General features: G+C 47.3%; 7 protein-coding genes, 1 long non-coding RNA gene and 2 other non-coding genes across 15 annotated transcripts; 3 read left to right on the forward strand and 7 right to left on the reverse strand.

The window, feature by feature from the left end:
- Positions 1-5,190: 5,190 nt before the first annotated feature.
- Positions 5,191-9,835, reverse strand: Ccl22 (C-C motif chemokine ligand 22). Its single transcript, XM_057754061.1, has 3 exons — positions 9,753-9,835; positions 8,575-8,698; positions 5,191-5,580 (listed from the first exon to the last, which is right to left on the reverse strand). The coding sequence occupies exons 1-3, from the start codon at positions 9,823-9,825 to the stop codon at positions 5,499-5,501; spliced, it is 279 nt and encodes a 92-aa protein (XP_057610044.1). The 5' UTR covers positions 9,826-9,835; the 3' UTR covers positions 5,191-5,498.
- Positions 9,836-38,764: 28,929 nt separating this feature from the next.
- Positions 38,765-39,443, reverse strand: LOC130863306 (uncharacterized). The gene is made up of 3 exons (XR_009055717.1): positions 39,327-39,443; positions 39,101-39,250; positions 38,765-38,921 (listed from the first exon to the last, which is right to left on the reverse strand). It is a non-coding gene; the product is annotated as an uncharacterized LOC130863306 (long non-coding RNA).
- A 705-nt stretch (positions 39,444-40,148) lies between these two features.
- On the forward strand, positions 40,149-40,231 carry Trnal-cag (transfer RNA leucine (anticodon CAG)). Its single transcript has one exon. It is a non-coding gene; the product is annotated as a tRNA-Leu (tRNA).
- A 248-nt stretch (positions 40,232-40,479) lies between these two features.
- Positions 40,480-40,562, reverse strand: Trnal-cag (transfer RNA leucine (anticodon CAG)). The gene has a single exon. It is a non-coding gene; the product is annotated as a tRNA-Leu (tRNA).
- Positions 40,563-49,080: 8,518 nt separating this feature from the next.
- Positions 49,081-66,727, forward strand: Pllp (plasmolipin). Its single transcript, XM_057753651.1, has 4 exons — positions 49,081-49,301; positions 63,002-63,175; positions 64,527-64,649; positions 65,928-66,727. Exons 1-4 carry the CDS (start codon positions 49,167-49,169, stop codon positions 66,042-66,044), a joined length of 549 nt encoding a protein of 182 aa, XP_057609634.1. The 5' UTR covers positions 49,081-49,166; the 3' UTR covers positions 66,045-66,727.
- A 1,032-nt stretch (positions 66,728-67,759) lies between these two features.
- On the reverse strand, positions 67,760-77,547 carry Arl2bp (ADP ribosylation factor like GTPase 2 binding protein). The gene is made up of 6 exons (XM_057753652.1): positions 77,251-77,547; positions 76,526-76,587; positions 72,199-72,305; positions 71,204-71,289; positions 70,443-70,539; positions 67,760-69,426 (listed from the first exon to the last, which is right to left on the reverse strand). Exons 1-6 carry the CDS (start codon positions 77,286-77,288, stop codon positions 69,325-69,327), a joined length of 492 nt encoding a protein of 163 aa, XP_057609635.1. The 5' UTR covers positions 77,289-77,547; the 3' UTR covers positions 67,760-69,324.
- A 3,469-nt stretch (positions 77,548-81,016) lies between these two features.
- Rspry1 (ring finger and SPRY domain containing 1) lies at positions 81,017-136,807 on the reverse strand. Its single transcript, XM_057753734.1, has 15 exons — positions 136,344-136,807; positions 121,356-121,857; positions 115,358-115,410; positions 114,637-114,749; positions 112,408-112,534; positions 111,640-111,698; positions 109,716-109,782; positions 108,466-108,597; positions 106,797-106,912; positions 105,405-105,548; positions 96,620-96,731; positions 92,949-93,051; positions 92,497-92,649; positions 89,222-89,326; positions 81,017-85,100 (listed from the first exon to the last, which is right to left on the reverse strand). Exons 2-15 carry the CDS (start codon positions 121,703-121,705, stop codon positions 85,004-85,006), a joined length of 1,731 nt encoding a protein of 576 aa, XP_057609717.1. The 5' UTR covers positions 121,706-121,857; positions 136,344-136,807; the 3' UTR covers positions 81,017-85,003.
- Positions 136,808-137,085: 278 nt separating this feature from the next.
- Psme3ip1 (proteasome activator subunit 3 interacting protein 1) lies at positions 137,086-169,933 on the forward strand. Of its 3 annotated transcripts, none has more exons than XM_057754393.1 (8): positions 137,086-137,284; positions 150,076-150,159; positions 150,668-150,821; positions 151,496-151,594; positions 152,174-152,295; positions 157,894-158,024; positions 161,633-161,697; positions 168,314-169,933. In XM_057754393.1, exons 3-8 carry the CDS (start codon positions 150,695-150,697, stop codon positions 168,529-168,531), a joined length of 762 nt encoding a protein of 253 aa, XP_057610376.1. In that variant the 5' UTR covers positions 137,086-137,284; positions 150,076-150,159; positions 150,668-150,694; the 3' UTR covers positions 168,532-169,933. The 3 variants fall into 3 exon arrangements, with proteins under 3 accessions (XP_057610376.1, XP_057610377.1, XP_057610378.1); XM_057754394.1 differs by having other exon boundaries at positions 150,684-150,821; XM_057754395.1 differs by lacking the exon at positions 137,086-137,284 and adding an exon at positions 137,569-137,639.
- Positions 169,934-172,474: 2,541 nt separating this feature from the next.
- Positions 172,475-210,223, reverse strand: Cpne2 (copine 2). Of its 4 annotated transcripts, none has more exons than XM_057753958.1 (17): positions 210,051-210,223; positions 207,413-207,493; positions 194,651-194,868; positions 192,250-192,429; positions 191,806-191,880; positions 190,142-190,213; positions 188,992-189,075; positions 188,666-188,755; positions 188,087-188,185; positions 187,676-187,762; positions 186,484-186,543; positions 185,512-185,645; positions 183,954-184,008; positions 181,202-181,253; positions 180,001-180,134; positions 174,138-174,374; positions 172,478-172,994 (listed from the first exon to the last, which is right to left on the reverse strand). In XM_057753958.1, exons 3-17 carry the CDS (start codon positions 194,828-194,830, stop codon positions 172,887-172,889), a joined length of 1,647 nt encoding a protein of 548 aa, XP_057609941.1. In that variant the 5' UTR covers positions 194,831-194,868; positions 207,413-207,493; positions 210,051-210,223; the 3' UTR covers positions 172,478-172,886. The 4 variants fall into 4 exon arrangements, with proteins under 4 accessions (XP_057609942.1, XP_057609941.1, XP_057609940.1 ...); XM_057753957.1 differs by lacking the exons at positions 207,413-207,493; positions 210,051-210,223 and adding exons at positions 198,616-198,731; positions 198,817-198,934; XM_057753959.1 differs by lacking the exon at positions 207,413-207,493 and having other exon boundaries at positions 172,475-172,994; positions 174,138-174,371.
- Positions 210,224-214,918: 4,695 nt separating this feature from the next.
- Nlrc5 (NLR family CARD domain containing 5) lies at positions 214,919-273,976 on the reverse strand. The gene is made up of 46 exons (XM_057753436.1): positions 273,931-273,976; positions 269,712-270,012; positions 268,999-269,058; positions 268,342-268,410; positions 265,679-267,320; positions 264,036-264,119; positions 263,819-263,902; positions 262,119-262,202; positions 261,920-262,009; positions 261,163-261,222; positions 259,879-259,944; positions 259,399-259,482; positions 256,953-257,036; positions 255,984-256,073; positions 255,001-255,069; positions 254,078-254,146; positions 253,235-253,327; positions 252,745-252,828; positions 251,113-251,202; positions 250,380-250,424; positions 248,399-248,482; positions 244,071-244,154; positions 241,206-241,295; positions 241,001-241,063; positions 239,336-239,419; positions 236,665-236,748; positions 235,863-235,952; positions 235,544-235,609; positions 234,486-234,569; positions 234,320-234,403; positions 228,975-229,061; positions 228,384-228,458; positions 227,538-227,621; positions 227,226-227,318; positions 225,599-225,682; positions 224,941-225,024; positions 222,071-222,154; positions 220,377-220,460; positions 220,035-220,118; positions 219,845-219,922; positions 219,088-219,171; positions 218,934-219,005; positions 218,646-218,729; positions 217,248-217,331; positions 216,834-216,917; positions 214,919-216,382 (listed from the first exon to the last, which is right to left on the reverse strand). The coding sequence occupies exons 2-46, from the start codon at positions 269,998-270,000 to the stop codon at positions 216,280-216,282; spliced, it is 5,397 nt and encodes a 1,798-aa protein (XP_057609419.1). The 5' UTR covers positions 270,001-270,012; positions 273,931-273,976; the 3' UTR covers positions 214,919-216,279.
- Between the last annotated feature and the right edge of the window lie 10,509 nt (positions 273,977-284,485).

Here is a 284,485-nt window from a genome sequence, read left to right on the forward strand (position 1 = left end):
TCAGCTACCTCTCCAGCACCATGTCTGCCTGCACGCAACCTTGCTTCCCACCATGACAATAATGAACTAAACCTCTGAACTGTAAGTGAACTCTCCAATTAAATGTTTTCCTTTATAAAAGTTGCCATGATCATGGTGTCTCTTCACAGCAATAAAAACCCTGACCAAGACAGAAGTTGGTACCAGGAACTGGGATATTGGTGCAACAGGCCTGACAATAGTTTTGTTTGGATGAATCTGAACTTTGGAACTTTTAATTAGAAAAGCCATTGAGTGCTTTAAGTGGGGCTTAATGGATCATCCTAGTAGGAGCATGGAAGACAGTGATGCTAAGGATGATATGAACTGTGGGGGCCTGGTTCAAGAGTCTCAGAGAAGAATATTAGTATTGTAGCATGTGGCGTAGGGACCATTCTTGTGACATTTTGGCTAAAAAATGTGGTTGTTTCTCCATGTCTAGAAAAATCTGTCTGAGGCTAAATTGAAGAGTTTTGGTTAATTGAGCTAGCAGAGGAAATTTCAAAACAGTCTAGTATAGACTCTGCCATGTGGTTATTAGTATTCACTCATATGCAGATCTATAATGAAAACAAGCAAACTGAGCAAGGAAAAAATGCAACATGTACAGTTTAAGGAGAAAGGGGACGCCAGGAAATGGGATGGAGCCAAGTCCTGTGTTCAAGGAGATAAACAGATTAAAGAAAATCCTGATGGTAAATGGAAAAAAGGGAGTGGTGACCTCAGAGCAAGATCCCACCTAGCTAAGCTTCCAACTTGTGAAAAGGAACTAAAGAAAAGTTTAGAGCTAGGGGTGGTGATGCACACCTTTAATCCCAGCACTGCAGAGTCGGAGGCAGGCAGATCTCTGGGTCTGAGGCCAGCTTGGTCTACAGATCCAGTTTCAGGACAGTCAAGCTTAGACAGTGAAGGAAACCAGGGGGAAACAGAAAGTCAGTGAAAATGTATTCGAATGAGGACGCCATGTTGCAGCCCCAGCAAGCAGCAGAGTTTGGCAGTTTGGGGCATGTGGTTCTGGTTTTAGAGTCAAGGATACAAGAAAGGGGTTATGGAATCTTTGTCTTTGACTAAGGAAAGCCATTGAGGCCAGGAATATGTCAGAGGTGTCCCTGCATGGAGACCAGGAAAGGCCCTTAGGTGAAGCTGTGAAGGTGAAGCCTGGATTTCATTGGCGAACACAAGATGTTAGAGATGCCAGAGTTGGATACCTGCTGAGGAGAGCTGCTAACAGGGCTGGAACCAGCCTGGGAGAAAGAAGTGTGTCGCTCTTAACAAAGCTAAAAGGAGTTGAAGATCTGAAAAACGTTTTGACATCACACATGGAGATGCAGAGTCTGGAGTTTGCCCAGCTGGCTTTTGGTCTTGCTTTGGTCTGGTTCTGTAGCCTTTCTCACTATGCTCCCTTTCCTCCATTTTTGAATAATAATGTATATTCTGTGCCATTACATGTTGGAAGTATGTAATCTATTTTTTATTTGGATTTTACAGGGTGTTATAATTAAAAGATAGTTTGAGTCTAACAAGAAGCTTTGAGCTGGGTGGTGGTGGTGCACGCCTTTAATCCCAGGACTCAAGAGGTAGAGGCAGGTGGATCTCTGTGAGTTTGAGGCCAGCCTGGTCTATAAGAGCTAGTTCTAGAAAGCTTCTGTAAAGCAAAGGACACGGTCAACAAGACAAAATGACAGCCTACAGAATGGGAAAAGATCTTCACCAACCTCACATCAGACAGAGGTCTGATCTCCAAAATATACAAAGAACTCAAGAAATTGGTTATCAAAAGAACAAATAATCAAATAAAAAAAAAAGGAGTTCAGACCTAAACAGAGAACTCTCAACAAAGGAATCTAAAATGGCTGAAAGACACTTAAGGAAATGCTCAATATCCTTAGTCATCAGAGAAATGCAAATCAAAACAACTCTGAGATTCTATCTTACACCTGTAAGAATGGCCAAGATCAAAAACACTGTTGACAACTTATGCTGGAGAGGTTATGGGGAAAAGGGAACACTTGTGCATTGCTGGTGGGAATGCAAGCTGGTACAGCCCCTTTGGATGTCAGTGTTGCAATTTCTTAGAAAATTAGGAAACAACCTTCCTCAAGACCCTAAAGTACCACTTTTTTATATATATCCAAAGGATGCTCAATCGTGCCACAAAGATATTTGCTCAATTATGTTCATAGCAGCATTGTTTATCATAGCCAGAACCTGGAAACAACCTAACTGCCCCTCGACTGAAGAAGAGATAAGGAAAATGTGGTACATTTACACAATGGAGTACTACACAGCAGAAAAAATGACGACAGCTTGAATGTTGCAGGCAAATGGATGGAGTTAGAAAACATCATTTTGAGTGAGGTAACCCAGACCCATAAAAACAATTATCACATATACTCACTCATAAGTGATTTTTTTTTTAAAGATTTATTTATTTATTGTATACACAGTGTTCAGCCTTCATGTATGCCCTCAGGCCATAAGAGGGCACCAGATCTCATTACAGATGGTTGTGAGCCACCATGTGGTTGCTGGGAATTGAACTCAGGACCTCTGGAAGAGCAGTCAGTGCTCTTAACCTCTGAGCCATCTCTCCAGCCCTCATAAGTGATTTTTAAACATAAATCAAAGAAAACCAGAACACAAACCATAATTCCAGAGAATCTAGACAACAGTGAGGACTACATTGAGAGAGACATACATGGATCTAATCTACATAGGAAGTTAAAAAAAAGACAAGATCTCCTGAGTAAATTGGGAGCATGAGGACCTTGGGGTTGAAGGGGAGGGAGAAGGCAGGAAGGGGAGCAGAGAAAAATGTAGAGCTCAATAAAAATCAACCAAATTTTAAAAAATAATAAAAACAAACAAAAAGCTAGTTCTAGAACAGGCTCCAAAGCTACAGAGAAACCCTGTCTCAAAAAAGAAAAGAGAGAGAGAGAGACTTCGAATTTAGATTTTTAGATAGTGTGAAGACTGTTAAAAACTGTGAAGATTTTTAAGTTGAACTAAATGCATTTTGCGTTATGATACAGCTATAAGTCTATGGGGACCAAGGAGTGGAACGTGGTGGTTTGAATGAAAATGTCCCCATAGACTCATAAGGAGTGATATTAGAAAGCATGGCCTTGTTGGAGGAACTGTGTCATTTAGGGTGGGTTTTGAGGTTTCAGATGCTCAAGCCACACCCAATGTGTTGCCCTCTTCCTGCTGTCTGCCTATCCAGATGTGGAACTCCCAGCTACCTCTCCAGTTCCATGTCTGCCTCATGCTACCCTGCTTCCCTCCTTGGCACTAATGGACGAAACCTTTGAACTGTAAGTCAGACCCAACTAAGTGTTTCCTTAAGAGTTGTGGTGTCTCTTCACAGCAACAGAAACCCTAAGACAGTGTGAGGACCCACGAAAGGGGCTGGGCCTGTGAAGAACTAAGGAGCCTAACACCAGCCCAGCCCCACACAACCTCTTTCTGTTTCCCATCTTCCTGTGCAGTCAGGATGACAATGTGACTGAATCCTGCCAAGGACACATGGTACAATGGGGGCAGACTCTTTCCCACCACCCCACAAACCTCCCTTCCCTTCCACAGAGGGGTTCAGACCCTGGAGGAGGGCATAACCAGGAGAAGGAAGGCCCTAGGTCCCTGGATATCCACCTGGAGGCTGTCCATTGATCAGAATGTTTGGCATACCTATATGAGAAAGAATTCTTCTATTGAATGAACAGTCTATATCTAGCTCTGCACCTGGGGACAAGCAGTGATCTTATGCATGGCCAAGCCAGGTAAGTGGGAGCTTGGGGACAAATTCCTGACTTTTCTCTTGATATTTATGCAGCTGTGTCCCAAACCTTGTATCCACCCATAGGGTAACCTTATACACGTTTCTTTATATTTGAGTGTCAGATCTTCTCCAGTAAGTGGCACAGGTCATGGCGTCCCATCCTATTTCCCTGTGACACAGATGAAGAGGAACCAAGGCAGACACTGTCGGTAAACATTTATTTTCCTAGAAGTAGGAGAGGAGGCGGGTGGGTCTCAGGGCACTTGACGCTCCGTGCATGGACAGTGGGCAGATTAGCACTAAGGGTGCTCCTGGTTGGCAGATGTTCCTGCTGGGTTCTGGAGGGACATGAGCCGTGGGCACAGCTGTGGCTGGCAGTGTCTGTCCCCACGGTTTGGATCGAACCTCCATAGTCCCATCTGTCAGCTGAGGCTCAGAAAGGTGAAGCAAGGTTCTCAGGGTCACACAATCCCGCCACTCGGCTAGACCAAGCCACTTTCCCTCCAGAAGAGCAAGCAGATTTGTCCCCTCCCCCAGGACACTGCTGTCCCCAGGGAAGCACAAATGAATCCTAAATCTGTGTCCTAGCTTGCCCCAACCACCCAAAAATAATTCCCAACTAAACTCTTCAGCTTTTCTATGCCACCCACTGCAGTAACTGTAGCCAGCTGCTTTCTGGGGATGAGAACGCATGGCCTTTCCTGACCCCAGTTCCTAAGACTCTCCAGTTTATCTATTTGGCCTCTTTTCCTATATAAATATTTATCCTCTTTTCCTATATAAATATAACTAGAGCTTATAATACCAAGCCATGGCAGTCACTAACACCATAGCATGAATTTGAGGACCAGCAATTCAGTCAAGCAGTCAGGAGAAGCAGGTGAGGACGAAATGGTTAAAGAGGGTCTGGAAGGTGATTCTCGGTAAAGTTAGGGTTTCACGGTTGACTTACATAGCTGCCTTCTAACAGCCCGAGTCTCTGTGGTGACAGGAGACTGCCCTGTTCCCAGGGATGGGGAAATATGACTTTTACTAATGGAGTCTGCAGCTCCTTTCAGAATTCTGATTCTGAGCCTGCCTGTGTGCACCGCGTTCCATGCCCCGTGCTCCCTGTCCTGTGCTCCTGTGTTCCCTGCCCCATGCTGGAGACCAAGAGACAGGAGGAGCTTTGGTGGGGACCTCAGCCTAACCCCCGGGCCTGGTGGACCAGCCTGAAACCCCGAGAGTTCTACAGAGAGAAGGCAGAGACCACGGAAGTCTGAAGAACGGTGCTTGGCAGTGCCCGCCGGGATTGATTGAAGCCTTGGAGATCATTGGCACTGGGTCAGTGCAAGTGCAGGAATAGCGTTCTGAGTATCAGCAACCTTCCAGGCAGTGAACCTGAGCAGCGAAGCATTTGGGTCTTCCCTAGGCTGGGGAGAGGGAAGGCAGCCAGAGCTGCAGGACCAGGGCACCAAAGCAAGGGTGTGGCCTCATCTAAAGCAACGGGAGGGGATTCTGGGAAAGGGCTGGCCTGAACGTGCTCCCTCAGCTGCCATGTGAAGAGGATGGGTTAGAGGGGTTGCAGGGGACGTGGAGGGACCAGAGGCCTGACAGGGCGACAGTCCAGGACATGGAGGTGAGTGAGGGTAGCATCGTTGGCAGCTTTCTTGTAGAAATGGCAGCGGGAGTGGCCACGCCCATGGTCATCAGGCCCTCCTCACTAGGCCAGCTTATGGAGAAGTCTCTTCACCCAGGGCATCCTGGGGTCAGCACAGATGTCCCGGTTCTTGATGGTTATCAATCTGGAAGAGATACCAGGGAGCAAGTGATAGCATTAGTAAGCTACTGGACAGAAGTAGGGACTTTGGAGCGGCCTATCTGGATTGGATTCTAGTTTTGCTCCTTGTTCACGAGTCAGGTAACTTCTCTGGGACCAGGTTTCCACATCTGTAAGATGGGGTGACAGTCCTGCCCAGCTACGTGAGATTTCAGTGAAGCTGTCGGGGTACATAGTAGGCGCTATGTCATTGTGTCAGAAGATGGCCCCAACACCTTACATTACATTGGTTTTGTTTCGTGTGTGTGTGTGTGTGTGTGTGTGCACACGCACATGCATGCACACAGATGCGTAGAGACCAGAGGTTAACATAGTGTCTCCCTCACTTTCTCTCCCTCTTATTTTTAAATGCAGTTTACTGAACTTGAAGTTCCAGTTCAAACAGACAAGCTGGCCTGCAAAGCCCAGGATAGTGCTATCTTTGCCTCCCTGCCATTGGATTACAGGCACAGGCTGCCTCGTTTGGCTCTTTTGCATGAGTGCTAAGGATACGAACTTTACTGACTGAGCACTTTCCTCAAACTCTTTTTTTTTTTTAATTTTATTTATTTATTATGTATACAATATTCTGTCTGTGTGTCTGCCTGCAGACCAGAAGAGGGCATCAGATCTCATTTCAGATGGTTGTGAGCCACCATGTGGTTGCTGGGAATTGAACTCAGGACCTCTGGAAGAGCAGACAATGCTCTTAACCACTGAGCCATCTCTCCAGCCCTCCTCAAACTCTTATAATGGCTTCCTTGATTCTTGCAATAACTCCATGTTTTAAAGAAATTTGACCAAATATAAGGAGTAAAATATGTCTGGGGTGGGGACTGGACTGTGACTTTGAAGAAATCCCCTCCAGGTCTCTTTGAGAGTCCTAGCGCACCTCAGGGAGAAATAGGTTTGCCCGCGGTGATGGAAAAGTTACTGTCATTTGACTCATTTAGGATGACCCCAGAGACCTCTGGGCACGCCTATGGGGATATCTTATTTTAAGTGCTGGGAGAAAACCCCTCTGAACTGTGGGTGAGGCTGGTCCAGGGCAGTAGATGTGACGACACACGCTAAGCATTTGCATTCATCTCTGTTTCCTTTCCTGACTGTGGACAAGATGTGACCAGCTGCTTCCAGCTCCTGCTGCCTCGATTTCCCTGCCCGAAGGCCTGTACCTTGAGCTGTGGGCTAAAACCCACCTTTTCCCCCTTTCCAACAAGTGTGGCCCAAGGCTTCTGCCCTGCATAGTTGCAGCAAGTACCAGGCCAGGCCTGGGCACTGAAGCTGCGGTGGGCAAGGTGGGTACAGGCTGGCCGGTGCTGGGGTCTCTGCTACGGTTCCATAGCTGTGTCCCAACAGTCCTGCCTTACAGCTGAGAGCTGCTGACTCCCCACATCCCTGACCTTTGCATCACAGACCACTAATGAACAGCGTCTGAGGACAATAGCAACACCGAGCTTGGATCTTTTCTTTTTTCCTTCCTTCCTTCCTTCCTTCCTTCCTTCCTTCCTTCCTTCCTTCCTTCCTTCCTTCCTTCCTTCCTTCTTTCTTTCCTTCCTCTTTTTTGTGGTAGCCCTCTGGATACTTCTAACCCCTTAGAGCCAGTTTCCAGCCATGTCATCTATGGGACAGTTCTTGGATTTGGGGTCACAACCCCACCCCTTGGGCTCTATATCTTCTCTCCCTCCTCCCACAGCCGACTCCATCTCTTAGAGATGTCTGCTGGAGAAGGACAAAGAAGAGCAGAGCAGGAGCCCTCCCAAGGTTCTGGCTCCTTCAGCCTTGAGTCTGTTTCCCATCACTTCAGCAGAGCCATAGCCCCATCTCCTGAGTGCAGAACAGTTCTGTGCTGAGTGTAAGGCACATAACCCTTAGCTAGAAGCAGCCCTGTGCAGCAATCCCAGTCTGTCTGGTTCCCTTGCACACTGAGGAGGTGGTGTGAGCTTAAAGGTCCCTTTAGCATCTCAGGGCAGCAAATGGAAGTCACAGAGCTCTGGCCTGTAACTCAAGAGATGCTCAGGGAAGGACAAACCCTACTGATCCTTGGACTATGAGCCCAAAGGGAGACTAGAAAAAATACGGCTTGACAGGTGGGGAGATGGGCGAACAGGGAGGGACCAGCCTTGCATAAGATGCCCAAGAAGCCACACTCAAGCTGGCCGTGGTAGCCCACAGCTTTAAGGGGTTAGAAGCATCCAGGGGGCTACCACAAAAAATTGGCAGACTTCCTGCCATGTGGAGAAAACTGGGGTGCTGAGGGGAGAATCACAAGAGGAAACTTCTCCCAGGAACACAGGAGCTCCTGCTACAGCCTGGGAAACCTTGCCCCAAGGCAAGTAAAGCTCTTTACTGAGCCTGCTTTCCATTCCCTCTGCTGAGCCTAAGTCCTCTTCCCTCTCCTGAACCTGGGTCCTTTTCTCGTTGCTGATCCTGGATCCCTTCCCTTTGCTGAGCCTGGGTCTTGCCTATGAAATAGGCTAACCTCCTCGTAGGATTGCTTCCAAGACTCAGTGAGTCACATACGCAGTGCTTGGAATAGCCCGGGCACGCAGGCAGCCATCTCTAGATGTCGGTACTTCATAGTATGTCTCTGGCCAAGATGGTTACCTGGAAGAATTCCAGGGGGCTAGGAGGGTACAGACTGTCTCAGCAGGGAGCGACTCTAGGCATGCTGCTTGTACCTGGCACCCACGCTGCTTCCCATCACCAATCGCCTGTGGCTACTACTGCCCACGTGTGCGTACCACGCTGAGGTGGTACCCATTGATTCAGCAGCCATTCTCAGCTCTGTCACGTTACAGACGTCCAACAATATCTGTTGAATGGTACCATCATTTTGGAATTCAGAACACCCGAGCCTGGCGGAACCATCCCATCCAGCCAAGCCTCCTTGCATTGGAACTTGCTACATCCTGCCCACCCTTGGACCACATCTGCCAGGCCCCTCCTCCCGAGCCCTGCAGCCCAGCTCCCTACTCACACAATGCCAGGCTTGCGGCAGGATTTGGAGGTCCAGAAGTATTCCTTCACTACACGTGATGGCAGGGGGTGACGCATGTAGTCCTGGCAGCAGATGCTGTCTTCCACGTTGGTACCGTAGGGAGCTGGTGGAGGGGTTTCCAGGGCACGTTAGCTGGAGTGCAGAGAAGCCAGCCCCAACCCTGATCGCAGACTGACCTACAGGGAAAGGTTCTATCCCACCCAGATAAATATCTTTTCTAGGTTCATTCAGAGCTGTCACTCAGGGCCCAGGAAGTGGATTCAGAACGGCTGAGCAACCACCGGGCTTCTAAACCGGGTCCTGCACCTCTGAGCCAGAGGGAGCCCCGGTGCTCACCTTGGATTGGTGTGTGGACACTAGTACCAGCTTCCCAGGAGCTTGGCGGATGCTCAGCCCTACTCCAGACCCACCAACCCTCATGTGTGCAGTGCAGAATTAGAAGCATCTTCCTCGTCTCTGTGCCCTGGTGAGGCGCAGAGCAGAGGCAAGCATGGAAGATCACACACAGTGAGACTGTAGCAGCAGCATCGGAATCAAGGCTCAGAAAGATGACAGTCACAACGCAGACCTGGGTCAAGTCCCACTCTGCCCCTGAATGGCCCTAATCATTTGTCATCTCCGAGGCCAGTGGAAGAATACCAGTCCCATAGGACTTTGTGTCATGGAGACTGTCTGGGATCAACATTCCATGAGCAACATTCCAAACGGAGACCCTTCTCCTGCTCTGCCCAAAGCAGGAGTGTTGATAGTGTTGATGGGAAAGAGGGGTCAGAACCCTGTGTCGACCACAGGCTCCAGAGCAAACCTTGGGTGTTGTAAGGGCAGGGACAGCTTTCGAAGTGAGTCTCTGCCTTCCCCAACTCAAACCTGATACCTTGTAGACCCCGTATCCGCTTAAGAAACACCCTAGGCAATAGGGTCCCTAGGCCTTGCATACTACAACCACCAAACCAACTGAGGCAGATCCTAATACAATCCTTCCTGACTATCCAGTTTATAAATGGGTAATACCAGTTTTTACACGGGTATTACCCATTTAGAAGTCATAGCGCTAGCCCAGGAGAGTGCCAGAGCTAGCCCAAAGCCACAAAACTCAATGGCAGAACCATTCTGTTTCCCGACACTCTAGGGTCCGCTCTTCTGCTCCCGAGCCTCACCTGCATCAGGCGTCTGAATGACCACAGCGAGAAGAACGAGAGTTACGAGGAGCAGAGTCCGCAGGCCGGCCATGCTGAATCTATCCTGGCCAGGTGTCTAATGACCAGAGGACAAGGAGGCCTGATATTTAAACACTCTCTCCACCCACTGGTTCAGACATCTCTTAGTCACCATCGAGCCTAATATTCGTGCCCTAAAAGAAGAAGTCCTACTTCCCCAGACGGGAGGATCCAAAGGCGGGGAAGTACTCAGAGGGGACTGAAATTACGGGTCCCCAGAGACCTGTGAAGTCCCCTCAGTGGTGATCTCCAGGGGCTGTTTGCCCTATGACCTCAGTCATGCCAGTAGGGGTCTTGGGGAGAAACTTCTCCTGGCAGAGACTGGGAGCCAGACAAAGCCCCGCTGCCCACCTCAGTGGCTGTTGGCACATGGACAGCAGGCAAGGACAGACTACTGGGGTCTCCTAGACAAAGATGGACTGTTGCTGTCTTCTTCATGCCTCAAGGCCAGGCATCAGACTGTCTCCGCAAGGGTGGAGGCCCATGAGCCCTTTGGGTCAGGCTTTTGGCCCCATAATCTGACTTTTCTAGGCCTTCTCAGACGCCTCAGCTTCCCCCAGTTCAAAGTGGGGGCTCCTCAACTTGCACAGAACCGGCATCTTCTCGGGCTTTTCTCCCCCACTTCATCTCCCCCTCTTGCCCCGTCCCGCTGATTCTACTTGCTTTAGACACAGTCCCTCGTCCCCAGTCCTGTCCAACCGCACCACCTACGTGGACACCAATGGATTCCCCTCCCCACGCCGCGGCCAGCGGGAGTGGACAGACTCAAAGGGCCATGTGGCCCTTTCTGACGTTAAAGCCCTACTGGGGTCCCCCAATCACCTGAGGGCTGAACCCAGACTCCTGGCTATGACATTCAGGGTTACCTTTTCAAAACCACTCTCCACACATAGTCAGAGGGATCACGTGACACAAATAGTTCCTCAAAGAGGTCTGTGGCCTGACCCTGACTCTGTTTATGCTCTCTACTGAAGAAACTCCTACTCAGACGTCAGAGTCGTCTGAAATGTCACTTCTTTGGTCAGGCCACCTACTCAGAACGTCACACTCTCCAAGTGTCCTGGAATGTGGCCCAAGAGAAGCCAGTGCGAGACTGTCGTACAAGCACTGGAGAGCTGATCTCTTACCATTCCCAGTCTTCAACCTGCTGAGCTCTGGGCTCCAGGTTCCCAACTCCGTGCTGGGGTGGGTTTTGGTGGTGCAGTTGTCTTTGAATCATTTTTACTCTGGTAAGTAGCCCCTCACCTATATTCCTGTAAGCAACCTCCCAAAAAAACTCATTGTTCACCGAGTTGGACCTTAGCGGTATCCGTACTTTTGGCCTGTGTTTGGGCTCCCTATCTGGAGTGAGTGGCGGTGTGTGTTACATCCCCCTGTGAAACTTGTCAGCAAAACAGATGGCAGCCAGAGTGGCAAACATCTGAACACACCTTAATGCCACTGAGCGTGCACCACACGGTCTGAAGTACTAAGTACATGTTGTGTAACGTATGCCAGAAATGCGGCCTTCCTCAAGGTAAACCAAGCTTCCAGTACTAATTCCTAGTTAGAGAAACCACAGGCGTTGGATGTGGTTGTATTCTCTCACACGTGTCTTCTCAGCTGCTGAGGAGGGTGGAGAAAAGGGTTGCTTAGGCCCATGAGTTCGAAACAATCCGGGCTGTATAGTGAGTTCTAGTCTTTAACAAAATAACAATAAAAGCTGGAAGAAAATAAGTTACCCCACAAAAGCAATCTGCCAAACCCCAAAGGACCGTCAGACTTTCAAATCTTGCTGTGAAGCCAGGCTGGCCTCTAGCTTGCAGCCATTCTCCTGCCTCTGTCTCCTGAGCGTTGGGATTAAAGGTGTGTTTCACCACGGTTCACACCAAAAAGAAAGGTGTGTGTGTATGTGTGTGTGTGTGTGTGTGTGTGTGTGTAAGAGTCTCATTATGTTGTCCAAACTAATCTCAAACTTCTGAACTCAAATGATGCTCCTTCCTCAGCCAAGTAATATTTCTTTAAAAGACTTTTGCATCTATTTATTTATTTACTTACTTATTGGGGAGATGGGAACAGCAGCTAGGCTTCCATCATGTAGATTCTGGGAATTAATCTCTAGTCATCAAGTTTAGCAGCAAGCACCTCTGCCCTCTGAGCCATATCACCGGCCCGAGAATTATTTTTGCTTGTGAAACTCCTCTGTGAGCCACCGGCTACCACGAGAGCACGGTAAGCAAGTAAGCCTTGGGGCTTTCTTAAGGGCCTCTTAGGGCCCAGGGCCTCCATGGTGGGCCGGGGGGTCTTCCCCTGGAGAACACCTGGATCCCCAGAGACTTGACAGTCCCCAAGGATCTTATCATGGCCAAGTCTTTGAGCTTAGTGCCCCTTCCCCCTGCCCTGGGCACACCTGCAACCTGGCGACCTCTTCACTACCAGGGCTCTTGGCCTCCCTCACTGGAGGAGGGGCAGATATGGAGTTAAAGGACCCGTGATGCCCAGTCAGAGCACTGGGCATGGTGATGAGCTTTCAAGGGAAGCAGGGGGAATTCTTGGGACTGCAGATGGTGAAGCCCCAGGACCTAGAGTGGCAGTAGGGATAGGGATGGGGCGCTAATGATGATGGGGTCGATCTTTCCTCCTCCTGGTAGTCACGCTGTCTCACTTTGTACCGTGAAAGGCATAGAATCTCCTAGACAATCGTCTTGTCCCAACCTCCCTTTCTTTGTTTAAATTAATATTTGTTTGTTTTGAAGAAAGTGTCTCACTACGTAGCCCGAGCTGGCCTAGGCAGACTAGACACTATGTAGACCAGATTGACCTCAAACTTGCATTGATCCTCCTGTCTCTGCCTCCAGAGTATTGGAATTATAGTTGTGTGCCACGATTTCAAGATCTGAACTATTTTTATTTTTTATTTTTTTTATTATTTGTTGTTGTTCTTGTTGTTGTTTCTTTTTCGAGACAGGGTTTCTCTGTCGCTTTGGAGCCTGTCCTGGAACTCACTCTGTAGACCAGGCTGGCTTCAAACTCACAGAGATCCACCTGTCTCTGCCTCCCGAGTACTGGGATTAAAGGCATGTGCCACCACTGCTTGGCCTTATATTATTTGCATTGGTGTTTTGCTGCACGTGTGTGTGTGTGTTAGGGTGTCAGACCTTGGAGTTACAAACAATTGTGAACTTCCATGTGTTTGCTAGGACTTGAACCCAACTCTGAAAGAGCACTTGGTGCTCTTAACCACTGAGTCATCTCTTCAGACCCCTGAATTAATTTTTATTTATTAAAAACTTAAAGCAGGAGTGGGTTGTGGTGGGACATGTCTTTAATCCCAGCACAGAAGAGACAACAGGTGGATCTCTGTGACTTTGAGGTCAGTCTGGTCTATGTATTGATTTCCAGGGCAGCAAGGGATATCCTATCTTAAAAACAAACAATAACAACATCAAAACTGTAAAGCAGAACCTGGTGGCACATACCTGTCACCCCAGGTGCTTAGGAGCCTGAGGCAGGAGGATTGCTTGAACCCTAGGGGTTAAGGATCTGCCTGGGAATTATAGCAAGACTCCAGAGAGACAGGGGAGAGGGGTTTGGGGAGATAGCTTAGCAAAATGCTTATGCACAAACATGAGGACCTAAGTCCAAATCCCTAATGCCCAAGTAAAAGCCAACTACAGTGGCTGGGGACACAGAGACCGGAGGCTCCTTGGAGCTTGCTGGCCAGCTGGTATAATCTAGGGAAATCCATAAATTCCAGGTTCAGTGATAGACCATAACTCCAAAAATAAGGAGAGGGCTAGAGAGATGATGGCTCAGCTCTGATGCAGGGGACCTGAGCTCAACTCCCAGCATTCACACCAGGTCACTCCAGGTCTGAGATCAGATGCCCTCTTCTGGCCTTTTGGGACACTGCACTCACATGCATATACCCACACATAAACACTCACATTATCTAAAAATTAAAAATTATATCTAAGGCTGGGCATGGCGGCACACACCTTTAATCCCAGGATTAATACTCAGAGGCAGAGGCAGGAGGATCTCTGTGACTTCGAGGCCAACTTCACTATTAAGTGAGTTCCAAAACAGTCAGAGTTGTTATACAGAAAACCCTGTCTTAAAAACCAAAACCAATTACATTTTAAAAAATAAGATGGATAATGATTAACGGAAGTCACCTGGCATGACTTTCAGCCTCCACATGCATATGTATACACATGTACACACATGTATGCCCACGTACACATACATACACCCACCAAAAGAAGAAGGAAGGGGGAATAAGAGGGAAGAGAGGAGGGAAGGAGAGGGGGAACAAGGAAGGAGGGAAAGAAGAAAGGAAAGAAAAGAGGAAGGGAGCAGAGAGGAAGGAGGGGAGAAATGAAAAGAGGAAGAGTCGATAAACATGCACCTTGCTTTTCGTCACCTAAAATACACCTTGACTGCAGTGCCCTGTGCTCCATTGTCTCTAATAGTCCCGTGGTTCTCTGCTGTCTATACAGGCCTGTGGTCATTGTCCCACTGGTAGACAAATTGGGGGTTTTCTAATTTTGTGCCTTTACATAAAAATGTCCAATGTTTCTCGAGCGAATTTCCAGGGGGAAGATGTGTGGTAGATAATTCCTAGAAGTAGGGTGTCTGGGCTTTTGCTTTGATTGTCACTCAGAAAGAAACTCTCTGACCTGGGCAGCCACAGGAACTTCCTCATTTCAGTTGAGCCGGGGGTGCCCCAGGTGAGGGTCCCCATGCATGCAGGGGACTATGAGGGAGCTCTGTCCTGAGCGTCCCTCCCCATCATGTGCCTCTCCTTGGCTGGGAGGAGATGCGCTTCCCAGTTTGATTCAAGAGCCGGGAAGGAAGGCACACTTTGCAAAGAGACAGGAGCAAAGCCAGGTTCTGGCCAAGCTGAGGCCCTGTGAGCAGAAGAGCAATAAGAGCCAGTGAGAAGGCAAACTTCAAAGCATTGAAGCTGAGCCTAGACACCACACGGGCCAAACCAGGAGAATGAAGCAGACAGGAAACTCTAGGATAAAAAGATGGGTGGGGTGGAGAAGTGAAAGCCTTTTGAAGCTAACTGGCCCCAAAATGCCATTACCATAACAATATTTAATAGTAATTCTAGCTGTTTTGGATCTAGAATATTCTTCAAATGTCCCTGTGTTCATGTGCGTGGTCTCCAGTCACTGGTACCTCGCTACAACACACTCCACCCTCAAGAGGCAAGACCTGATTGATGGGAGGTAGGCGGGTTGTGCAGCACACGCTCCCACCAGTATGTGATGTCTCAACACAGGCCAAAAGCAACAGGGCCAAACAGAGCCAAAACATCCAAAATGGTGAGCTGAACCAAACCTTTCTTCTTTATAAATTGGTTACCAGGTTTGTGTTACAGTAACAGATGCTGGTTAGCAAAAATGGATACTTACTGGATACTTACCAGTGCCAGACTAAGCTTGCCCTTGCTTTACATCCATTATCTCATTATTTCTCCTGCAATGTTCTGTTGAAAGGGCTAGCATTGTTCATGTGACTCAGATGAAGAAAGGGAGACTGGAAGCAGCAGGGTCCGAGTGAGTGCACAGTTCAGATACTAGGTCCTACGGCCCCCTAAACTGTTCACTGCCACAGGCTGAGGTCAGATCAGAACAGCAGCGATGGTGACAGTAACAAGCCGCATGTGGAGCCCAGCTCAGCCAGAGGTCCACCTGAATACCGCATCCTGACCCCCAAGAGAAACTGAGGCTCAGGGAAGCGGTGAGAAGCATCTGCCAAGGTCACTCTAATATGCCTAGATTTGATGCCAGGTTTTTAAAAGATTGATATATGTCTTTTGTTTGTTTTAAGATTTATTTTTAAGATCTATCTATCTATCTATCTATCTATCTATCTATCTATCATTATTATAGTGTTCTGCCTGCATGTATTCCTACAGGTCAGAAGAAAGCACCAAATCTCATTACAGATGGTTGTGAGCCACCATGTGGTTACTGGGAATTGAACTCAGGACCCCCGGAAGAGAAGCCAGAGCTCTTAACCACTGAATCATCTACACAGTCTCCTTATTCTTATTTTTAATTGTGTGTATGTATGCATGTCCTTGTGTAAGCACTTTAGCATGGGTTCCCACAGAAGTCAGAAACACTGGATTCCCAGATCTGGAGTTATAGGTAGTTATGAGCTACCTGATAACGTGGGTACTGGGAACTGAACTCAGGTCCTCTGGAAGAGAAGTACGTACTTTCAACTATTGATCCATCTCTTCAGATCATAGGTATTTGGTCTTTTAAAAACATGTCTAGTGTGATGAGTGTGTGTGTGTGTGTGTGTGTGTGTGTGTGTGGAGCTCAGAGGTCAATCTCCTACAGTCAATTCTCTCTTTCCACAGTTGTCAGTCCTGGGGATTGAACTCAGATCCTTAGGCTTGGTGGCAGGTGTGTCATGCACTGAACCATCTTTCCAACCTTGAGATTTAATTTATAAACTCCTAAATTCATCCTTTTACAGCATAAAATTCAGTGGTTTTTGATGCACCACTCTCTAATTCTAAGACATTTGTCATCACTCCAGAAAGAAAACGCAGTCTCTCTCTATCCTCCACCCTTGGCAACAAGCAGTCTGTTTTGTCTGTTCTTCACCCTGTCTTCTGAGACGGAGTGTGACGACTATTCTTGACTGTCACCTTGTCTATACCCGGAATGAACTGCAATCTAGAAATGAGGGCACACCTGTGATCCGGATCTTGCGGCAAGAAGACAGCATGCTTTTGATCCAGATCTTGAGGCTGGAAGACACACCTTTAATCTGGGCCACACCTTCTACTGGAAGTCTGTCTGAGGACAGGAAGAAGGAAGTGGGTGTGTTGGGCTTTGCCTGCTTGCCCTCGTCCTGTGAGGACGCCCATTCCTTCACTGGCACTGGAGCCTATTTCTCTGGGATTCCAGTGTATGCTGAGGGCCAGCTGAGACACCCAGTGCCGTGGGACTGAACAACTACTAGGTTCTTGGGCTTTCCGTTCACAGCTAGCCGTTGTTGGACGACAGCCTGTAAGTCATTCCAATAAATTCCACATATCCAGTGCCAGTTCCAGGGCAGACTCCAAAGCGACTCAGAGAAACCCTGTCTCAGAAAAACAAAATGTGCACCACCATGTCTAGTTTCCCTTTAATGGGCATTTCATGTAAATAGGATCATAAAATATGTGTCTTTTTTTGAGTCTGACTTCTTTCTTTTAATATAATGCTTTCAGAACTCACCTGTACTACAGTTCATATCAGCATTTCATTTGTTTTTATTTCTGAATAATGTTCCTTTTATGGGCATACCACATTTCTTTTTCATCAGTCAACAGACGGGAGTTGTGTCATCTGGGGACTGTTGTATGAATACTGAATGAATATCGAGTACAAGTTTCTATATGAGCAGATTTTTGATTCTTTGGGGGTTAGATATAGGAAGGGATGATATTTCAAGGTTAACCATATTTGACTTCTTGAGGACCTGCAGAATTGTTTCCAGGGAGACCTGCCATTTTCCATCCCCTCCAGTAACGCATGACAGTTCTAACTTGCTATTACTCCTCCTTGGCTGTTCTGATTATGGACAGCATAGGGGGTTTGAAGGGGTGTCCAGTAGTTTTTGATTACCGGCATTGAGCATCTTATTATGTGCTTATTGGGAATTTGTTCATCTTCTTCGACAGAAAAAAAATCTATCTGTGTCCTTTGCCCATTTTGAAGTCAGGCTCTTTGAAGAGTTTGATGTGGGTATTAGATCTCCATCATGCAAGTGATCAGAAAGAGGCTCCTTCCAGTCTTTGGACTATCTCTTTGCTTGCTGGGAATCCCCACTGTGATACCCTCTAATTCTATTTATTTGGTTCCTGTGCTTGCATAGCATACCAAACCATTGCCAAATCCATCACCATGCAAGTTTCCTATAAACCAGACATAGCACCATCTCCCATGTTTTCTTCTAGGCATTTTATAGTATTAGCTCCTCTGGTCAGTCCTTTAACCCATCTGGGTTGATAATATGTATACATGTCTGCATACCCAGCTTTTAGAACTATTTTCTCTTTGAGATTTGTTTTTTAAACATGTATTTACTTTACTTGACTTGTACATGAGTGTGCCTGGGTGTACGTTTGTTTACCGCCCATGTGCAGAAGCCGAGGGAGGGCAGAAGAAAGTATTGGATCCCCTGGACCTAGGGTTGGTGGTTGAGAGGTACCATGTGGTGCTGGGAACTGAATTCAGGTCCTCTATGAGAGCAGCAAGTGCTCTTAACGAGAACCACCTCTCCAGTCTCAGAACTGCTTACTGAAAAGACTGTTTCCCCCATTAAACTGACTTGGCACACTTGTCAGAAGTCAGGTACCTTCACTGTGTAGACTTGGCTTTAGACTCACAGACTGATTGCAGTGTCTTGACTGCTGCGCTGGGCTGTAATTACCTTGCCTGACTTTTTCTTTTCCCTTTCAATTTTTTTCCCTTCTATTCTCTGCTTCCTTCCTTTCCTTTATTTTTTTTCCATTTAATTTCTTCTTCTGTTCTGAGGAAGAGTCCCGCAGTGTATAACTTTCATTTAACAATCTTTTCCCTCCAGACTCTCAAGTGCTGGGACTACAAGCGTCCCCCACCAGCCTGGCCTTATTGTTTAAATCTACAAATCTTTTAAACTTAGAGGCGAGAGCTTTAGGACCCACTGCCCAGGCTAACCGGGAGATAACATTTTACTGTATGTTGGTTCATCATTTATGTTTCTTTTTTTGGTCATTGGGAAGTTAAATATTTTTGATACAACCAAAGCTGGCCTGCTTCACCCACTGCCCCTCCCTTTTTCCGTGTGTAACCACAAAACTAGGACCCTGAAGTCACTGGGGATTCTTCCCTAAGTATATGTTTATAGTTTGATGGCTTTATAAATTACACTCAGCATTGTTTTGTGCTTCTGCGTTGTGTTCCATAGCTTTTGAATCTGTTTTTTTTGTTTTTTGTTTTTTTTTTTTTTTGGAGAGGATGTTTGCACCTGCTCTTTGGCTGTCCTGGTGATCCCCGGTGCTCTACACTTAGATTTTCACGGCCCAAGTCCTGCTGCGGGCTTCCCTGTTGTCCATGAATCTCCAAGATGTAATGGGCATCTTGGTGTTTCCAGATTTTCCTCACTGACGGCTCTTCCACAACGCTGGGGGCATCCCTCTGTGTGCGTTCCTTCTCCCTGCATCTCTTCACTCACTCTTTCCTCCTTTTCAGGCTTTATGTCGCTCTCATTGGCCTCAGACCTACCATTTTCCTGTCTCGCTCTCCCTGAGTGCGGGAGTTACAGGAATGGTTCGCTGTGTTTGGCTTCTCATTCTTTGGCTCTGAACTTGCTCTCTAAGGAGTCTGCTTTTCCGTAGCCTTCTGTGAGGTGGCTGCTGTTTCTGCACAGCGGTCCCCTACAGGGTTGGGGCTAGGAGAGGCACCCACCTTGCTCTTCGCGGCTTCTTCTGAGCCGGCTCCTCTCTGAAAGCCCTTGCTTCTATGCTATACACTCAATGCACTCTCCCCCCATACACCAACTTTCTTCCTTGGTGACAATAATAGCTGCCAGTTCATGGTCACTCTCTTCAACAGGGTTCTCTATAATAGTACTTTTAATTATTGTTTCTCTCAGTTCCACGGTCCCCTCTCTTCCAGAGAACTTGTGTCTCACCTCCTCTGCCTCTCCTGCCCACGGTCAGGCCCTCGACCTTGTCGGCCCTGGTAACTGCTCCAACATGATCTCAACTTCAAATACTCCACAGTCACCCATCCCCATCTCACCGTCCATTGGACTCCAGCCATCCAGCCCCAAGGAACTGCATTGGTCCCTTGACCTGTCTCCCTGCCGTGTTCATTACTGAGTCCTTACTTCAGTCTCTCTGCTGCAAGCAGCGGTTGCCTATACCCTCAACGCGCATGCTCATGCCTGATAGCTCCTACTCCTGTTTCTCCTGCTGCCTCCCAGTGAAGACCCCCTCCCCACCAGCTTTGTGCTTGCCCTGGTGCAACCGAGCAGAGCTAGGGAAGAACTGATCGATCGTGCCAACTGCTAGTCCAGACCACAGAGTCCCTTCATCCTTAGTGCTGTCCCCACCCTGACCACATTTCCCCAACCCACCCACCTCCCAGTCAGATGCCGGGCTTATTCTCACAGGAAACCTGAAGTGGGTGTTCCTAGCCAAGCGCAGGTTCTTCCAGGGGCTGAGTCTAAAGCGGCTTTCCTGTTCTCATCTGCTGAGACAGGGCAGGAAAACAGCTTGGTTTTGTGTGTGCTGTGTTGTGCTCTAGAGCATGGTGGCTCTTCTGATCCAGGACTGGAAGCTGAGGCCATCTGCCCTGATAGCATTCAGTCACGTGACCTTCTGTCCATGCACAAGAGTCTAGGAAGGGACCCAAAGAGGAAGGTGGTTTCGTGAGTGCCATGCCATCTCCACAGTTACTGGTGATGAGACCAGCGTAAAACAACACACATTTCAGGACCTTGTCCAGAGTGGACATTGTGCTCCAGCCTGGGTCCCTAAAGCAAGACCCACTGTAAAATTCTGAGAGCATTTGTCTGAGCCCCTTTGGAAGCCCAGCAGCCTTCCACACTTCCCCTGCCCCTTGTACAATTTGGTGCACTGAATGGATGCCGATTTGGGTTTTCAGTGTGGCATAACAATGTCTGGTATGTTAGAGCCTGTAGGGTGTAGCCTGTGTGCTAATGACCCAAGTCCCAGAGAAACAGCTGTCTGGTCTCTCTACCAGCTAGCAATGAGTGTGACCCTTGCTGCTGTCGAGTTGTTTTGAGGATCAAGGACTTCTGTGCTCTCTATCTCACACAATTTACAGTAGTCACTGGTATTGGAAGTGTGTGGACAGCCCTTGGAAAAAACCATGCTGGAGAGGCAGCGATGCTGGGCCCAGGGAAGCCCCAGCTCATAGTATCCAGACAAGGGGTACTGCCTAAAACTAGGTCAAGAGATGACATCCTTCTGGAAGGGAAGCAGAAAAGGGAAGTAGGGAAAGGCTAAATGAGGGGAAGAAAGAAAGCCCCGGCCGGACATTCATCGCTTGGCCCAGGGTTCTTTCCATAGCCTGCTAGCATAGGCTGTCCTGGCTAAACACACATGAATAACATATAGGGACAGAAGAGGCACAATCATTTGTGTAAGTGTGGAAAAGGCCAACAAAACCCCACATCTCTTCATAATAAGAGCCCTGAATAAATGAGGAACCGGAGGAACACACCTCGGCCTGATCAAGGCAGCATTCACAGAAACTATAGCCAGTACTCATGACTGGGCATGACCCAGAAGCAGTTTTTTTTTTTTTCTCTAAGATCAGGAGTCACACAGAGAAGCCCCTCTCACTCCTCTTATTTAATATAGTACTTCAAGTATTAGTCGGATCAATCAGAAAGAAATAAAAGGGTTTACAGATAGGAAGTGAAGAAGTCCGTCTGTCCCCATCTGCAAACCACTGATTCTGTAGGGGAAATACCCTGACAGCTGCAAAGAAAATACCTAGGTCTGGCAAAACTTTGATCAGATTAGGAAGTCAAGCTACAAAGATAAGTATCTTTCCTATAGACCAACAACTTAAAAGGAAAGAAAACGGGTAGAATGATGCGTCTGTTAGTAGCCTAAAGAAACAAACACTCAGGAATAGACCAAACTAAAGAGGTAAAATATCACTGTGGTGAAAATGGTAAGCTATTGAGGAGCCCTGCTGGAACCCAGAGAATGAGCCATTTTCTTCCTTTCCATTGGGGGGTTTGTGTACATCACACCTTCCCCCAGAACGGACAGGTCCTGGGTTTGTAGGCACACAAACTCCCCTACTCCTACACGTCAAGCAGTGTGCCGCACCATGCCACTGGGCACAGCCTTTCTAAGGGTGCAGGAGGGAAGTGTGGCCGTGTGCCGTGTTCTTCTGCTCTGCAAGACAAGTTATGTGGGATATATCTGTGTATGGTGGGTCTTTGATGCTATATGAGCAGATTCCATCTTAGGAGCACACACCCCTATTAATCTCATATACAACATGCAATCGTGTGATAAGAATCTATGGAAGCTAGCTGTGGTGGAGGTCAGCAGTAAAATGCCAAAGCCAAAGAGGAAGGCGGGAGTTCATGAGTTCACTACCTGCCTGGGTTACTACACACACACACACACACACCCCACAAGCAAATAAATACGAATCAGGCTGAAGAGGTGGTTCAGCGGTTAAGAGTACAGGTTGCTCTTCTAGAAGACCAGGGTTTGATTCCTATTACCCCATGACAGCTTACAACTATTTGTCCAGTTCTAGGAGTCAACAGGTTCTAGAGAAATGGTTTGTTGGTTAAAGAGCACTTACTGTTCCACCAAGGGGCTTAGGTTCAGTTCCCAGTACCCACCTGGGGCCACACACAACCTCCTACAACTCTAGTTCCAGGGGACCCAGCACCCTCTTCTGGCCTCTGTGAGCACCTGCATATTGTGGGGCACACAAACTCATGCAGGCACACACATACACACAATTTTTAAAAGGAAGGTAAAAGAGCAGAACAATATCTTTTTTTTAAAATATTTATTTATTATGTGTACAACATTCCTTCCATGTATGCTTGCAGGCCGGAAGAGGGAACCAGATCTCATTACAGATGGCTGTGAGCCACCATGTGGTTGCTGGGAATTGAACTCAGGACCTCAGGAAGAGCAGTCAGTGTTCTTAACCTCTGAGCCATCTCTCCAGCCCCAGAACAATATCTTTAAGGATGTCTTGTGTTAGACATGGGATTTAGGTTTTAGTTTTATATTAGGGCCACGATAGAGGAACACCAACATTTTTTTATTAGTGAATCTTGATTTATTAATTTCCAAACTGTAGGTTTTCTATAATCGTGGGAGAGGTACCAGTTCTCTCTTGTTTTATTTTAAGACATAGTCTAAATTTATGGTAAGGAAATTAATTTTCTCAGGTAAGTACAGAAAGATCCAAGAGCGTCTGGTAGAGGATACATTTAAGCTTCAAAATGTCAGGACAGTCATCACTATACAATGCCAATACACAAATCTACCCTCACACAGCCATGCGCACCTGCTCACTGTGGGCTTTTACAGCAAACACCTGATATCATCTTTCTCAGCAGTCCTGCAATTTCCCACAGTTGATGAAATAGTTTATGGATGATGGAGAAGAAAAATCAAATCTTAAGCATAATCCGGGCATCCATCACTTACATTTTGAATTTTTGAAAGAATGAGTTACATCCTGTGGTGGTTTGAAAGAAAATGGCCCCAAAGGGAGTGGCACTACTAGGAGGTGTGGCCTTGTTGACGTAGGTGTGGCCTTGTTAGAGGAAGTGTGTCACTGTGGAGACGGGCTTTGAGGTCTCATATGTACTCAAGATGCCACCAAATGTCATAGTTCACTTCCTGTCACCTGCAGGATGAAGGACTCTCAGCTCCTTTCCTGCACCATGTCTGCCTGCATGCGGCCATGTCCCGCCATGATGATAATGGACCGAATGTCAGCCACTCAATTAAATGTCTTCTTTTATGAGAGTTGTCATGGTCTTCTTGTCTCACCCAGCACAAGAAACCCTAAGACACATCTGATCTTTAAAAATATTTGTTTTATTTTTACGTGTGTATTTGTGTGTGCACATGTGGGTATCCTTGGGGACCAGAAGAGAGTATTAGATCCCCTAGAGCTGGAGTTACAGGTAATTATGAGCTGTTCAATGCAGGTATTTGGAACCAAATTGCAGTCCTCAGCAAGAACAATAGATGATCTCTACACTGAATCATCTCCCCAGCCTCTACATTCAATTTCTAACCCACCAGTATTTTTAAGTCTCGTGAGGAAAAAAAAGCAAAACCAAACACTATTGGGCTAGAAAGATGTCTCGGCCAAGCCTTGTGCCAAACCTGTCGTGAGTTTTGGAAACCTCAAAGCCCACCTCTAGTGACAATCTTCTCTAAGAAGGCCACACCTTCTAATTCTTCCTAAACAATTCTACCGAATAGAACCAAACATTCAAATACATGAGCCCATGGGGACCATTCTCATTTAAACCAGCACAGTATTCAAAATAAATAATGATTATTAGAGGGATGTTTTGATTTGTTTGTTTGTCTGTCTGTTTGTTTTTAGACAGGGTTTTTCCTAGAAAGCTACAGAGAGTCTATGTAGTCCTGGCTATCCTGGAGTTCACTGTGTAGACCAGGCTGACTTTTCTAATTCACAGAGATCCTCCTGCCTCTTTTTCCCAAGGGTTGGGATTAAAGGTGTTTGCCACCATGCCCAGCTTCTATAGTAATCTTAATTAAGTGATAATCTTCCTACAGTTTGTCAAAATGAAAACCTATGAAATTTGGGATCAGTTATCTTGTAATCTCTACTGAAATGCTAACGTATACACATTGAGATGAAGACTCCGTGTGCAGCACAGAAACACTCATAAACCACGTGAGAGGCCTAAATCTTCAAAACGTCTAGTCTTAGGAAGGATGACCAAAAGTAAATACTATAAATCAGGTGTGATGGTACCTTTAATCCCTGCACTTAGGAGGCAGAGACAAGTGGATCTCTGTGAGTTCAAAGCCAGACTGGTCTCAGAGTGAGTTCCAGGCCAGCCAGGGCCACAAAGAGAGACCCTGTATTAAAATACACACACAGGTAAATAATTTGGCCCACAGAGAAAGCATCACGGATGCCGGATTTGTAGAAACTAACTTTTCTTTTAGAAGCTATCTCATACCCAAATAAACTGCACTGGGCAGCATGGTTCACTCTGGTTCCTAAAGGGACACAGGGCACAAAGGGAAGAGGAAGCCGCAGCTGTTTCTGGGTCTGCCAGGTGCTCCCGTTAAAAGGACAACTGATGAGTTTAAATTAAGCTTCAGAGTTTTAAGTAAAGGAAGGACATGGGTGATTTAAGACAAACTATGTGCAGAAATTCCCTTTAAATACGTCTTGGGGCTGGAGAGATGGCTCAGCGGTTGAGAGCACTTGCTCTGGTAGACGACCTAGGTTTGGCTCCCAGCACCCACAGGGCAGTTCACAGATATCATATTTACAGTTTTAGGGACCCCCAACACTGTCTTCTGGCCTCTGGATGGACCAGTCATGCATGTGGTTCACAGACATACATGGAGGCAAACATACAATACATACAAAATAAAAATAAAATTTTAAATTTCAAGTAAAGAAGAGCCCATGAAATGACTTACCATGTGAAAGTGCTTGCCACCAAGTCCGATGACATGAGTGCCTTCTTTGGGACCCATATGGTAAGAGGAGACAGCTGACTCATGTCCTCTGATGTCTATACATATGCTATCATGTACATGTGAGCATGTTCACATACATATAATAATAAAATTCAACAACTTAAAAATAAATAAACAAAGTATTAGTCTCCTAGTAAGAGTTTGCATTCAAGTTCACCCAAGCCCTTCAGAAGCACACAGAACACACCAGGAGGAGAGGACATGCATCATGGTTTTAACATACAAAAAACAGTTCAGCTGCAGACCAAGGCTCCCAACAGTCGGGCAAAAGTCTCAACACACCAAGGAAATAGCAAAATAAAAATGGAAGATGTGTTCAGACAGAAAGGGAGTGCAAACGTCCTGTTATACACGAGGAAGGATTGAGACATCTTTTTCCAACTGCAGAAATGGCAAGTTCCTTAGTACACCGTTGATGTAGAATTTGCTACAGAATGCTGGAGATTCTAAATACACACACCTATAGCCACTGTGTTTCATTAAAAACATGTCTGAAAACTAAACTTCTAATTGCATTCGGTGGTTTTGTCTGTCAGAGGTGCGTTGCATATGTGCTAAAAACATGTTTTGTTCTGAGCAAATGGAGTTGAGCGACAATAAACCAAGACGCCAAGTCAACATTGCCTTTCTGTGAATGAAGCTATTTCTATCTTGCTAACTCTACAGTGTGCATACACACTAAAGTATATACTAAGATAGCTAATTTGGGGACAGTGGGTAAAGGCACTGAGCCCTGAATCCAGTCTTTTAAACCCACTTAAAGGTGGAAGAAGAGAACCAATTCCGCAAAGTTGTCCTCTGACCTCCACATACACACCATGGCCCACACAATGCATAGCAAACAAACACACAGACACACACACACTAATAATAATAATAACAGTAAGAAGAAAAAAATAACTCTAATTTTATAACATTTTTACAACAAAATACATTACCTGTTAACAATTATTCCACTAGCAAAATTAACCTATCCTGACTGGTGTGGTGTGCATTCCTTTAATCCACCACTTGGAAGTCAGAGGCAGACAGGTCTCTGAATTTGAGGCCAACTAGGTTCCAGGAATACATAGCAAAATAGTCTAGAAGAAGAAGGAGGAAGAGGAAAAGGAGGAAGAAGAAGAGAGGAGGAAGGGGAGGAGGAGGAGGAGGAAGAGGAAGAGGAAGAGGAAGAGGAAGAAGAAGAAGAAGAAGAAGAAGAAGAAGAAGAAGAAGAAGAAGAAGAAGAAGAAGAAGAAGAAGAAGAAGCAGTAGCAGCAGCAGCAGCCAGGCCTTTTATCCTAGCACTCGGGAAGCAGAGGCAGAGAGATCTCTATGAGTTCGAAGCCAGCCTGGTCTACAGAGAGAGTTCCAGGACAGGCTCCAAAGCTACAGAGAAACCCTGTCTTGGCAAAAGAACGAAAGAAAGAGAGACAGAGAGAGAGAGAGAGAGGAAGAAGAAATCAGCCAATTTCAATATTGAAAAATGTATTCATATTTCAGATGCACCAAAGCCCCAAAATCACATAAAAGTATTTTTCTACATATGAGATACTCATATAATTAATCTCTCTCCAAGCCTGTTCGTGGAAGTATTGAATTCTCTTGAACGCCTTTGGTGGTGAGTATCTGTCTTCTGTCTGTTTTCCGGAGAAGGAATGGGCGTGCCAGACTGTTAGGATGCTTGCAAAAGCCCACAGTCCTGAGACACAAGGCCAGGATTCAAACCCTGTCTGTGTGCAGCAGCAAGGCCCTCCCATCGGACCGACATCCTACTGCCTCAAACAAACTGGGCAAACCCCTGCCTCTGAGCCTCATCTCTTCCTTTTTCTGTCACAGGGTTGTCCTTCCTTCTCCTCCAAGCAAAACATCTTTGTCTTGACCCAAGAGCCTTCCCTGCTGTATCCCCAGTAAAAGCACACACAGAGACAGAATTCCAGGACACTCTGTATCGTCCAGTTTGACCTCACTCCCCATGGGGCTAGGAGCATTTCCAGGAAGACCTTGGGCCAGGTCCACCTTGGCAGTCTCAGCTTCCAGCATGTCTCAGCCAGTACCAAATGAATTCAGGGTGCCAAGTTGGGGCTTGCTACTCTGAATGACCATAGGTGATGGCTTCGGGTACACACTGGGCTCTTGCCCCAGCTTCCCCTTCCCTGGGGCTCTAGAAGTGAGGTTTTTCTCAGCTTGGTCCTTGTTGCTTATTTTGACTCTGTAACAAAGTATCTAACAAAAGCAACTTAAGGAGGGGAGGGCTTATTAGAACTTATATAAGTTCAAGGGTATAGTCACACCATGCCATGGTGGCGGGAGTGTGAGGTAGCTGGTCACCTTGCACATATAGTCAGTGTTTTAACAAAATGAGACCGGGGATGTCTTAGGAAAATGACCATATAATCCAAGGCACTTCAGCAAAGCAAAACGCTGTACTTCTGCAGAAGGGTGCGTGGGTGCATTGGAAGCAGGCAAGCCCACCCACCAGGAGTTCAGATAGTCCCCTCACTCTGACCAGTCAGGGCTGGCTTCACACTCTTACCCCAATCTGCAAACTTAAAAGTGTGCAGCTGATAAGCACAGGGTATTTTTTCCAGAACAGGATGCATCTTCCAGCCCATGCTTTGATCTTGGACAAATGCTAACCGGAAGAGAGATCCCCACCCCCACCCCAAATGTGTCCTTTACCAGTTGATGTTAGGTAACAGACCTGGCCCTTTAAATTCGGAGGTCAAGCTCTGTCTTAGAGCTGGCAGGCCCCTGCTGATAAGACAAAGCCATAGGTGGACCTCAGGAAGAGTGACCCCAGGACCCCAGACCAGAAGCAGAGGAGGGCTTACTCTAAAACCTGTTTACACTTTAAAGAGGAAACTTCCCTTGCTCCCTTTAACCCTTTATAGGAAAGCCAGGGGGTTAGTTTCTATTTCCCAGGTCAGAAAGTAGAGGGAGGAGTGCCCGACTAGCCGGCTCTTTTTTATTCCGGCTTGGCACCGTACCACCCACATTTGAATAGGTCTTACCGCTGCGATTACGTAATCTACAAACTCCTTCATAGATGTACCTATACAGTCTCCAAGGTGACTGCAGAGTTTATCAAATTGATCTAACCCTAACCCTATATTAGCCGATGTTAGCCAACACAATCCTGGTAGCTGGAAGCCCCCTTTGCCCACAGGGGAATCCCCTGGGACCATCCCCTAGCGGATGGCTCTGTGACCAGTGACTTGGGAGCTGCTAGTTGGGCAGTTGGGACTTTCCAGGATCTCAAGTTTGTCCTGTAGGAATGTTTGAGTCACATCCCTGCTGTGGATCATAAAAGGTTAGTATCCAAACACTTTACCTGCCCGGGCACAAGCAAATCATCTGCTAACTGCCCTACGTGTTAGAATCTACCACTGTTTATATACTTACCCTGTCAGTCGCAGTGTGCCCTCCCCAAGGGAGGGAGACAAAGACAATAGGCTGGAGCCCGACTTCTTCCGCCCTCAGTTTCCTCATTTGTAAGGTGGAACAAGGGCACTTTCCCTGCCTGGATGCTTTCAAAATATGCCAGCCAGCCGCGTAGGGCATGCAGCTGCTGCTCAGTGCTTGGGGAACCTATGGTCTAGGGCCAGATGTTGGCTGCCATCTGGCTCAGAGCAGCACCACGTCGGGTTCCGCATTTCTTGCTGCACTGTGTGCCAATCACTGACCAAGTTTTGCTATTTACAAAGCTGATTTATAGCAGCTGGAGTTTCCTTTAACACAAGGATGCTCATCCCTCCACATACCTCTGGTCTCCCACGGCAGGATCTCTGACCAGAAAGGGGGAAAGACCGACAGAAAGAGAAGAGACATGAATGCTTACAAAATTCAAACCTTGCCAGGCATGCTGGGTGGCACACACTTATCATCTCAGTACTTGGGACGTAGAGGTGATCATGAATTCTAGGCTAGCCTGGTCTACGAAGATGCTGTGTCAAGAAAGATAGGCTCTCTATGAATTCAACCTGGTCTACATAGTAAGTTCTATGACAAGGCTACACCAACCCCCGCCCCCAATAAAATCCAGAGGGGAGCCTGGTGGTGGTGGCAGACTCCTTTAATCTCAGCACTCAGGAGGCAGAGACAGTTGGATCTCTGTGAATTTGAGGCCAGCCTGGTTTGCGTCTACAGAGCAAGTTCTAGGACAGGTTCCAAAGTTACAGAGAAACCCTGCCTCAATAATAATAATAATAATAATAACAATAATAATCAGAAGGGAGAGAATGGAGGGAAGGGAGGATAGAGAGGTGACTCCTCAGTTAAGAGTAGATGCTACCTTTGCAGAGGACCCCTAGCCCAGTTCCAAGCACCCATAATCAGGGGCCTTACATTTGCCTATAACTTCCGCTCCAGGGAAATCCTATACCTCTGGCTTCCTGGGGCACCTTCTCTCATGTACACAAACACACATGCGCACAATTAAAACTAAAATGTTTTTAAAATCTCAGAGAGACAGAGAAGAAAAGGGAAATTCAAGTCCCCTTGTGGTGACAGTCTAAAAGGAAAGTGAAAGTCTCCAGCCTCCACTCCCTCCGCCCCCACCCCGCCCCCAAGGAAGGAAATAAGACAGAAGCCAGAGCTGTGAGTTATTCTCTGGGAGGAAGAATTGCATGCCCTTACATGGAAAGAGGGAAAGGAGAACAGGCTGGAGGTGCCAAAGTCCCATCTCCCTAACTTTTGGCAAGTGACAGCCATTTCTGCAGGTAACTGTCCTCTCAGGTTGCTTGCTGGGCTCCAGGCTCCAGGCTGGTTTCCAAACCCATGCTTGTCTTATCTCGTGCCAGGCAGGGACATCCCAGACTGCCTCACCAGAGCCTGCCCAGCCTGCAGTCCTGCCAGCGACTAGCCTCACATCCTGGCTGCAACCGCAATGATTCTCATTTTCTTCCTAGGACCCCAAACATCTCCCCAGTCATCCTGAGAAAAGCAACAGATGGGGGCTGGAGAGATAGCTCAGCAGTGAAGAGCACTGACTGCTTGACCAGAGGTCCTGAGTTCAATTTCCAGCACCCACATGGCACATGACCACGTGGCAGCTGACAACTAACCTGTAACTCCAGTTCCAGAGGATCTGACATTTTCAGACCAAAGCATGAATATAAATAAAGTTAAACATTTAAAAAAAAAAAGCAACAAGTTGTCCCAAAATCCAAATGTTTTTTCAGCTTCTTTTGTTGTTGGTTTTGTTTCTTTGAGACAAGGTCTTGCTATATCATATTATATATAGTATAGTACTTAGGCAAGTCTCCAACTTGAGGTCCTCCTGCGTTCTCAAGCTTCTCCAGTGCTGGGATTATAGACCCAGCTTTTTTTTCTTGCTTTCTTTCTTTCTTTTTTTTTTTTTTTTTTTTTTTTTTGGTCTTGCTTGGTTTCTCAGAGTCGTTTTGAATTCCTGAGCTAGAGCAATCTCACCACCTCACCCTCTGAGTAGCTGGGCCCACAGACATGAATCACTACACCCAGTGTATTAGTGGTTCACTATCCTACCCTACACACACAGAGAGAGACAGAGACAGAGAGAGACAGACAGAGACAGAGAGAGAGACAGAGAGAGACAGAGAGAAAGAGAGACAGAGACAGAGAGAGCATCAGAAGCCTTCCCTGGCCTCCAGGATAACGAACCAGGCCGTTCAGTATACATGCACCGTTTCTGTGATGCCCTATGCATGAGATAATCCTTCTGTATGCTGTGAATAGTGTTGTTCTCATTGGTTGATAATAAAAGATTAGTAGAAATGGGTTCATTTAAATGTTAGAGTTAGTTAGCAATAAGCCTGAGTTATCGGCCAAACATTCTGTAACTAATATTAAGCCTCTGAGTGGTTATTTAAAAGTGATTGCCGGGATGGGGTGAGACAGAGAAACCTCCATTTACAGCCCTGGCTACAGATGTTCCCACCACAGACCGCCCCCCCCCCCACACACACGGCAATGCTCGCCCCTGGGACCTTGTAGGCATCCTAGCAAAGTTCTGGCTGAGCGGATGAGAACACTTCAATTCAGACTCTTTCACGTGCGTTCGCTCCTGAGGACTGGGTCTCTGTGTTCCTGTCTTGGGATTGCATCTTGGGCCTGGACTGTCCCCAGTTAAGGTCTGGCTGTTGAGGAGGAGAGCTCCGGTTCTACTCATTCGGCTCTTTGAACATTCCCCACAGGATCGAATCCCACTCTATGCCAGCCCAGGGACTCCTGTGTCGATGGTGGGTTAAAGAGGAGACGGTCAGGTCCTCGAAGGCTCAGAGCCCACTGGAAAGGGTTTGTGCAACTGGTTCCTGCTTTCTCCCTCCCAGAGTCTCAGCCCCTCTCTCTCCTCGGAAGTTCTGCTTAGACGGGGTTGGACCTCCGAGAGCTGGCGACACTGAACCCAAACTTGTTAGGTCTAGAACTCTGAACGGCTGAGGAAGCAGCGGCCTGCTGGGGGCCTCATGGTACACATGCAAAGTGCGAAGGGATAAGGTCTCTGTATCCCCAGAACCGTGGCTCCCCAAAGGAAGGGAGAGCCCCATCTCGACTCTCAGGCTTCTCTGGCCATCGGGGATCTCCTGACACTCTGCTGTTCTTTGTCCCTACCCCAGGGCTTTTGATCACTCTGGGGTCCCCACCTGAAGTGTCTTCCCTTTCTCTCAGCACACACCGCAGGCTTCTCCACTGCCGCCTCCTTTTTCTCCTCTCTGCATCTCTGGTGATCCCCATTGACAGGGGGATGTAATCTCTCGTTTCCTGACATTTTAAGTGGGTGAGCCAGCTAGCCCAGTACAGTCCAGGAGAAATAAAACACCCGTCATAGAGGCAACAACCTTTTCCTCCCCATAGCAACACTGAAAGTTGAAGCAGAAACAGGTGAAGTACTCTAGTGTGACAGAATTTTCAAAAGGATGTGACTGGTATTCTGGCTAGTTTGACTTGGCACAAGCTAGAGTTGTCTGAAAGGAGGGAGAAGAGGCCGTCACAAGATCCAGGCATTTTCTTAATTAGTGATTGATAGGGGAAGTCCCAGCCCATTGTGGGTGGTGCCAACCTGGTTTGGTGGCACTAGGTTCTATAAGAAAGCAGGCTGAACAAGCCATGAGGAGCAAGCCAATAAGCATCACCCTTCCGTGGCCTCTGTATCAGCTCCTGCCTCCAGGTTCCTGCCCTGTTTGGGTTCCTGTCCTGACTTCCTTATTGATGAACAGTGATAAGGAAGTGTGAGCCACATAAACCCTGTCCTCCCAGCTTGCTTTTGGTCATAGTGTTTCATCTCAGCAATAGAAACCCTGACCAAGACAACTTGCACTGCACATGCTAACAAAAATAGATAATCACAGTCTTTGTGCAAAGGAAGGCCTAAGAGTAGATTGAGCAGAACCAAAGACAGCGTAGGGGCTAGGGGTAAGAGCAAAGATAGTTTCCTGCCAAAAGACTACACTTCCCAACTTCCCTTGCAGACAACGTAAGTCTGTTCCGCCCCTATAAGGGGCCACTCCCCATCTTTGGTAGGCATTTTAGCCATTTGCACACGTGAGTGACAGGAAATGCCCACTCCCCGGGAATAAACACGGTCCTGCCTAAAGTCAGACCAAGTCTCTCTTTCCAACTTCCATTCTCCACAGCTGCTTTTACATAAACCTAACAGGTGGGGGTGGCAGAGATGTGGCAGCCGGGAACAGAAGGCTCCTTCCCATGTAGTGTAGCCATGTTGTCTCTGTCTAAATGGTTTTAGACCAGGAAACAAGTACCAAGGCGAATGCCCAGGTGTTATGGGGACTTAGACATGTCCCCATGCCACACGCTAAGGACACAGCCTCCCGAGAAAGCTCTGAAGAAAGGAAAGCCCACTGCAGGGCCTAGGAAGGGGGCTCTGTAGATGCCCGCTCTTACAGAGGAGCCAGTTTTCTCCCAGCACCCATAGTAGGCTCCAGGGAACCCAACACCCTCTTCTGGCTGCTGTGAGGGCTGCACACATGTGGCATATTATCACAAACACACACATGCACGTGCGCGCACACACACACACACAAATAAACAAAAAAAAAAAATTAAATATGCTAGACCAGAGAGGCAGAGTGCATGAGCCTTCAAGAGAGTCTGGAAAGAAAAACAAAACAGTATTCATAAATAACACGTTAGTTTTTAATAGCCCTTGAACATACATAAATAAATAAAACAAATTGATATAAACAGGAAGGCTAGAGGTTCCCAGCCCGGAAAGGGGAAGGACTGGTGTGTGGATGGGGAGGGTTGGGCAGCAGGGCTCAGGAATAAAGGATCTAAGAGAAGGAAAACAGCAGGAGGCTTCAGCAGAGTGGCCCTCAACTTACTGGGCTGTGCCCATTCATTTGTCTGTCTGTTTGTTGTCTGTCTGTCTGTCTGTTGTCTGTCTACCCATTTGTCCACTCATCAACCCATCCACTTGCCTGTTAATCTCTTTGTCCTGTCCAAGCCTCTAGGCCAGCACTTCCTGGTGGAGAGCCCATGGCAAGGTCCCTGGCTTTCCATCGATGAGCCTGGTGGGAAAGAAACATAATCAACAAATAAATTAGACTCGGATCAAGGAAGCTGGATAGTGAATGAGAAGAGGGTAGAACCGCATTAGGCAGGGCACAGCAAAGACACATTTGAACTGGCACAGAAGAGATGACATTCAGAACCTGTCCTGTGTGATCTGAGAAACAATGGCTTGAGACAGGCCACAAGGAGCAAACACACTTTGTGTATGGGAGATCAGAAAAGAGGGAAGCGGTGTGGCGGCACAGGCCTAGGACTCGGGAGGCTGAGGCAAGAGGATCATGAGTCGGTTGCCTGTCTTGGCTAAATAGTGAGATTCTGTCCCAAACAACAACAAGAAGAAGAGGTGGTGGTGTAGCTGGGACTAGTGGTGTAGTTCAGTGACAGGGCATTTACCAAGGCCCTGGTTTGATCCTCAGCACGAAGAAGGAAGTGAGGGAAAGGAAAGGCAAGGGAAGGAAAAGTAAGGGAGGAAGGGAATGAGGAGGAAGGGGGAGAGAAGGAGGTGGGAAATGGAAAGGGGAGGGGCAAGGAGGGGGAGGGTTTGGAGATGAGGAGGATGTGGGAGAGACGCTAGTCAGGTTTCGGGGTGCCTCAGATGGGGCTGGGTAGGTAGCACTATAGAAAGTCTCTCTGAGCTCAGATTGGCAGTCCAAACTCGCCCCTCGGTATTCACCAGGTGAGAAGGGCATCCTTGTTTGTGTTACTGGAGTCCCCCTCATAGGCAGCACTCTGTGCCAGGCCACCCAGTGCCCAGCTTGTCCTAACTTATCCACCGTTAAAGATGGGTAAAGCGTGGCCGAGTCTCTTCCCCCTAAGGTCATAGAGCCGACATCCAGCAGAGGCAGATGTGAGCCCCATATACCCAGAACGCGTGCTCTCACTAGTCCTGATGGTTCTGGCTAAAACTGGCCCCATGCTCCTGCCCTGCAGGGTGGCAAACAAGAGAGTCTCCACTGTTCTGGGTATCTATTTCTAGGGCGATCAAAGGCTTCCAGGCCGTGCTTTTGATACTGTTCTGGTCACACAGAAACACTCATGGTCCATGTGAGCTATTTAAAATGGAAAACTGGGCCACAGAGAGTTTGTGAGGTGGCAAGGTGGCGGGTAAGCTCGGAGGTCTTTGATAGGCCTCACCTCTTGCCTTAAAGACTCTGCCTACCTCATCCACTTCATTGTCACACTTCCTGCTCCCTGGGGTGTCCTGCCGAGATGCCAGTCCGGAGCCTTGGCACAAGTTCATCCCTGGCGCCTGATGGCGTCTGTCCTTCTTCTGCGGCCAAGGAAAGCACAGTTTGGAACACAAAAACTTGGCTGTACCTCTCGGATGGCCGTGCTGGGAAAAACCTACCCATTCTTTTAGTCTTCTCCAATAATGAAAACAATGCTAAAAGCAGCCCTTCCAGGTCTGACCTGCATCCGACTCAACAGGCTCTCCTAGCTTGACATTTTCTTCTCCCTCCTAAGGAGGCAATGGGAAGAGACCAGGACAAGGCAGAGTCAAGAAGTACAAAGAACTGGAGGGTAAAGACTCAAGGGTCTGCCTTGGAAGTTGGGTCTGGTGATTCACGCATATAATCTCAGCGTACTGGGACTGAGGCAGGAGGATTGCCATGAATTGGGGGCCAGCCTGAATTACAGAATGAGATCTCTGCCAAAAAAAATATTTAAAGACAGCATTGTTAAACTAAAGAAAATCTGTTTCAGCCGGGCAGTGGTGGCGCACGCCTTTAATCCCAGCACTCGGGAGGCAGAGGCAAGCGGATCTCTGAGAGTTTGAGGCCAGCCTGGTCTAAGAAGAGCTAGTTCTAGGACCGGCTCCAAAGCTACAAAGAAACCCTGTTTTGAAAAACCTCAAAAAAAAAAAATCTGTTTCTGCATCTCAGTGTTAATTATAAAACTGGTGGAGCTGGAGAGATGGCTCAGCAGTTAAGGCCTTGAAGAGGCTGCCTAAGACACCTATCCTAGAGAGTACTCCTGGAGAAACCTCTCTCTCTCTCTCTCTCTCTCTCTCTCTCTCTCTCTCTCTCTCCTCTCGTATATATGCACATGTAGGTGCCCTTAGAGGGCAGAAAAGGGTGTGGGATCCCCTGGAGCTGCAGGCGTGGGTGTTGGGAACAGAACTCAGGTCCTCTGGAATAAATAACAGCAAGCACCAAGCCTTCTCTCCAGCCCCAAACCCACAGGAGGGAGGTTTCATGCAGGTAAATTAGGCACATTTACTAACTGTCTGTCTATCAGCGAGTTCCGTGCCTCTCGGAGCTTTGTTCCTTTCATCTGTCGAATAAGGATATATACATCACTGTGGTGCTGTTAGAACCGCGAGGTACGCAATGGAGAAAAAGAAGGCTTTTGCTAGAAGCTGACTTCCTGCCACCCTTTCCCCTGGAAGAGGGTGTGACAAGACTCCGTCATGGGAATGTTAGGAGTCTACTTCTTAGATCTCCCTGTGTGACCACTTGGCTCCATCGGTGACCAGAGCCCAGCACCTCAGGAGCCACACGGGGACTTCCCCTGCTGCTGGTGGACTTTCCAGGTCAGCCCGGGGACTTTCCTCCCCCAAGCTGGACAATCAGGAGGGAGAGCTAAGGCCTGTCCCTTCTTCAGGCTGCTGTGGCTGTTCAGGGTGCCGATCAGGGGAGGGGAAGACACTGTTGGCTTTGGAGAGTTCAGGTTGGAATGAGCCTGTGAGAAGCCTCCTCTGGACCAGAAAGTGGTCACCTAAGAGGTAGCAGCGGTGGCAGTGGGAGATGTGGCTGAACCTGAAAAGTGTTCATTCCTACAGGCTGGGGAGGTGGCAGCCACAGGCTACCTGTGCCCGGACCTGCCTTCTCTGTCTGAAGGGATGCACCCTCAGGAAAGTTGGGGATACTGATGATGGGGTGATCCAGGACCAAGGGGACCTTGAGCAATGTGGTTAAAAGTGCAGCTTCATGTCTGCTGTAAGCACCCGCCTCAAGGTGGGGCGAGAACTTGACCCCTCTGTGGTCCTGGTGGCTTCCTGTGGCAGTCTGTCTGTACCCTGACATCCTCCACACAGGCCAGGAAGCCTCTCTCTGTATCCTGACGTCATCCACAGGTCATCCATCCTTCAGCCAGTCTGACCTTTCCAGCCAAGTTTCCCAGGTTCTTCTCTAACTCCCACCTACTTTTCCAAGTACAGCTAAGGGGTCATTTCAAAGGACCGTCAGGACCCATCACATCCCGCCTAGAACACTCCAGTGTTCATCATCTGTAACAGAAAAAGCTAAAGTCCTTTTTCCTAGGACCCAGCCTGGGGTAACACAAGCCTAAGCCTCCTCCACCCTGATTCCAGAGTCTCACTGACCTTGGTGCTGACTTTGGTGCTGACCTTGGCGCTGACCTTGGCATGCCATCCCTCCTCCTCAACATTGTCCCCCATCTAGGATGTCACTGCCCTCCCCACCAACAATGATTTTGTGTCTCTCTTTTTTTTGAGCTCACTGAAACCTTACCAGGCCTTCTCTACCCACTATTCGTAAAAGCCCCTAACCATTCTTTTTTTTTTTTTTTTTTTTTCGAGACAGGGTTTCTCCTGGCTTTTGGTTCCTGTCCTGGAACTAGCTCTTGTAGACCAGGCTGGCCTTGAACTCCCAGAGATCCGCCTGCCTCTGCCTCCTGAGTGCTGGGATTAAAGGCGTGCACCACCACTGCCCGGCTCCACCCCTAACCATTCTTAATCACTGTTGTTGTTTGGGTTTTGGTTGGATACATGGTTTCACTGTATAGCCTTGGAAAGCCTAGAACTCACTATGTAGACCAGAACTCACACAGACCAACTAGCCTTTGTCTCCTGAATGGTGGTTTTAAAGGCATATCATTACTATTGTGGAGACTTGCTGTACGCCATGATGCGTGTGATCTCTTTAGTGGATGTCATGGTGACTGTGCATGCTTGTAATCTCTGCCCTGGGGAGGTGGAGACAGGAGGATCCCTGGTGGGGAGGGGGGCTCACCCACCAGCCAGCATAGCATAACTGGCAAATCTCATGTCCTAAAGACCGTGTCTCAAAACGCAGACGGCTGGGCCTGAGGAGCAGCCCTGAGCTCATTCTCTGGCTGCCATGATTGTGTCCACACGTACGCCCCACAATCACACACACGTAGGAAACAAAGATGATTAAACAAATATCACCTTTGTGCGGCACAGCTCGGGTAGGATCCTTGCCCAGTGTGTCAAGGCCCTGGGCCCCATCCCCCGCACACTAACTAACTGACTTTCTGTCTCACTGGTCAGTGTGGGAACCAGTGCAGTGTTCACGTTTAAAGGAGAAGTGGAAGCCATGCGTGCTGACTTGAGAAGGCTGGTGTGGATGTTGGGGTAGTGATCTGCCTAGGGCCCACAGGGCAATAGGCAGTGATCCCACACTGATGAAATAGACTTGAAAGGCAGAGTCCTTTATGCTCTCAGCCACTGAAGCAGGGCCTTGTGGGGCACAGCTCTTGTGATGATTGGCTTTGGGTCTCAACCTGACACATCTGGGAAGAGGGGACCTCAACTGAAGGATTACCTCCATCACATAACGATTATTTTTATTATTATTGGTGTGTGTGTGTTTAAGGACAGATTAAAGAAGTTGGTTCCTTCCTTCCACCTTTACGTGGGCTCCAGGAATTGAACTCAGGTAAGACTGACCTATCACTAATTTGATGTGTGAAGGCCCAGCCTGCTGTGGACAGTACCTTTCCAATGTAGGCCTGATCTGTATGTATAAGAAAGGGAGCTGATCTAGAACCTGAGAGCCAGCCAGCGAGCCCTTCCTCTGTGGTTTCTGCTTCAAGTTCCTGCCCTGGCTTCTCTCAGTGATGAACTGTTTAGATGAAATAACCCCCCTCCCCCCAAGTTGCTTTTGGTCGTGGTTGTTTATCATAGCTACAGAAGAACAAATTAGAACCCCTGCTAACTCAGCACGTGGAAGAGAGAGTTTTGAGTCTCAAGGCCTGCCTGAGCTACATAGAGAGCCCCTGTCTGGAAAACAAAAACAAACCAAATAAATAAATAAATAAAACCACAAAAAACAAAGGGAACCGTAAGATGTCTCAGTGTAAGCCTGACAGCCTGAGTTTGAGCCCATGTGAAGGTGAGAGCCACAAATGTTGTCTTCTGATCTCTGTACACACACACACTCATACAAAAAAATGAATAAATAAATTTATTTAAAACAAATGGAAAAGTTAGCTGCATGGGTATGCCCAAGAGGACACTGTATATCTTTTCTCTTGCATCAGACTCTCAAACACCCTCTTCCATCCTTGAGCTTATCAATCTAATGTCGAACCTTCCTCCCATGAAGCATCCTTGGGTGAGGGTATCCAGTTTTACTCACAGCATCGGGAAGAACCTGGCACACATCAAGGGCTCGATAAATATTTGTTAACTAGGTTTGGTTACATTGTCGGGGCACTCTGCATTTCAGGAAAGGCCATTGCAAACCGATTCTGGAGGGACTTTGGGGACCGGGAAAAGGGCGTGGGAGTCTGGTCACGTCTGGAATAATAACCAGGGTCTCTGTTTACACACCTGGATTACACATCCCAAGCCCCGAGGATCCCGAGGCAGGGGCAGGCGAAACTGTCTTCTTCCTCAGGCCTCTCTACACAATCTCAGACAGATGAGAGGGCTCCAAGAGTCCAACAGAATCTTAGTAATCGCGTCTTCCGGGCTTGACCCCTGGACTCCAAAAAGAACTCATTTCAGATCCTCTTCCAGACCCACAGCATATCAGTAAGGCCTCCGGTCTCCCTACCTGTGCATCTGGGTCCGCCGAGGAGCCTAGAATCCCGGCCGTCTGAGATCCCGGGAGGAGGAAGGTGCTCTTAAGCCTTTGGAAATCCGGTGGGGAACGGCACCCTCGGGGCTGAGATTTTTCTGGTGCCTGTGAGCAAGTTTGAGGTTTGGGAAGAGGGGGGCAAGAAGGAACCAGAAGGTGATGATGAGTCACAAAATCACCGGACGCGAGACGGTGCGGGGGTGGGGGGGGGAAGGTCTGTCCTGCACACCTACTGTGTGCTAGGCACTGTGTGGGCACTGGGGACACGGCCAGAACCAGGATCAGACAGTACCTCCGCAAGCTTCATCTAAACTAGACTCTGAAACAAACTAGTTTCTCTGCAAATGGGAAGCTGCGGTTTTGACTATAGTTGAGCAACAGAGCCTGGACTTTAGGACGTCACCGGGTCTGGGAAGCAGAGGTTAAGTACTGTGTATATGGAATTGATTGCCGCGTGCCAAAGAGACACGCAAAAAAGGAGGAGAAGGAGGAGGAGGGGGGGGGAGGAGGAGGAGGAGGTGGTGAAGGAGAAGAAAGAAAAATACAAAGCGCTCATAGATCGGCAGAAAACAAAGCTGAAAGGCACAGCTTCTGCACCAATCAGAATAGGACAACAGCAGATCTGGTATCTTTCGGATTTTCCAGCGGGAGGCGAGCACCCTCCCCTGGCCACTTAGCTGTACTGCACAGGGCACTTGCTCCGCCCAATACGGAGGACCAGACGTAAAGTGCTACTCAGTACGCATGCGCATATTCAGAATCTTACAAAGAGGCTTGACGCAAGCATCTCTTTCAGTTGTCAGGATGGCCGAGCGGTCTAAGGCGCTGCGTTCAGGTCGCAGTCTCCCCTGGAGGCGTGGGTTCGAATCCCACTTCTGACAAATTCATGTTTTTTTTTCTTTGTTCACAATTCATAATAAATCAATTATGAACTTTTTATAATATTCTCGTCTTCGTTTTGCTAAATGCCACCGTATACTTTTTAAAACTATCTTAATACGTATTTCTTTGATTTGAAAGTGTAAAACGAATTTAGGAGAAGGAAAAAAATAATAAACCTCCACTCTCGTTTCCACCTTCGCTTCCGATTTTCGGAGAGGGTTACAGGCAAAAAAGAAAAGGTTATCTTTGTCAGAAGTGGGATTCGAACCCACGCCTCCAGGGGAGACTGCGACCTGAACGCAGCGCCTTAGACCGCTCGGCCATCCTGACATGTCTACATTGGTCTTTCTTGTTCATTTTAGTTGTTGGCACTCTGTGACACTAACTTTTCCCATATATTTTCTATCCCTGTTTGTATCTACACTGTCGCCTTCACCCCCCGCTGCCACATGAACTAGTTTGGTACCTTCAGCCAGAGTCTCTTCCGCTCTGGGCGACTTCTACAGTCCGGCCCACACAGGGTTAAAAAACACCGGTAGCAGGGCGGTGGCCCTTACCTGTAGTTCTAGCTCGCAGTGATGTAAAGCAGAATTGCCTCGAGTTCCATAGCAGCCCGGGCTATGGAATTAGACACTATCTCAAAAAATAAACAAACAAACAAAAAAAAACAGCAAAAAGCTAAATAAATAAAACGTGAGCACACACCCAGTTGCCAAGGCTCCTCCTCTTCGCAAACTGCCACGTAGTTGTTTTCACTGGATACAACACGGAAAACCTGCTTCTCTTATGTTCTGGAGAAAAGAACTTTAGACGTAAACACAAGGACGAGTACCTGAATTCTAGACGACAGCTGGCTAGTCACAGGGAGTTGTGTGACTTCTCAAGAGGGCGGTCGGGCTGAGGACGGCCAGCAGCAGAGAATTGTCCCACGTCCTCGGAAACCCTCGGAGACCAAAGACCTGAAGGTGTCCTCAGTCCTCGTTCCTCGACCGAGCCGCAAGGCGGACAGACGGTCTGTAGGAGAGTTTGGGGAAAGGTGACAGGGCGTCTGAGCAGAAGGCCCGGATGCCAGAAGCATTCACGACAAGGCTGGACAGTCACCCAGTGGAGGTGTCTTATTGCCGCTGTAACAAATGACTACAAACCTAGGAGTTTAAAACCACACGGTTTCCTTGTTTGTGTGACTGATTGGTTGGTTGACTTTGGACCAGGATCTTACTACGGTAGCTTGGATTAACCCACCTCACTGTCCTCCTGCCTCAGCCTTCTGAACTCTATGACTGTAAACAGGAATATAAGCCAACACGTCTGGTTTAGTCTTAATTCTTCGCCGGCCTCACCTCCTTGCTCTTTCCCCCACCAGTGAACAAGAGCTCCCACCCTTCCAGCTCTGGTGTTTGTGGAGTTTTGCCGTTTGGTTTTTGATTTGGGTTGCGGTGTTGTAACAGGCTTTGTATGTGATTTCATTTGTTTCTTTTTGTTTTTTAAATAAGGTCTCACATAGTCCAGGATGACCTCCAAATCGTACGGTAGTCGACGATGACCTTGAACCTGATTGTCTTTAAGACCAGGGCTGCGTGCAAACATTCTACCAACTTAGCCATACCCTTCTCCTGTAAGTACGTTATTGTTTCTTCTATTTTTGTTTGTAAATGGATGTTTAAGATATCCAAGGTGTGATGGTGCATATTTCATTTTAGCACTTGGGATACTGAAGCAGGAGGATTGAGATTTCTAGGCCAGCCTGGGCTACATAAGGCAACCTCCTCTCTCAAAAAAGTAACTGGAATTATTTCTCAATTTTAAATGTCAAACCCTGGAGTTGAGTTGTGGGACTCAGGCCTTTAATCCCAGCACTCATTCGAGGCCAGCCTGGTCTACAGAGAGTTCCAGGACAGGCTCCAACGCTACACAGAGAAACCCTGTCTCGAAAAATAAAAAAAAAAAAATTGTCAAGCAATAAGGCAGATGTGATATGACACATACCCATAATCCTAGACGTTGAGAGGTGAAGAAAGGAGGATCCCGAATTCAAGGTCATCCTCAGTTACATAGTGAGTTCAAGGTTAACCAGCCTGTCTGGAAGTCAGTGTCAGCCTGTTACTTGGGCGAAAAAAGGACTAGCTAGCCACCCAAGGGCAGCGGGTCAAAGAGAGTGTAGCGCCTCTCTTCTCCAAATTTCACTGTGGTAGTGCTGGGGACTCAGCTCAGTGGGTTAAAAACATTTGATGTGCAAGTGTGGGGAGCTGAGGTTTAATACCCAGAATGGACGAAAAACTGAACACAAAAGCCTGTGTCGGCGATCCCAGCGTCCCCGCAGTGAGAGGGGAGGAGAGGCAGGAGAATAAATAAATACCTAGAAGTTTGGGGGCCAGCTAACCTGGAACACTCAAGAGCCTCAGAACCTTAAGGTGAAAGGCGAGACCAAACACCCAAGGCTGTTCTCTGACCTCCAAACACATGCCGTGCCACGCGATCGACCGTGAACACGCTCGCGCGCGCGCAAGTAACTAAGAGCACTGATTGCGGCTCCTACAGAGGGTCTGGGTCCCAGGGTTCACACGCCTGCTCACAACCATCCGGAAATCTAGTTCCTGGGAACTCAATGCCCTCGTCTGGCTCCTCAGGCACTACATGCATGTACACACACATATTCTCAGGCAAAACACAGAAAATAAATAATAATAGTTTAAAATTTTTTTTTTTTTGTTTTTTGTTTTTCGAGACAGGGTTTCTCTGTGGTTTTGGAGCCTGTCCTGGAACTAGCTCTGTAGACCAGGCTGGTCTCGAACTCACAGAGATCCACCTGCCTCTGCCTCCCAAGTGCTGGGATTAAAGGCGTGCGCCACCACCGCCCGGCCTAATAGTTTAAAATTTTTAATATGTATAATAACCCCAATTTTGTTAAAGTAAAATAAAGGTTTCTAAATAAACACACTCAAGTGTCTATATTTCTACATATACACGTCAGTGAAAACTTAAAAAAGCAGAAAAAGATCTGAGAAAATTCACCCAAGTCTTGTCAGACATTTATGAAAGGGCAGAGGCGGGCCTGCCTGCAGAGGGAGCTGTGACCGGCAATGAAACATGCAAATAAATGAATTTTTAATTAATAATTAAACTGGAAAGAACACGCCCCGCAGCATCAGCACAGACGGAGATAACGGTGTGGTCCGTCTGTGGTATGTGCAAACTGGAAGCCTAGAAAGAAATCCACAGGCGTCCTGTAAATTTCTTAGAATTATTCATTATGGTTGTTAGTATCCTTCGGTGACCTGCTTTGTGTATTTTTTTTCTTGCAGCATCTCTCAACGCTATTAGTTTCTTGTTTTTGTTGTGTATGCCTGGTGTATAGTACAGACACCGGACGGTGCAGGTGACCCCACCATGGCGCACGCGGGGAGCCCAGAGCACAGGATGTCGGTTTCCTTTACTATCGCTCTCTTCCTTGTTGCTTTAAGACTAGATCTCTCGCTGAACCAGAGCCTGTCTCTGGGCTAGGCCGGAGAGATCTAGGGATCTATCTGCCTGTCTTCACCCACAAGTGTTGAAGCCACAGTCCCCCACGGCTGTGCCCAGCTTTTTATCTGGATGCGAATCTCGCTCCTCACGCGAGCACAGACAGTGATCTTATCCACTGAGTCATATTCCCAGCCTCGCTGATTTTTTTAAAAGATAGTCTTTCTATTTTAATTAACCAATTAATTAGGGTTTCGTTGTTGTTGTAATCTCTCTAGGTAGCAGAGACTGCCCTCTAACTCACTATGTAGACCAGGTTGACAACCTCAAGCTTAACCTGTCTCTGCCACCTGACCGCTAGAATCAAAGGCATGGGCCACTGTCCCTGGGCCTGTTGATTTTATTTATGTATTTATGCATTTATGCATTTAGGTTTTTCAAGACAGGGTTTCTCTGTCGCTTTGGAGCCTGTTCTGGAACTGACTCTGTAGATCAGGCTGGCCTCAAACTCACAGAGATCCTCCTGTCTCTACCTCCTAAGCGCACCACCAACACTCGGCTTTTTTTTTTTTTTTTTTTTTTTTTTTTTGATACAATGTCTTTCTATATAGACCAGGCTGGCCTGGAACTTAGGTTGCTCCCCTGCCTTGGTCTATCATGTAGTTGGGAATCCAGGCCTTCCAGGATTTGGCCTGGCCCCTGGACTGAGGTCCAACCGCTCTGTGAAGAATCCCAGTGTCTCTCCCACCCTAACAGGCCCAGAGTTTTGCCGGAATAGAACCCTGTTCAGTTCTGCACGGGGAGCAAGTGGCTGGCCGCCCCTGGAAAGAGGGTCGAGCTGACTCCCCACCCCCAGCTGTCTGTCTGTCCTGCTATGTATTCCAACAATCCAAACGTCACTGCATCGGTGTGGCCCTGGGTGGGCAGCTGGTTCCAGCCTCGCTCAGGTCCCCTCCCACGTCTTCTGATGGAGGTGGCTGCAGTTGGCCCAGCCTGCTCCAGGATGCCATTTGAAAGGAATGAAAGTGGGATTAACCAAAACGACAGAATGCAAAACCAAAGGCAAAACAAAAACACACTACTGTTTTAGAATCGGCCTCATAAACAAGCCCCTTATTGTTCTCTGTGTCATAATAAAATTAAGGGCGCCGTTCAGCTTTGTTCTGAGCTTGGACTGGTCTCTGGGTTCCAGTCTTGCAGTACTGAAATGCACTTTTCATTTGCAGAGTAGCTGCTTTAGATGCTGTGTGTGTGTGTGTGTGTGTGTGTGTGTGTCCCAGTGCACTGGGGAGAAGGGTTTGAGTGGGTAAAGGGTTAAGACAACATTACCCAGACATTCTATCAAAGTCCCAAGATCTTAAAACCCTCCTGTCTTGTCTTTTTGAGACAGGGTCTCACTAGGCAAGTGAAAAGGACCTTGAACTCCAGACCCCAGGTGGAGACTACAGGCTCGCACCACCACACCAGTTTAGAACCAAGCAGTGGTGGCACGCGCCTTTAATCCCAGCATTAGCAGAGGCAGAGGAATCTCTGTGAGTTTGAGGCCAGAACAGGCTCCAAAGCGTCAGAGAAACCCTATCTCAAAAAACCAAAAAGAAAAAAAAAGGCAAAAAAAAAAAAAGGATAGGGCTCAACTACATAGTGAGTTCAAAGCTACCTAGACTTTAATGCCTGGGAAGGAAAGGAAGGAAAGAAGAAAGAAACCTCCAGGTGTGGTAGCGCTCCCAGAAATAGAGAGAAGAGGATTTAATCTGGGCCACATTTGAGGCCAACCTGGGCAATCTTACAAGACACTCTTTACTCAAAAAAATCAAAAGGAATAAAGTGTGCCAAGGCCATACAGTGGAACTCTGTCTTGAGAAACAAACAAAAAGAAAGAAAGAAAGAAAGAAAGAAAGGAAGGAAGGAAGGAAGGAAGGAAGGAAGGAAGGAAGGAAGGAAGAAAAATGTGGTCTGCCAATGGTGTCCAGGGTAGACTCGGCTGATGTGGCTGGCTGGGCAGGTGCCCCCTTCTTCCCTCAGGGCTCCATGTATGCCCCTGCTGCCCACTCAGTGGAAGAGAACAACTGTCCCCTAAGGACTGCCCTCCCCCTGTGGGTCTCTGTGCAACTGCACTCTGCTACTAGAACCTCCAAACAGGAATCAAACTAGAACCTCAGCCTGTGGGCCGCGACCCCTTCAGAGGTTGCACATCAGATATCCTGCATGCCAGATGTTTGCATTATAATCCATAACAGTGGCAAAATTACAGCTATGAAGTGGCAACAAATGTTATGGCTGGAAGGTCACCACGACATGAGGCACCGTATTAGAGGAAGATTAGGAAGACTGAGAACCACTGTTCCAAACAAATTTTCAGGAAATTAAAAGGTCACTGGTGTAGTGTGTTGGGCATAGTGTGTTAGAGTACTTGTTTAGCAAGTTTAAGACCCTGGGTCGTATCCTCAGCACAGCATAAACCAGTGTTTGTAATCCCAGCACTTGGAAGGTAGAAGCAGGCCAGAAATCCATCCTTGACCACATATCAAGCTCAGGGCTGGCTTTGGCTACAGGAGACTTTGTTTTAAAGAAGAGAAAAGGAGAGGAGAGGAGAGGAAAGGAGAGAAGAGAAAAGAAAAAAGTAAAAGGATCTTTGCAAATGGTTAAGTGACTAGCGATGGAATAAATAGTTAAGGTTCCTGATTTGAGGAGATTGAACTGTATGATTTGATGGCTCATGACTATATCCTTCCAAAAGACAGAGAGAGAGAGAGAGAGAGAGAGAGAGAGAGAGAGAGAGAGAGTCTGGGCTTCAGAGCAATTACCCTGTCTCAAAACAAAGAGGGGAAAACAAGGTAGAAACCCCAGAGGCTGCCTGGCCCAGGCCACCACAACTGCAGCTCCAGGGCAATGTCTTTGTGTAGCTAGCCTCCATAACTAAGAAACTTTTGTTGCTTTAAGATGTTGAGCATGTGGTAAGTTGTCACGGCAGCCACAGGACAGCACAGTCAGCTACACAGCCTCTATGATCTGGGCCCTACCCACAGGGCCAGTCTCACCCATGTGCTCTGTTCCAGCCTCCCTGGGGACCTGCTTTTAATTTCTCCAACTGCCACCGGGCCCTTGCACAGACTGAGTTCCTCACCTAAATCCTTCCAAGGTCTCCTCCTACTCACTGATTTCAAGAATCAGGTCTTTCTTGATTGTTGTGCTGGCTAATTTTATGTCACATTGATACAAGCTATAGTGATCTGAGATGAGGGACCCTGGATTGAGAAAATGACTTCATAGGATCCGGCTATAGGAAAGCCTGTAGGGCATTTTCTTAGTGATGGGGGAGGGGTCCAGCCCACTGTGGGTGCTACTATCCCTTGGCTGGTTGCTGAGTTCTGTAAGAAATCAGGATAAGCAAGCCAGAGAGAGCAAGCCAGTAAGCAGCACCCCTCCACAGCCTCTGCATCAGCTCCTGTCTTCAGGTTCCTGCCCTGTTTGGGTTCCTGTCCTGGTTTCCTTCAAGGATGAACAGTGATGTAGAAACATAAGCCAAATAAAACCCTTCCCAAGTTGCTTTGGTCACGGTGTTTATCACAGCAATAGAAACCCTAATCAAGACAGTCATCCCATGGATAACCTGCATAGGACTGAACTAGACCTCCTGAATGCAGGTGACAAAGGTGTGGTTTGGGCAGTATGTAGGGCCACTGGCGGTGGGACCAGGATCTAACCCTAATGCACGAACTGACTTTTTGGAACCTGTTCTCTATGGAAAGATACCTTGCTCAGCCTAGGCACAGGGGGAGCCGGGGCTTGGTCCTGCCTCAATGAGGTGATGGTCAACTTAGTTGATTTCCCAGCAGAGACCTTACTCTTTCTGAGGAGTGGTGGGGGAAGGTAGAGAGAGTGGGAGGAGGGGAGGGAGGGGGAACTGAGATTGGTATGTAAAAATTAGTTAAATAATTAATTAATTTTAAAAAAAGACCGCCATCCTATCTAAAAATCTCCTCCTGGCCACTCTGTCTCGTCCCTGTTTGATACAGTCATAGCAGCAGCTGTCTCTATCTGAATTATTATTATTATTATTATTATTATTATTTCCCCCCTGGTCTATCACTTATGTCCTGCTGCTTGTCCCCCCACATGGACAGTGGGACCCAAGAGGAGCTGGTCTAGCTGTCAATGGTGAAGAATGTGAGCCGATGTGTCTGTGCACATCACAGCAGTGCAATCCAGCATCACCTCCTATCTCCAGGGCAACCCTCCCTGACACAGTCGCAGGTTTCCACAGACATCTCATTTGCTCTCCTCAAATAGTTCTTCAGAGTGAGCACCGGCACACCCTCTAGGACAGAGAAGGAGCCACGGTCCAGCCATCTCCAAGTCCTAGATAGTGAGTTCCAACAAGCAGTGCTGAGGATCGAACCCAGGGACTTGTGGTGGCAGCACCACACTAGGGAAAGCATTCTGCCGTGTAGCTCCACCCCCAACCTTTTCCGTATTTTAAAAATTTGATGTACACCTTTAATCGCAGCACTTGGGAAGCTGAGGCAGGTGGATCTCTATGAGTTGGAGGCCAGCCTGGTCTACAGAGCAAGTTCTCTTCTATGCAGATAAACCCTGTCTTGGAACAGCAGCCCAGGAAGTTGCCCAGCCTAGCTTTGAGCTTGCCCTATAGCCCAGGCAGGGCCTGAACTTTCTATCCTCTTGCCTTAGGGCCCTAGTATCTGGGATTAGTGTGTGCAAATAGACTAGACTTTTGTAGCTGTTTTTGACTTTTTGTTCTTTTTTGACAAGATACTGTGTATCCCAGGCTCTCCTGAAATTCACTCTGTAACCCAAGATAATCCTGAATTGATCTGACCTCTCAGTGCTAGGAATAATCCTATGCCTCTCTGCCTTAGATAGTGTTAGTAGTTATTTAGTTGGTTAGTTAGTTTGTTTAGAGACAGGGTCTCACCGTGTAGCCTAGACAAGCCTGGAATTCATTATACAGCCAGGTTAGACTTGAATTTTCCGTGATCCCCTCTCCTCCACTCCTCCTGAGTGCTGAGATTACAGGTATGAGTCACCTCCCTGGTTTGTTTTATCTGTTTAGAAAGGAACCTGCCTGCAGCCTGAAAGGACAGTCCTCCACTGCGTACCCCTAGTCTGGGTAGACTTTTCCCGGACGCTGATTCACAGCGACCCGCTTTCCTCCTAAGGGGGCGCAGCGGGTTTCCCAAGGACACACAACACCCTAGGACTATGTGGGAAAGAGAGAGGTCGCTTTGGTTGCGGGTAGATCAGGACTTCAATATCACTGTCCAGAGAAGCCGGCGAGCCGAGGGTTAAGGGGCGGGGTCTCAGAGAGGGGCGAGGCCTAGGGCGTCGCGGGGCGGGGCGTAGCGCACCTGTGGGATCTGCCCAGGGATCTCACGCAGAGCCCGCAGCGGGAGCCGCAGTTGCAGCCCCGGAGCAGCGCCGGGAGCGCGGCCGGAGCGTTGTGGGCTCCCGAACGCCATGGCCGAGTTCCCGTCGAAAGTTAGCACGAGGACCAGCAGCCCCGCGCAGGGCGTGGGAGCGTCAGTGTCTGCGCTGCGCCCGGACCTGGGCTTCGTGCGCTCCGCCCTCGGGGTGCTCGCGCTACTGCAGCTGGTGAGCCGGGTAGCTCGGTGACGGGATGGGGTATTCTCCAGGGACCCCCAGGACGCGTCCCCCGAGATCGCCTGGAACCTCGCACCTCAGGACGCCTGCGTGGCATCCCTGAGAGCGCAGTAAGACTTCTGTGGAGGGGACCCCACGCCTACCTGGTGGTTCCTGCGGTGAAGCCGCGGCTGAAATCGCCGCGCACAACTGTCCGCCAGTCTGTTCCTCTCCTTCTGCCCTGCCCCCTTCCCTCTGGGACCCGGCCCAGGCCTTCTCGGCCGAGCAAAGTCCACTGCCCACCGGCTCCAGCCGGCCAGTGAGGCAGTCGGACGGCCGTCCGGGACAGGGAAGGACAGCGCATTGGTGTCCCCGACGCGTGCGCTCCCTCCGGGGCACTTGCCCAGGGCCTGCGGGTCGAATCTCCTGCTCTGGGCTGTGGAGATTCGCGGGAGGTCAGAAGTCACGTGCCTGCCACCCTGGGATCTCTGTGCAGACCCCAACTAAGGACTCAAGGATTGCCCCTTCCCACCGGGTGCAATCTGAGGTGTAAGCGGTCTTTTCACGGTACACTCCTGTGAGGGTCTGGAGGCCAAAAATCGAGGTCCACTGGCAGAGGAATAGAGTGTGGTTCTGGAAGTGAGATTAGATCCCTGTCGCCTTCCCTCCAGTAGGCACATCCAGGGCCAGGCTGGGGAGTCGAGAGGCCCTCCGCAGAGATTAGGTCTTGCTTACTCTCCAGGGAGCGGCCACCTCCACCTCGGGCCTCTGCCTTGGTTTCGGATTTCTGATCTTCCTTGTGAGCCCTCACCCATCTTCTCCATCCTCCCCTATCTCCTGCCTGGGTTTGTTTAAAATTCAGATTCCTGGGCCACACCCCCGGAAAAAAATGTGAAATTGCTCTTTGAATCTCCGGAAGTGCAACAAGAAACTTGCATTTAAAAAAAAAAATATTCTCCCGGAATGCTATTTGGATATTGTTTGGTTTTGATGACATTGGGGAGGGGTGGCATGATGGGACCAGTTTAAATCTTCAACAGTAGACATTGTCAACCCGGGAGTGTTGGGCTCTTGGTGATTTGTTTGTTTGGTTTGTTTTATTCAGTTTTGTTTTTGTTTTGAGACAGGGTCGCATATAGCCCAGATTGGTCTTGAATTCTCTCTGTAGCTGAAGCTGCCTTCAAACTCCTTGTGTAGCCGAAGCTAGCCATCTTTCCAAGGGTTTCAATTATTCCCTGGCACCACCATGCCAGGGGTTTCTATTTGGACTCTTTTAACCCCACCCCTGAGGGTCAGCTTTGGGCTCCTGAGAGGAGCTAAGTGGTGGCTTGTGGAAGGGACAGAGAGGAGACAGGTCTAGTCTAGAAGGCTTCTCTGGGAGCTAGAGGGCTTGCTTTCCAGCAGGGCAGCCCCTGGAATGGGAGCCTGGGGTAGTGCAGGGAATGGTGGAGGAACTGCAGGTGGCAGAGTTGAGTGGAGGTCAGGAAAGTAGCTCACAGGCTAAGCAGTTGAAGCATCAGCATCTGGTCTACATCTTATGCGTTTAGGACCAGAACTGGGGTCTTGGTTCTGTTGGTGACCCTTGGAGGTTTGGGAGCATTGAGACATCAGGGTGGGAAGTGATAGGTACCTTTTACTCCCTAGCTCCTTCCCCATATTGGGTCCACAGACCTCACTTGGAGACTGTACCAGTCTGTTTCCTCAGATGTTTCTGTGGCAACCTACTACTCCGCTGGGGCCCAGATGGGGGAGGGACAGAGACAGGCACCATATCTACTGGGAAGCCACAATAGCACACTAGAGGCTAGCCTAGACCTTTTGGCTAGGCATCTTTTTTGTTGTTGTTTTGTTTTTCAGAACAGGGTTTCTCTGTGTAACAGCCCTAACTGTCCTGGAACTCACTTGTAGACCAGGTTGGCCTCGAACTCACAGAGATCCACCGGCCTCTGCCTCCTGAATGCTGGGATTAAGTGCGTGCGCCACTACATCTGGCTGGATTTTTTTTCTCCTCTCAACAGATAAAAACAGGCTCAGAGACTTCTTTCTAATCACTCACCTGCTGGGAGTCGTTTTTCTGACTTCTAATATTTTGCTTTGCTCTTATAGTATGTGGGTGTGGCACTCTAGAGGACGTGGGAGAGGCTCCCTGTCTAGTGCCTGCCCCTGGGGATCAGGGAAGGCTGTTTGGAGGGGGCAGTAACTGAGGAGATGGTGCTCCTTGCTCCCCAGGTTGCTCTGTACCCCAAGGTGTCCCGCACTGCTGGAAAGACAGGTGAGGAGGAAGTCCAAGCTACTTGAGCAAAACATTATTCTTTATCTGTGAACCTGCCTCAGCGTACAGATAACTGATGGTCTTTATACTCTGTAACCTTACCCATCCCCCTCTAGCCCCAGAACAAATATCAGACGGTGCTATTAATGATTAAAACAGAAGAGTTAGTGTATTTCTAAAACCTGATGGTTTGGAGAAGCCCAAAATCTTCATGGTTGAGCTTCCTAGTAATGTAAGTTAAAGGAGAAACACGAATCTTCATAGCTTGCTTCTAAATAGGCAAGCGTGACCTAGAGACAACTCTTCTAGTCGTGAAGCACCAGAGTGCTGTGTGTTACTGCTCTTTGTGTGCACGCGAGTGGAAGGATGCTGTGTGCATGGCTGGAAGGTGCCCATAGTACACCCTAACCACTTTAGAAAAATTGAAAAACGTGGGGCTGAAGTGCCCATCTTTTTGCTAATTTTAACACCGCCCCCCTCCAACTCCAGTTTGGGGACAAAGAATGGTCCTACCTGGGACTCAGTGATAAGCACAGAGGCATTTGAGCAAAGTCACACGGGGGTGGGGTGGGGAAGTGGCATTCGGCAAGGCCAGGCCGCTGCACACAGGTAGGATTTGCACTCAGATCTGGCTCCAGCTATGTTTCCTGTTGCCTTTATTTGGGGGTCTGGGTTCCTAGAGGGTTCCAAGAGAAGGACGACTACTTCAGGAAGGAAGACTCTGCCCAGGCTTTTGGGGAGGGCTTCCTGGCAGAGGTGAGCTCTTAAGAGTGGCTAGATGGATAGGGTTTCAGAAGAAGGTTCTAGTGGGATGAAGTGACTCACAGGTCTATAACCCTGGTGATCATGGACTTGAGGCCAGCCTGAGTTAAATAGTAAGACCCTGTTTTAGGGGAGAGGGGAATGAAGGGGATTTAGGTGAGACGGTGGATTTAGCCCTGGTGCTCAGGACATGGGGACTATGTGATGCTTTGAGGGAATGGGGGCATGGGCAGTGAGCACTTCCTAGCCTTCCTCCTAGGATTGGGAGCAGCCATAAGGGTCTGTTTTTAAGTAAACAAACAGATTAGAGACCTCTTCTGCCACCATAGTGCTCCAAGGTATCATTGAAAACACTGACTGATGGTAGACCTGGAAGCTGAGGTCTTGGGGTTCAAATTCAGACTCTGCCTCCTTCAATTTGGGATGCTAGGGAACGTCCTAATTCCCCACCCCGCTATACCCTTGTCTGTAAAACGGTGATGGTGGAGAAGTAGCGCCCACCAAGGACTTAGCTTGGCACGTGGTGGAGTGAAGGCAGGATTCACTGGGCCCTAGATGCTAGGGCCCTTAGGCAAGTTTAACTGTTTCTGGGGACAAGGAGCTCAGTGCTCAAGGCTTCCTTCATCCTTCCAGTCTTGGGGACATGAGGAAGCTCTTCTTGGTGATTTTGGCTGTCTGGCTGTCCCAGCAGGCAGGCTCTTTTCTCTGTGGAGGGACAGGACAAGGCCCATGAGTTCTGACTTCTGAGAAGGGCCTGCTGTGTTGCTGAGCAGATGCGAGCAGTGGTAGGTGGAGTTGGGGTGACAGTACTGGGGGCTCCCTTAGTACTGATTGACCTGAGGTTGTTTGGTAGTCTGAGTGGAGCCTGCAGGTTCCCGTGATAAAGCCACAGTGCCCTGCGTGGTTAGTTCCTGCCACACTCCTCCTCACTGGTGGGCAAGAGTGTGACAACTTTGGGAATTTATTTGTAATTGCCTAATGAGCGTATGGAAATATCCTCCTTTAAAAAGACTTAAACAAGGCCAGGTGTGGTGATCCCAGCACTTGGGAGGCAGAGGCAGGCCTGGTCTACAGAGCAAGTTTTAGGACAGCTAGTACTGTTACACAGAGAAACCCTGTCTTGAAAAACAAAAACACAAACAAAGAAAAATCCTAGCCAGGCAGGGGTGTGTGTGTGTGTGTGTGTGTGTGTGTGTGTGTGTATGTATGTGTGTGTGTAACCCAGCATTCAGGAGACTGAAGAAACCCAAGGCAGCTCAAGGCCAGCAGCCTGGGCTGCATAGACCCTATGCCACCAGAGCTAAAGTTGTTCTTGGATCCAGCCCCTCCCCCTATGAGGGCAACTGTTTGGAATATTTTCAGTCCCCTTTTTATGCATTTAAAGAACACTGATGGGTGGGGGGAGGGAGAGGTGAGATGGCACAGCAGGCAAAAGCTTGTTCCAAGTCTGGTGGCCCACGTGGTAGAAAAGCAGACTGACTGGCAGTTTGCCCTCCAACCTCTCTAAGGGCTCCGTGGCACGAGAATGCCCATGTGTATGCATATGTGCACACACAATAAAATGAGTGTAGCATTAGAACAGCAGCCGTGGAGTTACAGAGTGTCTGTTGTGTGGGGGTCGCTGTGACACAATGCCTCTGTAGCTTCTGTGGTGCGGTTACAGTGCGTTTGTGGCCTTTCGTTCATTTGGCTACATCTCAATTTTTCTACAGGTCAGCCAACCATTGCATTTTGTTTTGTTTTGTTTTTGTTTTGCCGAGACAGGGTTTTTCTGTGTAGCCTTGTCTGTCCTGGAGTTCACTCTGTAGACCAGGCTGGCCTCGAATTCACATGATCAGCCTGTCTCTGCCTCCCGAGTGCTGGGATTAAAGGCGTGCGCCACTACTGCCCAGCCTAGAGTCTTTATTTCTAAAATTGGTGCTCAGGAGCACAGCTAAGAAATGTAGGCTCCAGGTCTCTTCTTATCAGGGAGCACACTCACCTGACTCTGTAGCAACTCGTGATGCAGCTGGGCCCTGACACACCTGAATTCCCATTCCTTTGTTATTTCCACGCCTCTGTCATGCGTGACTTTGCACGTGCCACTGGTGTCTGTGTGGCATTTTCTGTAAGTGGAACCCCAGGGATCCCAGGGTCAGACGGTATGTGCAGTGTGTTTGTACCCCACCCAGGCTGCAAGAGGGAGCCATCGGGCTGTCCACCTGCAGTTTTCACGCTGTGTTTGTTGTGTTTCATTTTAACACACACCCAGCCTTCTTTTTACTCCTTTCAGTCTCGAAGATAAGGTGTCCCTAAGTTGCCCAGGCTGGCCTTGAACTCACTTTGTAGCTTAAACAATGCACCTGAACCACGACCCTCTAGCCTTAACTTCTCTTGCAGTTGAGAAGACAGGGCAGGCCTGTGTCACCACCCCTGCACCTGGGAGTGGATGGAGAGTGTCCTCCATGGAGGTCACAGCTGTGTCCTCTCCAGTAGGTGCCTGCCCCGTGGTTACCCTGGCTGGTGATATGACACACTCTGGACACACTCCAATCTGATAGGCAGAGGTAGCAGGTCCGTGTGTGGGGACATTCTGTCCCCTCTGCCTTTATTTCTTTCTGGTGTCTGAAAATTGAGTCAAGCTGAGACCTTTCCACGATTCAATGTCATTAATAAGGTCTGTTTTGAGCTTGGCCATCTGCATTCATCATAGCCAGAGAGCATGCTGAGGAGACGGCCTCGACAGTTGTCCAGTGGACTACCCTGCAATAGTCACCTTTTCCCGTATGGACACATTCTGAGGCTGGGCTGAGCCCTAGGGACGGCTCTGCACGGACTCAGCTGTGGTAAATCTTGGTTTATCAGTTAACACAACAAGAGATTAACCATGATCATTGTAGCAACACAGTTTTAGGAAAGATTTTTAAAATTTATAAATTGGACCAGGCATGGGGCCTACTACTTTAATCCCAACACTGCACTCAGGAGGCAGAGGCAGGCGGATCTCTGTGAGTTTGAAGCCAGCTTGGCCTACATAGTGATCTCCAGGCTACACAAGACTACATAGTAAGCCCTGTTTCAAAAAACAAACCTATCTAAATAAAATGAATTATTATTTAAATTAAAGATTGCTGTGTGTGTGTGTGTGTGTGTGTGTGTGTGTGTGTGTAAGTCACAGGCAAGCTACTCTATGAATCAAGAGACCGGAGGACAACTTGCGGGTGTTGGTTCTCTTTTTACAACATGGGTCTCAAGTCTGGAGCTCAGGTCATGAGAGTGGGTTGCAGGCACCTTTACCCAGAGCCATATTGCCAGCCCTGTAATACTTATTTAAAAATTATATAGCAAGTGGAGCGTGTTGGCACGTGGTCCCAGCCGTCAGGAGCCTAAGGAAGGAGATTAGTGTGTTCAAGGCCATCCTGGGCTACACAGGGCGCACCACCAACCATCTTGGGCTAAGTAATAGGATCCTGTCTCTAAAAACCAAACTTAACCAATGAACTACCATTAAGAATCTTTTCCCCTGGTTGGTGGTGGCACTTTTAATCCCACTCTCTGGTGACAGAGACAGGCAGATCTGAGTTCAAGTTCAGCCTGGTCTACAAAGTGAGTTCCAGGGCAGCCAGGATTGTTAAACAGAGAAACCCTGTCTTGAAAAACCAGAAAGAAAAAAAAAACTTTCTAAAGAAATGAAAATGTTATTAGATTGGGAATTATACATAGTTTGTGGCTATGTCAAAAGCTGGGAGGGGTGTGGATGTCAGGGTCAGAGAGGGAAGGCACTTCCCTCAGGGTCACACATTGAGTTCAGGACTACCTGGGGGTTTTCCCAAGTCGTCTATAAGCAGAAAGTGACCAGTGTTTCAGGAAGAAACCAGCTCACATTTGCAAAGTCATCCTGTGCGGTCGGCAATTGCCATCGGGCTGCGGTGGCTGGACTATGTTGACCGCTGTCTTTGTGGTTGCTGTGAGCCTAGGTGGGGGCTGTTTTCCTTGGCAGCCGCTGACCCAGCCCTGGGTCTGACAGTATGGGGCTCTGGCTTTTGCTGCTGGGCAGGGTCAGCGCCTCCTGTTTGCTCAGGGAGGAGAGGCAGGGTGGCACACCAGGGTCTCTGAGGGAGGACTGGGCTGAAGGTTAGGCGGGTCCTGGTCTCAGGCAGGCTCTGAAGCTCAGCTATGGCAGGGCTGGGTGGTATCTGACACCAGATGAACTTCTGTTAGCCTGGGGTGTGTGGAGCGTGCCTGGCACCAGCCCCTCCTGGGAATGGAGTCCAGAGAGATATGCTGGGGCCACCACCAGGAAAAGAGGAAGGACTTGCCCCTGGCTGCTCAGCCAGATCTGTATAAACTTCACCAGGCTGAGAAATTCACAGGCTGTGCTAGCTCCAGAGCTCTGACATTCCCGGCAGTGACAGTTCCTCCAGGCACTAGTTCATGTCCCTTAGGTCAGATCCTCATCCTCTAAAAGAGCCTCAATTTTCCTTCTGTGAAATGGGCTGAGTGCTGGGAACTTTCTTCTCTGGGAAGAAAGTTGGTCCCGGAGAGAGGAAGGCCCAGGAAGCGAAGGGCCTGGCTAGCTGGGGCAGTACATACAAGGGCTCTACCTGGGCCTTCTCAAGAAGAACAAGAACTCCCTAAGATGCCCTCATGGCTGGCTGGATTCTAGTGTTGGGAAGACCCAGATGGGTATTATGCAACCCCCTGGGGAAGAGAGAGGAGTGTGACATAGACTGGGTGCTGTGAATTTCTGAAACCCTTTTGGACACATTGCCTCTTGCTGGGGAGCCAGAAGAGACAGAGGGAGGGTGGGAGTCACAAAGCCTACACCTGCCTCGCATACCTGAATGGGACCAGAAGGAGACCTGCAGAGCCTCTTGCAGAGGGCAGTGGTCTGAGTTCGGGTTGGGTAGATTTTCCTACTAAATAATAATAACAACAATACATTTAATTATTTATTATTATTGCTGTTATTATTGAGACAGGACAGGGTCTTGTGAAATCCCGGTTGGCTTCAGACTTGTGGCAACCCTCCTGCCTCTACCTCTCAAGGATGATCATGTTGTTGAATATATTTCAGTCCGTATGACTCAGCCATCGGCGTGTGCACACGCGTGCATGTGTATGTGTGTGTACCTTTGTACCTCTGGATTTTAAACACTCTCTTTTAGACCTAGGACTTACCGATAGCAGGTGGCACAGAGAAGGCTGCATCTGGAATCCCGCAATGCTAGTCAAGGCCCAGGCGGGCTCCTGCAGGCCAGGCCCAGCTGCCCACGACCCTGCTGCCTTCTGTGCACCTGGAACCGCCTGGCACAGAACTGGCCCCGGGAGAGTGTGCCCTGGCTGAGTGACTCAGTGGAATTCCTTGTGTGTCTGCTTCAGATAGAGAGGGGGACAGCTGGGTGGTTCCTGGTCTTCTTTGGGATCTGCATGGCCCCCGCGTTCTAGAATGCTTCATATCCAGGGCAGGAATTCCAAGGTGCCTCCCCCAGCCCTCCTTTGACACAGAGGGGGTGGTGTGTGGTAGTGGTGTGGCCTGCCCAGGCGCCTGGAGCCTCTGTCTCTTACCCCTTTGTCTCCTGGGACACAATGGGTGACTTTTTGTCCCCATAAAGTCCCTTTCAGTGTAGGGAGAAGGGCCAGGATGGGGGTGGAGGTTGGGCTAGGCCAGGCCAGTCTAGGCCAAGTTGTGCATGTCCTCAGCTGCCTATAGCTGTGCCCTGAGTGAGGGGGGACCCCAAGAAGGGTCTTGCAGCCACCCTGGGCCTCAGTTTCCTGGTAGTGCAGCGAGGAGCAGCCACTGAGGCCTGTGGAAGACTTGGCACGACTCATCACCTTTGGAGGGTTGGTCTTTGCTCTTCCTAAAACATTTGGCTTAATTGCTAACATTTAAACACTGGAGATGCCAACAAGGAAGCAATTTCTAACATTCCCTCAAGACTCAGCAGCTCTGATGGGAGTGGCTCTGGACAGAGCCCTTGTCTAGCATCGCTCAGCAGCCCTTAGCTCCCCAGGGCTGCGTGTCCACCAGTAACATGCTTTCCTGTTCCAGAAGCCTCGCTCAGCCCTTGGGACCTAGTGTCAACCTCAAGGTCTAGTTGCTTCCCCTACTGGAAGCTCCCTTGCTCTGCCCTCACTTTCCTGTGGTTTAACTAAACCACATAACCACCCCCCCACCCCCCCTGCTATGGCCCCAGAGTCCACCTGCCCGGCGTCAGGGTAGACATTGTTGTCCCTGAACCTCTCACCCAATAGAAAGCTCCTTCGTGTGCCCCAGATGAGGACAGAAAGCTTGTGTGAGTCTCCCAAGGCCACACAGTGAGTTGGCTTGGGTCTGACACTGTCTAGAAAGTAGGGGGTAGATGGACCCAGAGGTCAAGGTGACCCAGACTGCCGGAGGTAGAATTGCATTCTCTTCTGGAGTCCCCCGAGATTCTCTTTGTCCCCCTTTTCACTTCCCTAACCCTTATCACAGGTTACTTTGCCAGTGGGGAATTCCTCCACCCTATATCTAAAACTGATCTTCCTTCTGGTTCCCCTTCCCCTTCTGCTTTGTTTCCCACACACCTACCCTGTGAGCATGCGTATTTGAGTAGTTTATGTTTTTTATCTGGCACAACTTGCTGGTGTGGGAGCACCCTGAGGGTGGGGCACCCTGACACAGAAGTGTTGCAGTGGAGGGTTGTGAAGAGAGGCACCCAGGGACAGGTCACGCTAGAGGGACGTCTGAGCTACGGGAGACCTGTGCTGGACCCAGAGTTCTGGGAGAGGTCACAGGGTCAGGGAGTAGAACTGAGGACTCTTGATTCTCTGCTCCCAGCCACCTGCTGCTTTTTGCTATCCCTGAAGAGTGGAGCCCATGCTGCGGCAAGGCTTCTGGTGCTTCCGGTAGAGTGGGATCTGCACCAGCTGGCATTTCAGTGAGTCCCAGGGGGTCCTGCAGCTTCTGGAACCTCCCTGGCAGGACCACCCACATCAATGGAAGGGTCAGTGAAATACCCAGGCTGATGGCTTAAGAGAAACCAGTTTGTTGGGTTCTAAAAGAGGAATGGGCCTTCCTCGTTCTAGGGCAGAAACCAAGTCTGCTGCCTGGGCTCGGAGCCAGGCACAGCAGCCCAAAGGTTCACAAATTCTCCTACCTATCTACTGCTTTATCTATAACGTGTTTGCTGATCTGGAAAAGAAGGGTGGAGTCAGACAGGGTGGGGACTCGTGGGTTCCTACAGCCCTGCCCTTGGTAGGGGCTGACACATTTTGCTCTATCCATCCCTCCCCCCAATAACTCCTTTGTCACAGCTCTAGCAAGGCAGAGCCGGGTCCCAGGCTCACCCACCCTTTACCTACAGTGCACAGTATGTCTCCTGAGCACTTGTGGGAACATGGTAAGATGGCTTGGAGAGAGGAGGGCACGCATGTAAACCTTTTCTGGATTGTCACTCGGATGCCTTTTCTAACTTCCTTTCAGATGGTAGGAACCAGACAACCCAGCGGCAGGGTGAGAGACCTGGAACCTACTTCATATGAGAGCGGACAGCCCTAGCAGGCTCATCTTCCTGCTTCTTACTGGGGAAGCTGCCTGAGCTGGTACTCCAAGGAGTCTCCATTTTCCTGATGGAAAAGACCTCACCCAGCTCTGGGGCTTTGTGGCCTTTCTAGTGTGTCTGTTTCAGGCACAGTGATTTGGGGTTGGGGTGGGGGTAAAGGGTGTGTGGGCGCCAGGTGAGGTGCCACATGCTTGTGATATCAGTACTTGGGAAGCAGAAGTAGGGGTTCAAGGTCTCTCTGGATTAATGACAGCTTGCCAAGAAAGAGAGAAGCGGGGTCGGGGGAGAAACAGGAAGGAAGAGAGGGAAGAAGGTGTGTGGAGCCTATTCCAAGATAGCCAAGATATCTCGTCCTGAGTGTGTGTGTGTGTGGCGGGGGGTGGGAGGGATGAGCACACTGAAGTACGTATGTGGAGGTCAGAGGACAACTTTCAGGGGTCATTCTCCCCCACCATGTGGGTTCTGGAGATCTAACTCAGGTCGTCGGATTTGGTGACAAGTGCCTTTGGCTACTGAGCTCTCTCCCGGGCCCTTGTAGTTCAACGAGGGCTTTGTCAGTTTGACAAGTGACCACAGGCTAGGAAGGCCCTGCTACTCTGTCCCTCTTCTTGCTGTAAAGTGGGCACAGGGGCCAACACCCGGGCCTGCTTGGGAGGGCAAGAACAGATGGGAGGATGCTCTGTGACATGGGGTGTCTGGGGCTCACACCAGCTAGGAGAGCAGAATCTGTCTTTACCCTGCAAATGCATACTCCAAACCAAAAAGAAACTTCCCTGAGATAGATCTTTGGTGGGGTGTTTTAGAAGGAGAGGGTTGGCAGGGCCCCAGCTTTGGGTCCTAAGTCCTGTGGTGAGGACCTTTCTGGGAACAGCAGAGTGGGCAGCCAGAGGTAGGGACTTCTTCCCAAAGACCAGCCTCCAGAGTACAGTGTTGCTCCTAATATCTGACCAAAAGTGGTCTCGTCCTTGGACCGGAGTCACTAGTTTCCATGTGTGCAGGCAGAAGGAGGAACAACCCTCCTGTGTCTTAGCAAAGGAGCCTCTTTCTCCAGAGCCACAGCAGATTTCTATATTCAGAGTTCCAGACAGGAGTGCCTGTTCCCCAACCTAGAGATCCTCGGCCAGCAGAGGGGCTGGGGAGGCGGAGGACAGCCATGGCGTGGTACTTCCCTTGGGCCTCCCCCAGGCTCCTTGGACTGCGCCCTACAGAAAGTCTGTGTGTGGACCTCTCTGGGTTTGGTGCCTACGTAGGGGCTCCAGGGGAAGGAAACACAGGCTCCTGGGTAAATCTGAACTTCCAGCTTTGAGGGGCTGCCTGAGGTGGGCGTGGTCCCTGCACTGTTATAAATGAAGGGGGCTGGAGAGATGGCTGGGCGGTTAAGAGCATTGGCTGCTCTTGCAGAGGGCCCGTTTTCAAATCCCAGCACCCACACGGCAGCTCATAACACCTGTAACTCCAGTTTCAGGTGATCTAACACCTTCACACTGATAGACATGCAGGCGAACACACGCACATAAAATAAAAATAAATTAATTAGGCTGGGCAGTGGTGGCATTAATACAGCATTCTGTGAGTTCGAGACTGTAAAACAAACAAACAAGTAAAAAAAAAAAAAACTAAAACAAAACAAAAAGGAATCAAATGAGGCGAGGAAGCCCAGACCAGCTGTGAGGGGAAAGTTGCACAGGTGGGAAGGGAAACAGGTTCTCAACAAAGTCCATTCTGTTAGCTTCAGCATGCACAGTCAGGGATGTCCAGTTATCTTGCTATGGGAAACAGTGTAACAGGCAGTCACTTGGCCTTCCTTTGTGAGGCAGGATGGCAACACCTGTAGGAGAGACAACTGGGAGGTAGGGCCAGTGGAGGGGGAGGAGCATTAGGCTGGAGGATTCAGAACCCTAGAGACAGTCTCTGCTCTGCTGAGCCACGAAAAGCACACAGAGACTGTTCCCATTGGTGTGGAGGATGTCCTGGGAACGGGATTTTTTTTCTTTGTCCAGAGACTAATTTTTATTACAGTTATTTATTTATTGTATGTGCACACACTATTTATCATATGTGCACACACTTATGTACACATGCTTGTATCAGATGATAACTTGCAGGGGTTGGTTCTCTCTACCACGTGGGTCCCAGGATTCAAACATAGGCTTGGTGGCAAGGGCCCTTATCCCCCAGGACATCTCTCACACTCTTTTCTCTTTCTTTCTTTCTTTCTTTCTTTCTTTCTTTCTTTCTTTCTTTCTTTCTTTCTTTCTCTTTTCTCTCTCTCTCTCTCTCTCTCTCTCTCTCTCTCTCTCTCCCTCTCTCTCCCTCTCTGTCCTTCTCTCTCTCTTTCTTTTTGGCTTTTCGAGACAGGGTTTCCCTGTGTAACAGTTTTACCCTAGGCCATCAAGCCTGGCAGTAGGCAAATTTATCTGGCAGTAGGCAAATTTATCCATCTCAACGGCCCCCAAAGGAAAGCCTTTGGGACCGAGTGAGCACTCTCCTTCCACTGTGGGTTCTGGAGGTGAGCTCAGCTACAGTTTCCTGCTGAGCCTTCTCAAAGCTCCCCACCCCCCTTTTTAGACAGAGGTTTTGTTTTGAGCTGGGTTCACACATCTCAGGCTGGCCTATAACTCACTAGGTAGCTGTTGGCCTTGAACTCAAGTCTCCTGCATTTTCCTCCGGTGTTGGGATTACAGGTATTGGCCTCCGTGCCCGTGTTTGTTACAAAGTGGAGGTCCTGTACTGTTGTGGTGAGCAGTGGTGTAAAAGATCACATACTCTATGGGAGACACTGTTCCCACATGGATGGCAGTGTCTGGGGACTTGGAAGGGCCTTCTGTCACAGCACAGCGGCGATTGAGGAAGCAGAGGAGCGGCCAGACAAGATCCTCAGCACAGAAGTATACAGCAGGGGGCAAGTCAAGGTTTCTTTGAAAAAAGCTTTTTTATCACGCCAGTGGAGGTCAGTGGGCAACTTTTGGTAGCCAGTTCTCTCCTTATGCCCTCGAGCTGTAGGCATCGAGCTCGGGTTGCCAGGCTTGTGGCAAGCGTTTTACTGTTTGAGCCATCTTGAGAGCAGGCCAAGATTTGTTTGAGTTAACAAGAAAGGAGGCCTGGGTCTCCGGCCGGAGCTGTGGGACTCTGAGATGCCCCTGTTTTTTCCACAGGTGCTGGGTTTGTTGGTGTGGGCCCTGATTGCTGACACGCCGTACCACCTGTACCCTGCCTATGGCTGGGTCATGTTTGTTGCTGTCTTCCTCTGGCTGTTGACAATCTTCTTCTTCATCAGCTACCTGTTTCAGCTGCACATGAAGTTGTACATGGTGCCCTGGCCATTGGTGGTAAGTCTGGGTCAGGGGTACTGTGTGGCTCCAGGCTAAGCCCTCTTAGTGATCCTTGACCTTCCATAAATGTGAAGTGGAGGGGGGCTGGTTGTGATCCTTCTGCCTCTTCACTACCTGAAGAGCTGGGGTGGAAAGACACATTTATGATCTAAGTAGATGCCCTACTTTGCCCTGGGAAGGGACCAGCAGCAAGGGGCTGTTGAGCAAGTCCGCAAGATGTCCTTGCAGATACTGTACCTTCTTGAGGGTGGTCAGAGTGTCTCCAGGAGGCCTTGCAGCCCTGGAGAGGATGGGTGCCTCAGGTTTGTCTCAGGCAGGTCTCCTCTGACTGGAGGAAGCACCCTGGCCAGACACAGAAAATGGTTCATTTTTTTTTTCTTTCTGGAACCCGGAACACCCATGCAGCTGGGTCTGAGGCTTTCAGTGAGCACAGAGGCACATGATTGTAAGGCAAGCGAGTCTGGGACTAGGCGGTGATTGTGTACAATTCAATGCCTGTTTAACCAGAGGAAACGTGAGTCATGCTGAGACAGAATGGGTTTGTTAGATCTTGTATCGTTGGCCAGAGCCTGGCAGGGTGTGCAGTTGTCACTGTACTTGGGGACATGATTTGGGATTGAGGTGGTAGCGGCTGGACTCCTGACTGAGGGTCAGACTCCCTCTGAATATCCCTGGGCCCCAAAGGAAGAATCCTGCACGGCAGGAGACTTGTCTCTGAGGCCAGAATGGGGCTCCAGTACAGCGCTCCATGAAGGCCAGTTGGGTTCTGTTTCTGTGCCAGGCAGGAGCTGGGTGATGATCCCACAACTCTGATATAGAGACCACCAATCCTTGAAAGGGCCAGGCAAGGTAGACTAGTGAACTGGGCCTGGAAGGTTCCAGAAACCTCACACGTACCTGGCCCTGGGGAGCTGCCACTGTCCAGCATCAGCCTCGAGGGGAGGTATTTTGTTTGTTGTTTTGATGGTGCTAGGGGTAAAACTCAGGACCTCACAAAGGCGGGACAAATGCTTTACCAGTGAGACTCACGCCCAGTCTCCTTGGTGTTCTGTACAGATTCCCTGTTTAGGATAATGCCAAAGGGAGTCATGGATTTCTTGCATTGGTGGCGAGAGGGGTGTGAGACGTTATCCTAGGCCCAGCCGCAAGGCCAAGTGCTGATGTGGTCACAGGGAGGGTGTGGCTATGGCCGTGTGCCACGTATGTATTGAGTGGCCTGCCTTTCTTTAGCTGGTTAGAGGTGAGTGGCTTGTTGCCATGGCAGAGGAGTTGCCTGGTAGCCTGGCACTGTCCTGGGGTGGGGATACTCCCTGTGGATGTTTTATGGCTGCTTTCCCTTGCCCCACAGTTGATGGTCTTTTTCATCTCTGCCACGGTTCTCTATATTACTGCCTTTATCACTTGTGCCTCAGCGGTCGATCTGACGTCCCTGAAGGGCTCCCGGCCATATAACCAGCGCTCGGCTGCCTCTGTAAGTATGCTCCCGAGGCTGAGGCTCCAGCCTTCTGCAGGGGATCCACCAGCCCAGGCCTGTGTGCTCACAGGTTCCCGGACGCTCAGTGTCACTCAGTTTTCCTTAGGGACCTGGACACTTGGATCATTGTGGACCTCTGCTGAGCCACACTCGTTTTGCTTCACGTCACCTGGGGTGGTTGTTAATCACTATGTTCTGTCTGCAGTTTTGACTTGTATTCTCTTACAGAAAGTCTAGACTCCGGCTGTGTCAAATGGCCGTTCGCACTCTGCCCACAAGGCCCTGTACATTGCCCTAGAGTCGGAGCCCATGGGTTCTTTTTCAGACAAGGAAATCGGAGTTGTGGTCATGTCCAGGACAGGGCAGCCCTTGGTGTCTTCCCTCTTCCCAGTTAAGAGAGGTTTTAAAATTAGTGAACTCGCTGGGTGCTGGTGGTACATGGGTGCTGGTGGTACACGCCTTTAATCCCAGCACTTGGGAGGCAGAAGCAGGTAGATCTCTGCAAGTTCGAGGCCAGCCTGGTCTACAAGAGCAAGCTCCAGGACAGGCTCCAAAGCTACAGAGAATCCCTGTCTCAAAACCCACCCCCCCCAAAAAAAAAAATTTATTGAGCTCACTCTTGGGAACTGAGCCTAAGCTACAGAAAACACAGGTCGGCATACAGAGTATGAACTGGTTCAGGAAACTCCTTTTGAGTATTGTTACTGTTGTTATGTTTTCAGTTCTAGGCCTAGAACCATAGGGCCTTATGAGGCTGGGCAAACACTCTACTTCTGAGCCCCAGCCCTGAATGGTTTTTTTTGTTTGTTTTTGTTTTTTTTCGAGACAAGTTTTCTCTGTAGCTTTGGAGCCTGTCCTGGAACTAGCTCTTGTAGACCAGGCTGGCCTCAAACTCACAGAGATCCACCTGCCCCAGCCCTGAATGTTTCCTATGGACGTTAAGTCCCTGTGAAGTGTGTGAAGTTACCCCATAGTCACTATTACACTGAGTAGTTGGACACTCTTGGTTGCCCCTGGTACCACCTGACATGTCTGGCCTGTGTGGTTCCGTTGCCCCTACCCTTAGAACATAATGTCAGCTGTGTGGTGTGTGTGGCTGGGTCTAAGGGGTGTGGCTGCCAGAACAAATGGTTCTGATTGACTCAAGGGGCTGGAGCTCAAGATTTATCCCCAAGTCCATCTAGGGAGACCACTTGGTCTGCTGTCGCTGACCCCATATGGTTCCCTTGCTCTCTCTGACTGACCACCTTGGCCCCTTTTCTTCTTTCCTGCCAGTTTTTTGCTTGCCTGGTGATGATTGCCTATGGAGCGAGTGCTTTCTTCAGCTTCCAGGCCTGGCGAGGAGTGGGCAGCAATGCGGCTACGAGTCAGATGGCCGGAGGCTACTCTTAGACCAGCCATGCTATGGCCTGAGCTGCGGCTGGGTCTTAGCACAGGGTCACCCCCAATCTTACTAGACTCAAGCTCTCCAGTACCCCTGAGGAACAGGCCCAAGCAGGCATAGAAGGGCTGCCAAGAACCAGCAGTGGGGACTTCCTCCCCACCCCCCTTATTCAGCAGAAAGTGACGGGGGATGTGGGCTCTCATGGCTCTGCCTTGCCACCAGAGGACTTCAGTATCCCAGGCTGGGCCACCCTTCTCACCCAGCACTAAATGCACTAACAGACCTTCAGCCTCCAACCTGCCACAGTATAAGCCTAACAAGCGACAGATTGTTGTGGGAGAAGCTAAGTGAGCCCACAGGCTGTTCTGGTCCCAGCTTCCCTGCTCCCGCCCCAAGCCAACGTGTCACCGGTAGAGGGACTTTCATAGGAACAGTTGGGATTTCAGACTGGGCTCTTTCAGTTAGTCTCAGGCAATTTCCAATGGTGGTGAGCCTTGCCCTGTTCTCCCTCTTTGGAAAAGCTAGCAGCAGTGCAGGGTGCTGCCCCTGGCTGTTGATTAGGTACAGGGGACTTCAAGGAGGGGGAGGAGGAAGCAGGGCCTTCTCTGGTGAGTTGTCACGGGGTTGATGGAGACTCTTGTTTGGAATTAGTATTTTTTACAATTTAAATAAAAACTGTCTGTTTGGAAAGGTGTTATTCATGGCCTTAGCTGTTTATTAAGATTTGACCTTTTGGTCCTTTAAGAAAAAACCAGCAACAATTAAGATATAATTAGAATCAAGTATCTGGGGCTTTGTTACTACTGTGTTACAGGGGGATCAAGTCTGGCTCTCAGTCCCAACTCACACTTGTTGTCATGGTTACTCTACAGATTCACAGTGTCCACTTCACTCTCCAGCGTTAATGAGGTCCCCCTGTCCCAAGAGAAAGCCCTAAGGAAAGTTTGGTTGAAGGAGGAGCTGCCCATTTGAGGCTTAGAGAAAAGTGAAATCCTAGTAAGTCAGAGTTCACTGTCCTATCGGGCGTCTCATAGTCCAACACGGCCTATGTGGGGAGACATCCTAGGCTCTGCTGCTCAGGGAGCTACTATTTTCCTGTGGATGAATGAGAAGGCAGCCGCCCATGCTGGGCTAGAATGGGCCAGACTGTGAGCTTCCCTGCCCTCAGCCAGACCCAGCATCATTTAAGGACGCATCCAGCATCAGCCCAAGTTTGTGGACCAAGACACAAAACCAGCAAGCTTGCAGTTTGCCTGTCTTCTGGATCTTCCTTTTTTTTTTCCTTTAAAGATTTATTATTTTTATTTCATTTCATATATGAGTGCTTGCCTACATGTATGTATGTGTACCATATGGGTGCCTGAGGAGGCCAGAAGAGGTCAGTGGATTACCTCAATCTGGACTTAGTGTGAGCTGCCATGTGGAACAAACCAGGGTCCTCTGTAAGAACAGCAAGTGCTCTTAACCACCGAGACCTTCAGTAATTTGCCTATATTTGCTCAATTGCTTTTCTCAACCAGGCAGGCTGGCCAACAAACCTTAGCAAGTGCTTTCAGCACGCTGCCTGCGGTGAGCACTTCTGCTCCCAAAAGGAACAGGAAGGGAAAGCTAGCCTGAGACATGGTGACATTTACAGAGCTGGCTCCACAAGGGCCTTTGATGTCAGAAGACCAAAGCAGCAATAACCGGATGACAGTAGTTACATTAAAGTGGACAATGCACGTAGAATGATTACTCTTGCCAAACACCTCAAATTTTACTCGTTTTACAAAAGCACTAAGTGACACATTGCTACAGAAAAAACACAGCGCTTGGTTTACATCCTGTAAAGTCAGAATGGTCACATGGAAAGTCAGTGTGGATTCTTATTTTTACTATAAAAGTTAAAGCCAAAAGCATACATTAGGAATCAAACTGTTTTCTTCTTTCTAGAGATGTGACACATGTTTTCTGGTTGGTGACAGTAAACCAAAGATGACAGGTGACCACAAAAACTGTCTACTGCACTGCCCCTCCCCCCAGGCTGAGCTGGATCAGGGGAGCATCAACTTGGCAGGAGAGATTGTTGGGAACAAATTGCAGAGTCCCTACTCTCCCAACAGAAAACCAGCTCACTGGCATACACAATGGACTGCAGACAAGCACGCGCAAGCACAACTAGCACACTGTCATGAAGGGACTGCAGACAAGCATGCGCAAGCACACTTAGCACACTGTCATAATGGGACTGCAGACAAGCATGCGCAAGCACACTTAGCACACTGTCATAATGGGACTGCAGACAAGCATGCGCAAGCACAACTAGCACACTGTCATGAAGGGACTGCAGACAAGCATGCGCAAGCACACTTAGCACACTGTCGTGACGGGACTGCAGACAAGCATGCGCAAGCACAACTAGCACACTGTCGTGACGGGACTGCAGACAAGCATGCGCAAACAGCACACTGTTGTGATGGGACTGCAGACAAGCATGCATGGGCACACCTAGCATGCTTTCTTGACAGCTGCAACCTATTTCTAGCATACAGCCTGCTTGCAATGGTGCCCAAGAGGGGCACTAATCAGAAAGCAGATTTGCACTCACAACTAAAAAGCACACAGCATATAATACTTTGATCTTTTAAGTGGTTGATCTTGAGCATTCCAAGATCATACCCACTAGGTTAGCCTGAGTTTTCATCTATAAAAATATGTTTCTTGAAAATAATGCTTAGAGACTTAAGAGAAACAATAGGACCACAGCAAGAGCAGCAGCATTTGCTGCTCAAAGGACTGCTAATGTAAGATGGGGAGCTCCTTTTCACTTGTGGGTAGAGGACATCTCTCTCAGGCGATTCCTGCAGCCGCTCAAGCTGTGATCACAGGAGATTCAGAAGCCCAGACAGGCAGCTGGCCCCAGTAACTCCCTAGATAAACACTCCCAAAAGAAAACCCCACTGACGATGAGGACAGAATGATCCATGTAAAAACAGCGTGGGTGCACAAGGACTCGTGTGAAGCCTGCTGGGATGAAGGGCTCACGATGGTGTGTCGTCCACACTGCTGACACACTACACTACCACACTGCTGGCGAAGGCCCGGGAGGGGCTTGCATTGGGACAGGAGGATGAACATGAGGTTACTGACTACAAGTTGTTTCTGGACAACGGCCAGGAGGGTCAGTCATGTTCCCAGGACTCAATACTTCATAGGAATGAAGGGCTGTGGCACAGTTGCTCTTTCCATCTCTGAGCTGGCTGGGCTGGTTGACCTCACAGTGGCCACACCCACATCTGCAGGTGGAACCTAGTGCCGCAGGTTGTTCTGGGAAGCTGCTGTAGAAGACGACTTGCACAGAGAAGTCACGACCAAGCCACTGCTTAAGTCCAGTCCTCGGCCTTCCTTTTCCTACAGGCAGAAGCAGAGAACTTCAAGGTGCCAGCAATGGAAAGAGCTTTCCTAACCCAGGAGTCACCAGGGTTGGGAAGTAGGGACAGCAGGGTAGGCGTGTGAGCTCCCAAGGAACACACAGGGAGGGACAAGGCAACAAGTTATTTCCAGTTTTTCTTAGTTATGGCCTTAGATATGCTGGGGGGGGGGGGAACTTTCTTGGGGCTGGAGAAATGGCTTGGTGGTTAAAAGTACTGGCTGCTCTTCCAGAGGACCTGGATTTGATTCCCACCATCTTAGCACATAACTGTCTATAACTCCAGTCCCGGGGATCCTACCCCATCTTCTGATTTCCATGGGCACCAGGTATACATGTGGTGCGCTGACATGCATGCAGGCAGACTCTTATATACATAAAAAAGTAATAAAGTTTATAAATCATTGACTAGCTGGGTAGTGGTGGTGCACACCTTTAATTCCAGCATTTGGGAGGTAGAGGGAGGTGGATCTCTGAGTTCAAGGTCAGCTTGGTCTACAGAGTGAGTTCTAGGACAACCAGGAATACACAGAGAAACCCTGTTTTAAAAAAGAAATAAAAGACTAAGTGGGAATGGGCATAGCTCCATGCCTTTAATTTAATTGTAGTACTCAGGAGACTGAGGCAGGAGGATCTCTGAGTTTGGCCAGCTTGGTCTACATAGCAAATTCCAGGCTATACAGCAAGACTCTGTCTCAGTACACACACAATCAAGTATGGCAGCTGTTTTCTTCTTATTTAAAGGAGACTGCACAGTAAAGTGACAGAATGAGATTTACTCTTTGTTGGGAACACTGAGTTTCATCAAGACATAGAGAGGTCCTGGCTGGCATGGAGTAGTAACTTCTATTTATTCCTCAAAAGCTAATGAACAAACTAATACTAGCCATTTTAAGCGGGGGACAAAGATAGAAGGCACAGGGCAGGTTGTCTGCAGCTCTACCTCTTGATTTCTGCGTGGCTTGCTGAGGCTAAGGAGGGGACACTCATAACTTACCGCTCTGTAGTATAGGAACATCTCCTTGAAAGCCAGGAAGTCCGTGAATGTGAGCAGCATGTCAAAGATGTCACCAGCCACTTCATCCTTATGGTGTCTGAAAAGGACAGGGTTGGCTTTGTGAATCAACAGGAAGACAGATTCCTTTCAAGGAACATAAGTCAGGCACAGTGGGGCAGCCTGTCAGCACCTGGGCGGAGGCTGAAGGATGAGGCTTGTAATCAGCCTTGGCTATAAAAGACCCTGTCTCAAAGCAAATAAACAAAAACCCTAGATAGATAGATAGATAGATAGATAGATAGATAGATAGATAGATAGATAGATAGAGATAGATAGATAGATAGATAGATAGATAGATAGATAGATAGATAGATAGATAGATAGAGGGGGGGGCAGGAGAGATGGCTCAGTGGTTAACAGCACTTGCTGCTCTTGCAGAGGACTCAGGATTGTTCCTGGGATGCATGTGGTCACTCACAATTGCCTGAATTTCCAGCTCTAGAGGATCTAAAACCCTCTTCTGGCTTCTGTATGCTCCTGCACACACATGGTGCACATAAACTCATGCAGGCTCACACACATGCATATAATTTTAAAAATGAATAAATTAATCTCTTTAAAAAATGCCTTGCAAAGGCGTAGAGGGGCCTCCCACTCAGGGCCCAGCCATCCAGAGGTTTCAGTGAAGAAAAGGGAAGTGGGTTTTCTTCAATCTCGGGAGGAAGAGGGGGAGCACAGAACCAGAGATGAGCTCAACTCACTGCAGTGTGGTTGTGAAAGCCGCCATGTTGAAGCCTGGGATACGCTCCAGCAGCTGCTCTTCAATGTACTTCTCTACCAGGGAAATCTGCAACGGTGGAAACAGCAATTTGTGGGCCCTCTGGGAAGAAGGGAAACTTTGCAGAGCCTAGATCTGTCCTTGGCAGTCATCACTTGAGATCATGTGTGCATGTGAGAATGTGTGCGTATGTATGTGGTGTGACTGCATATTTGATATCAGTGCAAATGGCTGCAGAAGCCAGAGGAAGGTGTCGGATTTTCTAGAACTAGAGTTATAGGTAGTTGTTAGTCACTGGATGAGCTGTTGGAATCAATCTGCAGTCCTCTGGAAGCCATCTGTCCAGCCCCGTGTTTTTTAAATTTAATTTATCATTATTGGGTATATGATGTATGTGTGAGGGGGTATGCATGTGCTACAGTGTGCATGTGGACATCATAGGTCAATTTCTATGGAATCAGTTTTCCACCTCTTGCTGGCTTATTTTTCACAACACAAAAATGCAAGTATCCTAACTGAAGACAAGATTATGGTAAAGGCAATTTTGTTTTAATCAAGAAGTTGCAAGCTCACCAAATACTTCATGAATGCCTTTCAGAAAATAGCTCCAAGATCTGGCAAAAGGAAATGATCTAAACCGGACTGTAATCAGCACTGCTCTTGGCAGTGCTGGCATATGTAAAAAGTAAACCAATTCCAACCTTTTTTTTTTTTTTTTTTTTGCTTTTAAAGAAATAATCTTGCTAAACAATCTAAGCTGACTTAAAATTCACTAGGTAGCCCAGGCAGGCTTATAGCTTGCAGCCATCCTCCTGTCTCAGTCTCCTTAGTGCTGATTTACATGTTCCACCAAGCTTTATAACACCTTTTGATACTAATTCAAGCTTCTTGAAGATATATATTAATTATACATAATGGATCTAAGTTCAAATTTTAAAGAAGCCCTAATCTTCTGGTAGGAGAGACAGATCTACTTACATATTCATTAAAAATGGGGGTATAGGTGAGTTTATTCTCTTCTGTGTCTTCAAACTCCTGGTAGTACTTGTCCATGAAGTTCCTCTGCAGTAACTGGAACTCATCATCTGAGACAGGGAAGTTCATTCTTTGTAATGAGGTGCAAGGCTACAGCTGCTTTTCCAGCAGCCACGTTGCAGCTCACAACCAAACTCAGGTCCCAAGAGGTCTGATGCCCTTGTCTGCCCTCCACAGGCATCAGACACACATCCATTCAAGCAAAACACTCAGAAATATAATAAAATAAATAAATACAAAATCTAATTAAAAATTTAATAAGGTATACCTAAAATTTAAAACTTCAACCTTTGGCTGGGCGGTGGTGGGGCACGCCTTTAATCCCAGCACTTGGGAGGCAGAGGCAGGCGGATCTCTGTGAGTTCGAGACCAGCCTGGTCTACAAGAGCTAGTTCCAGGACAGGCTCCAAAACCACAGAGAAACCCTGTCTCGAAAAACCAAAAAAAAAAAAAAAAAAAAAAAAAAAAAACTTCAACCTTTTCAAAATATGCAATTTGCTGGCTTGTAAGTGTGCTCACATTGCTTTGCAATATTTTATTTTTTTAGCTTTCTGAGATAAGGTCTCCACAGATATATATTCTTGGCTGGCCTGGAATTCACTATGTAGACAGGCTGGTCTTGAACTTGTAGCCATCCTCCTGACTCTGAGTGCTGGGGTCACAAATCAAGAAGATTATCCACAATCAAAGCTGGGCAGTACTGGCACACACCTTTAATCCCAGCACTTGGGTGGCAGAGGCAGGCAAATCTCTGAGTTCTAAGCCAGCCTAGTCTATAGAGCGAGTTCCAGGGTAGCCATGACCACACAAACCCTGTCTAGAGAAACAAAAAACAAAACAAAACAAAAAACCGTGCTGGAGCGATGGCTCAGTAGTTAGGAAGAATGTCTCTTAACCTCTTAACTTCTTCCAGAGGTCCTGAGTTCAATTCCCAGCAACCACATGGTGGCTTACAACCATCTATAATGGGGTCCAATGCCCTCTTCTGTTGAGCAGAGGACTATATAGACAGAACACTCATACACATAAACAAAAATAAATATTTAAAAAAATAAAAATACAGGTATATGCCCTAATATATCCAAACAGAATAACTTGTGAATGCCCCTCACACTAAATGCTCACCAAGAACTCTCTTTCACACATAAATTTATTGTGAACACAAAAGGTCAGTTCTCAAATTGGGAGACTTTAATGGCAAGAAGCTCCATCTCTCCTATTTAAATTTTTTACTATTAAGTGACATTTTTATTTATTTTTATGTGTGTACGTGCACAGGCATTTCATGGTGTAAGGGAGGAGGTCAGAGAAAAACCTGTAGGAGAAGGCTCTTCCCTTCTACTGCCCACCACTAGTCTTGGGAATTGAACTCAGGTCATCAGGCTTGGCAGCAAGTGTTGCCATCTCATTGGCCCTCATTTTTTAAATTAAAAAAAAAAATTAAGCTACATATTTCTTTTGAAACAGGGTCTCACTGAGTAGACCTGACTGGCCTGGAACTCACAACAATCCACCTGCCTCTGCCTCCTGAGAACTGGAATTGATGGCATGTGCCATGACACCCACCTAGAGATTGGGTGTTGACTCTCCTTCTCAGACTGAACCTGGACTGTAGGCTTGTAAGCCATTTTGCTGCCCCCCTTCTCCTATTTTACTATCATTTTAGAAGCAGTAGTGAAGACCATACAGTGGGTTAAAGTCTGGGGCCTGCGAGAGGCCACTGCTTGGGTTCAAACCCTATCTCAGCCGTAAACTCTGTGTGATCTTAGATAGGTAGCCTTATTTCTGCAGACCCTAATTTCCTCAACTGTCTGTCCGTCACAGGGGCTCGCGGGGTGGAATTCAGGAGAGTCCAGGTACAGATTCACAGCAAACACTTGAGGTCAGGGTGTAGGGATTCTGACAATGGAACTGACTAGCCTTTCTATAACAGGGAAACCTTCAAAAGTGACCCAGACCTAAAGAAGCCTGTTTCTCCACAATAGGAGGATATCCATGGTGGGCAAAACAACTCAAAACTCCTCAGGAGTTTGCTTCTGCTGAAATATGGGATGTGAAGGTTCAAAGGTGTTGTCACTGGTTTTCCAGACTAATCTGGGTTAAAACACACACCAAAATTCAGACAGCAGGGTCTTCTCTTAATTGCGGGAAAAATTGATAAACTATCAAAACTTTGTCCAACTTAGTTTCTTCCTAGTTTTCTTCAATTTTGGATTTATTACTACTTTCTGGTTACTTAGTAGAATAGACATATGCCTAAAGGGATCCAGAAATAGGAACCAAGAGTGCAAGGAAATAGGAAATAGGAGGGTATATTGGCTCTTGCCTGCAACCCTAGCACCAGGGAGGCTGAGGCAGGAAGAGGAAAGAGCAAGGCTGGCCTGTACATGAGACCCTAAAAACAACGCTCTCAACACGGAACCAACCAAAAAATACATCAAGAAAAAAGAGGGATCCAAGTCATCTGTAGTGGCTCATACCTTTAATCCCAGGTAAATGGATCTCTGAGTTGAAGGCTAGCCTAGTCTATGGAGTTAGTTCAAGAACAGCCAGGGCTACACAGAGAAATCCTGTCTCAAAAACAACAACAATAACAACGAAAACTAAAGGCAATAGCAACAAAAAAAGAAAATAAAGTGATCCAAGGAGATGTGACACCTTGTTTTTGCTTGGTCAAGTGTTGCATAGGGTTATAAGTTATGTTCTGTATGAAAATGTTAAAGCTCGCCGGGCGGTGGTGGCGCACGCCCTTTAGTCCCAGCACTCGGGAGGCAGAGGCAGGCGGATCTCTGTGAGTTCGAGACCAGCCTGGTCTACAAGAGCTAGTTCCAGGACAGGCTCCAAAACCACAGAGAAACCCTGTCTCGAAAAACCAAAAAAAAAAAAAAAAAAAATCAAAAAAGGAAGGAAGGAAGAAAATGTTAAAGCTCAAAATGACTCAAAATCGCTCTTGCTGCATATGTAAGATAAAGTCAGCCAGTATTACCTGAAGTCTTGCCAAGAGCTCTGTCCTACCTACCAGGTGACTGATCTTCTGAATTTGTCTCTCTGAAGCCTTGAATCAATCAATGGCCGTTACTGAAGAAAGCACTGGATCTTACCGAGCAAAGCCAGGACCTGAACTCCCCCAACCTCTTGCCTCTGCCTGCCTGTTCTAAGATTATAGAGGCGTGCCATATACCAGGTTTTGGATTTCTTATTTTTAACTATATTTCTATTTATTTAGTTTGCACATGGGCACGTGCCTGCTACAGCCCATGTGTGGATGTGTGAAGACAGCCTTTGGGAGCCACTTCTATTTTGTAGATTCCGAGGATTGAACTAGCATTGTCAGGCCTGCTGGTGAGAGCCTCTACTCGCTGACCCTACTTGTTTCTAAGACAATTGTTTTTGATAAGGAAAGAATATTTATTTAGCCCACAGGTCTAGAGGCTGAAAGTCTCCACAGCATGCCACCAGCTCTGGCTGATGACACCACAGAGTTCACACAGCAAGACAGGAAGCCTGAGAGCTGGAAGGGGCTGGGCTTACTCTTCCATAACAACCTCCTATGGAGAACTGACCAAGGTCCCACAAGATCTAGGCCAGGGCAGCAAGCATGCCCACCCACCTCCTACCAGGCCCCACCTCTTAGTGCTCCCATCATCTACCATACTGGGTACCAACCTCCAGCACACAAGGTTTGGGGGCCACATCCACACCTCCACAACAGATGGTGGGCCCCATCCACCTCCTGCCCCTTCTGTCCAACTAAACTCACTAGGCCCTGGAGGAGGTGCAGAGACCCCAGCTCCCAGTCTGCTACATACATGATTGAGGCCCATATCACAACCTTTACCCTGCTACACACACACCGTTGACTGAGGCCCATTAAGACAACAAATCTTAGTATGGCTAGCTTACTATTATGTTGTGCTGTATTAAAATTTTGGTGTACCTGGATGTTCTGTGTTTTAAAAATTAACTCCTCAAATGTATTTCTTTGCATGCTCTTGTAAGCAAAGGTTTGGGCTGTTGAGGTGGTTCAGGGGCTAAGGGCATTGCTATACAAGCCTGGCAACCCGACTGCAACCCTCAAAACCCACATCAAGGCGGAAGGAGAGAATCAACTCTACAAAGTTGTCCTCTGAACTCCACTTGTGCACAGTGGCCTAGGAACACACCCCCAATCACCATAAATGAATACATTTAAAATATTGTTCTAAAGCAAGGGTCTATCTACATAAGAATTAAGGGACTAGAGGGATCGCTTAGTGGTGTAGAAACTTACCCATAATAATGTCTTCCAAACACCCAACTACAGCATCAAATTCTGCATCAGAGGCGGAGGAGCTGAAAAACACATGAGGAATAGGTGCCGGACCAAATAATTATTTTTGAAGTTGAATTTATGTTTTCTGTGGGGATTGAACCCAAGGCCTTGAGCATACTAGGCAATCACAACAACAAAGCCCGACATACTTTTATAATGTAAAATTTCCAACGTGCATAAAATTCCCGTCGTCACTCAATTTCAGCAGTCAAGGATTACTGTCTAGTCTAGAAATTCTAAGTACAGAAAAACATCCCTGACCAAACCCTAGGCGATCAGAAAAGCAGCAAACAATATGGATGTGGGGAGCTGAGGCTGGCGTGGCACATCCTCTGACTCCCGCATGTTATTACCCGCGGGATCTACTCACCGCATACTGGCTCTTAACGCCAGGCAGGTGTATCTGCTGGTGAGGGTGACCACCGGAGGAGCACGGGCCCGGAGGGTAACTGGGTCAGGAGTGGCCTGAGACGGCGGTGAGGCCGCCGCCAGCCCTGGGCAGCTCAAGCCCTCTAGGTTTTACTGACGGCCAAGACTGAGGCCAGAGGATTGTGATGGAAGCGCTGGTAATCGGTGACACAGCCCCGCGGAGGCCGCGGGTGGGGAAACGCCCCGCTGGAGCGGAGCCCGAGCCCCGGCCCCGGCCCGCCTGGCCCGCACCCGACCCCGCAGTCGTCACTCACAAGGACAGCGCGAAGCTCTCTTCTTCGATGGCGTCCATCGTCGGGGCGCCCCAGTCACCGGCCCGGGCCTGCGGCCCCGCCGCAGCCTCCTACCGTGCCCACCGCCGGGCCCGGCTCCGCTCTGGCCCGCGCCGCCTCAACCGCATCAAGGCCCCGCAGGAGGCCGCGCCCGCGCCCCGCCCGGCGATCGCGCGAGGCCAGGGCTGAGGCTCCCGGCTGGGCCCTGCGCCCGCCGGCCTCTCGCGGGGACACCCCCGCTACAGTCTGTTAGGGCCCGCGGTCCGCCGCAGCCCCGCCTCCCGTCACCATGGTTACCCCCGCGGCTTCAGCAGCCAATCACAGCCTCAGGTTCTCGGGACTCATGAAGAGGTCTGCAAAATGGTGGCGCTCTGTGTGTCAACGCTTGCAGTTCCAGGCTTGCAGACGAAGCAGTGGGAGCCAAGAGCCTCAATTTCTTCACTTGTAATTTAGGGGTAGTAAAGATTATGTAGTTGGCCGGGTGGTGGTGGCGCACACCTTTAATCCCAGCACTCGGGAGGCAGAGGCGGGTGGATCTCTGAGTTCGAGGCCAGTCTAGTCTGCAGAGCGAGTTCCAGGGCAGAGAAACCCTGTCTCGAAAAACAAAACAAAAAATTGCTCGAAAGTCAGTCGCTCATATTTTGTCCTAGATAATACAGACGTCTGACTTATCCGAAAGTTACTTCTTGGAAACATGGAAGATTCCATGGCATTATTATATAGATGTAATTTAACTTGTAATCTTCAAATCAAAAGCAGGAGCCGGGCGGTGGTGGCGCACGCCTTTAATCCCAGCACTCGGGAGGCAGAGGCAGGCGGATCTCTGTGAGTTCGAGACCAGCCTGGTCTACAAGAGCTAGTTCCAGGAAAGGCTCCAAAACCACAGAGAAACCCTGTCTCGAAAACAAAAAAAAAAAAAAAAAAGAAAAAAAAGCAAGAGCAGGGTGTGCATGAGTATGTAGTCCCAGCATTTGGAAGGTGGAGGCAAGAGGTTCAAGGCATTCAAGACCTGCTTCAGCTACAGTTTGCTGCCCGCTTACCTAGTGAGACTTCTGTCTCAATAAACACAAGAAAACGAGAAACAACAAATTATTAGACATTAAATGGTTTCTTGGATAATTATGCAGTACAAAAGAAGTTGACAACAACTTGAAGTAATCAGGAATTACATAACTTTGCTCTGGGAAAAGTCCCTTCAAAAACTTTCATACGGTGAAAGCGGCTTTACTGGGACTCCATATTACTATTATTTTTGAGACAGGATCTCAGTATGTAGCCTTGGTTAGCCAGGAGCTCACTATGGAGATCAGGATGGCCTCAAACTGATGAGATCCTCCTCACTCAGATTTAATAGTGTGCACCACCATACCCTAGTTAAAATGGATTTATCTCAGTGGTTCACTAAGTATCTCTTTGGTGGTCTGATACCTTTTAGCCAAAAGTGTAGCATATAACTAGAAAACTTAGGGAATGAATCAGTAGACATTTTTTAATACAAAACAGGTGTCTACGGATCTTACAGCATCTGGAATCAAGATTTCAAACACAGTGCGAGTTTAGTCTCCAGAGTACTCTGGTTAGCAACAGGTGAAGACAAATGTGCTTGCCGGTTGGCTTCTGTCAAATTGATCTGAGTCACCTGGGAAGAAGGGAACTGCCATTTTATTTATTTATTTGTTTGTTTGTTTATTTATTTATTTAGAGACAGGGTTTCCCTGTGTAGTCCTGGAACTCATTCTGTACACCAGGCTGGCCTGGAACTCAGTGATCTGCCTGCCTCTGGTTTCCAAGTGCTGGGATTAAAGGTGTGTGTCATTACGGCCCCGACTTTGCTTGTGGATAATTTTCTCGACTTAATGGGGCCCAGTTCCCTGCGGGTGGTGCCACCTTTGGGCAGGTGTGGGCTATATAAGGAAGCTGAGCGAGCTATGGAGAACAAACCATATGCGGCCTTTGTCTCTACTTCAGTTCCTGCCTTCAGGATCCTGCAGAGTTCCTGTCCCAATTCCTCTCAATGATGAACCACAACATGGTTGTCGAAGCAAACAAACCCTCTCTTTCCCCAAATTAGTTTTGGTCAGTATTTGTCACAGCTCTGAAAAGCATATTTAGGATGACAAGCACCTAAAAATGATGTTCCATCAAGCTGTTGTGGGATATTTGTACACTGTGTGAGATATATTATTGTGACTGGTTTAATAAAGAGCTGAATGGCCAATAGCTAGGCAGGAGGAATAGGTGGGATGTCTGGGCAGAGACAGAGAGGAGAAGGAATCTAGGCGCTCCAGAGACGAGACACAAGGAGGAAGTAGGGGGCTGGAGAGATGGCTCAGTGGTTAAGAGCACTGCCTGCTCTTCCAAAGGTCCTGAGTTCAATTCCCGGCAACCACATGGTGGCTCACAGCCATCTGTAATGAGATCTGGTGCCCTCTTCTGGCCTGCAGACATACACACGGACAGAATATTGTATACATAATAAATAAATAAATAAATAAATAAATAAATAAAAAGGAGGAAGCAGGATGGGTAGTACAGAAATAAGGTTAAAAAGTCATAACGCAAAATGTAATTAATATAAATGGATTAATTTAAGTTATAAGTGCTAGTGGGACAAACCTAAGCTAAGGCCGAGCTTTCATAAGAAGCCTCTGTCATTATTTGGGAGCTGGCTGGTGGAACAGAAAAAGTCTCGATACGGTCAAGCACTGGTCAGACAGTTCAGAGCAAACTCTCTAAGATTCTATTACACACTTTCTCTATATCCCACATGAAACTAGCCTGCTGTTTCATGAACCAAAACAGGAAAGGAATGGAATTTTGCCCCTGCTAGTTACCTATTGCTACTTACAACCCCTCCTCCCCAAGAAACCTAGTGGACTAAAACAAATATTTCATTCATTAATCTGTGTTTTGGGAAGGATTGGCAAGGACAGCTCGCCTTTGTTCCATTTGGAGTCATCAATAGGGTCGCAGTGGAGTCTGAGAAGCCTCTCAGAGAGCTCAGGTAGGAAGTAACCTAGTGGTGGGCCATGGGTAGGAGGTGGGTGGTGAGCAGGTAGGCTTTCTGGAGATGTTTGGGTTTTCTCACACAACAGCAATTTGGCTGAAGAGCAAGTGTTCCTGTTGGGCATGGGGAAGCATATCACTAATTCCATCACTTGGGAGGCGGAGGCAGGCAGGTCTCTGTTTGAGGCCAGTTTGGTCTATACAGGGAGTTCTAGACCAGCCAGGACTATAAGAGATCTGTCAAAAACCAAAAACACAACAACAAACAGCTCCCCCCCTCCCCACACAAATATTGCAAGGAAGCAGAAGCTTTGAGCAAAACATTCAGTGGTTTCTTTGTGCAGCCCTGGCTGTTCTGTAACTCCCTCTGTAGACCAGGCTGGCTTTGAACTCAGAGCACCGGCCTCTGCCTTCCAAGTGTTGGGATTAAAGACATGCATCAATATCTCCTGGCATAAAATAAAGTCTTTCAGGCTAGATAGATGACTCATAGGTTGAGTACCTTATGCTCTTCCAGAGTTCAGTTCCCAGCACCCGTATTAGGCAGTTCTGTTTACTGCATTTCACTCTAGCTCTGGGATTCGACATCCTCTTCTTTAAAAAAAAAAAAAAGCTGGGGAGGATCTCTTTGAGTTCAAGGTCTGTCAGGGTTACATAGTGAGACTTTGTCTAAAACAAAAAACAGAAAACAAAAATACATGTTTTCTTTTAATTTAAAAAAATAATACATTTTATTGGTATATGTATGCATACACATGGCAGTGCACAGTGCATGAGGTCAGGACAACTTGCAGGAGTTGGTTCTCTCCTTCTACAATATGGAGGCCAGGGATCAAACTCAGGTCATTAGCTTGGTGCCAAGTGCCTTTGCCTGCTGAATGATCATCTTGCCAGCACTTTTTCATTAGGAAAAAACATCAAAACAAAACCAAACAAAAACCCTTTCAAACATTTATTCTACGTGTATGGATATTTTGCTTGCATATATGTCTTTGCACCACATGCATGCCTGTTGGCTGAGGACACCAGAAGGTGTTGGATCACTTGGAAGTGGAGTTACAGATGGTTGTGAGACACCAATACCACGCAAATCAAACCTGAGTCCTCTTGTATAGCCATGGGCTCTTACTCTGTAGCCCAGGCTGACCTGGAACTCACAATGTAATCTAGGCTATCTTCAAATTCCTAGCAAACCACATGCCCGTAAAATGCTGGCATTATAGGTATCAGCCACCATAACTAGCCACATTAAAACTATTTCTGCTGGGCGTAGTGGCACACACCTTTAGTCCCAGCACCTGGGAGGCAGAGGCAGGCAGATCTCTAAGTTTGAGGTCAGTCTGGTCTACAGAGTGAGTTCTAGGACATCCAAAGCTACATGGTAATATACCCTGTCAAAAAAAACAACCAAACCAAACCCAGCAAAAAACATAAACACAAAAAAACTATTCCTGTCCGGGGGGGGTGGGGGGTGGCACAAGCCTTTTAATTCCAGAACTGGGAGGCAGAGGCAGCAGGATCTCTGAGTTCCATGCCAGACTGATCTACACAGCTGGTCCTAGGCTAGACTAGTGGAAGGTACACAGTGAGATCCTGCCTCAAAAGCATATATATATATATGTATATTTATTAAAAAATTACACATATATCTCCTAAGTGACTAAGCAGTAGCACAAGATAAAAGAGTGGACAACACTGGAAAGAGCTGGTTTGTTTTCAAGGATACATATTAAAGATGGTTCAAATCATAAAAATCATTTTCTATTGCTGACCAACATGGTTTCAGTTTCTGTGGCACAATCATTATTTTCTGGAACTCTGCAAATGGCACCATGATATTTTCCTGTCTTACATCATTCAAAAGAAGATGGCAATTCACTATTTTTTTTTCTGGCTGAAACTCTAGATTTCCCCCCAAGGAATCACTGTGGAAATGCCCTAACAAGTTCTTTTCTCCCTCTGACTTAGTGACTGTTTGAGTCTGCATGTGGCTTACCAGTCCATTTCTTTCTCTTCTATATGAAGTATGTATCTTTTAAAAGTGACCCCACGATAAATGTGCTTCCACTCCAAATGGTTAATCAATTCCCTACTGAAGCTCTTCTGTTCTATAGTCTCAAAGTTAAAAATTGGAAGAGCAGGCCACTTTAGGAACAAAGTTCAAGGGGAAACTTCTAGAAAGCTGGCAGGTTCCTGTAATCTGTTAGCCCCTGTTGTATTAGATTTTCTGCTTCCCTAGCTCCGCCCCACCTACTCTTCTATTCTATTCCCAAGCAGAAGGCAGAACCATTCTCTAAGAACACTATTCAGGCATTTCCAAGCTTAATAAACAATTGCCTTTTTGTTGTATTTCGGAGGAAATACAAACTCCTTACCATGGGCTTCATGCACAGCTCCTGTGGCAGAGCACACTATTCCCACCACGTCCTATCTCCCCTGCACCAGCTTTCCTTCTTAGTGAGGACCTTTACCACAGTGCTATGCCCACTTAGATACCTACTCCTAGAAGTCTGTCCTCATCCCTCTGCCTGGCTACATCCTTATGTCTCCCTTAGTTTTCTTCTGACAACTTCCCTTTACCCATGTTACCCAAATATCTAAAGTTGTTCTGCCTCATTCTCCCCATAACTACATACTTCTGGGTAGCATATTCTTATCCTTCATGGCACTATAAAATTATCACAGTACACAGAAATTACACTGCTTCTTCCTGCTGCTGCCCCGTAAGTGGGTATCTGACAAGTCACACAGGCACAGTGCCAGCACCTATTGAAGCCTATCAATGAAGAGCTACCTGATGAATATGTAGTCCTGGCTGGCCTGGAACTCCTAGATTGGTCTGTCTCTGCCTCCCAGGTGCTGGAACAAAAGGCATGCATCATGCCTGGCTAAACTTAATTCTTTTTTTTTTTTTTTTTTTGGTTTTTTGAGACAGGGTTTCTCTGTGGTTTTGGAGCCTGTCCTGGAACTAGCTCTTGTAGACCAGGCTGGTCTCTAAACTTAATTCTTAGTTTTCTTTTCCTTTGAGGTTCCAGGGAAGGAACACATGCCAGGCAGTATTCTACCCCTGACCTAATGATCCAGTGCTATCTAGCCCTAACTGGAACTCACTGTGGAGCAGTCTGGGCTGCCTACAAACTCATGTGAATCTTCCAGTCTCAGCCTTCTGAGTGCTGGTATCACAGGTCTGACTTTCTTCCTTAGTTCTTACACTTGGTTCTCTCCTACCCTGAGAGTAGGAGCTTTAGGAGAGGACACCAATGAGAGCTGGGACGTGTTAGAGTAAAAAATGCAACAGATACTTTATTCTTTAATGCAAATTACTGCATTCACCACAAGCTGAAGGAGGACACATAACTCTATCTGTATATAGACTTATATATATATATTTGGATTTATGGAAGACCAGTGAGACATGGAAAAATCCAGCACCCCAGCAAGTACAGCCAGGAAGGCAGTCACCTCCGTGGTAGGACAGGTTTAATGAACTACAAACAAGAAAGAGGGAAAAGGAAGGAAAAGAATGTGCAGTGAATTTAAGACACCGTAAAACTCTGAAGACATCTACTGTTCAAGTATAAACTCAGTAAGGACTTGGCATAAATTGAAAGGCAGTTGCTGAGGTACACCATTATGAAATAAGTCTTAAAAAATTTACAATTCTACCTTCCAATTTTCTCAGAGAAAAAAAAAGCAAGCTCTTGAGGCCTTCACCAGAGACCCTGAGAGGGATAAAAACACTTGATGAAGACAGAGTCAACAATTCATGATTGAACTTGCTACTCAAAAACATGTATTTATTTAAACAACAGGATATGTGTTCTCAGACTGTCCTCTAGAGACTATTAATTCAAGCGTTTCAAAGTATATGATTTCCAAAAACAATACTGATTAAAAATTTTTTAAAAATAAAAAAAAAAACCTGATTTGCTGGTACCTCAAAGATACACTAACTACCAAATTTTTTCCAGTCTAACATTGCAACTGGGTTAAGAGTTCCTCCTGCAGTGGTAAAACATTTTTCCTCACAAAATGTGGGTACTGAAACTGGATAGAAACACCATGAATGTGAAAATACCACCAATTTTCTGTAGTTTAAAAAAACTAGAATGTTCCTTGGGATCACTAAAATATAAAAAAAATTTGGGTTTTTTTCTTGTTTGTTTTGTTTTTTTCCTACAGTCTATGCACCTTCTTTCCGCATCTCCATGTTGCTTGAAGTAATGACCTGTGTGATGCTACATTTATAGATTCAAGTCTTGCAGTGCAATATCCATGCTTAACACACCGGGGTTTCTCTGATCAATGATGCTCAACCCAGACACGCTGTCAATTATTTCTCCAAAATGACTTAACCCCAAAATAAAAACTGTGGACTAAGACGCAAACACCTTGTGTAAACAACCAAATGAACCCAACATGAATTCCGGCGTGGCTTCAGCATTCAGGAGACCCTTGTCACCTGCTGTTTTTCATGGAAGTACCACAGGCCCAGCTGCTGACATCCGGCCTCCTAGGCCTCAAAAGAAATTCAGGGCTGGCAAGTTGGATTAGATTCTAAGAGAATTTGTCTTTGACAAACTACCAATTTTAGCATAAAATCTGGCCATGGCTATAAGTTTCAATGTGCGTACAACTGGTAAGAGATGTTCGTGTGTTTTTTTTTCCTTTCCATTTCAACATTGTTGGAATCGAGTAGAAATATGTCCATGGTATCTCTTCACATGTGTCATGAAATATGAGAAATCTGTCTGATTCTAGACACTATTTCTTTACGACACAATGGGCAGGTCTCCAGTTGCAAGGCACAATCCATGCACAGGTCGCTAAAGGAAAAGATACAAATGCCAGTTAAATTAATGCTTTAAAAGGTCAAACTCTACCTGCTAGCTAAATTTGAAATGTTAGCAAGTCTGTACATATCATGCAATCATGCATAGTTTGGAAAATAACCTGAAAAGAATTTATAAATAAAATTAAATCTCCCTCCTATTTTTGGTCCTCCATCTTTCTCCTCTGTGGGTTAAATAAAAAGCTCATCTTTCTCAAGAAAATCTATATGTACAAATCACACAAACACACGTTTGTGTGTGCTATGTGTGTGTGTATGTATGTTCAGGGATATATGCTATTTATCCCCTATCAGCTAGTCATTTATCCCAGTAATATTTACTTCTTCCATCACAGACGTGACCTTATTATATAATAAATGTGACTAATTAATATGACTAATAAATGCTTTTAGTATATATTAGATTCAGTTTAATTTTTCTCTCATATAGTACATTCTGACTGCAGTTTACCCTCCCTCCATCCCTCCCAGTCCCTTCCCCAATCTTTCCTCTCCCCTAGAACCAAGCCTCCTCCATTTCCCTTCCAAAAAAAAACCTAAAAGCCAAAAACCAAAAACCAAAACGAAAAAAGCAGGTCTCCTAGGGCTATCAACTGAACAAGGCCTAAGAAGTTAAAATAAGACTAGACATAAACCCTTATATTAAGACTGGGTGAGGCAAGCGAGAGTTTCTCTGTCTAACAGCCCTGGCTGGCCTCAAACTATATCGGCCTGCTTCTGCTTCCCAAGTGCTGGAATTAAAGGCGTGCACCATGATTACACAGTTAGATTTTCAGTTTGTTTCTTCTTTTTTAAATATTTATTTATTTATTTATTTATTTATTTATTTATTTATTTATTTATTTATCACGCATACAATGTACTGCCTGTATGTCTGCCTGAAGGCCCGAAGAGGGTACTAGAACTCATTACAGATGGTTGTGAATCACTATATGGTTGTAGGGAATTGAACTCAGGACCTCTGAAGAGCAGCCAGTGCCCTTAATCATTGAACCATCTCTAGCCCCTAGATTTTCAGTTTTTAAAAATATTTTGTGTGGGAGGAGAGAGGAAGGGAGGGAAGCAGAGAAAAATGTATAGCTCAATAAAAAAAATTAAAAATTTTTTTGTGTATGTGTACTGTGTGCGGCACCTGCAGAGGCCAGAAGAAGGCACTGGATCCCCTGGAACTAGAGTTACATATGGTTATGAGCTTCCATGTGGGAGCTGGAAATTGGACCTGGACCCTTTAGAGCTCCAGCCCTCCTAGCTTTTCTTTATAGAAGCATGACACACTTCTTGGCTGCATTCTTAGTTTCTGCTTGTTTCCCAAGCCAATATAAAAAGTACTTTCAAATGGATCTATAAAGAGGTTGGTACTTATGCACAGAGCAAGAAGAGGTGCTGGATTATGTGGTAAATCAAAGTAGTACCAACAAGTATCTTTGTCTTGTCCCCAACATCTTAGAATGCTTCCATCATGTCGCCATTAAAAAGATGCTAGTTAGTGTGTGGTCATATCTACAGTGCCAGCACTTGTGAAGCTGAGGCAGAGCATCTTGGGCTCTACAGCAAGACCTCATCTCAAAAACAAACACAATTTTCAAAAGAAAAAAGAAATAAGAAACATGTTAGACGTTGCACAGTGGTCTAGCACCTGCCCATCATGTGTGAGGGTCTGAGTTCTACCCTTGCACTGCCCAAACATTAACATTAAAAGGTGCTAAGTTAGCATTTAGCCAAAAAACATATTTCAGATTATCTAAGAAAATTTTTTATCTATTCTTAATTTATTAATTTTTTGAGTGTTTCACTTGTATGTCCATATTCCTGTGCACCACTGGTGCCCTCAGAGGTCAGAAGGCATGGGATCTTCTAGAACTGTAGGTGGTTGTGAGCCACCATGTGTTTTCTTTTTTGATTTTTAGTGTGTTTGCCCTGCAGATTTTGTAAAAATAGTAGTAGATTTATTTTACCTGTGATTGAGAGAAGTTTAGATAGATTTGAACTACTCTGCCCTGAAAATTATGAAAAACTCATCAGTAAAACTATCCAGGTTTAGTGCCTTTGGGAGGAAGGCAAAGGCCGACTCCATAACCACACCATTTGCTACAACAAGAGGAGTGATTTCATTTTCAGCCTCTTCTAGGTCTCATCATTTATTTTATCCTGATTTCTTTTCTTTACTATCGCCCTCAAAAAACTCTAAGATACAGTATTCTTGTAATTCTTTTAAATTTCTTTCCAACTCTGTTGTAGAAACTATGACCACATATTCAGGGTAATTAGTTCTAAGTTTTTACACACTAGTCCTCATCAATGAGTCCTTAGTTGTGTTTAAGACACCATAGAAAAGCCTTTAATCCGGGGGTTGGAGATATGGCTCAGCGGTTAAGAGCACTGATTGCTCTTCCAGAGGACCCGGGTTCAATTCCCAGCACCCACATGGCAGCTCACAACTGTCTGAAAATGCAGTTCCACAAGATCTGACACCTTCACACCAATGCACATAAAATAAAGTTAAATAAATCATAAAAAAAAAAAAAGAAAAGCCTTTAATCCCAGCGCTTGGGAGGCAGAAACAGGCAGCTCTCTGAGTTCGAGGCCAGCCTGGTCTACAAGAGCTAGTTCCAGGACAGGCTCCAAAACTACAGAGAAACCCTGTCTCAAAAACTGAAACAAAATCCCAGCACTCGGGAGGTAGAGGCAGGCGGATCTCTGTGAGTTCGAGACCAGCCTAGTCTACAGAGCTAGTTCCAGGACAGGCTCCAAAACCACAGAGAAACCCTGTCTCGAAAAACCAAAAAACAAAACAAAAAAAAAAAACAACCAAAAAACTGAAACAAAAAAACTGTGTTTGCTGTGCGGTGGTGGCGCATGCCTTTAATCCCAGCACTCGGTAGGCAGAGGCAGGCAGGTCTCTGTGAGTTTGAGGCCAGCCTGTTTTACAAGAACTAGTTGCAGGACAGGAACCAAAGCCACAGAAAAACCCTGCCTCGAAAAACGAAAACCAAACCAAAACAAAAACAAAAACACATAGGAAAGGTCAAAGGGCTCACAGATGAAGATCAGATCCTTTTATTTGGAAACAAAGATGGAAAAGGGTATCAGACCTTTAAATTCTGTATCTGCCTGTAAGGCCCTGATAACTAAATCCTGCAAAGGTGTTCAATCTTAGCACTTCTGGGCAACAGCAGAGAAACTTCATAGCTAAGGGTGAAAAGAAACACAGTGCATGCATTCTAACAACCTATTAGGTAACAACATGTTTCAGAAGACCCTGGTCAATGATCCAGGCTGAGTCACTCCTGTGACGGCAAACTGTGGTTCATAATTCTAGGGTCAAGACACCTGGGCAATAAGGTGACTACAGATTTGTCAAAAACACCAGGTGTCGAATTGTGATGGACACAAGAAGCGTGTATTGTCAGCAAGAGTGCTGCCCACAGGCTGAGTATACTACTCACATCTTCCTGATTTTAGTCGGGATGACTTTTTCAGGAAAGACCGGCTCATTTGCTGCTCTGGTGATGCTAAGACACTGTCCTACAGGATCCAAGTGTCCTGGAAATTCTTTTTACAGAGCTGATTGGCTGAGATGGCATGGGAGCTGCGCTTTTTTAATGGCTAGGAGTGTAAAAAGCTGGTGAGGAGGTAACCTATAAGTGATGTCCCAAGAAGCTCACAGACAACATTACCCTTTCACATTTTGTAAAGCCAAAATTACATAAAAAACTTAAACCAGGCTTAGTAGCAGATGCCATTAATCCCAGTATTTGGATTAGGGATTAGGCAGGAGGATCTCTGTGAGTTCAAGGTCAGCCTGGTCTACAGAGCAAGTTCCAGGACAGCCAAAGCTACACAAAGAAACCCTGTCTTGAACACCCCTCTCCCTCGCCACCCAATCTATTTGTATATGTGTTTATCTGAATAACTTTCATATCAAATAGCTTGTCCTTGGCAATTTAATTCCTCATTCAGTTCACTATAGTCCTGATAATCTAACAACCCTGGAGAACAGCTATGGATCTGCTAAAACCCCAGAAGTCACTCAAGAGCCGTATGAAATGTTGCTGAATGTGATGTATGAAAGATCCAAGAAGCAGCTCCTCTCACCTGTGTCCACACGGCTTCAGCTGTGTGTCTGCTACCTCATCACAACAGAGTGAACAGCAGTTCTCTCGAATACTGACTTGTTTCAGCAGAGCGAGGCGCCTGTGCCTGAGCAGATAAAGCAATAGGAAATTCATTTTGTTAACAAGGAGTCAGTCAGCATGGGCCACATGACATGCTCACAAAAAGCCTTACCCAGGGAAAATATACTCCACAATTTTTGTTCAGTAAAGTTTTCACACATCTCAGCCTTAGCAAGTGAAGGAGGCTAGAGCGTCATTTTACAGATAAAAAAACTAAAGTTCTATGAGATGATTTACATAAAACTTGATAAGCAGAAATCAAATTTGGCTGGGTGGTGGTGGCACACGCCTTTAATCCCAGCACTCAGGAGGTAGAGGCAGGTAGTGGCCTCTGTGTGTTCGAGGTCACTCTGGTCTACAAGAGCTAGGACTATAACACACAGAGAAACCTTGTCTTGAAAAACAAAACAAAACAAAACCAAATTCAAATCCTTTGGTCTAAATCCAGTATTCTTTTACCAGCAAATTTCAATGGTTTAAGTAACATATATTGAGAATTTGGTGAAAAGAACACAGCTTTCCCAGGGAAAACACCCACAGTTTTCGCACAAGGGATTTATGACATGTAAACTCCCTGCAAGTTTAGACACCTTAGATTTGAACTCTTCCAGTACACTTCCATTCAGCATGGGCAGGAAAGCAGACAGGAGAACTGCTCTTCTCAAGTTCACTTATGGGCTTGCTATGTGCCTGTCACTAACCCAAATCATGACAATTCAGCACAGCAGTGAGCAGGAGATCAAATAAGTATCCTTAGCTAGGCATGGTGGCACACAGCTAGAATCAGCATTTGGGAAGCCTGGGCTCTAGAGCATACAGGGTGAAAAAAATAGCAACCACAAATACAAAAAGAAGTAACTGTTTCTATGGAGCCCATGCTCTAGAGTGGCAGTGGGGGAGACAACTAAAAACTATGTTAAATGCTGATGAGTAGCATGACAGAAAATAAACTGGGAAAGAGGAAAAAGAATGCTTACAGGTATGAGAGACATAGGGGTTAGAATGGCAGTCAAGGAGGGCCTCATTAAGTAAATCTTAGCAGACATGTGAGGGCATGGGGGAAATGAGCCGTGCTGTCTGAACAGTGAGTAGTGACAGAAGCTGGAATGGAAATGGGGTTACTAACAGATGATGTGGGAAGAGCACAGGAAAAGCAAGGGCTTCACTATGCGATTCTTTTACTATTTTGTATGTATTTAAATTTAGCATAATAAAGAGGTTAATAAAATACAGAGAATAAACATAAACAACAAAATTCCAGGTGGTAGTTGCAATCCTCCTATTTCAGCTTCTGTAGTAGCTCGGAGTATAGGTCTGCACCGCAAAGCCTGTGTCAAAAACTTTGTGTCATTGTCAGAGACAACAAAGTCTAGATTCAGAATGAAACTGAACTAACTTGTAACCTGTTGTTCTTATTCAAGATAGGAGAAACTCTGAGTGTTATATGAATATTCAGTTGCCAAGTTGATAAGCATAAACCGGCCATAAAAGATGACTTTCCACCCCTATTCTGGGAAGTTTAACCCTGAAGAAGCAGGGGAACTCATAGATGGATCAGCTGTGCCCTTCAGGTCAATGATGAGTCTCACTCCAGGAAAAGCAGGCAAACAAAAGACTGAGGTATGTCAGGAGGGAGGTGTCACCTCAAATTTTCACCGAGAGCAACTAAAGTTCACAATCTCTGTCGCATCAAGACAAACTGCACAGAAGCTCTAAGGGACAAAAACCTCAGATGCCTGAATACACTAAGTGGTCTTTGTGTTCTTAGAGTACTGCCAAGGCTTTGCTGCCCCTAATGAGACATGTTCTATTCACCTGAAACTGCTGGGTCACTGAGATGTGGTGTAAGGTAAAGAAAGAGGCTGCTTACAGCTATGTTGTGCTTCAAAACAGAAGCCAGGATTTCACTGCATTACAGTTACATTTATGGGTATTGCATATGGTTTAACACAAGCTATGTCCTGGCCAGTATAGTCTCCTTGACTGCTGAGAGACTATCTTATTGATATAACACGAGTAATATGAGTCCCCTGCCTCATACTGACCCAGATAGCTGCCCTGTTTAAAAAAATGATAAACTTTGGTTCACACTGTATAACAGGCTTCAATAAGCAGTAATTACCAGGAAGCAGCTGGACTATCTCCCTAGCTGAAGGAACAGACTACAATCATTTTATAAGGAAGATAAGCAGGCATTCATTCAGGAGATAAGGTCAATGTCAGTTTCTGTCAAATAAGGGCAATGTTACCTCAGACAGCTTTTTGTGTGCTCATGGCTGTAGAACAGTATTAGCATGTTTGTTATGCAGTTTACACCCCAAGAAGTGGCTTTCAATAAATCAAGTCTGTTAATAGATGTACTGATTTTCCAATATTAAGGATTTTTATACAGATATTCCAGTGAAGTTAGTTGGCATTTTTGTGTATGTGTGTGAATGTGTTCTATTTTTCTGATTTTTATTTCATTTATTTATTTTTTCTTTTTGAGACAGGCTCTCTCTTTTCTGAGACCATGGTAGCTTCAATCTCACAATGATTTTCCTACCTCTGTCTCTCCAGTGGTGAGATTAAAAGTAGGAGCCACCATACCAGTCCTTTTCTGACTTTTACATCAACATTATTTAACTCATAAAAAGAATGTGGACATGTTCCTTCTTTTTCTTTGGGCTCTATAATACTTTAAATCAGTGGTTTTCAACCTTCCTAAAGCTTCGACCCTTTAATACAGTTCATGTTGTGATGACCCTCAACTATAAAATTATTTTCAATGCTACTTCATACCTGTAATTTTGCTATTGTTATGAACTGTAATGTAAATACCTATGTTTTATGGGTGTTAGGTAACCCCTATAAAAGGATCATTTGATGCCCAGATTGAGAACTGCTGCTTTAAATAATAATGAAGCTATCATTTACAATTTGATAGTGAGAACTCTTGTGAAACCACCTGCTTTTGTCAGACAAAGCTTTTAATTTTTGTTTTCAAATAAATTTTACACTACCTTCTGGTCAGTACTTGTTTATATGTAACTTCCTAGGATCTGTTTTACTAATCTATATTTCTCAGAAATTAACCTTTTCAGTGAGATTATTTGTTCAAAGTTACTTGTTCAATGCTGAAAAAAATCTCCCATAAGCTGTTATGATTTTCCTTGAGAAGCACACAGTCTGGAAAGAGCCTGGGCAGACTCTTACCTTGGCAAAATGATCTTTTCTTCAGCTGATAGGAAGGCGTAATCATTAAAAGTGCTAAATTTCATAGATGGTGGGTATTTGAATGGTTTTGCTCCAAAATTGAACTCACATTGTTGATATGACATGAAACTAGCCGCAGCAAAGAATCCAGATCTACAAATAAAAATGAGCACAGAGGTCAACAGGATTTATAAGACCAAGTCAGGGTGAGTCAGTCATTCTGGGAGAAGGGAGCAGGACAGGCCTGTGAGCCAGGGGAAACACCTTTATCTTTCTGTATCAAACTCTTGGACACGGAGGACATATCAAATGGAGCTCTAAATAATTAAAATAAATCCATTTCTCATAATTGCTTAGATAAACGAACAAAGGTGTTCTTTTTTTTTTTTTTATTCTTGAGAAAAGTACATTCCATGAATCTACTCAATCTTTGACTGAAAAGAGCTACTTACACGGTGGATGAAAAGACTTGCTTCTCAGGAGGCAGCTGGTTGCCATTTAGAAAGAAGATCATTTGCTTTTCATTCAAGTCTAACAGAAACCCTACTGTGTCGCCTAGAAGATAAACCAAACACTGTTAGGCTCCAGATCCCTCAAGAGCCTCAATGGCCCTGTACTAAGCTGCCACATATTCAACATGCTTATCTTTGTTTGCTGTGCTTCCACTAAACCATAACAAGCAATCAACTGTGTAAGATGCATCCCAATTTCAAGAGGCTAAAATGTGAAAAAAATGTACATGCTGGGTAAGATAAAATTATGTGCTGATTTGTCTCTTGGGCAAGATTTAAAATGCCCTAGATAACAACTACAAAAATGTCTTTGTTTTGAAGCATACATTCTTTTAAAGTGAGATCTCATTTTTTGTTCTAGTTTATAATAAAATACTGAAAGCATTAAACATTATTTTATTGTTTGTTTTTGGATTTTCTGAGACAGGATCTTTGTATGCGGCCTTAGCTAGTCTCAAACTGGCTATGTAGCCCAAGATGGTCTCAAATGTGAAATCCTCCTGCTTCAGCCTCCTGAATGTTAGGATTATAGGTACATCCCACCATGATAAGCCAATCATGCTTTGTGTTCTTCTGGCCTTGAATTTGGTATGTAGCTGAGAATAATCTTTAACTTTTGACCCTACTGCCTCCATCTCATAAGTCCTGGGGATTACTGGTTATACCACTGTACCCAGATATCTCAGTGCTAGAGACTGAACCGAGGGCCTCCATTCGTGACAGACAAGCTCTCTACCACCTGAGCTACAGCGCCAGCACTAATAGTGTTATTTTTCATAACCTAGAAACTTGTTCAGGAAATGAAGCATAATAGTGGAAAATAAATACATACCAATTTTTAGTGCTAAAAAAAAAAACAAAAAAAACCTCTAGAGCTGTAGAGATGGCTCAGCAGTTAAGGGCACTGGATGTTCTTCCAAAGGACCTGAGTATGAATCACAGCACCCACATGGTAGTTCATGGCCATCTGTAACTCCAGTTCCCTTCTGACCTCCGTGGGCACGAGGAAGACATATGGTGTACAAACATACATGTATGCAAAACACCCACATACATTTATATGTTTATTTACACACATTTTTATGTATGTATATGTCCTAGTTGGTTTATATTCTGTCAACTTGACACAAACTAGGAATTTTCTGGGAAGCAGAACCTCATTAGAGAAAGCAGCCCACATTGGACTTGCCTGTAGGCAGGTCTATAGGGCATTTTCTTTAATGTAGGAGGGCCCTTTGTGAGTGGTGGTAAGGGGTGTATAGAAAAGCTACTGAGCAAACCAGTAAGCAGCATTCCTCCACGGCTTTTGCCTTAGTTCTATTTCCAGGCTCCTCAGTGGTGGACTGTATGCTGGAAGGAGAAGATGAAATAAACCCTTTCTTCCCCAAGTTGATTTTGATTTTGGCCATGGTATTCTATCATAGCAATAGAAACCCTAATTAAAATGTGTGTGTGTGTGTGTGTAGAAGGAAAAGGAGAGGGAGATGAAGAGAGGAATTAAAATTGCTTTACACTTTTTTGGTTTTCAAATTTTAAAATAATAAATGTATTCAGAAATATTTTCTTAATAAAAAAAAGACAGCTTTCAAGAAGTCAGGCACAGTGGCACACACCTTTAACCCCGGCATTTGGGAAGCAAAAGCAGGAGGACTGCTCCAGGTTCAAATGCCAGGCCAAGAAGAACTAAACAGTGAGCCCTACCTTGAAAACAAAAGTTCTGAAGACAGTGCCTCTATCAAACGCATAAGGTATACAAGCCTTCAAAAATCTAGGTGCCTAGGCTAAGCATGGTAGTGCACACTTTTAATCCCAGCACTCGGGAGGCAGAGGTAGTTGGATCTCTGTGAATTCGAGGCCAACCTGGTCCACAGAGCAAGTTCCAGGACAGCCAGGACTATGTAGAGAGACTGTCTCAAAAAACAAACAAACAAAAACCAAGACAAACCAAAAACAAAAAACCCTGAGTATCCTTCTAGTTTTTCAGATTCATTCATTCCCTTTTCCACACTATCAATTTAGTTCTATGTGAGTGGTCAAATCCCTGCTTTCTTAGCATGCTTGACATTTCAGTTTATAATGTTGATTAGTGTATGAAAATGAGAAAAGGATGCATGGAGAAAGAGGTAGGCTATTTTTCTTAACTAGCTCCAATTCTGAGAATAAATAGGCTCTGTTCCTTACTTACGTATGAAACAATTTCCTAATGACCCTACTTACAGCATAGCCTCTGACTACCAAAAACCTAATAGCCACATAATCTCTGAAAATATCCTCATGTTAGTATCACAACAATTCCAGTGTCCTTAACATATCCACAGTCCCTTTAATTCGAAATACAAACACAAAGAGGAAACTAGACATCCCAGTAATATGCGTGTGTGTGTGTGTGTATGTGTGTGTGTGTGTGTGTGTACGGGACAGCAAACATAGGGCCTCATGGTTAGTAGGCAATTGCTCTACATTGAGTTACAAACAGCACTTTCTTTACTGTAAGAGTAGGTGGCAATAGTGATTCACACCTGTAATCTAAGCACTTGGGAGGCTGAGGCCAGACCATGACAGAGTGACTTCTAGGGTTGCATGCACGGCAGAGTGAAACTATCTAAAAACTAACTGACTGTAGGGAGGGTGGGTTTTTTTTCCAGTAAGAATTACGTATCTTTTTTTTTTTTTTTGGCTTTTCGAGACAGGGTTTCTCTGTGGCTTTGGAGCCTGTCCTGGAACTAGCTCTTGTAGACCAGGCTGGTCTCGAACTCACAGAGATCCGCCTGCCTCTGCCTCCCAAGTGCTGGGATTAAAGGCGTGTGCCACCATATCTTTTTTTCTAATTTTGTATTATTTTTTAAGAGATTTTTGTTGTTGTTTTTTGTTTTTTTGAGACAGGGTTTCTCAGCTGTGGAGCCTGTCCTGGCACTCGCTCTGTAGACCAGGCTGGCCTCACATAGATTCACTTGCTTCTGCCTCCCAAGCGCTGGTATTAAAGGTGTGTGCCACCACCGCCCAGCACATGGTTGTCTCTTCACAGTAATAGAACACTGATGAAGACAGAAGTGCATGTATTTTATGTGCACACGAGTGTATGTGCCCATGGATGCTAGAAAGTATTAGATTCTCCTGGAGCTGGAGTTACAGGCAGGGTGCTGGAAACTGACCTCAGATCCTCTGGAAAAGCAGCACATGTTTCTACATGTGAGCCATTTCTACAGCTCCTAAGAATTTATTTATTTATTTATTTATTTATTTATTTATTTATATTTTCGAGACAGGGTTTCTCCGTAGCTTTTTGGTTCCTGTCCTGGAACTAGCTCTTCTAGACCAGGCTGGCCTCGAACTCACAGAGTTCAGCCTCCCTCTGCCTCCCGAGTGCTGGGATTAAAGGCGTGTGCCACCACCGCCTGGCACAGCTCCTAAGAATTTAATATTCTGAAATGCTTTTGCTTCAGAAGGGTTGCCACAACAGGTAAAGTCTATAAGGGAATACCTTTCACAGTCATGACAGTGATATTGACTCTAAGTCTCCTATGAAGATATTTAAAGCCTACCACAGTGAATGCCTGCTGAAAACTAGCTGTCCTAACCCAGGTGACAAATTCAAGGTGAAGAATGAATACCTTCCTTCCAGCACGGGTGCACATGAGGCTTACTTCTGGCATTGTACCAAATCAGCTGCCGGCAGCCATCATAGGCACAGGAATACTCATCGTCCCCAATGCCGTATCCTTCCTGAAGAGAGACAAGGCCCAGAAGATTAACAAGACTCTACCTACTCTAACATGGGGAGACCTAGTAGGTAGCATCCTAAGCTTTTCTGGATGAAGAGAAAGCCTATGGTACTTGGAAGATATCAAATTACAGAGAAGCCTAGTTCCAAGTAAACAGATACCAGTTCCACCAACACAGATCTGCCCAGTGCTTCCTTTGCTGCAGGCACTCTCACACCTGTAGTCAGGCTAGTTCTTAGACCATTCCTGAAAAAGGAAACAGCCTCCTGAAGGGTAGTCAGCTTCCTTGTAGACTAGTTCTAAGAAAAGCAAATTTTAGTTTGAATTTAAACTTACAAGATCTATAGACTTGCCACTTCCCTGTGGCCAAGCGAACTTTCCTGAATGTGGTAGATTCAAAAAATGCCCACATCCTCAGATTTTATGAATGAAAAATAATGAGTACTTAGCTCAAAACTATTTTGATAACAGTCCAATTTGAAAATTTTATAGGTTCTCAACAATCAATTTCTTTTATTACTTGCTATCTCCCCCACCTCCCCCCCAACAGGGTTTCTCTGTAGCTTTAGAGCCTGTCCTGGAACTTGCTCTGCAGACCAGGCTGGCCTCAAACTCACAGAGATCCACCTGCCTCTGCCTCCAAGTGATGGGATTAAAGGTTTGTGCCACCACTGCCAGGCTTTGCTTGTTACCTTTCAATTATTGCCCAGAATTAATATACAAGGGTGAATGGGAGCCAGGCACACCTATAAATACCAGGATTTAGGAGGCAGAGGCAGGGTTAGGAGGGTTCATGAGACCTTGTCTCAACAAACGAAAAGGGTGAGTGAGATCTTTATTTTTATTTTTATTATTATTTTAACTTTTATTGATTCTTTGTTGATTTTACATCATCCACCTGATCCTACTTATCTCCCATCCCCTTGCACCTACCCTTTGCCCTTGCAATCTCACCACTAAAAACAAAGCAAAATTTAAAAGAAAACCAAAACCAAACCAAACCAAACCAAACAAGACAAAAAGAGTACCATTGTGGCAGCTGTCATGTTCCTCTGTGAGTCACAGCTTACCCTTTAGCCCATTCATCTTCACTTGTAAGAGTTCATTGCTAATAGTCATTGGTCTGGTTCCAGGCCTCTGGCTTCTGCTAGATTACTGATAATGGGCTCTTACTGGGGCTCCTCTTGGATATCCTGCTGACTCTGATACCTACCCTCATTTTACCCCTACTGGGAGAGAAGGTCCTGCACCTCACTTGCACAAGTGTGCTGCCCAGAAGTGGTTGTGAGTGAGATCTTAATTTCAGTGCTTGCCCATAAACAAACAAACAAGAAAAATAAACAGGGACAGGGAGATGGTTCAGTGAATAAAGGCACTGGTTGTCAAGCCTGGCAACTTGAGTTTGCTCTCTGGAACCTAAAATGTGAGGAGAGAACAGTCTCCAGGAAGTTGTCCTCCAACCTTCACATGCATGCCATGAAGCATGCATACTGCTCCTGTCTAAAAAAATAAGTCAATTATAACAAGAATATTTTTTAAAAATTCATTTTTATTTGTGTATGTGTGTATATATGCATGCTTGCATGCATGTATGTATGTATGCATGCATGCATACCTGTAGAGGTCAGAAGGGGGCCTCAGATTTCCTGCATATAGTGGTTATAGGCTACCTAACATGGGTGCTAGGAACCAAACTCCAGTCCACATAAGAACAGTTTTCAAAGGGAAGAAATAATTAGAAATAGAAGTATGAAAGAAGTGGAGGAGACAGAAGCAAGTCAAACAACTGTCATCTTTAAGCACCAATGGTGAGGAACAGAGTTAAAGGGAATGAAACATGATTAAACACAAACCTTAGGTCCCGCTAGCCTGTTTGTTCTATGTGATAAAGAGTGTAGTCAGGATATAGACAGGAGAGAGTTCTGACAAACTGCCTAACTATAATATAATGAATATCTGAATTAGAATTAGTACTTGATGCACACTATGCAGAACATTGAAAAGTTAAGTAGCCCAGTGTGGTGGTGTCTTTAATCCCAGTACTCATAAAAAAAGTTAAGCTGGATACACGCTTTTAATCCCATCACTTGGGAGACAAAGGCAGGTGGTTCTTTGAGAGTTCAAGGCCAGCCTGGTCTACAGAATGAGTTCTAGGACAGGCTCCAAAGCTAGATAGAGAAACCCCCTCGAAAAACCAAAAATAAATAAATAAATAAATAAATAAATAAATAAATAAATAAATAAGTAAGTAAAAGTTAGATGAACTTGACCTAATTGTTTTGCAGAGCAGAAATTTAGCATGCTACAAGCAACAACTTGCTAACTCTTCCTGAGGTGCAACAAATCAGTAAGTAAAAATCTACACACTTAGCAAGAAAGAGGCCCGGGGAACTTAGACCTCAGCTCCAAAAACATCAACCGAAACAAAACAAACAAAACCACTAAATTTGAGTGCTGGAAACAGGCAAATGCAAACAATTTTCCACTACCTTTATTTTCTTTTTTTAAGTGCGTGTGTGTTGGTTCTCACTTTCCATCAAGTGGGTTCCAGGACTGAACTCAAATCTTTAGAACTGGCAACAAGAGCCTTTCACTGCGAGCCATCTCGCTGGCCCCATCCATCTTTACTTTCTATGACCTAGGAAGTCTTTGACAAAACATTTGATCAAGCCAACACCTGGCAAGATCCTCTGGGTGAAGCTACAGGACAAGGGGAAACTGATTCAATTTTAGTCTTAGCTTCTGCAGAGCTAAGAAGTAGATGTCTAATGAACTTACATCTTAGAGTAAGTTCTTTCATCTTAAAAACATTTCTAGTAGGATTAACATTGGTTTTCATTGGCAATGTCAGATCCCTAGGAGAATAGGGTAGCTAGCTTGATATTCTGGTATTCTTAAATTTCTTGTTTCTTAGTCATGTATATTATAGCAATAGAAGCAATTTTAAAAATGTTTATTATAGCTTATCATTGATGAAACAGTATGAATCCTTTCCACTGTAAGAGGAAAGCCTTTTTTTTCCTGATGTGAAACATCCCCAAACCTTTCTATTATTCAGCATCTTAGGAGATAGTGTCCTGATTCTTGCTCTGCAAGCAGACTAAAATTCACTAGGCTCTGGCGGGTCCTTCCCATCAGACGCCCCCCACTACCCCAGGGGGATGGGTAGGGCTTATTTGTGACAACAGTGTTGCTGCATTCTAGACAGACCAGCCTCCCCAAATACTGTTTAACTTCTTTTTCTAGATTTCAGCATTGCCCCACAGTCTATTTTCTACTATTTTAGAGTCTGGAAGCTCCCAACAGGCTTCCAAGTTATTCCTTTTTCTTTCCCCCCCTTTCTCTGAGACAGGGTTTCTCTGTGTGGCCCTGACTGTCCTGGAACTCACTCTGTAGACCAGGCTGGCCTGAAACTCAGAGATCCGCCTGCCTCTGTCTTCTGAGTGCTGGGATTACAGACGTGCGCCATCATGGTTTTTCTTCATTTTTAAATGGGAGAGTGTGTGAAAGACTTATCCTGTTGGATGCTCATAAGAAGGAAAAAGATATTTTAGATAAATCAAACTGTACTGTTAGTCCTCAAAATGCTCCATCAAAAATAACACAAAACAAGACAAATTATCCTGTAGGTGACCAAAGAACTATCCTAAAGTTTCTCATTTTAATATTCCATATCTGAGTCAATACTTTATTTGCTTGAGACTGAAACCCACGCAGAAGAGTTACAATAAAGGTGCTATAAAGACCTCAAATCTTTATAAACAGGTGTTAGCTGCACAATAATTTATTGCCATAAAACTGCAGGCTGTCTATACAAGTGAAAAGGTGAATGATCATCAGAATAATGTCATGGTAACAAAAAGCTTACATTTGAAAAAAGACTTCCTGTCTGACTTCAACAGATTTCTAACTGGGATTCTAGCTGAGTTAGTTCTTGGATCAGGAAAAATAATTGTTGCTTTAAAAAAAAAAAAGTCAAAATTGTGGCTCAGAGGTTAAAAGCATTCTTTTTCTTGCAGAGGATCTGAGTTTGGTTTCTAGCAACCATGTTGGATGACTCACAACTGACTTTAACTCTAGCTGCAGGAGATCTGATGTCTTCCTCTGGCCTCCAAATACACAAGCATGAGTGTGCATATTCACACACACACACAGAGAGAGAGAGAGAGAGAGAGAGAGAGAGAGAGAGAGAGAGAGAGAGAGAGAGAGAGAGAGAATAAATCTAAAAAGCCAAAAGCCTGTTGCAAAGTAGAGGGCAAGAAACTAAAAATTTTTAGTCTTAATTTGAGGTGTCAAGTATCTACAACTCTAGGACAGAAACAGTTTTAGCCACAAGCTTTACTGATCATTAAAAAAAAAAATAAGTGTTATTGTTGCTAGTATGACTACTAGAAAATTCCAATAGAAAAATATATAGAAAAGATATCTTTATTTTAAAATCCCTGATTTCTTTATTTCTGGCCTGCTTTATCACTTTCAAATGAGGAGACAGGACAATCCTTGCAGATTCTCCTCATTTTTAGAAAGAAAGTAAAAATCTTTTGTAAAATAGGAATTAGTCTTAGTCTTTTTCTTTTTTCTTTTATTGGCATTTTGAGACAAAGTTTCTCTATGTTACAGTCCTGGCTGTGCTAGAATTTGCTTTTTAGAGACCAGGCTGGCCTCGAACTCACAGAGATCAGACTGCCTCTGCCTCCCGAGTGCTGGGATTAAAGGTGTGCGCCACAACCGCCCGGCATTGGTCCTATTCTTTATTTCCTTTTCTCAGTTCCAGTTTTTCTCATTTTTGAAATGGAAACGGTGAAAAGAAAAACAAAAAGATACCTAAAAAAAAAAGGTGGGGGAGGTTGTAGAAATCAGATGACAAGACTAAAGACACTGACTTTTTGAGACAGGGTCTTGTTAGGCTGGGAGACTTGGACTGGCATGCCAGCTCAAAATTAGTGCTGTTATTGTTTGCTTTATCTTTCTTTCTTTGGAGCCTGTCCTGGCACTTGCTTTGTAGACAAGACTGGCCTCGAACTCACAGAGATCCACCTGCCTCTGTCTCCTAAATGCTAGGATTTAAGGCCTGGGCCACTACTGCCCACCCATTGTTTGTTTTTTCAAGACAGGGTTTCTATGTATAGCCCTGGCTGTCTTGAAACTCACTCTGTAGACTAAACTGGTCTTAAACTCAGAGATCCGCCTGTCTCTGTCAGTGCTGGGATTAATGGCATGAAGATTATTTTTCAATGTTAAAAAAGAAAGCTACTTTTAGGACATTTATTTGGAACAGGCAACCAGTATCCATATAATTGACAAACTGATGTTAGAAACTAGACAATGTGTTGGGGAATATTATTTTCAGGTATGTGACTTTTATTTATGCTGCATTTATTTAACTTTGTGAAGTTGTGTTACTGTGCCTTTCTAAAACACCTGATGGTCCTAATAAAGAGATGAATGGTTAATAGAGAGGCAGGAGCAAGGATAGGTGCGACTGGCAGGCAGAGAGAATAAATAATAGGAGGAATCTGAGAGGACAGAGAACAAGGAGAGGAGGACACCAGGGGTCAACCACCCAGCTCTACACTGCCAGCCACAAAGCAAGAAGGAAAGTAAGATATACAGAGAGAGAGAGAGAGAGAGAGAGAGAGAGAGAGAGAGAGAGAGAGAGAGAGAGAAAGGAGGCCAGAGGCATAAAGTAGTCGGGATAATTTAAGAAAAGCTGGCAAGAAACAAGCCAAGCTAAGGCAGGGCATTCATAACTAAGAATAAGCCTCCGTATGTGATTTACTTGGGAGCTGAGAGGCACTCAAAAAGTTAAAAGAGTAAAAATCATCACACAACAACAATAACATTATTTTTCAAACCTAGTAACTTTTGACTACACAGCAGCTCAAAAAAAATCCCAGGTTTTCAAATATGACAGGTTCCCAAATAAACAGCAGCAGACTGGAGTCCACATAATGCAAGAGTCCAGCTAACCCCGCCTTGCCCATTAGCCCTCTTCTTACAACTATTCTCTTTCTAGTCTAGGAGTTTTACAAAATAATCTTGGACAAAGCTGAATTGATTTCAAATAACTTTTTTCCCCTACATTTAATTCACTTTATCTTTTTGATACAAAAACTCAAGTCCTCTGAATGCAGACTCTGGTATGCATTTTCACAAGATGGTCAGTGAATTCCTGATAAGGAGGACTTGATGAGATCAGGGGTTGGTTAGCTATGAGATGGCATCAAAGGTAGCAAAGTTGCCCAGGGGGGCAGTACAGCACCTGGCTGATGTGCAGCTGTTATCAAAACAGGCTGTCAGTAGCAGCTTCTTGGGCACAGGAGCAGATAGAATGCCAGTGCCTCTGCCCCAGATGAGGCACACCAGCACAGAGCCACAGTGGCCTACCATCTTGTGTGGGATGATGTGGGGCTTGATGATCTTGTAGCATCTCCACACAAGGATAATGGAAGCTGGGCTAAGGTGATGGCCCCTTGGAGGGCAATGGTGACCTGTTTGGAGCATTTAACATCAAGACCAACATGGCCATTGTAGTCCCAACAGCAACAAAAGCCTTAAACTTGGTCCACTGACCAGCAGTGTCTGCTTCTGTCTTTCAGAACCTCATCCTTTAGGGATACACCCAGGAAAAATCAATAATCTTGGATTTCTTAGTGGGCATGGAGAATAGGCAGATCTCCTCTAGGGACTAGATGTTCATGTCCTTAACCAGGCACTGGCCCAGTCTGGTGACAGGGATCCACTCCTTGTCTTTGGCTTTACCTTCACAAGCCCTGCAGTCTTGACGATGACTCAACCTAGCTAGGCCTCCCAAGGACTGAGGACCCTTCCTGCTGCACCAGCATCACCCGTCATCCATGTTTTCTCCAAAAAGAAAGCTCATATATCATAAAATGTGACTAACAGTAGAAATTCAGCTGGGTTAGGTGTTGAAGGGTATGTCTAGTCAGGTGTGGTGGTGCAGGCCTATATCCCTGCACTTGGGAGGCTGAAGTAAGAGGAGCACCATGAGTTTCAGGTTTGGGTCATATAATGATATAGGTTACCAAGACCTTATTTCCAAAAAGAAAAGTATCCACCTGAAGGAACCATGATACTCCCACATCAGTGGTATCCCAGGCCTGCTTACTATAGAAGATTTAGACTTCCCTTTACTTCAACACTTTTTAAAACAAAAGATAAATAAATATTGAAAATAAATATGCCTATTAATTACAAGGTAAAAAAATCAAATAAGAAAAGTTAGCCAATATTTAATGCTATGGAAAGAGAATTTATACATGGTTCTCTTTTTCCTTTGAGATAGGACCCAGGACCTCCGCTCCCCGAGACAAGGTTTCTCTGCTTAACAGTTCTGGCACCCCTGGAACTCACTCTGTAGACCATGTTGGTCTTGCACTCAATAGAGATTGCCTGCCTGTACCTTCCAAGTGCTGGGATTTAAAATGTGTACCACCACCACCCAGCTAAAGATTTTTTTTGTTTTGTTTTCTCTTTCGGTTTTTTCAAAACGGTTTCTACATATATTTTGATTGTCCTGGAACTCATTCTGTAGACCAGACTGGCCTCAATTCAGAGATTCACTTGCCTCTGCCTCCTGAGTACTGGGATTAAAGGCATGCACCAACACTGCCCAGTCAAAGATTCCTTTATTTAAAGATGCATTTTTATTTTTTTATTTGAGTATGTTAGTGTGTGTGTGCAATATGTATGTGGGCACCCAAAGAGGCCAGAAAGGGTTGTTGGATCTCCTGAAGCTGGATTTACAAGTGGTTGTTAGTAGCTTCACGTGGGTACTAGGAACCAAATTCAGGTCCTCTGGGATGAGCAGAAAGCACTCTTAACTACTGAATCATCTTTCTGGCAACCTTTAAGGTTTCCAAACCAAAATTTAATCTCAAGGTAAAAATCATCCATTGCCAACCAGGCTGTGGTGGCGTATACTTTTACAACTAGGACTCAGAAGGCAGAGGCAGGTGGATTTCTGAGTTTAAGGTCAGCAAGTTCCAGGACAGTCAGGGCTATACAGGGAAACACCATCTCAAAAATAACAAAAAACAGCCGGGCGGTGGTGGCGCACGCCTTTAATCCCAGCACTCGGGAGGCAGAGGCAGGCGGATCTCTGTGAGTTCGAGGCCAGTCTGGTCTACAAGAGCTAGTTCCAGGACAGGAACCAAAAGCTACAGAGAAACCCTGTCTCAAAAAATCAAAAAAAAAAAAAAAAAATCAAAAAAAAAAAAAAAAAAAAAAGGAATAATAGATGTCCCCTGTTACAGTTCGATAACTGGGCCCCAAATATGGCTGGGACTACAGGAGAGCCATAAAGACATTTCTAGTCGAGTGGTGGTGGCACACACCTTTAATTCTAGCACTCGGGAGAAAGAGGCAAGCTGGTCTCTGTGAGTTCGAGGCTAGCCTGGTCTACAAAACGAGTTCCAGGCTGTTACACAGAGAAACCCTGTCTTGAAAAACAGAAACAAAAACAAGCAAAAGAAAAGGAAAAGCCCAGAGGCTGAGAGGTATCTCCACTTGTTTCTACATCAGCACAGGAAGCCTCTGTTAGGAGTCTGGCACCACCTAGCTATTGAGCAAACCTGTCTGAAGATAAACACATCCACCTGTCCACTGGAAAAGCAAGCTGCCGCTGTTTCATTTGCATTCCCCTGGTACTCACGTGGTTGAGAAACTTGCTGTCCCGAGTAGCCCAGCCAATCTGCATGACACCAGAAGTGATCACTGTTACTTCGTAGTACCACACCCCAGTGTCCACACAAAAAGTGCAGCGGACACTCTCAAAGGAAGAGGCATCACAGCGAGCCTGGCAGAACCAAGGAGTACAAATCAATCCATCAGTAACTGGAAGACGGGACAGAGTTTTCCTTATCAACACTCCACTGTCCATCTTCAGTAATTTTATTTATTTATTTATTTATTTTTGGTTTTTCGAGAAAGGGTTTCTCTGTGGTTTTGGAGCCTGTCCTGGAACTAGCTCTTGTAGACCAGGCTGGTCTTGAACTCACAGAGATCTGCCTGCCTCTGCCTCCTGAGTGCTGGGATTATAGGCGTGCGCCACCACCGCCCGGCCATCTTCAGTAATTTTAAAAAGCATCAAACTGAGTGACTTCTGGGGTTTAAAAGATAGCTGCAGCTGCAAGTAGTTAAAGCTACTGCTTTTGTTTTTCAGTACTTAGAGAGCTTGCTTTAGGATCAGCATCTTTATAAATGCAAACATTGTCTTCATCAGATGAAGAAGGAGAAAGGTAAAGACAGGGTATCTACATAGAATTCAAAGACAAAATGACAGAAGGGATTTGGCAACCACTGTTCAACTTGTACTTCAATTCTGAAATGCCTCGTCCTTGGTACTTTCCTGTATATAAGCAGCTCTTCTATCACCTGCAGTATAAAATTGGCAATATTCAACACAAGAAAGGGAAGCACCAGGTCTAGCACAATTGGCTATGTGGGCATTTGCAGAAGGAGAGGCTTCTTTGGGAAACATCTGTCTTCATACTTTTAGTTGAATAAAATGACAAAGATTAAAAACAGATATAGAGCTAAGATGGCTCAGCAGTTAAGATCACTGACCATGTGAGTCCTAGCACCCACATGGTGGCTCACAAACTTCTGTAAATCCAGATCCAAGGGATCCGATGACTTCTGGCCTCCACAGGCACCAGGCAGGGAAATAGTACATAGACATATATGCAGGCAAAATATCCATATACATAAGGATAAAATATTTTGAAGTGTTTAAAAACATATTTAGCTAGGGTTGTAACTCAGTAGTAGAACACTTACTTAGGAATTGAGTCCCACAAACAAACAATTCAGACATATGTGAACCAGTCAACAAGCACTGTAGTGCTACAATGGATGCAGCTCTGTGGGCTGTAACTGAGTGAGCGGCATCCCGAAGCAATCTCTATCCCTACCACTTCTACCTCTAGCCACCCTTCAGATAGAAGAAAAGCCTCTACCTGTTCTGTTAACCACTGTTCTGAAGCATGGCATAAAACATGGGGAAAAGTAGTTTTGGCCCTCACAAGGCCTGTGAAAGCGTTACCTCCAAGCCGTGAGGTGAGATCTTCAAGTACTCGCTGACGTCATTGCTGTTCAGCATGGCCCTAATGTTTCTCAAGTCCACTTTCTCGTAGGTTAGCTGTCTACCTTCTTTTAAAACTGCAAAAGAAAAGGTGGTCATGTTTCCTAGGGCAGTCTGTAATGGTTTGGAAGAAAGGGAAAACTGTCATCTCTAGTTGTCAAAGAGTGGAGAACTGGTCGGACCTAGCATCTTAGCTGTGCTGTTACATGAACTAATTAGCAAAGGCCAGAAAAGGCAGCACTGCAAGCGTGGTGTTTCCAGTCTCTGTACCTATAGAGTGCATGAAACAAAATCCAAATAACAGGTCTCACTGTGTAGCCCTGAATGGCCTAGAACTTATAAACTGACAGAGATCTACCTGTCTCTATCTCCCAAGTACAGGATTAAGTGTGTAATGCTTGGGATAGTGACTTTTCGTTTTGTTTAGTTCTGTTTTTTAGAGGCAGCGTCTAATCTGGCTCAGGTTGGGTTTAAATTCACGATGTAGCTGAGGATGACTTTGGACTCATTTCTCCTGCCTTTGCCTCTCAAATGCTAAAATTATAGCTATACAATCATTCCCATCTTCCAAATTGCATTTACTCAGAATTACCTTTAACTAGCACTTCATAGACTATACTCCATGTTAGAGCAAGAATTAGAGGTTATGTGTTTAACTGTACATTAGTACAGTGCTAGCAATAGAGACAGGTAATGGTGCAGCAATTTGGTTTGTATTCTAGTAGCCTTTGGAGGAGAAAAAGTTAAAAAGAAACTGCCACTGTGAAAGAAAGAATTAATTTGGGTTTGAGGAGACCACCTGAGATAAGGAGAAGAGTACAAAGAAGGTAAAAGGGCTGGGGCTATTGCTCGGTGGCAGAATGCTTTCCTAGCATGAATAGGTTCTAGAACCCATGCTTAGCACTGAAAATTAAATTCTGTCTTTTTGTTTCCTGGCCTCCCTGACTGGGCTGTTCTTCCCACCTTCCTGCCATGGTAAACTGAAATCTCTGAAACTATGAACCAAAATAAGTAATTCTTCCCATTAGGTTGTTCATGTCACATACTCCATCACACGACAATAAAACACACACATGCACATATATACAAGGAAAGACACAGAAGAAAGTACAAGTGTGAACAGGCCCAGAGGTGGAGTTAGCTGGACCTAGTTGGTGGGCAGTGAGGAAAGTGTGTGTTGGCAAGTTCTTAGACAGAGCTACATAATTAAGGCATCTGATTCAGCTGCTGTCAGTAAAGGTCTGTGACCCAGAGAATGTTCAATGAGAAGCCTTCCACTTAACTCTCATCTGAAAGGTGCCTAGGATACTTTTCTATTAGAGTATATCCAACCTGCAATAGAGACGCTTATTAAGAACTCCCACTCATTACAGCAAAAGGAAGGCTACTGATCCTACTGAAGACAGGGGTTTAGAAACGTAAACAAATTTTGACTGGTGAGATGGCCCAGCAAGTACAGGCAGTTGCCTGATGACATGGAACCCACATGGTGGAAAAAGAGAACCAACTCCTGAAATTTATCCTTTAACCGCTACATTTGTGCACATCCACCCCCAACGCAACATAAATAAAATGAAAATATCAACATATGGAAACAGAAACATTTTAATAAAGGACAACCCCCACTCACAGAGATTGTCTAAGCTCCACTGGGCACAGAAGCCAACCTGACGTTTCAGGTAATCAGGATCATCAGCCCACAACTCCAAGGTGACCAGTCGGTCACTAATACTGGATTCAGAGATAGTCAATTTATTTTCACCTGTTTAGAAGGATGAGATCTTTAAATAACAATGGCAGAGGAGGAGGATATACTGGGCAGATTAGTGGTGGTAAGGAATGAGGGGAGACAATACAGAATTTGGAGACTAAAACAGTTTTCATTAACGCTTCCCTCTAGGGATGACACAAACAAAAAGCTGTGGCTACTTTCTCCATTTTCATCACTCTTTTAAAATATTTATTATTATTATTTTGGTTCTTTGAAATAGGGTCTCTCTATGTAGCTCTGGTTGTCCTGGAACTCCCTATGTAGACAAGGCTGGCCTCTAATGGAGAGTCGCCTACCTCTGTGCCCTAAGTGCTGTGATTAAAGGCATGTACCATAACACACAGTTTAAGGTTTACTTTTTATTTATGTATATCCATAAGAGTCTGTGAATGTGTATGTCATGTGTTTCTGAGTGCCTGTAGAGATCAGAAAAGGGTTTCAGATTCCCTGGAGTGGAGCTACAGGTGGCTGTGAGCTGCCCAACAATGTTGGTGCTGGGAACCAAACTCCAATCCTCTGGCAAAGCATCAAGTGCTCTTAATTGCTGAACCATCTCTCCAGTCTCATCATGCCACTGCAATTATGCCTTTAAATTCTCTGTGTGTGGTTTATGTATGTGTTTGTCTGTGTGAATATACGCACACGTGTGAGGCATGCATGGAAGCCAGAGGAGCGAGAGCATCGGTGTCCTCGTCTGCGTGCTCCACCGTTTCTTTTGAGGCAGGATCACTCCTTGAATTGGGGGCTTGAATTTTTGTGACTGGGCTGGAAGCCAGCAAGCCTCAGCAATTGTTTTGTCTTTGTTCACCCCAGAGGTATGCATGAGGTGCCAGGTTTGTTAATGAGCACTGGGATCCAAACTCAGGTCTTCATGACTGCAAAGCAAACGCTCTTAACTGTTGCAGCATCTTGCCATCTCCTTATCACTGAAGTTTTAGCTATAAAATTATAGTCACCATGTTTAGAATCTTAGCTGAGAAAAATCTTTGTTTTTGATATACTTTGATGGTTTTCTAACCAGAATATATGTACATTTGATGGAGTTTAAAGTGTAGGCTCATTTTTTACAACCAACAAAGATCGTTACTGCAAGAAGTCACTATACCTACTTGTCTGGGCAAACTTTTCCAGTGCAATCAATGCAAAAAGCATGACTGTAGGGTGGGAGTGTAGCTTCTGAAAGACAACAAAAGATAAAAACAAAAGTCACCCCTGCAGAGGCAGTAAGGCATCAACTTCATATTCTTCCTTAATACAGGCCAGATTATATATTTGGAAAAGCAGAAAAGTCTCCCTTATTCAAACTTTCAATTGTCCACTTGGCTAATGGAGACTAAGATAGAATCTCTTAATCTATCTTTCAAAAATCATTGGGTTAATTTATAGATATGGACATTTCAGCAGTATCTTATTAAATGCATTATGCTATTAGACTTAGTAACATTTGCACTATGGCTTTGTTAACTAAAATAATGTTCATACTTACACTTATTAAAATAAGCCAAAAAGAAAAGCAGAATTATAGCTAAAAATGACCTTTAGGAACCACAAAGAAATACCAGTTCTAGAACTATAAATAATGATATTATCAATTAACATCTTAAGTTTTTTATGTGAGACAGGGTCTTTTATGTAGCCCTGGTTGTCCTGGAACTTGCTCTGTAGACCAGGCTGGCCTGAAACTCACGGAGATCCCCCTGCCTCTGTCCCCTAGTGCTAGTATTAAAGGCATGCAGCACCACACCTGGCAGTATCTTAGTTTTAATCTAGTTCCTGCAGGGAATTCTACAGTTGCTGCTACTGACAGGAGAGATAAGAAGTGTACTTAACTTATATTTGAATTTACATCACCCACCTAAAGAGAGGCCTACATAGCCAGTTTAGCATGGTTTACAGAAGCTCTGTTCTCCCTGCTATAAAGCCTCTTAAGCATCTTTATCCTTGCCACTTCCTTAACTCTCTTGCCTGTTTTTTCCAGTCCCAAATCTTCCAATTCACATCCTCCTCCCTCTGAACACTGTCTTCTCTGATCAGATAACTCTGTCACTTGGCTTCTGCCATGCTGCTTTAGCCTGGAAACTCACTGTGAATTCCTAATCTTAACCTTCTCATGAGCTAGCTAAGCCCCACCACATCAGGAAGTCTGTCTTCCACGATTACTACAGGCCCCTTGTCACCCTATCACCCCACCCACCCATCCCTTCACCTTCTCAGAACTCTTACATCACTCAGTCTGGAGGAAGTAATTTTGCCCTCCATCATATCCTGTCATAAAGTGTAATTTAACTGCTGTCTGAATGGTTCTATTTCTTTACATTAGAGTGAGCTTTGTGAAGGAAAATGACCCTCCTACTACTTTGGTACCTACCAGTGCTCACTCAGAGCTGTATAAGGGTTATTTTAATCACTTAATTTGTAGGCACCAACAAATGAATTCTTTTAGGATAGAGATTTTTAAAAAGACCAAGGCTCACCAGGCTTGCAAAAATAACTTAGAAACACAGGATAGTCAATACCACAGTCAAGAGTTATGAGCAATAGGGAGACAGAGCTTCAACAAACCACCAGCTTCATGGGTGATACGTTCATCATTCCATCAATGGCATTTTAACTGTAAAGGGAAGGGTGGGCAGGACTAGAGATTGTTATACACTGGTAACCAGGCCTGCTGTTGGAATGCCATGTAATTCTGTTTCCACTGTGTGTGGGGAGGTGTGGTGGACTGGTGGGGTGGTATTCTCCATTACTATTGTGTAGACTGTAAGAACCACAAGAAGTCCTAGCAGCTATCTAATGACTAAATTTAAAACTAGACCAATTCAATTATTATTTGCTTGTAATAAATTCCCACCTCTTTCTCTCTCTCTCTCCTTTCTGTCTCTAATCATAGGAGGTGATAAACAAACACCCAGGGAACACGCGTACATAAAATTTATAACTCACCCTATCCTCTGCACCAGGAACTATGCTGGTGATTTCAGAAAAACAGACAATTTGTATGATGAGAATAATCATCTTTGATGTCTTACTTACCAGACACTGTAACAAATATTCCAGTATTCCTGGGCTAAGTAAACCTATGCTTGCAGGACCTAGACAAACACAGCAAACACTGGATATAATTAAAAGTGCCATGCTATTTTAAACCAGTAACTAATAACAAAATTATTTTGCTTCAGTTCTGTTCTCTGATGCACACTCCTCAGGCCTCCTCTCTCAGGCTATTCCTACTCCACCCCCATTTCACAGCTTAGCAACTGAGTCCACCAAAAAGAGAGCCATGATATTCTAGACCAGCACCCACGTGTTCTGATTTTCAATCCATTATTTCTTCCAACATATATAAAGTAACTGGCTGAGATATTCTCATGCAATTTGCTGTTAATATTCCTAAAATGGGTAATATTCATTACTATAAATGTATATAATATTTATTTGTTATACTATATTTTGCCTTTTCCCTGTCTTAAGCAAAAAATGACAAATTTATCTTAAATTTCTCTGAAAAAATAAAGCTAAATTAGGTTACATTTAACTGTTTTTTGAGTAATTTTCTTCCTTTTATTTCATTTCTGTTCATTCCTTTTTTTGTTTTTTGTTTAAGGTCTCCCAGAGGTCTGGTTAGCCTAACTACACAGGGGAGGCTGGAGCTGTCAGCCCTTTGTCTCACAGTGCTATGGTTACAGATGTGAGCCACCACACTCAGCTTCCTTCTGCTACAACAGACGGCCCAAAGGTCTGCAGCACAGGTGTCTCAATGTCAAGCAAGTAAGGCTCTTGGGTGGCGTGTGCTAGAGTTACCTGCTAGTTTCTCAGCCAAGCAGCCAAGGACTGCAGATGTGTTCCTATGTTTGGCAGGGTGGCCTGAGTCCTGGCATGCTACTTCTCCATTTAAATTGAGAATTTCAGTCAATTTCTGGAGTGCATCCTATAAAAAAGTTACAAATAGATTTGATGAATATATACTCTGTACGTTATTGTCCCATGGGAATTCCTAGAAACAAAACCATAAAAAGGTATTCAATGAACTTGGAATGATCACATAAAATCATAAAATTACTCCAATGGTATCATTATTGATGGGAAATATCTGATCAACCTTAAGTTTTCTCAATGCCATATTTCATTTTATCCAAAATGTAGCAGTTATGGACAGTACATGTTTTATACTTTTGTTTTTTGAGATGGAGTCTTGGTATATACAGTCATACATATAGCTATATATATCAAGGCTATCCTGAAACTCACTATAGCCCAGAATGGTCTTGAACTTGTGGTAATCTTCCTGCCTCAACTTCCCGAGTGCTGGAATTACAGATATGAATTACCACATCCACTTTACAATATACATACTCTTGAATCATTAACCAGACTAAACCCATTTAAATGTTTATATGATTAATTACAGTAACTTGGTCATGGTGGAACAAACATAAAATCTTGGGACTCTGGAGGCTGAGGCATGAAAATTGTGGCATCAAGGCTAAACTGGGCTACCCAAGACCGGCCTATGTTACAGAGCAAGACACTGTCTCAAAAAGAAACCAAACACACATAGGAAGACCCTGACTTAAAACAACAAATCCAAAAACATAAAACCAAAAATAATTATGACCTAGTGATGTTTAAATAAAAAGTCACCTTTTCCCCCAAGACAAGGGCTCACAGTAGTCTAGCCCAGGCTGGCCTGTAAGTCCCAATATAGTCCAGGCTAGCCTTGAGGTCATGTAATCCCTATGCCAGCTTTCCAAATGCTGAGATTACAGGCATGAGCCACCTCACTCTGTGTAGCTTTGGAGCCTGTCCTAGAATTTGCTCTGCAGACCAGGCTGATCTCGAACTCAGAAATCCACCTACTTCTGCCTCCTGAATGCTGGGATTAAAGGCGTGTGCCACCACTGCCAGGCTGGGGTACTTATTTTTTAAAGAGTGGGTCTCATGTAGTCCAAGCCGTCCTTAAACCTGCTGTGTAACCAAGGCATCAAGGCTTTCCTTGGACTCCTAAATTCCTACTTCTACCTGCTGAATGCTAAAATTATAGGGATGTACTACAATGCTTGGGTTTACAAAAAGCTCTATCAGGCAAGAACAAATCCCACCAACTTTTTCCCCCTACCAACTTTTTTTTTTTTGGATTTTTTTCGAAGCAGGGTTTCTCCGTAGCTTTTTTGGTTCCTGTCCTGGAACTAGCTCTTGTAGACCAGGCTGGCCTTGAACTCACAGAGATCCGCCTGCCTCTGCCTCCCAAGTGCTGGGATTAAAGGCATGCGCCACCACCGCCCAGCACCCCTACCAACTTTTGAGGCAAATTAAAAATGGAAAATTTAGCATAGGCAATGACCAACCTGACAATGACTAGGCTAAAGACATTCCTTTTCATGTTTTCCTACTCAAGTGTCTGAGGCTTCAACACACAAAAAAAAAATATATCAGAATCCAAATTTTTAAAAGTATGCATGGGCATGGTGGTGCATGCCTTTAATCTCAGCACGCAGGCAAATTTCTAAGTTTGAGGCCAGTCTGGTCTACATAGTGAGTTTTAGGCCTGTAAAGGCTACATAATACCCTGTCTCAAATAAAACAAAACGTGTGCATGGAGGCAGTCTGTAGAAGGTAAAGGCCAAAGCAATGAAAATTTAAGATTTGTGTCCTAGTTAGATTATGAGCCAGGTTATGCAAACCTTTAATGTGCTTAAGTAAGACTCAGAAGAGCTTTTGGTACTGTACTTTTTCTCTTAATAGAAAATCTTGGTTATGAGGAAGATTTTCAGAGGCACATAAAATCAGCTCATTTTCTTCCAGTTTTCAGACTGTCCTTGCAGACACAAATCTTTCTACTTTAAACATTAAAAAAAATGCTGAACTAAAACTACTGAAAGAGGATACAGCACTTCATTAATAATAAGACTTCTTACTCCTACCCAGTAATATAGACCTTAAGTATATAAAGTCTATCAAATGCTTCTGTGATTATTCATGTTGTGTACAGATGGCACAGATGACAATTCCATGAAGATTAGTTTAACTTACTTTAGTGGGCAATGGACATTCGTCTAGTAACAAGGTTATAACAGCTGGTCCCAATGGATCTTCCAATGGAATAACTCTAATTAAAGACTGGACAACATCCAACCATCCTTCATCTAAGGGCAAACCAAGAAGATTATATAAAGGAGTCACTATTTTGGAAACATGAGCACATACAAAAGGACTTCACATCAACAAAGCAATGTTTTTGGCCTTTATGCAGTGGCTTTAAGAAGCCAGAAGCTGATCTGGGTACTATCATAAATCCCTAGTTGCCATGATGGAGCCAAAACCCTGTTACAGGTATCTTGTGACTCAAGGGCATTTTTAATTGGAGAAAAATTAAGCTATGGCCTTGATTCTCAGATTATGATTAAAATAGTTTTAAGCGACTCACTTGTTGAACAGGACTGAACTATGTAAACTCAGCACTTGGCTCTATTTTAGAATAATACTTAGGATACTGAAAGACAAACAATAGGACAAATACAAAGATCCACCAATAAATTTTTAAATCTCAATCAAATGAGATACAGTCATCACCGAGACGAGTAGCTCAATATTGAGGATGCAATGTATGGTCCTTTTACAGGAGACTTCTATACACCCAGAACCTTTTCTATGTTACATATGGCATTTTTACAATCTTTTATCTTTAAAAAGGTAGTCATACATTTTACAATATTTTTAATAGGAAGCATTAAAAATAAAAACTTTAAAATACCTGTTTCTGCCATTTCATGTAATGTAATCATTGAGTAGGGAGGTTCCTGATCACTGAAAAACAAATATTCCAGACATTAGACTTGAATTTAATTCCAAATAAAATTCAAACTGGAAGTATGGGGCCAAAACAGAGACAAGAAATCAGCATGAATGGATGTTAGGCAAGAGACGGAAGAGACGACTGTAAAAACAAATGTAGGCCATAGGTGCTTGCTTCCAGTCATGGGATAGCGCCCAAGAAAAAGGAGCAGGTAGGGACACACAACCCCACTATGTAACCTGAGGGAAAAGCAGATCAAATACTAACACTAGGGACAAGAGTTCTCAGCTTTATTTCTCAAGGCCCAGTGCCAGCTGACACATGCCAGAAAGGTCATCAGCATCTTCCTCACACTTACCTTGAACAGCTGTTAGGATGGGAGGTGGTAATTCCACTGAGGACTTGGGAATCAAGGGCCTACAGATATATTGCACTTACAAGACTTATTCTAAAAAAAAATCAGTTTGTTTAAACTTCATAAAATGTTAACAGACGAATCCAAAGAAGAAAGCAAGAGGAATTATTTAATAACGTAGACAGCTCTCTAAAATGGGATTAAATGTCTCAATGGGTTTTCACACTGTCATCCCAGGCGTTCTAGAGAGGTGTTTTAGGGGAGCATCAGTGTTGAAACATTTTCCACCAAACAATGATAATTCAAATTGCTTAAGGACTCACCTTTTGTTTATAAGTTTTGGATTTCTGGGTTTTTTGTGTGGGTGTATGTGCAGATATGTGTTTGTGTGTGCGTGCACGTGTGAAGGCAGAGATTGATGTCATGCTCCATCACTCTCTACCTTACTTTTTGAGACAGTGTCTCTCAGTGAACCTGAAGCTCACCATTTCAGCTAGACTGATGGCCAGTGAGCACCCCTGCGATCCACCTGTCTCCACTCTGCCAGGGCTATAGATGCACCCAGCTTTTACCCAGGTGCTGGGGATCCAGAACTCAGGGTGCTCAGCTTGCTAGGTAATGGTCCTCATGCTGTGCAGCAAGCAGTTTACTCACTGAGCCATCTCGTCAGCCCTGGGTTTCTGTTTCCTACTATGGAAAAAACAAGCAAACAAACATAAAAACTATTGTCTTCAGTCATTTAATCCTCAAAACAACTTTGAGATAAGGAGATTACTACATTTATCTCAGATGTTCATTAGGTGCTTGTTACTTGGCAAACCTGTGTCTTTTCACAAGACGGGTTAATTATTATTTAAAAGGTGTTTGAGGGCCAGTGAGATGACTCAGAAGGTGAAGGTGTCTGCTGAGCAAACCTGATGACCTGGGTTCTACCCCCAACCTTACAGAAGGAGACTCCCAAAAGTTATCCTCTGTCTTCCACATATACACCATACCCCAGGAGCACCCATGCCCCCCACCACGAACACAAATAAATGTTTTAGGTGGGGCACAGTAGTACATGCCTGTAATCTCAGTACTCAGGAGGTTGAGATAGGAGTTCTTGTCTCAAAAGAAAAAAAAAAACACTTAAAAATATAACTATTGCACATATTCCCAAAGTACAACATATCAATAATAAAGTCAAATATGCACATACCTAACATCTTTAGAGAAAGTTACATAGGTCTACACATAAATGTATATTTTTGCAATTTATCACAGGGTATTTGCAATAAGAATTTTGTATTAAAGATAAGAGAAAAAAAAGAATTTTGTATTTGCCTAAGTAACTATTACCATATGAAAATACATGACAAAATATGGTACTTATTTTGTCAGTTGGGTAGTGGTGGCGCATGCCTTTAATCTCCTCAGCACTTGGAAGACAGAGGCAGGTAGATCTCTGTGAGTTCAAGGACAGCCTGATTTACTTAGAGAGTTCCAGGACAGCCAGGGCTACAAAGAGAAACCCTGTCTCTAAAAACAAAACAAAAAGGACTTTCAAGCATACAAAGGAATTCTCTGTAGCAGCCAGAAGCAGGCGTAGATTTACATATAGCAATACAGGTCTCAAACATAATAATGAGAAAAAAATTTCTTTTAAGTTTTCTATAATTAAATTGATAATGTACATTTTAAAACCCACCCAACTCCTTTCTATAGATATTCTTCTGATATAGATGCAAGTAAATGTAAGCTTGAAACTGGAATACTACTATTATTAGTAGTATTACTACCGATATGCGGAGGGGGAGTGATGAAAAAAATAAAATTCAGAGAGAAATAATAAAATGCAACAGAGCCAGCAGCCAATAAGGTAAAGAAATACTGCTCGTCTATGTGGAGATACATAAAGGACACAAACACATCCCTCTGTCAAAGGAAATACATGTCCAATGAGGCAGAAACAGCAGACATTTCTGATGGACGGTGTGACAGAGGATTACCGAGCTGTAGGCTGTGAAATGGACAGAGGACTGAGGATGCTCAGCTTGCTTTATCTATGGTAGGACAGGAAAGCTGCACAAAGTAATCTGGAGCATGGCTCCCTCTCAATGAAAGGAGTTAAGAAAGCTGAAGGATAATTAGAGATACAAGTGCTGTAAAGTACAAGTCTCCAGTGACAATTTTTTTTAGAAGGCAAAATAAAATTCATGCTACAGGCCTTATCTTTTTAAAGAATTGGCAACCCAGAACTACCGATTTTAATTAGGTTTACTTGGAGACTGGGGGAGCATATTAGCATGGCACAGTGAGGAAAAACGCAGGAGGAAATCTGCAGCTGGGTATGATGGCACATGCCTGTAACTGAGCAATTTAAGAGGCTGAAGTGGGAAGACCTCACACTGTGGCCTGCCCCACCTACACAGTGAGACCTTGTCTCAGAGAGAAAGGGGAAAAAGGAGTCTGTAAATTAAACTTCCAAACATGTTAAAAAAAAATTCAAAACCCTAGCATTAAGCTCATAACAGTCTGAGCCACTATTCAAAATAAGCAAAGATTTTTAAAATGATTTTAAAATAAGCTTATTTGCAGGAACAACAACTATAAGAAGTACATGAAAACAAAATGGCCAAACAAAAACCAAGAAGCAGACATGAAAAAGAAAAGAAAATGGAATTCAGATATGCCAGAAAGAGAAACTGAGTGAATTTAAAGAGAACATGCCTGTACTCTGCTATTCAGGAGGCTGAGGCAGGGAGAAAATCCTGAGTTTGAGAGACCTTGACTCAAAAAGGGGGCAGAGACATATACATACATGGAAAAATACTGAAGGATTCACTTTGAATACCAGAAATATTCAAAGATGTAATAGCTGAGAATTTCCAGAACTGAAGAACAAACACAAAGGATTAAAATCAGGCAGCCGCAACAAGAAGGCCAAGTAAAAAGGCATGCTGCGATTAGGCCATTTATTTCAAAATAAAGTTTGGAGAACTAGAAAAAAACAGCATAAAAACTTTGCTCCACAGCCTCTCTGCCATGGCACTGGGCACCTGCTGTCTTCTTACACCAGCTGCATTTCTTCCTAAGTAAACAAGAAAATCTAACCAAGAGACTATTTGGTAAGTGCCACATCTACATCTGTAGCAAATTTAGATATATTCTTGCTACATCCCTTTGTCCTGTCCTTTGTAGTTCTCCCTGACATTTCATCTTGACAACCTCAAGAACTAAGTTATAAAATTACCCTTTAGTATCTTTTGAAATCAAGTCAGGAACTTGATTTCTGGGGAGATGGCTCTGCAGGTAAAGCACAAGTGTGAGGACCTGAGTTTGAGTCCCTAGTACCCACATAAGAGTCTGGTGCAGCAATCCCAGAGATGACAGGCAGAGACAGAAGTCCTCCAAGTCTGCAGGCCAGTTCACAACAAAAGAGGCAGGTCTCAAACAGGCAGAGGGTGAAGACAGACATCCAAGTTGTTCTCTGACCTCCACACCCATGGCAAGCACGTGCCTGACGGCTTGGTGCGCACGTGCGTGCACACACACATACATACATCACACACACAATAATAAAATATAATTAAACTATAAAGCTGGGTTATCTCTGTAATCCCAGGTACTCTGGAGGTAAGGCAAGAGGATTGCAAGTTTAAGACCTGCTTTACTTTTCCAGTCTCAGAAATTATACTTATCATTCTATAGAGACAAATTTAAGTAGAAGTCACCTTGTTACTCAAGCATTAGTACTTGCCCCCCCCCCCGCTTTTTTTTGGAGATAAGAGTTTCTCTGTGTAGCCTCGGTTGTCCTGGAACTCGAACTCTGAGATCTGCCTGCCCTTGCTGGGATTAAAGAGATTTGCTTACCTCTGCTGGGATTAAAGGCACACTTGCTTCTCCTATGTGAATTATTATGAGCTTGATTAACAAGAAGACTTAAAATTTGTAATGTTTGCTTGGTACTTGGAACTAAAGCTTGCTCCTATATCCTTTACACTTACCTTTAAAATACAGCAAACCTACTCTGCTCCTGTTTCTCAATTGCTTAATTAACATTGTTGTGGTTTACTTCCTTATTTGGAAAGGATAATTTTCCATTATAGTTATATAATATGAAGGATAACTTTTAAAAGAAATATTCTTTTGTGTGTGTTTAATCTAGTTAAGAGGTTAATGGATATTAGTCAAGTGTTCTAACTTGAACTAATATCCCTAACCCCCCCCCCCAAATTATTATCCTTGTAGATCAACAAATACTTCAGTACTGTGTGGAAGACTCTAATATAGCTCTAAGGATTTGTTTGTATATTTTAGGTGCACAGTGTTTTTTCTTTATCATTTTTTAAAGAATTAAACAAAACTGCTTTTATTAGTGTGATTATTAAATTCTTATAAATTTTCTAGCAGGGCCTAAAGCAAAAACTGAAAACGACTGCTGTCTTTTGAGCACTTCCTTTTCTTTTTTTCTAATATTACTGAGTTTTTAAAAAAAGATTTATTTGCCGGGCCGTGGTGATGCACACCTTTAATCCCAGCACTCGGGAGGCAGAGGTAGGTGAACCCCTGTGAGTTCGAGGTCAGCCTGGTCTACAAGAGCTAGTTCCAGGATAGGTAGGACTGTTACACAGGGAAACCCTGTCTCAAACAATCAAAAAAAAAAAAAAAAAGATTTATTTAATGTGCATTTGTTTTGCCTACATGCATATCTGTGTGAAGGTGCCAGATTTCCTAGAACTGGAGTTACAGACAGTTGTGAGCTGCCATGTGGGTGCTGGGATTTGAACCTGGGTCCTTCGGAAGAACAGTCAGTACTTTTAACCACTGAGCCATCTCTCCAGCCAAAGAGTAATAATTAAAAAAAAAAAAATTAGAGAAGTACCTTGTTCAATGTGATAAAGTTAGTAATGAGCTAATCTGAGTCTAGGCCCTTCATGGTCTAATTTAGGCACTTACTAAATAACTTTGAACTTCTTTCAATTTGAACAATATCCTTTAATTTCACTGCCATTCAAACTTAGATTTTGTTTTTAGACAAAGCAGGAGAAGGAGAACACAGGCCCAGGTGTGACCTGCAGTTTCAACTTACAATTTCTTCAAATGGCTCTAACAGGCTAAATAAGAAAGCAGGAGAGAGAGAGAGAGAGAGAGAGAGAGAGAGAGAGAGAGAGAGAGAGAGAGAGAGAGAGAGAGAACTCTTTGCCCACAGAAGTTGCACGCAGCCATATTCTTGGTAAGACTACTTATCTTGAATATATGATCAGCAGAACAGATTGGCAAGCACAGTAATGGATCTTCAAGAAAGCATTTCCTCATTTCCTGCTTCAGCAAGTAACACAAACTCACTCTGAGGTTACTGTACTCCCTTATAAAGATCATGTTTTCAGTAAGAGTTTTCTGTACAGAAGTATTCAAACTTTTCCAGACAGGAGAAGATGACAGCAAGTAAAAACATCCAACCTTATTTACTCTGCCAGAGGAGAAATAAGCATTCTCTCTTGGCCTAGGAGCAAAAGGCTTGGCAAATATAACTTAAATGAATGGAAGGAGTCCAAAAGTGGTGGTTCCTGGCAGAACACTTTCCACGACACTAGTGGCGACAGTAAGTCAAATACTTACTTATCTACAAGAGTCCGTATTACCGCCAGTGTATCCAGCACTAACCCATCCACATTATGTTTCTTTCTCCTTGGTTCATGTGGTCCTCGGCCTCTCCTTGGAGGCCGAACAGGGTCCCGAGGTTGGCTCCTAGTGTCAGCAGTAGGGACTGCACTGTTTTCAGCCTGCTGCTGGTGGGTGTCAACACTGTCTTCTGCTCCACTGTCATCTCGACAGATACAGGAATTACCCATAGTAGTAGTGGCACCTGTAGTCCCCAACAGGTGGGCTATGTGCTCCTCGAGAGTCAACAGCAGACCCTGGCCAAGGCTTCTGCTTGCTAAGAACACAGCCCAACCAAAGACAATCATTTAGATAGTTTTCAATTTCCCAGGTACTGTTTCCATGATGCGGAGTTGAACTCGCATTCTATTCATTTTTAACAACTGCGTGCTGGAGAAGGTCGGACAGCTGACTTCCAACATTATCAACCACCAGGAATGCTGGCCATGCACTGGCAGTTCTACAAGAGAGGAAGAGAAAGGAAATTAACAGAAGATTGTGGTTACTCAATTACTCAAATTTTGCTAGTGTGGTTTTAATAACATTCAGATTACAATGAAGTATCACCTTGGTTATTTTTACAGGTTCCCATTATAAAGATATCCTTGGATAACAGAACAATCAACAATTCCTTTTAAATTAAAAAATAAACATGATTGTTTTGTATGCATGTGATATATGTGGGTGTAAAAAAGTGCCCCCCACAGCACATATAAGAAGGCCACGGGACAATGTTCAGAAGTCAGTTCTCTCCTACCATGTGGGTTCTGGGGAACAAATCAGGTTATCACACTTGCACAGAAATTACTTTCAACCACTAAGTCATCTCACCAGCACCAATAACTCCTTTCTATCATTCATTAAATTTAAAATTGATTGATTGCTAATCCATATCCTTGTAAGCCACAGAACTTCTACTCAATGTTTAAAAACCATATATGTAGTTCCTATCCCTACAGAAATACATTTGACAAACTTACGAAATATTTTTTTTTTGGGGGGGGGGGAGGGTTTCTCTGTGTAGCTCTGGAGCCTATCCTGGAACTTGTTCTGGAGACCAAGACTGGCCTTGAACTCACAGAGACCGGCCTGCTTCTGCCTCCTGAAAGTTATGATTAAAGGCGTGTGCAACCACTGCCCAGTATTGTGCTACATTTTCAAAGGCTCCTTCTGTGATTAAAAAAAAAAAAAAAGAATCATGTCCTTTATTTAAACATATGGGAAAATTTAATATGTTTTAAATAAAATATCTAATTACAGATGTCTATTGATGAAAAAGTTATGATACAAATATCATAACTCCTATCTAATAATAAAAGAGTGAAGGAAGCTACACTGATTTCCCAAGAATTTAACAGAAATCAGGGCTGGGGAAATGGCTCACTCTCCAAGCATGAGGATCCAAGTTCAAAACACCAGCACCCCATAAAAGATGGCATGGCAGTATGTGCTTGTAAACTTAGCATTGGGAACCGAATCATTGTAGATCCCAAGTAACTAGTCTAGCTAAAATGGTCAGCCTCCAGTTCAGTAAAAGATTCTACTTCAAGACAGTAAGGCAGAGAGCAATAGAGGAAGACATTCCATATTCTGTTCTGGCCTTTACATATCCACAGAGGACGTATGTACATGCACCACCCACCCATAGAGAGGAGGGGAGGAGAGGGACGGAGTGGGGGAGGGAGAGGAACGGTGGGAGGGAGGTGAGGAAGGGGTAGGGGGAAGGAAAATTTATAGAAAATGCAAATGGTTATACACAAAGTTTTTCTGTTACATAAGGAAGATTGTTTAGAAAAATTGTGAATTCATGAAAAGTTATATTCTTCACAATGATTAGTCTGTTGCTACAAAGTTAAGAGTAAAATCACTGAAAGAGTCCGAGCACCTTCTGCCAAACATTAGGCTGAGACTAGGAGGCTAAAAACAGGGAAGGCAAAGTCCCTGCACTCCATGGATGGCTAGTCTCATCCCACACAATGTGCTGACCATCATACATGATGGAAACAGCTCTTCATTGATCTGAAAACATGTGACTAGGTTCTGGAACGAAGTCTTGGAAGTAAGAGATAGAAAAAAATGATGATAAGTAAAACTAAAATCAAAACAATAAAAAACTCCAACAATAAGCCAGGTGTGGTAGAGCATGCCTTTAATCCCAGCATTTAGGAGCAGAGGCAGGTGGATCACTGAGTTCGAAGCCAGCCTGGTCTATAGAGCGAGTTCCAGAACAGCCAGGACCACACAGAGAAACTGTGTCTCAAAAAAACAAAATAAAGTAACACCCCCCGCCCCCCCCAAAAAAATAACCCAACAAAAAACAAACAAAAAAATGGAGATGAGAATTTTTTCTTTAAGGTTGAGGACAATTTTATTAGAGTTTAAAAGAAAAAACCTAGAGCAGGCAACCTGTAAGTCTCAGTGGCTACTTTGGGGAGAAAAGAATGGAGAAGGAAAAATACCCATGCCATATGAGTTATATTGAAATGAAGATTAACTACACGGTGGGAAGAGAGACTTTAAGACTAAGAAAACCTAAAATACCAGAAAGCACTGACTCTGGCCAGTATCCAGAGAGTCAGAAAAAAGGAGAAGGTGTATCATTCAGAAAGGTGGGCAGACCCAACAGAACCTCACGGCAGCTTGTAGAGAAGGCCAAAATGTTTACCTACACAAACACACACACACACTCACACGTATACATATACATACATAATTACAAGGATGTAACTGAATATATAGGTAAGAAAATGACACAAGGACTCAGCTGGAAATAGATTTTTTAACATAAAACATACCCTAAACTCACAAAAACTGTATTATATTCCTATTACTATGAAGGCCAGGGTAAAATTCTCTCGAGAGAGTAGATAATCAAAAGTTTTCAATGCTTAACAGATAAAGGAGAAAGAAACCAGAGATAACTTTACTAAGTTAAAGGGGTTTTATAAATTAAGCTGATTTCTGAAAAAGACCAAGTGACATTTAAAAATACACGCTTTAAGCCAGGCCTAGCAGTAAGCACGTGACTGCACTTCTAGCACTTAGGAGGCTGAGGCAAGAGGATTGTGAGGGTTTTGTTTGTTTTTTTGTTTTTGAGACAGGGTTTCTCTGTAACTGTCCTGAAATTTGCTTTAGACCAGGCTGGCTTCGAATTCATAGAACTCAAGATCTGCCTGCCTCTGCAATCCCCTGTGTTGGGAATAAAGACATGTGAGTTTAAAAAGCCAGCATGGGTTATATAGCAAGACACTGTTATATGTGTGAGCTCATGTTTTGGCCCTTCCTGTCCAATAATCCACAAGGCTGCTCACAACCACTTACAACTCCAATTCCAGTGAATCTGGTTTCCAAGGGTTCCTGCAAGCAATATGGTGCACATAAACTCATGCAAGTAACCACACCTAACATAGATAATAAATGTATCTTTAAAAAGAGAAAAGAACAATGTTAAAAGTACCCATGAAGAAGGCAACTTGTTGGGTCTCAACAACTTAAGATTTCATCCTATCTAAAATTATTTTCCTAAGGCTTGTATATGTTTAGAATAATTAATTCCTTAATGTAGATTTTTTTATTTAGTATAATTTCAAAGTGATTTGAAGACACTACACACATGCAGGCATTTTTAAAGCCTGACTAAATTTGAAGTAAGAATGGAAAAATTAAAAGTTTTTTTTTTTCTATTTCTGAATTGAAGTCAAGTGCATTTTGGGTCACTGCCTTCAATAATCCAGAAAATGGTGTCCACTATAAATTTCTTAGGAAGGATATGGAGTGTATTTTGTGGGGGAGGGTGGTGTGTTTTGTTTATAAATAATCTCACTAAGCTGTCCAGACCCATTTTGGCATCGAATTCCTGACTTGTGTGATTCTCTGTCTCAGTCCCCCAAGTAGCTATGACTATTGGCATAATGCTACCAGTCTAGTTAAACAGATTTTTTAAAGTTTTCAATTATTTTAACAGTAGAGAGACTTTTCCTTCCTTTGCTTTAATTAATTTTGTTTTGTTTTATCTAGACAGGATTTCACTATGTAGCTCTAGCTGTTCTGGAATTCAGGCTGGCCTCAAACTCACAGAGATCCTCCTGTCATTGCCTCCCAATCGCCATAATTAAATATGCGCAGCACTATGCCCACTAGAGACTTCTTCTTCTTCTTTTTTTTTAAACAAAAAGCTATAATGACCAGGTGTGGTGTAGGTGGTAGAAGCCATGAAAGGTTACACAGAAGATCACTCATGAAACATAAAGAAAAAACTAGAGCAAAAACATACAAAGAAAAGGCATATAAAGAAAAAAACTATCTTTAAAGAGTTTGTGAAATGGCTATATTCTTTAGGCTTACAGCCATGGCACACATATGTACAATGTATAAACTCCTTCAGCTTCATTCAGTACTACAAATGCATAGTTTCATCCTTAGAAGTGGGAGCTACCATGACATGCTTTCATTGGAAAGAAGCCGTGACTACTGGTTATTTGGGTGAGAAGGTAAACAATTACACTTCAAACAACTTTGTTTTGTCTCTAAAGGAAAGAGGCAGTATGTGTTCCATTGCCAAGGACCACTGTTTCAGGACAGTATCTCCAGCTATAGCTTTTGCACAGGATACCAGAGGCCACTTGAAGCACAAGCACAGTACATGGACATCACAGACAGGCCTGGGTTCAAGTTCCAGCTCTGCTCTGTTTACTGGCAGGCACTCTAATGAATCTGACCATGATACACTTTACAAAGAGGAAAACAGTAATAATTCTTACCTCACAGTAACTCCAAAGAGTCAGAATTCACATTTCTAGGATGTGGCCCAAGCCTGTGACTACTGAAAAGCTCCCTAGGTGATTCTGATGCCAGCCAAGTCTGGAAATCATTGTTAGTTCCTGGCACAGAACCTGGCATCTACTGAAAGAATTATGGGGCAGACTGAAATACTATGTAGTGATTCTTGTGAGGTCAAATATATCAATATTCCTTGCAGAAAAATAAAGATTATTTTTAAATGCTTGGAGATGACAGCCAAAATAGCCATTAAGAAATAGTCATACCTACAAAATAGTGGGGGTGAAGGAGGGCTCCAATATGAATGTATAAAAATTTCATAATAAAACACTTTAATTAGTGAAAAACAATAAAAACAGCTCCATATAGTATTTTTCATCAGATCTACCCTGTAAAACATAACCAAGAAAGTAGATGGTATCCTGCGTATGGGTACATTACCCAGAGTTTGAGAAAACTACAGTTTATATAAAAGCAATACACTTTTAATACTTATAAACGTCAACATTATCTTTATTTTTTTCTTTTTGGTTTTTCGAGACAGAGTTTCTCTGTTGTTTTGGAGACTGTCTTGGAACTAGCTCTTATAGATCAGGCTGACCTCGAACTCACAGACATCCTCCTGTGTCTGCCTCCCAAGTGGTGGGATTAAAGGCATGTGCCACCACCACCACCCAGACATTATCTTTTCACCATTAGCTCAAAAAGTCAACTTTAAGACCAAACATAAACAAAAAATAAGGACAAAACCCTGGTCATTTAAGTATGCACAACTATTATAATTGTGACTGGGCAATCCTCAACTGAGTCAGAGAGGATTCTTATCACTGAGTATCAATGCTTGGTATATTTTTCTCACCATCTTAATGACAAGAATTTTATACCATTTTATACCGTTTTGCTGCAAGACGATAATTATAGACAATATGGCATTTGCAAATGCCTATCTTTAAAGTGAAGATTTTCTTATTACATTTATACAGTTAAGGTATTCAATATTCCTATGAGGAGAAAAAAACCCAACAAGCTCAGTAGATCTTAATAAATCATAAATTTCGTGTTAAATCAGTGAGGTTCTGTCTCACAGTCAGTAAGAAACATAAGACTCTACCCTCAAAGCCAGCTCACCACGGAAGTTTTGGTCAACTGGTCTAACCCTCTCTAACAAATGGTCCAGGAATTAGTGATTCATCTTTTCAAATATTTGCTTGCATTTAATTATTAAGCACACGACAGAAAGAACTTTTCCGATACTGTCCAGAATGGAGATGCTGGTTAAATGAATGATCATGAGGACAGAAAACAAAATGCCAACTAATGTGATCTTTACCCCACCATTCTAAAACAGTGTTACAAGACACAGGATGTTTTCCAGACCTTCACCCCTCAAGGCTAAACCAAGCAGCATGAAAGGCCATATTATATGCTGCTTCAGCGATTTTCTCTCATTAGAAGATGTTTTTAGATTCTCTCAGTATAGTGTGTCTCAAGCAATGGCTTCTGGCAACATCTTATTTTATGACAAACACTTTCAAGCATACAGCAAAGAGGGACTAGTGCACTGTAAACAGCATCTATATACTTACCACATAGTCTACCAGTAACCTTTTGTGTTTGCTTTACCACTAATTTGTCCATCATCATATCCACCACACTACATTTTTAAGAATGTTTTGAAGAAAACTACATACTTTAGAAAACCCCCAATAATTCAGCATACCTATCACTAGTCAGATCTCAATATTTTTAGGAGCTAAATTTATACTATTTCAATGCTGGGTTTTGTTGAACACATATCTGTGTCTTCAGTACATATCAAGATAGGGTACATCTCCAGCAGGGCACTTGCAGACACCACAGAGGAAGAAAAGAAAAATACAGGATACATTACACAGAAATAAGTTTCCTTTGAAAATAGCTTTTAGGATACCCAAAGAGCATAATTTCTTTAATTATTGAGGTTAGATAGAGGAAAACAAATTTAGTACTGCAATAAAATAAATGCAGATATATTTTAAGACCACACATGCCAGTTGAAACAGAAAGTACCCAAAGTTTTTGTTTTTTATTGCTTTATTTTATTTGTAAGGGTATTTTGCCTGCATGTGTCTGTGCCCAGAAGGAGTCAGATCCCTTAGAACTGGAGTTCCAGATGGCTGTGAGCCACTATGGGGGTGCTGGGAATTGAACCCATATCCTCTGCAAGAGCAACCAATGATGCTCTTAACCACTGGGCTATTTCTCCAGGTCTTCCAAATATTTTTTTTTTTTTAATTACTTAAAGTATTAAAGCTCTAGAGCATTTGTTATGTTGTTGGAGGCGAAAAGGGAAGTCTGAAATAGTCCTCCTTCTCCACAGGTTCCACTAACTATAGATATTTGAACAAAAAAAAGGATTGAATTTCTTTTCTGTTGCCGTGATAAAAAGGACCCCAACAAAAGCAAACCATGAGGGGGGATTTCTTTAGGCTCACAGGCTGGAGTTCATCATAGTAAGGACGTCACAGAGACATCGATAACCAGGAGCATAGAGCAATGATGCATGAATAGCATCATCAGCTCCCCCAAGCCCCGGGAATAGTGTCACCCACTTTTAAGCTGGGTCTTCCCACATAAATCAATCAACATAACAAAGTCACTACCCTATAGTCATTCCCGCTGACCTACTTGATCTGGACAATCCCTCATTGACACTGGAGTGGTTCTAGGTTGTATCGAATTGACAATTAAATCTAACAATCAAATGTGATAACCATGTATAGGTTGCTCATGGGCTATTATTCCCTAAACAATATGTGATTAACAACTATTTATACAGCATATATATTTTATGAGGTATTATAAGTAATATGGACATGACTTAAAGTAGAGAGGAGGGGACATGTAGGCTATATGCAAACATTATGTCATCTTAGATAAGGGAGTTTTAATATCTATAAATTCTGGTATCTATAGGAGACCTGGGGAGCTAATCTCCCTTGAATATCAAGAGCTGTAGATTGAATTTTGTTGGAATTTCACTTTACACCCAATGGGAAAGGCAGCCTCGATAAGGTATTTTTATATGTCACTCAGGTATCCAAAACTATGTCAGCAGTAGTGCTGATGAGAGCATCTGAGGCTTGGGTTACACAGGGGACTATTATCCCATAGACTGTAACCTTCAAGAGGCCGGGACATGCACAAGATGATTCTTCTCTTGTGTGCTGAGGTTGGTTTAAGAAAGGACATCTTTGGAGAAAAGCAGGTCATCTCTCTGGTTGAATTGAAGGAGTACCTGGAAAATTTTTCAGCTAAAATATGGAAAGTGTCTAATCCATTTGGTGTCAAAAACTTGTATGAGAAGGGTGAGACTACAGCAGAAAGAATGATAGAGCACAATCCTGACCTGATCCATCACAAAGGAAAAAAGACAAAACCTTTTAGCATGCAAAACATGAGTTAAAAAAGAAAACTGGCTGGGTGTAGTGGCGCATGCCTTTAATCCCAGCACTTGGGAGGCAGAGGCAGGCAGATCTCTGAGTTTGAGGCCAGCCTGGTCTCTAGAGCGAGTTCTAGGATAGCCAGGGCTACCAAGAGACACCTTATCTTGAAAAATCAAAAAATGAATAAAAAAACAACAAATTGGCTGGGAAGGTGGCTCAATGGGTAGAAAGCTTGTTGTGTAAGTGTGAGGACTGGAGTTGAATTCCGAAGACCCACATAAATGCTGGGCAGGCATGGCAGACCACTAGCACTTGGGAGGCAGATGGGATCCCCACAGCAAGCTGGCTAGCTAGACAAGCTGAAGGGATGAGCTCTGGGCTCAGCCAGAGACTCTGTCTTAAATAATTAAGACAATGTCAACCCCTGGTTTCCACATGCATGTGCAAACACACATGGCCAGATCCATGGCAACACATAATACATACATACATGCACACTACACACATATACACAGGCAAAAAACATTTAAATAAATAATAAAAATAAAATTTAGGTCTTGACTAGAGCAAGGACTTTTCAGAATATAGAAAGCACTTGGGAGGCAGAGGTAGGCGGATCTCTGTGAGTTCGAGACCAGCCTGGTCTACAAGAGCTAGTTCCAGGACAGGCTCCAAAGCCACAGAGAAACCCTGTCTCGAAAAACCAAAAAAAAAAAAAAAAAGAAAAAAAGAAAACACATGGGAAATATCCTTCGATAAAGTCTTAAGGATGAAAAAAATCTGCCTTAAATGCAAAAAGGAAATTCCAAGTAAAAACTGAGGTAAGTGCTAATGATGGCTGCAGAAGAAGGGAAAAAAACAAATTTAATATTTCTTTTCTTTTTGGTTTTTCGAGACAGGGTGTCTCTGTGTAGCTTTGGAGTCTGTCCTGGAATTCACTCTGTAGCTCAGGCTGGCCTCAAACTCACAGAGATTCACCTGCCTCTGCCTCCCAAGTGCTGGGATTAAAGGCGTGCGCCACCACCGCCCGGCATCAAATGTAATATTATTGATTACTTGAAGGTTTCACCCCAGAAGACCTAATGATAGGAAGAATATTGCTATTTTATCCAAAGTTTTAAGGAAAATAATTTTTATTGAAAAAAAAACCTCAATGCTATTAAGAAAAGTAAATAAAGATATAACTGAAAAAAAATAAAGATATAACTGGCACAAGTGGCAAAAATTTCCTTAATAATACCTGTTTAAAATGGTGTCTAAAACACCTGACTGTACACACAGTTGTATACCCATCAGATCTAATAGGTGGAATCATAAATACCTAGGTGAATTTATTCTAAAATTTGTAAAACTAGAAAGTGGTAAAATATTTAAAAAAACAGAAAACATTTACAAAATGTTTAAAGTTTTAAAAATTGTGATGTCACCATTCAATATACCAGGTATTGAACAAAGATGAAAAATGTCTGTATACTCCTGTCAAAGGTAACTGGGGTTAGGGACGAAGGACAGCAATACACAATACACTTAACAACCTAACAAAGCCTATGGATAAAACCTGAGTGCCACTAGGAGACTGTTGGTCCCACCAGTTTTCTAGTTGAAAAGGAACTTAATCACACCGAAGTATCTCTGTACGGGCAAGTTCTTAGAAGACTATAAGACAGCACTAGCAACTGCATTGCAACACACTCTCACAGGATCCCCGTGCAGACCAGTGAGATGATGGCTCAGTGGCTAAAGATGCACACTTTCCCACACAGGCCTGGTTACCTGAGTTCAATTCCTGGAATCCATGTAAGAGTGGAAAGAGAAAACAAAGTCGTTCTCTGATCTCCACACATATATGCACACTCAGAGAACAAAATTAAATTTTTTATTTTGGTTTTTTGAGACAAGGTTTCTTTGTAACTTTGGAGCCTGTTCTGGAACTAGCTCTTGTAGACCAGGGTGGCCTCGAACTCACAGAGATCCGCCTGCCTCTGCCTCCTGAGTGCTAGGATTAAAGGCGTGCACCACCACCGCCCAGCACAAAAATAAATTTTTAAAAAATTCAGAAATTAAAAACCACACGGTGAAAGGTTAACAGAGTTTAAAAATTAAATTGATAAAGCTATAAACAGTAAGTTTAATGAAAACAACAAGGATCAGAAATCCAATGGAAAATCAAATTATTTTTGAGACAAAAGATGTTGCACCCCAATATCCTTTCTGAAGGAAGCCTCTGTAGGAATCCACATTATATACTTGATAGGTGAAAAGTTTTGTATTGGTGCCAAATGTCCCAGGACAGACCACCTAAGGGAAAAAAGGTACTAGAGACTACAATAAAAATCTTTTGGAAAAAAAAAAATCTGTGTTCATGTTCATATGTGATTAGAGGCACATGCGCCACAGAATATATGTGGACATCAGGACACAAGGCCTTGGTCCTTGCCTCTTATCTTGTTTGAGGCAGTCTCTTGTTTTGCCATGAACACCAAGTTTGCTGGCTTCTGGAAATCCTACCAATTCTGCCTCCTACCTCCATGTAAGAGCACTAGGATTATAGATTCACGCCACTTCACATGGCTTTACATGGGTTATGGAGAGTTGAATTTAGGTCCTCAAGTTTCTACGGCAAATGCTTTTGCCCACTGAATCATATCCCCAGTCCAATTGCAGTAAATTCTAATTGCTTTAGTCTGAGGTAACAAATACAGTATCTTAGCGAGCCTTAAAAACTGACTTGGAGCCGGGCGATGGTGGTGCATACCTTTAATCCCAGCATTTTGGAAGCAGAGACAGACGGATCTCAGTGAGTTTGAGGACAGCCTGGTCTACAAAATGAGTTCCAGGACAGCCCAGAATGTTACACAGAGAAACCCTGTCTCAAAAACCAAAAAACAAAGAAAAAAAATCCAACAACACCCCCCCCCAAAATGACTTGGAAGGTTATTAATATGAAGTTCATAGGCATCTGTAGCTACGAACAATGATGAAGCAGTAAGGACTGAATAAAGGAGCTCTATTTCCCGTGAGGAAGGGTGGAGTTGGGGTCATATTTTGAGAATACTGCATTCAGTGAACAAAGGAGAGGAAACTTAATTCTTTAGGAGATAGAAGTAAGAAAAAAAACAACTCTGAAACATAAACTGCAGAGTAATAATACACTTGCTGAGTAAGAAATGTTAAACCTTCTAATTGAAGTGTACAGGACCTGTGAAATTATGCCTGGATGCTGTAATTTCAAGCAGGGGAAAAGCTGCATGCAGAGGTCATTCCTTACTGAATTCTTACATCAACTTCTTGCTATTTAAATATTTTCTATTTCTCAAAAGCTCAGACAAAAAAGGCAGGTAAGCAGGGTGTGGAGAGGTGGCTCCGCAGCAGATCACACATTGCTCTTGCAGAAGCCCCAGCACCCATGCTGCTTGGCTCACCAGTGCCTGTAACTCCAGCTCTAGGAGGAAAATACACACTCTTTTGCTCCACTAAAAGTTTCCTAAGGGCTGTGGCCCAGGTTTTGGCATTCACTACTTCCTGACTATTCAGCTTTTCAATTTTTAAATTTGAATACCAGAAAAAAAATCCATCCAACTCAATGGCAAATGTCTTGAAAATGTCAAAAGCAAGGAGGAGGAGGAAGGAGGAGGAAGAAGGAAGGAGGGAGGGAGGGAGGGAGGGAGGGAGGGAGGGAGGGAGGGAGGGAGGTAAAAAGGAAGGAAGGAAGGAAATGAAACGAAGAAGAGGAGGGAGGAGGAAGGAGGAGAAGAGGGAGAGGGAGAGGGAGAACAACCACCCAAATGACTGACACTGATTAACTGATTACTGGTTCAGTTGGTCATTGGTGGTGCCCGCTTACTTCCCCCTTACACTTAGAATCTCGTGATGAATATTAAGTTTTACTTTACAAGGATCTGACCCTAAAATACAGAATAATTCTCATTTACTATTTTGTAATAGAGATCATCATTTTCAAGAATTCCTAATAGGCCTGGAGAGATAGTTCAGTGCCTAAGAGCACCCAAGTTTTGTTCCTAGCAGTGACAGGCTCACAATTGCCTAGTAAAACTCCAGCTCCAGAGGATCAGCACCTGTAGCTCCAGAGGCACCCTCATACATGTACCATATTTCCCTTCCACATACACATAATCACAAACATTAAAAATAAAATCCTCTTAAAATTTACCAAATTTTCTAAATGATTCTTAACAATATTTTAAAGCTGCACAGATTTTAGAGTATCAAAGAAAGTTGTATTCTAAAACCTTCAAGGTGATTCTCCATCATAAATTCAATTTCACTAGATAAGGTGTTGCATACCTTTAATCCCAGCACTCTGGAGGCAGAGGCAGGTGATCTCTTTGAGTTCTAGACCAGCCAGAGTTACATAAGGAGACCTTGTCTCAAAAAAACAACAACAAAAAAAAACAACAAAAAAACCAACAAAACAAACCCAAAAACAAACCTAGGTATGGTACACACCTGCAATCCCAGCACTCAGGAGGCTTAGGCAGGAGGACCACCAGTTTCAGGTCAGTTTAAGAATATGTAGTAAGACCTTGTCTCAAAAAAAAAAAAAAATTCATTAGCAGAAAAAAGTTAGAAAAAATATTATATAATCCTTGAACACGAATTTAATCTCCATGAGTTTAAACAGACTGTTGTAAGTACACTTCAGAAACACAGCTACTGTTACTAACCTTGCTAATCATACTTCAGAGCTGAGAGAATTGCTTGTTCCCTATTCAGTACAGAAAAACACACTATTATGTACAACGCTAAAGCTTTTTGTTCCCCTTGATACTAAAAGAAGCTATTTAGCTGACTAAGCATAAAAATCTACATAGGCCATGATGGAATACTTTATATAATCGATAGCTTAAAAACATTGAGTCTAGAAAAAAAAATTGAAAGTCCTGTAAAAAAAAAAAAAGCAAAAAGCAGAACTTACAAAGATATTTAAGCAGAAGCCCCACACACTATGTATCTTGGGAAATCAGGATGCTCACAAAGTCACCACAGTAAACAAAACAAAACAACAAAACAACAAATGTGAAATGTAAGATTAAAGGCAGGAAATTCAGGCCAACTTTTCTTTCAAAGCCTATTTTTAAAAGGCAACAACAACAACACAACACAAATAAATTCCTAAATTCTGGGACACCGGCCCTAACAAAACAGCTCTAATAAGTACCACAAAATCAAGGTTAGTGAAGTGTCACGTACTGACATAGGTTCTTTTTTTTTTGGTTTTTCGAGACAGGGCTTCTCTGTAGCTTTGGTGCCCGTCCCGGAACTAGCTCTTGTAAACCAGGCTGGCCTCGAACTCACAGAGATCCGCCTGCCTCTGCCTCCCGAGGGCTGGGATTAATAGGCGTGCGCCACCACCGCCCGGCTTCTGACATAGGTTCTTATCTTATTATTGTAACCCATAAAAACAGGGATCTACAAAGCAAGTTATCACCCCAAGAAGTGCAAACTCTATAGAAAGTGAAAAATCAAAAGAAGTGCCTTGGAATCTATACTCTGTAGGTACCACAGGCAGAATTCATGGAAGGCAAACCGCAGGTTTATTTACAAATTACAATCCAGGGAGCCAGCAGAGCGTTTAACTGCCTGTAGCCATCCTAAGGCCAGGAATACAGACAAGAAGTGGGCCTACAATATAGACAACAAATTTCTTGGAGAAAAACTTCCCGAAGGAAGTGCTAGCTCCTACCAGCTCCAAGAGAAGTTGAAAGTAAATTAAAACTCCGCAAACAAAACCTGGAAACCTCTTCATGTCAAGGAAGCAGGGCTTGAAATCAGGATTTAGACTAACATCACCTAAGAGGCTGTAACCCTTGAAGCATTCAGTAAGGTGTGGTTCTCAGAGCGCTATAGGAAGTCGACACCTGTATTTATGCTAATCTCTCACATCAACTATCTTACAGATTAGAAAACACTTTATTTCGCAACAGCAATCCGTCGCATTACCAGACTTTCACACACAGCGTTGATTATTTAAGCTGTTAAGTCACTTCAACCAAGGACAAGCAGATGATAAGTGAGGGACCTGGGAGACTACGGGACACTACTCCAGGCAATAACAGACACTGCCAACTTTGAAAAGTTCAAAGTACAACACTCCAGGGGACACAGCCTCACTCAGACGACTACACAAGACTTCCTCAGCGGTTCAGCCCGGCAGCTCTACCTAGGTCTCCTGTGAGAACGGGGAGAGCGGGGCAGACAGCAGGCAGGAAGCGATGCCAAATCTGGAGGCTCGCAGGGGGTGCTGGTGGAAGACTCCCGCGTCCCACTCTGGCGCTGAGCCCAGAGGCAGCAGAATCCTTCGTCTAGGACACCTGGTCAGTCTCCAGAGAGAGGGAAGAACCCTGCCTATTCCCGTTTCCGCTTACTATCCCGAACTCGGGCTTTCCAATGGAAAGAGCTGCCCAGAAATCTTGCCTCCCCGGGCTTTTGCCCAAATTTTAGCTCAGGCCTCGAGAACAGGAGAATCCGCTAGGTCTGGCTCCCGCCTCCAGCCTCTCGGTACGGCACGGAACTCTCCCCAGCCTCTCTCCACCACGTCGAACCCTCCACCGCAGGCACCACCAGACCTCCCCAGGGGAAGTCTGCTCCCCGCTGAAACGCAAACTCCCTAAAAGGGATCCCCCGCCCACGGCGTGCGCCCCTCGACCCCTTCCGCTCCGAGCAGCCTGAACGGAGCGTTCCCCCACGTCGGGAGCCTCCCCAGGGGGTACCTGCCTCTCACCTGGGCCCGCTTAGCCGCAGTCTCGTCGGAAGGGTGACCCCAGGACCTCCTCCAGGCAAGATCCCCCAAAGGGAAACACCCTCTTCCAGGAACCGCTTCAGGCGCCTCCAGCGCGGGCCTCGGCGGAGAACGTGCCGGTTGCTTCCCAGGCTCTGCCAAGCGCCACCCTCTCCCAGACCCCTGCCCGGAGCCGGCCGCGGCCCCAGTCCGCTCTCTCCGACCCAGGCTCTAGCGGCTGCGCCCTTCCCTCACAGACGTCCCTAGCCCGTAGGCTCCCTCCCCGGCCACGTCCCCCAGGGCCTTCCCAGAGCAGCGAGGTTGGGCTGTGGCACTGACTTCCACTAGCTCCCGGGCCCACCGGAGGGAGGGAACAGCGACAGCGGCGCGACTCCTTTGTGACAGGTCCAAGAGAGCGGTAAAGATGGACGCGAGGACACGGCACAGCCATTACGCGCAGGGCCCACCCCCGCTTCGCACCGCCCGGGCCCTCCCTCAGTCCCCTAGGAAACGCCCCTTCCTCGGTGGCAAGCCCTCTCTCTCCGGCAGCCAATCATCGCCCACGGCTCGCGTCACGTGAGCCCGCGGTTCGGCCCGCCACCCTGGAATGAACCGGCTAATCCCCTTGCCGAAGGGCGAACGGCCCAATCAAATCTCTCCATCCGGTGTTGGAGCACCGGATTTCCACGAGGCGCTAGGGGGCGGGAGGCCGCCGTTGATTGGGCTGCGCCGCCGGAAGCGGGGAGGAAATTTGTTGTGGCGGTGAGGAAGAGGAAGCCCCGAAGGGTCAAAAGGAATACAAAAGCAAAGTCTGCTCGCTTGCTTTAAACCGTTGTTCTTTCTGTCTTTCTGACCTATTTTTTTAAGAGCGAGCGGCCTTGGCGGCGGCGGTTTGGGTTAGACGCCGCGGAGGTGAGGGAGGCTCTCCTCCCGCGCTCTGGGAGGTGAGTGCGGCCTGGGTCCGCGCCGGGAGGCGAAACCAGGCTTCTTGGCCGAGGCGAGGGTGAACTACGGCCGGAGTTAGGGTTAGGGCCCAGTCTCGTCTTCAGTCCGCGTTCTTTCCCGTGCCCGGTATCCTGAGGCTCCTGGGCTGGGAGTTTGCGGTGGCCACCCTGAGCGGAGCCGCGAGAGCCTGCGGACGGCGTGGGGGTCGAGGTGGGAGGTTCCGACCCTCTCTCTCTTGCTCGCCGGGCCTCTTGCTGCTTTCAGCCCTTTTCTGCTGGCTGAAGTTATCCAGGCCTCAAGTAAGCAGCCGCCTGTGTTGCACTCGGAACCGCTCCACACTCCTTAGAAAACGTGGTATGCCCGATTGAGAATCGTTGAATCCCAGAGTGTAGTTGCGGGATGGGAAGCACATTTTGTTACGTGTTGTTGCCATGTCCCAATCGCTGTGCCCCGCACATTCTCTTCTGATAGGAAACAAGGCGGTGTGCCTATTAGAACTAAGACCGATAGTTGGGATGTCTTATTTGAGAGTCGGTGCCCCTTGGAATGTCAGTCCACGGAAAGGGAAGGGGAGACCTATTCGTGGAAGTGCTTCTTAGAGGAAAACAAGATTTTAAAATACAGGTCTTGTACCTCACCCCTTAGTCTGATTGGTTAAGTCTATAGAGTAGGAGCCACGAAAGGCTAATATGAATCTGTGGTTTAGGATTTACGGCGACTTCTTGTATGTAAACCTGTGAGACAGGTTTCGTTGGTTACGTTAATTGATTTATTGATGTGTCCCCAGAAACACCATTTGGAGGAGCTCAACATGGCAATCCTGAAATCCTATGTCCATGGAGGTTGGGGGAGGAGGCTGGGGGGGGGTGTCTGTCAGTTGGAGTCTAGCCTGGCCTACATTAAGACTATCAGAAACCAAAGCAGGATAGACGAACAAACTAATAAAATGGTTTGGAGGGTACTGCTTCTGAAATATTTGAAAGGAATCTGGTTAGCTCTCCGTGTTAGAAGGGATTGAGTTGAAATAAAGGCAGCTTGTGTATTTCGATTTGATCCTAAGATGAGCTGTGAATAATGCCTACGGATTTGAAAGTAGGACAGCCCAATTACCGTTTGAAGTTGAGGTCTTAATGCCTTTAAGAGGAAATTCTGGTTTCTTTTTTGTTTGCTTTTGTTTTTTTCAAGACAGGGTTGCTCTGTGTAACTGCCCTGGCTGTCCTGAAACTAGCTCTTGTAGACCAGGCTGGCCTTGAACTCACAGAGATCCACCTGTCTCTGCCTCCCTAGTGCTGGCGCCAACACTGCCTGGCCAAAATTCTGGTTTCTAAAAAGGAAGAATTATGTGAAAACCATTTACCTGGCTGTCACCCTTCATTGTCACCATCCAGGGATCTGAAAATTTGCTTAGAGGCAGTCTTCTGCCTCAGAAATTGAAAGCCACCCATATTTTGACAGTGAAGTAATTTAACAGCATGGTTCAACTGTAAGCTTGGTTACAGTGTAACGTGCCTTTAGGGCAGCAAGCTTAAGCAATTTTAGTGCGTTCACCTTTTTGACATGTCTTCACTCTTAAGTGTGATCACTTTCACCCAGAAGTGCTTTTAAGAGTGTTTGCCTTTGTTTTGTGTTTTCAGGTATAATGTTTCAAACTGCAAGTTGTGTACTTTCACTTTTCCTATTTGGCTTTTTTTTTTTCTTTCAGTTTTAGAACCAAAGAACGTATTTGACTTTTTTGATCGTTATTTTTAGACAGTCATGTAGCCAGGCTTGGATTTGAAATGGATAGAAAAATGATCTTGATCTCCTGATTTTTATCTGTCAAGTGTTGAAATTACAGGTGTATGCTTTTACATTTGGCAGTGTTAAGTAGCCCTTTGACCTTATTTAGTCTGTAAAGTTCTAGTCATTTTCACCCTATATCCCCATGAAGCAGTTTTTGTTTGTTTGCTTGTTTTTTTTTTTTTTTGTTTTTTTTTTTGTCAGGGTCTTGCTCTGTGGCCCGGGCTGGCCCAGAACTCAAGATCTTCCTGCCTGATTCTTCATTGATTCTCTTCTGTTCCTACACTTTCATTAAGCACTAGTATCCTTTTCATTTTGTTTTGTTTGTTTGGTTTTGGTTTTTGAAACAGGGTCTCGTTATTCAGCCCTTGTTGTCCTGTAACTGGCTATAGAAACCAAGCGGATCAGGAACTGATAGAGATTCCCCTGCCTGTGCTTCCCTCCTGCTGGGAATAAATGAGTGCACCACTGTGCCCCTGTTACACACTAAACTCCATTATTGCAGTTTTTAAAGATTTACTTATGTATTATGTATACAGTGTTTTGCCTGCATGTGTCCTTGCAGGCTGGAAGATGGTACCAGACCTCATAACATAAGCCACGATATGGTTGCTGGGAATTGAACTCAGGACCTCTGGAAGAGCAGTCAGTGCTCTTGACCGCTGAGCCACCTCTCCAGCCCTATTGCTGTTTTTAGTTCCTGAAGGTTTTGTTTTGTCACTTTAAAGAAAGTTTCATATTTTTTTGTTATTCATTTCAAGGCTTGATTTTGGCGGGGGAGCTTTCAAGACAGGGTTTTTCTGTGTAGCTTTGGAGCCTATCCTGGAACTTGCTCTGTACACCAGGCTGGCCTCGAACTCACAGAGATCCGCCTGCCTCTGTCTCCTAAGTGCTGGGATTAAAGGTGTGCGCCATCACCACCCTGCATGATTTTTATTTTAAATATTATAAGCATATTTGTTGTGTGATCCGTGTATTTAATTCCCATGGATCTGTTTCTCTTGCTGTTTTCTTTCCTCTTTCCCTTTCCTTTCAAGGTGTAGTTCTTTGGGTACCAGATTAAGATGGGGCCGGAAATGGTTATTAACAGACTCAGGAGCAGACTTTGGCTGTTCTGTTGCCTCATCACAGTACGACTGTAGTCAATCATTGAGGTCAGAGAAATCCTCAGACTGAAGGAACTTCTTGAGTCTTGGGTTTAATTTCTGGTTTTCACCTTACAGATTTTGTCCAAAGTCTTTGCCATATTTTTGGCTTTTTTTTTTTTTTTTTTTTTGGATTTTTCGAGACAGGATTTCTCCGTAGCTTTTTGGTTCCTGTCCTAGAACTAGCTCTTCTAGACCAGGCTGGCCTCGAACTCACAGAGATCCGCCTGCCTCTGCCTCCTGAGTGCTGGGATTAAAGGCGTGAGCCACCACCACTCGGCTTATTTTTGGCTTTTTGATTTAACTATTGTTTAGTTTACTTTTGTATGTGATGTGTTTGATATGTATGTGTGTGCACATATTTGTGTATGTGTATGTGTTGATTTACATGCCACATTGCATGTTAGAGGGCAACTTTGAGTGTTGGTCCTTCTACCTTTTATTTTGATTCTAAGATTTATTTTAGATTTGTGTGTATGTGTGTATAGTTATGTATGTATGTGTACCATGTGTGTGCAGGTGCATGAGGAAGCCAGAAGAGGGGGCATGAGATCCCCTGGTGCTCGAGTTATAACCATGAGCCTGTGTTGTGCCTGGAACTGAACTCAACCTGTGGAAAAGCAGCAGCACGCTCTATTAACTGCTGAGCCATCTCTCCTGACCTTGACTTCCATCTTGTTGGCTATGTGGTCTCTTGTTGTTTACTACTGCATTTATCTGGCTTGCTGGTCCACAACTCCCATGGATTTTCCCATCTCTGCTTCCTATATCCAGGAAGGAGCATTGGGATTGTAGGCTGAACTACAGTGTCCTGTGTTTATGGGGGTTCTGGAGCTTCAAACTTTAATTTTCATGCTTACTTAACAAACATTTTATCCACTGATCCATCTTTCATCCCTTATTATTATTATTATTATTATTGCATTCCTAGTGTTTTAAGTGTAAAAGTAGAGGACAGGTTATAGTATTTAGTCCATCTTCTCCAGAGATGAAAGCCTTTCACCGACTGGATCTCATATTGGAATGTGAAGTTTGTGATTTCCTGTACTCTTAAGTGAAAGATGCTATTCTACATAAAATGTTCAGTATTTTTACTACTCAGTGTCACAGCAGCTCTGAGTTAGGCTTCCCTAGCGCCTCATTCTAGTCTGCCTGAGAGCTTAGTGCTTAAGCTCGGCATGGTGGCTCACTCCTTTGATTCCAGTACCCAGGAGGCAGAGGCAGGCGGATCTGAGAGTTCGAGACCAGCTTGTTCTACAGAATGAGTTCCAGGACAGCCAGGGCTACACAGAGAAACCCTGTCTCAAAACAGCAAAGAGGGGAGGGGAATACCTAGTGCTTAGCTTCTCCTATGGCAGTAACTGTGTCCTACTTCTCCTTACGTTGTTGTGTGCCACATTTGTTACGTTAGTGCCTTGAGAAGATTTGCACAGAGAGTGGTGGGCTTTATTCAGAGGTAGGGAGATCTCTAAGTTTGAAGCCAGTCTGGACTGTTTATCAAGTTCCAGGCCAGCCAAGGTTACATAGTGAGACTCTGTCTCAAAAAAACAAAACAAAACACAAAACAACCCTTAAAAGCTGGCTTGGTTAGCCTTTGCCATTAGTATCGCATAGGCCAATTCCTTTTTTTAGTTTGATTGTAGTTTTAAGGATGGGTGTGCAGAAGATGGGGTTGGGTTGGGTCTAAAGACAACCCAGATGCCAAAATAGTTTAGAAAAAAAAAGCTACCCTTGACCATTTCTTAGAAAGGCACCATGTTGAAGACTAATGCTGAAAAATTTTAATGTAGTTGTGTCTTCTTCCCAATGTTGGGGTGGGGGCGCTGGGCTGGGGTGTCAGGACCAAAAAGTACTGGTGTTTTGATTGCCCTGAGTTCCAGAGGAGTGGTCGCTTTGCATGTAGCTAAATACACGAAAAATGAGACTCACATATGGGATTGTTTTTATTCTGAGAGTTAAGTGTGAAGTAGAGTGCTGAACACCAGCTGAAGGGCAAATATTCCATTAGTTTTCCTTTTTCCTTGAGTGTAAGGAGATGAATTAGATGTATATAAGAGGAGATTGCTACCTTGTGCTGCTGAAAGATTCTGTGTGCATATGTAAATACATTAAATATTTGACATATAATTGCATGTTTCTTTGCCTCAAAATTTATTACAAACTGCCCTGTATAATATATATCTTAAATATAGATTAAAATGCTTATGCTGTAATCTCATTTTGATTCATTAGATCTCTTGCTGTTGTAGTATTTTATAAGCTTAGATGTTAGAAGATTGGTGTTACTTCCCCACTAATTGTTTTGTCCAGTAATAGGTATTAGCAGAGTTCTTTGTTAAGTAATTTTCATTCTCTAAAGAAGTTTTATAATAAGGAAAAGTTGACCTGATCTAAATTACTATTGCTTGGTCTTCTGGCCAGAGAGTAGTCTTTTCAGCAGTTTAGTTGGGCTGTCTCTGCAAGTAACTTGCTCTTAGATCCACCGTGTGTTTTTCTTTAAAAAAAAAAAGAATCTAGGTTTGTGTGTGTGTGTGTGCGTGTACACACATGCTCACTCAGGCCCTCATTCTTGTCTTTCCATGAACATGAAGGGTACAAGAGTGTTCTGGGTATCATCTGTTGCTTTCTTGTCTATTCCTTTGAGGCAGAGTCTCTCTGAACCTGGGACTTTAGGTGTTTGCAGATTGGTTGCAAACCAGCAAATCTCAGCTAGCCCTTTTGTCTCCACCCTGTCAGAGCTTGAATTATAGTATGATATATGAGTATGAGCCTGACTCATGAAGCTTGTTACTTGAAAGATGGGATCCAAACTGTGGTCCTGATGACCGCACAAATGCTCCCAGCCACTGAGTCATCTCCTCTATCTCCTTGATGTTTTTGGAAGACTAACATGTTAATTGGAAAGCAGTCAACTGACAAAAGAAAATGGGTTGGCTTATTTTTGCTACCTTAACTAAAGCCTTATAAGACAGTATATTTCTTTTTTCTTTCCTTTTTTTTTTTTTTTTTTTTGGCTTTTTGAGACAAGATTTTTCTGAAGTTTTGGAGCCTGTTGTGGAACTAGCTCTTCTAGACCAGGCTGGCCTCGAACTCACAGAGATCCGCCTGCCTCTGCCTCCTGAGTGCTGAGATTAAAGGCGTGTCCTACCACCGCCTGGCTCCCTGAGTATATTTCTACACACAGGGTTTAATTTTAGAAGGGTCTGATTGGTCAGCCAGTTGTAAACTTAGTCTGCCATCACAAAATTTAATTCCATAGGAAAATAAATCTCATTAACTTGCATCATGGCACTAGTTAAACAGACTAATTTTTCTGTTCTAGGATAGCAATTACTTTGTACGTTATGTATTTTAGAACTTGCAGAATATGCTATTTAAGACACCACCTATTTTGTCTCCCCAGCCTGGAAATTAAATATGTCTCCAGTAGAAACACAGTAGTGCAGTGTGTAACAATTACCCTGCCTTGAAACATCTTTGTTTTTTGGCTGTTAAACAAATTTGTAAGGCATGGCTGTTTTTGGAGATAGAAGTCTCACTATGTAACAAACCAGGTTGACCTCAAATATTTCAATCCTCTATTTTTTTTAAAAGTTTAAACAAAGTGATTTTGGTTTTCTACAAAATCCGTATTGAAGAACATTGAATATTTCTTTTAAAAATAATGTTGGGCTGAGTCTGTAGTTCAGTGGTGGTGCACTTGCCTAGCTTGTAAGATGTTCTAGGTTTAATCCGCACTGGGAAAAATATTTAATTTCATAGTTTAACTTTAGTTACCTTGAAAAACAAAAGCTGAGTAAGTAAAGGAAAGTTGACCATATTTAATCAGTCAGTCTCTTTTTCCTTGAGATAGGATCTCACTGGATAGCCTTGACTGTCCTAGAATAATTCATCATGTAGACAAGGCTAACTTGGAACTCACAGAGATCCTTCTGCCTTCTGAGTGCACACTGGCATTAAAGGTGTGTATTCCTAAAACTAAATACAGAAGGCTCAACAAAATAAGCCCTTCCAGTAAATCCTCTGTATTCCTCTGTTGATCTTGAGAGTTAGGTCTCCATAATCCTGGGCTCTTGTCTGCTTGTATTTTACCTTTATTTATTTTAGCAAGCAAAAGGGGGAAAGTATATCTTGTGGAAATTTGGCTAAGAAATAGGAATTAGAAGTCAGTGTAATCTAAATCCCTAAATTCTGTAGTTCAGCAGAGGGTCAGGACCGTGTGGGTATGGACCACTTCCATACTGCAGAATCAACAGCTAGTGTGAAATCTGAAGAAAAAGGTCCATTTCTCAGTGCAAGCTTTTTCTAAAAAAAAAAAAAAAAAAAAAAAGCAACTTTAAATATTGTCAATTAATTGTGTGTGGAGGGGAGAGAAAGGGAGAGAGATATATGTGTGAGTGTAAGGACACAGATGCCATTGAACTTGTGTGGCGGTCAGGAGACAGCTCCAGGAGTTTTCTTTCCATCTGAATTCCGGGAGTCAATTCAGGTTAACAGGCTTGCACAGCAAGCTCTTCTACCCACTAAGCCATCTCACTGGGCCCAATACAAGTATTTTTAATCAGATGCAGTGGTTCTCAACCTTCCTAATGCTGCAGCCTTTTAATACAGTTCCTCAAGTTCTGGTAATCCCCCCACCATAGAATTATTTTTGTTACCACTTTATAACTGTAATTTTGCTACTGTTAGGAACTATAATGTAAATATTTTTGGAGACAAGTTTGCCAAAGGGGAGGTAACCCACAGGTTGAAAACCACTGAGTAAAAGGAAGCTAGCAAGAGTTATTTTTTTTTAATGTCTCAATTGTGTAACAAAGAAAGTTGTTTCAGTTTTGATTTTGTGTTTCCTGTTGTTCAAAGTTGACTGGTATTTGAGCAGAATTCCTTGAGACACTGAAACTGCAGTGTCCTTGAGTAATGGCCACGTTGCCTACGTTAACATTGGACAGTATTTGGGAATATTCGTCGAATGCATTTTTTCCCTGCTCAGATTCTTTAGCTCCTCCTAGTGGTTGGTTTATTCAGAAACTATTTATTATACACCCGACTTGCTCCACACTGTGCTGGTAGGCAGTGGGTAACGAGCTGTGGGAACGTTCAGCAGTGGTAAAGCATAGTTAATGGGTGCTATCTAGAGTTTTAAATGTATATGGTAGGGACTCCGGAAAGAAATATACATCCACTACTCTAGAAGGACACGGGAAGCTTCTTAGAGGTGGGGATCTTCATTCTGAGTCTGAGCAGAGAAGTTCACGTGAGGTTCAAAGATAAAGCAAGGCAGAGGCAACAGCCTGGGCAAAGTTTGCAGAGAAGACAGATTGTGAGATGTACAGAGTGGCTCTCGGTGCCCTATGTGGAGGGATTATTGTAATTAAGTTAGGAAGATGGGGGAGGTGAGATAGTTGAGGGGATCACACAAATGAAAATGGACTTTACTCTGATATAAGTGCTTTTCCACCACAAGGTAATTTCAAATGGGAAGAATGAATTAAAAGGAGGCTAGAGTAGAAACGACCTATGGAATACTTGGAAAGTAGTCCATGCAAGATGGAGCCCTGGAAAAGAATTAGAAAGGAAAGGGCCCACCTCCCATATAAAGGATAGAATGGATTGAGATGAGATCATTATGAGGTGACAAGTGGGATATAAAGGTATAAAGAATGGAAAAGAATCAAGGTTCACGTCCAAGGCTTGAGCCTGGGAAACCATCCATCCATATGTGTCCTGAAGTACCTAATTGTGCCTGTACTCTTCACTTTGGTGGTTTATTATATACCATATTATACAGTGTAAGTGCAAGATTATTGACCTTAACTTCTTTTTATGTACTTCATAAAGTCTAGTCCAGTGTTGGACAAATAGCAAAAGCTTACATGTGGAGAGAATTGGATATGTGCACATTAAAGTTCCACGTTTTCTCAGTTTGATGGAGCTCCTTTTCCATGTAAAGGTCGTATTTGTTTATGACTAATTTCTTCCCATTCTTGAGTACACACAGTTTCTCTCACTACTGTGCCTTGCCCAGAGCTTGACACAATTATTTTTGGTAACAGGAAACCTTTCAAATCATCTTGAACTGTGCCGAGGTCTTTGCATGAGTTGTCTTGTTTTCCCACCCAGACTTTATGTGTTACCTTTGGTGAGTGTGACATGGAGATAAGGACGTCAAGGCTCAGCAGAGTTAAGTGACTGACTCAGTGTCATCCCAGGTTCTCATCCTGGCGGAACCAAGGTTTGAACTTAAGTCTCCTGCTGTCAGAGTCCATGGTCTTTGTCATTGCCTGTGTCACTTTGATAAGAAGAGCACAGCAGGAGGCACTTGCTGTTGATTGGTTGGAATTGAGTAGGTTATATTGAAAACTGTCTAAACTTAAGTGGCTTGCCTTGCAGTATTAGACCTGGAACTACCACACCCAACCTATAAGGTTGTGGTTATTGACCGTAAGACAGTTGTAAGCCTTGAGAGATCTGAATGGTTTTTTGGAGAAGAAATATTCTGACTGTTATACAGAATATGTAGAATTTGACTACTCATTCATTATTTTTTTAATGTGTGTCTGTGTACACACACTCACATGGAGCCCAATTTTCGTTCCACCCTGTGGATTTTAGGAATTGAACTCAGGTCATCAGGCTTGGCAGTAGACACCTTTACTCTCTGAGGCCTTTGACTAACCTGGATTTTGAGGTGTGTCTCATGTATCCTAGCCTGGCCTTGAACTCTTGATCTTCTTGTGTCTGCCTCAAGTACTGGGATTACAGGCATATGTGCCACCAGGCCAGGCAAGTTCACTGTCTGTCCTGTAGGATTAAAATACTGGACGTTTGCCTTGGAAGAGTAGCAAGGTAAGGGGAGAGTAGGAGTTACTTTCCTGTAATTGAAGCATTGTCCTGTTGAAAGATTCATCTTGATGGGTTAAATTTATGTGTGGAACTCATAGAACAGATTTTAGAACAAGATAGTAAGGTTGAGAGGGAGTTGGCTGCCTGGAAAGGGTGTGCAGTGGCCCTCCTTGAAGGTTGAAAATAGGAATTGCTGCTTCTTTTCTTGGTGTGTGTGATGGATTCTGATGCCAGGTGAAGGCTGGAAGAACCGTTTCTGTGGTGAGTTATTCTATAGGAAACAGGAGCAGGGGGGAAAGTAGTCAGCTAATACAGGGTAGAAAGGGGAGCCACAGCAAACAGTAGAGAGGGGGAAGCAGAGGGAAGCCAGGGCCCAGCAAGACTCCCATTCCACCAGTGCCTGCTGGAACAGTCTCTGCTGGGGACATTTTGTAAGCTTTTGGCTCTTGTTTCCTAAGAGATTGCTCCGAAAAGCTTGAGGAAATTTGTAACATCACAGAGACAGGGCAGTCCTGCTATTGTCCTAAGCATCTGAGTGGAGGCTTTGAGTGCTGCTGCATCAGAAAAAGCTCCGTTGTGGGCCAGGTGGGGGTCAAAGTTTCCCTCAACTGACTCAATTTTCTTTCTAGTAATTTTCACAGTTCTCATTTTAGCATCGAACTAAACCCCAACAGTAGGATTCAAGCTGAGATGCTCATGTCCCCCAATGCCGATGAATGAACCCAGCACCTAGTACACTGAGCTGCATTCCCAGCTGCGGTGGTTTGAATGAGAATGGTTTCCACAGACTCATATATTTGAACGCTCGTTCCCCAGTTGGTAACTGTTTGGGAAGGATTAGGAGGTGGGTGACCAGGATTGAGCATTGAGGTTTTAAAAGCCCCTCTCTTCCAAGTTAGCTCTCTTTCTGCCTTGTTCTTGTGGATCAAGATGTAAGTTCTCTAGCTGCTGCCTCAGCACCATTGCTGCCTGCCTGTTGCCATGGTCCCTACCCTAATGGCCATTTGCTCTCACCCTCAAGAGTACTGTGTCCCAAATGAAAACCTTTCTATCAGTTGTTTGATCATGGTGTTTTGGTTTTTTTTATTTGTTTGTTTCTTTCACAACAATAGAATTGTAACTAAGATACCAGCCCTTAGTTTTTTGAAACAAGGTCTCACTGTGTAATACAGATTGACCTCTAGCCCATCTTTCTGCCCTTACCTTTGAGTGTTGAGATTACAGGTATTGGTCAGCATGTCCACCATGTCTTTGTTTTAACCGAGATTATGTGGTTTCTGGGGAGGAGTATGATGAAGTAGGTAAGGATGAGAAAAAAAAATTTTTTTGTGACAGGTCCTTAGATAGCTCAGGCTGGCCTTAACTTGCTGTGTATTCCAGGCTCATCTTAAATTCATGATCCTCCTGCCTCAGTCTTCTTGAGTATTGGGGTTACAATCGTGCCACCACATACGTTAGAATATAAAAAGATGTCAGGCTTGGATCTGATTCTCAACTCTATTGCGTGCTATATGTATACTTTGAACAAATGACAGAACTTGGGCTTCAACTTTTATCTATAAAGAGAGTATTTTTCATAGGTTCTGTGTGCATATAAATTTGATAATGCACATCAAAAGCATATAACACATGGTAAAAGCTGCAAAATTGTTGCTGTTTTCAGAGTGTAGATGGAAATTTTTGTCCTGCCCCGTCTTGCAGCCCAGCCGTACTGTCCCAAAGAAGCACACAGAGATTTATATTAATATGTAAACTGATTGGCCTATTAGCTCAGGCTTATTAACTAGCTCTTACAACTTAAATTAACCCATAATTCTTGTCTATGTTTAGCCATGTGGTTTGGTACCTTTTATCAGTAAGGCCTTCTCATCTTGCCTCCTCTGCATCCCCACCTATACCTCATGCCTGGCTATTGGCCAATCAGTGTTTTATTAAATCAATACAAATGACAAATCTTCCCCCCCCCCCCCCAAGACAGGGTTTCTCCGTAGTTTTGAAGCCTGTCTTGGAACTAGCTCTTGTAGACCAGGCCTGCCTCTGCTTCCCGAATGCTGGGATTAAAGACGTGCACCACCACTGCCCAGCACAAATCTTTACAGTATACAAAAGAATTATACCATAGCAGTAGACTTAGTTTCTAAGTTTTTATTTATTTTATATGTATGGGTATTTGCCTACGTATATGTCTGTGTTCCACATGTATGCCTGATTCCCAAAGAAGCCATAAGAAGGTGTCAGATCCCCTGGAACAGACAGTTGTAAGCCAAAATGTAGAGCCTGGGAATTGAACCCTGAACCTCTGGAACAGCAATCAGTACTCCTAATTATTGCATCATCTCTTTGGGCCCAGACTTATTTTCCGGTGAACTATTATTTGGTTGTTGTCAAAGGTCATCTTGGAATAGACACTGAGTTGAGTTTGTGCATCTTTGGTAGATAGTTGTGTCGTATTAACACAAAACATGTCAGAGTAGATGGTTAATTACCATAATTCTCAAGGAAAAGAGAAAGCCAAGGCTTGCACGTGCTAGGCAGGTTCTGTACCCCTGAGCTACATCCCAGTTTTAAAATGTTGACTTTGAAAAGGAGTAAGACTTTCCTATCTTTATTTCCTTCTCCAAAGAGTTCAGGAAAGAGTAGAAAGGAAGTGTGATATAGTCTACACAAGCATATGCATAAAGGGCTTGGGTTGTAGGAGTCAAAAAAGACCTGCCGTCGCCTGTTCAGTGGTGCACGCTTTTAGTCCCAGCACCCAGGAGGCAGAGGCAGGAAGACCTCTGAGTTTGAGGCCAGCCTGGTTTACAGAGCAAGTTCTAGGACAGCCAGGACTGCACAGAGAAACCCTGTCTCAAAAAACAAAAAACAAAAAAAAAAGAGAAACCTGAAGTCAGAGGCCTGAGTGTCACAGATGTGGCCACTAATTTACAGGGAGGAAGGGCAGGGTAGACAGCAGAGAATGTTGAGCTGTTAGGAGAGCCTGGTCTTCTGGTCTTACTCCTTACCCTCATGGTTTTTGTGCCTAGGTCTGTCACCTCCCTGCTGTACAGACTGGACTTGACTAAGACTCCTTGAGTCCCTGAGATTCTCCATTAGAATCTGCTTTGGAGGTAAGAACAGACAGACCAAGGTAGTGTTGCGCTCTTGAAGTAGCAGCTGAAAGAGGGTGCAGTGACAAATACTACAGCTAGAAAACAGGGTGGGCGCTGAGAACAGGTGGATGCCCACCTTTGTCTGGAGTGGTGGCACAGAGAAACACCTTCACTGTGACATATTGTGGAACACTGTGGCAAAGGAGTGATTCCAGAACTGCTCGTGGACTGGAAAACATAGATGCTTTCTGCCTGGTAAGCCAGGATAGCCTCTACCTAAAAAACTGCACGTTTCATGTGCAAGGAGTACAGACATGTACTACTATACCCAGTACGTGAGGAGTACAGACGTGTTCCACTACACCCAGGACATGAGGAGTACAGACGTGTTCCACTACACCCAGGACATGAGGTGTTAGGATTGAACCCAGGGCATCATGCATAATAGGCAAGCACTCTTACCAACTAAGCTACACCCCCAACCCTTCTCTTCAGAATTTTAGTTGTAATCTTCAAAATATTGTAGATTTTTCCCCCTGCAGACTGTTCCATTATGGATGGAGGAGATGATGGTAACCTTGTCATCAAAAAGAGGTTTGTGTCCGAGGCAGAGCTAGATGAGCGGCGTAAAAGGAGGCAAGAAGAGTGGGAAAAGGTTCGAAAACCAGAAGATCCACAAGGTATATAGACCTAGAGCTGGACACTCATTTAACTTTTTTCTAACGATTTGTTTTTATGTCCATTGATGTTTTGCCTGCATATATGTCTGGATGAAGGTGCTGGGTCCCCTGGAACTGGAGTTAGCAATTGTGAGCTACCATGTGGGTGCTGGGAATTGAACCGGAGTCCTCTGGAAGAGCAGCCAGTGCTCTTAACCACTGAACCAATTCTCCGGCTCCTCATTTAATTCTTTAATCCTCATAAAACTCTGCCAAGAAGATGCTGATTGTCCTTGTTAGAGTTTAGGAACAGGGTGAAGTTACCCATGTGAAGTCTCCACAGCAGGACTAGAGTACTCCATGTTTGCCCTCTTCTCCCCACCACAGTGCCTTCCAGGAGAGTCTGCTAGTCTCTTCCATTGTCACAGGCAGAGGAGGCACAGTTTGAACTGAGGATGCTGCTAATAGGTTTGAGCAGCTGCTCATCCAGTTAGCAGTGTGACGTTAATAGCTGCCTTTGCCAACCACCTGCTGCTTTCTGACTGAGGGGCAAAAGATTCTGTAGACTTTGCTATTTTTGATATTTTCACCTTCAGAAAATATAGAAACTTAGCTATTTTTCCAGCTCCTTGTGATTCCAAAATAATATGAAACAGCCTAAATTCTGTGTCTCCTTTATACCGTCTTCCTTTCAGAATGTCCAGAGGAGGCTTATGACCCCCGGTCTCTGTACGAACGGCTCCAGGAGCAGAAAGACAGGAAGCAGCAGGAGTATGAGGAACAGTTCAAATTCAGTAAGCTTCATACAGTTCACATTCTGAGGGATTCACTGGGCCTTCTGATGGACTTTGACCTCATGAAACTGTCTTTATTACTAGCAATAGAATTATCTTAATCATCCAGCCTTCAGAGCTCGTCCAGTAGAAAAAAGACCATCTTCCTTCTAAACCACATTGAACATTTTTAGAGTTTAAGATACCATTTGAATTCTGTGCTAATATCTAGTAATGGGAGAAATGCTTTGACTTTATGCCATGCTATTTATAAAAAAAGCCATGGTGTTTAACAGTTATTTCTTTTAATTGTCTGACGAATCTGTTGCTTATTTAAAAAGGAAAAGGGGCAGTGTTGCCCAGTTTGCCAGTGGTACAAGTACTCGCTGTGCCAATTGATCCCTGGGTCCCATAGCTGGAAGGAGAGAGTTGACTCCTGAGGGCTGTCCCCTGGCCTTCATGTGTGTACCATGGCTTGCGTGTACACACACCATAATAATTTTTTTCTTTTAATGTAGGAAAGGAAAAGTCAAAGACAACTGTTTTTCTCTTAGTCTTCTCTTAGTCTTCTCAGTATCCCTTGTTCAATTGTTTCCTCAGAAAATATGGTAAGAGGTTTAGATGAAGATGAGACCAACTTCCTTGATGAGGTTTCTCGTCAGCAGGAACTGATAGAAAAGCAGCGACGAGAAGAAGAACTGGAGGAGCTGAAGGAGTACAGAATATCCTTTGTGCTTGGAGAGAGATGACTTGCTGTCCTCACAGATAGAAAGTGTCAGCACTGATGTCCTGTGACTGATGGCTGTGGACAGTGGGCGTGCTGCTGTGCATGTCTGTTGTGATCAGAAGTCCACATTTTCCAGGATCAACCAGACGTAAATATTCATAGTCTGTAGCAGGATATTCTTACCTGGTAGGATTAGGCTTAGACAGATGGACGATGTAGCCAGCCTCTCTGGGGAGAAATTGCCCCCTGAGATTTAAAAGGGCATGTTTATGGCCTTTTATATGCCTGTGTGTTTACAGTACATACCTACTAAAACTAAAGATGATCATGTCCAGTGTCCTGCTCTGTTCCCTTGAGTTGGGACCGCTCGCTGAACCTGTGTCCTGCTGCACTAGCTAAGTTGGCAGGCCAGTAAATACCTAGGGTCTGCTTGTCTGCACCATGCCTGGATTTTACTTGAGTGCTGAGGATTTGAACTTGGGTCCTCGTGTTTGCCAAACAGTGCTTTTACTCATTAAGCATCTCCCCAGACCTAAAAAGGTGTGTTTAGAAACATTCGTCTTACTCTTCTGTTTTTAGCAAAGGTAGACAGCCCTCCCATACCCTGAGAACTATTCCTACAGTGGGTTCAGGGAACAATGAAGATCATTCTTTTTTGACTTAATATTACCTTGTTGGAAGCATCTACTTATCCAACTTTTTCCCCCTTTTCCTGAGATGGCTTCACTACATAGACTAGCTTGGCCTCAAACTTGTGTTCCTCCTGGGTCTTGAGTGCTGGAATTACATATACCATATGCTTTTGAATGTCTTAATGGGCACCTCCAAATCTAACTTGGCTGATGATGAACTCTCAGTTCATGCCACAGTAGAGTTTTTGTTTGGTTGGTTTTTTCTTTTCTTTTCTTCCCGATCTTCTCTACTCTGCAATTGCCAAAACGACTTACCAAGTGTACTCAGACCTGTCTAAATCTTGCTGTCTCTCTTTCCACTCTGGACTTCCTGTATTGCTAGGGTCACTACTAATTGGTTTCCATTTCTACTCTTACCCCAACCTTTTTTTTTCTTTTTTGAGACAAGATCTCACTATGTAGCTGTGAGTGACGTAGAACTCACTTTGTAGACCTGGCTGCAAAGAACTCAGAGAGATCTGCCTTGCCTTCTGAGTGCTAGGACTAAAGATGTGCACCACCATGCCTGGCTTCCTTCAGCATTCTTTAGTCAGACTCCACAAGACTCTCTATGACTTGGAGCAGATCACCTGCCTCTGTGTTCTGTATTTACTCTTCACGTCCACTGTACTGTAGCCTCTGGCCCCTAGGTTCCTCTTTCATCAGATGGATTCCATTTCGAGACCTCAAATTCATAATTTCTTTAATCTGAGATGTTCTTCCTTCAGATTGCCCACAGCTAGTATTTCATGGCTGAGGTCTCAGTTCTACACTCCTCTCCCTGTGAACCTGTATAGTTGCCACTTCTGATTGCCATCTGTAATCCCATTTGGTGGTGCTTGGAGTGGCATCCAGGCATTTACACATTCTACGCACATGCTCTGTCCCAAGCCCCATAATTTTGTTTTAAATAGGGGAAATTTTCATTTGTTTGCTTTGGCTCATTTTATCTTTTCACTTCTAGAATGTAAAATAAATTCTATCACAACCAGAATGACAATTTTTCCCAGTGCCTGGACTGTAGTAAATGTGTGAATAACCTGTAGGAGCTATTGGTGGGCCGTTCTAACTTTTCCCCTCCAGTACGGAAGCTTATTTGTGTTTTTCAAGTGTGTAAGTTGAGTAAACCACTGTTTTGTTTGAACAGGGTTTATCTGTGAATTGATAATTGATGGTAGGACATTGTCAGTGTGCATTCTAGATGGCTTGGAATTCACCATGTAGACCAGACTGGCTCCTAACACACAGAAGTCCATCTGCTTCTGTCTCCCCAGTGCCTAAAGGTGTGAGCCACTATGCCCGACTTGATGATAAGATTTTATATTTATGCTAGCGTTTTCCTGCAGAGAGTGTACAGTAAGTTCATTAAAGAGTTAACCTGTAGGAGGAAATGTGGGCAGATGCACTGGTCCTAATGTCAGTCAGAACTGGGAGCTTAAGTACTGGCTGCCAGTCTTAGTTCTGTTAGTAGCATTTGGGTACTGTCTGAGGCTGTGGGAGTTGATACAAAGTTACCCTTCAGTTTGAACTGTAAACCTAAGATTGACTCTTCTGAACCTCCACCTCTACCCCGAGGACTCTAGAATACTATTATGAGCTGACACATTTGTGAAGATGGGCAGATCTTTTTGTGTCATGTTTCAGACACCAGGCCTTTATCCTCTAAGGAAGTAGTAGTATACTTTTCACACAAATTGTTTTGTTTTAGGTTGACAGACTAACAGATAAATGTCCACCAGAGGAACATTCTAGAGAGGGTGCTAGGAATGTAAAATGCTCTTTCATTTTCAACTTAAAGGAAAGAACCAGGAACTTTCTGTGGTGACAGTGGAGTAGAGAACTGGAAAGACTTCAGAGTGTTGGCTTTAGATGGAAACTGGGCAGGTTCTGATAGATGTCTTACAAAACTGAAGAAAAGCAGGCCCTTTGTTGCAAGATATCTGATACCAAACACCCAAGTAGCCAGATATGGGAAGACAGGATTGGAGGGATTAGATATTTATTTATGGACACCCTATATTAGATGCTGACTCTTGGCTTTGCTCTTTAACATGGTATATTTTATAATACAACACTTGTGAATACAAATGAGCTATGATTTGTTTTATGTAAATAGTAGTACTCTAGTTGATCCCACGCAGATTATGCTAGTTTTTAACAAATTATGCATATCTAAAATTGTATAATTAAAAATCTGGAAGATGGAGAGAGATAGTTCAGTTGTCTTGCTCTTGCAGAGGACCCAAGTTTAGTTTCCAGCACCCATGTGACAGTTCACAATCATCTGTTTCCAGTTCCAGGGGATCTGACGCCCTCTTCTGGTCTCCACAGATGCTATACACATGTGGTGCACATGCATATATGCAGACAAACAAACAATACACATGAAATAAAATAAACTTCTTTTAAAACCGGGGAAATGGTTCACTGGGTGGTGTACTAAGTGCTTGCTGTACAGGCACGAAGGCTTGAGTTCTACTCCCCAACCCCCATATGAAAAAAAACAGGTGTGGCTGTCTTGGAAGAGTGAGGCCAGAGAATACCTGGGCTTGCTGGCCAGCCGATCTGGCTAAAGCTACCTTTGGCATGAGACGACATTCAGTGAGAGACCCTATCTCAAAGGAGTAAGGAGGAAAATAGTAGAGAAAGATAACTGATGTTCTCTCCTGGCCTCCACATATATGTGCATGCCCCCTCCCCATACACACCAAGTGTCTCATCTAAAAGTCTGAAAATTTTGAGATGTGTTTGTTTCAGAGGGAGAAGGGTTTAAAAGGAGGGAAAATCCTTGTACTTTGAATGTGAATAAAAAATATTACTAGCCTCTCCCTGCCAAAGGTTGGAACTTTCTTTAGCTTCCAAAAACATTTATTTGTTGGAGAATAGGAACATGCGTATGGAGGTGGGTCAAAGGTCAACTTGTGGGAGTTGGTTTACTCCCACCTGTAGACCCCAAGGGTCAAATTCATGTTGTCAGGCTTGGCAGCAGTGCCTTTACCTGCCGAGCCATCTTGATTTTCTTTTTCTCTGCTTTAAAAAAATGAAAAGTTAGCAGGTCAATGGTGGCGCACATCTTTAATCCCAGCACTTGGGAGGCAGAGGCAGATGGGTCTCTGTGATTTTGAGGCTAGCCTAATCTACAGAATGAGTTTCAGGACTGACAGGGCTACACAGAGAAACCCTGTCTGGGAAAAAAACAAAATAAAGAAAAGTTAAACTTTTTTTTAAATCTGTGTCTTGTTATTAAAAATACATGAATATTTTGGTGTGCCCATTTTTTCACATTTTGGTACTAAATTATTAAATTATTGAGTAGGTTTTGTTCTCTTTTTCTTTTTGATCTTCTGAGCCTTAGTGACAGAGTTATAGATTAAAAACCACAATGTGCTAATGGTTTTGACATTTTAATCCTAGGAAAATTAAGGTTTTTTTGTTTCTTTTATAAAAATGAAAAATTATAAAAATGAACTTTTAGGACTGACAGGATGAGCTCAGTGGTTAAAGCTTGATGGCCCAAGTTTGATTCCTGAGATCCATATGGTAGAAAGAGAGGACTACTGAAAGTTACCCTCTGACTGCTGTGCACTGCATGGAAATGTGCATTGTGTGTATGTGTGTGTGTGTGTGGTATGTGTGCGTGGTGTGTGTGTGCATGTGCATGTACTTAAACATAATTTTAAGAAAATAAAGATTTAGGACTGTTAAAGTAGCTCAGACAGTAAAGACATTTGCCGCCTAGCCGGATGACCTATGTCTGATATCTAGGTCTCCATTTTTCTAAGGCTGCTTCTTAGATTTCTTGGGCACTAGATGTCACTGTTGTCCAGCAAGGCACTCCTGCATCCTAGCAGCTTGCTTAGTAAGTTTGAAGAAGAGCATAGACTGGAAGGAGCCTGGTGTTAGTGAGGAGAACAGCAGGATGACAGACCTTGTGAGCTAGCAGTGACATGGCCTGAAAAGTGCTCTTCTTAGGCCTTTTCTCCATTTTTGTGGTACTGGGGGGTGAACCTAGGACCTTGCATATGCTAGATGATCTCTCTACCACTAAGTGACATCCCAGCCTTTTTTTCTACTTTTTAGTCAGAGACAGGATCTTTCTAACATTCCCAGGCTGGCATGATTAGTCTGTAACCAAAGGTAGAGCTTAACTCTCTCAAGTAGCTGGAATAGAGGCCTGCATCATCAGGTCCAGTCTGCCTGCCTGCCTGCCTCCCCCCCCCCCCCCCCCGTGTGTATGTGTGTGTGCACGCACACATGTGTGTGTATACATGTGGAAAGCTAGAGGACAGCTTGTAGGAGTCTATTCTCCCTTCTGCCATGTGAGTTCTAGGGATTGTGGTGAGTGCCTCTACTCCTTAGTCATCTTGCCAGCCACAAAACAAAGATCTTTAGGAATATAAAGAAAATTAAAAAATTATGTATGACTTCCTTAGAAATAAGTCTCACCTCCCAAGGGTGAAATTGAGTTTTGCAGAATGTCTTCATGACTATCAGTGGCATTTAGTTGTGAGCCGTGAGGACCAGCTTGTCCTGCTGGTGCCTTAGAGTAAAATTTAAGAATATTTTAAATGAGGTTTTTGCAGATGTAACACAAGAGCCCAAAAGCCTAGGCAGGGCTAGCCACATTCAGGAGTATGAGGCAGGAGATTACTTAATGAAACAAGTCTCAAAGCCAAATCCTGGGGTTGTCCTGTCCTCCACACATGCATGCAGTGACACAGACATGCCTGCATTCATGTACACATTTGTGCACATACACTCAGGATCTGGTGGTTAAGGCCTGTATCCTAACCACTTGACAAGGCAGGAAGGTCTCATTAAATTCTGCCAAGGGGGTTGTGGGGTATGTTTGTTCTCTAGATTTACCTTTGCTTTGTACATTTCTTCCTTTTGTTGAATCTGACCCTTAACTTGTAACTCACAGTAATCTCAACAAGGTTGGAATTTCTGCAGAAAATAAAGAAGTAGAGAAGAAGCTGGCTGTGAAACCCATAGAAACCAAGAGCAAGTTCTCCCAGGCGAAGCTGTTGGCAGGAGCTGTGAAGCATAAGAGGTCAGCCAGTGTGAACACAGTGTAAATCTCCCTCTGGCCCCATCCTCTGAAATGCCGCTGGTAATATGAGCCAGTGCAAATCCAGCATGTTGCTGTGACAAAGCTGTCAGTGTGCTTGCATTTCACCCCCCTTCCAGACTTAGAGCCCCTGTAGCCTTTGACCCTAGACTGACTGGATCACTCATTCACTGCCATGTAGTGCTTCTTCATTGAGCATCTGCTGCGTGTCACGTTTCCTCTAGTGATCTCACAGATTCCTCTCGCCATTTCCATGGAATATCATTTCTTATGACTCGGTTTACAGATGGAAAGACTACTTGGTAGATGAAGAACTTTTGTCCACGGTCATACAGTAGTAAAGCAAGAGTGTGGTGTTTGAGCTTTTGTATTTCTAGGCAGATGAGGCAGCAAGTGCTTCAGGAGTGCTGCTGGTGAGCTGTGACAGCATGGAGGAGGAGTTAGAGAAGGGCTTAGAAAGATGCTGACGGGCTAGGGCACCAGGGCTCTGACAGGCAGGCAGGCGAGGGAGAAAGCAGCCAGAGAACAGCTGCTGCAAAAGTATTGAGAGAATGCGGCAGCTGTGACAGGGTTATAGACCTGACTACAGCTCATTTTGACTGATGCGGGGGTACAAGCACTACCACAGATTCTGATGAGTTCTTTGTCATATTGGTTCTTCCCTTTTCAAATTCAGAAACGGCACCAGAATGATTGAATCAGCTTGACCAACCAGACTGTGGGTGAAATGATGTTAAGTGCAGTCTATTAGGAAAATCAGTATGGTGTATTGGCAACCAGCCACATGTTTTGAATGGAGTGTATTGATGCAGTCTTGCGGTTTGGCACAACATCTATCTGCTGCAGATGTTCCTAGGAACACTGAGCACATGTAAAAATGTCATCATGGTACAGCAGCACGGGGAGGACCAGTGGTCTGAGAAGGAGCCTTAAAAAGCCATGAATCTTTTAACATCCTATATAAGCTTTTCAAAGCTCATTGGCTCTTAGGAATCAGACCTGGACCAGTTTGATGAGCTCTCCAGTTGGGCAATTTCCTCCTGGGTACTCTCGCTGTTTCCAAGTGGGTATTTCAACTGTCTCCCTCGATTAGTCTTCATATCATATGTAGGAAGGGCTCTGTTGGCTTATCTGTTAATCTGTATAGAGACTCTCTTGGGTTTTCAAAGTATATCATTTAATGTTGCTTTTGTAGCAAGGTGACACGTTAGCCTCTTGGGGCAGGAGTTTCTGATCTCCCCTGCCCTAGTTTATTCAAAATAACCTGAGAGTTTGTCCTGGGCTTCATGCTAATTCTGGTTTAATAAATTTAAAGCGTGAGAGTTATCGTTGTTAGAAGGTGCATGTACAATTCAGATCCCTGGTGAAAATCTGGAAGCCTCCAGATGTGTGAAGTATCACAAAACAAAACAAAACAAACCTGTTTCTTATCTTTAAAGAGATCATCTTTGCTGTTTTTCTGTTTTTTTCTTGTATTTATTGTTATAAAGTCCTGTGGGATACCCACGCTCATTTATTTTCAGTCTTTTCAATTAGAGGCACTCAATTCTGTTTACTTCTTTCAGCTCTCATCAAGTAGTTTTATAATTCCTACTGTGTATTTAAAATTGCCACTGTGATTTCTTCTTTGTCTCAGAAATAATATTGAAACATATTTAAAATTTTCAATATGGAGGTAACTTTTCCATACTTGGTTCTAATGTAATCCTTCCCATATACACACTACTAACCCTTATAATCCTAGTATCTTAGAGGCTATGAAATTCTGTCTTTATTTTTTCCTTACTAATTTCTAACTTAATTATATTGTAGTATTGTGGTTTATATATCATAGTTTTGGGGTTTTTTTGTTTGTTTGTTTGTTTTTGGTTTTGTTTGTGTAGCCCTGGGTGGCCTGGAATTTATTGTATAGACCAGGCTACTCTCTATACCTACCTCATCTCCTAAGTGCTAGTATTACAGGTGTGCTCCACTGTGCCTGGAAATCCTAATTCTTTTGGTAGGACTTTAGACTGTGTCACCTGTTCCTGGGATTAATGTTCTAAGTGATTTTAAAGAAAATTGTTTTTCTGTCTTTTTCTGTCTGTCTTTCTCTTACATGCCCTGTCGTGATTGATGATAAATGAAGGGAACCTCTGAAACTGTGAGCAAGGCCTGAGTTAGTGCTTTAGTCATGGTGTCTCCACAGCAGTAGAACAGTGATAAACCCCAGGGTTTTAGTTAGGCCCAGATGTAGTCAAGTTGACAGTGAGGAATAGCCACCACCCAGCCTTTTTCATGCTAGTGTTTGCCTTGATTCTCTGTTGATCCATGCTTCCACTTTTAATCTTTTTGGGTATTAAGTTTTTTGGAGTTTTTCTTTTTTTTAAGTTTTTTTAGATAAGCACCTTTAAATGATTGTTTTAAAATGTATTTACTTAATCTGTTTTTTACTAATTTGTGTAGTCTATATTTATTCAGATCTTAAAATATAATTTCTGACATCTTAGTGCTGTCTTTTTTACTTTTTAAATTTCATTTATATTTACTTATTTATCTGTATTCATTTGTTTATTACTTATAGAGCAAGATGTATATATTCCAATCTAATTTTAAACTCAGTGTATAGCCAAAGATGGCCTTGGACTTCTGATCCTCCTGTTCCACCTAAGAACTGGGATTACAGGGGTGTGCCAGCATGCCCAGTTTATGCTGTTTTGGGGATTGAACCCATAGCTTTCCTAGGGCATTGGTTACAGTCTACCTGACTGAGCTACATCCCCATCCTCCCTTTTACTTTTTAAAATATTTTTCCGTATAGTCTTGCTTTTAGGAGGAGAAATGAATAAGGCCTTAAAATATTTTTTCTTTCTATTATATATACTTATTTGTACCCTTTTAGTGATAGGGCCTTGAAAATTACCAGGCAAGCGTATGAACAGCTATCTTACCTTCTTAAAAATTATGCAAACAGAAGCCCTTGGGCTGGGACTGCAGTTCTGTGCTAAGCACTTGCCTACTATTGAGAGGCTGTGGTACAGTCTCCCCAGCAGAACCCTCTTCCCACAAGAGGGACCATCAGATCACATGCTACATTTGCTCTCTTCTGTGTTCTACCATTGCCCAGGACTTTGTTGTGTTTCATGCCACAAATTAGACTATGGCCCATATATGTGAGATACCCGTTTAGACTTACGTCACCATCTCTTCTTCTAGTATGATGTCTTTCTCCGCTGAAACATATTGTTTAGCTACTCTTTTAGTGAAAATCTTTTGGGTGACTCTACATATCATCAGAAATATTTCCTTTAATAATTTAAATTTTGTCATTGTGAAAATGTGTAAATGCTCTTGAACTCCATCCGTGGTTCTACCCAAGTTGAATGGTAAAGATAACAGAAAGCCAAAATTGGCACGCTCTGTCATTGGATTTTTCAGAAGGTAGATTTTATGTTTGGGCAGAGGCTTGGAAGTGAAATGTTATCTTTTCATTTCAGTCATCACAGCCTTGAGACGGCCCAGACTCTCATAAGTATCTCTGCTGCTCCCATTCCCTCGGTGTTGATCCCTGAGAGTCAACATAGCTCAAGTCGCCATGTTTTCTGTTACAGCTCAGAGAGTGGCAGCAGTGTGAAAAGACTGAAACCAGACCCCGGCCCAGACGACAAGGCTCAAGGTGGGTGTGGTCCCTAGTCTCTTCCTCTCCCTCATTGCACACGGGAACTGTAGGAAGGACAGGACTCACTGCATCTTTTGTGAAGGGTGCATTATGTCTCTTTAAATAAGCCAGCCTTAAATTAATCTAATTTGCCAGACCGTTTTATATTAAGCAGGAATTCCTACCACAAATGTGTCAGCTGCCCTACAAAAGTAGTGTGTTATGAACCAGTGGAGCTGATAAATAACAGTCGTGTTCTCCCGGGAGTGCTTATAAACCCTGGTCAGGTGACCTCTGCTCACAACAGGTTTTTCTCTCCCTTGCCAAATGTCAGGTTTCTTATTTCACCTGTGGGAGATAGAATACCAAGCTTCTGCTAGTGGTTGGATTGGATTGAGCCTAGAATGGTATTCAGGACTCTGTTTTCCTTGAAGACAGTGACTTTTTATATGATGAAATCTGCCTCTGTATTAGGTAGCAGGAAATTATAAGTAAAAGGGAGTGTTCTTGGGCCTGGATGAGGAATTCAAGAGTTTGTTTTTAGTTCCACCTGTGGGATTGAGGGTTCTAAATCCAATTCAGTTGGCCATCTATAAAACAGGGCTTACGTTTATTTCTTTCTCAAATAGTGTATGCTTGCTTATTCAGTTGTTTCTCCACAGTACCGGGGATGGTACCTATACCTTTAAAAATACCAGTCTGTCTCTTTCTCCCACACCCTCTCCCATCCCTTTCATTTCCACGGGAAACACCAGTGTACATTTCTGTGTCTCCATCCAGGCCTGTTCTCTGTATGTATACGCAGTTATATTTGTCATTCTAAGTGCCTTCTTCCTATTCCTGATTCTTGTACAAGCTAGACGACAAATAACCTTCCTTTGCTAGGAGAAAAGACCCCAGAAGCGACCTGCTGTCCTTGAAGCTTGCTTCAATCTTGTCCTCTACCAGGGCAGGCTTTGCCTTGGTCCTACAGAAGGTGACTCTGACCCTGACAGAAACCGAGCTCTCCCACTGAAAATTATCTCATGCAGAGCCAACAAACATGCGAGGTGGCCTCTGTACTCTCTCCATCTGCCTGCATTCCAAGAACATTCTCTATTCATCATTTTCTCTGCTAACTCGATATGACAATGTGGTCCGGCAGAGGCAGGCGTTGGCAGGAAACGTCCCCAAATGGTGAGATCAGAGGGCACCATTTTGTTCTCTCCGGGCAGTTAACTGCTTTTGGAATGAAATTTGTCAGAGTTGCAGTCTCTTTTCTCTCTTGATACTTCCTAGATAATGGGAGGGTCTGTCCTTTCACTTAAGCAACTCCAGTGTCACAATAGTCCAGATTCCTGTTGCAGCTCTGTGCTCAGCTCCATCCTTCCACAGGCAGCTTCAGCCCTCCTAGGCACTCTGAACTGGATTCTTTTATTCTCAGCTTTGAAAGCGTTCTGTGTGGCGCATAATAATACAACAAACGCTCAAGGAATGAATTATACAACTTATTGTCATGTCTCAAATATTAAAACGATCAGATTTTTACCATTACTCCACCCTCCCCCAAATTAGCCATCTGCAAGGGAACTCTAAAATGACTTTAACTCCCATCATAAATTCTGGCCTACTTCGTGCCATACCAGGGTGTGTGTCAGGGTGGTGGTGGGGTGGGCACCCCTTTCAAGGGTCCTCTATTCAGTGGGAGTATAGACAAACGTCCTGCCCCTTCAGCAGGCATTGAGGCTTCTGCATTTCCCCTCCTTTATTGGAAGGATATCCTGGGGGGTTATAGCATTGATGGGATATTCTGCTTTGATTGAAATGCCCTTTGGATTTTTTTATTTGCCTTTTAAAAACAATGTCTAAATGAGTGTAATAATTTAGAAAGGGGATAAGAAGAGTACAGTAAGAAAAGTAAGTCTCCACTGCTCAGTAGACGCCAGTTTCTTCCTAAGCCACACAGTGCCACCAGGTGTTCGTGATTTTGGTTTTTTGGCTTTGTTGTATTTGTGCATGGGCATGTTTCTGATTCTCCCTAAATTACATTGTGTTCTGCTTCTCTCCTTTTCCATTGAGTCCATCTTAGAGACCATTCATTTCCAGTGAGGACAGACTTGTTCCCTTCCCTCTTCTCCCACAGTCCTGTTAATGGAACCCAGAACCTTGTGCATACTCGGGCAGCAGTCTCCGAGAGTGTGCTGAGCTGCAGTCCCAGCCCCAGGGCCTTTATTCTCAGCCACTTACCTGCTGGCCTCCTTTGCTTCTCTGTTGCTGTGATAAACCCCCAAGCGAAACAACCTGGGGGTAGGAGAAGGTTTATTGTATACTTCCACTTCACAGTCCATCACTATAGGAAGTCAGGGCAGGAACTCAGCAGGAGCCATGGAGGAATACTACTTACTGGCTCGATGGCCATGGCTATTGAAGTGGGAGCGGCGGGGCGGGGCTGCGTCCCCAGCACCCAGCCGTCCGCATGGCTAGCTTATACCCCGAAATAATTACACGGAAACTGTATTCTTTTGAACACTGCCTAGCCCATTAGTTCCAGCCTCTTATTAGCTAGCTCTTACATATTGATCTAACCCATTTTTAATATTCTATGTAGCACCATGAGCTAGCTTACCAGGAAAGATCTTAACCTGCGTCTGTCTGGAGTGGGAGAATCATGGCGACTCCTGACTCGGCTTCTTTCTCCCAGCATTCTGTTCTGTTTACTCCACCCACCTAAGGGTTGGCCTATCAAATGGGCCTAGGCAGTTTCTTTATTAATTAACCAATGAAAGCAACAGATTAATACAAGACCCACCTCCATCATTTCCCCTTTTTCTGTTTAAACAAAAAAGAAAGGCTTTCACTTTAACATAGTAAGATTACATATAGCAAAACAGTTATCAAGCAAGAATTACAGTTACAATATTTATATCTATTTTTGGTAAGCTAGCTCATGGTGCTACATAGAATATTAAAAATGGGTTAGATCAATATATAAGAGCTAGCTAATAAGAGGCTGGAACTAATGGGCTAGGCAGTGTTCAAAAGAATACAGTTTCCGTGTAATTATTTCGGGGCATAAACTAGCCATGCGGGTGGCTGGGTGCTGGGACACAGCCCCGCCGCTCATATTACAACACATGGCCTGCTCTGCCTGTTTTCTTATACAGCCTAGGGCCACTTGCCCAGGGGTGGTACTGCCTAAACTGGACTTGGCCCTCCTGCATCTATCATTAATTAAGAAAATGCCCCACAGTGCCTCAGGTGAGGTTCCCTCTCAGGTGATTGAGCTTGTCCCAGGTTGGCAGACACTGACAGCACAGCCTCTGTAAACACCTCCTTTTGCTGCTGTGGACAGTTTTCGGAAACACCATCGATGTTGTGAGAAGTCCTTCCCTGTAGAGATATAAACATCTGCCCCTTTCTTAAAAGTAAGATTCCATCAGAATTCACCCTGGAGAATCCATGTTATTGGGCTTACAGAGCACAGGTGGGAGGTTACTGCAGGAGCCTGGGAGATCCCCAGAGCAGCAGTCATTCTGAGGAGTCTTCACCTAGCATGGATGGTGGCTTGCTTCCCTTAGCTGCATGGAGGGAGCTCTCCTCAGCTACCCTTCCCCAGCCTGTGTGCTCTATCTCCTTATAAGATACCCCTGTACTCTACTCCAGGTGTAACTAGAGCAGTGTTATAGATGGCTGAGAGGGTGGCTGGAATCTCCTTTTGTAACACAAGGATGACCACAGTCGCCCTCTGGTTATCTGGGTTGTTTTGTTGTGTTGGGGCTTCTTCAGGGAAAGCCTTGGCACTGTGCCCAGGTCCAATGATCCTCCCTATCCTCTCCTCCTCTGAGAGAATGTCAACAGTCAGCAGGCCTGATTGGAATGGTCTCTTGTAAGAAGCTACAGATGATCTGAGGAAGATAGTGGTTATTTTGTTCTGAGGACCATGATCCACAACGGTTGTTTAAGTTTGGAGGTCACTGCCAAATTGTCTTGAGCTGTTGCTCACATATTCCTTCCTAATAACTGTTTCTTTTCCTGTGTTTAAAACTCACGTTTTATTTTTCTGTGAACTACTTGTATTATCTGTGTCCTTTTTTTTTTTCTCTTAAGGCAAGGTCTCATGTAGACCGAGCTGGCCTCAGACTTACTATGTACCTAAGGATAATCTTTAGCCTCTAATATCCCTGTCTCTACTAACCAACTACTGGGATAATGGGCATGCATTACTATTTTAGTTAGGGTTTCTATTGCTGTGATGAAACACCATGACCAAAAGCAACTTGGGGAGGAAAGGGTTCATTTGATTTATACTTCCACATATCAGTTCATCATCAAAAGCAGGAACTCGGAGGCAGGACCTGATTCGGAGGCCATGGAGGGTGCTGCTTACTGGCCTGCTCCTTATGGCTTGGTCAGCCTGCTTTCTAATAGAACCCAGGACCACCAGCCCAGGGATTGCACCACCCACAATGGGCTGAACCATCCCCCATCAAGAACCAGTTAAGAAACTGCCCTATAGTGGGATCATATGGAGGTATTTTCTCAATTGAGGTTCCCTCCTTTCATATAACTCTAGCTGTGTCAAGATGACATAAAACTGTCCAGCACAATTACCATGCCAAGTTTTTTGCACTGCTAGGGATCAAAGCCAGAGCTCCATACCATGCTAGACAACTGGGTTATATCCCAGGGTACCCATTTATTTAACCATCATCACCATTATTTTTAGCCCTGACTGGTACTGACCTTGCAGCAGCCTTTCTGTCTCAGCCTCCCAAATGTTGGGATTACAGGTTTGCACTGCCATACCCTGCTCTTTGTGCTTTTTGGTTGTCCTCCATTGATTTTTTTTTTTTTTCTTTTTTCATGCATTGCTGGAGATCAAACTGAGAGCCCTAGTACATGCTAGGCAAGTGCAAGCAACCACCACTGAATTGTTCCCTCAGCCCCACAGCTTGTTTTTTTGTTTTGTTTTTTTTTAAACAGACTAGAAAGACTTTATGTCTTTAAAGTTGTTAGCCTTTGTGGTATTTGCCACTGCCTTCATGTCAGCATTATTGCTGTCTCCCAGTCACTGCTCTCGTGCTCTTTGAGATGTTTGGGCATTGCTTATCTGCAGCAGCTTCTCCATAGCCTACTGGAGAAGAACAGATCCCTGAGATGAATTCTGTGTCCGACAGCTGATAACTTTTCTCAATATAGCCATGGAGTCAATGTCCCTTTTACATTCTCTTGCAGTATCAGCACAAGTGAGATGTAAATTTATGAAAGGCAAACCCCAAAAGGGATGTCCTTGTCAGCCTCAGGCAGTGACTTAGGAACTGAGCCTTCCGCTCCAGTGAGCTTTGGCTTCACTTGAGTCCAGAATTTTCTGGCACAGGTCTAGTGTTTTATACTCTAGTCTGTGTACTTACCAGCTTACTTGACTTCCCTCATCAGTCAGCAGGGAGAAGCCCTACATACAGTTGTTATAGTGACTGCATGAGGCTGGAAACAGGGAAGAAAGAATGGAGCGCCATTCTCAATGTATTGTTAGTTTTTTTGTTTAGTTTTGTTTTGTTTTTGGTTAGTTTTTGTTTTGTTTTAGAGATTTTGGGTTTTAGTTATATGTATGTGTGCATGTCTGGGTAAGTGTGTATGAATACAGTGCCATGGAGGCCATCAGAGGGCTGAGTCCCAAGTAGGAGTTACAGGTTGTGAACTGGCTGATGTGAGTGCTGGGAACTGAACTCAGGTCCTCTTCGAGAATACAGTATGTGTCTTTTAATCTCAACCGTCTTTCCAGACCCCTAACTTTCTCTGTAATTGTCAAGTTCTGCATGTTGTAGATCAAGGCCTTTGTCATTAGAATAGCAGAATCACTATGAATATTCCAGAAAGAAGAGCCCAGATACATGGCGATATTGTACCTGGCTTTAAATGTTTTTGGGCTGAAGAGGTGGCTCAGTGGTTAAGAATCCTGGCTGCTCTTCTAAAGAACCCAGGTTCAGTTCCCTGCACCCACATGACAGCTTACAGCTGTCTGTTACTTCAGTTCTAAGGGATCTGATACCTTCACACCAATGCACATAAAATAATGTTAAATAAATAAGTAAAAAAATAAATTTTTTTCTTCAGTGATTCTCAGTACAAAAGTGATAAATCAGTTTTTGAGGTACCCATCTCCCCATCCTGGGAAAATGCTCCATAAAGAGCAAAACTGTATGGCTGATCCCTGCTAGTCAGTGTACTGCTCTCTCCGTATGGCGGTGTTGTTTGTACCGCCCACAGTTGGTCTCTTAATCTAGCCTCCTGTTGAGGGCCACAGCATCGCTGAAGACATCAGACCCAGTCGCACTTGCTGTATGTAATACTATGACTTGTGAAGACAGGGAATCAGACTAAGATAGGTGACTCTGTGGTTTGTTCCTCGGCCTCAGAACTGGTGGGTGGCAAGAGAGTGTGGGCAGACTCTGAGTCCCAACTCTGTGTTTTCTCTTCTCTGCAGCTTCCTCACCTGTAGCACAAAGATGTCCAGAACCTCCTATGACTGCAAAGAGTTGTTCTGCAGCATCGGGGCTCTTCTTTGTAGAAAACCCTGGCACAGTGTCCAGGACCTGGGGATGACCCTTCACTATTAGGGAGCGCTATGACTGACTTCCTGTCCTCCCTTTTGCAGAGGCTCCGTCCTGCGTGTCTCTTGGAAGCTCTTCTCTGAGTGGCCCCTCCATCCACTGCCCATCTGCTGCTGTCTGCATCGGCATCCTCCCGGGCCTGGGTGCCTACTCCGGGAGCAGTGACTCCGAGTCCAGTTCAGACAGCGAAGGTACCATCAACGCTACAGGGAAGATCGTCTCCTCCATCTTTCGAACCAACACCTTCCTCGAAGCACCCTAGCTCCTGACATCACCATAGGGAGCGTCTCCCCAGAGGGTTAAACGCCTGTTCTGACTCAACATCACCTCCCTCAGAAAACTTCACCTGCTTCCTGTGCACATGTGACATTCTAACCTAACCTAGAATTGTGCCATAGTCCACTTGTGGCTCAAACTCTGCTTGGTTTCTCTTTATGCTCCAGTGCAGATGACCAAACCTGTCCCAGCGATAGGTCTCAGAAATGCCACTGGTGGTGCAAGGGTTCACCGTACCTTGTTGCTTTCTTGTTTTTCTCCTTTCCTGGTAGCACAGGAAGCATTATCTTGATACACTATTGTAGGTGAAGGGGCTGCTTGGTTCTGCCATGTTGTGTGTGGCATAGAGAAGGGCAGACTAGCTGCTGACCTGAGTTCTGCCCTAGGTCTGACCCTTCCTGGATGTTGTGTGACTAAAGATTGCAAACCACACCCACAAGGCTATGAGCCAACCACAGCCCTTGAGGTGATGTTCTTCCATGTTGTTATTCTCCCCTCTCCAGCCTGCGGAGATAGGAAGAAGCTGGTAAGGATGACATGTCCATCTTCTGCCCACCTTTTCTCCCTGGAAAACTGTTTTGATTTTGTTTTTGAAATAAAGAATTTAGTTTAGGATTCTAAACATTAGAGAAGCAAATTTACTGAATCATAGCCAGAAACTATAACTGCTCATAGCTGTGTTAAAGAGATGACTAATGCCTCGCTGTTTCTGGAATCCTCGGGCTGCAAACTAGTAGGACATGCCTGTTACGGCTGTCCTCTACTCCACCGAGGCCCTGCTGTTTGCACATACAGCACTGCAGCTTTTGACGGTGAAGGTATTTCCAGCCTGAGATGCTGCCTCAGTGCTTTTCCTTTATCCACGCCCCCCCCCACCTCTGCCCCACACTGTCCCCGGGCTTCCCCAATAACAGCTCCTGGACCATGAGCCGCAGGTCTTGTCTGTTTCTGTCTCATGGTGGAGGGAGAGAGCAGGTGTACAGGACTCAGGTTGGAAGACAGATACATCTGACGGTCTGTGCGCCTGCTCCAGAATGAGCCTGAGTTCTCAGTCCCTGCTTCCAGTATCCATTGTTTCTTCCTTCCTATGGGTGTGAGACGAGTGGGACACACCGAATGTGTTGGCACTGACATACTGGCAGGCAGAGGAAGCTCCTCAGTTTTAACGTGGGCAGAGGGCCCTGGATCTCATCCAGCCCTTCCTTTCCCCTTTCAGTGTATTGACACTGGTGCCCACCAGCAGATGGTGGTTTTCCTTCACCCATCGTGGATGCCTGTGATTGCTGCCACCCTTTGCAGAGCCTCCCAGTGCTAATAATCTTTTCTGTCAGTGCGGGAGCGTCAGCTCCATCCTGAGAAGACATCTAGGTAAAACTGCAAGCACCTTCTGCCTCTTTGTCATTGTTCCTGTGACTGCGCTGTCACTCCTGCAGCGTGTTCTTGCACCCACAGAACCCTGACCCATTTCAGGATGCAGACCAAGACATCAAAGTCATCAGTTTCATGTGGCTTGATTTTTCAGAGGCCACCAGAGTGTCTCATGGTCGCTGTTGATGTTGAGAAAAGGTGGCAGGGCTGTGAGGTTTAAAACTGTCCCCTAACTTCAATTTTCAAACCTGTCGGAGCAAGCTGTCGCTTCGTACCACATCTCATGCTTCCAGCTCCCCCATCGTTTGCAGCTGGCTGCGCCGCACGGTCTATAGACTGTAAAATCCCTGTTATTCACGTACAGAAGATGGTTGGTTTCTCTAAGCCTTGTACATTATATCAGGGGGCAGAGTTCTTACAGTTCTGAGACCACTTGGAGAGCCCACAGTGCTCGGTTGCCAGCTCTAACCGGGAGGCACGGAATTGTCTGACTTGTAGTGGTACTGCAGTCACTTCCTGTCGTTTGTTCACCTGAGGCCTGCTGCCCACTTGGAATGGGGAAAAGAGACTTGAAATCTGAGTCACCTGATGTGACTGGACCTCGACAGGTAGCTGACTCCCTGCCTGTACAGCTTCCAGAGGTCCCAGGACCAGGTAGAAAGCTCATTCCTCAGGCTGATGTATCTCCAGGAACACCCTCTCCTCAGTCAGGAGCCTTATCAGAGTTTGACTTCAGTCCTTATTACTTCCCAGCTCCTGAATTCTCCCCCTGTTGGCCTCCTCACCTAAGAGAAAAGCTTGGTTTGCCAAGAAGTTCCAGCTTCTTGAGAGCAGACTTTTTCCAGCCTCCACAGATAAGCCACAGTGAACAGCATAGAGACAGACAAGGCCCTTTACCTGCCCCGTCCCCTAAAAAAGAAGAGTGACAACCAGCTTCCTATGGGATAACTGATTATCTAGACTAGATGCCTCTCATGCCTGGGTAGCGGTCCAGAGTGTATTAGTGTGCGGCATACAGTTTTGTATGACGTTGGCAATCCCCAGTTGTAGCTAGAACAATAACATGTTGGAAGGGTCAGATCTGGTTGCCAGCTCCACCAGCTTCTGCGTTCATTACTCCAGTTAGCTAAATGTTAATTGCTTAGGCACACGGGGTTCCTTGGCTCGAATGTCCTTGCTGTGGGTATGTGACTAAGCTGTCATCTTGGGCCCCTTCAGGAAAACCGTCGCTCATTAGCAGTGCAGTCATCTGGTTGGACTTGGGTGGTTTCCTGGCATCCTGGCATGCCCAGCCTACTTAGACACGCTAGAAGGGAATGCAGGTACTTTTGGTGCTCGGTGCTCAGCTGGAGTCTTGTCAACACCTCTGAAGTCACACCTTAAGGACTCTGCTGTGGGCTGGCATTGTTCCCTCACCTGCTAGAGGAATGGTTTCAGAGGGAATTGGAACAGCTTTAACAGGCAGCCCTGGCCCCAGCTGTGGCGGAGACACAGGCCCCGTGGGAGACTGCTAGTCTGCTTCTGCGACCCCACTGAAGCTGCTAGACCTACGGATTTCATTCTGGAAAAGCACTCTGAAGCCAGCCCTTCTATACACTCTATAGAGGAACCCCAACCTCCCAGAGGCCCAGTGACTGCCTGCTGTGTGACAGAAGCAGAATTTTTATGTATGCCTGAAGGCTGGCTTTCTGTGTCCTCGTGAGACTTTAGCTTCTTCAGTACACAGCCCTGGGAGCTATAACCACTAGACTCCCTAGTTGGCCAAGCCAGAGGTAAATGAGCAGTTAGTTAGTAGCTGGGTGTGGTGGCACACATCTTTAGTCCTAGCTTCTAGGAGGAGACAGAAGCAGAATGATCTTTGTGAGTTCAAGGCCAGCCTGGTTTACACAGTGAGTTCCGGGACAGCCTGAGCTACATAGTGAGCATCTGGTGGCCACAGAAGTTTGCTCCTCCCTCCCACCAAGTACACCATGGCTTCCAAGATTAGTTCCAGCAGCTAGGAAGGCCTGGCCTGGGGGAGAAGGCAGAGACGCCTGCCTTTCGTGTCAGTGGAGCAGGGTAAGGTCCATTAGCAGCTTGAGTGGGAAAGCCCCTTGCAGAGCTAAGGGAGATGCTGGCTGTAGTAGAATACACATGCCCAGGTCAGCCACACTTCCTTCCACATTCCGCCTGTCTAGTAGGTACGGTGTGTTTCTGTTTCTTCAGGGTCATGGTTGGGCTGTAAAAGGTCCGTGAACAGTGCTGGTACAGGGAGCTAGAAACAAGGTGCTCGGTAGAGACATCCTCTGCTACAATCACATCAGCCTGTCAAAAGGCTAGAACTCCACAAGAGGACAGGTGCTGTGTGGTGTCTCTCCATGTCTGTACCGTGTGTGCGGTGCCATGTCCTGTGCCAGTCTCACCGGATCGCTGCTGCTGACAGGGAATGCATGTCCCCACGTAGCAATATGACACTGACTCTTGAAGAGGGAGGGCTTCCTTTTCTAGATGGGTGCATGCCCACTGACCCTCACTCACTATGGGAGGAACTGAAGGCGACATCTGATACTCCTCTAGTACCCTGAGTGTAACAAGTGGAACACAGTCACAGTGTAGAACCAGAGGAGGCCACCATACAAGGTGTGCTAGGGACAAGTTCCTCATTGCAGCTGGTGACTTAGGAAAAGCCAGTTATGATTGTAAAAATTTTATTCTCTTTAATAACAATAATCCCACTAAAATTATACAAAGTACATTCAATACTTGGAGTGGCAGGAGGGTGGGGAGAGGAAGCCGGTTTGTCCTGGAAGCATCATCAGTTGACTCTGACAAAGGAAGCCCAGCTGGGCTGGGGGAAGTTGGGGGTGGAGGTCCGGTTGTAAAAAATAAAAATGTGGACTGGTAGAAAAGGCCACCCACGAGGAAGCAGGGTGAACGTGCATGTTCCTGGGGGAGGCTGGGGGCTCAGCTGGCATGCTGCTGCTGGGCATGGGCTCAGGCAGGCTCTGAGTTGGTGGGGGGTAGGTTTTTATGCTTGAAATACTGCACTACTTGCTGAGGCAGCTCCGCCAACACCGCTTTGGCCAGAGTTTCTTTTGCTGCCTGTGGAGTCCAGGTGGGGAGAAAAAAGGAAAGAGGAGGAGGATTAAGGAGCGAAGTTGGGAGATTCACTAGAGCTGTGCTCTAGAGCTGTGATAGCAGGGGGTCGAGGAGTACCTTAGGGCTAAGGGTCAGGGCCATCTGAAATGAGTGGCCCTCGGCGCAGCCCAGCCTAACCCCACCACTAGCAGTGACTTCCTCACTGAGGAGGTGCCCTTCCCTCACAGGCTGGAGGTGTTTGGGGAAAGACCTCAGAGGATGAATTTAGGGGAAAGAAATGGTTCTCCCCAGTCTCGTCTCTACTCAGCTGGAAGCATTTCGGCTATGAGAAGCAGCACTGAATGGTCTGGTCACTACTGAGCAGCCAGGCACAGCCAGTGTCCAGTCACTGCCCCATATAGCAACGAATGACCGATGCCCCACACTTGTCCTCGGAAGCCAGACAAAGGCACGCAGTCATCCTAGGCAGATATATGATGACCACTGGGCCACCCCTTGCTGAGCCTGGTTCTCAGGCTTTAGCTGAGGAGACTGAGGCTCAGTAAGGTCATGGCATACCCAACACTATGTGATGCATTATCGGTCCCAGTTAGAACCTAGGCTGGCCTTGCACGATGTCACCCGAAGATCCATCCAAAAGACAAAGCATCTCCAGAGCCTTCTGCCAGCCCTGGCCTCCTCACGGGTCATCTGAATAAGGCCAGCGCCATTTTCAGGAAGAGGCTGGCTACCACCACTATCACTAAACCTCCCCCATATTTTGGAAAAGAAAGCCAAGCTAACAGGAGGAAGGGCTTCCCACCTGCAGAATAAGGGCTGGTTGAAGAAAGCACAGGAAGCCCCAGCTCTGGGCCTCGGCTCTCAACTCACCAGGCCACAGTGGTCTGTCCATCAGGCTAGTTCTTACCCAGGACACTGCCTAGAGCCATAATCGGGATTAGGTTCCACTCCTGGGTTCCTTTGGTTTGTGGAAATGAGTGTCACAATGGCCTTCTCTGGGCCAAGGGTGACTCAGTAGCACTTGGCTCATCGTGGGCTCAGAAGCCAACAGTATAGGGGGAGGAACCTGACACTGACCTGTCATGGACCATGAGCTCTATGGCAGACCCTGCCGCTGCCCTTCTCAGCCCGGGGGCCCACACTCACATTGCGGAACTCTCGGAAGGGCACAAACTGCACGATGTCGCGGGCGGCCTCCTCGCCTGTGTGTGAGCGCAGTCTCCGGTTGTCCCCATCCAGAAATTCCATGGCTGCAAAGTCAGCGTTGCCCACCCCCACGATAATGATGGACATGGGCAGCTTGGAGGCCTGCACCACGGCGTGCCGTGTCTCCTCCATGTCACTGATGACCCCGTCGGTGATGATGAGGAGGATGAAGTACTGCTGTAAGGAAGAGTCAGCCAGGTGAGAGTGAGGCCCTGGCACCCCTCCTTTCCGAATCCCCGAGGCCTGAAAAGGCAAACGACCCACTCAGTGGGACACTCCCTGCTCTGAGCCTTTGCCAGTTGCTATGCAGTGTAGCTCCGGGCCACTGAGGCTTAATCCGCTGTACTTCAGTTTCATCATCTCTAAGCTGAGAATTACTGCTCAGAGCTGGCCTGTCTGCTGCCTGGCAGGCCCAGGCTTGCACGGGAACATATGCTAGCCTACAAGCCTCTGGGGCTGGCCTCCCTCCTCTGTCTTTGTGGGCAGGAATACGTGTACTCTGTTAACTCAATACTTAGTACAGATGGAGACACCTGACACCTGTAGGGGCTAAGCACAGGTTATTTGGGCCATCACTTCTGGGATGTGGATCAGGGTCACGTCGAAATTGTAGTATTGCTGGAACTGGGTCAGGAGGAGCAGGTGTAAAGTAGTCACCCTGTTCTATACACAGTGCCCAGGAGGCAGCCTTGGGGCAGACTGATGTCTTAGGCCTCTGGCTTTCATGGACCCTCTTCAACAGAAGGAAAGAAGCTCAGGGCTTTAGGAAGTATGGGCTCCAGGCAGACCCTGACACCATTGTACAGTTTGCTCTGAGTCTCCCTGCTACCCTCTATTTATGGTGACACCAAACTTTCATATAGCGAGGTGTGTTTTCATAAATGATTTCAGTTAGAATATATTAAAGCCAGGCGGTGGTAGTGCACACCTTTAATCCCAGCACTCGGGAGGCAGAGGCAGGCAGATCTCTAAGTTTGAGGCCAGCTGGTCTACAAGAGCTAGTTCCAGGACAGGCTCTAAAACTATAGCAAAACCCTGGCAAAAAAAAAAAAAAAAAAAAGAAAAAAAAAAGAAAAGAAAAAGAATATATTAAATAGTGAACATGGGTAATCTGAGAATAAAATACACAAAGGATGACTTAGTATGGAGAGGACAGATGACATTCTGAAAATTCACAGAACAATCCAACCAATGGGCCTCGGACTTGGAGTTGGCTGGTACCTTCCTTTTAGCTCAGCCCTGTCCTGGCCGTCTTGAAGCCCTATTCGGAATTCAGTGTTCTGCCCTGCCCTGAGATAAACAGAGGAGCAGTGTCCTGATTCACTGCTGGGGGCTTCTATCCTCTAGTTTGACTCCTGATTGCCAGATGGGGAAGCCATGACGCTCAGGGAGGGCAGAGGTGACCCAGGTGGGCACAGAGCCACCTGCGCACCTGGCAAAGCTGTGCAGCTTGCAGATGATACACACCTGCTTCTTCTTCCATCCCAAACTACGGGTCAGGGTGTGGTGGGCTGGTGCAGACACTGGCCCTACCCTCCTCACCCCAGCTCCACTGCTGTGCCTTTAAGAGACCAATCCCCAGGCTGGGGATAGTTGTTGCCATGGAGATAGTAGCCTGAACAGCACTGCAGACAGCTGCGGCTGCCAGCCCCTAGGCCTGGTTTTATCAGTCCATCTAGACCCTTTCCTTGCCGCTGCCAATGGCTGCTTCAGGGTCTCTTCCCTAGCTGGCTTTTCACCCACATTAACCTTACCTCCCAGGCAGTTCAGGGCAATAGTCTTGGGATACTTAGGAAGAGGCCTGACAAAGGTCTAATTGGCTGCTCAGTCAAAGGTGGCACTTGTCAAGCCTCATCCAGCTCTGACATGTGCCCCCACCCCCCTTCCTGTGGTCCTCTTGCTCTCTGTTGTAGTCTACTGTCTTCCTACCCAAGGATCTGAGTGCAGAAAGGCTGGGTAAGAGGTTCCTGACAACGTAGGACCTTTAGCAGACAACCTAACTGAGTCTGGCTTAGACACCACCAGAAGGCTCAGAGGGATTCAATGGTTTGTTACGGCCCCGTTAACAGGTAACTGACAGGTTCTAGGTTTATGCCCAAATCTACCTGACCACAAGCTGGGGCTCCTTCCACGCTGTCCTCCGCCACACACTGTATTGGTAGGTGGGCACTGCGAGCCTGCCAGGAAAAGCTATCTTGTCACCCATTAACCTGGGATTGGAGAGTGAGTGATTGGGACAGTGACCTAGGGCAAAGTCCAGAAACTTGGCCAAAAACCTTTACTCCTGGGTGCCATAGCCAGCCGGGACAAAGCCAGGATCATAAACTGGAGCTTCAGAGGTCCACCCCCACCTCCAGAGGTCCCCAGAGCAAATCAGAAGGGTTGTGGAGGGAGAGAATGGATAGAAGGGTGGAAAGGGACTCTGAAGTCCTGATGTTCCTACTGTGCTGGTCCCTTCTGATCCCCTTCCTAGCCACACAGAACAGTGTCGAATCCTCTGTCCCAAGTAAATCCTCTGCTCCCACGGCCAGGGATGATTCCACAGGAGGTCCCTCAGCACACTCCTTCCCTGCACCCTAGGTGCCCCTGACAACCCAGCATACACTGCATGCCAGGGGCCTGGAATCCAATGCAGGCCTCCAGTATGTCATCAAAGAGAGTCCCTGAGCCAACTCCCAGTATATTCAGATTCCAGGCATGCATCGGGGCCAGAACTATGCACAGCCACTTCTCCTAATGTCCCGATGACTGGGTTCATAATAAACGGACATGACCACAACAGTTCCAGGAAGAGTCTGGGGAGGCTGGTAGTTTCTGCCAAAGGCCCTGCGATGGGAGTAAGAGACATTCTTAGGGGGCTGGCTGCTGCGTGTACTCCATCCAACACTGGATGCCTAGGCCAGCAACCAGGAATGGGCCACAAAAGACAAAGCCTTCCTGACCAAAGCAGAGGCCTCTTTCAGGCCACTCAAACCTGCCCATTACCTTCCAGTGGCTCCCCATTGCCCTCAGGAGGAAACAGCACAGAGTGCCTGATGGCCTCCAAGGTCCTATGGGAGACAGCCAGCCTTCTCAACCTTGCCTGCGCTGTCACAGTCTCCTATCCACGATACGCACACATGCCTTTGCACGTGCTGTTCCCTTTGCTGGGCCATTATACACACACACACACACACACACACACACGCACACACATGCACACACGTATACATGCACAGATACAAGCCTACGAAGCTAACTCTAAAGAGTCTCTCAAGTCGAAGTCTGGACATCCCCTTCTAAGCACCAACCTTTCCTTGTGTCCACTGTCAGTTAGGACCATCTGGATGGTCCTGTACTGCAACCATCAGAGGCGTGGTCACACTGCATCTTTGCTGTGGCCTCCCAGCTAACTCCCGCTAGCCTATAAGCTGGACCTCACTTGTCCAGGCATCCTCGAGGTTGCACAGCAATGCTCAGAAAAGACACGCGGACCAAATGAATGGAAGAGTGAGGCCCGCTGGAGACACCACCACCTGCCCTGCATTTCCTGCGCGTGGGTGTGCTGTGTGTGCAGATGTGAGGGAACGGGGGTGGGGTGACATCACATTAGATTCCCAAAACATGGCTAAACAGAAGCAGCAGCTGGCCCACCAGTTACTTCCAATGCCGTGGGCCTCAAGGTGCACAGGCATTACCAAATGCTAGCCTGAGCAGTGCCCTCAGACATTCCCATAACTAACACATGCGTGTGCCAGGCTCTAGGCTGGACAATGCACACACGCATTTGGTTGAATCCCTATGGTACTTACAGAAGGAAAGTGCTGGATGAGAAAAACCAAAACTCAGAGAGCTTCAGCTACCTGCCTGAGTAGCACAACCATAAACTGGGGGAGATGAGTCTCAAACTAGGTTCTTTCCCTTTGAGCTCAAGCCACCCCACATCACCTCCTTTGGTGGAGAAGGTGGAGGCAAGTGGTGGAGAAGTCTGCATCTACTCCTGGGCCTCAGAGCATGAGGAGCAGCAGAGACTCCAGGCCCTACTCTCTCAGTTAGAAATGCTTAGGCACCATCTGAAGTCACAAGGCCTGAGGGGTAACAGCTTACCCCAGGAAGCCAAGGGTGGCTTGCAATAGCAAGTAAGATCAAATGGGACTGATTCCAGAGAGGCCAGAGCAGGTATCTGAGCATAGACACAAAACAAAGGTGAGGCTCTCACGGGTGAAGAGGAGTGGACAAGACCCCAGCAGACCTGGAGCCTCTCAGTCATGAAGCCGCACATCTCCAAACCCCACCTCCTGCCCAACTGACTCCTGGCTGGCAGCAGGTGCGGCAGGAGGCAGAGGCTGGGCACGCTGCTGGAATGTGCTCATGTTCCCTGCCCAGATGGTTTTTCCTAAAGAAGAAAGCAGGCCTGTCTTCATTCCTTTCTAAGACTCATGTAGCCAATAGCCTTGTTGGCACCAAGCTTGGCACCCTCACAAGAGGGTAGTGAAGCTGAAGGCTGCTCACTATTCTGCCCTATCCAAGCTGTTGTATCTCAGAACCCCCAGCAACTAAAGAACAACAACAATGTCCCCGCCAGGCCTCACAGAGTTACTGTCCATTCTAGTCACCCCATCTTACATCATCACAGGGATCAGCACCCCCAATGTATCAGAGGAAATGGGCTTAAAGAGAAGCAGGAATCTGAGTTCTCAGCTGCCACAGACGGGGCTAAACTGAGAGGCTCATCTAATGCACGGTACAGACCACTAGCCCCTTCCTGGCTGTCCCTCCCTCAGCACTTCGGGGCACTATTCCTGCTTTCCTGAGACGTGGTTCCCATACTCCACTCATTCAAGGTCTTGCATGGGGTGCTCCAGGATTATCAAAGGCTGACCTCCTTGGGCAGCCTGGCATGACCCTCTGTGACACAAAAAGGACACTGATCTGCTCTAGATGCATGGAAAGAGGCATAGAGCACATGACTGGGACGGGCTTCCTCCCCAGAGCCTTATCTGCCTCCAAGACAGTTAGGACAGTCCCAGTTCTTCCCAGAGCCAGCCCTGTGTCCTCTTCTCAGCTCTTACCTCCCTTTTCTCTCTGCTTCTACTTCAGGAAAGCCAACCCCTGCTTCCCCAGTGACAGGTGCCTCCTTCCTCTGAACAGTCCCACAGCGGGCCCCTTCTTCATGGTGGAGAGTCTTCCCTTTGCGATAGGCTAGCGGCACGGTCTCACAGACCTAATCCCATCTATCTACAGAGCACTGTGTTTCTGTCACCCACCAGGCACTGTGCCAGGCTTAGGGTCTATAGTGAATTGAGCGTACAGAGCCCTGGTCCACGTGGCCGAATCTAGAACCGACAGGTGTGGAACCCATGGCCAAGAGGCTGCTAAGTTGCATCAGAGGCAAGAATGGCACGGCGGAGTCAGACCAAAAGGAGATGGCCATGCGGTGCTAGTGAGTTGCCATGCAGTGTAGGGAAGAGCCCGTGTGGAAGCACTGGCATCTGGCCCTGGGGGAAGGGACGAGATGAGCAGGAGGTCACAAATCTGACTTCCTGCAAGGCTCCAACGGCACTGCTTTCCCGAGCAGGGCTCCAGGAAGCAAGGCCCATCACACTGGGCTTCTTCAGCCTCAGGACCAGATGGACAGCAGCCTAGAGAGAGTCTGCACCTCACCTGGCCAGGGAACCAGGGGAGGTGAAACATCTTCCTCTCTAGTCCCATCCTGGCAGGAAGATAAGAGCACACATCCCAATCGGATCTTCCTCCTGTTGGGCAGGGTGCCAGCCACTGCTAGCCTCACCCCGGCGTGCACACGCCTTTGCTGCCTACTTACCGTTGCCGTCTGCTGCTGTGTGGCCTGGGCTGCAAACCGGGCCACGTGGTTGACGATAGGGGAGAAGTTTGTGGGACCATAGAAGCGGATATGAGGCAGGCAAGCTGAGTACGCCTGGGCAATGCCATCCACACCTGCAGAAGATGACCCGGGTCAGCCCAGTGCCTCTGGGCTCCCATCCTCACCCTACTGCTGACAAAGCATCTACTCCATGCTCCCCAGAACATCCCTGACATGGCCAGCGTGGTCTTGAAACAGGAAACTCTCAAGGACAGGGCTAAGGTCCTAGAGTGCCTGGCTATGAAACTCAGACAGGCCTGAGTGTAGGCCTGGGGTGACCTGTTTAAGCTCTCCGAGCCTCTCTTAGTGGGGTAAAGTCAAAGAAGGGACCAGGCAAGCAGGTAACACGGGGAACTATCTGGAGGTCCACTCTGGACATTCTCGGCAGCTGCTTTGGTGGGGGCTGGGCTTGAACAGCTCCTTACAATCATGACCCGCCAACATTTCACAATGCTATGCTCCTGGCCCAGGGCTGACATGGACCAACCTAAATTTACGCATGTCTTTGAGGACTTGTACTAAACCAGAGCCCAGGGAGAACTGGCCATCACTTATAGCCAAGGGACACCCTCTATTCCCAAACCATAGCTACAGCCCTAGTGACATGGGGAACTTCCTTCTCTGTGGAGTTCATCCTGGTCCAGCCTTGGGATCCCCCAAAGGGAGAAGATGCCCTTTCATCCCCTCCAGCATCTTTTCTCTTCTCGGTTTCTGAACTGTCTTGAGCAACACGTGGGGAAGGGGTGGAGCTGAACCTCCATCGCTTCCTGTCCCCTCCCTGCCAGGCCACCATCCATCTTTGACCATCAGGGGAGGGGGCAGGCAGGAATGTAATGATGCCCTTCCTAGACGACACACTGCTCTGCTACCTGTCCCCCCAATTCTCATCTATTTCCCCATGCACCCGAGGAATGAGCTAAGCAGGTAGCACACGTCCCTAGGCCCAGAGAGGTGCAGCGACTTCTACAAGGCTTCGCCAGGCACAGGCGGCAGTCGTCCTTGAACTCAGGACTGTAGGACTACACACTCCTCTCACCTGTCCCTCTGAGTAAGCAGGACAGGGAGGACACAGGAAGGACAGACACTGGAATCCTGTCCCCTCCCTCTGCCCGCTTCTTCTGCAGGCAAGGTCCACACTCACCTGAGCAGAAAGGGTTGGTGGGGTTGAAGTTGATGGCAAACTCATGGGACACCTAGAAAGCAGAAGACAGGCTGAGAGGCAGCATCCTGCCCACGTCGAGGCCAGCCCCCTCTGTGCTGTGGGAATGCCTTCAGCCAATAGCCTTTAAGATACCACTTGGGCATGGTCTCTTATTTGCATGGTCTCTTAAAGGCTACTGGCTGAAGGAGTGCCCACAGCACCTCTGGGGTTTTACTCCCTTACTCTGCCATATCTAGGTTACTGATCCCACATCTGCCTCCCTTACTTCATAACTGTGAAACTGAGACCTTACATGCCAATTCATTCACTGGGGTGGGGGTGTCCAGGATGCTGTGTACCTCCCTTGCCAAGAGACCTGAATGGGACAGAGATGGCCCCAACGGCAGTGGGACCCTGGAACACTAGGAATGCCCCTGTTCTCTTTCCATTTGGGGAGCCACTTGTTTGGGCCAATCTTATCACCAGGCAGGGTGTTAAACAGAAGTCTACCTCACACCTCATACAACTGGGATTGGCTGACCACCGCTCATGGCTAAACTAGGGAATCAGACCTTGCAATGGGGCCGAGTGGGTCACACATAAGTTATGCAGCAACCCAAGGCCTGATCCTGCATTCCTGTCACAAGTCCTGGCTCCCAGCCTGGGGTCGGAGACTGGGCTTAGGGGTAAAGAGCACACTCTGCTCTTGCAGAAGACCCGAGTTCAGTTCCCAGCACCTATATCTAGCGGCTCGCAAACACCTGTAACTCCAGCTGTAGATGAACTAATGCCTTTGGCCTCTGCCAGCCCCTACAATCACATGTACGGACTTCCCCTCTGACACACATACGTAATTAAAAATAAAGTAAATCTTTAAAAAAAAAATAGCTGGCCTCTCAAGCTCTGGAGCCAAGCCATGTCTGCTCCAGCACCTGCTGAGCCACTAGGCTGGGTCCCAGAGCCACTCTGTCACAAACAAGGGCTTCACACCAACTGTATTCCAGGGACTAGCACGGCAGGAGAGAACCAGGTGCCTTCACACAGACAGCACGAGTAAATGACTGGGTACTGTGAGGACAGTGCCAGAGCAGACAGCCAATCCCCCATGCGAGTGTGGACGATGTAGGCCAGGGCTCCCAGGGAGCAGGAGCACCAGGTGGGACACGGTGGCAGGAAGGAGCCAAGGAGAAGTAGTCGAAGAGAAAAGGCACATGGGAAAGGAAGAGAGGAAGGCAGGTTCATAGGACGGGTCAGGTGGCAGAATGATAGAATGAGGGCCTAGGAGGGCCAGGTCTGGTATACTCAGGCGGTGCGCCTGGCCGCTTAGAGTCCACTGTGTTAGCACCACTGGGTGCTTAGCCTGGCCAAGGCCCAGCACCCCCCGGTATTGCCCCGTGACATTTCCAAGGCTTTTGCTCAAGAAACATCTCATTCGGCTGAGTTCTTTGGAAGCTGGCTGTTGTCCTAGCAACAAGCTCTTGCTGGGCCTGGCCACTGGCTCCTCCTTCCCCCCACTGTGGCATCTATGTTTGCCCAGAGCCCCAGCCTGGATCCCTGGGCAAGCACTCGCACTCCTGCCTCACACAGTTCAGGGCTAGGATGCCCACTGTTCCTGTGTCAGATCCAGAGTCACTTGGCTGCTCTAGGTGAGCCCTGAGGTGAGCTAAGACGATGGGAGGCCATGCTCGTTCTACAGGTGCTGCGCTGTGCTACACCACAGCAGGGCAGACTAGAAGGGGAACTAGCTGAGCTGGCATGCCTGCCATCCCCACAAGCTCCTTCTCTAGGAAGCAACGGATTTAGGCATGATCCTAGAGTCCATCTGCCCACCTGGAGCACAGGCCCCCGGGGTGAAGATAACCTTAGGCAAGCCATATTAAAGCCCTGAGCGTTGGCTGTTCCTTCTGTGAAATGGGATAGTGTTCTATGGCCCTGGCTGCAGAAGCTCTCCAGCTCTGTGGCCTGTGTTCTCAGTGACTTCCCAAGCTGGGCCACCCAGAGTTTCCTGGCCATATGTGAGGTCCTTATTTGCCCTTCACCAAAGCCACTCCATGGGCATCTAGGCTCTCTTTCTCCTCCTCTGTCTCCTTTCCAGCACCTGAGACCTGCCTGCCTTGTCCCTCCTCTCTCCCTGGTACTTTGTAAACTCTATTGCTCACCCCATGTCTAACCAAGTCTCCCACTATTTCCATCCACGGAGTCAGGGAGGCTGAGGGTCCCTTCTCCCTGCCCTGTGACTCAGACCGCTGGGTACTCTATCCTCCCTGAACCCCTTTTGTCAGCCTCCTCCACAGTGAAAGAGGGACCACAGCTGACCTCTGCAGCTTGGGGTAAGAATACAATGAAGCTAGCCATCAGGTAGAGTTGCCTGCAAAGTGCTCCAAGAGCCAACAAGCACTGCTCCCTGACCTTCTGCCTTTCCTGATGTCCATGCTGTGACTTCTCCCTGATCTGCTCCCCCCCATTCCACCCCTCTCCACCCCAGCTCAGTCCTGACCAACTCTGTGTGCCTGGCCTCTCCATTTCACCCAGAGTGGATCTTGGCCCTACAGCACGTGTCTACCCCTCTCTCTGCCTTGTGTTCCAGACCATCCTCTGCTGGGCTCTTAGCCTCACTCACAGAGGTGCAGAACTAAGACACAGGTGCATTCTGGGCTAAGTGCACGGCAGAGAGAACCCGGAACCCTCCACTCCATTCTGCCCCAGCCCCAGTCCCATCTCCACCAAAGGAGGGAGCGTCCATGTCACTCACCTTCCAGTCTGGAGGTAACTGGGCCCCAAACCCCAGAGCAGGAAACATCTTATCACTGAGCAGACAGAGAGAACATGTGAGACATTTGGGCAGCCCTCCCAGCCACACACACACACACACACACACACACACACACGCACGGACGCACGCACACACTCCACACCCTCCTCCTCTGGTCCACAGTCTTGTGTACCTTATACACTCCAGGAATAGAGAGTAGAAATTCCCCCTCCAGAGTTATTCCCCTCTAAGCCCAAGCCTAAGTTCACCTTTGGGTGACAGCAGAACATGGCTTGACACAGTAGACACTGTTAAATTTTAAGCAGTGGGCCTAGAAGCACCCTAAGATCACAGTGGAAGCAAAAGGGTACTTCCAACTTCCTGTTTACAGCTGGGGGGGGGTACTCCTAAAATGATAACCATGACCTACCTTCATTAGCCCCAGAGCCTAGTTTCACCCTTCCTCCTGTCCCTGAAAGCCACACCCAGACCTGGCCTCTCACGGTTCCTCACACATATGGGACACCCTGTCTCAACGTCAGCTACTATGCGCCATTTGAAGTAGCCCTCCCTAAATCTGTTTTCCTTAACAAACTCCTCCTCATCCTCCAAGGCCCAACCAAAATGACTACTTCTCTTTAAGGGCCATTGACAGGTCCCTGAGACCCCTAATGCCTCTCTTTGGTGCTCCCACGACTTCTGCCTCCCATGTAAACACATGTCTCCAAATCCCAATGAGTCTTCTAATGAGCTTCCAGGCAAGGACAGTGTCTTGTTTGTTTACTCGTTTAACATTTATATCAAAGACACTCTGGCTGCTGTGCAGAAAATGAACTGATGGTGCCCAGGACAGAGCAGGGAGACCAGTTAAAGGAGGTGGTGAAAGGGAGGCAGACTCCCAGCCGTCCCCTGGGGTTCTGCTGAGCCTGGGGGCCAGTGGAGGCCATGGGTGACCTGGTGGGTATCAGGGTCTTCCACCTGACCATGAAGCCTTCTTTGCTCTGCATTGTTGTGTGTGGCCTGGAAGCACAGCCACCCTGTAAGCCCGATGCCCTGAAACTGGGCCATCTAGGCCCTAGTCCTTGGTTATGTTCACTCAGACACATTCTCAAAAGGCAAAACAAAACAAACAAGCAAACAAAAACCAGGGTCTCACTATGTAGCCCTGGCTGGCCTAAAACTCACTTCAGTAGCACCCAGTTGACCTTGAACTTACATAGGTCAGCCTGCCTCTGTCTCACAAGTACCCAACAGCTGTGAAAGCAGTAACCGCACTGTAGCAGCTTAGCTTCATCTTCCATCCTAACTCATTTGCTTGCGAGATAATTGGTACATCACGTATAGAAAGAGTCCAGTTTGAACCCAGGCTTGGCAGGCAAGAGTACAGGAATCGATGGGCAATGTCTGTCAGGGGACCGGAAGGGACAATAACTGTGTATATGCCTCTTGCCCGCCATTTCTAGGTTTGCAGATCCCTGGGTCCCTTCTAGCTCTGACAAGCTGAGCATCCCAGTCTGAAGGGACACAAGCTGACCTTCAGAGTCATCTCCAAGCCTACCTGTCGTAGTCCTGGATGATCTGTCCCACCGCCCAGATGGCTGACAGGTATTCGTTGGTGCCCATGGGATTGATGTAGTGCAGAGAAGAAGGATCGAGGGGATTCCCGTTGGAGGCTGTGAAGTCTATTCCAACCTGCAGAAGGAGGAAAAAAGGCCAAGCAGTGTGGCCAGTCACTCCAGATCCCCAGCACAGCTTCAGGGACGAGGAGGGCCTAGTGAACACAGAGAGTCTACACATCCCGCAGCCCCTACAGTCGGGATAATGTCTGGGACCTGAGAACTGTTTGGTTGTTACTCTTCTGCTCCCATGCTGCCCATGGCAGGGAAGGTTGGCAGCCCCCTGGGGTGAGGAGCAGGAACTGGGCTCTGAGGCCATTTGGAGCTTGCACTACAGAAACAGGCAAAGGAGCCTTTCACCTTGTAAACAAGTGACAGTCCAGTGCTCACTATATGCCAGGGACTATGGGACAAGTTGAGGAAGGAGGAGAAGGAAAATAGAGAGGGTTCAAGTCCATGGCCCTTCCAGCCCAGGAGAGGGACGAATATGGATGAGTGGAAAATTCCTCAGATGCTTTCAGACAAGACAATGAATGCCAGATGTGTCAGAGGGCAGAAAGCACCAGGGGAGGTTGGCAAAGGTGGCAGAGGGAACCATGCAAAGCCCTGGGGTGGGCAGAGAACTGCCAGGAACAGAGTGAATTGAAGAGAAGGCAGGAGCAACAGGACAGTGGAACCCTCCCGGCCACTGGGAGGAGCTGACCTTTCTCCTCTGGGGGAGGGGGTTGGTGAGGGGAGTGGGAGGGCCTGGGCCCCGTTCTGCCCTCAGCCAAGCCTGACTCAGCCCGCCCACCAGGACATCCTTTGCCCCAAGGAAGTCCTAACTAAAGTCTATCACTCGACCCAATGCTGTGGCAGAGGCCTGAGCCCTGAGGGAAGACCATGGGTAGGCTAGCGAAAGGGAGGGGGCTTACGGTGAACATGAGCTGGCAGCCTCCCAGGATGTAGTCCAGGAAAGAGTAGTTCCGGTGTATCTGGAAGAAATGGTGAGTAAATGGGTCCTGGTTGGGCTATGGATGTCCCTGTAGGAGTTGGTGCTTGTGTCCTGGAGCCTCAGGAGAAGGCCAGAGGCAGCAGCTGAGCCTGATCTGACCACAACAGACGCCAGACCTCTCTAGTAAAGGCCATGAGCGGATGAGGAACCCAGAGCACGGGTGCCATTCTAGGCAGGGACCAGCTCCCAGAGCCAGTCACGCCTGCTAATCAGTCATCCAATGGAGGAAGCCTGTATTTAACACTCACTGGGTGCTGGGCAGCCATCTCCCCGAAGCCTCGCTGCCTCCCTTGCTAACACACTCCAAGTGCAGATGCCCGTCAAAGGCCTCCCGAGTAGGGTAACAGCTAGGAGATGCCGTGTATGCTGTCAAGGCCTCTGCCAGCAAAGCACATTGATCTTTCCAGGTCAGGGGCATGAGGGAATCTCTCCAAGATAAATGCAATTAAGCAAAAATTTTTAAAGGGGCATGCCCCTCCCACACCTGTCATGCCTGCGCTTGGAAAGATGACAAGTTCGAGGCCAGCCTGGACTGCACATCTTAGAATCGGGCTGGACTGGAAGAAACAGCCAGGTGGATGCCAAAATTTGTTGAGTGGCAGGTGTTTCAGAAATGGATCCAAAATCATGCTTGGCATTGACAGGGCACTGTCTGTGGCGCTGCCACCAAAGGCCCCCGTGACCCTGTGACAATCTGGGCTAGGATGTGACTAGGCCTCAGCAGGCCATGCTCTCCTGCACCTCAGGCCAAGCCAGGCGCACTTGTCCACTCACGCTGCCTTCCTTACTGCCCTGTCTGCCAACGTGGCTTGACCACAGTGTTCTGAGTCTTACTGGCCTCGTTTCTACCAGGGAAACCATAGCTGCCTCGGTCCTCACTGATGCCAGAAGCCAGGGCGCTCAGTCCCAGCCTCTGCCGCAAGTGTACGGAACAAACCTCCAGGGTAGGCAGACGTGGTTCCCAGCTAGTAAAATCACCTGAGAAATCAGCTCACACCCTTCCTGGCTCTGCACAGGAAGGGAATAGGAGACAAAGCCACAGCATGCTCTGCCTTTCGACACACCCATTCTTCAGACAAGGAGACCAAGGCTTCTGTGTACCCTACGCTCACCTTGCATGATCTCAGGATAATGATACCCGAGTTCTTGTAGCTCTTCTTCTTCCTCTGCTTTTTGGGGTTGATGCATTCCATCTCCAGCTGGCACCGTGGGAAGGAAGGGAAGCTCAGCTGGGGGATCTCAAGACCCCATTCTCCCAGAGCCCCAGAATGCCCTCTACAACCTAGACCTGGGGTCAGATGCCTCCCCAGAGAGGTTCCCTGGGTGGCCTCCTCCAGACTACTTTCTGGATGCCCAGGCTTTGGGGCCTGTTCTCGCTTCATCCACACCCTGAACCTCTACCCCATAGACAGAGGGAGGTCCCAGAGGCGGAAGAGGAGCATGTATGTGCAGGGGTCAACGTCCTGGACTTCTCTGCAGTCACTGCTGGGACCCGGCGATCTCAGCATATATACCCATCTTACCGGGACGCCATCCCGAGCCTCATTCATCTGCAGCACAGAGGTTTGGAACTCGCCGATGAAGTCGTGGCCTCCGTTACTGTCGTAGTCGTAGCACATAACCTGGGACAGGTGCAGCATGGTCACCCCAGAGCTGTCCCAGGGTGTGCTCTCAGCCTGCTCCCACCCGAGCAAACCTCATGTCTATTGTGTGGGCATTCCCTCCTGCCGTCTGGTCTCTCTGGGTTTCCTGAGCTGCCTCCTACAGGAAAACTTTCCAGGGTTGCCGGGAAAGCAGGTTGAAGTTACCCGAGGATGAAGGCTGTGCTGGTTACTCTACCCACCTGGCATCTGTTCCTCCTCTGGCCAGGCCAGGACCCTCTGCAATGCTATCCAGCAACTCTGCAGTCCTTACATAGCAGGGCTCTTGGGGGTGGGGATCCTGCCCAAGTCCTGAGGGTGAGGCAGATCCAGGCCTTGACCCTAGGGCCCCTACCTTCTCATAAAAAGGGGCTCTTCCCAGTTTCAATATGTATACCAGGAGCCTCGCTGGGGTGGAACAGAAAGTGGGGCTAGCAGGAACACGGCCCCAGAGTCACTAACCTGGATGGGCTTCTCCATGTCCCCATCACACAAGGACACCAATGGCACAGTGAATGGCTTCCACACAGGGTCCAGAGTGTACTTGATCACCTGGGAGGCAGGGAGGAGCAGAACGCGCACAGACTCATTAGCGCCCACTAGAGACGGATGTGAAAAGATGCGCAAACCCTTAGCCATGCTTCCAACTTTGGAAGCCAATGTTCCTGTGGCCCTTTTGGTGGGATCTACGTGGCTGGGGCAGTACAGGCCGACCCCTACTGTCAGCTTGATGAATCAAAAAGTCTTGGAATGCCCCCACCCCACTCCCAACGGCTCCTTTTACCTACCTCGGTCCTATGGACTAGCATCCATTTGCCATCATCCCCTGGCTTGTAAAATTCAAGAAACGGGTCTGACTTCCCAAAGAGGTCCTGGGGGGGGGGGGGGAAGCAGGACATGTGTGAGAGGAATGGCCCTAGCAGATTCAGGGGGGCTGGAGTGTAGCCAGTCTGTCCCTTCTCTTCCCCCAACCTCTCTGGGGTTCAGCCAGAGGCCTGGTGCTACCACCTGAAAAACGAGAAACCCCCACCGCGAGGCAAGGGTTCTGTGTTCTAGAGACACCACGCCTTAGGTGGAGAAGTTACAGCAGCACAGGGCTCCAAGAAGGCCATGCCTGTCATAAGGCCAGGCACAAGGACATTAGAGACCACAGCCTTAAAACTACAGGGCAGGCCAGTGTCACGGTTTAGCAAAGGGCGCTTGCCATCAAGCCTGATGACTAGAATTCACATGGTGGACGGAGGAGAGCTCACTCTGCAAGCTGTTCTCGGACCGTGTGTTCCATAGCTCTGTGGACCCCTCTAAATGTAATAAATAAACCCACGATGCCTGTAACCAAAGGGCATGAAGGCATCTAGAAATCCATTCATGTAAGTTAAAAAGAATGGCACTCTGAAGAAGTTACATAGGAGTGGAGGGGACAGAGTGAATCGAGTAAGAATGTACAGGACAACAGTGTGCATCCGGGAGACAGGTCACTGAGGCCACTGTCACGTCTGTCCCCAAGAGGGCTCAAGGAGGGGGCTATAGAAGGACAGTTGGGATACAGGAGGGGCACCAGGGCAATGTTCACAGAAGAGGGTCTCAGGTGGAGAGAAGAGACCATGAAGGGCCTGAGATGGGAGGGGGGGGCGTGGTTTAACCTGGGTACCCAGGGCTAGCAGATGTGAGGTCCTGGGTCCCATCCTCAGCACTGGAAAAGGAGAAAATTCATAAAGCTGAGGAAAGCAAAAGAGTCTGGTCTAACCATGTGGCCTAAGGAGAGGAGGGGGAAGGGCAAGAATCTGGACCCTGGAAGGTCACAGTGGAGTCGGGGAGTGTGAAAAGGGGGCCACAACGAGAGGGTGTCCAGTCACAACTCTCCTCCTTCCCAATGGCAGTGCGCTGTCCTACGGTGGGAGAATTTCTGTTGCTGGAAGGCCTCCCTGCCTGGCTTACCTTCTTATCCAGCTTCCTGCCGGCCAGGCTCAGCGTGATGACGCGGTTGTCTGACAGTTCCTGGGCTGCAATCTGAAAGGTTGGGGCTGTGAGAGTGGGGTCTGCTCCTCCCCTTCTGCACCCTGCCAGGACCCATCTCTGCAGGACTAAGTATAGGGCAGAGGGGAGCGAGCGTGAGCACTAGGTGAGCCTGGACCAGCCTCTTGACTTCTACACCTTGGTTTCCATTTTCTGGAAAATGGGGTAACAATCAGACTGGTTATGAAGACTCAGAGAGTGAATCCCTTGGCTCAGGAGAGGGGCAGATAATATGGGGACTAGTCAGGGGTGGTGGTCACGAACAAAGGGGAGAGGCTCCGCACCAGGGAGCACAGCCCTCCTCAGGGAACACAGGCCTCGAGCTTGGTCTCCAACCTGAGAGCTACACACAGCTGAGTACACTGAGGTCCGGGGAGGATGGGGGATGTACACTAATCATCATCTATTCACGTCGTCTCCATAGCTACAGCCCTCAGACCTCAGCACAACTGCAAAAGTCCACAGTGGCCTCTCCCCACCGACGGACTCACAGTCCTGCCTCTAAGACGGGCTTACCTGAGAACAGTCTTGCTTGAGACTGACCACCCCTGCTCGACAGACCAAGGCCCTGGGGCCCTTTCTGCCTCCCTGTTCTTCACCTAGATTATAGGATGGGGCCTATCATCCCATCTCCCAGAGGAAGGAACCCAGGCCTAGCATGGGGATACAGGCATCCTGGACAAACACTGAGTGGGGTCTCCCTGCTGGCATCTGAGTGCAAGGAAGCTTCCCTGAGAGCTGACTGTGAGCTCTGGGGGGGATGGCCAGGGCTGGGGAGGGGGTGCCTTCCAGGCTGCAACAACAACCTGGGAACCATCTTGGGGACTTTTGAGACATGTTATGGATTTAGCTTAGCCTGAACTTGAGGAAAGGAGAAATTATTGAGGCGGGGAAGCAAAGCAGGGACTGAGGATTCGCATAGCTTGAAGGAAAGACTCCACAGGCAGTAGGGAGCCATGGGTGGGAGTGAGGGGCCCAAGCGCACACAGAAGTATGAGCTGCTTTTGGCAGCACATCACAGGCCGGATAAGGAAATCTCGCTTGAGGAACTCTTGCTTCTCTTGGGCTTCATTTCCCTCATCTATGAGATGGGGTTTGCCCTGCCTTCTAGGCCTCTGAGTACAGAGGAGACCATCCACAGGAAGAGCCTGCCCATAGCTGGAATCACTGCAAGGTGTAGGGGGAACCATTGCAGTTGCTAGAATCACTGAGAGACCGTGTTATATGCATCAGGAGCCTGTGAAATGCTCCCTGGGGGTAGGGGGGAGCTTCAGGGACTAGTATTGGTGGGGATACTGTGAGGGCTCTGGACACCCCTCCTCCCAATGATAAAGAGACCCCTGGCCCTGAGCCGCATCATCATATAGGGCCTTCTGACAGTCTCCTAGCCAGACAGCCCCCAGCGCATCATCTGCAGAGCCAGAAACCCGTTGCTAAGAGACCTGTTGCTAAGTTGTAAGTTGGGCCTTTTTACTCCCAACAAAGCTGGTGATTATCTGCTGGAGAAGCAGTCCATTGATGGGGGAGGGTGGCAGAGACAAAGAAGGGATGTGAAGGGCGGGCGGGGCGGGGGGGGGGGCAGATACCGTGATCAAGCCCTTCCCTGCAGGCTTGTCATTCAGCAGCAGCAGAGGCCTGGTGATCTTCTTGCTGGAGACAATCTGGAATGGGAGAGACAGGGAGGAGAGTTCAGGGAGGCAGCAGGGGCTCTTGGGGATGGGTCAACAACAGGACTGTGGTGACCATGCATCACACTGCCCCCTCTTCTCTATGGTTGCAGGTGGCAGGCACTGGGTTTGGTTACTCCTTCCGTGGAAGCTTTCTGCCCAGCCCAAATTCACTGAGCTACACCACTTTGGGGCCTGTTGGCTCCTGGGGTGTCTGCATGGTAGATGGGGAGTCTGCCAGGAGGATTGGTTAAGGAAAGGAGAGCATGGGAAATTCTGTCTTAAGGGATGTCCGACCCCAAGGGCAGAGGTTGACTCCGAGGCCTGTGTGTACCCCACTCCACTTGGGAGCCCCAGGCTCACCGTGCCAAGGCTGCAGGAGAACTGACCCAGGAAATCATGCTCGTCCAACTGCGCGCTGGACTTGTCCTGGTCAAACAGGGCGAACTTGAGTTTCTGCACCTCCTCGAAGTGGTAGTCCAGCACGAACTTCTTGGAGAAGGCTGGATTGAGGTTGTTGATGGCCGTCTCTGTTCTGTCATACTGGCGGGGAGACATGGTAACGGGAGGCAGAGGCATGGCGGCCAGGTTCCCTCTCTAGCTAGCGCCTGTCAATCTTCCTATGGATCACCTCCAGCCAGCGCTCACAGCCCATGAGCCCCAGCTCACAAATGAGAACACCAAATCTCTGAGATGCTAAGTTCAAGGGAGGCAGGTGCAAGATCCGAGCCCAGTCTTGATTCCAGGAACCTCTCTCTTGACTCTACAGAGCCTTTCCATTCCCAGGGACAAGGGTAAGAGCTCAGGCCACAGCCCCGACTGGGTAAGTGACAGAGCACAAATCCCTGTCCCCATCTGGACCTGCTTCTACCTCTGTAAAACAAAGGCCTTTGACTATGTGGCTTTCCTATGTTTTACTTTGGGAAAAAAAAAGTCACACTGTACACTGTACATGCGTGCTAAGAGAGGAAGCAGATCACAGAGGGAGGTCGGGTCAAGGGCTTCAGTTCGTGTCTTGAACAAAATTCTGGATTTGTCCAGTCTAGCATGCCTACCTCCTTTGGACACCAAAGCCTTGGAGGGCCATGGCTGGGCACTGTGGGTACATGGTAGTTTGGGCAGGAATCACCTCCTGGCCTCAGAACACACGCAGCAGAGCCTGAGTGAGTCTATTTTGAGACCCGGGCTATGTTGGTTTTTCCTTCCACCCAGGCTTCCAAGGGCAAGAGCAGCAGGGATCGGAAGAGGCCTTGACTAAGACTATTTTTAGCCTGTGTGGACAATCTGGGGGTAGTAGAGATTGGGGGTGTCTTGAGTTGGGGAGACACCACTCCCTGAGAAGCATGTGGGGCGGGTTCTGGAGACATCTCAGAGGGGATTAGAACCTGCAGGCCTGGACTACCCTGACCCCCGGGCTGACCAGGTGTCACACCTCCCTCTGTTGGCTATGCCACCAACACACCAGATAATACAGGAACCCTGCATACTCCAAGCCCCGCTGCCTCCCTCTGTAAATTGGCCAGCAATCCCAACTCTTTTAAAAGAAGCATTTTTCATTACAAGAAGCCAATGTCTGTGAGGCCCAGAAACCGAAGCATGTTCAGTGAGTGCCAATCACTCATTCAGCTCAAACAGGAACTCAGTGTGGCCACACACCTGCCATCCCAGCACTCAGGAGGAAGAGGAAGGGCCAGGAGTTCTATGTTAGCTTCTGCTACCCAAAACAAAACGCTACTATATATGCTTGGAACTATGCATGCATGCAGAATGATATGGAAGAGGAGACACTGGGCTGGGATTAGGGATTCTCCTTGGCAGGCAGGTCTACAGTCCTCCAGATTGTCTTCCTCGAGTTAATCTAAATCTGACAAATGACAATCAAAGCTAGTATGTTAGCAGTTCAAATTTCTCCGTAACCTTCCTAAACCACAGCCTTTCCTAACCCTCAGGCCATAGACTTCCAGCCCAAAAGGCCCCCTTGCTGAAGCTAGTCACTGTAGGTAAGGGAAAGAGAAAAGCCCTATTTCAATAAAGAGACAGGACCAGAAAGGGACAGGGGTTCACCTGAGATTGCACAGCAGGGAGTAGCATTGCTGGGCATGAGTCCATCTCCGGAGCTCAAGTTTGAACAACTTATTTCTCTTTGCTTCTAGCCAAGAGGGTGATTGTTAGAAACAAATGAGGAAGGTTCCTTGCAGAAAGCAAGTCCGTACAGAACTATAAAAGTTTTCCTAACTATAGCCATATAAACTATTAGGATATAATAAATATGATAATTATATATCTGTGGGTGATAATTTAGACAGAAGTCTAGCTATAAATCTATATCTATATATATGTGGGGATTTTTTTTTTTGAGACAAGGTCTTATTATGTAGCCTTGGCTGGCCTGAAACGCACAGAGACCCACCTGTCCCTGCTTGTATTGGTACTAAAGGCGTGTGCCCCCACATTACCACACCCAGCCAGAAAAATATTTAGGTTTTTTGAGACTGAAACTTACTTATTATGTAGCCTGACTGACCTGGAACTTGCAGTCCTCCCGCTTCAGTGTTGGAATTACAGGTGTGTACCGCCACACCTGGCTTAAGTAATATTTTAAGTACACTTAAAGTTTAATTGTGAAAAGTGACGGTTCCCTAAGTGGTCTTCCATCCCCAGCGTCTGCCCTAAGGGCGGGACCCCAGCATTCCCTGGATCCAGGAGGTGCCCCTCTGCTGCCCAGCCAGCCCTTGCCCATCACAGACACCGCGGCTGGCCTCACCTCCATCCACCTGCCGTTGTCCTCGGTAAAGAGGACACAGAAGGGGTCAGACTTGGAGGTGACGTCCCGGTCCAGCAGGTTCTGGCCACTCACTGACAGCTCCACTTTGCACACACAGCACTGAGAGCCCAAGGGGATGGCCCCTGGGGCGGGGGCACCCCCATCTGGAATGTAGGCCATGGGGGTTGGTGGCGGCAGCAGCAGCAGTTCTTGGCAGTCTGGAGAAGAAGAGTAAACATCAGGAGAGGACGGATACTCTTCATGTTCTACCCCATCACCAGGAGACCTCAGCACTTGCCCTTCAAGAGGGTATAGACTGGGGACACGGGGACAAGCCTGTAATCCCTGCATGCAGGAAGCTGAGGCAGAGGTTCTTGAGTTCAGGCAGGGCTAGCCTGGGTTACAGGGCAAGCCTCCGTTTCAAACTAAAACAAAGAACTAGGTGGTGAGATGGCAGGTGATGTGTGTGTAAGACACCGGCAAAGGCTTGTTGGAGAGAGAATGCAAAACACCCACCCGGAAGGAATGAGGAGTCTCCGAGAGGTGTATGGCTTGCCTTGGTACCTGTTCTCTGCCTTAGTTTGTCCTTACCCATGAGATATGCACGGACCCGTGTTGCCCATGTAAGATCACAGGACATCATAGCAGACACGGGTATCCTCCATGCATTGTGCCAGAAAACCTGGGCTTCTCCTGAGCAACGCATGGGTTAGCATCAGTGGAGTATATGATGGCTTGGGTTTTCCCTGTTGCTCTGGCCACTAGGAAGTGAGCTTCTGGTAACTTAACTCAAAACTGGACCTTGTTCGCTGCATTCCTCCCAAACCCCTAGCCCAAGCTCATGACTAGAATACAGAAGGCTTCAGAGCATATATGAAGGGTGAGTGCCCAAATAAGTAAACAAACACATCCTCCTACACAACCCTGGTCCTGCTCGAGCTGATTCAGCACAAAACTGACACTCCCAGGCATCCTTGACCAATGCAGCTGAGCAGTGTATACTGCCAACTGTCAGTGGCCCTGTTTCCCTCCGAAGACAAGGGAGTGGAGGGACTATCTCCACAGGGTAAGGGAGTTGTAGGACCCCTTTGTCACTGGCCCTGTAGATGAGCCTAAAGTTCTCTGGACCTATTTCCTATCTGCCAACACACTGTCTTACTTGGTTCTTTGAGATTCCCAGGGGCAGAGTCTAGCTCACAAACACAAGCACATTAACACGGCTATAACCCTAGTTCCCAAACACCTCAAAGGGCTTCACTGATATTCGGTCCCCTCACTGCTCAATCAGTTACTGACCTGCATCTCCCCCAGGAGGGGGCTTATGCCCCTGCGCCTTAAGAGCATGGTGGGTCCCCACTGCTTCATACCTCAGTCTTGTGGAGTACATAGTAGTACTATGCCATTTTCCAGGGAAGGAAACCGAGGCCCATGTATTTCCTCTATGTTTGTTGAGTATGGACCTCACTCCAAGACCTGCCAGCAACCTGGGGCGCACGTTCTAGTTCTGGTCAACTCTGGGGCTAGAGCTCCTACGGAGCCCCCCAGTCTGGTCTAGCTGAAACACAGCGAGGGTGTAGGACAGGGTCTGTATAAGCCTAGGTCCCTATGGGTAGCTGGACTTCAGAAGCAGGGTTGGCGTAATCTTTTTTGCCCTTTGTGTGTGCATCACTTGCCTGTCCACTTTGCTGTGTGTGCTGCATGCGTGAACGCGAGGTGTGTGTACCATGGCCACACAGGCAGAGGCCAGAACAAGATGCCAGGTGTCTTCCTCTAACACTCTGTCTTACTCCCTTGGGATAAAGTCTCTTGCTGAACAAGTTTACCTTTTCGGCTAGGCTGGATAGCCAGTGAGCTCTGTGATTCTAACTCTCTCTGCACCTCAGAGTTGGGGTTATAGGCACCCACAGTCATGCCTGATCTTTTAACACAGACACTGGGTCCTCAATCTCAAGTCCTCGGAGCCACACGCTTACAGGACAAGCACCCTTACCTACTTAGCCACCTCCCTGAGTTTTTGAGACAGGGTCTCTTATTGAGGCTGGAACTCACTGGCTATCTGGCTACACTGGCTGGCCAACTAGTTGCAGGGCTCTGCCTGCTCTGCCCCCTAAGCACTGGGATTCTGTGTCACATCATCAGGCCTGCCTTCTGTACGGTTATTGGGGAACTGAACTGTGGTCCTCACGCGTGCACATGGGCCGTCTCCCAGACCTTTAAAATTTTTGTATCTATTCGTTTGTTTATTGTGCGGGGTATGGGTGGGTGTGCATCCTTAGGTACATGGGGGTCAGAGAACAACTTGTAAACCAGTCCCCTCCTCCCTGAAAGCAGAGAAGCCCAGGGGTGAACGGAGGTTGTTAGGCCCAGCGGTAACTTCACCCACTGCGCCATCAGCCTCACTTCTCCTTTTGAGGTAGGATCTCACTATGTAGCCCAGGCTATCCTTGAATTTATACTCCTTGTTTCTGTTTGTTGCATGCTGGTGTTATGGGTACCGACGTATTTGTCCTCTGGTCTTCTCAAACGCTCACTTTGTCTGAGACAGCTGACTGTCTTGTTAAGGAGCAGCAGATGCTGCCCACAGCCCCTCCCCAATGCCGACTTCCTTTGGGACACTGCACACAGGACCTCCTGGCAGGGAGGGGATGTGGAGAGTGAAGGAGCCAGTCCTCAGCACCCCCCTTCTACAGCTGTCCCTAGACCCTCATTACAGTTGCACTTCTCGAAGCAGCAGGACAGCTCTGCAATTTGCTGGCAGGATTTATTCTTGTCAGGAAAAATCAGTTTCTGCAGAAATGGCTGAGGAGCCATGCTTGTGGTGTAAGCCAGAGGCTGGGGATGGAGAGCATAGCCTTAGCAGGCCAGTGGGCATCAAAGGTGTCCACACGGCCCCTGTTCTGCCTGGGGTGGGCATGGGCAGGATCATCACCCTACTTTACAGACAGGAAATGGAAGAACAGGAAGTGGAAGCCAATCAGGCACCACCAGGGCCACCATCCAGGAAGCAGCGGAGGCTGTTTGTGAGACCATTTCCCTAAGCCCAAGACAGTGCTGGGCCTTCTCAGAGGGGCATAGTAGGGCGAAGTGGGAACAGGCTGGGAGCCCATGAGACCAGGGAGGTTGGGACCAAGAGCAGGCAAGCCAGGGACAAGCTTGTTTTATGTGTGTATATGTATGTATGTATGTATGTATGTATGCATATATTTTGTAGTGATAGGAGTTTGAAACTGGGGTTCCATATATGCAAGCTAAGTGCTTTACTGCACTATATCCCCAGTCTTTGCCCACCTTTTTCTTTTAACATATTTTTTATAATTTTGAGACAGACTCAGGAAGCAGAGGCAGACAGACCTCTGAGGTCCCTCTGGTCAGAGACCGAGTGCCAAGAGCGAGTGCCAAGACAGCCAAGGCTACACAGAGAAACCTTGTCTAAAAAAAACACACACACACACACACACACACACAACAAATAAAACAAACAAATAAATACATATTGAGACATTGGTCTCAGTAAGTTACCCAGCCATTCCCTGCCTCAGTCTCCCAAGTAGGAGGAATGGAGGAATACCAAGACTGTGCCCATTAGCTGGCCCCACTCCCCATTTTATCAAGGACACAGAACCTAGGTCCTCAGCTCCTCCGGCATTACCCTACCCACACTCTCGTAGTCTTCCCCCACCCCCATCACCGACATGTGGTCTTCACCCACCTCCTATTTGCAACATTGGCTCCTCTGTAATGGATTTCATGTATCCCAGGCATGGACCCCTACAGCCCAGAGTTCTGTTCCTACCTAGAATGGGTCAGACACACTTTCTGGTGCAGCGTACATGAGCTCACATGTATGCAACACACACATACACACGCACGCACACGCTCAAACGGACAAATACAAAGGTATTTGTATGCTCACGTGACCACTCTGAGGACACACCCTCATGATAGTCACGGACCTGGCCACGTACCCACAATCTTGCCTTTGTTACAGCACTAACATCCCATCTCTAACTGAGGGCATAGCCAGGAGGGCCTGGTCCAGGGAAGCCCACTACAACTCCACCTCGGTCAGCTCCAGCTCCAACTGAAGAAAAACAGAGCTCTATGAATGGTGGGCAGGGAAGTGAGCTCATCCCAAACCGGGGGCAGGGCTCCCATCTCCAACTCACCCTCTGGCAGGAAGCTCCTGGATCCCCGAAACGGGGAGCACATGGTGTCTGAGGTTGGGACAGGCAGGGGATCAGAGTAGCCGTTGGTGCCAGTGCCTCAGCGGGGCAGGGATCCGGACCCTGAGGCCTGACGCAATGGAAAAAGAAACCACAGCCTGGTTGGGCCAGCCCCCTCCCCTCCCTCAGCAGAAGGCAGCAAGGTGTCATTAAGGGGGGGTTGGGTCTGTGTGTGCATTGGGCAAGATGGAAAAGCTCCAGGACAGCACCATCTGCAGGTAATTTGGGGTTTGGGGCTGGAAGAGGGGGCACGGGCAGTGAGAACCTATTCCAAGGTTGAGCCTGACACCTGGCACAGGTGGGCGCAGGCCCCTGGCAAAGAGCTTGGAGTCAGGGATGCAAAACCTGTTTACGGATGAGCTAACTGAGGCAAACAGAAATGACTTGGAAATGACCTGTTGCTGGTCACACATTCATTCAACAAACATTCCTTGTATGTCCTAGGGTTGCGGGAACAAGGCTGAAGAGCAGGTAGTGGTGGCACAGCACTCAGGAGTAGGAGCAAGAGGATTGCGAGTTCAAGTTCAGACTGGGCTATACAGCGAGAGCCTATTTAAACAGAAAGAATGATACAGAATCGTAGTCACTGCCACCAGGACCAGGCGTCTTGCTCTTGATAGAAGAATGGACTTTGAAGACATTAAAACTAAGCTACACAGGGCTGGAGAGATGGCTCAGAGGTTAAGAGCACTGACTGCTCTTCCTGAGGTCCTGAGTTCAATTCCCAGCAACCACATGGTGGCTCACAGCCATCTGTAATGAGATCTGGTGCCCTCTTCTGGCCTGCAAGCATACATGGAAGGAATGTTGTATACATAATAAACAAATAAATAATTAAAAAAAAATTAAAAAAAAAAACTAAGCTACACACCTAGAGTATTATGGCTTTGACGAGAACTCTGGTAATTCATGGCTGGCGACTCCCTGCCCCCCTCTCCCATGTCCCATGGGGCAGCCTCGTCCCACCTGCAGCCAGCATCAGCCCCATTCCTCCACTTCCCCTGCCATGGCCAGGCAAGCTGCAAAGTCTCCTGCTCAGCAATGCCTAGTCCATGCAGCTCTGCCCTACCCTGACAGAGGGACTCTTTAGTCATGGGAGTCAAACGCTGCCACAGAATCTGTTAATGTCTTCCCCTTCCAAATCACACAACTCCCTCGCCACCCCAGGCTGAGGGAGCCGGGCTCAGTTGAGCCTTTTCACGCCATCCTCCCCGGTTCTCTGCTAAGCTTCCCAGGCTTCCCTTCTGACTTCAAACCTGCCCACCTTTCGCCTGCACTGGACCCTTTGGCACTTGCTGTCCCATTTCCCGGAACTGCTTCTCAGCTCGTGAAGGGTCCCAGTTGTCAACATTCTCAGAGCCGGTGTGATCTGTGTCTACTCCATTCCGTTTCCTTCGGATCACTACAACTGTTTCACATACTCCACCACAATCCTTCTGTAATGATAGTTCTCAAGGAGGGGGGCCTACACTGACTCCCGCTCCAGCAGGAATGCAGAGCTGCAGATTGTGAATACCCAGCAAATGCATTAAATGCATGAGGAGCCAGGGACCCAGCTGCAGGCTGCTCGTTTGCATCGCTAAAGAGTGAAAGCCACTTCTCATAACCCTCTGAAAGATTAGAAAGAGAAGCAAGGGTCCTACATAACAGGGAGGAAGCTGAGGCTCAAGAAGGAGCAAGGGATAGATGAAGCCAAGGCCTATTGACTCTGGGTGTAGGAGCTTGATCAAGTTGAGGGAACTCTGGAGCTGAGCCAGATGGGTAGGTCCCCAACTTGAGGTGGTCGTGAGAGGAGATACCAAGTGAAGGAGGCCCAGGAGATGATGGGTTGCAGGAGGCTCTGAGGACCCAGACAGAGAGAGATAAGAGTGGAAAGTGGGCAAAGGCAGATCTAAAGTGGCCCAGCAGCAGCAGCTCAGCCCCAAGACTCTCAGTTGTGGCCACTCTAGGGACAGGAGGCCCGTGGGACTACCAATAAGGACTCCAAGTAGGAAGATTAGGTACTGTCAAAACAGCATGCCCGAGGCTGGGGAGATGGCTCAGTGGGTTAAGGGCTCACACCACAAGCATGAGGGTTTGAGTTCCAATCACCAGAGCCCACGTGAAGTCAGGGGTGGCAGCGCTGACTGTAAGGCCAGGGTTTCCGTGGTGAGATGGTGGGCAGAGCCTGGAGTATTTCCAGCAGCTCACAGGCCAGCTAGCCCGGTGTCTTCAGTGGCAGACAACAGAAAGGCCTTGCCTCCCGCAAGGCAGAAGGGAGGATCATCACCTGAGGGTGTCCTCTGACCTCCATACAATGGTGTGTCCAAACTGATATTTGGAAGATGAAAAAAAATTCTGTTTTCAATACCAACTATAAGGAGCAAAGCATTACTAAGTCTTGCTGGTGGCAGTCGCATAGATGCTTGGCCCTCTGGCCAGTATCAGTGGTGGTTAAATGCACAGACTCAGGATGTAATGTCCACTGCCTCTGCCATTTCTCTGCTGTGAGACCTCAGGCATATTACTTCTCTCTCTCTCAGTTTGCCCTCTGTAAAAAAGAAGGCAATAAAGTATGTTCCCGGGCACTGTGAGGATTAAGATAAAGCAAACTTGCTATTACCAGTGGTTCTTAATCTCTGGGGTGGAGACAGCAGACTGAAAAACAGGGGAACGTGTGACCAAACAAAGAGGGCAAGGGACTAAAACTTGCTGAGACACATAGTCCCCTATTATCTTTTTCGGCTTTGGGCACAGCACACCATGACAGTTAGGCCAAGGGTGGAGGGTGGGGGCCAGGAAGTAGATAACAGGACTGGGACGTGGGGACAGTCCTAGAGGTCTCCAGTCAACTCTGGTCTTGAGACCCCAAATGTCCCAGAAATCACAGGATCTGAATGGACACCATCTTCGAAGGAGTGCAGCTTTAAGTTTGGGGCTTTCCTGCTCCATGCATGGTTCCCAGAAAGTACCAGAAGTTTACCATCTAGCCCCACCCAGACCTGCTCCATCAGAAGCCCTAGGGAGGCACCAAACAACCCGTGTACGAACAAGCCCTGCAGGCAAGGCGGAGGAGGCCAAGTACACACAAACCATGGGTTTGGCAGGCAGATGCGGTTTCTAACACGCTCCCCAGAGGAAGCTTGAAGCTGCCCACCTGCAGCCATGATGGGAGCAAGGAGGCAGACACCTGAGGCTGATACCACACCTTGGGGATGGCTCTAGTTTGGTCTGCTTGTAGCCTAGTTAAGCGGACATGACACTGGGTTTCCATATAAGCCCTACCATGCCTGGTTAGATAGTAATTCTCTGCTAACTAGAACCCTCAACTAACCCGTCAGTCAACCCTTACCCACTGTCCCTGACGGCTGCTACGGCCTCAAGGCTCTCAGGAGGTTTGGGATGGGTCTTGAAGGGCATTGTCACCCCACTGACCAGATGACAAAGTCCGGGAACACAGAGAGAAAAGACATCATCAGAACTTTACAAAGAAACTGAGATGCTAGTGGCTGGTTTTAAGGAATCTGTTGCAGAGGACTGGGGGCTGGAGAGATGGCTCAATGGCTAAGAGCATGGTTGTTCTTTTAAGTAGACCCAGGTTCAGTTCCCAGCACCCACACTGCAGCTCATACCTGTCTGTAACTCCAGTTCCAGAGCTTCTAACCGTCTCGCAGGACATACATGCAGGCAAAATGGTGCACATAAAGTAAAAATAAATCTTTAAGAAGTGTTTTGTTTTGTTTTTTTAAAGAATCTGTTCATAGGACAATGAGGGGGGTAAACTTGAAGTTTGGAGGGCAGCATGGGCTGGAAACAAGAAGGGTTTTCCTATGTTGTGGTCTTGAGGTCTAAGAACACATCTTGTAGGAAGTTCAGTCTCTGGCTGAGGCCGTCTATCAACTGGATGGAGCCCATGCATGAGGATAATCGGCTTTGCCCCAAGCCTGATTTAAATGTTAATCGCATCTTAAACATAACTTCACAGAAACATCTAGACTGGTATTTGGCCAAACAACTGGTCCCCACAGCCCAGCCAAGTTCACAGTGACAGTAAGCTATCCAAGCAACCTTGAGCTCTGAGGAGCAGAAGACAGGCTGCCAGTTTGGGGCTCTGACTTCTCACACGTGGGAGCTCCAGGTCACCTGACAGCCGGGAGGGAAGGGGAAGGTGGGCATGACCACCCCAAGAGAGATAAACATGTAATAAAGAACAGTCCCAACAAGGCCCAATCCCACTTTGAGGGCACTGTGAGCTTTACCTTTCAGACACCCCTGCTCAAGGCCTTGTGACCATGGGCCCACACCCACTGTCAGCAGAGGTTCTTGCTTTCTGGCTCCCAGGCTGATACACGCTCTTTATACCATCCTCTGGGTCTCAGAAAGGCTCCTCCTTCCAGACTGACAGGACCCTGAACAAGCCTGTAGTCTACTTTTGTATCTGCTCCTTCTCTCATGTGCATGTGTATGCATGTGTGTGGATGTGCATGTGCGTGGATGCGCATGTGCGTGGATGTGCATGTGTGTGCATGTGCATGTGTGTGCATGTGCATGCATGTATACAGAGGTGAGAAGACAACCTCGGATGTCATTCCTTAGGTTTCTGATTTGTTTGTTTGTTTTTAAAGAGAGGGTTTTTCTGTGTAACAGCTCTGGCTATCCTGCAACTCACTATGTAGCCCAGGTTGGCCTCGAACTCACAGATATTTCCCTGCTTCTGCCTCCTAAGTGCTGGGATTAAAGGCATGCACCACCACCACTGGGCTCATCAGGGTTTCTTATTGGCCTGGAATGTCCCAAGTAAGACTAGGCTGGCTGCCCTTGAGCCCCAGGGATGGATTCACCTATCTGGCTTCCCAGCTGGTGTTACTGTTACATGGTTTCTAGGAACTACGGTCCTGGTGCTTGCCATGTAAACACTGTATTGGCTGAGCCATCTCCCCAGACCCCTGCATCTGCTTTCTTACTCACAGAAATGCCAGGACACACTGAGAGCTCTGAATCACAATGATAAAAGTCTCTCAGAGGCTCCCTTCCCCTCTCAGGACAACACCTAGTCCCCGAGGTAGGGTTCCCGTGGTCCTCTCCCTCGTCCCCAGGGCTATTCTGTGCTCTTCACCACATACGCTCCAAGGACACTGTCTTGTGTATCTCTAATATTGCACCTGCAGTCCAGCTGCCTGGAATACACTTTCTCCTTCTCCACTTGACTCCTTTTATTTTTCACATTCAGCTCAGTAAAGCCAAAAGCGACATCACTGCGCACCAGGCCCTTCACAATCCTTAGGATGGTCAAACTTGTAGAAAGCTGATACACCACAGCTTGGCAAGACTGTGGAGTGACCAGAACTCTTACTGTTTGCCGGAGGCAGTGGTGTTTTATGCAAACCATTCAAGAGAAATATTTCCCATGGCCTGCAAGCTAACTTCCGACACGAGCGTTCACCAAAAGACACACATGAGGATGCCCACAGCAGCTGCTCCCATTTCTGGACCCAGCTGCTGTTATCCCAGACACACAGCTCTGGTCATGGTATTCTATGTTGGGGGTGATTCTCTTTCTCTTTTGAGTTTCTGGGGGCTGAACTGAGGGCCCTGTGCGTGGACACCACGCCACACACTCAGCCCTCTTGGTTTTGAGACAGAGCCTTGCTATATAAACCGGGATGACTATGAACGTACACTACAATGTTTAAGCAGGGGTGGGGTAGGGGAGGTGACACGGTAACCCACACACCCCTCCTCACGGCCTCGCTGCTCTCCCGGTCACTAAGGAGAACCAGTCCAATATCACCAAATTGAAACCACTGGCTTGAGCAGCCAATGATACCATTTTCTTCTCTGTTTTAGAGTTTTGCCGTGGGTCTTGCTGTGTAGACAAGGCTGGCTGTAAACTTTTGGCAATCCGTTTATTCCAGTCTCTTGAGAGATGGGAATCCTGGTATATGCCACCATATGCAGCCTTGTTTTCATCTCTGCTGTTCCCAGCACTGACATGTATAGAACGGGGGCTGAACAAATCAAAGAACATGATTGGGAGAGGAAAAAGGACTTACAGAAGCCCAGGATCATAGATTCACAACGTTCTTGGGCCTGGAATTTCTTTTTCTTATTTATTTATGTATATGGATGTTTTGCCTGCACAATGTGTGTGTGTGTGTGTATCCACAGGGGTCAAATAAATATATCAGATCCCATAGAACTACAATTAAGGATGGCTCTGAGCTGCTGGGAACTGAACCCAAGTCTTCTGTAAGAGCGACAGGTGCTCTTAGCTGCTGAGCCATCTCTCTAGCCCCACTTTTGGTCTTTTGAGAAAGTGTCTCACTGTGCAACTCTGGCTGGTCTAACTGGATGTATGGAGACCATGCTGGCCTGGAACTCCAGAGATCCACCGTGCCTCCGTCTCCTGAGAGCTGAGCTCAAAGGTGTGTGTCATCCATCACACCTAGCTGAACTCTGGGATTTTAGAGTAATAAATAAGTCCTTTGACACTTTGGGCTAAGAGCGTCTCTCACCTTCCAGCTGTATAAGAACCCCGACCTCAGTTCCACCACCATCACATCCCTGCCTGTTGGGGACAGAGAGGTTCAGAGCCAAGAGTCCTACTCTCAGGGGCCCTTCTTGTGCAGTGTGGCGGTGTGGCTCCTGCCAAGTGGCATGGAGCCCCAGGAGTAGACTGGCTCTCATTCTGGGTAAGGCGTCAGGGTTGGGAAGCTCTGCACACAAACCACTTTCTACTTCAGCTATGGCACCGAGTGCTGTGCTTAAAAGACAGCACACTCTGCCAGGCAACCGGGCCATTACAGGGATAAATATAGATGTAGAGTCAGGCGAGGGCTGCGGCAGGGGTTGGCTCTGATGCTCTCCTGGGGCCCTATACCGGGCCAGGCCATCCTGGGAAGGAGGCTAACTAAGTCTCACCTAAACTCCAGCTCTTGGGGAGGCCCTCGTCAGCCCACCCGCAGGTTCCACGTGCAGTTCAGCCAAGTAGGGTTTTCCCGGTGTTACTACAGGGGCTGGCCAAGTGGTCATTAGGTAGCAAACCGCTGTAACCTTTCCTAGCAGGCCCCTCTCTTACTACACTTCCCTTCTAGGTCTCTGCACATCATCCATCTACAAAGTCAGCTTGGGTACCATGCCTCTTTCCTGCCTCTCTGGAAGCTGTGGGATGGATGGACACAGAGTTCTCTAAGCTGCTGAGTGCCCTGGGCACTTAGGGGATCTCAGGAGTAAGTCTGGTCAGAGGCAGAACCTTAACTAATGGAGAGCTTCACTTTGAGATTGGGCTCGACCTTTGGCCCCCCACTATGGTGCTCACACCCACGGGGGGGGGGGTGTCACGGGCAACTAGCCACTGCCTGATTTAGTGTGAATCTCCCCTCTGCATCTGTTTCTCGTGAAGTGAAGTATGGCCAAGTCTCCTTTGAGTCTTGAGGGTGTGGCTACAGATGCCCTCTGTCTTTCCTAAATTCTCCAGCCCAAAGGGCAAAGCCTGACTTGACCACAATAACACCACTGACATAGGGTACTCCCTGACCCAGAGGAGCTGCCTGGGACACATCTGCTAAGAAGCTGAACAGCTAACTGTGTGCAGGAGAGAGAGTGTGTCTGCTCTTACGTAGCCCATTTCTTAGATAAAGAAACTGAGGTCAGGGGCTGGGGCTAGAATTCAGTGGTAGGACAGTTGACTGAGCATGCTTGAGGCTCAGCAATACAAATAAATGGTCAATGAGCCAATCAGTTATAGGAAGGAAGGGGGGAGCAAGTAAGCTGATGAATGAACTGAGGCCAGAGAGATTAAGAAACGGTCTAGGGTAAGTGGGGACTGGGGGCCACTTCCCAGCATTCCTCAGTCCACTACTGGGCAGGCAATGGCAGCAAGCAGTACCAGTGGCTACCCACAATTCCCAGCTTTCTGTGCCAGGAAACCCTGCCCTGTTCTGACAAACACCTTTCCACACCCCCTCCTCCACATCAAATCCCTGGCACACAGGACCGTGAAACCCGTGTCCCTCCAGGGACTCAAGAGCGGCAAGCTCACAATCCTTCCAGGTTGTCACCTAACACTCAGGGCCTCATTTGGGACGAAGGGTAGACTCCCACTCCTCACAGGGCATTTTCCTGGGCACCGACTCTGTTGCAGGCACTGTTCGAGTATGAAGGCGCAGCACTCACTGGAGGAAGGGAAGGGAAGGAGCTGATGCACAGACAAAGGACAAACACCCTGGCGAAAACAAAATAAGGTAAAGGGACAGGGATATACGTGCCTTCTCCCTCCTGTCTCTTCCTCTCAGATTCCAAGGGACAACAGTGTGGCTGCAGGTGACACACCGAACAGGAGTCTCCTTGACCTCCACAGAAGTTGGATTCGGGAGGCAAAGGGGGTCAAGGAACACGGAAGGCACCCCTAGTCCTGGTTCAGTCTTCAAGCACTGGGAACCTTAAATTGTCTCTCCTGGATGGCAAGGGATGGAACATGATTGGATAGTCTCCGTCTCCAGCTGCCTTGTCTGGATGGCAGGGTGACCCAGCCTCCTGCTTCTACAGAGCCCACACTGACCTTTCTGAAGCCATGTGCTGGCTGCAAACGGGGGATGTCTGTTTTCTAGAGGTGTTCTGCTCCTGCCTCTGTAGCCCCAGCCTGTCGGGAAGGGGAGGGGTAAGATACTTCCTGCGGAAGGCAGGAATCGCTAGGAGCTTCTCAGCAGGCCAAGATGCTCGCTCTCTCTCTCTCTCTCTCTTGATAGGAGTGCAATTACCAGAGAGTGCCTTTCTGTCTTCTGTTCAGGCCTCAGAGCCCAGTGAGGCCAGTTCCAGGTGGGAAGCGGGGAACCCACATGGAATGGGCCACGTGTGAAGACACGTTGGAAGGGCGAAACCTTCTTACCCAGGCCTCTGCTCCCAGAACAGCCTGGAAGGGCCAATGTCTGGACTTCAGGACTCATCTCTGCATAGAGAGGTGGTTAAGCGCCCCCCAAATCCCAGAAGGGATCCTGAGTGCAGTTATGTGAATCAAGTGTGTTAATGTTCCCGAGAACAATGGGGATGACAGCAGTTCCCAAGTGCCTCCCGCACCAGTCACAGTGCTGGCACACAGCACCCCTGTCATCTAAATCGATCCTCATAACTCTCTTTAAGGAAAATGCACAATTATCTGGAAAGAAAAGGGAACAGAGGGTGCACACCTCACCATTATACAGATAGAGAAACTGAGGCTCCACTTTGACCCTCTTCTTCATGTAGTACTGTTGGGGGAGGGCTTGAAATATAATCAGAGACCCTCAGCAAGAGTTCCCCACTTGTAAGAACACCTGTGCCATTTCCTGGCCCTAGCCCCCTACAGCTCTGCAAATGGGCTGCTATTACCACCTCTCACAGATGGAAAAACACCCAGGCCTGAAGGTGTATGTGTGTCAAGGCATGAAGGCAGGAAGCACCAGAGGCCAGGAGCACTCGAGCACCCAGAGTCTTTGTCCTGGTTTTTCCACGCAGAAATGCATCTGATGAGCCCTCCCACTCCGGCAGGCTGGATCACCGTCTCGGGACAGCCCCAGACAGAGCTCACTGGGCCCCCTGCCAGGTGGCAACAAATTCACTCCTTCGTGTTGGTGCCTAGTCAGTTTCCAAGTGGCCCTGGAGATGAACTGGAGGTGCACAGTTGAAGCCACCATCCCACTTCCGGTCACAACAAGGTGTTCAAGGCCAGGTCTTTCACAGCTCCCCGAGGGGAGCTGTTCATAGGCCACCAGAAATGACAATCAAAATACATCTCTTCCTGTGGGAGAAGGACTCTCTTCCAATTCAGAGAGCGGTGTTCTTGAGCTCACCAGGGGAGTTGCCGCCAGGTGACCAGAGGTCAGAGAACACAGGACTAGGAGCCAGGAGGCACCTCTGGCCCTGGCTCAACCCTCAAGCACTGGAGACCTTACATGTCTCTCCTGGACAGTATATGTCTGGATGGTTACCCTCTCCAGCTGCCCTGTCAAGATGGCAGGATGACCAAGCCCTTCCGCTTTGCCGAGCCCACACCAAGTCCCCTCTCAGGTCATGCTCTCCAAGGTGAGGAAGCTGTATTCTGAAAGTTATGCTATTGCCTCAGCAACCTGGAAAAGGGCAGAGGGATCCAACATTCCTCAGGCGGGAAGGCAGGACCCTGGCCCTGGACTAGGGGCTTCTCAGCTGGAACCCTGCCTGGCAACTTTGCTACCTACCAACCACAGAAGCTGTAGATGCCTCAAAGGGCAGAATAACACCCCTTCCCACCTCTGGGTGACAGCCCCACACCCCGACATGATGGAGATCTATGGTCAGACAAAACAAAGGGCTGCTGGGCTAATCCTCAGACCTTTATACCTTTGCCACTTCCCCAGAATAGCACGGGGCAGGAAGAATCAAAGCGCAAGGCAGACCCTTCGAAGGGCCACCAAGTCCGGACTGCTATGGCACCTGTGACCTTGGGCACTTCCCGCCCCCTTTTGAGGTAGCCCCTTATCCAAAGACTAGCTTGCCTACCAAAGGTAGGGTGAGGATTCGGGAGGGGAGGGGAGGGGAGGGGAGGGAAGGAAAAGGAAAGAGGAGTGTTTGTTAGTTTCTTTTATTTTTCCCAGGAGCATCGCTGCAGGGATGGGAAGGAAGGAAGAAGGGCTTCACGCTTCCTCCTCCAACCCTTGAAACACACAGGTGCCAGACAGCTTTTGCGCAAAAACTAGTTTGCAAACACACTCCGACTTCTGGAAAGCTGCCCGGCACTATTCCCCATCTTTTCTCACCGGCTGGAGCCTAGGCAGTCGGCCCTAGGGCCCATCTGAGCAGGGCCGGGTTGGGGTCAGGGTGGGGTCAAGGGGTGCCCCCTTCTAGAGTCTCGCGGCCCGCTTGCCTCCTGCCGTTGTGCTGGTGGTAATGGGGCGCCATCCCCCGGACGCTCTCTAGACATCTAACGAAGGAAGACAGTGTTCCCCCCACACACACACAAACAGCTAGCCAGTGTCCCTGAGGCCACTCAGCCACCGACCCCCCGCAGACGAGCGCCCCCGCGTGGCCGGGTGGTAGCTGAGTCACCCGGGCGTGCTGCGGGGGGCGGCGACCACGGACGTCGGAGTCCCTCCGGCAGAACCCGCTCCCCTCGGAGCCCCAGGCCGAACTTGGGAGCGCGCAATACCCGGCCCACCCTCGCCGCGCCCGCCACGGGCCCCACTCACCCCGTGTCCCGCAGCCTCAGCGTGCTCCGGGCCGCCGGGGCATCCCCGCGCGCTGTGCTGTCGGCCGGGCGGCGACGCGGGACAGGTTCAGGGAGCTGCCCGCGCGGCCGTGCCCACTCGTGCGCTCGCCTGGGCTGGGGCCGGCCCTCCTCGGGCCGCGGTTGCGGCACGGGCTCCTCCCTCCTGTCGAGGGAGGATGTGGGCGGGAAGCGGGCGCGAGGCGGGCGCTTCCTGGAGGGGCGGCTCTCCCGGCTGCACGGGAGCCTGTCCCGCTCCCGGCTGGTGGCCCGCGAGGACCTGGACGCAGCAGGCTGCCACTCGGTGCGACGCCGCGGGTTCGCTCCCAACCCCGGGCCCGCCGCTCTAGGCGTCAGGCTCCGCGGAGCTCCGCGCGCTGCTCTTGGACTGAAGACTTGGGAACCCGGGGTGCGATCGCCGGGCTCCCTGGACCCCGGGGCACCGCCCGCGGCTTTCACCCCAAAGAGTGTGGGGTGTAGCGCAGAGCCCTCGAGGAGACGCCCAGGGCTTGCTTCCCCAAGCTGTTGGGGCGGCACTAGAATCGCAGTGTTTTTTCTTCTTCTTCTTTTTATTTTATTATTTATTTTCTTTCAATAGCGTTTTCTTGCTGCCAGAGACTGGGAAGATGACACATATTCCCGTGACAAAGACGAGATAAAGACGTTTGGAGTGGGGATTGGGCTCAACAGGAGAGCAGGTCCGCGGAGCCGAGGCCTCTCTGTTCAGTTCGCTTTTGACCCAGAAGAGACACCAGTTCTTAAGGGACTATTCTGTCACTGGGCAGCTGGTGGCCACTCAGTGGTATTTTGTACCCTTCGAGCACGTTAACCACTGAACATCAGGACCAAAGCCCTTTTAACCAGATTCCATGGGGAGGTGGGGGCATGGCTGTTCAGCGATCTCATAGGCATGGCTAAAGCCCTTGGTCCTGGTGTGCACGGACTGCCCGAGTAAGGGTTAAAGCCTGGCGCTTGGGTTGTAGGTTTTCTGTTCCAGACAGATGAGGGTTAACGTGGAGGCTCATGCTGCAGCTATGAACTCCTTCTATGTCTGAGTCACTTTGCTGCCTTCGAGGGGCCCCCGCCAAGCAGCCCCAGGGCATAGAGATTTTTTCTCTGCTTGTCTGTCCCGGGAGCATTCTGCCTTTCTCCAGATTGTCCTTAATCTTCTTGCACCAAAAGTCCTTGATGCCCTCTGCTCAGCTCTGTGACCAAACAACTTGCGGGACCTCTTAAAGGTGACTCCAGCTGTACTTCCTCCAGGAAGCCTTCCTTGATCTCACTGCCCTTCAGACACTGGGGTAGAAAGTGGGGAGCGGATAGTCTTCTCACGCTGTTGGACTCTGGGGAGCAGTGCCAGGTCCAGGTAGACAGACAAGATAGATAGATAGATAGATAGATAGATAGATAGATAGATAGATAGATAGATGATAGATAGATAGATGATAGATAGATAGATAGATAGATGATAGATAGATAGATAGATAGATAGATAGATAGATAGATAGATAGATAGATGATAGATAGATAGATAGATAGATAGATAGATAGATAGATAGATAGATGAAAAGTCCAGGGTTAAAGGCAATTAGCATAGAGACCCAACTCAACCATGTCATTTAAAACCAGCACTCTTTTAAGCCCGGAAGATTGAGGTGACTGGAGTGTCTAGGGGGGGATGGGAGAGAGAGAGATGTCACTAGGCCCTGGTGGGGAGGACAGAGTGTCAAGGGCAGGGGTCACAGCAATTCCCCTCCGAGGTACCGACTTACCCAAGAGAAATGAAAATGTAAATCCACACAAAAAGTTGAGCATGAATGTTTGTAGCAGCATGATTCACAAGAGCCAAAATGTGGGAAGGATTCCGTATGTATTAACTGTTGTTAAGGGGAAGTTCAGTATACAGTCCACACAGTGGAATATTGCTCACCCGGGGAAAGTACCGAAACTTTATGGTAGAGGTGGCCTCAGGAAGTCCATCATAAAAGGCCAGGTACTATATAACTCCCTATTGGGAAGTGATGGAAAGAAACTTCAGGAGGTGGGGCCTGGTTTTGAGGAAGGTCACCCAGGTCACGCCCTTGAGGGTGTCTTCTCCCTCTGTCCGTGGTGCAATAGCTTTCTACCAAGTCCCTGTCCTGTCACCACCTTGAGGTGTGATGTTTTACCTCCCGGAATATCCAGTAGCAATGGAGCAAGCATGCCGTGAGCCAAAACCACAAGCCAGAGGAAGTCCTTGTCAGCGCTGGTCTCAAACATCTTGTCAAGCGTCAGGCATTGGTTATATCTCAATAAGGCTATCTTAGAGCCAAGGGCAGAGGTCGGTAAACACGAGTCAAGGGTTTGCCCCGGGGTTAGTATCATACACGGCACACAAGATGCAAGATGAAAAGTGGGGGTGAAGGCTTGCCTTACATTGGGAGCCCAAAGAATCTTCTGTGCGGTTGGAGGCCTGAGCCCCTTAAGAGGCCCCTGCGGGATGCCTGACACAGCACTTGCTCCTAGGCTTTGTTTCCTGGGTGCTGGTTGTTTGGACAAACTGTTCAGCGTAACCTAGATTGCTCGCATCCTTCCCTGTGCTCATGAGTCAAAGGCATCACCTTCCAGGACCTGGCTGGGCCTCAGGTATGTGGGAGAGGAGGGGACAGAGGGAGTTGTGATTATAATGTGTGTACCACTGCCTCAGTCTCCTGGGTCTGAGATCACCTGGCCTCAGTGAGGGCAGTTTTTTGGTTTTTTTGTTTTTGTTTTTTGTTTTTTTTGCCTGGGTAGCGGTGCCGGAGTCACGGGGAAAGTTTCTCAAGCTCAGATAAGATCAGGAACGTGCAGGGTGGTGTGGCCACAGACAAAGAAGGGCTTTCTTCCACTGTTGATGACAGCTGTCCACCCACTGGTGATGGAGGTGTGACCTACTGGTGACCAGGCCATAGGACCTAGGCTGCCTGGTCATCTTCAGCAAGCTGGCCACTGAGAAGTCTTTCCTGTAAACTCTGGATGAGGCCTGCTCTGGCTGGTCAAAACAGCAGGGGTGCAGGACCATTTCACTTCCTTGTCTGCGGAACACCCGGACCTTCAGGCTACTTGAATTCCCACTCCCAGGTTCTCTTTTGGCTTCTCAGAAATGCAGAACACCAGTTCCAGGCTTGCTGAAGCTGGACCCTCACATTTGCTGCACACAGAGGTATTTTATGACTGGACCCAGTCAGGGAGCTTTCTCATCACTTTCCCCAAGGCAGTTTGAAACAGTGTGTGCTGGGGGACAGGACAGACAAAGCAGGAAGGCTTTGGGTCCGAGACAGAGAGTAGCTATGATTCCATCTGAACACCTAGGATGATAAACAAGTGACCAGCAGTGTGAGGCTCTCCCAGTCCTGCAGGCAGACTTAGGTGCTCCCAGGCTGAGCCACAAACCTTACCTCTTAGAGAAAGCGCCTTTCGCGGGCCTACCACCTCTTTGGATTTCATTTGTTTCTCTCTACATTTTTAAACTGAGCCTACCCTGGGAAGAAGCCGCCAGGGACACTGGACCCCACTAGCTTTAGATGAAAACCTGCCAAGGTTCCCAAGCAGGTAGGCGGTAGGAAAGGAAGTTTCTCAAGGAAAAGGACAAGGAATTGGCACCCCGACTTGCGGTGGACCTAACCAGCTCCGCATTGCCAGCCGTCCGTGGTGTGTTCTGGGGCCACTGTTGTGAGATGGTTGGAGTTTAGAACTTGGGTGGAATCAGAGAGGAAAGGCCAAGTGGAAAAGGATGAGCTGGAAAGAAAGAGTGTCCTGTGTTTTGGGCTCCCTGTCCTTGGGAACTACCCTGTGCATGTCCCTTGCCCGGGTGCTTTTGGTGGATGTTCCTGACTTTCTCAAATTTGACGACTCTGTCTTCAGTCTGGGCCAGACAGGGGTCAGCACAACACTCCTGCTAGCTGACCTGGCAGCTTCCCAAGAATTTAGACCCAGGATTTCCTAGTGAACTTCTTGAATCTTCCACTCCCGCTGACTTCCCGCCCATGATTGTGATGGGTGGCAACAGGTGTGCCCTGTTTCTGGCTCGATAGGGGTGTTCTGTCCTGGTATGATAGATATGTGTTTGGCACTTGGCCAGAGGACTTTCTCCTCAGCCTGGTGGGATGCCGGAGACAACGTGGAGGGCCAAAAAGGTCAGGGCCAAGTCATCCTGGCAAGCCACAAGTATGCTCTGACATCCCAAGTGTCACATGCGAACAGCCTGTGGCATCCACTAACCTCCTGTGGGTCCCACTGCCTTCCTGGTGAGGGCCACAGGGAAATCACTGGTGGGTCAGCCTGCCCTCTAGTGGCACCAAAGTATAACTGCACCCTCCTGGCCTGGGTTTTCACAATGTGGTGGAAGGAGGGACTCAGGCACTCAGAGAAGGGGCTATTCTGTCTCTGCACCCTTTATGGCATATCTGCACCCTTTTGACATCTTTTCACCCTTTATGGCACTCAACCCTAAATGAGAAACAGAGTGTAATCAGCACTTAACGTCTCCTGAGAAGCCAGAGTTGAGATTTTTACATACAAGTCCCCAAATTTAAATACTGATCATTAATTCAGAAAAGAGTTTTAAGGATTATGTCGGTCAAACAAACCTGTTTCTATCACTTGAACTTTGATAACAGCCTTGTGTGGCAGGTGAGGCATGGTGAGTTACCGGTGGTCACATGACCGGTAACTTCCACCACTGCCCATCCTAGCACACTTGGGCCATCTCTCCAATTCTGCAGTCCACAGCGCGGGGGAGAGGGGGTGCACTTCTGGCCGCAGCAGGGTAGCGAGACACGTATCAGACATCAGCCACGGGTAGGAGGACTGTCTGCGTTTATTGATCGTTTAACTTGGAGTGTAACGAGGCTATCTTTCCCCCTCTTGGAAGTTACAAAAACCACGGAGCCTCAAGGGGTTCCAGAATCCTGCTGAGGTAGTGGGTGGGCCCAGTGGCCTTGCCTAATGTCCTAAAAGTACCCATCCCTGGACCCTTATGTTTGGCTTTGTCTCTTATACCAGGAAACAACAGGTGAGTTTGAACTGTCCCAAGATCAAACTAGCTCCTAAGCCTGGACTGAAAATCCTTGGAAGGGAGGGCTACCAATGAACAGAAGGGAGAACCGAGCTCTGGCAGGAGGGGACTTTGTGCTGAGTCCTCGGCATGCCCAGAGCCCTGACTCTAGGCTATTGAGTCAGTCAGTTCTCTCCCTCCCCGCCCAGGGCAGAAAAGCTATCACTTAGCTGCTCCACTTATAAATACTTTTAAAGAAATAATACTGAGCTGTGTAGTGGTGGTGCACACCTTTTATCCCAGTACTTAGGTGGCAGAGGCAGGCAGATCTCTGTGAGTTCGAGGCCAGCCTGGTCTACCAGAGCTAGCTCCTGGACAGGCTCCAAAGTCACAGAGAAACTCTGTCTCGAAAAACCAAACCAGAAGAAGAAGAAGAAGAAGAAGAAGAAGAAGAAGAAGAAGAAGAAGAAGAAGAAGAAGAAGAAGAAGAAGAAGAAGAAGAAAAAGAAAAGATACTGAGTATTCAGCTTAGGATTTCACACATGCTAGGCAAGCACTCTCCCACTAAGCTGAATCCCAGTCCTTTTTAACCTTTTGAGACAGGAGCGTATTAAATTTGCAATCCCTCTGCCTCAGATTCCTGAACAGCTATGAGGCCTATATTATTCACGTAGTTTTATGTTTTTTAAATAGTAATAAATTAGGTCTTGGACTTGCCTGTGGTCCCCTGGCAAGCTGAGTGTCATGTGATATAGACAGCATGTCATAGGTGGATTCCTGATCACATACACCACTATTTACAGTGCTAAGAGCCACTGACCAGATACCACACTCACTATAAATTCCACATAATGCCACATATATGACCAACTCTGTCGTGTGACCTTCCGTGTCTTGGTCACAGTGCACCATACAAAGCCTTCCCTGTCATATATGACATCATAGTACTCTCATTGTGCCAGTGTCCCACTGGTAACACATGCCATGTATGATGTACGGTCCTCTTTTGGTCAAAGCTCTCAGTTCCCAAGAAAGTTCTCCCTAAGGATCGTGATAAAACAAACGCACTCTTCCCCCACTGGGGCATTCATAGGATGCTGGGCACCAACTGAGACTCTTCTCCTGGGCCCCTTTTCCTGGTGGGTGATGTGGTTGTCACTGGGCTGGTCCCAAGAGTCTTGAGAGGTCCATCAATTCCTCAAAGAGCCTGGGGCTGCTGGTCAAAGAAGGCAAAGTTCAACCTGGGCTCCAGGCTCTGTAGACTCTGGGCCACCTCGGCAGGAATGGGGTTGTTCCAGAGGCTGTGGACATAGACATGGGACTCAGCTTCAGAGCTGTCCCCTCATCCTCTGGACTCTGCTCCTAACCTACCTACAGGGTTAAAGATCAAGGCCTAAAGCAGAAGAGCCATCCATCCATGCCACCCAGTGGAGGCAGTCACCTGAGCGTGGTGCTGCCCCCTGAGAGCTGGCCATGTCTCGGGCTCTGCCCTATCCATTCTTTAGTCCTTACCACCCTCCCAGGTCGGGAAGTTGAGGTTCAGGGACCTGAAGTTACAGACGCAAAGTTACCACAGTTGGCAAACAGCAGAGCTGGGATTTGATTCAGGTCTTCTGGCTGAAAAATTCCTAATGGGATAGTCCAAGTCTCCCTGGATAATTTTCTGCCCAGGCCCTGCCTCTCCCCACAGGGGATTGATCCAAATTGTAGGGTCTCTGTGGTCTTCTACCACAAGGCCCAGCCCTTCATTACCGAATGATTGGCACACGGGAGCCCTGGACCAGTCCTTGAGCCAGGAGTTGGGCTCCACATTCTGTGATCCGGTTCTTCTCCAAGCTTTGCAGTTGACGGGCAGGGGAAGAGGAAAAGAGAGGCAAGCATGAGGCTAGGGGTGGGGTTTCCTCCTTTACGTCCCACCCCAGACAAGACAAGGTCACCCCCCCACACACACACTGCCAGCATCAAGCAGTGGACTCTGGTTTCTGGTGGGGCAGTAGAAGGGCTGACAGCTTGAACATGGGAAGAACTAAGATTGGCAGGGACTTGGGATCAGCCAGAGTCTTCAGAGACACTGCATAGATTTTTGGGAGGAAGGGATAGCCCAGTAAACCCTGGGTTTATTAGGATGGGGGTCCCCTCTGCATCCCCCACCCAAGGGGGTCATACTCCACTCTCTTCAGCTGCCCCATGTGTGGCAGGACCTGGGCCAACTCAGCAGCCACCTCATCACCCAGGAAGTTCCAGGACAGCCTGCAGAGTGGAGGAGGGCAAGCTCAGAGGCAGGAGGGCACTGAGGTAAAAGGAAGGCAGTAGGGAGCCCCAGGTGCCAGCAGGATCAGGTACAAGAGGGGTTCCTCAGCCAACCGCCTCAGCACCTACCCCTGAAGAATTCTCAGGGCACAGGTCGTTCCTTCCTCCCTAGCTGCCCCACCCTATCCCAATTCCGGAGCAACATGTTCCTCAGAAACCACAATATGACACAATGCACACCAAGCAAGCACCTTGCTGCAATGTCTGCTTCCCACGTGATAATGCGTGTCATATTTTTAAACCTCCCCCACAGTGCTTTTGCTTTAAGGAATTAATCTTCAATGGAAGCATATGTCTCTACTGTCCGTGGAAGCTCCGTGTGATGGAAGGGAAAGTATTGAAGAAATTGAATACAGAATTATGGAGGACAGAGCTTCCAGTGGGGACCCAGGTCCTTATTTCCTTACTCTGTTCCCACTGGTTAAAAGGGGAGGGTCACTGGTAACTGAGTTCAAAGTCAGTGAGTGCTGACCTGTGGCATATGGAGGAGGATTGAGAACTAAGAGCTCTGAGGACTGAGCATGTAGCTCAATGTATAATCCTCACCTGACATGCATGAGTTCTATACCCAAGACAGAAAAAAACAAATCTTCCCAAACTCGTTAGGACACAGACCCAGAAGCCCTCTTGCGCTCTGTGCCCTGTACTTTGAGAGTTAGAACTTTCTTCTTAACACTCAGGACCTCAAGTCCCAGCAGTCAGGTCTGACACCTTCGCAGTGCTGCCAGAGTCTGAGGTCTGAGGCAGTAGGATGACCAAAGAGGTCACAGCTGGTGTGTTGGTGTGTGTGTGTGTCTGTCTGTCTACCAGCTTTTACTTTCTGCATTACCAATAGCTATTCACAAGTAGAGTCTCCATAAACCATGAAAAGCACCCCAAAGGGAAAGTCAAAGACAAAAACTCGTTGCAGACCATGTGGCCCAACACCCTTCCCACAACACAGGGAGAAAAACTGGCAGGAGCAGTCCAGTGGCTCTGTCCTGTGTTGCTGGAGTACATAGGGGTAAGACTCAGGGGGCAAGATAGGGCTTCCCATCTCCAGAGTGGAGGACCAGCTGAGAGGCAGGGCCAACTCCTCCAGCACACAGTAGGCAGGGCCAGCTCCAGCACACAGTAGGCAGGGCCAGCTCCAGCACACAGTAGGCAGGGCCAGCTCCAGCACACAGTAGGCAGGGCCAGCTCCAGCACACAGTAGGCAGGGCCAGCCCCCTAGGCAGCTGCTCTTCCCAACTCAGGGCCCTTGGAAGCACTTACAAGATTTCTTCCAGAGCTGGGCAGAGCATGAGGCTGGCGGCAAGGTGCTTGGCAACTTGGTCATCAATTTTGCAGGAAATCAGGCTGGGATGGAATGGTGATGGCTCTCTGAGACAGGGGCCACCGCTAGCAGGACCCCATTTCCCATAGTGAGAGCAGGAAGGACCAGAGTGGCCTGGCCAGGGCCAGGGGGTTAAGAAAATCATCTTTCCCCCACCCCCAGCTCTAAGTCCCATCTCGTCAATGGCCCTCCTGCAGGGCTCCAGACAACCAGGGAAGGCTCCTTACTCAATTTGTCTGAGCAGTGGGAGACTCTTGCGGAAATGTGGGACACATCCAGCCAGGTTATTCTCTGCCAAGCTGTGGGGCAGGGTAGACAGGAGTCAGAACTGCCCCAGACCCTCCCCAACCCGTCTCTCAGCCCAGGTAGGGCCTGCCTCACCTGAACTTTTCTATGTGTAGGCATTGCTCCAGGGCCTGGGCCAGGCCCAGGGCCCCCTCAGGACCCAGATGGCTGGATGGCAGACTGGAAAGGAAAAGGTAAGAGGAGCCTGGGGCCAACTCTGGGGTTGGGAGCCTTCCCTAAGCCTCATATTCTCAACTGTGCCTCTGACTGTAGCAGCAACCTTAGCTGGCCTTTGACCCTGTCCGTGCCCACAAAGGACCCAGTGAATGCCAAGGTCCCTCCCTAACCTAGGGGTCTGAGATGCTAAGTCCAAGCCTTGGCTTCTTCGTGTATTAGGAAGTCAAGCTTTCAATCCTGTTTCTAGTTTTAGACCTTTCCTAGAAAATGGTACATACAAGAATCGCAGGCCCAGGGCTGCTTGGAACCCAGGAAGCCCTGGTCTTGACCTATAGAGAATGGAACAATGCCCTTGTAGCTTTTTCATGTAGCCTTTTGCCAACATTAATTCAAACACCTTCAGAGACTTGCTCTTAGGCAGAAAAGCTTAGATTGGTAACATCCTTTTACAAATGAGGAAGCTGAGACTCAGAAGGGGCAGAAATTTGGCTAGGAGCTCACAGTGACAATGGGTAAGGTCAACATTAATCTTAGTCTGGGGACTGGGGAGAGGCATCAGAGAAGGGGCCATTCCAATCTCAAGCTAGGCTGCTCAACCTATGGGTTGCTTGGATCCCATTTCTCTTGGGTCCCCTCTCTACTGCTCTGTATGTGTGGTTGGCAGGAAGACACTTACCACAGGACCCTCAGTTGTGGAGGCAATCTCTGAGCCAGCCCCAGGGCCGTGGGGTCCCCCAGAGCATTGTTGCCCAGACTGAAAGAAGAAAGGGGTGAAGGGATGAATATGGGCAGCTTGCTCGTCCCTGCTCTGAAGGGACAAGGGGGCCAGAGGGCCTGTGGGATACCCCTTCTGGACAGACACTCACATGATCTCCTCCAAGCACCCGCAATGGATGAGAGACTTTGCCAACGGCACTCCCCCTGCTGGGCCAATGCTGTTCCCTGAGAGGCTGTGGAAGGCAAGGTTATTGGACCCTCTCCTCCTGCATCCCTCCCCGCTACATCTGTACTAGAGATGCAGCCATGACTCCATCCTGATGAAACACAAAGACCCAGAGAACAGGGCCTAGGAGATCACAAACTCCCCCTCCCCAGCAACAAGGCTAGGAGAGATTCCCCTTTCCGCTGCTGGCCTGGGTCAGGGTCCAGTGTCTCCCAGGAGCATGGTGTTGTCCCTGCGGGCTCTTTTCAGAAGGGCTGTGACTCACTCTAACTTCCTGAGCCCTGGAAGCCTTGGCAAGATGGCCGCTAAGTTCTGGGTACCCACGTCTCCAATCTGGTCGTGTCTCAAGCTTGGGGAGGAAAACAAAGATGAAGGACCATCAGCTTGCCACCCATCTCAGAGTGCCCAAAGCCCTCCTGGTTATGACACACAGAGAAAGGCCTCAACTTGTATGAGAGTTTCATCATCTTGCGTTTGGATGAGACTCCCAATTCTTGGTATCTGTTTAGGGTAGTCTCCCTGCTGCCATCCTAAAATCTTTCCTGATACCTTGCATACCATCTTTGGGGGTCCAAAGCTCTCTCCTGGAGTTGCCTATGCAGTGTGGAAGTGTGTGAAGGGGGGCACTAAGAAGTGAAGGGCTTACTTGAAGAGATACCCACCCTTCCTCCCCATCATTTTATCCTGATAAAGTTGTTTGGAATCTGGGGGAAGGGCAGGGCAGGCAACTTTCCCCAGCTCCTCCACGCTATCGGCTGCTCTGAAGAGCGTTGGAAAGACATCAGCCATCATCACGGATGCCTTTCCCGCTCAGCCTGGAGACACAGAATACAGGCCCAGAGGGGCACAGGGACTTTGCAGGCACAGTATGGAGAACTCTATAGACTGCCGAATCTGTATCTGTCCAAAAACTTATATGCCACTCATAAAAGCCTCTGGAGGAAAGGAAGCTGGTGGCAATGACAGCTCTCAGTGTCCCGGGTAAGAAAACCGGACTGCCAGAGTCTCACGGCTACTGGCAGGCAAAGCGGTGAAGCTTAAAGCTCCTGGGCCTGCAGCAGACACTACAATCCTCAGCTTGGCCTTGTTTGCCTGGACCCCATGAACAGAGTTCCCAGAAGAATCTGGCAGGATGGCAAGCTCTTGTGGGTTCCTCAGTTAAAGGCATCTTAACCGAAAGGGGGCTTTCTCTGATATGAACACTACCACCACCACCACCACCAGTAGCTCTCACTCCACCCCCTCCCTACCCCCACCACCATCACCACCACCAGCAGTAGGTCCCACCCCACCCCCACCCCTCACTACCACCATCATCCCCACTGCCTTTTCTGCATCTGGATTGGTCTTGCTTGTAAGAGAACCAAGATCTAAGCTAAACTCGAAGTAAACTAAACTGCCCAGGGAAATGGTTTGCCCTCTCGTTATGAGGGTTGTTTTTTTCACACGTTGAGGTTTAGCCAACTGCCTTGCCATGGACTGATTTTGGATCCTATGTGCCACATCCTCCTGCATGCTAACCATAGGCCCTGCCAGAGCCACGTGGGCCTGTGACAGAACCAAATGCCCGTGGCATTCTCTTGTCAGCTCAGCAGGGAGTGGTGTCCCTCACTTCACAGAGCGTGGCCTCTGGCCCTGAAAACTGTCACCACAGAGGTGCTCATGGGAAACACGATCGGCACCTGGACCTGCGCAGTCACGACTCTCATCTTAACACAAATCTACAGAGAGTTCTAGGCATTGGGCAGGACTTTTATGGGGCTCCCAAAATGATCCCACCTTGCCAGGTCACCTTTGTAGCCAGGAGGAAGCTGCTGGCACTAGGAGGCAAGGGCAATGAGAGCCCAGGGAGGACCCTGGAGGGAGTCAACCCAGGTTATAAAGGAGCTGTGCCCAGGGTTTCCCAGCAGAGCTGACCAGTGGCCCCCTCACTCTTTCGCAGGGTCACTGATTACTCACCTAAGGTGCTGCAGTAAGGTCATGTGACTTAGTCCTTGAATGAGCAAGGCCAGGGAGGAGACTTCCAGTGGAATGTGACTGAGGCTAGAGAGAGGGGGGGTCAGGTGAACTCTGTATGTCTGGGATGCAGACGGAAGCCCCGTCCTGATGGACTCATGAGGGCTCTGCACTTGGCACTCCCACAGCCCTCCGATGTGAAGGGTGAAAAGAAAAGGGTACCCAGAAAGTGTGCAAGGATTAGAGTCACATGGCCCAATAATGACTCTGTGTTCTCCAACACAAGCTTAGACTGAGCAATAACAGAGATCATATAACAGTGACCAAAGTCTGGGCTGGGGCCATGTTGAAAGGTGGGCACCCTGCTATCTCCGTTCTACAGATGAGGAGCACTGAGGCCCAGAGAGGAAGGGGGCGTACTCAGGGTCACAAGAGAAAGCAGCAGCAGCAAGAGTAGAACCTGAAACCTCAGGACCCCTTTCCAGGGCCATGTGTTACCCACTGGCTGGTGATTCCAAGGCCTCTAGCCTGAGCCCCGAAGGGAAGAATGACAGAATTAGCCAGACTTTTACCGAGGGGACGCCGCAGCCTCTGTTCTCAGCACTCACCGTGCAGCATTTCACTTAATCCTCATAATCCCAGAAAATCAAAGCTCGGAGAGAAGACTTAGCCTAGAGAGGTGAAGAGCGTGCCCACACCAGAATGCCAATGTGGCAGCAGGACTTGGCCAACTGCCTTGATTTCCTAGAGCTAGGGTTCTTAAGGACACATAATCAGTGCTGAGACTGACAAAACCTCAGCCCATGAAGACAGGCAAGTCTATCAGGAGCCTATCCATCGCATCGGGATGGCGTGACTCTGAGTAGGGTCCACTCAGAGTCTATCCATCGTACGGGGATGGCGTGGCTCTGAGCAGGGTCCACTGTACCTGGATGGCACAACTCTATGCAGGGTTCACTCCCTATCCTGTGAGGACAGCTGGAAGAAGCTGGCTCAGTTTGAAGGGAGCTGTCAGCGGCAGAAGACATGGAATTGACCAATCTGGCTTCTGTACACTGAGGACCCATCTGCTTCTTCCAGACAACAAGGAAGGAAGTAGTAAGAGCAGCCTGAGTGTCTGGGACTCAAGACTGAGGGTGATGGGCAGGATGATCCAACCTACAGGACCACTGACCCCTAGCCCTGGCCAAGGCTTCGGGATCACACAGATGAATGAGCCAATGAGTGATCCTCTTGGGTCTTTAACCCCTCATAAAGCCTCTGGAAGATTCCAGAAGACTAAGAAAGCAGTGAGCAGCTGGGGAAAGTCCAAGCAACAGCTCTGTGGAAAGACTGGGGTGGAGGAGTGGGACGGGGCTTGGTTTCCTAGTGGTCCAAGGTTTCCTAATGTCTCCCATCCTCAGTGATTTCCCCTAGATGAGCTAGGGGAGATAGACCAGAGTCCTGTCATAGCTATAGGATGAAACACGGGCTGTTTTTCAATTATGTGTGGCACATATGTGGAGAAAAGTCTGACAGACAGTTCACAGACTGACTGTTACGGGAAGTTTCCTGAAGGAGCTCATCTCCAGGGGATTTCACCCTCTTTGTTGCATATTTTTGAAATTATGGAGCTTTTTATAGCCAGGGTGTATTTTGGGTCATCAGAAAAACAGATTCAAAGCCGGAGATGAAGTTAAATGTGCTCACAAGATATTGCCTAAGCTGGGTCTATGCAGGATGGGACTGTGTTTTGGATTGGGCTGTTCCTGGCACCTCTGTGAACTTGATGACTGCAAATTACTAGGGAGAGTAGGAGAGTTGCTGAGAGACACCTGTCGGCTGGCAGGGTGGCTCAGTAGGTAAAGGTGCTCGGTGCCAAAACTGAGGTCCTGAATCTGATCCCTGAATCCCACGGTGGAAAGAAAGAGCTACTCCCTAAAGTTGCTCTCTGATCTCTGGGTGTTCACCAGGGCGTGCGAACATGCACACATAATGTAGGAGAGAGGGAGGGAAGGAAGGAAGGAGGTAGGAACAAAGGGAGGGAAGGAAGGAAGGAAGGAAGGAAGGAAGGAAGGAAGGAAGGAAGGAAGGAGGAAGAGCGTGAGGGAGGAAGGGAGGGAGGGAGGGAGCACTGTGCTGGTACCAGGGGCACAGGAAGGCTTCTGCCCAGCATCTTGTCCTCTCTTCTGTAACAGCATCTTAATCATCATGCTCTCTAAGTCCAGAGGACAGTGCAGGCCTTAGCTCTCATTCAGGTCTGTGACCTGAGCTCACGCAGTATGTCTCAAACTGAGCACGGGGAGAAATGTGCTCCCTTTCCACTAAGAGGAAAGAAAGATGTGGAGGTGCTGGGTGGGACAACGCAGACCAGTAGCTGACCCCTGGACCCAGCCATGCTGGAGTTTGTTGCCTTGTTTTTGATTTGTTTTGTTTTGTTTTAAAAGAAGGAAGCCTCCAAGTCCTGCCTAGGATGCTTTGGTTTGGGGATTATGTCTCCAGAGACCAAGCATCCTGATGACACTCAGCTTAGCAGGGGAACAAAAGGTGGAGGAAGTCATCCAGAGACTCAAACGTACATCCAGAGAGGAAACAGGGAGACAGTGGATCCTGAGTGTGTTTCATGTACTCCTCTGCACGGACCCCACTCATTCCCCCATTAATTCCCACTAACTCTCCTCCCAAATGACCTCCTCACTCATCCCCTCTCCATTAACCTCCTCACTAACTCTCTTCCCCATGAACCTCCTCACTCACCCTCCTCCCCATGAACCTCACTCACCCTCCTCCCCATGAACTTCCTCACTCACCCCTCCCCCATGAACCTCCTCACTAACCCTCTTCCCCATGAACCTCCTCACTGGCCCCTTCCCCATTAGCTTCCCCTCACTTACTGCAGCCTCTTTAGCCTGCAGGTCCCCTGAAGGGCTCCCATCAGTAGCTCTATGTTTTCATCACAGAGATGGTTGTTAGAGAAACTGTAGGAACAAAGCAGAAGGCTCCATTTAGGCAAGTGCCCTGGACAGCCCCTTTCCCCAGGCTCTGGAGAGGCACCGTCCTACCTGGCCCTTGGCCCTTGGCCCCGGGGAGGCTGACTGGGGCTGAGGATAATAGTCTAGACTTTCTGTGGAGCCTCTACCCCAAGGGCGTTCCTGGCCCCAAGGGCCAAGCTCTAGGGTTCCTGCAGGAGGGGTAACAGTCACAGCTGTATCAGATAAGGACGATGCCAGAAGAAGGCTTTGTATAGCTTGAGGGACATACAAGCCTATGACGACTGTGCTGTCCCTTTGTGCTTTCTGCACCCTGGCACTCACCACCAGCTGAGGCAGAGGCGGATTCAAGTCCCATTTTGATAAATGTGCCATCCCAACCCAGGGAGAAAGACAAATCTAGCCAGAGACACCCCATGGGTCCAGGGTAAAGGAACACGGTGTTCAGTCTGGACTGCGAGACTTGGTAGGGGAGAACAGAGACAGGTGGAAGCATCTCTGTCACCCTCCCAGAGGCATGGTTGTCCTCCCAGCCTTGTCCTCGCCAGCCATCCCGACTTACTCCAGCTCTTCCAGATGGTGGCAGTATCCTAGACCAGATGCCAGGTGGACCAGGCTCTCTGTGCTTACACAGCTGAAGGTCAGTCTGTTTGGGACCAAAGAACCAAAGAATGGCAGGTCAGGCAGAGCCCAGGCCTCTGGGAGGTCTGAAGCTGATGACAGAAGCTGGGAGTGGAGCTTGGGGACAATGGGCAGGGGACACCTGTCTTCCATAAACCTCCCCGCCCTGGACTAATTAAGTCAAGGTATGCTGGAGGCAGAAGCTGGGGGTCATCGAGTCCCCCTTAGCCACGGTTGGTCGCCATGGGAATATCCAGCTGACACTATACAGCTCTGCACCTTCCGGGGTCAAAATCTGATAGCTCCAAGAGGCTTTGTTTGTTTGTTTGCTTCTCATTTTCTTTTCTGAGACAGGGTCTCCCAATGTAGCCCTGACTCTCCTGAACTCACATGTAGACCAGGCTAGCCTTTAAGTCACAAAGATCCACTTGCTTCTGCTCCCGAGTGCTAGGATTAAGGGAATGAGCCACAACACCGAGCTCAAGTTCATGATCATGAGTTTTTTACTTGTTTTAAAATTTCTCTCTGCTTAAATTTTTTCATGTTATTCTACTTATTTATTTATAAAAAATTATTATAGGAAATTAAGGAAAACTCCTGAGAGTGAGAGGCTCCAAGAATACCAAGTTCTCTACTATTTAAAGACTGTGATTTTGTTCATTTATTTGGTGTATGGATGTGTCTGTGTGTATGCATGCACATGCCATGGTGTGTGAATATGGAGGTCAGAGGGCAATTTTGGGGGTTCTTTCCTTCCTCCATGTGGCTTCTGGGGACTAAACTCAGGTTCTCAGGCTTGGAAGCAAGAACCTTTACTCACTAACCCATCTCACCAGCCAAGAGTTTCTTGGTGTACTAAGTTGCACTGAACATCAAAAACCTCCAATTGAGTTGGGCATGGGGGCTCATTCTAGTAACCTTAGCAGTCAGAGGCTAGGACACAAGGGTGGAGAGTTCGAGGCTAGTCTGGATTACATATTGAGACCCTGCCTCAAAATTAAACCAAACCCAACTAAACTCCATTTTGTAGTCTTCGTTCTGATAATTAATTCAGGCAAGATATACCAATGGATGCTAAAATTTGTGGATGAAAGTCTGGATATCCTGATTATAGACAGTCTGAAGTGATCTTCCTACAATACATGTGTCATTCACAAAGAGAAACAGTAATTTTGCAAGTGAAGGAGCATGGCAGACACCACATTTACCAAGTGACACAATTAGTGTCTGCAGTTTTTTTTTGTTGTTTTTTGTTTTGTTTTGTTTTTTGCTTTTTGTCTGTGTAACAGTCCTAGCTGTCCTGAAACTAGATCTTGTAGATCTGCCTGCCCCTGCCTACCAAACGTTGGGATAAAAGGCATGCACCACCTCCGCCCAGCTCTGGGAATACTTTTTTAGTTATATGGCTGTGTCTCTAAGATCACATTTAGGATCCTGTAGCATTAGCATCGTCTCCAGGACTCTGGGAACCTAGCACAGGGAAGGAGCAGCATCCTCTGGGCCCAGAGCTTAGGATTGGGTCAGGTGAGCAGGCAAGGGGTTCTCAGTGACAATACAAGTCCACCTACCGGAAGGTTTTGAGTTCACAGCTAGACAGCAGGAGGTTCTGCAGTAGCCTGGACTTGGTGGTGTCATCGTCACTGAAGTTAACCTGAGACAAGCTGCAAAGGGCCAAGAATCTTCCAGAAAACTGCACGTTGGACACACTTTGGGGATCCCCATGAGAGAAGGACCCTCTAAGAGCTTTCCTGGGCATCCCTGATTCTATGACCCTTGGCCTAAGTATGAGTCCCAGCCCCAGGGAAGTGAGAATATGGGGCAGAGAAGACACTGGGGTAACCAATGAACTTGAAGCCACCTCTAGTGTTGGAAGTGCCAACCTGAGCTGTTGCAGTCTGGCACATGTCTCCATCAACCGTCTCATAAGAAGACTGTGGTCAGTTCCCAGGTCACAGTGAGCCAACCTGGAAGCAGAGAGAGAAAGCCACAGTTTCTGAGCTCCTGGTTCACGGTGGGGGTCCCGCCCCTGCCTTCACACTCATGATATAGGGTAAATACATGTCAGTTAAAGGAGGTCTTGAATTTACTACCCAGTTACAAGCGTCACTGGGAAGGATGGTCCAGCTGGCATGCCCAGGCAGATTGTTGACTACACAAGGGTGGGCATGCAGACAAGGAGATAAATTAGGGCTGAGATCCAGTCACGTTCCATGCTCCAGTCCCCAGAATGTATGCATGCAGAGCTGTATACACTCAAGAGAGGGAACATTTCAATTTCCAAAATATGACATTTGGATTGAGAGGTCATCAATCCAGGCATCTATGAGGGTGGAGAGGGGGAGGACTTGGCCAAGTCTTGGTTGTCAGGAGTCATGGTTGAGATGGGGCATTTAAGATGAGACTTGGAATATGAAAAAGCAGAGCCAGATATAAGAGGAAGAAAGAAGGCAAGGAAAAGACATTCTGGGCAGAAGCAAGAGCCTGTGCAAAGGGCCTGAGGCCAGAAATGGCAAGGTGGTGTTTGATAATTGAAAACTGGTGAGAAGGAATGGGACTGTTGGGTTGGAGTGGGATGGGGAGGGACGGAGCAGACCTCCCAGGATGTGGAACACCCAAACAACACAAGATGCTGAGCAGGGGCTATGGGAAATACTGGCCCCAAGCAGGGCCACCTCCTGAGCCTTGCCACCAGCCACTCCCTGGAGGCTCCTGCTGCTGGGTCCCACCTGTTTGTCATGGCCTCGGAATTGTCTTCCTGGCGAGGAAATTCCAGCCAGAGCCACAGCTGGGTCTCGGAGAGGCTGAGGGAGAGAAGAGGTGTAGTGAGACGCATGGCCACTTGTTTGCGCAGGTTGACTAGGTCTGAGTCTGCCTGCTCTCTGACTGGGATGGTACAATGGATCCTCCAGCCTCAAACAAGGGCAAAGACACTTCAAAAATGGGAGATAATGCCGAGAACAGCCATGGTGAAATCCATTACCACACGTGATCCAACAGAAACCTTGCTCCCGTCATTGAACATCTTACTGCACCCTGGTGCCACTTCTGGGTAGCCAGCATGGACCCCCAGCCATGCTTGCCTGGACCTCAAATCTTGAGTTTCCTTCCTCTGATATTGTGGCCTGCCTACTGCACAAGACTATACAAATAAGTATATAGTATAGAAATGTGTATAGCTCTTCAGGCATAGCCAGAAGTCTCTACCAGTGACAAGGCTGTTAACCTACAGGCAAACACCAATGTCTAGAGGACTGAGGGTAAGGGAAGGCTGCAATAGTCAGAGTGGTGAATTCCCAGGGGTTCTTCCCTGAACTCACCTTAACTCAGTGAGGCATCCTGAGGCCTGGGCACAGACTTCCATCACAGCTGGTAAACTGATGTGGCCCACCCAGGGCTCTTCCAACCTGTCATGGAAGGACACAAACAAAGACCCCTGTGGTGAGCATCAACCTATACCTGAGCAATACCTGGGGGAGGGATAGTGCCATGGGGAGCCTGGAGGATTGTGTGTGTGTCTGTGTGTGTGCGTGTGTGCGTGTGCCTGCCTGTGTGTGTGTCTGTGTATCTGTGTGTGTATGTGTGTGTCTGTTTGTGTGTCTGTTTGTGTGTGTACATCTGTGTGCGTGTATATCTGTGTGCATGTGTGTCTGTGTGTGCATCTGTGTGTGCTTGTGTCTGTGTATGTGAAAGAGAGAGAATTTTAAATTATAAAATCAGGACTGAGGATGTACTCAGTTGGTATAGTATCTACTTAGAGTACAGCCTTGGGTTCCATTCCCGGCACCACAAAAACCAGGTGTGGTGGTGCACACCTGTAATCTCACCACTCAGGTGGTGGAGGCAGGAGGATCAGGAGTTAAAGGTTATCCTGGGATACATACATCTTGTCTCAGAAAACAAAACAAAGAACCCAGATAATGGAGGCATAGATATAATAAAAACATTTAAAACACATATGAACATGTTATAATGAAACCCATTGTTATAATAATAATTTATGCATCTAGTCATACGTGTTATGGGCCCTGTATGCTTCTACTGCACTGCTCTGCAATTGCCATCTGCATTAAAAGGGAGATTAATTAATTCTTTTTTAATTAATTTTTTTTTTGAGACATGGTCTTGCTTTGTAAGGCAGGCTGGACTCAACCTCACTGTCTATATTGTTTGACACAGGGTCTCTGTTCTCCACTCCATAAGCCAGGCTAGCCGAGCAGAGTGTTCAGGAACGCCACTGTTCCCAGCTCCGGCCCTCCTTAGGAAGGGATGCAGGGATTGCAGATGCCCACTGTGATCAGCTTCACCCAGATCTGGAGATCTGAATGCAGGCCCTCATGTTCGCATCTATCTCCCTGGTCTGAGCGTATTGTTTTTAAACAATATTTGTCAGGTTTAACACAAGTTGTTACGTGGTAAAGGTAATGAAACCAAAACATACCTAACTATAACTCCAATTTTTTTATTTAAAGGAAGGAAGATGCGTGTGAAGAGAGGAGAGGTGGAGTGAGACGCAAGGAAAATGTACAGACTATCCTGGGCACCGGTGAGAAGGCGGGATTTTCATGAGCGATTTTATTTTTCTTTTCTTTTCTTTTCTTTTCTTTTCTTTTCTTTTCTTTTCTTTTCTTTCTTTTTTTGTTTTTGTTTTTTGTTTTGTTTTTCGAGACAGGGTTTCTCTGTGGTTTTGGAGCCTGTCCTGGAACTAGCTCTTGTAGACCAGGCTGGTCTCGAACTCACAGAGATCCGCCTGCCTCTGCCTCCCAAGTGCTGGGATTAAAGGCGTGCGCCACCACCGCCCGGCTCTCTGTGTAGTTTTAAAGCCTGTCCTGACACTTGCTTTGTAGACCAGGCTGGCCTCGAACTGCCTTTGCCTCCCGAGTGCTGGGACTAAAGGCATGCACCACCACCATCTGGCTCTTCTTTTCTTTTTTAAAAATGATTTATTTACCTTTATTTTATGTGCATTGGTGTTTTGCTTACATGAATGTCTGTGTGAGGGCACTGGGTTTCCTAGAACTGGTGGTGCCATGTGGGTGCTGGGAATTGAACTCAGGTCCCATGGAAGAGCAGTCAGTGCTCTTAACCAATGAACCATCTCTCCAGCCCTTGATTTTGGTTTTTTACATTTTCTAAACTTTGTTTGTTTGCTTGCTTGAGACAAGGTTTCCTGGTGTAGCCCTGACTGTCCTAGAATCACTTTGTAGACCAGGCTGGCTTTGAACTCTGAGATCCGCCTGCCTCCTGAGGGCTGGGATTTTAAAGGCATGCGCCACCACTGCGTGGCTCATTTTCTAAACTTTGTACAAAATGCACAAATGAATATAGTAGTATGGAAAAGAGCTATTTAAAACATTCCTGCTTTACAGTTCAGTTGCATTATTTTTTTTTAAACATTGTTTTCCTTTATGCTCGTCTGGATTTTTCTGACAAGTTTTAAAATGTTACTTTGGGGCTTGGAAAGTTTTATTTTAAGGCATGAGTTGGGTGATCTAGGAAAGAACTGAACGCGGGGACAGAGTCACATTTGCACACCCACATTCACAGCACGGGGCTGAAAGGCGGAAGCACCCCAAGTGCCCATCAGCTGGGCTGTGGAGACCCATCTGTTGGGCTTGGCCTGAAACGGAAGTTCTCACACCTCCAGCAGGCTCTGTGAAATACACAGTCACAAAAGGGTCAATACAGCATGATTCTATGGACAGGAAGGACCTGGAGGAGTCTGGTTCAGGGACTGCTCATGCCAGAGGCTGGGGAAAGTGGGACGTGAGGAACTGTTCACTGGACATAGAACTTCAGCTTTGCAGGATGCCAGGGTGAAAGTCTTTAATACTACTGAGCTGTACACTTAATTGTGTTATGGTGGTTAATTTCTTTTATAGTTTTACCTTTTTCGTTATTTCACTTTTTGTATCTGTCTGTCTGCCTGCCTGCCCACCCATGTGTCCATCCGTCCATTTTTCCATCTGTCCATCTACCTATCTATCCATCCATCATCTATCTATCTATCTATCTATCTATCTATCTATCTATCTATCTATCTATCATCTATCTATCTATCTATCTATCTATCTATCTATCTATCTATCTATCTATCTTTCTATCTACCTATTTACTTTGAGACAGGGTCTCATGTAGACCAGGCTAGCTTCAAACATTCTAGGTAGTCAAGGCTGTCCCTGATCTTCTGATCCAGGAATTACAGGCCCATGACAGTACTCATGGCTGATTTTACTATCATTTTAAGAAATGTGAATTCTTAAATCTTTTTTTTTTTCCGAGACAGGGTTTCTCTGTGGTTTTGGAGCCTGTCCTGGAACTAGCTCTTGTAGACCAGGCTGGTCTCGAACTCACAGAGATCTGCCTGCCTCTGCCTCCCGAGTGCTGGGATTAAAGGCGTGCGCCACCACTGCCCGGCTGAATTCTTAAATCTTAAAAAAAAAAAAAAAAGGTAAAGAGAATAATCAGCCCTCATGCGCCTTTCTCTGGGCTATAGTGATGTGCAGTGCTGCCTATGAAGCCAAGTTTTGGGGTACAAACTTGTTAGCTCATCTCATGGGGCCTTTTGACATAGTAAGTGGTTAGCCCCAGGGCACATGAGGACATGAACAAGCACAGCCCTGCCTGTGATGTGTAGTCACAGCTCAGAGCCATGGACCAGGGGTGCCCAGGAGCCTGTGTGGTTTGGACCCCACAGCCAGCTCTTCCATGTAAGGACCATGTGAGAATTTCATATTAAACCAGAAAATGTATGGCCCTAAGGATTGCCAGTAGATTCCTTAGGTGTCCTGGCTGAACTACAATCCTTATTTATTTGTGTATATGGGTTTATGTTCCTGTGTTGAGAAGTGTCTCCCATAGACTCAGGCGTTTGAACTCTTGGTCTCCAGTTGTGACTGTCTGGGAAAGTTTAAGAGGTACGGCCTCGTTAGAGGATGTCATTGGAGGTAGGCTTTGAGAGGTCATAGCCTCACCCCAGTTCAAGTTCTCATTCCCTGCTTTGTACTTGTGGTTAAAGATGTGATATCTTTGCCTCCTGGAACTACCACATCTGCAGCTGGCTGCCATGTGTTCCTGCCATGATGGGGTCTTTTTTTTTTTCTTTTTTGCTTTGGTTTTGGTTTTTTGAGACAGGGTTTCTCTGTGTAGCCCTGGCTGTCCTGGAACTCACTCTGTAGACCAGGCTGGCTTCAAACTCACAGAGATCCGCCTGCCTCTGCCTCCTGGGTGCTGGAATTAAAGGCGTGTGCCACCACTACCACCCAGCTCATGATGAACTCTTATCCCTATGGAACTGTACCAAAAACAGATTCTTTCTTCAGAGTTCCCTTTTGATGTGGGATTCCCCTCTGTTTACTGTGAATATGTTTTATTACCACTGGCTAATAAAGAAATGGCTTCGGCCTATGGCAGGGCAGATTAAAGCCAGGCAAGAAATCCGAACATATATATATATGATATGATATGATATATATATATATATATATATATATATATAGAGAGAGAGAGAGAGAGAGAGAGAGAGTAGGTGGAGTCAGAGAGACGCCATGTAGCTGCTGAAGGAGAAAGATGCCAGAATGCCAGAAGCTTAACTGTAGGCCACAGCCTTGTGGCGATACACAGATTAATAGAAATGGGTTAATTATGATATAAGAGTTAGCCAGGAATATGCCTAAGCTATTATCCGGGTCTGGACAGCCGGGCAATGAATGCAGTCTCTGACTACAGCCTTTGGTCATGTTTATCACAGCAACAGGAAAAGTAACTCATGCATATGTACTCATATCCCAGTGTGTGCCTATTTGCACATGTGTGTGAGTGCATTTGCACATCTGCATACTTGCATTTGGAGGCCAGGGGACAACCTCAGATGTTGTCCCTCAGGACCCTCCATCTTGTTTAGAGAGACGGTCTCACGGGCTGAAGCTTGCCATGTAGGCTTAGGCTGGCTGGATAGCCAAGGAGCCCCAAAGGTCCTCTCCATCTCCTCAGTGTTGGGATTGCACCCCTCCTTTCTTTCATGGGCTTTCAGTTCTGGGGATGAACTCAGGTCTTCGTGTGGTGAGGCAAGCATTTCACTGACTGAGCCACCTCCAGCTCCCAAACCTTGCTTTTAAAGAGATTCACGGTGAGATGTTTAGAAGAGGTATTTTTATGAGGTCTGTGTTTTACTGTAAAATACTTTAGCCAAACGAATGTGAAGTAAATTAGGAAGAAAATGAACAATTATTAAACACAGGAAATGGAACGTGGGTTTTAAAGATTACTCTCTTTCCATTTTAGTGTCTTCTTTTTCTGAACGCTTTTACGTTATGGTGAGAATATAAGCATATTTATTTTGTGTTCCATTAGGTGTCTTTCAGAACTTTTTTGGTTATTTTTAAATTGATTTTAATTATTATTTCCTTTGTGGTGTTTGAGATGAAACCTAGGACTTCATATATGCTCGACAAGCACTCTGCCAACTGACTATACACAAAGCATGATTTATTTTTTTTAAAACCCCAAAGCATAGCCTTCCTCTGCTAAGGGACAGTTTCCCTGTGTGCCTGGGATGGCTCTGGGGCAGAGAAGTGGGCTCTTGAGCACAGGGAATGGCCAGGCTGTGACTGTGGGGACCCCATCTTCCTCAGCCCCACTCCCCCTCCCAGGTGAAGGAGGGTACCTGAGGCCCAGCAACCCTGCTGGTCGATTCACCAGACTCAGGAGGTTGGTCAGCTGTGGCAGGTCCAAGTGGCACCTGGTCAGCCTGGGAACAGAGATCAGTTACTGGTATGGCTCAGGCAGGCACAGAGCCCCACTTGTCCCCACAGGCTGGGCCTGTCACTCACCAGAGCTCTGTCAGCTGTTGGGCCTGGCTCAGGCTGGGAGCCAGTCTGGATATGTGTTCTGGACTGAAGCTGCATTCGCATAGCCTGAGGGGAGAAAGCAGGGCAGAACCTGAGGCTTGTGCTGCAGGCCTCTCCTCCCACGCTTCCCAGAGAACACAGACCTATGCAAACTGACGGGTGCTGAGGACCGCCTTAGGAGCTGGGAGTCAGTCACCTGTGGAGCGTTACCACACGGGTAGGGCACAGGGCGCCTGCCTGCTATGCCCGCTATACATCTCATTTAGCCCTCACGGTACATTATAGGCAGCCACGGAGTGACCCCAGCACACAGCTGCTTGGCTATTTCTGGGGAGGAAAAGCTGACTTTGGCAGGGTCCATCTGACTCTGTGGCTAACCGGGTTCAGGCTCCCTGTGTGGAGGGTGAGCCTGGGCCCTCCACTGCCTACAGGTTAGCTAAGTCTTTTGTCCCTGAAAAGGGGCTGCAGGACCTCAAAAAGGTTCACTCTGATATCAGGGCCACTGATGCTTCATGGGCCTCCAGGAGGAGCTGCCATAGAAGCTGGCCTTAAAGGGTTGAGAGAATTTTCTCTGAGAAACAGCAGGAGAAAAGAATGCTAGACTCAGGGCCCATGGTGAGCAGTGCGGGAAGGGCCTCATCAGGCAGGGAGTGCTGGTAGATGGAGAGCAAAGGCCGTGTGTGTGTGTGTGTCTGTGTGTGTGGGTGTCTGTGTGGGTGTCGCTTGTGTGCGTGCACACGCACGTGTTCTCATGCACTGTATGTTTATGAGAGTGTATATATATGTAGTGTATATTTTGTGGTATAGTCTATGTGTGCATTTTGTGTATCTAGTACATGTGTGTGCTTTGTGTATTGTATAATTTTGTATAATGTAGTTTATGTGATGTTGGGGATGGAATAAAGACATCAATGTTCATCAGGAAACCAAACCTGAGTTGTCAGAAGTTCATCTTAGGAGGGAACCAGTGAGGAAGGCATGGGTTCCTCACAGAACCAAATCCCTGTCTTTTTTTCTGCTCAACACCCCACTAGGATTACCTCAGTATTGTCCCAGCTTCTTCCTCTTTGGACAAGCGTATCCGGAAGTCCTGCTCAGAGTCCAGACTGTGAGAAAAGAGGGCAGGGAGGCATCAGCCTGCACTCTGGGCACCCAGGGCACTGAGTAGGTGCAGAAGAGACAGGCTGAGGCACAGGAAGCAGGGCAGGTCTTAGCCACACAGCCTATGAGGGAGGAATAAGTCTGCACACCTGGTCTTCTCCACCCTAGTGGCACCCATCGGGGAGACTCAAAATCACAACATAAAGCTGCAATGTGGGGGTCTTGCACTCCCTCATCAGTCAGTGGTTGGCAGCTTACCTCACAGAGACCTCACAGACACTAGGGCAGGAAGGCAGGGTCTCCAGCAGGCACAGGACCCCTTCCTGAGTGATGCCATTGTGTCTGAGGCTAGGAGAGAAGCTCAGCTCAGCTGGGTTCCTGCCCCTTGACTCCCCCTCCCATTTCATTGTCCAGGAAAAGAGAGAGAGAGAGAGAGAGAGAGAGAGAGAGAGAGAGAGAGAGAGAGAGAGAGAGAGAGAGAGAGAGAAGGGTACCTGGCCCTGAGTCCTCAGAGCTGCCCCTACTGAGCCTGCAAGCCTACAGTTCTATGGTGTGAAACATTGAGGAGTCTGATCAGGCAACTCCATCCGTAGAAGAGCCAGGGACTCCCAGAGTACCAAGTTCAGTTGCCTAGCAACAGGCTGTATGAGGCGATGGAGTGAGAGAGTGGAAGATTCCTGAGAACTCTCCCTTGCTGCAAGTCCTTTTCCAAACTTGGGTCCCACAGACGCAGTCAGAGGATTTTCAGAAATGGGATCAACCAGGAGCTGGCTGCTGCAGCCCCACATCACTTGGTAGGGATGGAATGTTGCTATCTCAGTGCAGGGTACATGACGGAGGGGAAGATCTAACTTATCTTGAGTGTCTGACACAGGATCTGCCCTCGGTGGGGATAAGAGAGGAGGTTGTGAGAGATAGGGCCAGGTTAAGAGTCCCCCTTCCCATCACTGACCCTGTTCTCAAGTTCTCTTGAGGTGTTCTCTAAAGGGACCCACTATGCTCTTGTTGAAGCGGTGGGGGGGGGGTGTCCCCTGTCTGTCTCAAGACTGCTCTTACTTACTCAAGCCATCCAGAGATGGGTAACTGTGGCAGGCATTCCAGAAGGCACCTGAGCCCACCATCACCCAGCAGGTTGTCCCTGAGGCTGCAAGAAGGAAGGGACAGTGTTAGTGAACCAAGCTCTAGCTCCGCCTTCTCCTCATGGTCCCTGTGGCCACTGAATTGGCTGCCACTGATGCTTATCATCACCACGGTACCAACAGCTCCCCCCACCAGAAGCACCAGCACCGGTCTGAGCTACCAAGCCCATCACCCCACTGCGGGCATAGCAGCGGACAGCTTTACAACCTCCACTGACTCCCTCATTGGCACCTCAGTAAACCTGTGTTTACTGTGCCTTCCTCACCCCCTCTGTTATCTGTGGCACTCACAGGGCTCAGGGTCCTCTAGCAGGCTTTTGGGAGTTAGAAAAAAGCGGATGAGTTTTCCCCTGCCCATGGCCGAGGCCAGCTAGAATCTGCAATTTCCCAACAAGAATGATCCAAGGAAGGGACAAATGTTTGGAGGATATAAGTACCTCACAGATTCCCTCCTGCGGTTTAGGAATCTGACGCCAGAAACCACCAGAAACTACCTCAATACCTTCCTTTCTCCCTCCTGATAGCAACCCTGGTCTCAGTCACAACTTTAGAAATGGAGCCATGGTCTTCTGAACTATATTTCTGACACTTAAAAAAGATTATTTTATTTCTATTTAATGTGTATGGGTGTTTGTTTACATGTCTGTATGCCTACTACATGTGTGCTTGGTGTCTACAGGGGGGCCAGATGCCCTGAAACTGCAGTTCCAGCTAAGTGACAGCTTCCATGTGGGTTCTGGTAACAGAATCTGGGTTCTCTGCAAGAGCAGCAAGTGCTGTTTACAACTATTGAGCAATCATCTCTCCAGTCCTAGGGCCCCGACACTTGTTTATTTGGAATTTTCTGAGACTGTTCCTTTAAAAATTGCTTTATAGAGGTTGGAGAGATGGTCCAGCCATTAAGAGTGCTTGTTGCTTTTGCAGAGAACCAGAGCTTTGTTCCTAGCACCTGCACAGGATGGTCCAAGCATCCATAACTCCAGCTCCAGGAGATCCAACAGCCCCTTCCTTCTGGTCTCTGGATATTCATTGCGTGAAATGAAGGAGTGTATGTGAACGAGCGTGTGTGTGTGTGTGATAGATTTTAAAAAATCGCCTTGTGTCACGAAGTCAGTTAACAGAATGACTTGCATTTGATTTCTGTGACACTGGAGTGTGAACCTAGAGATGTGTTTATGCTAGTGCTCTAACCACTAGGCTACACTGCCAGCTCTCATGGTCTTTAAAACAAGGCAAGTTTCCCTCTATCACGAAACATTCTTCTTTCCTAAAACACATGCTTTCAATCAGCCACAGTTCTCCTCTTGAAGACACCTTCACTGAAATGTGTTTAAGTTGAGATAGGGTCTCACTATGTGATGCCTTAAACTTGCTACGGAGCCCAGGCTGGCTTGGAACTTTGAATCCCCCTGCCTCACTCCAGAATGCTGAGATGATATATCTGGCCACAAGAGAAATGTAAACTATGTAGGTTATTATTATTTTTACAAGGCTCCTTTATTTCCCAGCGATTCTCGGTTGGACCGCCACCTGTAAGTAGCTCTGTGATGCTGGCCAGGCTCTGGAACTCTGGGCTCTGAGCGTCTTATCTGTGCACAGGGCAATCATAGGACCTAGCCTACTGAGAGGGTAACGAGAACACACGAGGCATTTACAATGTGGAGAATCTCTATAGTGCACTGCTCTTGTCTTCTTTCTGGGGGACGAGGGCTATGCTGTTTGAGCACTCAACACAAGCCATAGGCACGCCACTTCATAAGTCCCCACCCTGGCTGGCTCCAGGTTCTTCTTCAGCCTAGCCATTTGGTCCTTTTTACCACCTGCTAGGCAAGAGAATACGCCTCCTATTAGACACCCTGCCCCCCAACATCTACCTACAGGCTTGGATGTACTGGGCCAGCATGTGGCTGAGGGGCTGCCGGCACCTTCTATGAAGAGCTGCCCAAGCTACAGGATGTGATGGTTAATCTTCACTGCCAACTTGACTGGATTTGGAATCTCCTAAAAGTCGCACCCCTGGGCATGTCTGTGATGACGTTTCCAGAGAGGTTTGACTGAGGAGAGAAGCTTCCTCATGCTTCCACCACACCACTGTGCCTTCTTCATCATGGTGGAACATAACTCACTCAAACCAGGAGCTGAGGCCAGGTGGGGTACTGCCCACCTGTAATCCTAGCATCCTGGAGATGGTGGCAGGTGGATCCAAGTTCACCATCATCCTTGGCTACATAGCAAGTTTGAGGCCAATCTGGGCTACGTCAGACTCTGTGACTCTGTCTTAAAACCCAAGCCAACCAACCAAATAGCCCGTAAGTCCAAATAAACCCCTTCCTTCCTTAAGTCACCTCAGTTAGTCGTTTGTCGCACAGGGATGAGAGAAGAGACTAACTTAGCCACGGTGGGAGTCGGGGAGAAGAGGAAGCACAGGCTGGGAAGGCTTAAAGATGAAAGCCAGGGTCTCCTCCCCCCCCCATAACTGGTCCTGAGTGCTGAGAGGGACACACAGGATGCCTGCTCTTAGGGACACTCACTCTTGTACCTGCCCAGCCCCATCCAGGTGTGCTCTACTCCCTCCTCCTCCTCCCAACTTACTCAAGCTGGATGAGGCCTTTGCAGCTGCTCAGTGCACAACACAGTGGCTCCACCTGCTCCTGGCCGAGGCGGCACCCTGGAAAGCTGTGTGGTCCAGTTGGAGACAAGAAAGAGATTAAGCATTCAGATAATCAGACCACTTCTAGATCAGCTTTTCCTGCATTTAGCCCCTGAGCTCCAGGGGTCCTTACCAAAGCTGGGACCCTTTGAGAACACCGGGCACCCACAGCTCCCTGCAGGCCCCTTTTGGTGCCTATGTACTCCCTCTGGGAAGGGTGCTTCTCAGTGTGGTCCCTAACCAGTCATATCAGAATCACTTGGGAACTTGGAACGTGAATCCTGGGTCCCCCATCAAACCTGCCGATCAGAAACTCCTGACTAAGGTCAGGAGATTCGAACTCAAGCGCGAAGACCTCCAGGTCATTTCAGTAACTGGACTCTCTCCCTTCAGTAAGAAAATTCAGACTGAGGAGGGAGAATAAGGGTGACATCTGTGTTTTAAAAGGCCTTACAAGCCGGGCGGTGGTGGCGCACGCCTTTAATCCCAGCACTTGGGAGGCAGAGGCAGGCGGATCTCTGTGAGTTCGAGACCAGCCTGGTTTACAAGAGCTAGTTCCAGGACAGGCTCCAAAACCACAGAGAAACTCTGTCTCGAAAAAACAAACAAACAAACAAACAAAAAAAATAAAAGGCCTTACAGTGAAATCTCATAGTTACATGAAAGGGCCATGGCCAGCCAGCCATCTTTAGAAACAAACAAATAAAAAATAACAAAACGAAAAAACAAACCCTTAAGTCAGAGAGTTTATAAAATTGCTAGCTAATTTGAAAAAAAATCATTATTACTAATTTGAAAAAAATCATTATTACTTTCCTTAATTTTTAAAAATTCTTTTTTTTTTTTTTTGGATATGAATTTTCTGCCTAGCCCAGGGTGGACTTGAACTCAGGATCTCCCTGCCTCAGTCTCCTGAGTGCTAGGATTACAGGTGTGTGCCACCACACATGACCTCATTATTTGCTGTCTAACCCTTGCAGAAAGACTGTTTCTGTCCCTGGGTCTGAAGCAGTCAGCAGTCAGAACTCAGAGTCCATGCCCTTCTTCCTACTCTATGACCACACTGTAGCGCCCAGCAGGTACTGGCTAGTCATTGACCGTCATTTCCCAGAAGAGGGGACAACCCAGAGGGGGAGCTTCAGGGTCCCACAGGGAATGAGTGGCATTCAGCTGCCTCTGCAATCAAAGACTGTCCTCTCGCCCTCCAGCACTGTCAGGGACAAGAGGGCAGGGTCACTCGCCACTGTATATGCCTGGTGCCTTAGATATTGGCTTGCGCAGCTTTGCCAATGTTCTGTTGTTCTTTTTGCCCATGTTCCTTAGCTCCAAGCTATATCTGAGAAAGCCAACAGTCGAAGGGTAAGCAGCTCGCCCAAGGCCCCTGGGGGCCCTGGTGCCACTGGGTAGGATAGCCCGAATGGTGAGCAGGTCATGAATCCCAGTTAGCCCCTGGGCCTAGCCCTGCCCTCTCTGGGTCTTTGATTCTCCCTGCTGGAGGAACTAGCTCACATTTGGCCGCAGACATCCTGCCTGCTCCTCTGGCCCTAGGATTTAGGTCTGCTTGTCCCTAATCTCTGTGCACGTCCAGGATGGCTCAGGGGACTTACCCAAAGCACATACCCTCTTGCTCTTCCTTGGAGCCAAAGTGCAGGGCAGCATCATATAGGGACCTGTAGTGACAGTAAACACTCAGTCATCCTTGGCCATTGCCCCAGGGTGCCCCCAGACTTTGGCTTGGGTACTTCTGAGCACTCACACCCTCCAAACATCAGGCTTCACCCTCCAAAACTAGGCTCCCAGCATGATGCCCACCTGAGAGTGACCTTCTGAACCCGTGGGCACAGGTTGAAGATGTCGGCTAGCAGGAAGGGGCTTTTTGAAGATAGGACTGTGTTGTTCAGCCTGAAAAGGAAATGGGCAGGGCCAAGCAGGGTCACTGGCCAAGAAAACAGCTACGCTGGAGGGATAGGAAGAGGAGTACATCTTGGCTGCCAGCTCAGCAAGGTAATACGAAAGACAACAGGGAGTCAAGGGGGGGGGGGAAGGGGGGGGTGGGGGCAATATAACAGGGTTTTGAGTTCCAGTTCTCTTTGCTAACTGTGTGACCTGGAGTAAGCCTCCGAGTCTCAGTCTCCTTATAGGGCAAACGGGACTAATTGTGGTACTCTTTTCTCTCCAGTAGGCACCTTGCCTGGCATGCGAGGTGATTGCTATGGTTTAAGTTTTCTTTTAAAGATTTTTTTGTGTTTATATGTCTCTATGTGTCTGTGTGGGTGTATGTTACCTGTGTGTATGGAAGAGGCAGCGTACCCAAAGAGTGCAGAAGAAGGCATTGGATCCTCTGGAGCTGGAGTTAGAGGTGGTTGTTAGCTATCAAACTCGCAAGAGCAAGAAGTTCTCTTAGCCATGGAGCCATCTCTAGCGTCTTACATTTATTCTTTTCTGTGTCTGGTGTTCATGCACATGTATGGGCATGTTCTCACATGTGGGCATGTTGTTGTGTGTGGGTGCAGGTGTGTGTGTGTGTGTGTGTGTGTGTGTGTATGAGCATCCTAAGGTTGCTATCACGAATCTTCCTTGATCTCTATCTTTCACAGTATTCTTTGAGGCAGAGTGTCTCCATTGCAGCCTGAACACGCCAATACAGCTGGTCTAACTAGTCAGCTTGATCAGTTGAATTCTTTCCACACAGATCACAAGTCACAAGAAGTGAGGAGAGACAGACATCCTAGTGATACCCGAAGGGGCAAAATTATCACCAGCTGCAAACTTGGGCCTCAAACACCTGGATGTGGGTGCATCTTGCCTGGGGCACAGCTCCCTCTCTTTCCATTGCTGCTCTTGACCCTGAGTCTTTCCTCTACTCAGCAGTCAACCTTAGCTTTGGAAAATTCAAACTATCCATCTGTCTTTCAAATTCGTGGGAGTGAAAACCCAAAGCCTTTCCCTGGATCTCAGGTCCTGTGACCAGCCCTGATAACTCCTTCCCATTATCTTCTCGCTTCCTCCAGCCAGCCAGTGACTCTGCTCTCCTGCGGATCAAGGCTGTTCCTGTAACCCCTCAAGCTAGCTGTGCTCCCAGGCTGCAGACATGCTGATCCCTTCCTGGAATGCTGTTGCCTGCCCTTCACAAGCTCACAAAGCCAGATTCCTGCTGTCCTTCCTGTAGCTTTACAGCTCATGCCTCCTGTGGAAGTCTGAACTGTAACTAACTGGTCTACACACAGAGTGGCATTTTTAGGGGGTGTGGCCTTGTTGGAGAAAGTGTGTCACTGTGGGGGCAGACTTTGAGGTTTCCTATGCTCAGGACACTGCCCAGTGTCTCAGTTGACTTCCTGTTGCCTGCAAGATGTAGGGTTCTCAGTGACTACTGCCTGCACACTGCCATACTCCCCACCATGGTGAAAATGGATTAAACCTTGAAACTGTAAGGAAGACGCCCCAATTAAATGCTTTCCTTTATAAGAGTGGCCATGGTCATGGTGTCTCTTCACAGCAGTAGAATCCCTGAGACACATTGCCAGGCATCATCTGTATCCCCTCTCCAGATACTACTAAAGAAGAGTATCTTGTATCTTCTTGTTGGTTATAGTCACATATTGATAGTTTGGTTTAGGTCTCTCTCTCTCTCTCTCTCTCTCTCTCTCTCTCTCTCTCTCTCCTGTGAATTTCACTCTGTAGCCAGGCTAACCAAGAACTTGAGATCCTCCTGCCTCAGCCTTCCCAAAGGCTTGGGTTCTGCCTGACGCCACCTGGCTGTATCATTTGCTGTCTCCGTGCTCCTTGCTTGGCTCACTGTACTATAAGGAAAACACCAAGAAGGGAAGGTCCTGGTCATTTGCTTTCATTCCCCTGCCCATAGCACCCCAGATGGTGCCTGGTCAACAGCAGCAAGGGTGAGTAAAAGGCCAAACAAAGGCTTAGAGACAGATGCAAATCATCACAAAGATGCGGTGTGTCTGAACATCCTGTCTCTGGCTATCTGATATCTGCACACCCCCCTCCCCACTACCCATAGGCTCAGAAGAGAAGCACAGGTCCAGAGGCAATGTAAGCAGTCTTGGACACGTCCAGAGCTCAGCCTTGGTGCTCTTGCTGCCGCTATTAATGCTATGATTTAATTTCCTGTTGTATTTTTTTCCATCTCAGCTGTGGATGTTTCTCCCCAGCCCCCTCTTCTAGAAGCATATTTAAAGTAAATCCTTTTTAAATTCTAACCAGTCTGTACTGAAATTAGAAAACAGAGTTTTAAATACTTTGACGAATGCTGCTTAAATTCCTCCCCTTTGACAGAGTTAGAGGGGTGACCTTTAGAAACATGGCATGTGACATATACATGGCCTACATCTGCTTAGGCCCTTCGTAGGGGTAGGTGACCTTCCCATAGGCAACAGACACGTGACCGACTCTTGGCCACACTCTTCCCATTCTTCATGAGCTTCTGAGCACATGGTCTATTTGAGCGCAAACCCAGAGCAAGACCTGGAATATTGAACCCCATTGTCAGAATGCAAAACTGAGGTCCACAGGAGACCATCAGGGTGATGCTGAGTGACCTGAGTCTCAGAGGTGAGGGATGGGAGAATGGAGAGGAAGAGGGAATAAGAAGGACAACCCTGCCCCACGGAGCCTGGGGACACGGTCAGCTGGGCAGGAGGACCGGAAGCCTGGACTTACTGCAGCAGGCTGAGCTGGGGCAGCTGGGGCAGACACTGCAGCAGGGTCTTCAGGCTCTCATCACACAGGGTCTCGCAGGACAAGCTGTGAAGCAAAGGATTTGAATGAGGTGGGGGAACCGTCTAGAAAGTGGGCAGCATAGCTTTACAGCCAGAGTCCTCAGGAGATGAGACGAGATGCGCTGCTGACAGGATCCCCTCTCAAGACTGGGTTAGGTCAGACGCATCTTGGAAGCACTGGATGGAGCAAATGAAGTTGCTTTATTCTGTGTCTTTCACAAGCTGTTGGACATCTTAGGTTTCCAAGGGACTCCTGATCTAGGAGACTCTCTCTACAAACTCCACAGGCTGGCAGAATTGCGAGTAGAGGGTCATCAGCTACCTCCACCCCAGCGGGAGGAAGCAGGTGGAACTGGGGGCTGTTGTCCCACTGGAGAAACATGGGTTTTTATGACTCATCTGAACCCACCAATCACTGCACAGCAGGTACAGATAAAGTCACAGAACCAGCACACACAGAAGACACAAACACCTACCCTTGGACCACTGTGTGCCCTGAATATCTGGAGAATCCCATTGCCTTCCACTAGGGTCTGGAGTCACTTGCTGTCCCCAGAACCCCTTAGGCTGTTTTTCCCTCCTGCCTTCACCCCCCACCTTTACCCATCCTTGCACTTTCTCCTCTATCCCTTGCCCATTGTGCCTGAAGGCCACTGGCCCCAGTCCTGCTGTTTTCATTGGTTGGTTGGAAGGAGAGGGTAGGACAGCATTGGTGTGGGTGAGGAGAGGGGGGGCAGGAGCAGGCTGCAGTCTGAAGCTGAGTACCTCTAATGGAGTTAAGCTAATGGAGCTCAGTTTCAGGCTCAGACTCACTCTTTCTGCCCCATCTAGCCTGGATCCAGGGCAGTGTCTGAGGGGGGCCTTCACTGAGGGAGGCCTTTGCACAGCACCTTCCCTTGTGGGGCTTCCCCACATCCCTAGTCCATAGTTCCATGGTCTCTGGGTCTATATACACTTTTAAAGTAATAGACACATGGCCCCTTCTGACTTATCACTGGTCCACCAGTAGGTAGAGAAGGAAGTAGGCCTGCAGCAGGGGAATTGACCACCTTTTCTGACCTCTAAGGGAGTCCCAGGACAGGCAGTGATGCTGGGGGCGGGGACCTGAGATATTACCTATTCTCCGAATCCCCACTCTGCCTGTCTTTCTTATAAAGTATGAGCAGGACCTGCAGCTCCAAGCCCTGTGTAACCCACGGCCTGGTATTCAGTGGGTGCTTAACAGATATACAATGCTGAAGTGCTTTGGGAAGCATTGCTGTGACACCACAGGAATGCCTGGTATAGCCTGTCTGCACAAATCTAGGTGGGTTTGCAGCATCCTGCTGTAGACAGCCTAGGTGCAAAAGCATGGAAATACAAGCACTCTGCAAAAACACCCCAGGCAGGGCCACTGAATACTGGATGATGTGGTTGATGATTGCAGGACATTATTGTTAATATTTGAGGTTTGATAATATTTTTGTGGTTACATTAAAAATGACAGTACAGAGCATGGTGGGGCACGCCTTTAATCCTAGCACTTGAGAGTGATTTCAAGGCCATCCTGGTCTACAAAGTGAGTTCCAGGTCAGCCAGAGCGACATAGGAAGACTTTGTCAAAAAAAAAAAAAAAAAAAAAAAAAAAAAAAAAAAAAAACTTAAGTAAGTAAATAAATAAATATAAAAGAATATGTATAGCTTTTCATACCAAAATATTTACAAATAAAAGTATAAAGCGTCAAGTCAGGCAGTGGTGGTGTGCGCCTTTAATCCCAGCACTCGGGAGGCAGAGATAGGCAGATCTCTGTGAGTTCGAGGCCAGTCTGGTCTACAAGAGCTAGTCCCAGGACAGGCTCCAAAGCTACAGAGAAACCCTGTCTCAGTGCCCCCACAAAAAGTATAAACTGTCTGGCAACTACTTCAAAATCATTGAGCATGTATGCATGTGTTTAAATATGTATGCATACATGTGTGTGCATGGGAGTTTTTGTTGTTTTGTTTTGGGACAGGGTGTCATTGTGTAATCCCAACTGGTCTGGGGCCAGCTGTGTGGTCCATTCTGGCCTTACACTCCTGATACTACTGCCTCAGTCTTGAGTGTTGGGATTGCGGGCAGGTATCACTGTGCTTAGCTGTGTGCTATAGTATACGGAGAGGGGGTGGGGTGTGTTATGAGTCCATCATTCCTGGGGGAGAGGGGAGTGCCTAAGATCCTTTATTTTCTCTACTTTTATATATATGCTAGAATAAAAGAGCTGTTTAAACGACAAAGTAACCTGACAGTGAGAAAGCGTGGCAGACACAGCCTTCACCCAGTAGTCAACGTCAGTGTAAGCCTGACAGCATGCCCTAAAGAAATACTGTGTGGTAGTTAGGCTGGGGGATGCTGCCCCCAAGTCCAGACCCTAGTTTAACCTGGGGAAAAACAGCCAAACTCAACCAGGAGACAGTTTACAAAATACCCGCCTGGGGCCCTCAAAACCAAGGAGGACATGGAAAACAAAGAAAGAACCGCAAGCTTCTGGGAAGACGGGAGGCTGAGAAGAAACGCTTGAATGCAATGCTGGTGCAGACGGCTATCCAGAATGCAGAGATCTGTCTCCATGGAAAGAGCGCTAAAGCTTGAGTCAACAGCTGTCTGTCACAGGTGTTTCTTCACTGCGACAAACACACTATGTAACAAGAGATGTCTGCTCTCTGCACTCCTCTGCAACTTTTTTGAAACATTGTCTAAAAGTGTTCTAAAGGAGTTTTTCAAAACTGAACTGAGGGCCAGTGTTATTTGAGACAGCTCCCTGGGATCTACATGGTGGGAAGCAAGAACCAATAACTGTGAGTTCCTCCGACCTCCATACAAGTTTCATGACATTCACAACCACATATGCTCACAAAATAAATCTAATAAGTTTTTAAAAAGTGAATCGAGGACTTGTGAGATGGCTCGGAGGGTAAAGGCACTTGCCATCAAGCCTGACAGCCTGAAATCAATTCCAGGGAACCGACTCCGGAAATGCTTCCTCTGACCTGCGCACGCATTCTGAGGCATGGACATACATTACCACCCCTCTGCAAACAACACATGAGCAAAATGAAATAAAATGTTTTTAATGACTCACGACGTGACCCTTGGGGAAAGCCATACTGTCTAAATGAAGGGAGATTGCTCATGGCCAGATCCCATCCTGCCAAACAATGCAAACCTCTCCTTCTGGGTGTGTTCACTATGGAGAAGTGCCTGGGAAACACACACTGGGGGCCGCATGGATTACTCTGTCCAAAGGCTGATACCAATCTGCGGTGGAGCCAGAAGTCAGGGCATGAGACTGCCACAAACTAGGAAAGCAGGTGTGAGCCAGGTGAGGCTGTAGGCTGCACCTGGCCTAAGACTGCAAACTGCGGCGGAGTGGCACTAATCAGAAAGACCCAAAATCTGACATAGTTTGAGCACTGACATCACACTGCAAGTGGAAAATTCCAGTCCTGACAGGTTCCAGCCCCCAAGTACAGGCTCACTGTAGACTCTGGATATGACTTTCAGGTTATGGCATAGGGCTTACCCGAAACAAATGAACTTTGTGTTTAGATCTGATTCCCTTTGCCAAGGTATCTCATTCTGCATATGCAAACATTCCAAACCCTAAAGAAAATTCCAAAATCTCAAACACTTCCAGTCCTGAGCATCTTGGATAAAATCTAAGCAATTGTAAAGTAAAAACGGGACATACAGTGAGCAAGAAGCGGACAGGGCTGTGACAAACAGCACCATGGTTCAGTGGGAGGGAAGGGTAGGTTTGAGGGGGCTCCAGCTTGGAGTCTTTTAAAGGCTATATTTATATGAGAATCTCAACACTGACTCCCAAGGAAGGGCTCACTGTCTGTTCCACAAAAGCAGAAACTGAGGCCCAGGGACTCAAAACCCAGAGTCAGCCAGCTTCCAGTGACTGAGCAACTCCTGCTTATGCGATTGGTCTCTGCTCACAGAAACTGGTTGTTCTGAAGTGGGTGAGGTAGTTCAGGGACAAAGGGTTCAATGGTGATGATTTAGCCCTAGAAGCAGGATGAGGGAGAGACCTGTGTGGGACTCTGGTACAGGACCCCATGCATCTAAGTACTTGAGGCTAGGGTTCCTGGGTGATGACTGACCTACCAGCAGGTCTCGTAACAGTGGGGCTGACAGGTCTGGTGGAAGAAGACCGGGGAGAGTCATCAAGTCTCCCCAACAAGCCTTCTCCCGGGTTTCTGCACCTCACCTACACTGTGTCCTCAGGGATGTGTCTTGTCACTTACTTGACTTCCAGAGGCCCTGGGCACTTCTCCAGAGCGGCGCAGAGGCAGGCAAGACTCCGGGGTTCCAGTTGACACCCCTGGAGGCTGAGAAGGGACAGGAGACAGGGTAGAGGATCAGAGTGGACACGGGTTTCCTGTTGTCCTTCTTCCAACAGATACTAAACTGCAGGCTTCAGGCTCCTCTCCTATGCCCTGCAGGGCACACTCCCCTCCCCAAGCTCTCCTATAGCCCCTTCCGGTGCCCACCTTTATGAGAACTACATTAAAACTGCCCCATGTGGTGCAAGGCCTTTCCACCCACCGCCCTCCCTGACCCAGATGCCATCTTCACTCGCTTGGACCACTTACTGCCCTCTGGCTTCCACTCTTCATCTCACAGCCCTCCATCACCCTCCAAGTGCCTCATCTTTTTAATTTGTTAAAATGTGTTTTGCCCGTATGCATGTACATGCACCAAGTGCATGCCTGGTGCTCTTAGAGGCCCATGGAAGAGTGTGTCAGATTCCCCAGAACTGCAATTATAGATGGTTGTGAGCTGCCACAGGAACTGAATCCAGGCCCTCTGTAAGAACAGCACACCCTTTGAACCGTTGATTCGTTTCTTCAGCCCATGTCTCATTTTTCAACACTGCCAATCTAAAGGGGCCTCTCCACTGCTGCAAACCTTCAGGGGCTCCCTATTCTCCTTAAGCATAAAATGAATGCCCTGCCCAGGCTCTCCTGCCTTGCTCTCCAGCTACACTGCCGTGCTTCCAAACATGCCTTCATCCTGGCTTTCGTTCCTTGTCTCTCCCGCCCGGGGCATGGCAACTTTAAGAATGCCAGGGCTCGGCAGGGTTTTATAGCCCCCTGTGGCACAGTTAGGAGTTACCCAGGCCAGACTTTTCTGGGGTATGAAGTAAACCTCTTTCTAGAAAAGGAAGACTCAAAAGCAGACGGCAAGCCAGGGCAGGCGACAGCGGGGTTTCCAGTGTGTTTCCCAAATATGACATCTTCTCTAAAAAGGACGTCAGGCCTTGGCTCCACCGAGGTGACCCAGAGGGCCCCGCAGCCCCCAGCGCTGGCCTCTGTACCATGCCTCTTTCCTTCCCCATCTCTCGAACTCTCTTCCCTCTACTTTAATTCGAAGCCCTGACCCCTGGCTCTGCCCATTCCCTAACCCCTGAACAAAAGTGGAATACAGTACCTGAAGCTCCTGGAGGTGCAGCGCTGCCTGCCTGCCAGTAAGGGGGCTCCAGCTGGGAGCTCTTGTCCACATCTGCCAGATAGTGCATCCCTTGGAGGGGGGAAAGCATAGCAAAAGGTTAGCTCGAGTCACACCCGTGGGGCTCCCACACCCTCAGGACTTTCACACCTGGAGGCAGAACACCTGGACGGGAACCTGAGGATTTGATCCCAGTCAGGTCCCTTATTACTCAGGTGGGGAAACTGAGACTCAAGAAAAGGAAGCTAGAATGAGGAAAATCAGCAGTTCACACCTATCCAGGTCAACCCTTAACCCAGTAAGAGGAGACAGAATAGAGGGCTTCCCCTGACCATTCACTTGACAGGACCGTCCATCTGCTTCCCTGTTTCTCAATTCTTCTGCTCTTATTTGGGGAACCGAGAGCATCTAGCCTAGACCTAGCCTGGCTTCAGACTGCCTGGCACATTAGCCGTGCTGAGGTCACTGTCCAGCTGGCCCTTCCCTACTCCCCACCTGTCTTTGAGGAGAGCTTCCAGGGCTCAAGGCCATGACGCCTGTTGCCACTAGGGAGCAGCTGGGAGCACCTGTGAAGTGCTAAATTGGTTTATTTTAAAGAGCTAGCCAGGCTTCTCAGGGCCTTACAGATTAGACAGTGCAGCAATCCCAGAGACCACACCAGACCCGGGGTTCAATTCTTGGGCATAGATGTGTGTGTCAGGGTAGAGATGGGACATCCACAGAAAGTGGGAATCAGAGCCACAGGCAAGCCAGACCGCCCAGATCTCCCCTCCTCACCTCCTAGTTCCAGCTCCTCGTAGGAGGACGTGGTCATTCTCAAGGCTGGAAGTGAAAAGGAAGCAGTGGGTTGGGAATAGCCGAAGGGTCCCCTTCCCTGAAGGGCTTAGGGACCTGGAGTGGCCCGCCACCCAGGGAATATAATAATAATGGATCAAACGACAGCTATGATTATCTAAGACCCTTGCAGGACTTGTGGCCCGTTATTTCAGCGCCCTCTTGTGGTGAACTGGGAGAGGAGGCTGGCTTCGGGGCTCTGTCCAAATAAGAACTCGCACCAAGCTTCTCTGCTTTGCCCACCTGCCACCACACCTTTATTCTTAGGGTTCTCAGGGAGGGATGAATGGGGCAAAGTGCTCCTAAGACGACAGGATTTCTACATGGAGGGATTCAGAGACTGAGGTGGCTGCTGCCTTCCCTTTTAGTGTCGTAGTGGAGATACCACAGCTAGGCTAGTCCCTGAGCCCCAAAAGCCACCAGCCAGCTCCCCGCTTGCTTGGGAGTGTCTAGGACAATCTGGAGAGTAAGGGAGGGTTGAAAGACTTTTGTTCCATGGAGAATGTGGAGAAATCTTCCTCTCATTCATTCATTCATTCATTCATTCATTCCACGAACTCCTAGTGCGAGCTCACTGCACCTAAGACCCCGAGGATGACGCAGGGTGACATGTAAAATGGCCTCAGCAGGAACTGATGATGGGAGGGAGACGGGAGGGGACAGGGCAGCCGCTCACCTGACATCTAGGTGGAACACCCACTGCCCGGAAGACATGCATGCGATCAAGCCAAACACAGCATCCAGGGACACACCGTTCCTGTTAAGGCTAGAGATCGCACAGGCAACAATGGTGAAACCACCAAGGACTCAGACAAACTCTCTGTACATCAGAGCTTAGGTCCCGGGATGGGAGCGTCTTTGCTAGCAGATGGCAGACCCTGATGACCAGCGGGTAACCCTCCAACTGCACCACACAGCTGAGATGATCTAGACAGGTAGGAACTTGCTCAAGGGACAAGCTGTGTCGGTGACAGAGCTAAGACTGGAACCCAGAGATAAAGGAAGGGTGGGGTTCAGGGTTAAAAGCAGGGAAGGGGCTGCCATCCTGAAGCAAGAACAAAGATTTCTCTTCTCTCATAGTCTCTGTCCACCTATCACGGGGTTTTCATTTGCCATGTAAGGTCCCGCTGGGACCCAGGGTCTTCCTCACAGGTACCTTGTCACATTGTTAAACACCTGCAAGAATCTGCCAGCTAACTCAATCTGCATGCCATTGTCTGCAAAAGAAAGGCCCCTTTCCTGCCTGTAAGCACCCTCAGTGCCCCTAACCCTGGGATCAGCCAGTCTCCTGGTAACATAGTATTGTAACAAGAAAAGCCACAGCGCTCGTTCATTGTAGCCAGAGGTGGAGACTACACCCAATTCTTTTTCGTTTGTTTGTTTTGTTTTCGTTTTCTGAGACAGGGTTTCTCTGTGCAGCTTTGGAGCCTGTCCTGGAACTCACGCTGCAGATCAGGCTGGCCTCAAACTCACAGAGATCCACCTGCCTCTGCCTCCTGAGTGCTGGGATTAAAGGCGTGTGCCACTACAGCCTGGCTCCACCCGATTCTTATGCATTTACTGAGGCACCCAGAAGCTTCAGCTTCTGCCATGACTTCCCAAGGCCATACAGAGCACAGGCAGCACAGACAGCCAGAACCCATGGCCTTCAGCTCAGCTTCCTTCACGAGATCTTCTTATTTCTGTCCAGGGAAGCTCGGGAACAGGAGGGTACTGAGAGAGCCGAGAACACCCGAGGCCTTTGAGAGCTCAGGAATGTGGTTGAGTGCAGGCAGAGCGTGGGGGATCTTGACCTGTTGCCAAGGTTTTCCTCCCACCGCGAGTGCCTCCCACCTCTCTATCAGGTCATCAGAATACTTGGGCTACTCTAGACATGCTGCGTGGTGTCTTTGCCAGCATGAATCTTCCCTGTCCACCTAAGTGGAGTTGCATCAAGCGGCCCTCTTTCTGTAACCAAGGACTAGAATGACTGCTGGTGGTAGTTTATCGCTTAACGCCCTCATGCTTCCCTTATGCTTCCCATGATCCCCTCGTACTGCATGCATCTGCATAACCCAGGTGCTGTGGGAGCCCACGGAGAGACAAGAGTCTGCTTGGAGAAGGTCTGAAGCAGAAGCTAGGGCAGAGCTCTGCCAGCTGAGCCAGTGCTCAGTCCAGCCAGGGTGAGCAGAGCCCCAGTCTGGCCCTTGTTGAGCATTTGCCTGTATGGTGCTGGAGGAAGGGGCTTCATATGTACTACAGGGTTACATCATCACTGGACATAGAACAAACCCTCCCACAGAGGCCTGGGGGGTAGTTAGTGGCTTACTTCAAGGACTGCAGGGGACCTAGTCCTGGGAGCAGCTGGGCTAGTAGGGCCACCCCTTCATCCCCCAGAGAGTTGTTTGATAGGCTGGAAAAGAAGAGGAGGTTAGTGGACCACGGAGTGGGTTCTGCTTTCATATCAGCGTCGTCACCCAGCTGCTTCTGGGACCAGGAACTCCAATCTAAGCACTGGGTTAAATCTTTGCACATCACACATGGGCCACATCCCTCTCCCCAGTATTCTTCCCAAAATTTGTGGTCTTCTGGGATGGCTGCAAAGGGTACCGGTGTGGGATGTATACTTGGAAGGAAAGTCACTCCACCCGCCCCTGACGTCAGGAAGGAAAGTCACTCCCCCACTCCTTGAGGTCTCTAACGTCAGTGGAGAAAGAAGACTAAGGACCAAATGCTTCGAAACAGAACAGGACATCTATGTTCTATCACCGAGCAGCCTGTACTGTCCCCGCCTAGCCCCCCTGGATGCAGCTACTCACTCAAGATGATCCAAGTGGTGGAGCTCGCAGTTGGCTCTCAGCGCCCCGCAGAGCCTCTCTATGTGCTTGGCCAGGAAGCCACAGTGTGTCAGCCTGCAAGGGGCCAGACCACAGCTCTGCAGTGACCACTAGACATTAGACAGGGGAAAGCTACCCCCAGCCCCAGAGCCAGACAGAGAAGCCCACAGGCTGGAGGGAGGAGTTGTGGTTTGTGTCGTGGAGAGGGACAGGAGGACTGACACACAGCCGCCTGAAACAGCACAGAAAGGCCTGGGGCTGAGAGGAAAGGGATAGAAATAAGTGGAGATAGCCATAAAGACAATAAATATAGAGAGAGACAAGTAGAGATAGCAGCAGAGATAGAGACACTCATAGGCAGAGACACTGAGAGACAGAGAGGAGCACAGATAAAGAGAAACAGTGACAGAAACAGAGACAAAAAACAAAAAGTCAAATGAGAAATAAGACTAAGTGTTGTAGAGAAAGAAACCACCTCTGAATGAGACAGGCAGGCAGGAAGGTAGGCAGACAGACAGGTGGACAGGCAGGCAGGCAGGCAGAGAAACAAAAGGAAGATGGTATTGGTGGAACATGCAGGGCTGAGGAGCCCAGGCTGAGGCCCAGAATTGGGGGTTGGAAGTTCATGGCTCCTCTTTTCTTTGTTCAGTCTCCCCAGCCCAGGGTTAGGAAGCTACACGGTGGGACTGCCTAGACAGTGGGAGGAGGCTGAGGGGTGGGATATGCAGGGAACAGGAAGTCCTCAGGCTGTAAACTCCTTGACACAGCAAGCCCTGTTAGACAGGTTTGAGGCTTGGGGACAAGGTAGGAGAATTATTACTGTACCTGATTCTCCGAGAGCTCCAGGACATCTCCGAGGTCACAGAAGATGCAAAGCTGGTAAGCGGTGCTCCCCTGAGGACACACAGCAAGGCCAGGCTGAGCGTCTTACCTCTGGACTCACTGTCCAACTGTCCAGCTTTGACTCTCTGCCCTCAACCAGGGCCAGTGGGACTTTAGCCTGGTGTGTGACCTGGGATGGGCCTCATTTGGCATGAATGAGTTCTTTCTGTTTAACACTAGCCGCACACATAAGGAAATGCCCAATTCACCCTGGTTGCTGTCACCATTAATATCATTGTCATTATCATCATCGGAGATGGTAGAGATGGCACTTTTCTCCTACCAGCCTTCCAGACTCAGACTCTGTGCTATAGCTTGTGAGGAGTTACACATGACACAGAGGTAAGCCCCTAGCCATGTCCTGGAAGTCACTTGAAGGAGGAAGACAGACATCTCTTTGAATGGTCCTGTGCCAAAGGAAGACAGAAGTTCTGGCCAAATCAGAGCTCCGGGCTAGGCTACTCTCCATATTTAGGCTAAATCACCAAGTTTCCTGTGAATAATTGTCTAACTATCCCAGCCTGGCCTGGCATACTACCCAGATCCTACATCACTGTGTTCCACTGGGTTCCCAGGAGTCTGCTCCTTCCTCATCAGAGCCATGTCTCCAGCCAAGGCTGCTAAAGACCTGACCCTTGATGAATTCCCTTTCACTTTTGAGACAGGGTCTCATGTGTCTTAGGCACCACCGTGTGTCATTTGTACAGCGCTGGGAACTGAGTCTGGGATCTCATGCAGTATTAGACAAACACTACAATCTGAGCTGCATCTTCAACCCTACTTTGTGAGTTCTTGTCGAGGTCGCCCTGGTTCAGGGAGGGCACAGCCCCATCCTAGAGAGGAATGTAGGGATACTGGGTCCTTACGTCTTGCAGCTCCCCTCTTGTTCCCTTGGCTCCCGGGCAAATATGAGTACCACGGTGTTGGTCAGCAGGCTGTGGACAAGAGAGGAGCAAGGGACAGAGTTATGGTCCTTGTCTAACCCTGACCTGGTGGGACCACCAAGACACCACACCTGTCCAAGCTAAGCCCCATTCCTGTGACTTACTCTGAGACTTTGAGGTGGGAGGCCTTCCTGCTACACAGACTTCAGATTTTTCCAGCTCTGGTTTGTACCTCAGTCTGTAGCATGCCCCTTCTGCCTGCCCAGGTGGAGTAGGGTGGGGGTTTCCTCTGATGCTTGGAGCACTTAGAATATGGGTGCTGTCTCTCATGACAGGCAGTACATCTCAGTGGCCACAGTGAATGAGGACCCTAATCTACCTTGTGAGAGATCTGGTTTCCCTCCAGTCCTTTGGGGGAGGTGTGCACAAAATAGAGACCCTCCATGCAACTGAGAACCAAGATGGAGGCTTGCAAGAAGGTGGGAGCTGCACTTTCATCCATTCACACATGTTCTTGGTCCCCATACTGGTAGAGCTAGAACTGAGATTGGACCAGAGGGACAGGAGGATGACATGTCACATGGAGACTGTTCTCAAGAGAAACTGGGCAGGAACTGATGGGAGCTGGAAGGGGCAGGGCCCAGCCTGATCCCACAGGAGCTGGGGACACAGTGGGCACTGCACAGTTTGTACCAACTGAAGCAAGGAGCTGGAGGGCTGTTTCCTCATTTTCTGATCCTGCCACCCCCAGCTGGCTCCCCCAGCTGCAGGCAGCTCTCCAGAGGAGCGCCACAGCACTGGCGGTGATTGCACTGCTGTGCTGGCTGGGCAGGGCTCAGGCAGCATCTTCTGGGGGGTCCCTGAGGTATGAGGCCAGAAATAATACGGGGACTATCAGAAGTATGGTGACCTGGCCCTGAACTCAGAGTTTAAAGGGCAGTGACGATGCCCTGTGTGACACCCACCTGATATGCATCTCCTTCAGGGTCCCACACGTTCTCGTGGCTCTCAACACATAGGTCACCCCAGTATTAGAGAGGCCATTATCACTGAGGCTGTGGAGAGGAGAGGGAGGCAGCGTCAGCAGGCAGACAGCTCCTGCCCCCTCATTGTGACTTAAAAATTATTGTCTGTCATGGGTCCCCAAGCAGGGTCTCTCAAAGAATTTTTGAAGTTCTCTGGCTTAACCCATAAGCACTACCCCTGGTTCTCCTCTCTCTGAGCCTTGGTTTTGTGGTATACAAAGTAACTGCTGACCATTTGGGACTGACTAGTGGACTCTGTACCAAGGTTTTTAGATGTGCATGGTCTCATTTAATTCCATTTTACAGATGGAGAAACTGAGGCCCAGAGACATTCAATTACTTTCCCAGGATTTCAAAGTTATGGAATGACATAGTGAAGGCTGAAGCCCAAACCACTTTCCCCAACATCACTACTCCTTACTCAACACAAACGACCAGGAGGCATAACACAACCACCTAGACACCATCTTTGCCCCCATCCTGCACCATTAGACAGCCTGCTTTCTTGGGTCACCACTCCAATAACTTATGCCTACGCCCTAACCAAACATACTACATTGTCCCCCGGAGTCTTGGCCCAGCGGCCGAGTACCCACCCATTCAGTACCTTAGCTCTGGCCCAGTGCAAGGCTCCTGCCTCCCAGAGCTGTGGACAGGACAACCTGGCATGCATGCATGCCAGATGTGCCATGGACATGCTGTCCATGTGCAAGGAGTTAGATGGCAAGGCTACTAGTGGCTCAGGGCAGAGGCAAGAGCAAGGTGTAGTCAAGAGGCCAACTTAGTTGGAGAGAGGGGACACAGGGTGGATCCTTGCTGACTGTGAGCGTGGGGAACAGGGGCAGGCAGGGACCAGATGGGACTCTCCATGGCTCCTCTTGTCACCCAGCAGCGGGGTGTGCAACTCACTCCAGTTTCTGGGCAATTCGCAGCTGGGAAGCAGCCTCTGTCACAAGTCGACAGCCTTCGTCTTCCAGATGGTTCCCTGAAAGACTAAGATAGGGGCACCGTGGAGACACGCACAGCCTCCCTCTTGCTTCAGTTGGAGCATCGTTCCCACAAGTGAACTTTATAATAACTAAAGAGGACAGGCCAGCAGCTCCACACATGGCGCTTCTACACGTGTGTCACATTTCATACAATCTATGAAGAAGCAGGGACTCGTATATCTTCATCTTCCTGCCGGGTAAACCAAGGCAGAGTCCTTAAGGGACCCACTCAAGGGTGGACTCAACCCGGACAGCCAGACTGGAAGGTTCCACCTGTACCTATTCCTGTACGTTGCAATATGCATAACTGCTTCTTGTGATAACCTCCCTAATTCCAGGATATCTGACCTGGTGTAGGGCCGGGGAGGCTTTCTTGATTTATTTAAGTACTTGCTGGAAATCCCAGAAGTTCTATAGGTGAGTGATTTGGAGAGATTTGGAAAGATTGTCCCTAGTAGTGGGAACAGCACATTCAAAGATCCCATGACATAATGCATATCAGCGTCCAGAGAAAGCCAGTGTGTTTAGATTGGAAACTGAGTTAGGGTAGCAGGGTAAAGGGTTTGGAGAGTTTGGGGGAGGCTTCTGGGTCTCACAGGATGTGGGGATTTGGGCTTTATTTACTCTGAGGGTAAAGAGAGAGGGAGTGACGGGTAGTGGTGAAATACAGTCTACCCTGCCATGGTGGAAGGTGGGAAAACCATGAGCTAATGGGGTCACTAGGTGAGAGGTTCTAACAGAGGAAGTGGATGAAGAACCTGTAGAAGAGATGGGCTTGAGACCGTCTAAGTTGGATTGGCAATAAGGGTGGGCGACGTGGCTGGGAAGGTGTTATTCATCTAGTTAGGTGGGGTGGGGTTGTGTTGCAAGTGAGGGACTGGGGAGGGGGAGGTTCAGTGACGGCAAGCAGGCCAGAAACATTTCAAATTTTGTTCTGTAAACCTGAGTGTCTGCCAGGCGCGTGAAGGTTCTGGATCCCTCGAACTAGAGTTACATGAAGTTGCAAACTGCCGACATAGGTGCTGGAAACTGAAGTCAGGTCCCCCGGAAGGGCAACAGGCACTCAGCCCCTAAGCCATCTCTACAGATCTTTTAATCATTTTTTTTTAAATTATGTTTATATTTTGTAGTGGGGGTCATGCACACGGAGGCTAAAGGACAACTTGCAGGGGTTGATTTGCTCTTTCTATCATGTGGGTCCTGAACTTTGAAGTCTGATGGCCAGGCTTGGTGACAGGTGCACTTGCCTGCTGAGTCGTCTTACTGGCCCTCATTTGCTATGTTTAAATCTTGCCCCTCGGGCTGGAGAGATAGCTCAGAGGTTAAGAGTATTGCCTGCTCTTCCAAAGGTCCTGAGTTCAATTCCCAGCAACCACATGGTGGCTCACAACCATCCGTAATGGGGTCTGGTGCCCTCTTCTGGCCTTCAGGCATATACACAGACAGAATATTGTATACATAATAAATAAATAAATAAATAAATAAATAAATAAATAAATAAATAAATAAATCTTGCCCCTGAGTCTTCCAATGAAACAAGGTAAGAAATCAAGAGTTGATAATTCAAGTAACTCTCCCCTTATGTACTACACCCTGAAGTGGGGCCAACTCACCCCTAAATACTTCACAGCACCGCACTATTTGTTTTTTGTTTGTGAGTTTTTTGTTTTTTTGGTTTTTCAGGAGAGGGTTTCTTTGTGTATCCCTGGTTGTCCCGTAACTTGCTCTGTAGACCAAACTGGCCTTGAACTCAGAGATCTGCCTGCCTCTACATTTCAAATGCTGGGATTAAAGGTATGCACTATCACCACCTGGTGCATCCCAACATTCTGCCTCACATCTCTTAGAGGACTTCCTGGGGTTGTTGGTGGGGCCTCTTTTCTATCACTAAGAAACAACCACCACCAGTTCTTAAGCCCCTCTCAGGAACCAGGCATCATGGGAACTTCTTTAGCCTATAAAGAATTGGTCATCCTAAGTGCAAGAGGAGCCCCCTCTACTGATGGCCATGGAAGTGGTGGCAGGACTCATGAGGATGGGCTGGGAACTTCAGACCAGATGCTTCCTACATGTTTGATCTTGAGTGAATTTCCCTCTGTGCCTTCATTTCCTGCTCTATAAAATGTGGTTCCATCACCATGAGGAGACACTAACACACGTTTCTGACAGCTCCTAGCTCAGCACTTGGCACAGGACAGTGCTACGCGGTGACTGGTGTTCTGACAGGTGTTCTGACAGGGGATGTCCCCAGACTCTTGAGGAGTCAGCCACCCACACCACATACCCCACATGAAGGTGAGTCCTTGGCTGCTCTGCCAAGCTCCCCTAGCTCCTGCCCCAGGTCTCCCACTTTCCAGGGTACTCACTCCACTTCTTGCAGGCAGGGACCTTTCTGGAGTAGCTCCACAAGGGTTTCTGCATCATGGACCCTGAGCTGACATCTCTGAAGCCTAGGATAGGAATAGAGGAGATCAGGGGAAAACCCTGGTCCTTCCTGTCCTGAGTCAGATGAGTCCCGAGGGCCTGTGTACCCCTAGTAGAGGAGTGATCTTATTCAAAGCACTTCGCCTGTCTGTGACTCAGTTTCTTCCTCTACCAAACTAGAGTAATACGTGTCATTCATGAGGTTCCTAAAAGACTTTCCACAAAGTACCAGCCACCTCTGAGCATAGTGCCCCACATATAGCAAGGGCCCATTCAGCTGGAGCTCTTGCTGACATATGCATGCCCTTTCTTTGTCACTGCATCTGCTTTCCTTGTGCCCCTCCCTGCCTGTCCTCCCTCCCCTGGGAAAGGGCCATCCTTCCACTATCATTTTCTGAGGGCAGCAGGCCCTGCTGAGGTACCTGAGTTCCAGGCTGCGGCTTTGTCTTTCTTTCTTCAGGTTGTCTTTGTCCTGTCGGTTTGATGCTCTGTAAAGAACAGATTAGACATTAGCTTGGGCTCAGGAGCCAGACCTGATGAACTGAACCTCTTTGCTTGACATCTAGGGTCTGAAGAGCCTGCAGCACCTCCTGGGATGAGTTAGCCCCAAAGACAGAGCTGGAAGGCACTCAAGGTGCAACTAGGAGAAGCAGCAGGAGCAAAGGGCTTGAGGTCTTCATTCCAATATGTTCTCTCCCATATGTGGCTGTGCAGGTTTTGGCAAGTCACATAACCCATCAGACTTTTCGGTTTCTATTTCCTAAAGTCACCAAGCTAGCATCCCTTTGATGTGATCTTTGGCTCAGAAGACAGGGATCATGCACTGCCACAGGCAGGTCCAGGCAGAGGGGAGCTACAGCCCTTCCAGACCCTCAGACAGGGAGAGGAGAGGGCCAGGGACTGCAGAGAATCTTGGGCTATACCATACACCAATTTCCATAAACTTAGAGATTTGAAATGTCTACAGAACCCTTTTACAATAACAGAACGGTTCTCCTGCTGTGTCATCTGCCACGGGAGGGACCTGTGGCCATTACTGAGCCCTGGAAGGGTGATACATGCAACTGATAGACTGAAGTCACTTCAGTTCCATTGTCACAGTGGCTGGCAATGGCTACACTGGGTGTGAGAGCTTTAGACATCTGGAGGGGTGTAGGGAGGGACATTGGCACAACTGGGTCATGGTGCAGATGGGGAGATTGAAGCTGGGATAGTCAGGGAGGAGTGTGAGGAACTGGGGAAGAGTGTTCCCTCAGAGGGAGAACCTTCCATGTCTTCACCCACCCAGTGGGGGGGGGGCACGTGGAGATCCACGCGTGGCTAGCATCTGAACGCTGGTGGTGGGCCAGTGTCTGGAACATGTTAGACACATTTGGTCCTCCCATTCCCCAGGCAGCCCTAAGGTGTGGCTCACTAACTTCTCCTTCATCTTTCTTTCAGTTTGAAGAATTTTTCAGCTTCAGTTTCTTCACCTTCTCCCTACAGGCCTGGTTCACTCTGAGACCCTGGGCATGCTCTCTAGCCAGGGGTCAGATGTACTCCAGACACATGGGAGGGAGGGGGAGCACTGCTTTGCCAGCCCTGAGCAGGAATTCACAGGGCAGTAGGGAGAGTCTTCCCACTTCCACTCTAGGTTCCCACCCTCACCTTCCCAGCCCAGACCCCTTCTCAGGACTAGCTGGGGCCATGCCTCCTGAGCTACTCACCCTGATTGCTGCACAGCTGTCTCTGTGATCGGGGACAGAAGGAAGATGAAGTCGGACTCCCTAGAGGGTCAGACACAAAGCCATGATATCTAGGAACCAGAAGTCACCATTGCCCAGCTGTCACCCACCCTCGCCCCAACCATCCAGGGAAAGTATTTCCTGGCCCACAGAGAAACAAGAGAATGGGAAAGAGTACCCTAGCACAGGTTCTAAGTTCTCTGCCACTCATGAGTCTGCTTTAGAAAGGTCAGAAAGATGATATGGGAGGGGTCTTTGTTTAGTTTTGTTTTCGTTCTTTTTTTTTTTTTTTAAGATAAGGTGTCATGTAAACCAGGCTGGCCCTGAAATCACTAGTAGTTGAGGCTAGCCTTGGACTCCTAATCCTCCTGAGTCCTGGTTGGTATTGCCACCATGTATCACCATGTCCTCTGAGAGCTTTTAAAAATGAGAATTACATTTATATTCAGATTAAGAAACCTGACGTCTAACCTGTGAGCCAATGAGTGAATACCGTTTCAGTACCACGGAGAGCGACACAGCGCTAACTATTCATTTGGCTCCGCAATGTTGTTCATCCATCCGTCCACACAACTTTCCATCCATTTGCTATTAATAAAGCACCAGACCCAAGCCACACTCTGAGTTAAGCTGATTCTGGCATGCACGCACAGATCTTGTAAGCTAGGGACCTCCTCTTTTCCCATCTCTCACTCCCCTGTCCCTTTCCTTTTTCCCAAGACCTTGAAAATCTGCTCACCTGACCTGCAGCTTTCTGACAGTAGGACACGTGATGGCCACCTTCACCGCGGACAGCAGCGCTGACACGGAGATGCTGTTTCTGCTCAGGCTGCACAATTGTGGCAAAGTGTCAGGGATGGATGCCCTTGACATGGTCGACAAAGGAAAGAGTGACTTGGTCCAGGAAAAGGGATTGGTTGAGGGTCAAGATCACTTACTCAAGTTTCTGGAGCTTTGGCAGGCAAGGGAGCAGCTCCACAAGGCTCATCACCTCTGGGTCCTTCAGCTGGTTGTCGTGCAAGCTGCAGGGAGACCAAGACCTAATCCCTCAAATGGGGCGGGGGAGGATGGGCGCTAGGAAGCCCCAGGTGGTGGGTGACAGTCTTATAAAGGGAGATAAGGTGATTCAGTGATCTGCTTCCAGGCCTTAGGTGTACAGTGTGCCTGACTCCTGAGTTCGCCAACATCCCAGGGGACTACTGAAGTCTCTCTGGGGGACTAAAGACTCTACTTCTGGTGTCAGCTCTGGCCACAGCTCCCCAGAACCCAGGACAACTGCTCCCACCTCCCTATCTCTTTCTGAAATCCCAGCTGGAGGGGTAGATGGATAAATGGTATGAGAATGATTGAGAGCAACAGGGGACATTAAAAATAAATAAATAAATAAAAGGGTGATGGGAGCCAAGATTAAGGCCACTCAATAACCAAAAGAGAGAGTTTTGATAAGACCAATGGTTTAAATCTTCATTCAAACCATAGTGACCACTGAGCAAAGGCATCAGAGGGAACAGCAGAGACTGGCCAGCTTGTGTTCCAGTCTATGTTGTATTCTCCTTCTTCCTGGGCCAGCCTGCTTAGATTCAGGGGTTGTCTTTCTAAACTTCAGGAAGAAGCTGTATACGGCTGGAGAAGACCAAGGATTTTGCTGAGATTGTGTCTCCTAGCAATGTTAGAAGCTATACTCATACAGATTCACCAACATGACTGCCTAAACATAAGCCTAACGAGGACAGCATCAACAGACAGGTTAACGTGGATGGGAGAAAGCCCATGACACCTCTACTCTACACAAAGAACTATAGGCAACTGAATCCTAAGAGTGGGAGAAGCAGTCTCCCCAATTGGTTTTCCAATACCAAATGGTCGACCCTGGAAACATACATACAAATAACAAGTAACATTTACAGACAGAGAGGGTTATATTTAGGAATATATATGTATATACATTTATGTATATGGATGCAATAACAATGAAAAAAGAGGCCATGAATCTGAACGAGATCAAGAAGGGGTAAATAGGAGGGCTTGGAGGGAGGAAAAGGAGGAGAGAAATGATGTAATTATATTAATCTCAAAAAGAAACAAATAAAATTAAAAGAAAGTATTTTTAAAAGGACTGTAACAGAGGGTCCCTGGTTCCACCTTTCTCTGAAACAATCAATTCCAGACACAAGCAAGAGGTATATTGTGCAGATATGCCCAGTCAGTGTGTGTGCATCTCAGTGTGCCTGCATGTGCCACACATGTACACATCTGTGACAGGTATGTGACACACCCTTGAGTTTGAATGATATTTTTGTGCAAGCGTGTATCCAAGTACAGAATGTTAAGTCGTACGTTGTATGCATTTATGTCTCCCCCACAGTACCTGCCTTCTTCCTAGATACTGTAATCCCTTTTCCTAGGGTCACAGAATGAGTGGAGGGAGCCCAAAACTTATGATCCTCCAAGGTGGTTCCAAATATGTGCTCTGCTGGCATCTCAGAGGCATTCTTACAGATCTGACCCACCTCATTCTTAGACTGATGGCTCTTGCTCTCTGTTCATCCTGGATGGAATATGCAGGCCCCAGGGGTGTCCTAAGAGCTGAAAAGTGGCCCTTCCCCAAAGCAAAAGAGCCCTTTTAGAGGCCACTCACCTGACCTCCTCCAGCTGGAAACAGAGGGGCAAAGCCTGTACCAGGTGCCTGATGCCTTGGGCTGTGATCTTACTTCTTGTTAACCTACAGGACAAAGATGGTAGAGGAATGGGGGTGGAAAAGGGGGCTGGCTAGGAATCTGTCTGTGCAGGACTAAGCAGGGAAAAGTATGCCAGATATCCTTCTTCGCATATCTTGCTTGCAAGCCTTGGCTCACCCTAGTATCTTCAGGCTCCCCATGGTAGGCAAGCACCTGCCCAGGGCTTCTGCAAAGGCGTCCCCACACTTTCTGCTTTTAAAGCTGCAGGAGAGAAGCAAAACGAGTCAGTGCGGGGCAGGGCTTAGAAACTGGCAGTACACCACTGGCAGTGTCCATGGGGAGAGATGGGGCATCATGGTAGCACGAGTTATCATTGTAGCTGCTAGGGTAGCAAGAAGTACAGTTTACAGCATTGGCTTCTTTATCTGCCAAATCGGTTCTCCCCTTCATCCATAGAAATACAGTCACATAGAGTTTAAATCATGACAAGCAAAGATCATGCATGCGTGTAAGCTTACTGCTCACGTAGGGGCCAGAGGTATTTATCACTTTTCCGTTTGTTTGTTTTTCTCCCACTAGTCCCGAAACTCAATCTAGCTTAGGCTAGACTGGCTGTCAGTGAGCTCTGGGGGATCCACCTGTCTCTGTCCCTCACCTCTTCTGTTACAGGCATGAGAGGCTATGCTTAGTTTTTACATAGGCGCTGGAGACTTGAACTCAGGTCCCGTTGCTTTTACAGCAAGCCCTCTCAGACACCGAGCTATCTCCCCAGACTCAAGACACTCCCTTAGAACCAGAAGCAACAACAAAGTGCTAATGATCAAAATGGGCAGAGACTTTAGCAGAGGTACGATTTCACTTCGCAAATCGGTCTAAAAAGCATTTTAAGTGATAAAACTGTAACTCAGTAGGCTGGACAGCCTTGTTACAATGCTAATAATATATACTAAAATCTGTGAGGTGTTTTCAGCCTATTGACATTGATAACATGTTCGTAAACGAAACCTGGTGTTGATGTGAAGGGGGAGGACAAGAAATGGCGCTCTGGCCGGAAGTAGTTCACCAGCCAGCAGCGATATTTCCAGCTTCCCTTGCAGCCTAGAGTGGTGGCTGTGTGGCTAGGTTCTCAGCGATGTGACGTGACTAGAAGGGATGTGTTCCACTTCCATGGTGACCTTTAAACACATTCCTCTAAAGTCACCTTTTCCCTTCCTCCAAGTCAGGGCACAGGGACACCCATGGCTCAGCACTGATCCTACAGCTAGGGTGTCTGAGAGATGCTGGAGCAAGGACCAGGGTCCCTGCATGACCACATGGAGCAGAGCAAACTACCCACTTGAACCACCTACTTCTGACTTGTCCATCACTGAGACCTACACTTCAACAGGACTTCCCCCGCTCTGTCTGGAGAGGCTCACACTGGAACTGCACCTTTGCTCTTTCTAACCGACAGAAACGGAGCCTCGGTTCTGGACCAGATGCCGGGTTGAGAAGCCTGTCTGACTTGAGTACTCACTGCACATATGGAGAAAGACCCTCAAGGGAGGTAACATATAACTTGTTCAAGGTCAAGCAGCCTTGAGCAACATAGCCCAGATCCAGCACTCCAGTCCCTGACTGCCAGAGAGACGTGAGAGTCAAGAAGCCACAGGCACCTGGACTCCAGGAGCCGGGTGCCCCACCACATTACACACTAAATGAAGATGGAGCATGCTTTTCGGATGGTCAACACTTGAATCCAGTCTCTCTGGCGGACTGGTTGACCTCCTGCTTTCCCAAAGCACAGTGTCCTCCCCTGCCTCTCTTCTGATTTGACTCACCTGAGATTCTCAACTTGCCCACATCCTACCAGAGCCTCTGGGCAATGGGGCTCCAGTGGGCAGCCATCAAAATCCAGGTGAATGGGGGCAACCCTGTGCTCCAAAATGTTGGCCAGTGCAGCCAGGTCTGCACGGGTCAGTGGGAGATTGTGGAAGGAGAGCTGAACGGGGAGGTTTTGGGCAGTGAACTGCGCCAGCTCCAGCTCCTGGGTCTCAGCCACACAGTGATACAATTCTATCATCTTTGGTCCCGTAAGCTTCCGGCTAGCCAGCTTCCTCAGCACCTGAACAACAGCAGCCTGCCTGGAGCTCACCCAGGCTTCCTCTTGTTGAGCCAGGTGGCAAAGGAATGCACGACAGTTGTGGGATGCCAGGCCTGCCAGGAAGGTAGGGAGATGGTCGGAGAGGCCCAGCCTAGCTTTGGTCCGCAGCACCCAGTGGGAATTGAGTGTGACATAGTAGGTGAGCGTTTCTTTGTCTACCGTGTCACTGGCCATCAGATACAGAGCGGCAAAGAACTCTTGCAGGCTAAGGTGGGCAAAGGCATAGCCTATTTCTTGGTGCTCAGGGCTGGTACGAATACAGAAGGAGGTCAGGAGGCTGTGGGCAGCTCCAAAAGCCATCAGGGAAGGACTAATGTCTTTTTCCATAGAGAAAATGACCTTCCCAATGTCCAGTCTACTAAGGGCCACCTTTCCAAGGCCCAACAAGGATGTGGCAGACAGAGTCCCATGGGGGCTAAACGTTTCCACCATCTGCAGGAACAGCTGGGTTACGGTGGCCAGGAGGGCCGTAGACTGCCCTGGAGGGCTTCCAGGAAGCAGACGGCTGAGGCAGAAGCAGGCGACCCTGCACAGTGCAGGCACTGCACACATTCCTCGGAGGCGCTCACTGGCTCTCATTTCCGCCAGGGCCAGCTCTTGTAACAGAAGGCCACTGAAGAAGTGACTGACGTACTTCTCTACCCGCTGCCCATCAAAGCCCCACATGTACACCGTGGAGGCCTCTGTGGGCACACAGGCAGGCAGTTTCCCAGGACGAGAGGTGGCCAGCACCCAGCAGCCTGGCAGGAGGGTCCCACGGCAGAGGTCGGAGAAGAGGGCGAGGGCCGAGCCTGCGTTGTCAGCACCCGTGGAACTAGCATGGAGGGTCTCGTCCAGCCCATCAAAGATCAATAGGACTTGATGAGCATTCTCCTCCAGGTACTGAAAAACAGCATCAGGGTCTGACTCGGGGCTCAGGTACTGATCAAAAAGGAGCTGGGGCAGTGTCAGCGAATGTGTGATCATGTTGAGCCGGCGGAACTCAAAAAGGAACAGAGCCCGGAAGCGGTCCAGCTGACCGTCAGCCCACCTCCAGCAGAGCCGATGTGCCAGCGTGGTCTTGCCCATCCCAGCCTTTCCCAGCAGGACTGTCACTCGAGGTCCCTTGGGGGCCTTGAAATTGAAGAGATCCTGGAAGCTCACATCAGTGTCATCTGTGGCCTCGGGGTCTCCTTTAGTGGTTCCCTCCCGGCTCCACTGTAGAAGTGGGGGGATGTAGACCTGTGGGGAGGCATGAGTAGGACTTGCTCCTGGGCATTCATCGCCATGGCACCGCTGGGCAGAGGTCTTCAGAAGCTTCAGATACTTCTCAGCGAGTTCTGCAAGGGGCACAGCAGTGGCATGAAGGCAGGAGTTCTCACACTCCATACATGCCCTGGGACCCCATGATCAGGCTGCTACTGTCTTTAGTCCCAGCTATGGGGGCATTGGGGCAATCGTTAAGTGTACAATGGATGTTCTTAGGTCACACATAGCTCCAGAGGAAATGGGCTGCAGAGCAGCATGGGCTCCAAAGCCTCTTACTCAGGGAGGTGGGGATGGGCCCTGGGGTCACAACTCTCTCTTCCAGGGCAATACAGAGGATGCCGTTTTCAGTAAACTGGGGGAGGTTGCTTGCTTTGCAACATCTATGGGGACCAGCTCTAAGATGGCAAAGGCAACTGCATCCTTCCTTTGAGAGTGGGCACCAACAAACGGCAGGCTTTCTACTAATCAATTAGACCATGGGAATTGGGCTCCTGCTATGCCAAGTGTTACTTCCTTCCTTCCTGGGTCACTGGGAAGATGCAGCCCCCACCTTTGCCCCAGAAAGAACTGCAGTAGTGGTCTGTTTTGCACAGACACAAATTTTCTGGTTATGCCCATAGTTGGTGAAGTACATATGCATGTGAGGGTTGGGCCAAGGATTATTCTGGACTACTGGCAGAGGATGAAGGAAGTTTCCCCTCTCCCCTTCTGTGTCTCCAAGGAGCTCCTACCTGGGGGTTCGCCAAGGAGCTCCTATCTGGGGGTTCACCAAGGCACATTTATCACCTCCATCCTCACTCATCATCCAACATGACCACTGAAGGCCCAGGTCTGAGGTTACACTGGTTACCACCTGATGTTCCCATAACCTTGAGGACAGTCTGGAAGAGACTAGGTGACAAATCTGTCCCTTGAGGTACCCTGTCTCCTCCTCTGCTCACTAAGGACCTTCAGTATCTCTCTCCTGGAGGCTTGGAAAACAAGCCCCTGGACCTCAGAAGCTTTTCAGCCAGGGACAAGGCCCAGAACCTGTCTGTGATCAACCTCAGGGCAACCCAGTCTTATGCAGGGGTCCCTACTCCCGTAACTCACCTAGCTGCTGCTTCCTGCAGTGCTTCCGGCGGGGTGAGGACCCATAGCTCTGAAAAGGGCGCTTGACACCTGGAAAGAGAGGAATGAGGGCATAGGGGAGAGAAGGGGAATCCAGGCAGCAGCTTTGGGTGCTCTATTCCACAAGTGGGCCCAGGAAGAGAAGTGTGGGACACCTGGGAATTAGGAGAAGGCCATTTCTGTGGTTTCACCAGAAGCTCGGGGCCAGGATAAAGCAGGCAGGCCCACAGGAGGGTATTCTAAGCGCCATGCCCACCAGGGAAGGGCCAGGCTCTGTGAATCTTTCAGTTACCTATTTGAACCTGTAACTGGTCCTTAAGAATACACATCAACACCATGACATGATACCTGCCTTCCCAGAATTCCACGAGGGGACAGGGACATGAGAACAGGCTCTCTGGGTGACACCTGACGGGGGATCTAGAAGGCTGAGGCTAGCCACACTCAGAGTCTCTTCTGGAGACCCAACTTAGATTCCTGGTAAAAGGCAGTGGGGGCAGGCCTTGAAAGTCACAGAGAGAGAGGAAGTGGGGCTCGGTCCACGTGCTGCAGAAGAAATGGTGGCCACTAGCCACCACTAGCTTAAGGTGAAGACTGAGCATAACAGTTGGCACCTAGAGCCCTAACCCCAGATCTCACCATGGTGAAGCGGAGGTCCAGGATGACTGTCCTCACCAGCTCCTAACTGCTTAGGGAATTCTGTAAAGCAGAGCAGAACACATGTCACCGGGGATGCGGGATAGATACAGAGGATACCGTGTCAAGAGGATATAGGGTGCCTGTATAGCTCTGAATGGTATCTGTTCTGGGAGCAGCCATAGGTTCCATAGATTAAAAACTGACACCCGGTCATCTGTCAGGGAAGCAGGTGGTGCACTCTGCATGCAACAACATGCAGAAGTGTACATGTATATGTACACATGTGCGTCTCAGTGAGGATGCATGTCTGCACACATATATGTGTGTACGTGCTCACGTGCCTGTGTGAGCTGTCTGTTCATGTGTATGTGAGTATGTGTCCCCGCCTCCACACTAATAGAGCTCATGGGTGGGGTCTCACTTTCTAGCCAATGACTCCTTGTCCCTCAGTATCTCATGCTCCTCCTCAGTGCGATGCTCAAGATGGTACCGAATGGGATAGTCAACCTCCCTGCTTATTAGTAGGCACTGAGGTCTTCTGACTGCACCGCGGAAGGAAGCCTCTTGGTCACTGCAGGCACTTGGAATGTACGGCTATTCTATGTCCTCTCTGTGTGACTAGATGGGTCAGTGGGGGCAGGGATGGGGAGGCTGAAGCTCTGCGGGTCACAAGGCTGTGCTGGCAGCCTCGCACCTCCTGTGTGGACCCTTACCATCTTTTGGGCCCCAGATGCTCCGCAGTGGTACCTCCAGCTCTAGAGGCACGTCAAGCTCCATGCACAGACTATGGATGAAAGACTCCCAGGTGGCCAGGCTCTGGGTGTGCAGCCTCCTGAGCTGAACATCAATGCTCTCAGGGTCAAGGGCCTTGGTGCAGTCCAGGTCCACGGTAGGGAGGTAGAACCTAACCTTGGCGCTCAGCCATTCTGAGTTTTTACTCAGCAGACTCACAAGCCTGGTCCACAGGTTCTCAGTGTTCAGTCGGAGGCTCTCAGAGTCCATCAGAGGCTGGCCCTGTGGAGATGAGGGGAAACGGGTGAGCTTGGGGGTGGGTGAGTGGGGGGGCAGGCAGGCTGGGGTATGTGGTCTATGGTGATTTCTGTTAACTGTCAATCTGGAAGATGGGCCTCTGGCCATACACGTGGAGGATTATCTGTACTACATGAATTGATATGGGAGGCCCCATCTTGATGTGGATGGAACGATTCCTTGGGCAGGGGATGCTGGACTGTCTAGAGGGCAGGGAGGGAACCTAACACTGGCATTAATCACTTTGCTTGCTGACCGTGGATAAGACCAACAGCATCACACTCCTGCTGCCCTGACCTCCCAATGTAATGGACTGGACCCTTGGGCATCACATTCCTGCCGCCCTGACCTCCCAATGTAATGGACTGGACCCTTGGGCATCACATTCCTGCCGCCCTGACCTCCCAATGTAATGGACTGGACCCTTGGGCATCACACTCTTGCCACCCTGACCTCCCAAGTAATAATGGACTGTACTCTTGAGCAGCTTTCTCTATCGTCAGTGTATTGTATCACAGCAACAGAAAGTAGCCTGGTGTGTCTGCTCACAATCAGCTTCAGAGACAGGCCTGCTTCTGTACCCTCCCCTGATCTCTAAACACACACACACACACACACACACACACACACACACACACTAAGCAAAGCAGTTTACCAGTTCTTCAAAGTATACCGGGCTCTGAGGATCCTGTTTCCATGGACCATCTGTGCTGCTTCAGTCTGGGTTCATCTCACGACAGAGACGTCTAGCCATCCACTAATACTGTTCTTTCTTAGAACTATAACTCCCAACTGTTCCCTGATTATCAAGAACAGACTCGACCCCCCAGGCTCTCTAATAGTTAGACACAGCCACATGATGGGGGTGGAGTTGGTCAGTGGGATGCAAGTGGAATGTTATCTGCTTTCCTTTGCTTCTTTCTGGTGGCTGGAATGCTAACAGGATGCCTAGACCTTGGGCAGTCACGTTGGGTAATGGGGTCAATGCTGAGGAACGTGTGAGTGAAGTTTCTCAGCTTCCCTGGACTCTGTGCCTTTAGCCCTCTATTATATGGCTGAGAAGTACAATTTTATGTGGTTCAAAATCCTGTCAAGAAGTTCTGCATAAAGTGGACCCGGGTCTTAGCTACTACAAACCATCTGCGCTCTCTCTCTGTCTCTCTGTCTCTGTCTCTGTCTCTCTCTCTCTCAGCTAGTTCTCTCTTTCCAAAGATGGAGTTTTAATTTCTATTTATGTGTATGTGTCTGTGTGACCTGCATAGGCCAGAAGAGGTCATTGGGTTCCCTGAATTACAAGCAGTTCCTAGCTACCTGCTGTGGGTGTTGGGATCTAACCCTGGGACTTCTGGAAAAGCAGCAAGAACTCTTAACTGCTGAGCCATCTCTCCAGCCCGCTCTCCACCTCTAGATGGAAGCTTCAAAGAGCCTGCCAGGAAGAGTTCCCATAGATGGCAAGTGTAGTAAGGAGGCCGCTTGTTTGTCCTGGCCGCCCAGAACCAAAATAACCACACAGAAACTATATTATTTAAAACACTGCTCAGCCCATTAGCTCTAATTTCTTATTGGCTAACTCATACACCTTAATTTAACCCATTTCTAGTAATCCGTGTGTCGCCATGTGGCTGTGACTTACCGGCAAGATTCCAACCAGCGTCTGTCTCTGGTGGGGCTACACGGCTTCTCTCTGAATCTGCTCTCTTTCTCCCTGCATTCAGTTTAGTTTTCCCCGCCTAGCTCTGTTCTACCCTATCAGGTCAAGCCAGTTTGTTTTTTTTATTCATTAACCAACCGTATTCACAGCATACAAAGGGGAATCCCACATCACCAAAGGGTGATTCACAAAGCAGAAGCCTAAAATAATGAGCCGTGGTTTCTATCTAGTAAATCCATATGAGTTGGAAGCCATCATGGATACACAACTTTTAAAATTAATTAAAAAATTCATGGCACAGTTATTTATAATAATTAAAAGTCAGAAGCAACATGAATAGCAAACAGTCGAAGGATGAGCTAATTAAATGGTGGTCTATGTGATGGAATAAACTGGGGTATATTTCTCCATCAACACTAATGAAATACATACTGTGTTAGGCATGGTATTCTCTGAGTATATTGTTATAGATTAGCTAATCCTCAATTTTCAGAGCTAACACCTCTAACTCTAGAAAGAGTGGGGGAGGCCCACCCGGGAGCTGGCCTTGCTACCCCCATTGAATATCCTGGGTACTCAGTGGGGGCTCCTTTCAGGCTCCTCTCCTCCATCAGACATCTAAGACTTGCCCCAGAGCTTACAAGTCATGTAATGTGCTCACATACATGATCCTTAGACAGGGACCATTGTTCCTGGAGGAGATTCAGGCCAAGGAAGAGAGAAGGAAGCGCCCAAGGTCACATACCAAGTTCGTGGCAGAGGCCAGAACTAAGATTTTTTTTTTTTGGCTCCCAGGCCAGTGAATTTCCAAAGCCTTAGAGCCTCGGGTAGCATGAGACAAGAGCTTTATGTGATTTTGTCCAAAGGATGTCCCAAGAACAAGGGCATGGCTTCCTTACTGGGCTAGGCTGTCCAGCAGCTACGCTGCTTGGGAAAGAATCGCCCAGGGCAGTGGGTGACAAATGAGAAGGAGGTCTGGACAGGTGATGCTGCGGCGGTTCCTTATCCTCACGTCAGCCTGACATGGAGGCTTTATTTTGCCATAAGTGTTCCACCTCTTGAGATAAGACACCAAACTCTTTAAGCAACCACCGCTGGCAGACGGGGCACATCTCACCCTAAGAGACATTGTGACTTCTGTGGAAACAACCTCTGGGACATGGTTTTGGCAAAACGATTCATGCCCAGAGCCAGGAGATGATTACTGGCATGGTTTAATACTAATTCTCTGTGGTAGGCCTCAGGGACATTTACAGACGCCCTGCTTCCCTTTTCTGGGCCCTTGATGGTATCAATAAGGAACCATCCCTTTGCATTTGGGTGTGGCTGTGAAGCTTCGTTTATCTGGTAAACTGTTAAAAATTACACAGGTCACATTTGTGCAAATGTTTCACGAGCCAGTATGTGACTCACCCTGTCTCTGCTCCGCTGTGCCTTTTCAGATCATGGCTACTCCTTTAACCTGAGTGTGGGCCAGAGGACAATTCTGTGGGCCAGAGCTCCCCTCCATTCACAACAGCCAGAAAGCAAGGGCGGGAAACGCTGCTTTGGGGAAAGCTATTTGTTGCCGCAGCAGAACCTGGCTGACACACTCACAGTGTGACTTTGAGCTAGGGTCTTCTCTGTCTGTTGTGGGGAGTGGAGGCAATCTTGGGTGAACGTGTATTATTGGCATGGACATGGCAAGCACCCCAACCTGAGACCTGTGAAATGGCAAAACCTTCCCTCCTGATGGCAGTATGAACAGGGTGAAAAACATAGCCCACAGTTTCCTCCTGGATGTTAGAGACAGCGCCCCCACAGTGACCTCCCATTAAGACTAGCTAACCTCTCTTCCTTGTGTTATGCTTTATAAACACAGCCAAATTTCTGATTGCATAGTAGGTGCCCTCATCAGTGCAAGAACAGCCCATCAGATCCTGCCTAGCACACGGTGACCAAGCCCAGACTCAAAGCCTCTACTCGGAATACATAGAATTCTAAGTCTCTGGCTTCTAATGCTCTAGTTCTCGGGGCTTGGAGCTATAAGTGCTACGTCTGTCAGACCTGCCCAGAGATCTTTGGCACTCTAGAGTCTGGACTGCCCACACCATTAGAACTTGTAGGCCACACCTGGTTACCATGCATGGCAGCAAAAGGGTACAGCTGACTGGTGGCACAGGGAAGTGGGGGTTGACAGTCATGGCCATGGGAGGGATAAGGAGCAATGGACGGGAGGAGAAAGGAAAAGAGAGAAGAGAAAAAACACCTACCTGGCTTCTTGGATCATGATAGATGGTCCAGCATTCCCACGCAGAGGCTCTCTGGAGTGTCTGGGCCTTGTCTTAAGCCCTTCAGTTTGTGTTCTGTTTCCATAGTGCAGGTGCTGAAGGGAGAGAAGACATGATGCTCTCCTCTTCTTCCGGAGCCGAGAGGAATACTGCTATGTCAAGAACTCTGGTTCCTGCCCCTGCCCCTGCCTTAGAGATATCTCTGAGGACACGGAAGTCCTCCGCCCTCACAAACCAATTGAGTTCTTCCTAACCAAGTTCTATACGTCGCTAGAGTTGGCACAGCCTTCCTGATGCCATCCTACCAGACCAGGAACGGAGGATGTACACACATACACACACACACACGTGCACACATGTACACACACGTACACACATGCACACACATACATACATCCTCCTAAACTCAGAGCCTGGGTGTCATAACGATTCCACAGCTGGATCTGGCTCATTGATTTGCACAACAGTGGAGTAATCCTCACCAAAATCGCCAGCCTCTGCCCTCTCTCGCAAAGTCCCCAGGAGGTCAGCCTTGTACCCTTCTTTCTCATTACTTTAAAGCTTTACTTTCTCATTTTTAATCATCAGAAAGTGCTGGGCATGGTGATGCATGGGCGTGTGTAATCTAGCACTTGCAAGGTGAACGCAGCAGGGTCAGGACTATCCTCAGTTACAGACTGAGTTCAAGATCAGCCCGGGCTGCATAGACCCTGTCTAAAAGAAGAGCAGGCGGTGAAGCCTGAGCATGGTAGAACACCTTACTGTGGTACCAAGTTAATGTTCTCCCGAGTGCACGTGGTGTCATGAAAACACCAGCCAGCAGGCTCAGAGATGGGGCTACTCAGATGCACCGATGCTGTGAGGTGGAGCTTCCAGTGTCCCTATAAGAAGATGCAGGAAGCCACTGTCTCTTTCTCCCCCATGGAAACACAGCAAGTGGCTGGGAGCCATCGCCGGACAACAGATGTGCTGGCTCTCAGATCTGGGTCTTTCCAGCTTCTGAGAGTGTGAGCAACAGTTGAGACCCAGACTGTGGTGTTCTGTTACAATCACAGTCTAAGATACACCTGCCTGTAACCACAGAAAGTGAAGGGAAAAAAATCTCTACAGTGAGATCAGGCAGAACGCAATGCCGCTTGAAGTCCATCAGGATACCCCAGAGTCCTTGATGAGATGGCAAGAAGAGTCATTTGGATAAAAAAAACAAACAGATGTGTAGCTATAGATGCAAATATAACAGCAGCAGGCATTTTCAGTTAGAGCTGGGTAAGTCAGGTGGCAGTTCAGTGTATAGCACGCACGCATGTATTAAGCAAATGCAAGACCCGGGGTCAATGCACGGGAACACACAAGACAGAAAAACTGAAGGCAGTTTTATCAAAAGACCGTTTCAGGAATAGGCGGGCAGTTATGTGGGGAAAGCTTTTAAACACAGTTAGATATCTTCTATAGTGGCAGCCATTGTAAGGAACTTGGGTTAAAAACAGAAAAAATTGACCAAAGGAATGGAATAGAGTCCAAATGAGCTTCCTGCTCACTCAAAACTCACTAATCAATGGTATTTGCCACCACAGCCAAGTAAAGAACAACTATTAAAAATTTATTTTGCTTTTTATTTACATGTAAGTCGTGCGTGCGTGCATGTGTGTGTGTGTGTGTGTATAACAAGAAGGCTGTGGTGGTTTGAATAAGAACTTGAATGTTTGGTTCACAGTTAGTGGAATTGTTTGAAAAGGATTGCGAAGTGCATTGTTGTTGGAGTGTGTGTGACATTGGGGGTGGCTTTGAGGTTTCAAAAGCCTATGCCAACCCCAGTCCCCCCCCCCCCCGTAGATCAGGACATAGGTTTTCAACTCCAGCTACGGTGGCATGCTGGCTCACTTCCCATCATGATGACCATGGACTAACCCTCTAGAACTGTAAACAAGTCTCTAATTAAATGCTTTCCTTTGTAAGAGTTGCCTTGCTTACAGTGTGTCCTCACAGCAGTAGAGCAGTGACTAAGAGGGGAAGAAAGACTGTAAGAGACTATGTCCCCTAGAAATGACACGGAAGCTACACCCGTGATACCTCGACAACATGACTGCTAAACAAGACCTAAACAAGTTACAGCCCCAACAGACATGATAACATGGAAGTGGGGAATCTCACGGGGACATAGACAAAGACCTATGAACAATGAAGAAATGCTAAGAGTGGAGTGTGGTGGTTTGAATGAAAATGCCTCCATAGGCTCATAGGGAGTAGCATTATTAGAGGGCGGGGCCTTGTTGGAGGAGGTGTGGCCTTGTTTGAGGAAGTGTGTCACTGGGGGTGGGCTTTAAGGTTTCAAATGCTCAAGCCAGGCCCACTGTCACTCTTTCTTCCTGTTGCCTATGGATCCAGATGTAGAACTCTCAGCTACCTCTCCAGCACCATGTCTGCTTATATGCCATCATGCTTCCTGCCATGATGTTAATGGCCCAAACCTCTGAATTGTAAACCAGTCCCAGCTTCTTCATAAGAGTTGTTGTGGTCATTGTGTCTCTTCACAACAATAAAACCCTAAGTATGACAGAAAGAATTAGGGATGAACCCCACAACTAGTTATCCATTATCCAATACTAGATAGTCAGCCCTGAAATCATATACATTTTAATATGCACATCTTGACTTTAAAATCATATAATCATCAACTTTAAAAAAAACTAGGAAATCAGCAAGGAGTGGTGACTGACCCCTTTAATCTGAGCACTCATGAGGCAGAAGCAGGTGGATCTCTATGAGTTCGAGTACAGCCTGGTCTACATAGTGAGTTCCAGGACAAAGGACAAACAACAAATAGGAACAAAAGAATGCATAAATACGGGAATGACAGTAAGCACAGGAAATGATTGCTGATGCTTATAAAAAATGAAAGTCCACTAAACACTAACATTCTAAAATGGAAATATGTAGGCAGTGGTGAAGATAAGAATTTGGACTGACTAGAAATGACTATTTAAACCAAAAAATAATTCAACAGAGAAAACACTTTATTTTACTTGTAACGTGTGTGTGTGTGTGTGTGTGTGTGTGAGAAAGAGAGAGAGAGACAAAAGACACTACATTTTCTTTGGAAATGAGGTTGGCAAGTGTGCATAAACAGTATGGTGAATATTTGCTGGACTCTACGCGAATACCCTATGGGGTTACCTCTTTTAATTCTCAATATTCCATTCAAAATTGTTTATTTCTCATGAAGGTAATTTATTGAGTCTATCATGAACTTTGACCAAGAGATGAAGTTCAGATGTCCAATAAGCACGTGAAAAACTGTTCAACATCCTTAACCAGCAGAGAAATGCTAATTGAAACTACACAAGGAAAATTAGGAAGCAACCTTCCTCAAGACCCAGCAATACCACTTTTGGGTATATACCCAAAGGACGCTCAATCGTGCCACAAGGATATGTGCTCAACTATGTTCATAGCAGCATTATTTATCATTGCCAGAACCTGGAAACAACCTAAGTGCCCCTCAACCGAAGAATGGATAAAGACGATGTGGTACAATTACACAATGGAGTACTACACAGAGAAAAATAATAATGACATCTTGAAATTTGCAGGCAAACGGATAGATCTAGAAAACATTATGTTGAGTGAGGTATCCCAGACCCAGAAAGACAAATATCATATGTACTCACTCATAAGTAGCTTTTAGACATAAAGCAAAGAAAAACCAGCCTATAATTCACAATTCCAGAAAACCTAGACAACAAAGAGGACCCTAAGAGAGACATATATAAATCTAATCTACATGGGAAATAGAAAAAGATAAGATCTCCTAAGTAAATTAGGAGCGTGAGGATCGTGGGAGGAGGATAGAAGGTGTGGAGGAAGGGAGAGAAGTGGAGAAAAATAAATAGCTCAGTAAAAACAATTTAAAAAATGCTATGTCCCAAAGTGCCTTGGAAAGTCATTATCTGTGCTGTGTGTTTATGACTGACGCTGTATTGCAAGAAAAACAGAGGCAGATAGCTCTGGGTCTTCTGATTTCTTTCATGCTCCCATAATGAATGTGTTTGTTGCCTGAGAGTCTGCATGGCAATAAAGGTGCATTTCTCAATTAAAAAAAAAAAAACTACACCGAAGCCAGGCGGCACACACCTTTAATCCCAGCAGAGGCAGAGGCAGGTGGATCTCTCAGAGTTCGAGGCCCCCTGCTCTACAGAGTGAGTTCCAGGACAGCCAGGGCCACACAGAGTAACCCAGTCTCAAAAAACAGAAACAAAAAGACAAAAAAAGAAAAACAAAACAACCCCCAAACCAAACCGAAACAAAACCTTACACTGAGGACTGGACAGACAGCTCAGTGATTAAGAACACCAGTAGGTCTTCCAGAGGACCGGGGTTCGATTCCCAACACCTGCATGACAGCTCACAACTGTCTGTAACTCCAGTTCCAGAGGATCTAGAACCCTCAGAGAAACATACATGCAGGCAAAAGAAAGAAAGAAAAAAAGAAGAAAAACGACACACATAAATACATCTTTAAAAACAACAGCAACGCCGGGCGGTGGTGGCGCACGCCTTTAATCCCAGCACTTGGGAGGCAGAGGCAGGCGGATCTCTGTGAGTTCGAGACCAGCCTGGTCTACAAGAGCTAGTTCCAGGACAGGCTCCAAGACCACAGAGAAACCCTGTCTCGAAAAACAAAAACAAAAACAAAAAAAAACAACAGCAACAACAAAAACCTGCACTGAGATTCTGTCTGGCCCTAGTCAGAATGACTGTCATCAGCAAACAGACAGCCGTATGTACAGGGACAGGGAAGCTGATTACCTGCTGTGGGAGTGTAGAGTGGTGTAGCAACCATGGTAACCAGTATGGAGGTGATACCACTCTCATGCATATATTCAAAGGACACTAAGCAACACACCACAGAGACAGCCACACATCTGTGTTTACTGAAACACTATACAAACAACTAAGCCATGGGATCAGCCTAGGTGTCCTGCCGGCAAATGAACGGAGAGTCCTCACACTCACTTTGATGCCTTCTACGGGTTTCAATACCCAGACCATGCTCATGCCCACCCTTCTAAACCAGTCCACCATGCTCCCTCCTTCAGGTAAGGGAAGCGGCAAGACTCGCAGCCCACAATCTGGCGTTCTCCGAGGCCTTTGCCTAAACTTGGCACCACTATTTGTCACCTGATGATCTATGCCACCATACCTAGCTTCCATTCTGCCTGACTCCAACAAGCAAAAAATCCTTCCAAAATGACAAAGCCGTCTATTTTGTTTGGTTTTGTTTTGGTTTTTTTTTTTTTGGAGACAGGGTTTCCCTGTGTAGCTTTGGAGCCTGTCCTGGAACTAGCTCCTGTAGACCAGGCTGGCCTCAGACTCACAGAGATCTGCCTGCCTCTGCCTCCTGAGTGCTGGGATTAAAGGTGTGTGCTACCATTGCCCGGCCCAAGTCATCTTTTTCTTTTTTTCTTTTTTTTTTTTTTTTAGCCTCTGAGCCATCTCTCCAGCCCCCAGACCAAGTCATCTTTTTCGAGTTTGTTTTGAGACAGGATCTTTTTGGCCTCATGATGCTCTTGCCTTGGCCTTCTGAGTACCTGGATTATAAGCACACTTTCAAAAGCTAACTTAATAACTTTAAAATGATTTTCATTGTAGGGTTGGAGAGATGGTTTAGTGGTTAAGAGCACTGGTTTCTCTTTCAGAGGACCCAGGATCAATTCCCAGCACCCACTGCAGGTGGTTCACAATCACCTGTAACCCCAGTTTTTGTTGATTCGACACCCTCTTATCAGGATGTGTGTGCACCACTCAGACACACATACATACACACAACACAATACACACGCAAATCCTTTTTAAAATGTTTCTCATTGTATTGATTGTTTTCCACTCATTTTTAATTAATGTCTAGCAATTTCTGTCTTTTAAGTAATTTCTCATTTTCTCAAAAATTTTAAATTATTAAAGTACACAGTTGTGGGTGATATTTTCTTGAACTTTTGCTTTTTCTTTTATTTATTTAGTTTTGTTTTGTTTTGTTTGAGGCATTCTCATTAAGAAGGCCAAGCTATCCTCACACTCAAGATCCTCCTGCCTCAGCCTTCTTAGCTGAGATCATAGGCATGGGCCCACGCCTGGCTCTTGGAAGGCTGAGTCACTTAAGGACTTCACATTTCATGTGGCCTACTTGACCGTGTCCTTTTCTCATATGGTGGTATTTGCTATTTCTTGTGAATATCACAATAATCTTTCAGTTACTATTTTGATTATACATATTACAGTATACAATTTGATCATTTGATACTGGCCTGGAATTTTGTATGGTAGGCCCAGTCTCTGTTGTACGAGAATAACTGTTTATCATTGCTGTTATTTCCTCTGCATCACCCCATGCCCAGCCCAGTGCTAGGTTCAAAGAAGGAAGGGGGAATGTGAGAGAGGATAGGTGTGCACCACAGGCTGCTGGCTACTGCCCCACTGGCTCCTCTCTTGCCCCAGGCCCCAGGCTTGTGTAAGGTGCGGGGTTGGGAAACACAGGACCATGTGTCCTAATTTGATTAAGGGTGTTTGTATCTTCCTTCCTTCTGCTAAGGGCCAGCTAGGAGACTCAAGATGAGAAGCTCTGACCCTGTGGTGACTCTGGAAAGAGGACATAGGAATAGACCATGAGAAGAAGGGTAGAAATAAAAGGGTATCGAACGCTAACCTCAGGAACAGGAAGAATGTGGATCTGGGGTGCCCAAAAAGTCACTTCAAGTCACGGCTACGGTCACTTGGACAGAAGTACCTCAGCAGAGTAAGTGTTGCTGGGGTTAGTTTCTCAAGCTTGGGTAGACAAGTCACACGAACTCACACCACAGAGGCCAGCCAGTCCCCTCAGAACTCTTTACATCAAGCTCAGCTCACAGAAAGCAAAGACAGAGAACCCAGGGTTTCCACGTTCCCCAAGGGTGGCCGATGCTGGTGAAGACAGAAGAATCAAAGGCTGACAGAGCTGGAAGTGCCCTGGCAGTGAGGTGCATAGGTCAGAAAGTGAGGTCCTGAGAGGGGAAGGCGCTATTGCAATAGTGAGGCCAGGCCTGGGCCACAACCTACCATTTCCCCACTTTGTGGTCCCTATGGTGAAGTGTGCCTTGTGTGTGTGTGGGGGGGGGGGATGCCAGCAATTCTTTTCCATTTATCCACAGAAGCATGAAGAGCAGGTAAGACACACCTTTCACTCCATACACTTTGGTAGGGTGTAGGTGTGTGAGAGTTCCCTGTAGAAACATTACCTCAAGCCAGGCAAGGAGCCCGAGGCAGAAAAATGAGTTTGAAGATAGGGCTGGAGGTGTAGCTGCTATTGAGTGCTTGCCTAGGATACACGAGGCCTTGGGTTCAATTCTTAGGGTGTGGGAGGAAAGGAGGCGGGAAGAAAGGGAGGGAGAAAGAATAATCTTAACTACATAGTAATACACTATATAAATAAACCAAAACCAAACAACCAAACACACACACACACACGTGTACGTGTGCACACAGACACATATACACGCAAAAAAAAAAACCTTGTAAGATCATGGCACTTTACTGAGGAGGGAATGGAAGCCCCATCACCAAAGAAGGGAACCCCTTGGGCTTGAGCCTCAGAGCTACAAGCAAGTGACTTTTCTCACCTCACAGCCCTCTGTATGGCTATTGCCATCTAGAAAGAGGCTCTGCATCACGCCAGCCCTGGGCCACAACCTACCATTTCCATCAATGAAGCCCTGGGAATCTGGCTTCCAGCTCAGCACATGCCATCCAGCTGCTTCCTCCTCAGGGATCAGACTCTCCACTGAGGCCCCTAGGGAATCCAGATGAGCCTTCCTTTGGGACCAGGGTCCTGGTTTCAGCCTGACTGGCACAGCAGAGAGCCCTGGAGCTAAGGACTCAGCCCCAGTTCTTGGGCCCACCATGCAGAGGAAGTGGCTGGGGTTAGAGAGGCACCACACATGTCTGGGTGCTGTTACCTTCTCCCTGGTCCTTCCAGACCAGAGACCTACACTTGTCTGACCCTTCGAATTACATGGGGGCAGGGCGAGCTGTCAGTCAGCCCAGTCTCAAGGGTGGAGTTCAAGCAGTGGAAAGTTCCCAGGTGACTGCTACACCGGCACATCTCAGAACCATTATGCCAGACGAGGATGGCATCAGCTCTGCACACCTGGTGTGACGAGACTGGCTCCTTTTCCCTATACCTAGCACTCTTCCTCCAGCAATTCAAGTCCTGGATATGCCAACCTCCTGTGTGGCTCCAAAGGCCCTGGGGACTGGAAGGTCATATGGGCAGCAGAAATTGTCTCCAAGGGAGATGCCTGCCGTAGCCTCTCTTCTTTCACACTTTGGGTCCCCACAGGGTGGCTCTGTCAAGTTCTATCCTGTAGACAGGGCTCAGAATGCCATACACAAACAAAAATGAAACTAGAATTTGGAAATCCCCTCCTTAGCTCCCAGGGTGGGGAGGCAGCTTGACCAGAAGAATCCAGTCCTGGTATGGGAGGTTAGGCAGAGAGCAAGGAACAGTTCAGATGAGAGAGAAAGAGGAGTAAGTTCTCAGTGAGGTTCACCTGCAGGATCGCTTGCTCACTTTTACATCTAGGCCCATGTCCATTCTTGGACCCAACCGCCCACCTTGGCAGAGAGCAAGGCAGTACCGAACGGCTAGAGCACACGTGACTACGGACGCACTATTTCTGTCATCCCCCAAGTCATATATTGAAACCTCAGGCCCCAGTGGTTTGGGGTGGATATGGGGGAGGCAATTAGTTCACAAGGAGGTGCTGAGGAGTAGGATTTGTTCCTTATTGAAATGCCCAGCGTGTTTTACAATACTCTTACCACAATACAAGCATACAAAAAAAAAAAAAATACGTGGGCAGTCTGCAGCCCAGAGAAGGGACTCCTCGAACACACCATGTTGGCATCGCAACCATAGACTTTAGCGTCTTGGACAGTGATAAATACATTCTTGCAGCATATAAAGCCACCCAGGCTATAGAACCTTGTCACAGTATTCCAAATAAATGCAGGCACCTGATTCTGGCCTAGGGAGATTCCTGCAGCCGTGTTTGAGCAAGCCAGACATCCACAATAAGATTGTTACAATGTTATGGCATTCTGGGTGTGAAGGTGATGGATTACGGATAGACACAGCCATATCTTTAGAATGCCCCCACACCAAATGAGCAATGCTGTATAAAAGCACACATTGTATGCACCTGCAGGCATGCCAGCCAGCTCCATCAATCTCTAGCATCATTAAAAAATAAATAATAACACATAAGCCTGGAATGAACCATGAACCAGGGACTGTGCCCAGATGGAAACACAATGATCTTCTCTTAAAACTAAATGATTGTTTCGGCAGATTTACTTTACTTTCTGCCCACAGGCATAGCCTCAATCAATTGGAAAATTCTATGAATTGCAGAAATAACTATCAGGCTGTTCCCCATAGTCTGCCCTTCAAGGATATGTGCAATTTCCTAGGATTTTTTTTAAACCCATATGTTATACTAAGACTACCATATACGACAGCCAGAGCACCACTTCTCAAAGTTCTGGGAAGCATCTCACTTTTAACTTCATTTTTTTTAAAGTATTATTCACCAGGGACTGAAGTAATTAAAAAAAAAAAAAAGCCAGAAGCAACCCAAATGGAGTGGGTGTTGCTGCTGATCCCAGCTCTGACCTGAGGTCTGACCAGTCTGGTGACTGGGCTAAGTCTTCTGAATGATGTGCTTCACAGAGGCCCTGACACCTGGCCGAGAAGTTTCTCCGTGACTAATAAGGGTATGGGACACAGGAACTGAAAAGAGAACAATTCTTTTCTTTATGAGCCTCCTAAGCTCACTGGGAAGACACCACTTGGATAAGGCCTTAGCTAGAGGATTGCTGACCCACCTATCACAGTGAGAGGACGTAAAACAGCTGGAGCTTCTTTCCCAGCACAAGACCGGTAGACCACTAAGGCTGACAGCGATGGGTTTGGCTTCACCCCTCTGCCCATGCGATAGGCCTCTGGGCGGCTCACAGCAGCCCTCCATTGATACAATCTTCAGAATTTAGCAACTTGGTTTCAAACATTTTCAAATAAAGGCCAACCTCTACCTTGAGAAGTCTATCTTAAGAATGGGCTTGCGTGCCTTTAATTACAACACTCTGGAGGCAGAGGCAGGTGTACCTCTGTTGAGTTCAAGGCCAGCCTGGTCTACAAAGTGAATTCCAGAACCGCCAGGGCTACATAAAGAAACCCTGTTGTGAAAAACTACAAATAAAATAAAATAAGAAAAAAAGAAAAAGAATGAGCCTGTGGAAGCAATCCCAGCACGGACTGGAGTGGAGCTCTGTCAGCAGTCACGTGTGCGTCTGGATGTTACCAAGCCACCCGCCACACTAGCACTCTGAGGAGGCACAGCCTGCCCCACGGGGTTCTGAAACTCCTGTGGGAGGGGTGGTGACACTGTCCAGGGTTCTGCTCCTCAGTAAAGTCACATGCAAAAAATCCACAGAGCATAAGCAGTTA

This window comes from Chionomys nivalis, chromosome 21, assembly GCF_950005125.1.
Source record: "Chionomys nivalis chromosome 21, mChiNiv1.1, whole genome shotgun sequence".
Classification (NCBI taxonomy): Eukaryota; Metazoa; Chordata; class Mammalia; order Rodentia; family Cricetidae; genus Chionomys; species Chionomys nivalis.

Bases quoted from the DNA above. Each gene is read 5' to 3' on its own strand.
- Arl2bp (XM_057753652.1), bottom strand. From the start codon at position 77,288: ATGGACGCCATCGAAGAAGAGAGCTTCGCGCTGTCCTT. The intron at 71,290-72,198 runs GTAAGTAGATCT...CCACCGTTGCAG, and splicing joins CCCCCATTTTTAATGAATAT to ATTTCCCTGGTAGAGAAGTA. The intron at 70,540-71,203 runs GTGAGTTGAGCT...TGTCCTTTTCAG, and splicing joins GCTTTCACAACCACACTGCA to ACACCATAAGGATGAAGTGG.
- Pllp (XM_057753651.1), top strand. From the start codon at position 49,167: ATGGCCGAGTTCCCGTCGAAAGTTAGCACGAGGACCAGCAGCCCCGCG. The intron at 63,176-64,526 runs GTAAGTCTGGGT...CTTGCCCCACAG, and splicing joins TGGTGCCCTGGCCATTGGTG to TTGATGGTCTTTTTCATCTC. The intron at 64,650-65,927 runs GTAAGTATGCTC...CTTTCCTGCCAG, and splicing joins ACCAGCGCTCGGCTGCCTCT to TTTTTTGCTTGCCTGGTGAT.
- Rspry1 (XM_057753734.1), bottom strand. From the start codon at position 121,705: ATGATTGTCTTTGGTTGGGCTGTGTTCTTAGCAAGCAGAAGCCTTGGC. The intron at 115,411-121,355 runs GTAAGTATTTGA...TTTGTTTTTCAG, and splicing joins ATACGGACTCTTGTAGATAA to TGATCAGGAACCTCCCTACT. The intron at 109,783-111,639 runs GTAAGTAAGACA...GTTGTCTTTCAG, and splicing joins AATATTTGTTACAGTGTCTG to AAGCTACACTCCCACCCTAC.
- Nlrc5 (XM_057753436.1), bottom strand. From the start codon at position 270,000: ATGGACTCTGAGAGCCTCCGACTGAACACTGAGAACCTGTGGACCAGG. The intron at 263,903-264,035 runs GTGAGCCAAGGC...TTTGTCCTGTAG, and splicing joins GGGAGCCTGAAGATACTAGG to GTTAACAAGAAGTAAGATCA. The intron at 219,172-219,844 runs GTAAGTGTCTTC...TTTCCTTTCCAG, and splicing joins CCACAACTGAGGGTCCTGTG to TCTGCCATCCAGCCATCTGG.
- Psme3ip1 (XM_057754393.1), top strand. From the start codon at position 150,695: ATGGATGGAGGAGATGATGGTAACCTTGTCATCAAAAAGAGGTTTGTG. The intron at 151,595-152,173 runs GTAAGCTTCATA...TTGTTTCCTCAG, and splicing joins TGAGGAACAGTTCAAATTCA to AAAATATGGTAAGAGGTTTA. The intron at 161,698-168,313 runs GTGGGTGTGGTC...TCCCTTTTGCAG, and splicing joins CCCAGACGACAAGGCTCAAG to AGGCTCCGTCCTGCGTGTCT.
- Ccl22 (XM_057754061.1), bottom strand. From the start codon at position 9,825: ATGGCCGGCCTGCGGACTCTGCTCCTCGTAACTCTCGTTCTTCTCGCT. The intron at 8,699-9,752 runs GTGAGGCTCGGG...CCCCTCCACCAG, and splicing joins CATTCAGACGCCTGATGCAG to CTCCCTACGGTACCAACGTG. The intron at 5,581-8,574 runs GTGAGTAGGGAG...TATCTCTTCCAG, and splicing joins TGCCGCAAGCCTGGCATTGT to ATTGATAACCATCAAGAACC.
- Cpne2 (XM_057753958.1), bottom strand. From the start codon at position 194,830: ATGGCCTACATTCCAGATGGGGGTGCCCCCGCCCCAGGGGCCATCCCC. The intron at 184,009-185,511 runs GTAGGCTTGGAG...CTGTCTGCTCAG, and splicing joins ATCATCCAGGACTACGACAG to TGATAAGATGTTTCCTGCTC. The intron at 181,254-183,953 runs GTGAGTGACATG...TCTGCTTTCTAG, and splicing joins AGTTACCTCCAGACTGGAAG to GTGTCCCATGAGTTTGCCAT.